Source organism: Cynocephalus volans, chromosome 8, assembly GCF_027409185.1.
Source record: "Cynocephalus volans isolate mCynVol1 chromosome 8, mCynVol1.pri, whole genome shotgun sequence".
Taxonomy (NCBI): Eukaryota; Metazoa; Chordata; class Mammalia; order Dermoptera; family Cynocephalidae; genus Cynocephalus; species Cynocephalus volans.
This window is the reverse complement of record NC_084467.1, coordinates 20,531,256-20,802,156: the sequence shown is the minus strand read 5'-3', so window position 1 is coordinate 20,802,156 and position 270,901 is coordinate 20,531,256. Positions and strand designations below refer to the sequence as shown.

Sequence of the window (270,901 nt, the reverse complement as noted above, 5' to 3'; positions counted from 1 at the left end):
AGGCCACCTAGCAATCACCAACTCAGTGAAGTTCTACAAAGTCCAGACAAATACAAAAACTAGAGGGGGGCAGCATTTGGAGGAGATAAGAACCCAGGATCAGACACACACCACCCAATGCGTTCTATTGCATTTGTCCCGTTTCAACAGTGAGGTAGGTTTGCAGTGATCTCACAGCATGTAAACGAAACCCCCTTTTCCTCCTCTAGCTACCACAACACTATTAATCACTACTGCAGCAGGGCAGGACACTGGCTCCAAGCACCACAAAGAGGCCCTTGCTTATGGGTCTCCCTGGAAGCCAAGGAGTTTGAAAGGTGAAGTTTAGTCCTTGCTTCATACATCCGTTCCTGGACAGCACAGGTTGGGTACAGGGGTAGTGGTCTTAAAACTTATCTTTACCTACTTACATTTTTTACAAGTACACACGTACACCATGTTGTGCATGGCAAACCTAGCCTAATCCAGTGAAGGATGGATCTGTTATGCAAAGCAAGTGGCTGCCCTAGGATTAACCCTCACCTAACCTTAGCTTCCCGTCTGGGCCTTTCACCTGGCCCAGCCTCTCCTAACCTTTCTACACCACCTTTTCCTGTTTTAGACTACTTTCCAATCTTCCAGTAGAAGGAGACCAAGTCATGGGGCAACCCAGTTAAAACCTGGTCTCCCATGAAACATTTTCAAGGTGGAGGGGGGTGGTTTCAGGACACTATGGCAGAAAAGCCAGCTCTAATTGGCAAAAATGAGGTAGTTCAATAGGCTATACACTCCAAATAGTTGCTCTCCACGGTGATAAAACAACAAAGAATTCCTGCTATGCAGACCTGGAGCTGCTGCTGCCTTATCCCTGAGATTGCTCATGTACCTGAGAACACAGTGCAGGAATGAGGGCCTTAGATTAAAATATACAAAAATACAAAACCAGAATATTTATATTAAGAAAAAAAAAAAAGTTAAAATGCACAAGATACGTCATTCGCACACAGCTAGTGCAGTTGGCATCCTGGAGAAAGTGGGACCCAAGGTGCAGTTATCCAAGGAGGCAAATAAAATCACATTGCCCAGAATGGGGTGGGAGTGAGCTTAGGAGCAGAAGGTCTGCAAGCTGTTCCCCCAACCACCCTTTTTGCCTGTCACCACAACCCACTGCTTGGGACAGTTTCCAGCACCCCATCCCAAGAGCGGGTTACGAGGAAAAAAGATGAAACAAGATGTGACAAAAAGCTGCCTTACTGCTGAGATTCCCTCCCACAGAATGTAGTGGCTTGTGGGTTGGGTCTTAATCATTTCACTCTAGCATGGGAAATATTACTACATATCCTTCTTTAAAAGGAAAACTTTCAAAAGGTGGGGATTCTGGGATGGAACCTCAGATAAAGCATGCAGGTTCTAGGGTGACTCCCCCAAGGCCCTTAACTTGTATTTGGATAGAGAACGGTTGGAGTTCCTTTGCCTCACCCCTTCCCCCCGAAGAGGGAAGAAGGGATGATGCAGTGAACCCTGGCCTGAGATACATGGCAGTGCCAGCTACCCTCAACCCACCCTTATCCCCACTTTCTCCATTCTGCCGATTGATGCCTGCTCCTTGAAATTTCCTGATAGTGAAAGAATAGCCCCCACCCCATGTGGCTCAATTCTGGGCCTCTGGGAGCAGGGTAGGGCTGTGGATCTCTTCTTCTTCCTCCCGAAAATAGGCTGGCTTTCCCTGTGAGCTGGGGGCCTGCTGGGCCTTCAGTGGACATGAGGCCACCATATGGCTGATGCTCTGGCAGAAGTGGCACTTCTTGGGCTGGGGTGGCAGCTTGCATTCCTTGGCATGATGGTCTAGACCCCCACAATTGTAGCACCTAGTACAAGGCAAGATGGTAAAGGTGAGCGAAAGGAGTCAGAAGAGGTTAGAGGCCTCCCCTGAGAGAGGACACCTGGGCTCTGGTCCAGGTTTATCACTACTCTCTCCTCCTTCCTGGTGACCGATCTCCCTTTATGAAAAGAGAATATGAGATGATCTCTAAATCCTTTCCAAATCTAATTGTCTAGATTATCTCTTCAGATTCATGTCAACTTGAAAAATATGAAGAATGCAAGTCACTGACCCCAACTGGTATTTGCAGTTTGGGGGATAGGTTGAGATTCTACTATACCCTTAATGTAGAAGAAATTAAAGAAGCCAGATAATAGTGTCTGCTCAGAGATAAAGGGCTTAAAACCAATAGCAAGATTAAGGAAACTGTCCATCTAGAGACCTGGTAAAGAATCAACAGATACAGATATAACATCTTGTCTCATCATGTACGTATCCATGGTCTCCTTTAGTTCTAATATCATCATGTGAGGTTAGCATCACCATCCTCACTAACCACTGAGGCTAGAGCTCACGAGAAAAATTACTTGTCCCCAGCAGAAGAGCTAGGTCATCCCCAGTGTCCTCCTCATGCACTGCCCTGGCCCACATCTGTTGCAGGCACCCCAACTATCCAGATGTTGCCCGGGACCACAGACTTCATTTTATCTTTGGCAACCTGGTCCAACAAAGTGGCAGAACTGAGAAAGCCCCCTTCCATACTCAGCATGCCCTTAGCAATCCACATAAGCTGCCCTCCAGTCCACACCTGTCTCCTTTGGATCTACGCTTCTGCATGTTCTTCCCCTTTGGCCGCCTCTCACTCCCAATACAGAACACCCCACCAGGTCCGGTGACACGAATAGATTCCAGGCCCTTGGCGGACTTCTTAAAGGTGAACTCCACTGCCTCACCCTCCTTCAGGCTCCGGAAGCCCTCCATGTGCAGCTTACTCTGGGGAAGGGAAACATGGTAGATTTTAACATTAATTTCCATTATTACACCAAAACCCAAAATGCACACACCCATTCCTGAAGAGTAGGAAGAGCAAGTGGGATAGCACTTCCATTTCACCAGTAAGGAAACTGTGTGACTTGAAGAAGTCACCATATTAAGAACAACAACAACAACAAAAAACTACATTACTTAAGAACGATCGTGATTATATAAACAGATGCTGTAACTTTTTTTTGCAGCTATTTGGGATTAAAGTTCTAAGTAAACAAAAGGAAAATTTCTACATGTAGGCATTAATAAGAAATCAAAAGATATAAAATTGCAAAATATAGAGGGCAATATGATAAAGTACTTAGACATTGTGTTTTCACATAATACCTCACTTAGTTTTTATACTGTCATCAAAAGACACTGGCTGGCCAGTTAGCTCAGTTGGTTAGAGCACAGCCTGGTAACACCAAGGTCAAAGGTTCAGATTCCCATACCAGCCAGCCACCACAAAACACAAAAACAACCCCCCCCCCCCGCCAACTACAATTAAGTAGAATACTGGAAAAAATATAAAATCAGGCAGTAATCTTATATCAAAGCATTACAGTATACCTTATTTAAAAAAACTGAGGATGTTCAACAATCTACAAAAATCTCAGAATAAGTTTAACAAGGTAAAATGTCTATGGAAAAAAGCTGAAGTTGTATTACAGGATATAAAACAGGAACTGAGGGGGAAAAAATGAAAAGAAAAAATCATAATCCCAGATTGGAAGACTTAGTGATTCTTAAGAGGTAACACATATGCCAAGAATACGAGATATTACAACTTACTTTACATCAGGTATAATCTGTAGTAGAGCAATTACAGAAGGAAAAAGAGCAAGTTTACAGAGAAAATTGGCAGATGGTACCCTATCCAAATTATTCAAGGTTAGCATTACCTAAAATGGGACGCACTAACATGGGACATATCTCCTGATGTTGCACTAGGGATATACGACTAAAAATGTACACCCTGAATCTAACCTTGAGGGAACATCAGACAAACCCAAACCAAGCGATACTCTGAAATACACGAAGGTGCTTAATGTCTGCAATTAGTGCTTACGAAGAAAAAATGATAAAGCTATCTGTAAAGATGAGAAAGCAAATGGAGCAAACTGTTAAGAATTGATGAATCTGGGTAAAGGTTATAGGGGAGGTTTTTGTACTATTCTTGCCATCTTTTTCTAATTTTGAAATTATATCAAAATAATATTACTGAAAGTTGAAGGGTAAAGATGGTGTAACCCAAGCAAATAGATAAGGGGATTAAAATGGAAAGTCACTGAGAAATCCAAGAATACATGGAAAAATTAATTATCTATTTGGAAGTGAAGCCAGATTCCTACACTTTATAAATAGGTAAGAAAAGGGCCGGCCCGTGGCTCACTCGGGAGAGCGTGGTGCTGACAACACCAAGGCCATAGGTTTGGATCCCTATATAGGGATGGCCGGTTAGCTCACTTGGGAGAGCGTGGTGCTGACAACCCCAAGTCAAGGGTTAAGATCCCCTTACCAGTCATCTTTTAAAAAAAAAGGTAAGAAAAAAGAATTATACAACAGAATATAGGTACGTAATTTGCAGGAAGACTTAACCTGACACATATCTTCGATGTCATTGTTGGTAAAAACAAAACAGACATAACTTAGCAGTTTATTAGGAGGGGAATGATTGAGTAAAATATCCGTAATAATGAATACCATGCAGCCATTAAAGAAGAAAGTAGTGTCTGTTTTGTTTACTGCCACATTTTGGTACCTAAAATAATGCCTAGCACATTTCAATATGTATGAAATAATCCCATTAAAACACTGCCAGTTTGTACCGAGATTTATAAAGAATGACACTTGTAAAGCAGTTAGCAAAGAGCCTGGCAGCTTTCAAAAAAAGGAGGAAATTATTCATACAGCTAGTTGCATGGCAAAACCAGGGTCAGAAGAACCCAGAGTGCCTGATTTAAAACTCACAGTTCATTGTACCCTGCCACTTAACGCATCAATAACAACATATTAGTGGTGGTTAATAGCATCTCCCATACCCTACCCAGAATAAACTTCATTACAACGTCATCTGTTATAGTAAAACATCCAAAGAGTGTGTCAAATATGTCAACAAGGAGCAGTAATCATAGAAAATGATGTTCAGAGAGGCAAAAGGGATTACTGTGAACCTACCTAGTCCTGGCTCCAGAGAACATGAATAAGTAACATGAGTATTTTATGCTGGCAGGGGGGAGGAAACATTTCAAACTGGGACTTAAATGAAACATATATATTCTTTAGCCAGATGGGATCCACAAATTCCTCAATCACTTAAACGTTTGTTTTAATTTAGATGGTATTGCAAAAGACAAAACTTCCATTGAGGTAACTGGTTAAGAGCACAGGCCCAGGAACCAGACATCCTGGTCATGAAATGCTGGTTTTGCCAATTACTGGCTGCATGACCTTGTCAGCCAGTCACCGCTGGGTTTCAGATCCTTCAGAGAATGGGAAAACAGTACTTATCAAGCTAATAGGCTCGAATGAAGATTACACAGGAATGGAAAGATCAATTGTTCAGTAAATAACTTCCTGTATTCTTATTTGTAGCTGTCCAATCATGGAAATATTCCAAAGGTATGGGATACTTTTACTTGTTTTTATGTCCACAAGAACATTCAGGGACGGGATGATCCACAGCTCTGTCACCTCCCTCCCCTCCCCTCCTCCACACCCCAAACCTGATGGGAGGGAGGGGGTAGAGCACTAAAGCAGGATATAAAAACACTGCCACTGCCAAGGTGAAAGGACTTTTCCCCCTCCCTGCTGCACAGTATAATACCCTGAATTTAAAGTTAAGATTTGACTGTCTCTTATTGAGCTGGGAAAAGTCAGTGAGTCAGGAGGGACTGGAGGAGCGAGACCTCGCTTTCTTGACCCAAGCAATTCCAGCTCCATCCGTCTCCCTTGTTGGCTCTTAGGCTGGGTCACTCCCAGTTCTATTTGTGATTCAGCAGATAAGTAGTTAAGAACAAGTTGTCCCAGCAGGCTGGGGGCCTGTTCCCTCCTTTCTTTGCTCACCTATAAAATGGAGTAAATACTAATTTTATGGTGGTGCTGTGAGGTTTTATGCATGAAAAGTAGTTAACACATTGCCGGCCACACATAAATCCTCAGTGAGAGGCAATTACCAACCTCTTTAGACTGGATGGATGGGGCGGGGTTAACAGTGAGAACCAAGTGTCAAGAGACTCAAAATTAACTCTGGTTTTAGCACTAACTGGCTGTGGAAACTCAAAAATGTCCCCTCTCAGCTCCAGTCTACTAAGAGTAACACCGTGCTCTATTAACACCTCATAGGTTTATGGGGAGAACAAGAGAGTAATATAAAAGGGGACGTGCACTATGAAATTGACTAGTCCCCTCAGGTCACTTACTCCATCACTGGAGAATCTGAGCTCTGTGGAAGACTTTCAAAGAGTAAAAAAACCCCTGCAGTCTCCAACACAAGTGGCTGGCGAAGATTTAAACTGGTGGTCTCCAGGGGTCGCTCCCTGTCCCCTCCCCTCCCCCTTCTAAAACATAGTTGGAATTCCTCTCTTATCAGATAGGTAATCAGCGTGCAGCCCCATCGAGCCCGCCTCCAGGGCCTGCATCTGAAAGAGCCTGAAATTCTTGTACCACCCCCACTCCGCCCCCAACCACACACAAAGCAGGGCCCTGCCCCTCTCCCCATCCCCTCCAAAAAAGAAAAGGCCTGGAGGGAGGGGCATGTCCTGAGCTGCCCCAATAGAGCCCAGCACTAGGAAACAAAGAGTTGACACTGGTTGGTTCTGGTGGTCAGATTCCTGGAGTTCCAAGGCTGCAGATCCCTCTTGCTCGCCCCTCCCCACCCCCACATTCAACACATTTCCTTCCTTCCTTCCCGCATTGGGGTCCCCAGTGAGAGAAATAGAGATAGAAACACCTTTCTCTCCCTCCAGTCAATCTTGCTGGGTTTGCCAAAGACCTTCTCTCTGGCCTGCGCATCCCACACCTCCCCTTGGGTACCTTCAGTTAAATCCTTCACACAAGAACCTGAACTATTTATTTAGATAAATTATTTTATTTTAGTTTATTTTTAAAAAGATGACCGGTAAGGGGATCCTAACTCTTGCCTTGGTGTTGTCAGCACCACGCTCTCCCAAGTGAGCTAATCAGCCATCCCTATCTATATAGGGATCTGAACCCATGGCCTTGGTGTTATCAGCACCGCACTCTCCCAAGTGAGCCACGGGCCGGCCCGATAAATAAATTATTTTAAAAGAGAGAGGGAGAAGAGGCAGGACTCTCATCTTCCTTTCTAATTTGTTCAAGTTAGGAGAGTGTACAGCTTACACGGGCCCAGTGGCAAGGGAAGACGGCACTTAGAAAAGAGTTGCAGAAAGCATTTCTCTTTTCCTTTTTTGGTGCCGGGGTCCAGATAAAGTACTTAGGCCTACTGTTCCCCTGATAATACATCTCAGTAACTGCTTACTCTACCCTTCCCCCCCATCAAGTACCTTATCCCGCATCAGCATATGCTTTTGTAAGTTTAGAGTTAGAAAGGGACCTTAGGGGGGTCACTTAGGAAATGTGGTGGAGTGAAAAAAATCACGCAGGAACCTGAGTTTCCTTCAACTTGCTCTAAGAAAGTTGGACAGGCTCTCGTTCTTTTAATCATTTGTAAAAGCGGGGGATCAGACTTCAGGATAATCAGACCCCTTCCAGCTCTAACACTGTTCATTTTAGTCATTTTGCTCCTTTCTACATAAGTGGGAACAGAGTCAGAATTTCAGGGTATTTTGATTACAGAGATAAAAGCTAGGGTTTTTGGCTCTTCTGCAACAACTTAGACCATTCCAGCTCAAGATTACCTAGTCTCTACCCTCAGTTCTAGGTTACTAGCAGTGCACAAACATTTGCTGAACACACTAAGTTCTCTGCTATCCAAAATAACTGTTAGTAATTGACACTATAGGCTAAGCAGTGTTCTAAGCCTGTTACATGTTCTAACTCATTTAACCCTCACATCAGACCTGTGTGGTAGGTGTTATTATGACCCCCATGTTACAGCTTAAGGACATGGAGACAGAAGGATTAATAATAAGCACCTTGGTCAAGTCACAGTGAGAGGGAAGAGCTGGGCTGATTGCAACTAGCCTGACTCTGTAGCCAGTGCAGTCCAGTATCATTCAGGTCACATATAAAATTTTAAACTTTCTAGTAGTCACATTTCAAAAGTAAAAAGCAGATGAAGGTAATTTAATGACTCAGTCCTGTGGTGTCACAGCTCTACCTGAGCTTCGTTCCTGGAGGTAGGATTTGGTAGGGGCTGGTTAACCAACTGGTTCCCCCAGAAACAATTTATTTAATGGTGTGTGTCAAGGAGGGTGGGGAAAAAAGAGGTCCAGAACCAAAGGCTGCAGGCAGCCAGCCCCCCAGATCCTGCCTGGAGTTCTCCACCAGATGGCGCTGCTCACTAGCATGTCGGCACAAAACCTGGTTCTGAACTGAGCAGTGTTCATGGAGATTCATTGCCCAAGTTACTTAGGGCAGTCATCTTGTCCTCCTCTAGCCTCAGGAAGACAGTTTCAAGGAAGGGGGCGTACTTCCCGCACCACCGCCACTCACCCGCCTGCTTGCTCAAGGATAAGAATAAAAGGTTCCTAGAATTTTAGGTAGAAACCCACTTGTTCTTGTTACTGTTTAGAAAAGCCATTTACTCTCTTTGGACCCTGGCTTCCTGTCTGAATTAAGTAACTCCAAGCTGAGATAATGTTTAATAAGTCTGTACCAATTATGTACTGTTCTTGAAAGATTTCTCCTCCTCCAATTCCTTTGACTTTCCAGACTGACAATGGGGCTGGTAATTGATTTTTATGACTGCAGGGAGAAGGGAGGGGTGGTTTTACCTAGGGCAGTTTTTCCAAAAAACATGAATTCCAGTAGGGTGGAGAGTGTGATTGATTGATTAGAAATGTTCAAGGAACTACACTGCCCTGGTGAAAGTCACTAAAAACCACTTGTAGGGTAGGCAGCAGTGTCACAAACTGCAAAGTAGAAGCTTCCCACATTTGAAGTTTTGTTCAGGATAGTGGCACAGCCTTTACTTGAGACATCGTCTAGAAAGCATGTCTTCTCAGCGAAGCACCCCAGAAGATTCCACAGTGCCCAAATTAACCCACGTATTTCTTTACAAACTTTCTGAAAAATCAAGGCGATTTTTTTACTCTGCCTTTTCCCATTGAGATGGAAAGGAAATACCTAACAAATGGCCACCAAATCTGTGGCTTCCAGTCCATCTACAAAAACAACAGGATCCTATCTGGAGCTCAGGGTGTGGTTCCACTGATATGCACTCCACAGATGTTCACGGTGGCATATTGTGCCAGGCCGTGTTCTAGCCAGTCCAGAAAGAGAGCAGCTAGCGGTTAATACCTCTCCCTATCTCCAGTCTTTTTCTCTGGAGGAAGACCTCTACGGACATGAATCTCAAACTGTTAACTGTGTTTCTGATTGATCACCAAGGTGCTCAAGATCCCCTTACTTTTTCATATTCATTAAATTAACCCACCAAGTGCACACTAGAAAATTAACCAGACAGCTAAGTTCCTCTCTTCAAAGAGCTTACAGGTTAATTAGAAGAGGGTATACAACAAGATCATCAATAACTAGACATGTTAGTAATGAGGTGCAATATACTAAACCAGGTGGGAAAGATTTCTTACAAAACCCTGGACCCAAACCCAACAGTGCTAACCTAGACCCCGACTGAGGTTGCTCTTTCCACCCTGCACTCATCGCTTTCCGAAAAAGCAAGCCCTGTGGCTTCAGAGCAATTTCAGCAGTTTCTGTCTCAGTATTGAAAATTTTTTATCCTAACACAACTTGATCCCTTGGTCAAATTCGTGCTTTTGTTTTGCCCAAGCCTTCTGATATAGCATTTAGCTAAAAAACTAATTTAAACATGTCTGGATTCTGAGGAGCTAGGGGAAAGCAGAAAATTTTTTTTATTTCCTAATTTCTACAAATCTTGAGAGTTCGGGAATTGAGTCACAGGAAATGAGTTAAGACAAGACTCTTAAATGGCCATAGGGAATTTAGAATTCTTGGTGATTTTCAGGAAAATAGGAGACAGTTTAGCTCTTTCTTGCTCTAGCTTTCCCTGTGTTTCTCAAGGGAAGGGGGTGATTTTGCCTCCCAGGGGACATTCGGCAAAGTCCGGAGGCATTTTTGGTTGTCACAACTAAAGGATGTAACTGGCCTCTATTCTTCTAGAGGGTAGAGGATAAGAATACTGCTGTACATCCTGTAATGCAGGACAACCCCTAGAGCAAGCAACTATCCTGCTCAAAATGTCAACAGTGTGGAGATTGAGAAACTATAAAGGTTCTGACATCTGCCTTTATGATTCTTAAATTCCCCTAACCCCAGAGACACATTTCTATATCTAAAGACCTGTGGCTGAGTAAAAGGGTTGTTACAGAAATCTCTTTGCTTTATGGGTTGGGATTTTTGTTTATTTTAGGCTGAAGATGGGCTTTTTCTCCCACTTACTCACTCCTGGGGGGCCAAATAAAGTATTTGGGAGAGTGTGTAAGAACAGTAGCTAACAGGGTGTTGGGAACCTAATAAGCCCAACCTTGTGAGGGAAAAGAAAATGTTCTAAATTACTTTTTCCCCCTCTCTCTCTTACCCTGGACAGGGGCTCCCTATCCTCCCTCCCCCACAGCAAAAGTTAATTTAGGACAATTATCCTTCTTACCACCCCACCCCAACTCCAGGGTGCTCACCAGCCACAGCCAAAGAATGAGAAGTTTCGTTAAGGACTTCTTACCCTCGCTCTGCTTCAGGAACACTTCCTTCTCCCCCAGTAAACAATTCTTAGGGATTATCAGAGAAATATTTCAAATTTCTTAAGTGCAGGGACTAACTTACTTAGCCCCAGCAGCATGCTGTCATAAATACAGAGCTACCAGGTAAAGCTCAGGGAATTTCCACCAGTTATTGTCCTCTTTGACTAGAGTTAGGAGAGCCGGGGATTAGGGAGAAAAATTGTGATTCTTGATCCCAGCTCATCTCCCTCATGATAACATATTCAACTGTGGGTACCTGGAAATTCCAAGACTCAGAGTATCTATAAGCTAGTCTATCTGAAACTGCATAGTGTAGGCTCCACTACCCAAGCCTGAAGGTCCCCTGCTTTCCTCTAAGCTATCCAGTATTTTTCCAGTTGCTCTGGATCCTAACTAAGGTTAAGTCTTTTGAGGCACAGATCCCCACTTGCTCAGGAAAACCTTCCTTGGGATTCGTATATCATCATGGAACCCCAGAAGATGAGGGGATATGCTCCACTCAGCCCCTATTTAGCAGCCTATGGAGGGAAGAAAATGTTGGATCTGACTCTTTTATTCCAGGTTTCCAAAGTTGGGGAAGCTGTCCAGTCCTTTGCCAGACCAGGAAAGATTTTAATCTCTTTGTGATCAGATAAATGGGAGAGTGGGGGAGGCTTGCCACCCCGCTGAGGAGGGCCATTCAAAGCTGGTTCCTGTAATAAAGTGATTTAATAGATCTAAAGAGGCCAATTCCCTTCTTTCTCTCACAATTACTTCCTGTGGGTTATCATTCACATATGTAAATGAGACAGAAAGGGGGGCAAAGCCACCAGCCTGAAACAGGCAGTCAGATGGGAGGGATAGGGGTGGAATGGGGTGTTGCAAGGAGGTAGCTGAGCATCCTGCTGCAGGTCCTCACGGCAGATGTTCAGGTAGCCCAGTGACCGCTTGTCCCCAACAATAACTGTGGGTCCCCCTCTCCCTTGTCCCCCGCAACTCAACCTCCTTGGAGGATTGTGCTCAGAGACTTCCATGAAGCCTCCAACTAGTCCACCCAGCATCTCCCTTCCCCACCCCTCCCCCTCCAAAATGCCATCCCTCAGGCTCCAACCCTTAATCCCCACATCCTCCTTTCCCATCCCCCATGGCTCCTAAAGCCAACTTCCCTGAAGTAACCCCTCCCTGCCCGGCCTGGGTGTCAACGTACAGGGCAGGGGATTAGCAAATTTCTTCTTTCCAGGTCCAGCTCCAAACCTCCAAAGGTGGAAGGAACGCAGGCAGCAACTTCTTTTACATGGTCATTGTGGGTAGCTGGTGGTCCAGGACCACCGGAATGACTCTAGGATATTCAGAAAGGGGAAGCCTGGGAGGAGGGAGACCTGAAGTCTGACTCCTTGTTTGAGGCCAGGAATGTTAGGACAGCAATCAATGGCTGTCTGGGGCCATAAATGCCAAGCTGAGAATAGGTCCAGAGGCCGGCCTCCTTCCCTCCACCCCCTGCCCTGCGACACTGAATTTCACCTCCCACTGTGCTGCCTTGCTTTAACTGAGAACTTGGGGTTGCGACCTACCCACTCCCTCCCAGCCTGGCCCAGGAATGGAAGGCCTAAGCTCCTTAGGTTTTCTCTCCTAGTAGGAATTGGATAGCAAAGTCCCCAGTCCTGAATTATAAGGAATCCTCTTAAAGGAGTTCACAAGCCCCCAAATGGATCCTTCAGGGATCTGCCAAACCTACGCAGGCCCCAAGATTTGGGTGACCACCTGGTCGAGGTCTAAAGAGCTGGCGATGCTGATTTCTCAGCTTTATGCCCCCTTGGGTCCGGTAGCCAGTTCTCTCTCCCGCCCCCCGCCCCGAGCTCCATTCAGGCGCTGGGAGCTCGGCGCCCGGGTATAACCCGGCATGTACTTCCCTGGCCGGCCTGCTCGCCCTCCCCCCACCGCCAAGCACAATACAACCTTAGTTTCTGCCACACGGGGTCACTTCCCTGCCCCCTGCCCCCTTCCCAGGGGAAAGAGGTAACAGACACGTGGTAAGCCGGAGGGGTTCCCGGAAGGGGGCGGGTAGTGCTGATAATCGGTGCTGCCCTCCCTCTCCTCCCGTTGTACTTAACAGGGACACAGAATCGGGGTGCCTCGGCAAAGAGGGGGACGCACAGTGAGGGCCCCTGATCTCCCTCAATCGAACAGCCGAGCCCCTTCGCCTCCCCATGGATGTGCACTCCTAGACCTCCTTCCAGAGGCAAAGTTACCACAATCAGTCTCACCTGGTGCACAAAGACGTCCACCGGCGGGTCGAGGGCGACCCCGGCGCGGGCGGTCATGGACAGGAAGCCGAACCCCATGCGCACGTTGAACCACTTACAGATGCCGGCACCGTGCAGCAGCTGCGGTTCTCCTGCCGACCGGGCCGCGTCCTCCGGCGCCTCCTCGGGTGCCTCCTCAGCCGCTTGGGCGCAGCCACCTGGAGATAGGGAGGGCCGGGAGCTCAGCTGGGTGGCCCTCGAACTGGAGGGCTCTTTCAGGGCCCGGGTTGGAAGACCCGAGTGTCCAGCCCACGGGTGGACACCCAGGAGGGGGCAGCTACCAAGCAGCGAGCGAAAAGAAACCTGTCCGGGCTGCCTCCCGCGGTCCCCACGCTTCCACCGAGGCCAGTGGTGCCCCGAAAGTTTTGCTCCTCTTCCCACAACACGTTGCCCGGGGACACACAGCGGGACAGGCCCCTCCTCTTCTCCCCCGCCAACCCCGTAGCCAAGGAGCGCACGCCACTGGGACACCAGGGTTTCTTGCTCCAGAGATGGCCCCATGAAGCAGAAGGCCGCACTGACTTGGGGTCCTTCGTGCAGCCCAAGGAACATTTCCCTACCTCCCTTCCACGTGGCTCCTGGGCGCCCCTGCACCCTAGGGTGTCCCCGCTAAGTCCCAAGCTCGAACCTGCAAACTGCTGGTTGGACACGGAGCCCATGGTCGTCGGCAGAGCCCGCGGCCCCGGGCCCCTGGTCAGGCGGCTGCTGGCCCCAGAGAAGTCCGGAGGCAAAGGGGTGGTTCGGAGAAGAGGCTGCTACATCTTCCCCCGCACAATAGCGGTGGGAGGGCCCACGGCTTTTCAAAGGCTCCCAAATTCTAAAAGACAATGACCCAACCCCCCGCGGGCAGCCCCCTCCCCTCCCCTCCCTCTTCTTTCCCCTCCCTTTCCCTCTGGCTCCAGCTCCGGCCCTCCCCCACCGCTGTGGTCTCTGACACCTCTGGGGTGTCCCTTCTCAGAACCTTCAGATTTGACACCCCCTCCCCACACACACATCTGGAGACGGCGGCTGTCAGCCCTAGAAGTCTTGGGTACCTCGGGGTTTGGGATCCTGTACTTTAAGGACTCAGTGGGGGTCCCCAAAGCAGACACAGGTAGGGGAGACCTGGGGAGGGTAGTTCTAAAACCACGTGACTGCTCCCACACACACTCCCACCCCACCCCCACCCCCCGCGCAGATAATTATACATTCCAGAGAGTTGGGGGAGGGAGGTGTGAGCCTGGCGGCGCTGACCAATCAGAAACACAAGCCACCTGTCAAGGGAGAAATGGATGAGCCCCCCCCCCCCCGTCCTTCAGCGCCCCTCCCCCTCGCTTCCCCCTCAGGCCTCTGAGCTGACCCGGCTGCTCGGCGCTGACCCGCTCTCACCCCCACCCCCGTGTGCTTAGATAGACGTGGAGTTCTGGACACTAGGAAGCCTGGGATGGGGGAGCAGGGGAGAGACTGGGGACCCCGCTGGGCTGATCTCCTGGCCTGACCAAGGCGTTGCCTCTCGAAGTCTGTCTCTCTGCCTCACCGAGTTTCCCACTCAGAGTTTTTCTGGATCTCTCCCAATTACAGGAGAGAAAGCGCTCCTAGTTGATTCCATAAAGAACTCTTCCTTCTGTCCTTCCGAACCTGTCTAAAGTTGGCCTCAGGCAGAGCTCCCGAGTAGTGCAGGAGGAACTCAAAGAGGCTTGAAGTTTGTCCCTCACTTGCCAGCTGCCTTCTCATCCTGCCCCAACCCCCACCCTGTCCCCATCCATTGCTGGGAGAGGGACCGAGAGAGGGACTCCAGTACTCCCGACGGTCTTAGATTCCCAAACCCTCCTGGCTTCCGAGTCACCATCCTAAAGTGCGCTCCCCCCCCGATAGCGGGATTGGAGGAGGAAATGGGCTACGGGGTCTCCTCATTTGAAGAGGTAACCTCCCCTTCTAGGACATAAAGGGGGTTGGCCAGGGGGGTGGCTACTGCCCTGGTCGGAGATGGACAATGGCCCGGGGCTCAGTGCACGGCCCTGGCCCTGCCCCTTCACTTCCGGTGCTCGGTTCAAACTGGACAATGCCAGCTCCGGTCAGTTCCCCTCCCCCACTGCTACAACCCATTTAAAGGGACAGAGCCTGATTTGGGGGGCATCCGCTTGCTCTGAATTTAATCATCACCAAGCGTGCAGAACCTCTCATGCTTTTCACGCTGCAGCCGTGTGTGCGTGCCTGTGCGCGGGCACGTGCGTATTTGAGAAAGAGAGAAAGGGGGTGAGTGGGGGTCAGGAAGGGGAAGATGGGGAGGAGAGCAAAGGACTGTGGAGAGATTATTTCCCTCTTTCCTACGGAGTGCTCTCCAAGAGACTAAAACTTGAATGTGAGGAATGGGGGATAGGACCTTGAGGGATAGAAAGGATAACGGGAGCCCTTTGCTACTCTGCCTAAAACAGACGTATAATTAACAAATATCATTAGCTGTGCCCTTCTTCCAGCTGAGGACTCTAATTTCGATCTTTCATGAGTTCTCGGAGTACGTTAGCCAAAGCTATTTTTATTTAAATAATCCTCCCCACCTAAATCTTATCTCCCATTAGCGCCCTTAAAATATATCTGCTGCCTGTACCTCTGTTCCTAAGATTCAGGAGCAGGTGGCTGAAGTCTGGCTGAAGAAAAGAGAGGGAGAAGGGGGTTGAGAACTGTGGCTTCGCTTGGTCCGCTCTCAGGTGATGTTCGCTTCCCCCCCGCGGGCTCGACCAAGGGCTTCTCTGTCCAGGGTCCTGAGGACTCCACCAGCTCTGTCCACGGTGCTGAATAAAGCCATGCTCTCTCGGCTCCCAGTTCCCAGCTTTGAGAATGACTTCTTGAGTTCCCATGTCCAAGTCCTCCCCAGAAAATCTGATTCTCCTCAACCCCCCGACTCCCAGAAACACTGACACACTTGAGACGAATTAAGAGACTTTCTTGAATACTAAAGAGAGGACATTTCCAGTAGTGCACTATTCTGCGAGAGCGGAGCAGCTGTCTCAAGCTCCTGTCCAGATAAATGGATAGAACGACTCAAGTGGCCATAGAGGGGAAGAAAGAGGAGATAATTTTTTCTGAGTCAAAGAAGACCAGAGTAAAAAAAAAAAAAAAAAAAAAAAAAAAAAAGAAGACCAGAGTAAAAGAGGGACTTTCTTTCAAATCAGTTTCTCTGTTTTCAAGTTATTTTCTTAATTATTAGCACTTTTAGGGCTGGCCGGTTGGTTCGGTTGATAAGAGCACAGCCTTGTAACACCAGCCAGCCGCCCCCCACTCCCCCAAAACTTATTAGCACATTTCATAGGAGCATAGGTATTTGAACCAGATTACCCATGTTTAAATATTAGCTCTACTATTTACAGCTCTGTGACCTGGGGCAACTTTCTTAACTGCTATGTACCTCAGTTTCCTCTTCTTTCCAGTGACAATAATGAGAATACTAAGCTCTCAGAGACATCGTGAGGATGAAGTTAGATTATGTAGGTAAACTTTTTCAAAAAGTGCCTGAGATATAGTTAGTTCTTCTTTTTTTTTTTTTTTTAAAGATGACCGGCAAGGGAATCTTAACCTTTGACTTGGTGTTGTCAGCACCACACTCTCCCAAGTGAGCCACGGGCCAGCCCGTTAGTTCTTAATAATATAAATTATTATTATTATTATTATAGCTATTGTGCACGTTTGCCTTTATGATATAGAATTTATGGGATCATTTACTCCCTGGGGACTGAGACCATTCATGTGTTTTTCACTTTTGCATCTTCTCCCACGTCTTTCCCAGTACCTAGCACAGTGCCTGGCCTACAGAAGACACCCAAGAAAAGTTTCCTTAATAGGCTTTAGTCAAAATAATAAACATTATTAAAATGTTCATAATACTTATTCCCCTAGGCTGTCTTTTTCAGGCAGAGGATGATTTAGAAAGAAACACAAGGCTCCCAACATAATTGATTCCTCATCCTCAATGTTTTTTTTCCATGTGGAAGGTGAGGACTGCTGACCAAACCTTTTTCCTCTCTTGGGTTCCTATCTCAGTGAAAATTTATTAGGTACCTATGATGATTCAGTTATTGTGCTAGGTTACAAGTTGGGTGTATGGATCAGGTAAGTAATATGCACCAAATAGTATAATGATGTGCAAGAAAAAAAAAGTGAAAAAGAAACATTCCCTGCCTTGAAAGAAGTTATAGTCCAGTTAGGAAGACAAGACCTCAGATGGCTAAATATTGAAAATTTCTTGTGTACTTTTTTTTCCCTGGCTGACCAGTATGGGGATCCAAACTCATGACCTTAGAGTTATAAGGCCATACTGTAATGAACTGAGCTAACCGGTCAGCCCTGTACTGGTTTTTGAGAGTAATAATGTCTAAGTAAAGGTGGGGAGGGGCTCTTTAGACAAGACAAGAGTATGACGAATGAAGACTTATGTCTATGTAGTATCAACACAAAGAACATCTCCTCCTACGGCACTTTGCTAAATTCCTTTTGTGTAGATTCATAACTTTGTAAAAGTAAGAGCTGGAAGAGGTCTTAGTAATAATAACAATTCATTCAACAATTAACATGTTTTTATTGAGCGTTTCCTCTGTGGCAGGCATTGTTCCAAGTGTTGGGAATACATCAGTGAACAATTTAACCAAAAATCTCTTTCTTTTTAGAGCTTACATTCTGGTAGATAATGATAATAACAGCTATTATTTATCAATAATACAGGCACTTTTCTTCTCTCATTCAAGCTTGTAAATGACCCTGAAGAATAGGTATTAAGTTCCCACTTTACACGAAAGGAAACTGAAGCTTTACGAATCATGATGGTTCGCCTAATGTTGCTCAGCTAATACATGGCATAGGCAGATTTAGGCCCACACCTGTTTGACTCCAAAGCACACATTATTTCCCCAGTCCTAGTATGTTATCATGACTGCTGCTGTCCCCATGTACTAGTGATGTGTGTGAGCAAAAAGGCTGTGAATGTAGACTGCATATTCAATATAATTAGTAAATATAAGACCCAAACTTGTGATTACTCTTTCTTGGGCATTGGCTTTAGCCTGTCCTTTCTATTGATCACCCTACCCATAACTCCTTGGCTTTCTAGATCAAAGAGATGAATAGAGCCAAAGCAGATGTTCTTCTGGGCAATCATCTGCACGCAGCTCCCAATTCTGAAGTATTTTGAAAACTCTGTCGTGGAGTTCTGGGTGATGTTCTGAGTCTAAAAACCTGACCATCTGCTGCTAACTAACATAAATGATGTGCATTTGAGAAAAGTATTTCCCAGAATGTGTCCCTTAGAATACTAGTTCCATGGGATAATTAATACATCTTTCCATTTAAAAAAAGTTTCTACAGTGATATCATCTGGAAAATGGTATGTTAACTATGTTTCTTATGCAGGGATTTCCAAAGTATGGTAAGATGCTCTGTGATTCATCAGGAAGGGAAGACAATTTGTGACGTGTTTCTATTCACTTACTCACCTAACAAATATTTATTGAGCATCTATAATGTGTCAGGTGGCACTGTGTGAAGCACTGGGTGAACATCAGCAAACAAAACAGATAAAATTCCTGCCCTCACAGAGCTTTCATTCGAAAGGAGAGAGACAGACAATAACCAAATAATTAAGTGAAATGTGTAGTGTATATGAATATAGTTCCAGCTTGTTTATTGGCTCTGTGATCTCAAGAAAGTCACCCAGTTTTATCCTTTAAGGGTAAAATGAGAGAGTTGGATTAGGTGTTAGACAAATGTTTCTTCCAGTTCTGACATTCTAAAGTGATATGATTTATGTGTGTGCGTTTGTGTGTGTGTGTGTGTGTGTGTGTGTGAGTGAGAGAGAGAGAGAGAGAGAGAGAGAGAGAGAGAGAGAGAGAGAGAGAGAGAAACCCTATTTCTAATTACGGCAAGAAACAATCTATTTTTGCCCCATGCTGTCAAGCAGCACTGCACCTCTCACCTTTCAGGCCAGTTGAATTGGAAGGAGGATGAGCCAAGAGAATCCCCTTCCTTCTATCACTCTGGTCCCCATGCCGGTCCTGCTTCACAGAGCAAGACGCCAGGCACTTGCTTTCACCAATAATGGCTTCATTAGATTGAAAGGAGACAAGAGTGACCTCAGTGAAATAGACTTCCTGACCCCAGCTGACCTCTGACCCTCACCCTGACAGCCTTTAAATCTTTTCCTTCTGACATATCCCCCACAAGGTATAGGAAGGAAGAGAAAATGATGAGCCTGCTATCACCCACCGTCCGGTGACTTTAACTTTCCAGGTGTCCCCTTGCAGTGGAACTCGTGATACCCAACTGTAATTTCCTTCATGGCTGCTGGTCCTTTCAGTGACTATAGTCTGATCTGTGGGTCACAACCCATAAAGCTGTCATTCACCTGGTGTCCGTTTTTTTGTGTCAGATGGTCGTCATGTATGGAAGCAGGAGGCTGGGTATCTAACTAAATGCTGTCATTTCCTGAATGCTAATTTAGTCCAGGCCCTTAAGCTACTCCCCCTGACTCTGCAGTTACTGTTTATTATGTGCTGATTATGTACCAGTCATGCACTAAGTGCTTTGTCTGTTTTGGTCCTCAACCATCTTAATATGAAAGGAAACTGATAGTTATGGGAGTTAAGTGACTTGCCTCAATTTACAGATCACAAGTGGTGGATCTCAGGTCTAACTCCAATCTTCTTCTTTACTTAAAAAAAATAGTTAAAATAATTAATGCATGTGGTTAAAAAAATCAATTAGTATGGAAAGAATTATAATAAAAAACAACAGTTCCTGGCAATCCCATTTCCTTCACTCCCTCGAGGCAACCACTCTTTTAGCCATTTCTTCTGGACGAAATTTTCATATCTCTAAATAATATGCATGTATGTCTATTCCCTGATTTATTGATTTTAGATATTATCTATTGATTTCCTGTTACAATGAATGAAGACTTACATCTCTTACAGCATCTATCTCCCCTTTCCTCTGCCTCCCAGTATGGTTAAATCACTATTTTCAACTAAATTGATGACCAATGTTTGCATTGTCATGATTACAGAAATGCTCACTGCATTGCCAAGGATGAAAGGATGAAATTTCTTTTCCGTATTAGTCTGTTTCTGTTGCTTATAACAAAATACCTGAAACTGAGTGATTTATAAAGAAAAACAAAATTTATTGCTTACAGTTTCTGAGGCTGGGAAGTCCAAAGTCCATCTGGTGGTGGCGACAGTGACCCAAGGTCTCAAATTGCAAGATGGTGGAAGCAGAGAGAGCAAGCAAGAAAGACAAACTCTCTTCTTCTTTTAAAGCCCTCAGAACCATGCCCCTGACCACCATTTTTAATTCACTCACTGCTCAGCGGTTCTACAATCCAATCACCTCTTCAAGGCTCCACCTTTCGATTACCATAATAGGATTTCCCACCCTCTTAACAGTCACAGTGGGGGCTAAGTTTCTAATACATAAAACTTGGGGGATACAATTCAAGCTTCAGTGAGTTTTGGGGAGACATAATTCAATCCACTACCCCATGTCAACCTCTTTCTTTGCTCACATCGAGGAGCATATCTTCAAGTAACTTCCCAAGAAAGGGTGAGTGGGAGTGAAATGTTCTGGATCTTACAAGTCTGAGCATGTTGTTATTTACCCTTACTTTTTGATGGTTTCAAAGCCATGCTCTTTGTGCATCAAGCAGCACTGTGCACCTCTCCCCTCTCAGTCCTGTTGAATTGGCAGGAGGACAAGGCGAGGGAGTCCCCTTCCTCCGCAGGCCCCTAGCAGAATGAAGAATGATACTTTGCTTTGAGGACATTGAAGTTGGAAATGTTTTTTCTAGATTCTGAGGTTGTGAACCCAGAGTTATCAGTGGAATAAAAATGACGATCGCTAACACATCTGAAGGCTCACCACGTGCCAGGCACTGTGCTGAATGCTTAACAGAAATTATCTCATTTACTTATCACAACAAACTTGTGAGATAGGCATCATTCTTATTCCCATTTTACAGATGAAAGTGAGGCATAGAGGGGTTAAGTAGCTCACTCAAAGTCACAGAGTAAGGGATAGTCAGGATTCAAACTTTAGTAGGTTGACTCTGGAATTGGTGTTTGGAGTCAATAATCTCCACTTCTTCCATTAGAAGAGGCTTAGGAGTTACTATCTTCAGACTGTCTTCCTTCCACTCCATTTTGTAAATGTGGAAACAAGATCTGAGATCCAAATAACTTGTTCAAGTTCCATAGCTAGTAAATAACAAGAACTAGAAACTCAGATTACTCGCTTTCTGGTATACTTCTTTCAATCAGGGAATGTGGGTTCAAATTCACATTTCTCCCCTGACTAGTTAGTAGGGAGAAAACTAGAAGAGAAGTCAGATCTGTAACTACACAAATATATCAGATTGTGGCTGGGGCATATAGTAGAGGCATAGATAATGTGCTATAGGGACAATGAACTAACACATGCTATATGTTACAGAAGGCTTCACAGGGGTGGTAGCATTGGCTTAGACTTTGTATAAGATTTTGAAAGCCAGAGAGGGCAGGACATTCCAGAGGAAAGGAACAGCAGAAACGAAAGCAAGGAGCCTTAAAAGATAACAGATTATTTGAGGGACAGTCACGAAGTTTGGTTCCCACATAGGCAGGTCCTCCGTGTCCCTAGGAAGACATAGAGAAACTTCCACTCCATTCATTCAATCTTCAGCGATACATTCATTCAACATTTTGTTAATAATAGAATCACATTCTACAAAAGTTCTTGGTTCTAAACCCGGCTTTGTCACTAACTCACTCTGTGACCTTGAGCAAACTTCTTCCTCTCTGGGCCTCAGTTTCCCATATAGCAAATGGGAGAGTGATTTATGAACCAGGAACTGAATTTGTCCAATATGGAGATGTCCTATTCTCAATCTGTAAACATCAGAAATGCATTAAGAATAGGACAAAAGGTGCCAAAGTACCTTTGGCTCCCCTCCTGTAGAGTAAAGAAGGAAAGAAACATCTCATAACTCCTGCTATGTGCCATAGCTCCTTTCAACCATCCTATGAGGGAGGTGTTATTCCTCTTTTAGCAGAAAAGAAAACTGAAGTTCAGAGTGTTTGCCTAACATGCTCAAATTCTCCCATCACGCAACAATAAAATAACAAGAGTAAACATGAGTGAGTGCTTACTATATGCCAGACACTGTACCAAGACCCTACATTAGCTCATGTAACCCCCAACAACCTCCTGCTGTGGGAATTATTGTCTCCTTTTTCAAAATGAGAAAACAGAGGCTCAGAGATTAGACAATTTGCCTAGGGTAACTCTGACAGGAAGTGGCCCACCCAGGTTGGCCCATGTTGCAGTCTGTGCTCCTAACCACTATGCTACACTGCATTTCAGTGATGACATCTGCAACACCACCAAACTCCAGATAAGCCATTCTGGAGTCAAGGTCTCCAAATGACAGGGAACTGTCCCTTCCCTTTCCCTACCACTGGGCCCCTGTTGTTTGGACATGGTGGAGAAAGGATGACAGAAAGATAGATGCATGAATCTGTCCATTCTCCCCTCCAGAGTCTCCTGAATGCAAGCAGCAACTTGAGGTTCTGAAAAGAGATGCCCCCTACTCCTGTGCTCTTAAAGGAGGGAGTACAGAGTGAAGAGAATGGGTGCTCCAAGATTCTTGATTCAAGACTTTCAGAGCCAAAAGGGAACTTGCAGATCAGCTGGCTTTTCCCATGCCCCAAGCTTGACATCAACCATTTTCCAGATCAGCTTGCAAACTTCCAGCAACAGGGAGCTTACTGCTTCTGAACACCTTGCCTGTCCACTGATAGTTGGGCTTGTTAGAAAGTTCTTTCTTCCAAGGAATTGAATCTGATTTCTGAAGTCTCTACCCACTGGAGTCCTTGGGACAAGTCCCCTTCCTCTTCTGCAAAGACTCTGGGGTCACGCTTTCTGTTCAAACCCCAGTCCCACCCTTCCCAAGTTGTGTGACCTCAGACAAAGTTTTTTAGAGCCTCAATGCCTCAATTTTGGTTAATTTCCCACTGTTTTGCTGGAAGTCAGCCTAAAACCAGATTCACCCAGCTTGATACTCAGTGATCCACAGACCTTTTCTATTGTCTGTGTACTACTTTGTACAATGCTTTTCCAACCACAAAGTATTTTCCTGTTCATTATCTCACCAGACCCTGGAAAACAGGGCTGCTGGGAAAGGAGGGAGGCAAGGTAGGCACATGGTTATCTTGGTTTTGCAGGTGAGGCAGGTCTTTGCCATCAATACCAGCCTTACTACAGCCTTATACTCCTTGCCTTCCTCCTCCTCATTTCTGTCACAATTAACTTTCCAGGGCCTCCAACACCACTTGGCTCCCTCTCTCCCTGGCATTTTCCCATGATCAACCCTCTGCCTGGGGTGCCATTTCCTTTACCTTCACTTTGCTGATCACTATTCATTCTTCAAGTTCCAATGAAAACAGCACTTGGTCCATCCAGTGATTTTGTCTCTCCCCACCTCCATCCTAACCACCTGCTCAATACCCCTTACCTGTGTTCTTTTGTTGTTGTTTTTGGCAGCTGGGTGGTACAGGGATTGAACCCTGAACCTTGGTGTTATCTGCACCAACCACACTCTAACCAACTGAGCTATGGCCAGCCCCCTTTCCTGTATTCTTATACTATCCTGCACTTCTGTGACAGAGCATTTGCCCCACTGTATTACATTTGCTTATTTGTCTTTCTCTCCCACTGGCTACTAGAATGTAAACTCCATAAGTCAGGGACTATGTCTTATTTATTGTGTGTCCAGCACTCAGCATAAAGCTTAACGTAAAATAATTGCATTACTTGCTCAAGGTTCCACAGTTAATAATAGCCAAAACTAGAATCCAGGTTTTTTTTTCAAGTCCAAGAATTCATTTTACCATCTCCTGAACTTAATCTAATTCTTATCCCTATCCCCTACTGTCAGCCCTGTCCCCACTTAATTACTTACAATCTTGGATAATTTATCTGAAAGGGATCTTGGAGCTCATCTGATTCAACCCCTTCATCTTACAGAGAAGAAAATTAAGATCCATAGAGCTTGAGTGGTTTGCCTAAGGCCACACAGCAAACTGTGGCCATCCTTCCTGACTACCACCAGACTGGTGCTTCTTCCACTGGGTTCACCAGTGAGTCCATGGACTCCCAGGGCTTTGTCTTGGCAGGAGGGGTAGTAAATAATTCCATTCAAGTCCCTATTTTTATGCTTTCTAGTTACCCAAAAGTCCAGACACGCAAGTCTATTCTGAGACATCTCACCAGGCAGAAATGTCAGACAGACAGGATGGAGGGATGTGTGCGCATGCGCGTGTGTGTGCATATGTGTGTGTGTGTGCGCGTGTATAGGATCATGGGGAGCCAAGGATATAGCATGAAAACCAGGCTACACACCGCCCCACTGTTGTAGGGTCCCTCAGGGCTCCCACCGTGGCAACATCACTCCCTCTGCCCCTGAAGCTGACCTTTGGGGCCAGAGATCAATAACCTGGACTTTGGCTCCAGCTCCCTTTAGCCCTCCAGTGACCACAGGCTGCCAGAAGAGCTAGCAGGACTCAGGATCATTGAGTAACTGTCACTCTTCCCCAGCCCCGCTTGGGGGCACAGCTGGGGGAGGGGCCAGGGATGGGAACCATATGGAGAATCACAGGTGTGGCCCTGTTCTCCCCATCCTCACCGGAGAAGAAGTGACCACTCTCTCCTTGACTGCCACCCACTACCCCTCCCCCTTTTTAAAAGATGACTGGTAAGGGGATCTTAACCCTTGACTTGGTGTTGTCAGCACCAGGCTCACCCAGTGAGCTAACCGGCCATCCCTATATGGGATCCGAACCCATGGCCGTGGTGTTATCAGCACCACACTCTCCCGAGTGAGCCACGAGCCAGCCCCCCCACTACCCCTTTTTACCCTTGGCAGGAGATTCCCTCAGGCCCTCTCTACCCTCTCCCAGGTCCTTAGCACTGAACCCCGACTCTCCTCACTGAACCCCCCATTCTCGACTAACCCCCCACATTTCTCTCAGCCCAATCTCCTTTTGTGAACCTCTCCTTTCCTACCATACTCACACTGAATAAACTTGAGGTATTTTACTTTTTTTAGCCAAGGCACTAGCCAGAAATTCCTCATTCACCTTTTTCTAAATATCTCATCCCAAGTACCTTCTCACTAACTATTCCTCCCAAAAGAAATCCATGGTTCTGCCACACCTTTAGCAGGACCCTGTTTGAGAAACACATTCACCCATCCCGCCCCTACCCAACCAACTTTACATGCTCCCTGCCCACCCCTCCTTCCCTGCAACTACCCCAGTGCCTCAGCCGATCACTTCTGATTGATTGATTAGGGAGGAGGGAGAGAGAGGATCGATGGAGGAATCTGGGTCTATTCTCATTCAAAACTAAACGTCCAGGAGGGAGGGATATTAATTGTGGGGAGGATCTGGCATGGTCACTATGGAGCTTGGGCTGGGGTGGTCTGCAGTGTGGGGTTGTGTTTCAGGCAAAGGGAAAAATTTGCAGTAACCCTGAGGTACAGGAGTCTGATTATTGGGGGTGTTGGAGCTGATAGAGATAAGAATAAAGCATAAGTCAGAAGTCTTGGCATTAGGTGGGGTCCCCAAGACTCCCCCACAGATAGGAAATTTACCACCCCATCGTTCTTCCCAACTCAGAACATGTCCTGGGTCCCTGGTGCTCTCAGTGTCCAGCAGGGGGCACTCTCTCTCCACATGACCCCTTTCTTCATCCACCATAACCAAGTTCCTTTGTTCATTCATTCATTTGAAAATACTGTTTGAGTGCCACTGTGTGCCAGGCACTCTGCATCAGACATAATGCCACAGACTGGAAGAATACAGACACGAACAAGACAGACACACAGACAAACAAGGTTTCAGACCTTGTGGCGCTAGCAGAGTAAGATTGCAGGTGAATGAACAATTACAGTGATTTAATTTAAGGGAAAGGGAATCAGACAAAGCCTTCCTGAGAAAATGACTTTAAAACTGAGACTCAGAAGGCTAAATCTTGACCAGGTGAAATGTGAAAAAGAGGTGAAGGGGGTGGTGGTGGGGATTGTGTTTCAGGCAAAGGGAACAATTTGCAATGACCCTGAGGCAGGAAAGATCAGGGCCCCTTTAGAGGGATGGAAAAAGTTTAACCCTTTCTATTGCAGAACCACATACCACAGAGCTGGAGCCTCAAGGCTCAACTTTCTTGAGAAATGCATTTTTTTTTGGTAGCTGGCTTGTACAGAGATCGAACCCTAGACCTTGGTGTTATCAGCACATGCTCTAACCAACTGAGCCAACCGACAACTCTTTTTTTTTTTTTTTTTAAGAAAGGGGAAGAGAGAGAGCCAGCAGATCTCTGGGGCCTTTCCAGAATAACCAAGCTCAACACTTGTTTTCCAGAAGTGAGTGAAACGGAGATAGATTTAGCTTAAGCTTCAGGGTTCCTCCCTGAGAGGAATTAAGTAATGCGTACAAATGAGATGTTTCAATCACAGCTGGAAATTTGAAACGGATATAGCCAGTGGGTAGTCTGTTAAAAAGTAGTATAGAGGTGTGCCAGGCAATTAATTAATACAAATAATGTTTTATGATATTTATGGTATTTTTCAGCTTTTAATATTTGTAATTTTTTTTTTTTTTTTTTGTCTTTTTCGTGACCGGCACTCAGCCAGTGAGTGCACTGGCCATTCCTATATAGGATCCGAACCCGCGGCGGGAGCGTCGCCGCGCTGCTAGCGCAGCACGCTACCGAGTGCGCCACGGGCTCGGCCCTTAATATTTGTAATTTGTCATGACTTCGTTTCTCATTCTAAATAAACTTTCATGGGGGGGATAGTGAGAGGATGACTAACAGATACACAATTACAGCTACGTAGGAGGAATATGATCTACTGTTCTGTAGCCCTGTAGGGTGACTATAATTAATAACAATTTACTATATACTTTCAATTAGCTACAAGAGAGGATTTTGAATGTTCCCAATGCAAAGAAATGATTAATGATAAAGGTGATGGATATGTTGATTAACCTGATTTGATCATTACACATTGTATACACGTATTGAAATGTCACACAGTACCCCATAAATATGTACAATTAATATGTGTCAGGGCTAGCTCAGTTGGTTAGAGCACAGTGTTATAATACCAAGGTCAAGGGTCAGGATCCCCATACTGGACAGCACCTTCCCCCCAAAATGTGTTAACTTAAAATTTAAAAAAAGTATAAAATAAAAACCTTAAAAAAAAGATGAATACACACAAATAAATAAACAAACATTCACTTCAGGTACACGTTTTATAGTTAATAATCTATTCTTTTTCTTAAAGAGGGTCCCCCAAATTGAAACAGCTCCAGACCCAATAAGATCCTGATTTGCATAAGTGGGACTCCAAAGACCTGTCCATCCACTCCAGATGCTGGACTCTTCTTCTCCCTCTGACCAATCTCTCCTACCCATGTGAGCCACACCCCCTGGGTGGATACCTCAGTGGTAATGAGGATGCCCCCCAGGGGGATAGAGCAGCCCTTTGGTTTCCATAGGGAAGCATATTAGGGACTACAGAGAATTAGCATTGCCCCTCCCCAGCTCCTCTTGAGTTGGGCCCCCAGAAGAAAAGCCACCTACAAGTATCCAAGTGATTTAGGCTGCACTGAGAGTCTGTGTGAGTGCTGCTGTCCATTCATTCATTAGTTCATTCCTTCATCATGTTGACCTGTCCAGCAGCTCTAAGGGGCCCTTGGTGGCTTTGATACCTACTTCATGAATTAGTGTTAGTCCTGAGTGAGTGGCACCTCCACGGACTCATCCCCAGGTAGTGCTAGAGACAGAAAGGGGCCTGGTCTACTTGAGTTGCTTGGATATTTTGAGATGGGGGATGTGGTGCAGGTGAGAATGATGTGACTTCACAGGATAGAGCTTGAGAGAGGGGGTGTATCCCTGTCAGGCACTGGGTGATATTAATCACTCTGATCCACATGGGAGAGCCATGGATCTGACGCTTGGAGAGTTGAGTTCAAATTCTGCTTCACCATTAATTTAACAGCTTGAGCAAGTACCTTCCTTTTTTTGGTGGCTGGCTGGTCTGGGGATCTGAATCTGTGACTTTGGTGTTATAAAGCTGCGCTCTCACCCGCCGAGCTAACTGGCCAGCCCAGCGAGTACCTTCAGTTTTCTAAACCCTTGTACCTGCATTTGTAAAATAAGGATAAGACTTTTTCTTTCAGCTTCTACATGAAGAGCCAATGAGATCATTGCTGATGAATTTTTAAAAAACTTTTAATCTTGAAGTAATTTCAGATTCATAGAAAATTTGCAAGAATAGTAAAAAAATTACTGTATATCCTTCACCCAGATTCACCAAATGTTAAAAGTTTACTTCGTTTGCTTTCTCTCTCCCTTTCTGAGAAAATATATGTATTTCTTCAACTATTTCATAGTAAGTTGCAAACAGGATACCCCCTTCTTCCAAATATCTCAGAGCGTGTTGCCTAAAAAATCAAGAACATTCTTGAACATAATCAGAGTACAATTGTCAAAATCAGGATGATACAATACAATCTACAGAACTTGCTCAAATTTTTCTCATTGTCTTACTGAGTTTCTAATAATGTTCTTTCTTGTCCAGACTCAATCTAGGATCACTTGTTCCATTAAATGTTCACTTTTCTTTCTCCTCACTCTGGAACAATTCCTTGGTTTTTGTCTTTCATGACTTGACATTTTAAAAACTAATAGGCCAGTATTTTATAGAATCCTTCGATTTGGGTTTGTCTGATGTTTCCTCATAATTAGATTCAAATTATGCATTTTTGGCAGGAATACCACCGAAATGACATCATATCAGGAGCTACATAATGTCAATTTGTTTCATTGTAGGTGACGTTGAACTTGAATCAAGTTCATTTGATTGAGGTGGTGTCTGTCAGCTTTTTCCACTGTAAAGTTACTATTTTCCCCTCTATGATTAACAGGTATCTTGTAGGGACATACAACAAAACTATGTAAATATCCTGTTTCTCATCAAATTTTCAACCAGTAGTTTTAGCATCAATTATTATTTTGATGGTTACCAAATCATGATTTTCTGATTACATTAACTCTCTACATTTATTAGAAGAATTTTCCCATCTCCCCCATTGATCAATATTAGAATGGACTCATGGATTCCTCTTTTTTCAGTTGGTTATAATCCATTGCTATCATTATTAATTTTGATACTTAAATTCTCCCAGATGTGACCAGTGGGAATCCCTTCCGAGTGGTTCCTGGGTCCTTGTGACATGTCCTCATCTTTCTTTGAGCACATCCTTGCTTTCTGGCACATCATGTTGTTCCAGACTCACCTATATTTCCCCAGCCCAGCACTGAAATCAGTCATTTCTTCAAGGAGCCAAGAGTTTTATAAACTGAAATAGTTTATAAAACTACATAGGAACCATGTTCCTATTAGTCTGGTGCTTTAAGTTTGTTGAATCTGGTGTCTCATGTTTCTTAAAAAGCCTTTGGCCTTAAAAAGAGCTGAGAAGCCTCCTTCCCGGGGTTGTTGGGAGGATGCGCACTCCAGGAAGGCTTGGGTCCTTGTCTGCTTTTGGCCACAGTGTCCTCAGCACCTGGCACAGGGCCTGGTGTGTAGTGGTGAACTCTTTAACAGGAATGACATGAAGTGACAGATGTAAAGCGTAGCATCTGCCTGATACACAGTCTGCCTGCAGTCAGGGCTGGGCGCTGTTATCATCTGCTGGACATGATCTGTATTGGGGACGGTTTGTGTATGATCAGAGCTGGAGCCAATTGTCAAGAGCGCACTGACGATGGGTGAGTGAGAGGCCTCTGCCCCTCACAGAGTCAGAAGGGTTCCGGTGGAACAAGCAGATCAAAACCCAGCCTAGATGTGCTGGGAAGAAGGCAGAAGACAAGCAGTCAAGTCCAGCGGGAGCTGCAGCTAAAAATCAGCCAGTGGCCCTGGAAAGAGTGTGGGGGGCTGGACTGCCAAAGGGAAGATGGTGAAGGGAGGGGAGGAGAAGAGGCAGGGGCCACCGATGGAAGCAGATGTCTGGGAGATGGGAAGAAGCTTTATGCTACTTGGGGAGACAGAGGAGGTGGCTGCATTCTGGAGGCCCACAGGAAAACTCCCAATCTAATAGAAGACACAGAGCCCACCCTGTGGGGCCTCCTCATCTCAAGGGGAGACCAGGACTCAGCCATCAGGGAACCCCTAGTCAGATGGGGGAGACACAGACCTTGCTTTTGGAGAATCAAATCCCCTGACCTCCTCAACACTAACCCTGCCCCCTCCTCGTCATTCTGCACCCTGATCTCCTCCTAACCTCGTAGGACCTTCAGACCCTGGGCTTGTCCCCCATCTGTGCAGGAGGCATTTTGACCTTGTACCAGGCTACATTTCTTAAAAGCCCGCCCTTCACTCAGCCTCTGGGGGTTTCCTGGAAACAGGGTGGTGGTGAGAGTCTGCTTCAAAGTGGCCACCAGTCCCTCTTCAGAGGTTATTTTGGAAGGTGACACCTTCCCCTTGCCTACCACAGCCCCCTCTCAAAGCTTCCCCACCTCTCAAGCGCCCACAGCTGCTATGACAGCTAACTTGAGGGAAACCACAAGACCAAGAGTTGAGCCAGTCTGCTCAGAGAAGCCAAGGGTAGAGGGCATGGGGGACAAGGCTTCGACGTGGCAAGCCCAAGTGGGCACAGGGTAGGAGGTACAGGACCAGCAGGCTTTGATGTCACAAAAGCAGCCACATTACCATAGAATCCTCTGCCCAGGAGTCTGTCCCTAAGGGGAAACTAAATGGCAGATTCCTTTCTCCCTTGCACCCATTATAAGATGTGAAAACTAAGGAAGTGATTTGAAGACACTCCTAGGGCGGTTAGTGACAGAAAGAGGCTAGAACCGAGATCTCCCAGCTCTGTTCTCTTTCTACAATCTCAATTATCCCTTAGCCAGGAATCCATGGAATCCAGGATTTTCCAAAATGTTTCCAGAGGGGGCCGGCCCGTGGCTCACTTGGGAGAGTGCGGTGCTGATAACACCAAGGCCACGGGTTCGGATCCTATATAGGGATGGTCGGTTTGCTCACTGGCTGAGCGTGGTGCTGACAACACCAAGTCAAGGGTTAAGATCCCTTTACCGGTGATCTTTTTTTTTTTTTTTTTTGTCGTTTTTTCGTGACCGGCACTCAGCCAGTGAGTGCACCGGTCATTCCTATATAGGATCCGAACCTGCGGCGGGAGCGTCGCCGCGCTCCCAGCGCAGCACTCTACCGAGTGCGCCACGGGCTCGGCCCTACCGGTCATCTTTAAAAAAAAAAAAAAAAAAAAAAAAAAGACAAAATGTTTCCAGAGACTTCATGATGTATTCTGAAAACACAATCAAGGCTGGTGATATATTTTTCTTTAAAATTGATTGGAAACTTACATGTATAATAAAACCCACTTCTATAGTTAATCTTGAATTACATAGTTATTGCCTTTAATAAATGGTACGCCATAGCCAGTGTTGTGCATGCTCCAACTGTAATGGCTGAAATCCATTGTCATGTTCTGTCCAAGGCCACGCTTCCTTTGAGGTGCTCGCAGGCAGTGACTGAGCAAGGCAACTTTGGATTGAGGACTCCCATAGGCTCTGCTGAAACTTTCTTAGAATTGCACCACGGTCTAAGACTTAGCCTACTTTCCCCCCGTCCTCCAGAGCGATCCCACTTGCACCATGCCCTGCCAGCTCTCCCAGCTTCCCCCAGCTCCATGCCATTTTCCCTCACAGGCATTTCGCCCACATCTAATTCCCTCTTGGCATTTACTTCTTGGAGAGTCTGGACTAATGCATCAGGTACTCCTGGGAGGTTTACGAACAATTCTCTGGTGAATGGTGCATAAATGCATTTCATTTCAACACACATTTCTCTACCTTCATTTTTTATTTTTTGGCGGTTGGTCAGTATGGTGATCTGAATCCATGACCTTGGTGTTCAAAGGCTGTGCTCTGTCCAACTGAGCTAACCAGCAAACCTCTCCACTTTCGTATTAATGCAGTTACCAACCAAACATTGACTGCATTTCAGATATTTGATAATTTTACTGTCTTGCAACCTGTCTTATAACATGTCTTCAGCATGTGACTGTGATACTCAATGCTTATTGCATATCCAAAATAATCAATTTGTGATCGTATCTTCTAGCAGTTAACTTGTGAGGCACTTGTGTTGTTTTGTGAGAGGATGGACTATCTTCTTTAAGCTGGATGTCAGACCTCCTGGAAGTGTTCTGCTTTGTAAGTGTTCTATTGGAAAGAGTTGCCCTGAGCCCATCTTGAAACTCTGTACCTTCTCAGCTCCTGATGCTGCCCAGGGCAATAGGCCTAAAACAGCCCCTTCTGGCTGGCCACAGAGCAGTCTGGTATTGCTGTAATCCACACGGAATAAGTCTTCCAGCATCCAGGCCTACCCATCCCACCCAGAGGAGAACACCTCAGTTTTATAAGCCTCCTCACGTTGACCTCTTTGGTCTCCTTTGACGTACTAAGAATGACCAAATCTAAGGTGATGATATCGTTGCTTGCCCTGGGGGTTATGATCGAAGAGAGGAGAGTATATTCAAGCAAACTCAAAAGAGTTTTACTATGAACAGTACCTCCAATTCTATTGTACCCTTTTTTTTAAAAGAAGATGACCTGTAAGGGGATCTTAACCCTTGACTTGGTGTTGTCAGCACCACGCTCACCCAGTGAGCTAACCGTCCATCCCCATTTTAGAAGTGGGATGAGCAGGGGCTGGATCAGACAAGACCTCATTTGCCAAACCAGGGGGTCTGGGAAGCCACCGATGCATCTGGAGCCACTGCGTGACGAGGTGAGATTGTATTCCCTGACATGATCCGGGCAGAAGTCCTCCTGCTCTGGGCTCCCTCACATGTTCTCTGCTTGTCTCTTAAAGCTCTTGATCATCGTCCTTTATCGGGATCTTTTCTACCCAGACTGGAAGATTTGGGGCATCTAGAAGGGGGTGTGGAGTCTGATGAGCTTCAGACATTATGGGCTGGCTTACGTCCTGGAAGCCCATGTGCGTGAGACCTGAGCAGCCTCAGGGACGATGGAGGCCAAGGTGCTGAGCAAGAGCCACTGGGTCAGGGGGTGGGTCAGTGGCCCACTTGTCAGGCTGAAGGACCTGCTTCCATGAGGGGCTCTGACCCAGGGGAGAGCAAGAGGCACCACTTCAGCCCTTTCCAGCTTCTCCTGACAAAGTGGGGCCCAGGCTATGAACAGGACATTCTTCCCACCATTTAGAAGAAGGAGGTGGCTTGGAATGGTTGGCATGTTTTGCTGGGAAGCCCCAGGAGGTGGCTTCCTTGGCTTCCCACAGAGGTAGCTGTGGCATCTCGCAGGTGGCATGTTTGGAAGCCCACAGGCCAACCCCAGAACCTCCCAGAAGCCCCTAACAGCCCCCATTTACCCAGCCCTTACGGTGTGCAGCCTGTTAGAACCTTCAGGACAGCTCTAAGGCCTCGGTATTGTTACTGTTCCTATCTCGTAGATGAGGAAATAGAAGCTAAGGCATGTTACATAACGTGCTCAAGGTGCAAGCTAGAGTGGCCGAGAGGGGATTCGAACCCAGTCTGGTTAACGTTGGGGCCTTCAGATGTTAACCAAAATGTTTAACTGCTCAGGAAACATAAAATAGGTTTTAAGACTGGCTTTGAGTGAAACTTAAGTCATTTCTATTGACACACCCTTGTTTATTACCAGGCTTGGGGAAGCCTGAAGCCTGGGTATTTGGGTCACATTTGTATCCTGCCTGTGCTAGACACCTGCCGGGCATCTGTAAGTGTCTGTTGTGTGGCAGAGGCATGGCAGCAGGAGAAGCTTGAGTCAGAACCTGGGACCTTTCTGGCACCCAAGACCCTTGACTCTCGGGCCAGAAGGAAGTTGTCTGGCCTTGGCAGTGCCTCTTGGCCAGGACTCAGGTCCTGCTGGCCCCCAGTGTGAACACAGCACCACCCCTGTGATCTCCGGCCTTTCAAGATGGTAAAAGCTCAACAGACTTGGCTTAAGATTCAGCTCTGCCACTTACTGCCTGTGTGACCTCAGACAAGTTCATTAGCCTCTCTGAGCTCAGTTTCTTGTCTGGAAAATGGGAGCAAGAATATCTGCCTCATTGGGCTGTGGCAAGGAATGAATGATGGGGTGGATGTGTAGCACTTAGCTCACAAACCTACCACAACAGAAAAGTTCCAGTTTTCCTCTTCCTCCTCCTCATTATTACTGCAATTCTGTATGCCTCCTCAATCTCTTGGCTTCTACAGCCTTCTGGGGAAGATTCTAGGCCCCCCACTGAGTCGAGTCACCCAGCTGAGCTGAGCACCCACGGCTTTCATTGCCTGTCCTGGGAGGGTGGTCCTGCAGCAGAGAGGCAGGTTTGAGCTGAGCTGCAGAGCAGGGAGGCTTGAGTTCTCTTAGCAAGGCCACCAGTCTGCAATGGGGCTACAGGGAAATCACTTTCCCTCTCTAAAGATGAGCAGGGAGATTGTGTCTGCCATGCTTACCTCACTGGGCTGTCATGAGAGTAAAAGGCCACAGGGGCGTGAGCCTTTGCTGTGGGTCAAGCACTATTAGGGATCACAAGTATTGTCCCTTGAAAGGGGACCACAGAGGAGCCAAGCTGTGTCCTGCCTCCAAGATACTGACTTGAACTCATCCTCTTCTTTGCGTCTTCCGTTCATTCATCCAACATACATTGACTGAGCACATACTACATGCAAGGTAGTCTTTGAGATGCTGGAATACAGTAGAGTTCAAGAGACAGAAATCTCTGCCCACAGGGAACTTCCATTCTAATGGAAGGGGAGACACATGTCCATGAGCCAGACCAGGCACCACTTTCTCCAGGAAGCCTTCTCTGACACCCTCGCCTACCCCCCATTAGACTCTCCTCCTTTGGGCTCCTATGGCCCAGTGATTGAGCTGACCTCTAATGCCTGCCTGACTTGTCTGTGTCATTGCAGCTGGTGCACCTGTAGGGGCAGGGCCCCTGTTTCCTTTACAACCCTGGCACCCAGCACAGGGCCTGACACCTGTTTGAGACTTAAGACACATTTGTTCCACACAATTTTTTCAAATGAATGAAATGAATGAAGTGAATGATCTAGGCCGCAGGCTTCCAGTTGTTGACTCATTCATTGAGCGTGTTTTGTCAGGCAGCATCCATGAATGTGAGATTGTGGGGGGTGGTGTGTGGAAGCAGTAAAGAAAGAATGAGGTTCTGCCTCTGCCCCGAAAGATGCTATAATCTGAAAGGAAATGGCAAGAGAGAGGACGGGAGGGAATGGCCATCTATTGAATGATAGTCAGGGTTACATGGATTACCTGTCTACCTCTCCAACAAGGTGGGCAGTAGTAACCCTGTTTTACAGGTGAGGAGCGAGGTCCATAGCGGCTCAGTAACTTGCTCGAGATCGCACAGGTAGGCTGTGGCTGATGGAGGCTAGAGGTCATCTAGGCCTCATACTCTTCCAACTGTGATCACAACACACGGCTGAATATATCGTGCACCTGAGGAGATGTCTGTCTGCACCGAGGGGTGGGGACCCTCACAAGTGGGAGACATTGCTGAACTGAGGTCTTTACTTGGAGGCTTTTAGGAGGGGGAATTTGCCCAGTGAAACTTAAAGGTGGGGTCATTGGTACGATGGGGTTTGGGTCTTCCCTGAGGGTACGGAAATCCTGGGGCCCTGAGGAGGGTCTCCTTGGAGAACTCCAAGGCTGGCCGATGGGCAGGAGAGGGTGGATTAATGCTCCCTGCTAGACCAAGTGCTCCTTTAAGAAGGCTCTGGATCCAATTTGCTGCAGCCCCCGTGGTATCAGGCATACCACTTGTTCTTGGTTAATGTCAGCTGAATGAATAGATCTTTCTCTCCTGACTCCTTGGGTGAGCAATCAGGGTTGGCAGATCTTGGCTCCATCTGACAAAGGACCTGCTGCTTTCCAAACCCTCTTTGTGCTACCCAAATTGCTGCAGTTTTCTGGGGTAGTGGCCCTGCCCACTGAGCAATCCAGGGGTTTGCTGATTGAGGTACTTTCTCATTGGTATGAGGATACCAACTCCTCGCCCCAAGCTGAATGGGGAAGGGATCGTGTGCTAAAAGTAACAAATCCATGAACGGAGCACTAGTAAAAGGGCTCACGCTGTGGCGTCAGACAAATGTGGCTTCAAATTCATTCTCTGCCATCTGACCTTGAGCAAGTCCTTCATCTTCTCTAAGCCTCGGTTTTCTCATCTGTATGGACAGCTCATGGTACCTAGATCATCCAAGTCCTAATCTAGTGGTCTTCCCCTCCCGAATATCTCACAGCTGACACAGAGTACAGGTAGACCCTGACTGCTTGGTTCTGAATTTTAAGGATTTAGAGAAAGGAAAGCTCAGGACAGGCTTCTGGGAGGAAGGGAATACGGACTGAATCTGTTTGGTGCCTCACAGTAGTATAAGCTGTGGATACTCCTGATAGAAATAATAATAAAAAATAACTTCAGTTCATAAAACTATTGTCAAGTAGTGTGCTAGGCACTTAAAATAATTCATATTTAATCCCCAGCGAGTTATTGTTATTTGTATTCTAAAGATGAAGAAACAGAGGTCTCAGAGTGATCGTCACTTGGGCCAGTGGATGTATTCATCAGCACACAGCTGCAGATAACAGAAATTCCATGGCCAAGAGGAAAGGAATGTAATACATGGCATTAAGTGCTTCCAAAATAACTGGGAGGAGGAACGGCCTGTGGCTCACTTGGGAGAGTGTGGTGCTGACAACAAGATAAGGGTTAAGATCCCTTTACTGGTCATCTTTTAAAAACAAACAAACAAACAAACAAACAAACAAACAAACAAAATAACTGGGAGGGAAGGGAGCTGGACTAGGCCTCCAGGAATAACTCCAGAACAACCTGCAGAAGCGAACCGTCAGGGGAGCTGCTCCTTGGCTACGCTCAGAAAGGTGGAGACTCAGGGAGTCCACACTGCGGCTGTTGGCTCCAGACCTGTACTAGATCCACGCCAGCAAACAAAAAAAACAACACAATACAACAAAAAAGATGAAAAGTTTTGGTCGTGTGAGATGAATAAGATCTAGAAATCTGCTATACAACACTTTTCCTGTAATTAACAATACTATGTTGTGAATTTAAAAAATTTGTCAGGAGGGTCAATCTCATGTTAAGTGTTTTTACCCCCAAACAACAACAGCAACAACACCAAAAACAAAGGAGCACGAGGAAACTTTTGGAGGTGATAGATAGGTTTATTACATTGATTGTAGTGATGGTTTTACAGGTGTATGCATATGTCCAAACTCATCTGATTATATACAATGATATGTGCAGTTTTGGGTATATCAATTATACACCAATATAATTGCTTAAAAAAAAAAGATGCTCCAAACCTTGACCCTAGGCCCTTGTCTGACATTGCTGCAGAAATGGCTTTGACCTGAAGCCTTTTTTTTTTTTTTTTTTTAAATTTTATTTTGTCGATATACATTGTGGCTGATTATTGCTCCCCATCACCAAAACCTCCCTCCCTTCTCCCTCCCCCCCTCCCCCACAACAATGTCCTTTCTGTTTGCTTGTTGTATCAACTTCAAGTAATTGTGGTTGTTATATCTTCTTCCCCCCACCCCAGTTTTGTGTGTGTGTGTGTGTGTGTGAATTTATATATTAATTTTTAGCTCCCACCAATAAGTGAGAACCTGTGGTATTTCTCTTTCTGTGCCTGACTTGTTTCACTTAATATAATTCTCTCATGGTCCATCCATGTTGTTGCAAATGGCAGTATTTCATTCGTTTTTATAGCTGAGTAGTATTCCATTGTGTAGATGTACCACATTTTCCGTATCCACTCATCTGATGATGGACATTTGGGCTGGTTCCAACTCTTGGCTATTGACCTGAAGCCTTTGACTTCTTCATTTCCACCCTCCTAATCTTACCCAAATGTATCTAGATTAGCACAATCACATTCACATGCAGAATCTTAGCTGCAAGGAAGTCTGAGAACATAGTTTTTCACTTTCCACCTGTGCAGTACAGGAAGGCACACCAGGAAGGAGCAAGGGAGGTTGAGCGCCAAGTTGCCATTTCTGCCAGTGCAGAGCCTGGGCTCTTCCATCGAATTACCCTGTCCAGGGCCCGCTCTTGCTCACATTTCAATGGTTTTGACAGAGCCTTCACTTGAGCTCTCATTTCTTGTGGCTCCCATTCCAGCAGGAGATATTCATGGGGAACCCCAGGAAGGCAATCCAGTGTCTGGAGAGCAGGAATATCCTTCTCTCTCTCTTTCACAGCTTTAGGATGGGTATCAGTCCACTTCTGTTGCTTATACCAAAATACCTGAAACTGGGTGATGTATAAAGAAAAAATGAAATTTATTGCTTACAGTTGCTGAGGCTGGAAAGTCCAAAGTCCATCTCGTGGTGGTGACAGTGACCCAAGAGTCTCACACTGCAAGACAGTGGAAGCAGAGAGAGCAGAGAGAGGCAGACTCTCCTCTTCTTTTAAAGCCCTCAGAACCACACCCCTCACCACCATTTTTAATCCATTCACTACTGCATGGTCCTACAATCCAATCACCTCTTCAAGGCTCCACCTTTCAATTACCATAAAAGAATTTCCCATCCTCTTAACAGTGACAGTGGGGACTAAGTTTCTAATACATAAAACTTGGGGGACGCAATTCACGCTTCAATGAGTTTTGGAGTGACATAATTCAATCCACTAGAAGATATAATATACACACTATGCAATTTATCCATTTAAAATATATAATTCAATAGTTTTTAGTATGTTCACAGAATTGTGCAACCATCACCACAATCTATTTTAAAACATCTTCATCATGCTAAAAGCAGAGACTCCATTTGCCCCCAGAACCTCCAACATACAGCAACCACTAACCTACCTTCTGTCTCTGCCTCTTGTGGACATTTCATATAAATGGAATCATACAATATGATGCCTCCTTGTCTGGCTTCTTTCACTTAATATAATGTTTTCAATGTTCATTTGTGTTGTAGCATGTATCAGTACTTCATTACTTTTAATGCATGAAGGATATCGCCTTGTATGAATATACCACATTTTGTTTATCCATTCATCAGTTGATGGACATGTGGGTTGTTTCCACTTTTTAGCTATTGTAACTAATGTTGCTATAGACATTCACATACAAGTTATTGCATGAACATACATTTTTGATTCTCCTGGGGATATGTACCTAAGAGTAGAATCACTGGGTTGTATGGTAACTCTCTGTTTAACTTTTTGAAGAAGTGCCAATCTGTTTTCCACAGTGACTGCACCATTCTGCATTTCCACCAACAACCTATAAGGCTTCCACTTTCTCTTTGTTCTCACCAACACTTGGTTTTTTGTTTTGTTTTTTAAATTATAGCCATGTTAGTGGGTGTGAAATGGTATCTCACTGTGGTTTTGATTTGCATTTCTCTGATGGCTAGTGATGTTGAACATCTCTTTATGTGCTCATTGGCCATCTGTATATCTTCTTTGGGGAAATGTCTGTTTGGATCCTTTGCCTACTTTGTTTTGTTTTGTTTTTTGGCAACCGGACAGTATGTGGATATGAACCCTTGACCTTGGTGTTATCAGCACCACTCTCTAACCAACTGAATTAACTGGCCAGCCCTATTTGTCCATTTTTAAATTGAGTTATTTATCTTTTATTATTGAGTTGTAAAAATTGCTTATATTTCCTAGGGTACAAGTTTGTTTTGTTTTATCAGATATCAGTTTGAAAATTTGTCTCTCATTTGGTGGGTTGTCTTTTTATCTTCTTTCTCTTTTTTTAAAAATAATTTTTTGAGGTGAATTTCACATAACTTAAAATTAACCACTTTTAAAGAATAAGGGAAAAAAAAGAAAAGAAAAGAAATTAACCACTTTATTTTATTTTTGATGACTGGCCAGTGTGGGGATCTGAGCCCTTGACCTTAGTGTTATCAGGACCACGGTCTACTGAGTGAGCTAATCAGCCAGCCCAAATTAACCATTTAAAGTGAGCAGTTCAGTGGCAGTTACTACGTTGACAATGTTGTGCAACCACCACGCTGTCTAGTTCCAAAACATCTCCATCACTTTAAAGTAGAACCCCTTACCCATTGAGCGATTTCTCTCCATCCTCCAGCTCCTGGCAATGACCAATCTGTTGTCTCTATGGATTTATCTCTCCTTGACATTTTTAATAAACAGAATCCCAGAGTATGTGAACTTTTGTGTCTAGTTTCTTTCACTGAGCATAATGTTTTGGAGGTTCATCCACATTGCAGCACGCATCGGTCCTTCATTCCCTTTATGGATGAATCATATCCCGTTGTATGTATATATTACAATTTGTTAATCCATCCATCTGTTGATGGCCATGTGGGCTGTTTCTACCTTTCAGCTATTGCAAATAATGCTGCTATGAATATGGGTGTACACGTACTTGTTTGAGTACCTGTTTTCAATTACTGTGGGTACATATTAGGAGTGGAATCTGGTAATTGTTTAACTTTTTGAGGGCCCACCAAACTGTTTTTTTTTTTTTTTTTTTTTTAAAGATGACCGGTAAGGGGATCTTAACCCTTGACTTGGTGTTGTCAGCACCACACTCAGCCAGTGAGCGAACCGGCCATCCGTATATGGGATCCGAACCCGGGGCCTTGGTGTTATCAGCACCACACTCTCCCGAGTGAGCCACGGGCCGGCCCCCACCAAACTGTTTTACCATGGTGTCTGAACCATTTTGTGTTCCCTCCAACAACGCATGAAGGTTCCAATTTCTCTACATCCTTGCCCACACTTGTTACTTTCCTTTTTAAAAAAATTATAGTCATCACAGTCATTTCCTTTGATGGAATCCTTTAAAGCACAAAAGTTTTTAATTTTGGTGAATTACAATTTTCCTATTTTATCTTTTGTGGCTTGTGCTTTTGATGTTGTATCTAAGAAGTCTTCACCTAACCCAGGGTCATGGAGATTTGCTCCTATATTTTCTTCTAAATCTTCTAAGAGTTTTATAGTCTTAGCTCTGACATTTAGGTCTATGATGTTTTTGAGTTAGTTTTGCATATGGTAAGAGAATGGGGTACAACTTTTTTTGTATATGGATATCCTGTTTTTTCAGCACCATTTGTTGATTTTGTATCCTGTGAACTTGCTGAACTCATTAGCTCCAGTAGATTTTTGCGGATTCCGTAGGATTTTCTATGTACAAGACCATGTTCTCTGTATACAGAAATAGGTTTACCTCTTAATTTCCAATCTGGACGCTTTTTATTTCTGTTTCTTGCCTGATTGCCCTGGCTAGAAGCTTCAGGACAATGTTGAATAGAAGTGGTGAGAGTGGATATTTTTGTCTTGTCCTTGATCTGTGGGAGAAAGTAACCCTCTTTCACCCATTAAGTATGATCTTAGCTGTGTGCTTTTGTAAAAGCCCTTTGTCACATTGAGGAAGTTTCCTATTTCTAGTTTGGTGAGTGTTTTTATCATGAAAGGGTAGCGGATTTTGTCAAATGCTTTTTCTGCGTCTATTGAGATGATCATGTGGTTTTTGTCCTTTATTCGATTTACATAGTATATTACATTAATTGATTTTGGGATGTAAATCATCTCTGGGATAAAACCCTCCTGGCCATGATGTATAATCTTTTTTTTATGTTGCTGGATTCTGTTTGCTCATATTTCATTGCGGATTTTTGTATCTATATTCACAAGAGATATTAGTCTGTAGTTTTCTTGTGATGTCTTTGTTTTTTGGTAATATTGGCATTATAAAATGAGTTAGGAAGTTTTCTCTCCTCTTCTACTTTTTGGAAGAGATTGTGAAGAATTGATGTCAATTCTTTAGGGCTGACCCCGTGGCTCACTCGGGAGAGTGCAGCGCTGGGAGCACAGCAGTGCTCCCACCGTGGGTTCGGATCCTATATAGGGATGGCTGGTTCGCTCACTGGCTGAGCTCGGTCACAAAAAAGGACAAAAAAAAAAATTCTTTAAATTTTTGGTCACAGCTTTTACAAACAGCTGGAAACATGGAAATGGCTCAGGCTCCGGGACATTGGGAGAGGCTGATGAATCTGGCACACAGACCTGTTCTGATTGGCATGCACATTATTTTAAAACATTTGAACCAGCTTTTTAAAAAATCTAGAGCTATCACATAACAATCCTGATTTTCAGATTCCCTAGAAAAGTCAGAACCTCCGGCAACATTGGCTCCTAATCATGCTGAGGAGTGGCTGCTCTTTGAGAATGGCCCATGCTCTCTGGTTTGCCTCAGTTCCCACCCACCCTGTTGTATCCTTGACAACAAGACTGAGAGTCAGGTACCATTTATATCCCACTGATTCTTGGGCTACTTTATGTTAACTACACAGCCACTGTAGGCATTTGAGTTGACTCGTTTACCCTTGCTCTGAATCATGTATAAAGTGGGGATATTAATAATTCTTACCGTGGAAGATTTTGAGGAAAATTAAATGAGATGATTGTAAAGAGATCTGGCATATAAAAAAAGTTCAATATATTTACCTCCTGCTTTTTTTATTATTATTATTAATTTTTTAAATTTTATTTTGTCGATATACAATGTGGTTGATTATTGTGGCCCATTACCGAAACCTCCCTCCCTCCTCCCTCTCCCCCCTCCCACCCAACAATGTCCTTTCTGTTTGCTTGTCATGTCAACTTCAAGGAATTGTAATTGTTATGTCTTCTTCTCCTCCCCTGTTTTTTTTTTTCTTTTGTGTGTGTGTGAATTTATTTATTTATTTTTAGCTCCCACCAATAAGTGAGAACATGTGGTATTTCTCTTTCTGTGCCTGACTTGTTTCACTTAATATAATTCTCTCATGGTCCATCCATGTTGTTGCAAATGGCAGTATTTCATTCTTTTTTATAGCTGAGTAGTATTCCATTGTGTAGATGTACCACATTTTCCGTATCCACTCATCTGATGATGGACATTTGGGCTGGTTCCAACTCTTGGCTATTGTAAAGAGTGCTGCGATGAACATTACCTCCTGCTTTTTCCTGGCTGCATCATATCTGTGCCTGGATGTACATAATATGTAGCATTCCTCCAGTGGGGGACATAGAGGAGGCCTATCAATTTTTCACTGTTCCACACCAGCCTGGAAAGGTCATCCATGTACATGGTAAGCAGTGTTCCACAGTGGTTAAGAGTATACAGGTTGAGTATTACTTATCTGAAATGCTTGGGACCAGTGTTTGGATTTTGGATTTCTGGATTAGGGATGCTCAACCTGCATTAGCTCTACTTGATTTGAATCCCAGTGGTGTGACTTCTTCTTGCCTCCTATTTTGGAATGGTTGAGATGAGAGAATAGGTGGGATGACCTCAGATGTTATTTGAAGACAAATCTGCAGTTTTGCCCACAGAAGGACTGGAAGGTCATGTTGGGTGCAGGCAAAGGTGCAAGAGTCTCCGAGCCCCTTCTGCAAATGTGAGAGCTGGCACGCCCTATCTTAAGATCTCTTTGTAGCCCTGGGGTGTGAAGCATCTGACAGACTGACAGCTGGGCTGTGTGGGAAGATAAGCAAGGGGGTGTCAGGCGGAGGGAGGGAGGTGTCAACCACAGAGCAGAGGAGGTAGGTGTGAGCACCCTCAGCCCCACCCTTAGCAATGTCCTCAGAGTCACATCCCACACAGATGCTTAACCCTCTGAACCAGTAATGGTTCCAGAATCCTCCTGACCTGGAATCCTCACCTGGTGCCCTTCATAAGTATCCATGGACTAGAGCTCCTGGACCCGTGTGCTGAGCAGGCTGGGGACTCAGCTGGTTGGCCTCAAGGCTGGAAGTGGCAGTGGTTCTGGGCTGAAGAAATTTTTGAGGTTTCTAGGGAGGAAGTGGGGCTTCTGGCCGTGGTTCCATTGCCTCTCTTTCTTACTGCATGAGCCAGCCCAGCCCCCTGGCTCTATTTTGCTCCCCAAGCCCCTATCCTGATAATAAGCCCTGATTTTGTATACCACTTTCTATTTCAGCAACATCCAGCAAGCTTTCTGATAGCTGGACCATAAATTCCAAGGTCTAGGTCATATTCCTATGGGCTATATTCCCAGAAACTAGTCCAATGCCTGATATGTAGTTGGCAATCAATAAACGTTTGCAGATGAACGAATGAGTGAATGAATGAATGATGGTTCTTGTAGGATGCCAGGTGCTAATTCCGCAGCTCATCTCCCCAATCATTAACTTGGGCCTCTGTCTGTGATAATTTTTCTGGGTGTCCTCTGGCCCCTTCTACAGTACCACATCTGTGGCCCGCTTCACCTCTTCACAGGCCTGACAATTCTTCCCTGAGCTCTCCTTCCCCTCTGGGACTTCACAACCCCAACTTGGGTCATGTGATTTTTAAAAAAATTGTATATAGGGGCTGGCCCGTGGCTCACTTGGGAGAGTGTGGTGCTGATAACACTAATGCCATGGGTTCGGATCCCTATATAGGGATGGCCGGCTGGCTCACTTGGGAGAGCGTGGTGCTGACAACACCAAGTCAAGGGTTAAGACCCCCTTACCAGTCATCTTTAAAAAACAAACAAACAAACAAACAAACAAAAATAAAGTAAAAATTGTATATATTTAAGATATACAACGTGATGTTTTGATATACATATACATAGCAAAATGATTACTACAGTCAAGCAATTTAACACATCCATCATCTCACACAGTTACCTTGTATGTGTGTGTGTGTGTGTGTGTGTGTGTGCATGTGTGCCCATGTGGTAAAAGTACCTAAAATCTACTCTCTTAACCAACTTCCAGTATAGAGTACAATATTATGAACTATGGTCCTCATGCTGTAGTTAGATCCCTAGACTTATTTATCCCACAAAACTGCAACGTTTGACCAATATCTTCCCACTTCCCTTTCACCCCCGCCCCTGACCCTGATAGCCACCTTTCTACTCTCTTTCTATGTTTTCAAGTTTGGGGTCATGTGATCTTGAGAGAGTCACTCTCCTTCTCTGAGTGTCAGTTTTCTCACCTGTAAAATGGGAATAATGGCATCCGTCTTGCAGGGTCATTGTGTTGAACGAGTGGAGCGAAGCATGCTGAAGTAGTCTGCGTGGCTCCTGGCCCATCGTGGGGGCTCCAATGCTTACAGCTAGTATTCTTGCGGTGTGTAGACTGGGGTGGGGGCAAGGCTGCAGTGGGTGAGAGTGGTGGTTCCCAACCAGGGAGGGGTTATGAATCAAGCAATAGAACTGAATGTAGTTAATCTCTCCAAGTGTGCTGCCCAAATTCCGATCTTCCAGAGAGGGCCAGGAATGACCATCACAATTTTAACACTTTTAGAAGCTGACTTGCAGATACATGCCTAACTAAGTAAAGAGTGACATACAGTATTAACAGTCACGGTCATTTATCAAGTGCTTGCTTTGGGCCCGGCACCATTCTAAGGGCTTTGCATGAATTATCTTGAGGAATCCTAGAAAGAAATCTATGAGGCAAGTGATATTATTATCCCCATCTGACACAGGAGGAAAGAAGAGAGGTTAAGTGACTTGCCACAAGGTCACCCAGGTGGGATTAAATCCAGCAGAGCTAATATATACATATATATTTTTTGGCAGCTGGCCTGTATGGGGATCTGAACCCTTTACCTCGGTGTTATAACTGCACTCTAACCAGCTGAGCTAACAGGCCAGCCCAGAGCTAATATTCTTAATCACTCTGCATATTGACTCTGTATTGATGCTCTTTTCAGCCTTGCGTGGGGAAAACTGGAGTCCACATATACGCCCACCAACAGGGGAATGCTGCACATTATGTACATCCCTGCAGTGGAACACTCTATAGTCAGGAAAAAGCAGGAGGCAGATATGGATGTTCATGGCATGACGTGATGGCCACAGTGGATTGTTGGATAGAAAACCAGGAGAACAAAATGTATTGTATGATACATGTTTGTATAAAAACAAAACATTAAAAATCCATTTATCTCAGGGCCAGCCCATGGCTCACTCGGGAGAGCGTGGTGCTGACAACACCAAGTCAAGGGTTAAGATCCCCTTACGGGTCATCTTTAAAAAAAAAAAAAAATCCATTTATCTGTTTGTTGGTTCATAGAAAAATCTCTAGAAGGATAAACACCAAACAATTCACACTGACCACTAGGAAATTGTGGAGGAGGAGGAGATTCCATTTTTTGTTTTTATATTCTCTGTTTGAAATGTTTACACTAGTATATCATTTTGCAATCAACCAAAAGAAGAAGAAAGTGTGCAGTGAGTATCAGGAACCTGAGGACCCCACACACCCTCCAGCTTGTGTCCCCTGCTCCAGAGCCCCTCATCTTCAGAGGCCTCCCTAACGCCCCCGTTCATCCTGCAGGCAGCCCAACCCTTCTTCCCCTGCATAAGTACTTCCCAAGCCCACTCTCGTCCCTGAGGACCCTTCTTGGCCTGGATCTCTGGTCTGGGTCAAAGCTTCTTCTCAGGTTCCCATTTAGAAGGCCGTGGTTCTACCACTGTGTTACGTGCCTGGGGTCCCAGGGGGATGTGGGACAAGGTGACATCACAGTTAGGCCTGTGACATCACAGAGCAGGGAGGCTGACAAGACAGAGGATCTGGCAGGGACCTGGGAGACGGGAGCAAGGAAGGGTGTGGCAGGTAGAGGCTGTTTCAGGAGGGAACTTGAGGGACTGGGTCCTCAGCCCAGAACATCTCCTAGCCAAGCCAGGGGATTTTCAGGATTGGAGTGCTGGAAATCTCCAAAGCCATTTCCATTTTTGTTTCTAACCAAGAGGTGGTACAGACTTTTCTGAGAGTTGGGAGCAGAATGTGATGCCAGGAGGGGATGGACTTGGCAGATGGAAGCTAAAGGTGTGTGTGGACCCTCCTTGGAGGTGTGGGTGGGGTCTTCCTTGGGTGCCCAGTGACCTTCACTCTCCTGTCATTCCCAGCAAGCCTTGTGGCCTGGGAGTCTGGGAGGGCTCTAGCTTTTGGGGAGAGGAGTTTTGGTGAACCAAGACTGCAAGGGGTGCTATGGGAGAAGCTCCTTCAGTCAGCTGAAGGATACTGAGAGGGACACTGGGGGAGGGGAGAATGCCAGGGAATGTCATCTGGGCACTGGGAAGAAAGTATGAGGGGTGTAAATGAGGGGGTGAGTGTGGCATTGGGGGGGGAACTGACATTGACAAGAGACAACAGCGTCTGAGGTTTGGCACTAAGAACTCTTGGCTACTTGCTGGGTGACTCTGGGAGAGTTGCTTTCTCTCTCTGAGCTTCTGTTGATCATGGGAATAATAAAACCAACTGTGTGGGCTTATCATGAAGATTAAACTGAGGTAAAGCTTATGAAGCCCCTAGCACAGTGCCAGGCACATAGTAAGTAAGCTGTAAAGGTAGCTATTTACTCTGAGCCTTGGAATATTCCAGCCTGAGCCCTGTTGCTTCATCTTCTATTCTGGGCATGTATAATGCAGGATTTTGGTTGTATGCTATAGAAACCATTTCAGTAGGACTTAAGCAAAAAAAGAATTTACTTAAAAGATGTTGGGGAAGCTTACTGAAGGTCTGGGAAAGCTGAGAGCCAGGTAGGATCAAGGGAGGCCAGGAGCAGCCAGGACCACAGCCAAAAATCACACCCCAGGACCAGCCCCCTGAGGACTCTGCAGCCTCCTCTGACCCTCTTTCTTTCCCCCTCTGCCCAGGAAGCTGGACATGGCACCATACCAATCACAGAGAGGAATCTCTGCTGACCTGCCACCTCTGGGCCATTGGTTTAGATCCACAATCTGGGTGGGGGCATCTGATTGGCCTAGCCCATGTGTGCCTGTGTCACGTGCTGGGGGAGGGAGGTTGGAATTAAACATCTAACCATTTTGCCTTTTTTCGTGGGTGGTGCCCTTTGCCTCCCTGAAGACTCATGTGGGTGGAAAGTTCCAGATGCTGGGCATCCTGAAAACCTGACAAATGTCTACATGAGACACAAAAATGAAGAGACAGTGGTCCCTTGTTCTTGAGATGCTCACAGACATGTAGGGATCAGTTATAAGGGCAAATAATCATGATAGGAAGGGATGGAAGCCATAGGGGAGGTGAGTCCCAGCCCTAGGGACTGAGCTGGCAGAGAAACTCCAGTGACATGCCCATGGTGGATAGTCTGAGATGTCCCTGGGTGGCCTGGCTGGGGTGGCATTTGATGACTGGTTGGGGCTATGTTACCCTGGGCCAGGCTGGAACACACTAGAACTTATGTGAGGTCCCAGAGGTGGTGCACCTTCTCATGCTCACAGGAGTAATCAAATTGCTCAGCCTAAAAAGCTGCTTCCTGGCCCACGAGGCCACTGTTTCTGTATCTAGTCATGCTTACCTCCATTTTATATGAATTATCTCTTGCCCTCTTGGGGCCTGAGCTTTCTATCTGAATCAGAGCATAGAATTTCCGAAGATCAGGAGGTCCTAGATTGGACAACGAGAAGGATGTTTTTGATGTATCCTGGGCCCCTGCTCTGTGAGATCAGTTTCCTGCTCCATTCTCTTCTCACCTGTATCTTTCTGTGTTACCTGTTCTTGTCTCTGCCTGTTCTTGTCCCTGCTGAAACCACCGTCTCTGCCTCTTATGTTACCATTTCTGCTTGCTCCTGCTCCCACCTGTCACCATCACTGTCTTCCCTATCATTGTGACTGCCTGTCTCTGTCTCAGCTTGGCCCCCTACCCAGAAGGACCCCAACTCCAGCCTCTAAGCCCTGCTCAGCCGTTTGTTTTCTCTGAGAACAAGATAAACCCCTCTCATTCCCCAACACATTCTGAAATTCCAGTAAATCCCATTCGCTGCAATCCAGAAACCAGCAAGTTGTCCTGCAGAGTTGCCATGGGTAGTTAAAGGCTGGGTGGATGGCTCCTCTTTGTCAGGTCTCTAAGCATCCCCAGGCCTTCCTGCCTGTCCCCCCTCTTCCTATTTCTGACAACATCAAATGTAGCACCTTCCTGTCATCTCTCACACCCACTGGGACCACAGCCACAGGCAGCTGCTGCCCGCCTGCCCACCTCCCCTCCTCCAGCTAGAGGTGACTACTGCTGAGCTAGTGAAGGGCTGCTCGCAGGTGTTTGTTTTGAGACCCAAGGCGAGGTTGGGAGGAGTCAGGAAAGAGGGAGAGGAGAAGGGGTTTTGGAGGGTTGAGACGCCGCAGTGAGGGTTTTAGGGCCCAAGGGGCTTTTGGGGTTAAGGAGGGAAGGGTGGTCACTGAGGGGAAGGGAAGGGGTTGTGGGGCATTTACCAGACTGAGGTGACTCCTGTGCTTTGTGGTTTCATGTGATATGGCAGAGAAGCAAGGTGCTAAATGAGCAGAAGCTGGGCACTCCGGGCATCTTCCTATCAGGCCAGGCAGGGGCACCCGCAGGCTCTTTTCTCACTCTCTCAGGCTTATCCCTGGTGAGGGCGCTGTGCCTGGGGCCGTGTGGGTGACAGGATGTGGAAGTGTCCTTAGCTGCCCAGAAAAGCTGTCTGGATGAGCTAGGATGCAGGGGCTCCCCTTGGTAGGGGAGCCTCTGGTTGGTAGCATTGTGGACCCATCAGCACAGAAGGGGGCAGCTTCTCAATTCTCTGTGGCCCTGAGAATCTGGAATGTTCCCTCAGCTCTCTGAACTCTCTTGGGAGCCACTTCCTTGAGGACCTTCCTGTCTTCTCTCAGGCCGCATCTGCTCGTCACCTCTGATTGGCGAGTCTCCATTCAACCCCCTTTCTGCACCTACCAGAAAGCGTCACTGGCTTCTATTGTTTTTTTTTTTTTTTAAGATGACCGGTAAGGGGATCTTAACCCTTGACTTGGTGTTGTCAGCACCACACTCACCCAAGTGAGCCACGGGACGGCCCGCAAACTGGCTTCTAAATGTTAGCACTATGAGATCCTTATGCATCGGCCAGTCCAACCCCTCCCATTCTGCAGATAGGAAAACTGAGGCTAGGAGGGGAAGTGACTGGCTCATAGTCACACAGCATGTCGGCAGAAGAGTCCGTCCTAGAACCCAGGCTCTTATTTGGAGGACCTTCACAGCTCACCTGTGACTCACCTGTCTTCTCAGCAGATAGTACGGGCATGAAGGGAGAACCAGCTACACAACTGGGCTGTTGCCACAAGACCAAGGCCCTGGGGAGCAGAGGGGGCTCCCTGTCCCCCTGCCTGGACTTTCAGCTCTGCCAAAATGACCAGGTAAGGTGGGGTCCTAGCTCTATCTTTGGGGGCAGTCTGCTTACGGCAGGAGGTGATGTTAGGAGGAGTGGGGAATATCTGATGGGGCCTAGATCCCCATCCTCCCTGGTCCTGAGCACCCCCTCCCCAGGCACATCATGAGGGGGTGCCCTTGAGGTGCCAGAGACCCTCTCCCCATGCCCCAGGGGCTCAGACTCTCCTGTGGAGAATAAGAAGGGAAAGGGCCATGCAGAAGGTCTGGCTGGTATGACCATGGCCTTGGCATTAGTGGGAGGGAGCTCAGGGCCATCTCATGGTTTTTAATATACAATGAGGATTTTCCCCAGGTTCACCTTGATTCCATTCAAAACACAGTGGATGGTCTGAGATATGCTGGGGACCAAGGTGGTCAGGGGAGGGGATTCAGGTGGGGAGGGAGAGCAGGGATAGATGGGGTTCTAGGGGGCAGGGGGAGGGGAGTCCTGTGGTGGGTGAGAAAGTCCTTGGGGAAAGAAATCTTTGGATGAGGAAAGGGGAAGCCATTTGAGTGACAGATATAGGGTGTGTATGGGGGGGTCTTAACTTCTTCTTTCCTTTGGAAACCAAACAAGGGGTGGGACCTACAAGTCCCAGCCACCAGCCCCCAAGCCCCTTGCCCCCTGCTCTACAGGTCTTCTCAGCCTGCAGGCCACTTCCAGACACAGTGGACACTCATGGCGCATCCTGTGCCAGCTGGCTGTGCCCTTTGCCATTGGCACCAGCCAGGTCAGCCCTGCTGGCCTGCCCGCAGGGCCTGGACCTGTACCTATACACCCTGCAGCCGGCACCCCTGGGCACAGCCCCACAGGGCCTCAGAGAGGACACCTTGAGCATGAGTAAGCCCAGGGCATGGGGCTGCACCTGCACCTTGGTGAAGGCTGGAGGTGGGGGCACTTGTTGGTTTGGGGATGGAAGGGGGAGGGGACTCAGTGTCATTGGTGAGGACAGAGCCTCAGGCACACTTCACTCCCACATTTTGGCCTGGAGCTCTGGCCTGAGGGTGTAGGGGGCTTTCACCATGGTGACACATGAGCCAGGGGAGGTTGGCAGGGGCTTTCTCAGGCATGAGCTGGTACAAAAGCTGGTATAGCTGAAGTCACAGGGGTAGGGGACAGCATTTTGTCTGCCTGGAATGTTTGAGCTAAAGGGGGTCTTTATTATAAGATGAGAGAACTGGTCTGGGAGTCGGGAAATTGGGGTGGAGTCCTGGTTCTGCCCTTTCTAGTTCTATGACCCTGGGCATATCACTGAGGCCTGATTAGAAGAGAGGGACCTCATCTATACTTATGTTCTAGGTTTGTTGTATTCTAATACACTATTTGGCCATATGAGTGCGACCTCTTGAAGGGCAGGGACTATTATGCTTTGTCCTTCATTTCTGGGACCCAGCACAGAGCACAGAAGAAACTGCCCAGTAAGGTGGATTGACTGAATAAATGAGTATCCAAGCAGATAATCTACTCTTTAATATATTTTTTTCTTTTTGGTATTTTACTTCCTGTCACTGCTAGCTTTAATCCTATCTCCCTGGCTGCTGTATCTCAGTTTCCTTTGCTAGCTCTTCTTCTACTTACCTGCTAAATGTTTTCATGCCTCGGAACTCGTCCAGAACCCTCCCCTCCCCTCTCCTCTTCTTTCTCTCTTCTCTCTGGTTCTTTTTATCTAGACTAGCACTGTTGGATAGAAATTCCTGCAATAATGGGAATGTTCTGTGTCTGTGCTGTCCAATACCATACCAATTGAGCACTTGAAATGTGGCTATTGTGACTGAGAGGCTGAATTTTTAAAATTATATTTATTTTGATTAATGTAAATGTAGTCGCAGGTGTCCAGAGGCTCCATTTTGAATCTAGTGTCACCCTTATGTGATCTCCTCTGGGCCCATGGCACCCAAATTCATGTCTTCGGCTCAAACCTCTCCTTTAAACTCCAAACCAGTTTATCCAACTGCCCACTTGACTTCTCCACCTAGATGTATAATAAGCTTCTTGACCTGTTTGCCCTCTGGCCTGAAATTGTTAAGCACTACAGAAATGCTAGCAGCTTCTAATAGCAAGTGCACTTGCAGACCCGGAAACTGAAGTTCAGAGAGGCGAAGTGCCTTGCCCAAGTCATCCAATGGGCTTGCAGGCTGGGGTTCTTTCCCAGCCACAGCTGGGCAGGTTTGATGGGGAACAGGACTTTACCCCGGGCTGCGGGGTCCTCACCTTCTTTTCTTTCTTGCTCAGAGCACCAGCCACCAGGGCTGCATGCCAGCTCCACCGATGAAGAGAAACTCACAGCCAAGTACTCACCTAGCAGGGACAAGATGGGAAACCCGCTGGAAAGAGCTGGCGAGGGGGCACCCGGCTCATCCTCCTCTCCTCACAACAGCTCTTCCCCAACCCCCTGGAAGAATAGAAAGAGCCCTAGCCCTTTGGCTTTCGGCCCCTGCCCACCTCCTGCCCTCATTTCCAAGGAGCTCCCATTCCATCTCCTCCCCTTCTATGCTGGGTATCCACTTCTCCTGCCTTCACCGTACCTATTCACCTATGGGGCCCTTCCTTCTGTCCAATGTTCCCACCTCTTCATGCTGCCCCCAAATACCTCCTACCCCACTGTGACTGTGCCCAGCTTGCTGCGGATGGTCAATGAGCCTGGGCACCACAGCACCTGCGGGGAGACCCTGCTTCCTTATCCAGGGTCCTTCCAAGCCTCTGGCCAAGCTCTACACTCCCAGGCCTGGAATCCAAGCCCTGGAGCTGCCCCAACCTACTCCTCAGGGTTGGAGCGTGCTGGCGTGGCAGCTCCAGCAAAGCGGGCCCCGCTGGGTTCCCGGGCAGGCACAGCAGCCCTGCCGTACCCGTTGAAGAGAGAGAACGGCAAAACCCTGTATGAGTGCAACGAGTGTGGCAAGAGCTTCGGGCAGCTCTCCAACCTCAAGGTATCTGTCTCCTGGGCACTGCTGCTCCCCTCAGCACCCTCAATGGCCCCTGTGTCCCCCATTCTGATTCTAGAACCAAGGACCTTCCAGCTAGAAGTCACTCCTGGGCAGCGTCTAGGGCTGAGTGACTTTGGGTGGTTCATTTGGAAGGCGATACAGGATGAGACGGCCACCAAAGTCCTCTCTACTCTAGATTATCTATAAGACCATCTCATTTAAGTTAAAAATAGGGAAACTGAGGCTCCTAACGGGCATGGTTTGCCCAAGGTTATTTTGATCTAATGATGGGGTTAGGCTTTGATTTCAGTCTGTCAACATCCAGTGCAAAGCCCTTTTCCTGGACAACCATCCTTTCTGGATTCCTGGTTAAGCCTCTTTATTTTTTAAAGGTCAGGTGGGGAATGGGTAGATTTTGGTAAGTCTAGACCACAGACGTGACAACCAACATTTTTCGGATGGGATCCCACAAATCAGCGCCGGCCGGTGCTAGTGGTGTCATCACTCACATCGTCCAGCAGGGGGTGTCCATGGGCACATCCCTGTGTGTTAGCAAAGATCGGAAGCTATGAGCAAGTGGGTACCCAATGATGTAGAGGAAAAGTTATGGTTTGGGGGGAATATCCCTACTGGATCCTTACGGTAGGAGTTCTTAAATGTTAATGAACCTCAGACCACCTGGGGATCTAGTAAACATGAAGATTACTGGGATTCAGCCTCAGAGGAATCTCCAGCAGGTCTGAGGTGGGACCTGAAAATCTGCATTTCTAATATGCTCCCAAGGTGATACCAATGCTGCTGGTCCGTGAACTACACTTTGAGTAACACTGATCCAGGATATACCTGGTGTATCCCTTACCTGGCCTCTGACCATTGCCATCTCCCCTGCAGGGCAACAAAGAGTGGGAGTATCCTGGGAGGGTTAATAAAGAGGCAAGGGGATTGAGAGTCCTGGATGACAATAAAGCATCCTGCAGGGAAGTGGGCAGAGATTCGGGAGGATTCCAGGTCCTCCTGCTGGGGGCTCTGGGCAGTTGGCAGCATCTCTCCCACATCTGGCTAGGCCCACCTGCGTGTGCACAGTGGGGAGCGTCCATTCCAGTGTGCCCTGTGCCAGAAGAGCTTCACCCAGCTTGCCCACCTGCAGAAGCACCACCTGGTGCACACTGGGGAGCGGCCCCACAAGTGCCCGGTGAGACTCTCCTCCCCCTCCCCTGTACACCTGTAGGCTGGTGAGTAGTTCTAGGCCCCTGGAGGGATGGCACCCACAGACTCCATTCCCCAGTTCTCCTGAGCAAGTGGAGACAGGAAAGGAGGGCAGAGGTGGGGTTGGGGAGAGTTGGAGGGGAGATGAAAACGACCCCTCTCAGCCTGGAATATTGGAGGTCAGTCCCAGGACTTGGAGGAGGGAATAAAAATGTATGTCTGAGGGGGGAGAGTAAAAACTTGGGGGTACTGGAGAGTGGATACCCATTACCTACCTCCCAGGGTGGGTTGTCGAAGGAGATAATGCCATAGCGTATGCAAAGCATCCGAGTAGGAAAACCACCAGATCAAGGTCAGCTCCTTTCCTCTTTCAGCCTGGCCATATCCTTTGGGAGATGAGAGGGCAGGATTCTTTCTCTATTTTACAGGGGTTGAAATGAAAGCAGTGTAACGGTTATAAGTTTGGGCTATGGAGTCAGGCTACCTGCTTTCAAATTCTAGCTCTGCCTCCAACTTGCTGTGTGACCTTTGGCTAATGGCTTCACTCATCTGAGTCTCTCTGCTTTCTCACTCTAATATGGGAGTTGTACTAGTACTTAGTCATGCTTCCCCAGGGTCTTGGGGAAGACTATATGAGACCAATTCCTGGCATGCGGCTGCCCCCAGTAAATGTTAATTACATCCATTGAAGCTACAGCCACACACATAAGGGTTATATGTGATTATCTCATTCAGTCCACCATACCTGTGAGGTTAGGTATTAATAGCCCTATGTAACCAATAAGGAGAGGAAGGCTCAGAGAGAAGTTACTTATACAAGGTCACACAGGGAGTAAAAGAAGGACACTAACCTAAGCCTTCCTGGCTCTAATGTGCCGGATACTGTGGGCCCCAGGGAGAAATCATCAGGAAAAGCTTTTGGGCCTGCATTGACAGAGAGGTGGGTAGGAGGATGTTTCCAAGATGGGGAGGGGGAGCAGTGATCCTGAGCCAGCCTGGAAGACAGAGCTGATGCCAGTGCCTATTCCCATCAGATGTGCCACAAGTGCTTCAGCAGCTCCAGCAACCTCAGGACCCACCTGCGCCTACACACAGGGGCCCAGCCTTTCCAGTGCAGTGTCTGCCAAAGTCGCTTCACCCAGCATGTTCACCTGAAGCTGCATCATCGGCTGCACGCCCCACAGCCCTGCAGCCTCGCTCACTCCCACTTGCCCTTGGCCTCTCTCTCCTGCCTTGCCCAATGGCACCAGGGAGCACTAGATCTTGTGGCAGTGACATCACAGAAGCAGATGGGCTTGCATGTGGACAAGGTCAAGATTTCCTCAGTATCCCAGGGAAAGCAAGGGCAGCTAGCCTGAGCCGTGGTGCTGGAATGCCCTGGGAAGGGGGCAGGGGCAATGCAATTAAAGGATTTTCTCTATGATACGTTGAGGGTTCCCTGAGCTTCAACAGTGGACAGGGAAGTGACCATGTATTTACCAGTCCTCACACCCCACCTGGGAGCTGGTTGGTGATGCAGCCAGGAAGAGCCTGTGCTGCCTGTGTGTGCGGGGTGGGTGTCTGTTGCCATCTACTTCAAGCTGGATTTGGGTTCCACTCCCTGTATGTTACCTATCTGGGACCAGGCCCTCCATTTCAATTCACCGATGACAGTCCAGCCCTCCAGGACTCTGCAAGGTGCAGACTGTGCTGCCCAGCATCAGCACATTGTCCTCTTTTCTGAACAGCTTTTACACCTGTCCAGATGTCTCTCTGCTCCTTCTCACTACCTTCTGGTCTTGCGCTTCCTGTGTGGCCCCAATGCCCCCTCAGCCGATACTCCTGCCTGGTCAGGTAGGGTGTGCTCCTCCTTGTGGGAGTGGCAGGAAGGAGATACAAGATATCAGTGTCCACTCATGCTCCGGAAGCATGATGTCCCCTGTGTGCCAGGACCAGTAACTACAGAGGGCAAAGGACTAACGAGGTGCTGAGCTCAGGGAAGGGGTGGAGCCGGACAAAGGCTACAAGCACGGAAGAACTGGCAAACAGACCCTGGGGAATTGGGACTCTCCTGATGGTCTTTCTCCCTGCAGTCCCAGAGGATCCCCTCAAATGTGCAAGGCTTTCCCCATCCCCACTCATGAGTCAGAGAGGCAGCGTCAGGTGGGAAAGGGTACTGCCTGGGAGGTAGGAGGCCCAGGTTATAACCACAATAAACGATAGCTATTACTAAATAAGACAGTAATTTTCAGAGCGGGGTTCTCTGGCCGACTTCCAGCAGGGGGCGCCGTTCGCGCCTCTGTGGGTTTCAGGGCAGCTTCCCCACCGCGGTGCGGAGCGAGATTCCCGCTCTGGGTCGTAGGTGTCTCCAGGCCGGAGAGCGAGAACCTTCAAAGGGAACCCACCGTGACGGGTCAGCTTCGGCCCCACCAGTATCCGAGGTCCGTGTTTCAAGCCCACCCGGATCTCACCTTCGGTCCTCCGCCAGAAGCCAATTACTTGGGATAGGCCCCGCCCACCCACAAAGACCACGCCCACCATTGCCCTGGCCCCGCCCCCGTGGTCTGGCCCCCGCCTGCTCCTGGGGGCAGCCCCTTCGCTCAGCCCCGCCTCCCCCGCCTCCCGACCCCTGCTTACCCCGGGCCCCTCTTTCCCGTCCCACCCAATGCGGGTCCAGCTCCCGGTTTGCGCGCCCCGGCCCTGCTCCTGGCTCCTCCAGAGGCCTGCATAGCGCGTACGGGGCGAAGAGCAGGGGCTCCGGGGTCGAGGGCGGGCTCATGCGGAGCGTTCCGGGGCTGTGGTCCGGGGTGGGGGCGGGCCCCTGTAGAGCGCATACCCTGCCCCAGGGCAACGGCGGCCTCTGGGTCGGCCCGTGCGGGCGGGGCCGCTGTTAGCTTAGCGGGGCGGGCCGGAGGAGGCGTTCCTCCGCCGATGCAGCGGATCCGGGTGGCCCCCGCCGCCGGGTGCCCCAAAGCCCCGTGGCTTGTCCTCACCATGGCCGAGCGGCGCGGGGGTCTGGGGGCCCGCTTGACCCGCCTCCTGGACAGACTAGGGGTCCGGAGGGAGCGCAGGGGGAAGGAGAGCCCGGAGGAGGCCAGATCCCGAGATAGGTGAGGGGAGATGGAGCAAGGCCGGTGGGGCGTCCCTGGGCCCTGGGGTGTGTGTGTGTGTGTGTGTGTGTGTAGTGAGTGTTCAAATAAGAGTGTAGGAGCGTCTCGGAGCATAAAAATATATGTGTCAATGTACCACGATTTGGGATATGTGAATGTGGAAAGGTTGCCGTGCTGTTTTAAAACTTTAAAACAACTTTTACAATTTCCTAAATCAGGCAGGTGGCCTGCAGACAATGATTTCTCTTCCAACAGTTTAAACGCAAATGCAGTAGTTCTTCCTGCCCCTGTGGACTTTGATGCTATCACAGGGCAACGTACCTCTGGTCTTCACGTCCTTTTGTCATGAGTATGACAAGTTGTCTTAGATTGCACTGCATTAGCCCTTAGATGCCACAGAGAGGCTTTCCCTGTCACCCCTGTACTTGAGATAGCTCTAGATTGTTATAACAATAAACCTTGATTCACCACTTGCTTTGTGCCTTACCTGGATTATCTCATGTAATCCTCATAGCAGCCCTATAAGGCAGGTATTCCGTGTGATTCAGATACGGAAATGGAAGTTCAGAGAGGTGAAGTCACCTGCCCAAAGTCACACAGCTGGGAAGTGGTGGAGCCGGGATACAAGCTTACGCAGTCTTGACTCCAGAGCTCACATCCTGAAACTGTTGCCTGCAGAGATTGCAAGCCAGGGAGCCTGGGCTCCTAACCTTACATGCCACTGGCCATGTGACCTTGAACAAATTGCTTCACCTCTCTGAGCCCATGCACTGGTAGCTGATGTCTGAGTGGGAGAGAAAATGCTCTGTGGATGGCTGGGAGAGGAAGCTCACTGGCTGTATATCCGCAAAGAGCGTGGGGTGTTTGTGTATCTATGCAGTTACCGGGCAATTTGTTCTGATTTTATCGTGGCACAGCTGTCTTCAGCCTGCCCCAGGAGGGGTGGGGGCATGGTGGGGGCAGAATGAAGGGAGTGGTTTGTATTCCTCTCTCAGCCTAAAGTGAGAGGGGAGGGGAGGTGCCGGCCACCCTATGCCTGGAAGCCTGGGTGCCCTGGGGTGCCCACACCCTGCCAGTGCCCACCAGCCCCCGCCTGGAAGACACACCCTCCCCCTTTATCCTGCCTGGCAGAAACCTGCCCTATAGGCCAAGGTGGCACTATCCCTCCCACTCCCAAGGGGTGGGAAGGGGAGGGGCTGCCCGGGCTCCCAGGCCAGCGTGATGACACATGCCATGTGTGCACTTGGACTTAGTTCTCACCAGCCGTGGGAATGGGACCCTGGCACAGAGGCCCAGGCCTCTGATCGCTGCTGATTGCCTCAGGATGGGGGCCTGAGTGCACACAGGAGGGGGCTAAGGCACTTCCCCACCTTGCCCCCATTAGTGCAGTGATGTCCAACCAGCCTTTGGAGTGGGACAGTCCTGGTGTCCTAATTCTAAGGCTTACAAGCTCTGTGACTCCAAGCAAGTCACTTCATCTCTCTGAGCCTCAGTTTCCTTATCTGAAAAATGGGGGGGGGAGCACTAATATCCACCTTCTAAGATTATTGTGAGGCATAGGGAAATCTTGTAGGCACTATACCTAGTGCTAAGCCTGGCTCACAAGAGGGCCTCAGCAAATGGCAAACTTTTGAATTACTGGAGCGCTGTCCTTTCCCTGTACTTAAAAAAGTTTGTAGAAAAATTGAATTAAAAAATAATATGAATCCTTCTATGAACTTTTTGAAGATCTCTGGTATTCTGGCCCCAATACAGGCCTTCTCCATTTTTGATCAAAGCCTATCCCTGTCTTTTTCTCTGCCTCTGGAGGTGGAGTTGACGGCTGGGGGTGGCCGGGTCCAGGGGTGGGTTGGGGGGAGGGGTTGTGCAGCAGAGAGGAGGCTGCCACATAGACCTTCCCCCAAAAGTTTTAAGAGCTTATCCTGCTGGGCTGAGGACCCTGAGAGAAGGTGGGGGAGAGGGCTGCTGGGTCCAGTCTGGGGATGATGGTGTTGGACAGGAGGAGACCACTTCATTCCCTTCCCCTTGTGCTTCCTTCCCAGGCCCTGGGGTGGCCAGAGCTGCCCTGACCTTGCCCAGGGTCAGGGCAGCAGTAGCGATGTCAGCCTCAAGGTAGGAGAGAATCCAAAGAGGAGGGAGGGGAAGTGGGGCAGAGGCTCTGGGAGGGCTGGGCAGGCCCTGAGAACCTTGACTTACAAGTCAGACAACTGGAGTTCCAGTCCTTCCTCTACCACTGATTCACTGTGTGACCTGGGCAGATCACTCTCCACCTCGGAGCTTCAGTATCCCCATCTGCAAAATGGGGACAATAATGCCTCTCTCTCAGGGCTGTTGTGAGAAATAAAGTAATGGATGTAAAACATCCAGCATGGGGCCTGGATGCTCAGGAAACACGAGCTTCCTGATGCCGGGGTCCTTGGGGAGGCATGTAGGGGCAGTGTCTGTCCCCAGAACCCACTTCTCCCATCCCCTTCTTTAGCTTGACCTCCTCCCATCTTTGGCCCTTTTCCCCCATTTCCTGGCATAGGCCCCTAGGGGTGATGGTGGGCTAGTGGCTTAACCTTCTGACCACAGTTTCTCCATGGGGAGACCTCATGTGAGGAGCTGAGCCATGAATTGGACAGTGACAGGGTGTTCTCCCCTGGGAGAAGCAGAGGGCAGCCTCCTCTGGAGGTATCTCTCTTGGGTCCTGAATACCATTAGTAATTACTAGTGTTTAATTGACTACTCGTTATGTGCCGGGTACTGCGCATGGGTTATCTCATACAATCTGCACAGCACTTCCAGGAGGCAGGTACTGTTATCACACCCATTTTACACATGGGGAAGCTGATATGCAAGCGGTATTATAGTTAGGAAGTAGCAGAGCTGGGATTCGAGCCCAGTCGCCTTGATCCAGGCCCCCACATTAATTACTCCACTCTCCTGTCTCTTGAGATACTCAGCCCCTGGGGAAAGAGAGGCTGCATCTATTTTACAGATGAGTAAATTAAGGCATTTGGGATCAAGAGCCCCTGCTAGCAGGAATTTTGACTCCAGATTTAGCTTCTCTATTGCCAACGACACAAACCCATCCCCGCAAACTGGTGGTTTGGGAGGCATGGCCAGGCCTTGGGTGCCTCATCACATGGGAGACAGTATGATACCTGAGAGTTGGGAGCCCTCACTGCCTTGCTGTGTGACCTTAGTCATGCCACGGCCCTTTCTGGGCCTCACTCTCCTCATGTGTAGAATGGGTGGGGGTGAGTTAAATGCTGAAGGGCCTTTCCACTGTTCTACCCCTTTGTCCAGCTCTGGTGGCCCTGCAGCCTCTCCCTAGGGCAGGTGTCAGAGCCTTGCTCAGCTTCCCTGTGCCAAGGAGGACAACCAGGGGGATCCTAGAGGGCAGGGGGAAGATGCTGTCACCATGCCTCTGCCCCTGTTGATGCCTGCCTCTGCTTTCCCCTAGGCCCAGGCCCAGAGCCGCTCAGAATGGGACCTTCAGGTAGGGAGCCATGGTGGTTTATGGATTTCGAAGCATCGTTATACCTCAGAGGAATCTGCTCAGCACCTGGGGCGCCTACAGAGGCCAGCTGTGGGCAGTGCATCCGACCTGGCCAACTATGCCTCCATGGGACCTGAGAGCCTGGCACTGGCAGTGGCCTCAGCAGAGCCTGCTGGTGCCAGGCACCCCTCATGCCTGGGGCCTGCTCCTGGACATTTGGAATGGAGATCTCCAGAATGTACTTACCAGCAACACCCACACACAATCCCAGAAGTGCCTCTGAGGCCTAAGCCACCCAGTAACCTGGAAGACGCACCCCTGCCACCACACCCAGGGACCTTTCCCATGGCAGAGGGGGCAAAGGGCGAGTCTGACACTCCAGGGCCAGCCTTACCAGAGCCAGCCCAGACCCTACACACACGTTCCTCTGCCAGGAGGACCCGCTACCACATCACGGTCACCCTTCAGGGGCAACGGCAGGCACCTGGGGAGAACGGTGAAGAACCGGCCCAACCAGATCCCCACCCTTGCAGCCCTGAGGAATCCATGGGCTGGCGAGAGCCTCTCCAGGGGCTCCGCCCCATCACGGGGTGTCCAACAGCCCCGCCCCGGGAGCCCGGGCCGAGAGCCCGACCGCATCAGGGGAGCATGGCCCAGCAGCAGGAGCTCCAGGCCGGCTGGACACCTGGGTCCCCACACAGGCGGTGAGTAGAGGTTGGTCTCTGTGTGGGATGATGGTGGGAGGGGAGACTGGCCGCGCTGCCCCCTCTTGGGGCTCTCTGCTTCGTCCGTGGGCTTCTCCAACTCGACGCCCATTCATTCGGCACCCGCAATGTGAGCTGACTCTGCCACCCTCTCCCCGTGCCAACACTGCCCTCGTCCCCCTCCCTTCACCCACCGGCTACCTCCTGGAACCCACTGTCGCTCTCCTCCCCTGACCACCCGAGGAGGGGAAAGCCTGTCACGGAGAGGATGGGCAGATGGGAGGAGGTCACCTTCTCCTTAGCAACACCCACCATTTCCCAGTTCTGTCAGGTGGCCGCAGACCTAGCTTGGGAATAGATACCCAGCAAAGGGGCTGGGTGTCCTGGGGCAAGTTGCTTAACCTCTCTGGGCTTCGAGTTGTGGAGTGGATTAGGTAGCTGGAGATGAGGAAGGAGGAGGTGGTTACAGGAACATGCTTTGAACTCCAGAGAGCTGGGCTGCCAAAATAGCAGAGATGCTTATTAATTACATCTCAGTGGCAGCAATAATTACCCCACCTGGTTCTGGGACGGCAGCCAAACCTTGGTTTCTATTTGTGTTGAAATAACTCTCCTAAATCTGTGTGGTGGGCTCTGACTTGGCAGGATGGGTCCCCCAAAACTCACCGAGGAGGAGTGAACATGAGACCTCACTAGGACTCCAGGAAGGGGCACTAGCCCTCAGGCAGGGCTTTGAAGAGCTCCTAATGATGGCAGTGGTGGCTGTCATCTACAGTTTGTTTTGTAAGCATAATTTTATTTAATCCTTACAATAGCCCCATGAAGCAGGGACTAATCCCACCCCCCACCACCTAATGACAGTAGGGAAACTAAGACTCAGGAAGACTGACACTTGCCCAAAGTCAAGTAGAAAGTGAAGGGGCCAGAATTAGAACCCAGATTTCTGTAACTCCTGTGCTCTAACCAGCTCTCTATCCTGTCTCACCAAGAGGCCTCTATGGTCCTGTGCAGAGAGCGGAGGACCGAGTGGGTTTGCTGTGCAGACTCCATGGTATTCTGTGCTCTTGTGGCAGTGGATTTGGCAGCACGGTACTAGCAGAGGCAGAATCACGGGTCCCCAGATCATCTAGGCAGGAGTTGGCATGCTTGGTCCTGTGCCAGGAAAGAGAGAGTAGTGGGACCCAGGCTGGCTCTGAGACCCGCTTAGATGCCCCAGCCAAAAGAGGAAGGCTGCAGGGAGAGGGAAGGAGGGTCGAGGAGGTGGGCCTTGGACAAGTTGGGGAGGACAGAGCGGTAGGGCTAGCTGGAGGGATGCAGGGTTCTACCTGCCACTTCCCGGCTATTTGGGGTCCAGGTGGATGATGACAGACTTGAGTGTGAGGTTAGGGTTCACTTAGAAAGGGAGGTGAGCTGGCTGGTTAGCTCAGTTGGTTAGAGCGTGGCCCTGTAACACCAAGGTCAAGGGTTCAGTTCTCTGTCCAGCCAGCTGCCAAAAAAAAAGAGAGGGAGGAAGGTGACCTCCAGGGACATCATCCTTCTATATCCCCTTTCTGAGGGAGGGTTCTCTTGGTCAGGATTGGCAAACATGGGGAGGGTGGGACACAGCTGGGGCTGCAAGTGGGGATGTGTGAGATATGTGTGTATCCAAGTGTGTGCGTCCATGTTGAAGTGTAGGTGAATTTCAAGGGAAGGAGAGCTTCTGGCTGTGAATTGACTGTGTGTATTATGCGTGTGTGCACATGTGTGTACCATCGTGTCTATGTGTTTCTGTGTGTGTGTATGTGACTTGTATGTCTGTTGTGTCTCTGCTGTGTATGTCTGTGTAAGTATCCATGTGAACCATTGTGAACCTGTGGGTCTGTGTTGGTGTCTGTCTCTGTGTTGGTATGTGTCTATGTGACGCAGCGTGTGTTTGCCTGCATGTGGGCCTGTGGACTGGTTTGGCCTAGTTTGGGGGTGACTCACAGGTAAGCGGGGAGAATCCAAGACTTGTTGGGTTACACAAAGCTCTTTCCCACACCCCCCCCACCCCCTCTTCAGCCTCTCCTTTCCCAGCTCCACACACCTTGTTTGGAGTTCACAGATCACCCTGCCAACAAATCCACTTCTGGTCTGGGGCCCTGGAGAAGAGAGGTCTCTGGAAATGGCCAATTCTTCTGGTTCAGGAGAGGTAGTCTGGGTCATTGGGGTGTGTCTTCAGAGCAAGAACAGAACGGGGGAGCTATAGGCAGGCAATTCCAGCATAGTCTGAAGAATATCCTAGCAGTCATGACTGTCCAGTGATGGTACAGGTGAATTGTCAAGCGGGGGCCTCCCTGTCCCTAGAGGTATGCAGGCAGAAGCTAATGACCACATGCTTGTGGAATGAGTGACTATAAGGGGTGTTGTCCAGGGGTGGGGTTGAGTTGAGAAAGGCACTGATTTCTGATTGACAATATCTGATCTAGTTACCACCAGCTTCCTTTGAAGCTGGTCTCCTGTTGCTTTGCTGAAGCCTATGGGCCTTCGAAGTGTTGTTCCTGTTTTTATGTCTAATTCTTTGATCCCTGGACTGCTAGTATACCATCTTCAATGAGAAAGTTGGCTTTGGATGAACCTAACCAAAGCCTAGCCCATTGCCTGATACATTTAACATTGAATGAATAAGTGAATGAATGAATGAATGAATGAGTTAGAACCCAGGCTCTCCCATTTACTTTAAGCACCTTCAGGGACAAAGATTCTCAGTGGATGGTAGGTAGTTCCTATTCTTATTCAGAGATAGATGAAGAGGAAACTTAATGAGGAGGACAGGGACTTAGAAGGGCCTCAGGGAGGGGGTCAAGCTCATGTGAGTGAGTCCTAGTGAGGAAGACAGGGATTCCATGAGAAGAAAAGGGGGTCCTTAATGAGGACAGGGAGGAGGTTAGGGCCTCCGGGAAGGACTAAAATCCAGGAGTTTGGGTGTCTGGTTGTGTCCTGTCCTCTGGAAGCTCTGGCTTGGGAAAAGGACTGGGGATCCATCTAAGCCTTCCCACCTTCTCCATGCACAAGGCTTTTCTAGGGCCCTTCAGACCTGACCCAGACACTGTCATAGTTACCAGTAGTCGTGGAGTCAGGTCAGGCATCCCTGGGCCTCAGCGCCTTTCATCTCTGCCCCTCATAAAAACTGAGTCACTGCTGGGGCCACAGGGCAGGGTCAAAGTTCTTGGTTCTACCAGCTTCTCAGGAGGAAGGGAGATGGAGATGGGGGTGGAGAGGTTGGGACGGTGGGTCCATTTCTGGCCCAGGGTGGGGTCTCTGGGGTCTGCCTCCTGGAGAGAAGGAGCAGACCTGAAGACAGGCCAGTCCTGAGACTGGGGATGAACAGGCTGACCTCTTGGGGTGCTTGGGGTCTGAGAATAGGATTGCCCTGGTCCGTGCAGCCTGGAAGTCAGAGGGTGGGGGTGGAAGGCCCCTACAGGACTGATGTGGCTCCCTTTAAAAGTAAACCCCCAGTGGGGCTGGCCGGTTAGCTTAGTTGGTTAAAGTGCAGCCTTATAACACCAAGTCATGGGTTCAGATCCCCAAACTGGCTAGCTGCCCTGCTCCAAAAGTAAACCCCCATGGGCTGGCCAGTTAGCTCAGTTGGTTAGAGCGTGGTGCTGATAACATCAAGACCCAGGGTTTGGTCCCTGTACTGGCCAGCTACCAAAAATAAAAAAAAGAAGTATATCCCCAAACCAAAGAGTCAGTTTCCCAGATAAATACAAGTACATTAGGGAGTTTGGTATGGTGGTTTAGAACTTAGGGTTGGGGTTTAAGTCTTTGCTCTGCTACTGTGTAACTCCAGGCAAATTTCTAGACCTCCCTGAGACTTTTAAAAATCTCATCTGCAAAATGGGAATGTTTGTTCATAATTTACTAATAATTTATTCTTTATGAGGTCTCAAACTCATGATATTCTTCTGACGATTCCATAGGACATTAAACACAAAGCACTTAGCAAGGTGTTTGGCACAGAGTATGCCCTCAAAAAATGGCTGTTGTTGTTATTATTAAAACAGAGAAATTCACTGGAGAGTTCCTAGGGAGCTTAGAGGTCTTCTGAGGCAGGTGTTATTATTATCCTCCATTTAGTAAATGAGGTTATGGAAACCCAGAGAGATCAAGGGAGGGTCAGGAAAAAAGACCCAGGCCCCACCCCTCCAGAAGTGAGGGTAAGATGAGCTCTGCTGAAGAGGATCACAGGAGTAGCTGGACGTGCCTGGAGCCTCGGCCTCAGGGGTAGGAGCAAGGATGCCCAGATGTGGGTTCAGAAGATGGAAACTCAAAGCTCAGCTTGGCAATTTCATAGCTGCATCATCCTGGGCCAGTCACTACTCCTCTGTGACCCTCGGTTTCTTCATCTGTACCGTGGGGGAGGCAGCAATCATAGAGGAGAGAACTGAGGGGGAAAGTGCGTTGTGAAGCCCAAAGTGCTGTGTCCTGAGGAGCCCCATTTAGACCCCCAGATGCACACAAATCTGCCCCTGGCTATTATCATCACAGAGCATGCTAGCACACACACGTGCACACCTGCGAACGTTTGGTCACAAATCTCCAAGATGACAGTGGGACATTTATGAGCCAGCATTTTAGTTTATAAAGCTAGCTTTCATTCTTTCTCTCTTACTGGATCCTGGCAAGACCCAATGAAGCACATACTCTTATTACTCCAGTCTTGTGGCTGGGGACCCTGACACTTTGAGAGGAGAAGTGGCTTGCCCAAGGTCATCCAGCTAGTGAGTGACAGGCCCAGGAGGGAACTCAGCTCTGCTTGAGGCCAAAGCCCATCTTTCTTTCACTCCCTTTTTAAGCAACTTGTCAGGAACAGTGTCAGAACAACGCTGCCCAGTTTTTAGCTTTCTGGTTTTCTAGTTTTTGGCCCCTGGAGTACCAGACCCAGGGCTCCTTGGGCAGAGTCCCAGCCCACCAGTGAGTCAGACACATCTTCTTTTCTGCTCTGTCCCTTCTCTGTCCTTCCAGGCTCAGGCCTCAGCTTCACCCTTTTAAAGGACCCTGACATAGGGGATCACCTGAAAGTGGGGAGAGGGGTGGATGAAGGGCTCTGATGAATCAAATCAGAGCTGAGGGTATCGTGCCCATTTTACAGAGGAGGAAAGAGACCGAAAAGGTCAGGTGACTTGCTCGAGGTTACCTAGCCTAACTGTGGCAGGGGTAGTTATTCTGCTCTTCGGAGAGCCACCTTCACCACCCTCTGACCTTCATTTCTCTTCTTCCTGGCATCATCTGCAGGGAGCTGGACCACAGTGAGAAAAGAACACCTCAGGACAGGTTGCTGGGGCCCAACATGGAGGAGGCAGGTGAGCCCCTGGCTCCAGTCGAGGCCCGAGTGGTAAGTGCCACACTGACATGGCGACAGCGGCCCCCTGCCCAGGACGAGATCAGACACCGTTTTCACAAGGTGTCCCTGGTGTCAGGGGCCCAGATGGAAGCCCCCCAGGAGGAGATGCTTGAGTATAGCCACCGTGGAGAGGAAGTCAATGGCTTTGCTACCCAGGAAGAAGAGACTGCCAATTACCAGGACCCTCGGGATGGGGTTGACTCCAGGAACTTCAAGAGCCATGGGCCCATCTTTTCCAAGAAGTACACACCACCCCCCAAGGAGAAAAGGCCAGTGGGGAAGCTGCAGGAGACTGTAGACCATGCTGATGGCAGCCTCCAAGCTCCCAGGACTGAGCCACCAGGCTTGGGAACCAGGGCCAGGACTGAGCTCTTAGTGCCGCTGCCTGGGCCCCGTGAGCCGAGCCCCCACCCAGGTGTGGGTCTCACCAGTGGGAGCTCCTGGAGCCGCGAGGAGCGGCGAGTGACACGTACTGTGCGGACCACCACGGTGGTAGGAGGGCATGTGGAGCAACGGGTGAGCAGCTCTTTGACCATAGGGCCAACACTCTTGAGTGAGGCCCTGCCAAGGGGCCGCAATGTTGCTCGCACAGTGCGAACAGTGGTGGTGGGCCCCCGGGCTGAGGGCTCGCCCAGCCGCAGCCAGGCCGTGGAGCTGCTGAGTAGCCTTGTACCCGTGGAGCGCAGCACCCCTGCCAGCCGCCTCCCCAGGCCCATGGCTGTCATGCCAAGGAGCCCAGGTGTGAGTGGCATAGGAGGAGCAGACCTGGGACAGCTGCCTGAGACTGGGACAGCAGAGCTAAAGGACAGCTCTGTCCGAGCTCCTCCAGGCACCCCAGCAGGTGCTCATCCACCTCAGAACCAGGATGACCCTGCAGCCCACCCAGACGAAGACCAGGGCAGAGCCCTGGATGCCAGGGCCTGTGAGCCCCCGAGGGTGCAGGGAGCCCCTAGCCCCACTCAGCTCCCTCTCCAGACTTCTTGGAACCAAGCACCAGTACCCTCCTCTCCCAGACTCCAGACCCATCATGCCCCCTCCCTGGGCCCAGTCCACCCCCCAGAGCAGCCTGTGATGCCCACTCACCCTGGGGCCCAGCCAACTCCCCATGTCCTGCCCCCAATAAAAAGGGAAGGGCTCACAGATCCCCCTGCTGCCACTACCCTGCCTGTGGTGAGGATCAAGGTTGTTACAGTCCCTGAACAACCTCTTGTCCTATCCTCTGCAAAAAGGACGGTTGACCCCAGCCCAGGAGGTCTTCCTGTTCCATCCTTCCCAGAGAATAACTTGGTTCAGGACTCTGAAAATGTCTCTATCTCCTCCCTTACTCAGAAAGAAGTAGCGCAGGGTCCTGGTGCCCCTACCAACCCATCCCCCATCCAGAAAGAGGTTGTGCAGGGCCCTGGTGCTCCTACTGACCCATCCCCCACCCACAGAGAGGTTGTGCAGGGTCCTGGTGCTCCTACTGACCCATCCCCCACCCAGAGAGAGGTTGTGCAGGGCCCTGGTGCTCCTACCGACCCATGCCCCACCCAGAAAGAGATTGTGCAGGGCCCTGGTGCTCATACTGACCCATCCTCCACCCAGAGAGAGATTGTGCAGGGCCCTGGTGCTCCTACTGACCCATCCCCCACCCAGAGAGAGATTGTGCAGGGCCCTGGTGCTCCTACTGACCCATCCCCCACCCAGAGAGAGGTTGTGCAGGGCCCTGGTGCTCCTACCGACCCATGCTCCACCCAGAAAGAGGTTATGCAGGGCCCTGGTGCTCCTACTGACCCATCCCCCGAACCAGCAAGGGTTGTGCAGGGCCCAGAAGGCAGCCCTAGCACCCAAAAAGAGGTTGTCCAGGGCACTGAAGGCAGCCTTGCTCCTTCTCCCTCCACAGAAGAGACTGTGCAAGGCTCAAGTGCCCCTGCACCCCCGTTTCCCAAACAGGGTAAGGTTGTCCAGGGTTCAGGTGCTTCTGCTGCCCCATTTTCTACCCAGAAGGTGGTTGTCCAGGGCCCTGCTGTTCTCCCTGCCCCAGCCTCCTCAGTGGGCAAGGTGTCCCCCAGTCCAGGAGGCACCCCTGCCCCAGGGCCAACTGGAGCAGAGGCCAGGATGGAGTCTCAGCTGGTCCCTGACTCCACTGAGGGCAAGATGCTCCCAGAGCCATCAAGGGAGGAGGATGAGGTGGCCCTGGCTGCTGACCTGGAGATTTTCCTGGATACCCTGCGGAGCATGGAGCCCCCTGAGATCCTCCGCACTCACCGGCTGCCCCGAGCTCCCCGCTCCTCCTACCTGGCCATGTATGCCACACTGCCTGCCATCGAGGAGGACCAGCCCGGGCCGTGGCTGCTGGGACCCAGCCCCCAGGAGGTGCCTGCCCTGGCAGAGGAGGAGGAGGAAGAGGAGGCTGAGGAGGAGGAGCCAGAGAACCCCTATCTGAGTGATGATGAGAAGCTCCAGCGCAGGCAGGAGAAAGCTGGGCCCAGCCCCTCCTGGGACTTCCGCCCTGCCAGGCCCAGCCAGGTCTCTTGCTCTCCTCTGCAGATGATGAAGAAGCACGTCGCAGGTGCCCAGGGCCCCCAACCAGAGCCGGGGCCGGAACTGCCTGTGGGCAGCAGACACACTTCCCGTCTTGGGGGCAGCCTTCTTTTTGGTGGTCTGGCACCCGCCACTAAGGAGGCCCCCGCCCTGGAACCACTGGGTGCAAAACTATCTGCTCTGCCACCTCATGGGGCACCAGGGCTCAGGAAGGTGCCAGGACAGTTGCCCCTGCTGTGCAGTGAAAGGCGGCTGCCAGAGAAGCCTGAACGTGCCCAGCCCCCAGCCCTGGAGGGGTGGGTGAGTGAGGCCTCGGGTGGGCAAGGGAGGTGCCTGGCCTCACCTGGGTCAGGGTTTGGGTGGTGTGAGGAGAGTGGTACTGGGAGTCAGAGACTCTGGAGGCAGGAGGCTTGGGTTGGAGGTCTAGTTCAGTTGACTTGTGCAAGCCATGTCTCTCGGGGCCTCAGTCTCCCTGTCTGTGCTGTGGGAGGTTTGCACTGTGGATTCCCAAGGGCTTGGTGGCTCCCATATCCTGGAAGCTAGGGAAGGGGAGTGGTAGCACCCAGCTCCTGGGACAGGCTGATGAGGCCTCTGAACTTGGGAACGAGTGTGGCATCCTCTGTGGGCCAGCTCCTTGGGGGTGGAGGCCAATAGAGAGGATGTGGGATCCTTGGAATGGCAGGTTGTGGGGAAGCAGTGAGCAAGTGACCCCGTAAGGCTTTCTGTCACTCCTCCATTCCAGAGCCCAGCGCTGAAGACCCAGGGCAAGCTGAACACCAGGCCTGGAAAGGTAGGGGTGTGGGGGCAAGTGGGTGGGGGCAGCAGGAGACAGGGACCTGGAGACAGGGCCTGAGGACCCCTTCTGTGCCTTCTCAGGTGGTCCTCTTCTCGGAGCCCGGCTGCCAAGGCAGCAGCAGGGAGGTCTGGGAAGACGTTGCTGATGCCTCAGGCTGGGCCCTTGTAGCCTCCATAAGGGTGGTGCGAGGCTGGTGAGTGGAGAGTGCCCAGCGGAGGGTCCTGGCTGTGACCCCAGGGGTGCAGAGGACAGGGAGCGTGCCCAGGCCAGCATGGCAGAAACCCCGTCAGCCACCCAGCAGCCTTGGGCCCCTCCTCCTTCCCACCTATGACCCTGGGGTCTCTGCCCACAGCTGGGTGCTATACGAAGAGCCGGAGTTCCAGGGCCAGAAGCTGGTCCTCCCTGAAGGAGATGTGGAGCTCGGAGCCACGGGGCCAGCGTGGAGTACCCAAGGCATTGGCTCCCTGAGGAGGGTTGTCCGGGTGAGTGGGCTGGAGGCGGGGGCCAGATGTTGCCCATCTGCTCTGGGCCCTGGGCCCTGAGGAGGGAGACAGCCTTGGGTGCCTAGAGTTGGAATCTTTGGGAGAGATTATGTGGGGCAGGGGGTCAAAAGGGGTTTATTATGGACTGACCTGCAGATTGTCGACCTTTTAGCTGACTGGGCAAGGAAGGGATTCTGGGGAGCAGGGGCCAGGCAGAGGCCAATCCCCAGCTTGGGGAAGTTTGAGCTGGTGCTGGAGCAGGACCAGGTTGGAGCAGCTGAGATGGGGTGGGAGTGGATGTGAGGTCACCTGCCACTCAGGGTCCAGGCTCTCAGGCCCAGAGTCAGACCCGAGGTGCCATGGATGTTTGTTCATTCATTTGCTCACGGATGCTCACTAATGTCCACTGTGTGCTAGGCACCATGCCAGACAGTGGTCAGGTGGGGGAGATCTGCTTTCTGCCTTGCAGGGTTTATAGTCAAGCTAGGGTATGAGGGTTGGGTTTGAAGCAGGAAAGCCATATAACCGGACTGGGGATTTAGAAACATCCCTCTGGGGCCGGCCTGTGGCTCACTTGGGAAAGTGTGGTGCTGACAACACCAAGTCAAGGGTTAAGATCCCCTTACTGGTCATCTTAAAAAAAAAAAAGAAACATCCCTCTGGTTGCCAAGTGGAGAAAAGACTGGGGATCCTGGAGGCAGGGAGACAAGGAAGGGCTGGGATTTCCAGCTGAGGGGCACCTCTGATTTTTGAGGGAGGGCTGTGTGGTTTGTAAAGTCAGTGTTAAAATTTCATATTTGTAAAACAAAAAACAACATTGTTCTCACAGCACAAATTTACAGACTACTGAAATTAAGCTGAACAAAACCATCTTGACCTCTAGGGAGACCCAGAAGAAAGTGCAATGACTCCAAAGCAGGACCTAGCAGACGTTTGGGGCTTTTTTTTTTTTTTTTTTTGTCGTTTTTTTTTTTTCTCGTGACCGGCACTCAGCCAGTGAGTGCACTGGTCATTCCTATATAGGATCTGAACCCGCGGCGGGAGCGTCGCCGCGCTCCCAGCGCAGCACTCTACCGTGTGCGCCACGGGCTCGGCCCTGTTTTTTGTTTTTAATGAAAGGATGAATAACTGAGTCCAGAGCTGTTGCAATATTCTTGGTAGGAGATGGCAAGAGTGGATGAGCCTTAACTAGGGCAGTGGCCCAGGAGGAGGGTATGAGAGTTTTCAAAGCCTCTCCAGAGACACACAAATGTTTGTGGACTATTTATTGTGAGATGCTCTATTTGTTGTGAGTGTCACATGATAAATTCATCTTCATGTGGGAGGTAATGAGGCTCAAGAGAAAAAAAAGCTTTGAAGTCAGATGGTCCTGGATTCATTCGATTCATTCAGCATGGATTGGGCACCAACCATGCACCAGGCATGGGGGAAGTGCTGGGTTGCAACGGTGAACAAAAACTACACTGCTCTGTTCTTGGCTTTGCTACTTACATGCTATGTGACCTTGGGCAGTTTGCTGAGCCTCACTTTCTTCATCTGTGAATGGAGTAATAACACCATTGGGAGGGCTAAATGGGATGGGGAGGATGTGACCTTTGCACAGTGCTTTGCCCTCAGTAGAGGCTTTATAAACATTTGGTGAATGACTGAGATGAAAATAATCCTAGTAAGAAAGAAAGCCCAAGAGTGCAGAGAGGATCTGCTGCTTCCAGGGCTGAGGTGCAGGCAAAGCCAGTCTGAACAGAGGCAGGAATCACACATAACGGAAGGGTCAAAGTGGGACATCAGGTGGTGGCCATCTTGCCCATCCCTCCACCAGCTGGAAGTCAGGCTACCCAGAGGCAAGGGGATGAGCAAGGTGCTTTGCATGTTCTCCTGGGAACTTTGGTCTTGGGCCCCAAAGGCCCAGCAAGGGACCAGCAAGGGCTTTGTTCTCAGGCCTGGCTAGCTGACCGTGCAGAGAAGACCCCAGTTACCCTCCTGGTTTATGGGGAAATGGACACAAATGTTTTCCCAGAAGCCCCCTGGACCCCTGGCTGGACAGACTTGGGAGTGGGGCAGAAGTGGGGCAGGGGTAGTCTCCAAGGCATGCTGTTCTACATTTCACTTCCCACCCCTCCTTCCGCAGGACTACAGCATCCCGGAGATCCTTCTGTTCTCTGAGAAGGGCTTCGAGGGGGACCAAGTGAAGCTAACTGGGGCCCTGAAGGACCCCCAGGGCCTGGAGAGGCCCCTGAAGGTGGCATCTGTCACTGTCTCTGCAGGATTGTGAGTTTGGACTATTTATTTTATTTTTTTAAAAAATTTTTTCCCTTAATTTTATTTTGTCGATATACAATGTGGTTGATTATTGTGGCCCATTACCGAAACCCCCCTCCCTCCTCCCTCTCCCCCCTCCCTCTAACAATGTCCTTTCTGTTTGCTTGTCGTATCAACTTCAAAGAATTGTAGTTGTTATGTCTTCTTCCCCTCCGCCCCCCGGTTTTCTTGGTGTGTGTGTGTGTGTGTGTGTGAATTTATTTATTTATTTTTATCTCCCACCAATAAGTGAGAACATGTGGTATTTCTCTTTCTGTGCCTGACTTGTTTCACTTAATATAATTCTCTCAAGGTCCATCCATGTTGTTGCAAATGGCAGTATTTGATTCGTTTTTATAGCTGAGTAGTATTCCATTGTGTAGATGTACCACATTTTCCGTATCCACTCATCCGATGATGGACATTTGGGTTGGTCCCAACTCTTGGCTATTGTAAAGAGTGCTGTGATGAACATTGGGGAACAGGTATACCTTCGACTTGATGATTTCCATTCCTCTGGGTATATTCCCAGCAGTGGGATAGCTGGGTCATATGGCAGATCTATCTGCAATTGTTTGAGGAACCTCCATACCATTTTCCATAGAGGCAGCACCATTTTGCCTTACCACCAACAATGTATGAGAGTCCCTTTTTCTCCGCAACCTCGCCAGCATTTATCGTTCAGAGTCTTTTGGATTTTAGCCATCCTAACTGGGGTTAGATGGTATCTCAGTTTAGTTTTGATTTGCATTTCCCGGATGCTGAGTGATGTTGAGCATTTTTTCATATGTCTGTTGGCCATTTGTATATCTTCCTTAGAGAAATGCCTACTTAGCTCTTTTGCCCATTTTTTAATTGGGTTGCTTGTTTTTTTCTTGTAAAGTTGTTTGAGTTCCTTGTATATTCTGGATATTAATCCTTTGTCGGATGTATATTTTGCAAATATTTTCTCCCACTCTGTTGGTTGTCTTTTAACTCTGTTAATTGTTTCTTTTGCTGTGCAGAAGCTCTTTAGTTTGATATAATCCCATTTGTTTATTTTTCCTTTGGTTGCCCATGCTTTTGGGGTCGTATTCATGAAGTCTGTGTCCAGTCCTATGTCCTGAAGTGTCTCTCCTATGTTTTCTTTAAGAAGTTTTATTGTTTCAGGGTGTATATTTAATTCTTTAATCCATTTTGAGTTGAGTTTAGTGTATGGTGAAAGGTATGGGTCTAGTTTCATTTTCCTGCATATTGATATCCAGTTCTCCCAGCATCATTTGCTAAAGAGGCAGTCTCTTCGAGTTTGGGCTATTTTGAAATTCCTTCATTTAATATTCACTGCGCTGGGTGCTGGGGACACACAAGTGACAGGACATAGTTCATACCTTCAAAAGTGCTCAGTCTGCAGGTGGGGACGGGCAAGTAAACAGACAATAGCAATCCAGAGTTCTGGGCTGGGGGAGCACAGGGCTGCGGGAGCTTGGAAAAGTACCAAACCAGCCAGGGCCAGATGAAGTGGGGGAGTCAGAGAAGTCTTCCTGGAGGAGGAGGCACCTCAGCTCGATGAGTTGGTCTAGAATCTAAGCTCCATGAGGGAAGGGATTTTGTATGTTTTGTTTACTACTGTATCCCTGATGCCCAAAGTGGGGTCTGTCCCAGAGTAGATGGCCCTAAATATTTGTTAATTGAATGAATGGGGAAAAGAGTATATCTGGCAGAGGGAACAGCACATGCAAAGGCCCGTAGGTAAGAGATCTAAGCTTCAAAATTTCAGCCTGAGGGCTGGCCCATGGCTCACTTGGGAGAGTGTGGTGCTAACAACACCAAGTCAAGGGTTAAGATCCTCTTACCGGTCATCTTTAAAAAAAAAAAAAAAAAATTCAGCCTGGCCAGTGTAAGCAGCAAGTAGAGAGATATGAGGCCCAGGAGGAAGGAAGGGGCCACATCGCAGGGCCTTTTTGTGTAGCTGGGCTTTATTGTGAGGCTAACAAAGAACTACTGGGGGGTTTTAAGCAGATATGTGTGCTGTTGAATTAGATAGGGCAAGGTCAGAGGAAGGGAGACTGTGGAGTGGCCACTGCAAAAGACTACAGAGGACTGAAAATGTCCTCTAGAGTCCCCCTGTTGGGAGCCTCCCCCCAAACCTCCTCCTCCTCTCTAAATCTTTCTTCCTATCCACCAATCTGTATCCCTGGGGTTTGGGGTACAGCAGCCTCTTTGCCTTCCCCCAGGTGGCTGTTGTACCCCAAACCGTTCTTTGAAGACACCCCCTTCATCCTGGAACCTGGAGAGTACCCCACCTTGGAGGCCTGGGGTACATCGGATCCCAGTGTGGGCTCCCTGAAGCCCATGAGATTGGTAAAGAGCAGGACACACCCACAGGCCAATAGGTCTGTGCTCTGCCTCTGGTCCCAAGTAGTCTTGTGTGGCCCTGCAGTCTGGGAAGGAAGGGTTGGGGGGGGGTGAAATGTAAAACAGCATCCTTTGGAGACTATCCCTTGGGAGATCTTACTGGGAATGAGGATTGGAGGAGAGGAAGGATTAGTCCAAGGGGTGGGAGAGGGAAAAGACATGGGGTTGGCCATCTTTAGGGGTCCCAGGGATAAGAAAATCCCAGGTCCCAGCTCCACCTGTCTTCCTCCACCTCTGGGCTGGTGTCTCAGCTGTATCTCCTCTGCAGGGCTGCCCAAGTGTGGAGAAGCCAGGGGAGCCCAAGGTAAGACTCTTGGCTACAGGGTCAAAGAGGGCCTTGGGTGGGGGTAGTGGTGGTGGCGTGGCCATTGTGGCCTGGACTGGAAGACCAGAGAAAGGAAGATGCTGGGGACCAGCAGCTGGGTCTGGGAGGAGAGAACCCGATGGGCTCACTGGGAAGTGGCTTTTGATATGGAAGGACCAAGCAGAGGTCAGAGTAGAGTTATGTAAGGAGATGGAGCTCAGTGAGTGGGTGGGAGGGCTGGGGGAAGAGAGCTCTGGGCCAGATGCTGGCTAGAGGTCTGGGTCCCCATGAGTCCCCACCAACCTGACATTCTCCCTCAGGCTGTGGTGTATGAGGCCCCACGCTTTCAGGGCCAGAGCTGGGAAGTGAGCAGAGACATCTACAACCTGCAGCAACCAGAGGACAGCCAGAGCCCCCACCTGGCCTCTGTGGGGTCCCTGCGAATTCTAGGGGGCTGGTGAGGACTCAGGACCCTTATTTCTGCCTCATCACTCCCACTGGCTTTTACCCTTAGGGGTGGGGAGCGACATGGGCTGCCTAGGGGTGGGGGCAGCCGCCTTATCCACCTGTGGGCTTCTTGTGACTGAGTGTATCTGCCCATCCTCCCCCTTCCCCCAGCTGGGTGGGCTACGAGAAGGAAGGCTTCCGGGGCCACCAGTATTTGCTGGAAGAGGGGGAATATGCCGACTGGTCACACTGGGGAGGCTATGACGAATTGCTGACCTCCTTGCGGGTCATCCGGACGGTAAGCAAGGGCAATTGGGCCACCCCTCTGCCTCTGGCCACAGCCAGACTTCCCCCAGTGCAGTATGTGGAGGGAAGAATTGGTACCCCCTGCCCTCTTTTCCCTGGAAGTGTTCTCTGAGGGCTCCTTCCTGCTGCTCTTCCCCAGGCCACACTGAGCGCCTCACCCCTAATTCCCCGGGTGGGCTACAACCCTGGGGTCTGGGCACTCTCAGGGGGCAACTCTCAGGGGTTTCCGTCCATGGGCTGGAGAGACCTGACTGTCCCTGGGGCCCAGGACTTCGGGGACCCGGCCGTGGTGCTGTTTGAAGCCATGGACTTCGAGGGGCACGGCGTGGAGGTGAGCAAGGCATTGCCGGACGTGGAGCTGGTGCGACACGGTCCCAGCACGCAGGCTATCCACGTGCTCAGCGGCGTGTGAGTGATCCCGGGTGGGGAGCGGGGCGGGCCGGGGGCCGATCCAAGAGAGGTGCCGTCTCCACGCCCGCTGACCCGCTCCCCGCCCTTCCTGCAGGTGGGTGGCCTATCAGGAGGTGGGCTTCTCTGGGGAGCAGTACGTGCTGGAGAAGGGCGTGTACCGTAACTGCGACGACTGGGGCGCGGGCAACAGCGCCCTCGCCTCGCTGCAGCCGGTCCTGCAGGTGCGTGTCGGCCGCCGTGGGCGGGGCCTCTGCGAGGGGCGGGGCTTGGAGTCAGGGCGGCGCCCACCGCAGCGGGGGGGGGGCTGGAAGGACCAGGCTCGGAGGACTGAGGGGGCGGGGCCCTGGGAAGGGGCGGGGCTAAAGCAAGCCGGGGACCAGGGAGAGCCACGGCGGGGTTGACAGTAACCAAACCAAGAGGAGCTGAGGAGAGGGGCCGACAGCTTCCTTAAGTCGCGAAACTTTGGTCCCTCCCTTCAGGTCGGGGAACATGATCTGCACTTTGTCTCAAAGGTAAGGAGCGGGAGGCAGGGGACTCCTCGGGGAGCTGGTGGGGGCGCACATGTCCCTTTCCCTCATCTCGAAGCTCTTCCCCCTCCACCATTCTCTCTGTCCCACTCCGTCGCCCTCTTTCACTCTCACCTCCTCTCCTCTGCCTCCAGATCCAGCTTTTCTCCGGCCCCAACTTCCTGGGCGAGCATATCACCTTCGAGGATGACCAGGCCTTTCTGGCCGCCGCCTTCCAGCCCCAGTCCTGCCGTGTCCAAGGCGGCAGGTGAGGACGGAGCGGGTGGCGGGCGGGGTGTGCTCGGGGCGCGCGGGGGGAGCGCCTGCCCTGAAGCGCTTCACTCGGTTTAGGAATCGGGGCTGCAGGAGGAGGGTCTGTCGGATGATTTCCTTCCTCCAGCCTCCTTGGCATTATCAGTTTTGTCCTGAGACATTCAATTTTAGACAAACAAAATAAAATTTTAGTGGAAAATGTAAAGCTGTAGATAGTAGACAGTATAGTATAAAGAACCGCAATCTTGTTTCCTGTATACCTCTGCTTTATTTCAAGTGGAGTATTTTAAATCCCCGACCCAACATAAAATTTCACTGGTGAACACTTCAATATGTTTCTCTAATATGAAAGAACTCTCCCCCCACATAGCTACAACTCACGATCACATCTAATAAAATTAGCAATGATTTGTTAATACTACCTAATATCCAGTCCACGTTCAAATTTCTCCCATTGTCTCAAAAAAGCCTTTGTGAAATTAGCTTTTTTAGAGGATCCAAAAAAGGTCCACACATTGCGTTTTGTCAATTTGGTCTCTATAATAGTCCCCCTCCTCTTCGTTTCATACCATTTACTTATTTAAGGAAACCCAATAATTTGTCCTGTAAGTTTCCCATATTCTATATTTGGCTGATTGCTTCCTGATGGTGTCTTTCAACTTGTTACTCTGTCCCCCATATTTCCTGTAAAATGATAGTTAGAGCTAGAGGCTTGATTAGATTCAGGGTTCTTTGTTTTGTTTGTCTTTTTGGCAAGAAGATTGTATAGGTGGTGCCATATGCATAACATTAGGAGGCACAAAATGTCTGGTTGTCCTACTTTTTTTTTTTTTTTTTCCCAAAGATGACCGGTAAAGGGATCTCAACCCTTGGCTTGGTGTTGTCAGCACCACCCTCAACCAGTGAGCCACCCAGCCATCCCTATATAGGATCCGAACCCGGGGCCTTGGTGTTCTCAGCACCACACTCTCCCGAGTGAGCCACGGGCTGGCCCTGGTTGTCCTACTTTTAATAATGTTGAGATCCCTACATTATAAAATTCCCCATTTATCTTTCACCTATGGTTTTAGCACCCATTGATGATAATTGCCAAGACCCATTATTTCTTCAGAGGTTACAGAACGATTTTTCTTATTTTTGTTATTCGTTCTATGGATCTTAGCTAGCGTACTTCAATAAAGAACTTTCCCTTTTCAACTATTTGTTTACTGGAAATAGTTTATACAGAAAAGGCAGTCTATCATTTCCTAAGGATCAATTTTTGACCTTTTCTTTTTATCAATTTTGAGAATAATTTCTGAATTGGTAGCTTAGCAGCCACCAAAGCTGACCAATGAAGTGTTTTATTTAAGTACTGTTATGAACTCATGGGTTTTTATGTATTTGATACGCTTCAATCCATTTCAGTTACTATTCTTTGTATGCTCAAATTGTTTTATCTTTGGCCAATGGGAGCCCCTTCAAATGGCCACTGGGTCCTTTTGATATGACCCCAACAGTTTTGATAATTTCATTGTTGTTCTAGTACAATAAAATGCCCCAGGACGATTTTGTACATTTTTTGCCCCAAACCTGGAATCAGCCATTCCCCGAGGAACCCTGGTTATTTTTAGTGAGTGATATTTAGAGAGCAAAGTCTGTATGTTAGATGTTTCAAAATTATAGTACCAATATTACTATTAACAGTAAAAACCACGGAATGCTGTTTGGAGTTTCTTGTGGTTCTTTTTGTCCTCAGGACATTCACCTACATCACATTAGGCATGTATAGTTCAAAGTACTGTGTTTTAAAGACATTTGCAGTAATACTTTTTTCTGTATGGTTATATCACCAACTTGATATACAATTAGGTTCCTTTATTTAATTTATTTTCAATTTTTAGGAATACTTTTCATTTTTATTCAATTCTGTTTTTTAATTACATAAAATATTTACATGGTTCCTGTCTTAGTTTGGGCTGCTATAACAAAATACCATGGACTGTGTGGCTTAAACAACAGAAGTTTATTTTCTTGACGTTCTAGAGGCTGGGAAGTCCAAGATCAAGGTGGTGGCCAGTTCGGTTCCCCAATTAAGGCTCTCTTCCTGGCTTGCAGAAGGCCTTCATCTGCCTGTGTTCTCACATAGAGGGGAGAGAGAGCTTGAGCTCCTGTCTCTTCCTCTTCTTATAAGGACACTAATCATGGGGTCCCACCCTTACGACCTCACCTAAGCCTGATTACCTCCCAAAGGCCCTACGTATAAGTACATTGGGCATTGGGGCTTCAACATATAATTCTGGGGGAACACAACTATTCAGTCTATCACAGTTTCAAAGCCAATAGCATCCATCTCTGTCTCTGCCACCCTTTCCTCTCCCTCCCCCATAGCGAATCATTTTTTCAGTGTTTGGTTTATCCATCCATTGTTTATTTTTGAAGCTGCAAGAAAATATACACTCATGCACAAATTTACATATAACTATTGAAACCAAATATATTTTGTTTCCCTCTCCACATCATCTTACACAAAAAGGAAGCATACTACAACCTGGTGAATATACTAAAACCCACTGAATTATACACTTTAAAAGAGTGAATTTTATGATATGTGAATTATATCTCAAAAGGAAGAATACTATAGATACTGTAATGCACCTTGTTTTTTTCACTTAACAATTTGAAGATCACTTTATATCCCTTTAAGAGCTGTTTCTCATTCCTTTTTAACTGCTACTTATACTCCATTTTTTTCTTAGTTTATTCAACCAGTCCCCTATTGATGGACATTTGGGCTGTTTCTTCTCTTTGCTATTGCAAACAGTGTTGTAATAAATAGGTTTGTGTTGGAGCTAGCCAGTTAGCTCGGTTGGTTAGAGCACAGCCTTATACCACCAAGGTCAAGGGTTCAGTTGTCTGTACCAGCCAGCCGCCAAAAAAGAAAAAAAAAAAAAAAGCCTTGTGCATATGTAATTTCATGTTTTTGAAGGGTGTCCTGAGGATAGATTCCTAGATATGAGATTGCTAAGTGATTGGCCACAGAGTTTTGCTTGATATTGCCAAGTTCCCCTCCACAGGGGCAGTATGATTTCATTCAGTTCTTTCTTAAATCGGACCTCAGTCCCTGCTGCTGCAGTGCCTGTTCATCCTTGACCTCACCTGGACTGGGGGAACACAATCAAGCCAGTGTCTACTCTTCCATATCCAAGGGGGAAGGCCTGGGATAAGGCAGGCTCAGGGACTTCCTCACATTCCCCAACTCTTCTCCTTCCCCAGCTGGATCCTCTTTGATGAGAAGAACTTTGAGGGTGACCAGCACATTCTGTCTGAGGGCGAGTTCCCCACTCTCACGGCCATGGGCTGCCTATCCTCCATGATCCTGGGCTCTCTCCGGAAGGTACCACTGGTGAGTGCCTCTGTCTAGTTCCAGGCAGCCTCGGAGGCAGAGGTTGCTGAGGGGGAGTCCTGGGCACAGAGCCTCTTCTCACTGCTTAGTGGGCTGGTGAGAGTTGAGTCCAGTCTTTTTCAGAATCGCCCCAGGTCCCCTTGACTCTGGGGCTTCAAAGTCAGTTCAATTTCCTAGATATTTATTGAGTATCCACTGAGATAGGTCCTGGGGACCTTGAAAGAAATCAGACACCCTTCAGACAGCCCTACATTCAAGGAGCCCATGGTCACATGGACATGAAGATTACAATGCAAAGTTGCAAAGTGGTGTATCCAGATACAGAAGTGCGGCAGGGACAGGAGGGACCAACACTCAGGGGTGGGCTAGGAGCAGGGGTTAGCTCTGCCAAGGTGATGTTCCATGCAGGGAAGGATGACAGGATCAACTAGAAAGATGGCTGGATCTTTCTGCCACAGAAAGAATGGGAGGGGACAGGGCAGTGGGGTTGCTGCTACAGTGACCTGGAATAAATGGTGATACCCTGGACCAGGCCCCTTATGACTACACATTGGGCTCTGAAGACAGACCTGGATCAGAAGTCCAGCTTTAGGGTCTGAGCAAGCGGTTTACGGTTTACCTTCTCCAGCCTCAGTTTCCCCTCTATTAAGTAGGGATGATAATAGCATCTACCTTATAGGGCTGTTCAATTATAATGAGATCAGATAAAGCACTTAGCACAGAATCTGGCATGTAGTAAGCCCCGAATCAATGAGAACTGCTCGGCTGGACGTGCCCAGGAGTTGGTGGCCCTGTGCGGCGAAGCTCAGGAGGGAAGAGGGCCTGAAGCACAGATCTCGGGTCGGTGTCTGGGACCGCGGAGCTGGGTCTAGCACTGGGGCTCTCGTGGCCTCACCGCTCCTCCATCCCCCTGGGCCCCAGCACTTTTCGCAGCCCTCCATTTTCCTGTACGGACTGGAGTGCTTTGAGGGGAAGGAGATCGAGCTCAGTGGGGAGGTGCGGAGCCTGCAAGCCGAGGGCTTCAACAACCACGTGCTGTCCGTGCGGATCAAGGGGGGCGTGTGAGTGTGTTGTTCCCAAGCCACCAGGTGTGGGGGCTGCTAGTGGGGATGAGTGAGTGGCGGGATGGAGATCCCAGGGGTCTCTGGCCTCTTCCCCTCCCCGCTTCTCTACTCCCTTCCAAGCCAGGGAGGAGGGAGAGTGCAAACAGAGAAGGGCCACTGGCTCGCAGGACCTGGGCCCCCACCCAGTGGGCCTCTCAGGGCCCTGTTTTGCCCTGCAAACCCCAAATCTACTGCCCAGCCTCCCTCTCCCCCCCCACCCCCCGCCCCACCCGGGACCCTGACCCCTGACCCCTGACCCCAGACTGAGGAGTCTCAGCAGGAGAGAAGAGGAGGTGGGGGATGTTCTGACGTGCGCACCTCCTCCTCCACTTGCTTGTCTGCCTGTCTGTCTGTTTTCTTCCCTGTGTCTCTGGCACCTGCTGGGCCCAGCTGGGTGCTGTGTGAGCACAGCGACTTCCGGGGCCGCCAGTGGCTGGTGGGCAGCTGTGAGATCACCAACTGGCTGACCTACAGCGGCACCCAGAGGGTGGGCTCCCTCTACCCCATCAAGCAGGTGGGTAGCGTGTCTGGGCTTGAGCGTGTCTGGGCTTGAGCGTGTCTGGGCTTGAGTGTGCCTGGGCGGGCCTATCTGGGTGTGTGTCTGTCTGTGTGTTTCCCAAACACAACGTTTGGAAGCTTTTGTCACAGTTTCTGCCACATCATCATTTCTCTTAAACCACTATTTACTTAATATTTTTCTCTAAATCAACTCTTTTTTAAAAAAAATTTTATCCGTGCCCTAAGGAATAACATCCATCAAATCATGAGTTTGACATGTATGATTTTATTTTTTCTTAGTAGACATTATAATAAATGCCATTAAATTTTCAAAAATAAGTTTATCCACATAGGACTGAAAATTATCTCAATGTACACCCCCGGTAGTAAGCAAACATCACTGTGGGGAACAGTGTGTCCGCACATGTGTTTCTGTATGTCTGTGCCTGCGTGTCTAGACATGGGTATCATTTATGCATACACATGTTTATGTGGTGGCATGGCTGTGGGCTCTGTGTGTATGTGTGTGTGCATGCGTGTGCATCTGAGGGTATTTTTGTGCCTGTGATGTCATTTGTGTCCGTGTGTCTGTGTGCCTGTAGGAGTTCTGTGTATGTGTGTGTGCACGTGCATCTGTAGAAGTGTATTTATGCCTGCGCATGCCTGTGTTTGTGACACTGTTGAGAGCGTGTGTGTGTCTTTGTATAAGGATATTTGTGTAGTTCCCATATTCACAGATTGTAATAACAACATTGCTGGAAGAAATCTTGGAGATTATCTTCAACCCTCACATTTTACAGATGGGGAAATAAAGGCCCAGAGAAGTGGACAAGGATTTGCTCTGCAATCTTGGGCAAGAACTGTACCTCCATGGATTTCTGTTACCTCATCGTTAAAATGGGGATAATACTTATCATGGGGTTGTTTTGCAGATTGACGATAATGTATGTAAAACCCTTAGAACAGTGCTTGTGTGGGTAAGCACTCAACAAACATTAGGTGTGATGGTGATTGTTACTGTAATTACTGTCATCACCACCCAAGACCTGCAGCTGATTTGTGGCAGACTCAGGTCTGATGTCTGACAGTGCAGTGTCCACCCCATCAGGGTCCCTCTTCAGCATGGGTGTGTTCATGCGTTTCTCTCTGTAAGTGTGTGTGCGCTTCCGTATTCCTACACACGTCCATCCTTGTAGCAAACAAGTGCCTGGCACAGAGTAGGCTGGGCAGACCTGTGCATCGGTTATGATGTGTGAGTCTGGACGTTTGCATGTATTTGTGTCTTCTATGAACTTCAGTACTACCATGCGGACCATGGGTGTGTCTGTCGGTGGGTCTCTCTGTACATGTCTGTGGGTACATCTATAGACATAGAAGTCTGTGTGCATGTGTGTGTGATGCATGTGCCCTTGGGGGCTGTGTGTATAAAGACGGAGTGACTTATAAGCAGGGTCAAGGAAAGTTTGGGGGCAGGAAGATGGCTTGGAGCTTGATACTGAAAGGTCCACAGTTGAGGGTATTGGGGGCCCAGGTCAGGGCATCCCTGCCTGGGGACTCCTGACTCTCAGCCTCTCTCTGCCACCAGCGCCGGGCTTATTTCCGCCTCTGGAATGTGGCACTAGGGGGATTCTTAGCAGTGCCAGACCATGTGGAGGACATGAAGGCGGGCCGTGTGGTGGTCTCCAGGCCCCAGTCAGGAGGCAGCTGCATATGGTACTACGAGGATGGGCTGCTGAAGAACCAGGTACTGATTTAGGGGCTGGGATAGGGACACCTAGGCATTCGCAGGCCCACCTTGGGGAGTCCCAGCCCAGTCAGGAACAGGACCCACCCTTAGGCCAGAGAGACAAAGAGATGCGCACAGATGCCAGGACCCTGGGGAGGTGGAGGATGCAGCCTGTGTACCCCTTGGCAAATCATAGTGTTCTCTGGGCCTCAGTCTGCAAAACAGGTGTTGATTTAGATACTTCTAAAGGACCTCCCAGCTCTACTATCCTGAGACAGAACTTGAATCCTATTAATAATGATAGATTGGCTCCATAGACATTTCCTGAGCATTTACTATGTGCCAGGCCCTATTCTAGATGCTGGGGATGCACCAGTAAGACAGAAATGATTCCTGCCCTCCTGAAGCTTACATCCTATTCCGAAGAGACAGAAACAAATTAGTCAAATATCTTAGTATATTCGATGATGAAAAGTGCAGTAGAGGAAAGACATCAAGAAAGGAGAATGGGGGGCCGGCCCGTGGCTCACTCGGGAGAGTGTGGTGCTGACAACACCAAGTCAAGGGTTACGATCCCCTCACCAGTCATCTTTAAAAAAAAAAAAAAGAAAGGAGAATGGGTAGTATCAGGTAGCCCTGACAAGGGGAGACCTTCCTGAGGAGGTGACCTTTGAGGGAGGCAGCCATGCAGATGTCTGAGGGGAGAGCATTCCAGGCAGAGGGGACAGCGGGTGTGCAGGCCTAGAGGTGGAACATGCCTGGCATTTTCAAGGACTAGCAAGGACCCCTGAGTGGCTGGAGTGAAGTGAGTAGGGGGAGGTTGCAAGAGATGAGGTCAGAAAGGTTATGGGGAGTGTAGGTCTTTGTAGGCCATTGAGATGTCTTGTCTCTTACTTTGAGCGAGAGGAAATACTGCCTTTGCCTGGCTCTGCATCAAGCCCTTCACACGAATGCTTCCTATAATTCTTAAAAAGCACTGTGGGGCAGGTCCTGTTGTACTACCATTTTACAGCTGAGGAAACCAGAGCACAGAGAGGTTAAGTAATTTGCTGAAAGTCACACAGCCAATAAATGTGTGGAGGTTTATCTAATAATGCTAAAGCCTGTTCTTTGGGAGTCCATCATGGGAGGATTCCTGGAGGAGCTAATGTTTTTCTAGTTTTTTTATGGTTTGTCATGTTGAACCCTCACAAAAACCAGCATTTGGGGATTTCTATCCCCAGGGAAACTGAAGTTCAGAAGGATTAAGAGACTTGCCTAGGGCCACAGTCCATAAGAGCCAGGATTCAAAGCTGGATGTGTTAAGGGCGTCTTAGGTGGAGTCCCTGTGGGGAGGAACAGTGCTTAATGACCTCCTGGGGCCTCAGGTGGCCCCCACCATGAGTCTGCAGGTGATCGGACCCCCCAGCCCCGGATCTAAGGTGGTGCTGTGGGCTGAGAGTCGCCTCCCGCGCCAGACGTGGAGCATCAATGAATCGGGCCACATCTGCAGCCAGATGTTTGAAGGCCAGATCCTGGACGTGAAGGGTAATGTGGGATGTGCGTGTGGGAGAGGGCACCTGAGGGACTGAGGACAGTGGAGCCCCCAGCTCTCTGACTATCTCCCCATCTCTTAATCCCCCCCACCCCCAGGTGGCCGGGGCTACGACCGAGACCACGTGGTGCTGTGGGAGCTGGCCGAGGACAGGGAATCCCAGATCTGGACCATACACGTGCTTTGAACTCCCTTCCCCATCTCCTTCCTACCCCCAGGTGGCTTTTGCTGGGATGAAATGTTTTTATAGGGTTTTTTGTTGTAACATAAGCTGTTTTCTAAGATGCTGCCTGATATCCTTGTCTCTGTGCACCTTGATGTTTGGGGGTGGGGTGGGGATTTGTCCACATGCCTTTTCCGTTTGCCCTCTTCTCTCCCCGCTCTTATTATTATTATTTTTTTGGTGGGTGTGGCTCAGATGTAAGGCCTCCGTCTGCCACCAGAGGGAGTCATGGGACCAGACTAACTGGTGAGTGTGGTCGTTTATGTAGTCACCCGAATGCCACGTTCTAAGAGTCTGCTCTGAGCAAGGCCTGGCACTGGGCTTTGGGGGCGCAAACACGAACCAAGCCCCCTGATCCCTGCCCTCAGGGAATTCGCAGTCCATTGGAAGACTCTGACAGGTAGGGTGATACATTCAATGACAGGGTAAGAACAGAAGTGGGGGGATGCTCAGAGAGGGACCTAAACCACCTAGGGGTGCAGGGCAGGCTGCCTGGAGGAGGGTACCCTCAACTGAGATGGAGAGGATGGGAAGGAGTCAGCCAAGCTAGCGGGTGGCAAAGGGAAAATGTTCTAGGGATGCAGGTGAGTCCAGAGGTGAAAACTTAGAAGTTCAGGGCAATGGGGGCAGAGGGGGCCTGTCAGGAGAGATGAACGGCAGCCGCACCCCACAGGGCCTTCCCCAGGGCGCCTCTCCACTTCCCCCAACTCTGGTCTCAAGGCCTAAAGGTTTGGCTTCCATCAAAGAAGCCAGGGCAGGGGTCTGGGTCCTAACCTAGCTCAGAGAGGGCAGGACATAGAAGAGGAGGACCTCCCTCTGTCCTCCAATCTAGATTTAGCAGATACTTCTTGGCCCCTTGGCTGAGGTCCTCAGGAAGAGGCAAGATAGGAGGGGCCTTGGGGGCTGCTCTGGGGCTCCCTTCCCTCTCTTCAGCTCCCAGCACCAACACCTGAGAGCCAGGAAAGGTAGCAGTGGTTAGAGCAGCTATTTTCCCTTCCTGTCTTCCCAGGCCATGGGGAGGGGGTGGGAAGTTGACAGTGGCCTCTTCATCCTTCTCCAGCCGCCAGTGGTTGGAGAAGAAAGGATAGGTGGGTGCTTGTGAGGCTGATTTTCTGGGGACCTCCAGAGACTGAGGGAGGTGGTCTTCCTGGACCTGGGGATTTCCCTGAATCTGTCATTCTGAGGACCCCCAGGTACTGGTGTCTGAGTACCCAGGGGGCTGTCTGAACCTGGGGATGTCCAGGTCTGGATGGCAGAGTCGTAAAATCTCTGGGACCATCATTCCAAAACACCCAGGGACAGGCGAAGCAAATGCACCTGAAGAGACGGTGGCAGTGGCAGGTTCTAGGCCCTGTCCCTGCAAGGTGATCTAAGGGGCGGTGCCCTCACCATTTGGACTTCCGGGTGGGGAAGCTGGTTGGGAGCTCCCTGGTGCCCCCTTTCTGCCAATGGGGGCAAAGGATGCTCCTTGGTGCTGCTGCAAACCTGGCTTCTGGCGCCGGTGACATCCAGTGAGCACATGCAGGACCCCGCTCCAGATACAAGAATAGCTTTATTGACTCCCAGCTGGGTGGTGCTTTCCCTGCCACATCAGGACCTCCCCAACTTGGCCATTGCCCCCACGGCACTATCAGTTTCTACAAGCTGGTGATCTCTGGCATCAACCTCTCCCAAGGATTAGGAAGGCGTTCTCTGGCTAGTGATGGTAGCAGCTGTTTCAGGGGACACAGGGCTAGTGCTGAGGCGGGTCACTTCAGCTGAGGCAGAAGAAGTAGATGAGGATGTTGGCCAAGAAGAAAAGGAAACTGCCACCGCCCGTGGCGCTGAGTGCTGGGGCCCCACTCATGTGGACGGTCTGGTTTCCTGAGCCCAAGACTCCAGTTTGTATCTGCAAGAGAAGTGGCAGAAGCTCAGGGGGCTTTTGAATCTCGTGTTTGTTATATTTAAAAACACTGGCCCACCCCTATAAAGCAGTCCTCCGTCCCACATGACCACTACTTCGGCCACAAGGTCCTGTGGGGGGTGGGGAGGGGTGCTGCTTCCTCCCTGGCCCACCCTGCACGGAACCTTCCTTTCATCTCTCCCAGGCCATCAGCCCCTCCAGCATAGAGGGAGACAGGCGAGCCCCAGCCCTCGACCTTGCTAGCCCGGCAAGGGGCTTAGCCTCCCTGAGCCCCCGTTTCCTCGCCTTCTGAGTGGGGAGAAGTTCTTCATGGTTGTGAAGGTCACATGAGATAGGGCTGACTGAGAAGTCACTTGGCAAAGTGTGGGGGGCATGGATGGGCTGGTGGGGAAATGGCCAGATGGGAATCAAGCTGTCCTTAACGCTTGATCAAACTACAGCTAAAAGTGCTCTTGATGGAGATGAAGCTGTTTTTAAGGGTGATGAAGCTATTCTTGATCAAGAACTTGATGGCTCCTGTCTCTTATACTGAACTAGTCCCTTCTGGGTACATGGGATGCTACCAAAGCTGCCTCCTGGAGTAGCAGTTGATGCGACTCCAGCTGTTTCTGAACTTGGGCAGTTCTGTCTTCTTTGCATACCCAACCAGCCAGGCTTCTCCCTGGCAAGGGGGCAGGGGGTGGCCCCTACCACCTCCAGAACCAGAGCAGGCTCCACTTGGACATTTCCTGGCCCCCTCCCAATAGGACCATGTCCCCAGGCTCCCTGTGGGTCGATGCCATCCTCACTCAGGACTATAACCAAGCCCAGAGTGCCTGACGTCCTGTAAGTGCTCCCCAGCCATGCACACAGGCTTCTGCTCAGGGGCAGTCTTCAAGCAGTCTGACCCCAGCCAGAAGGCCTAGAAGATTCCCCGGTTCCCCTGTGGGAGCCTGTCTTCCTCTGTTCCCACGGGAGAAGGCTGGGTCCCCCGTGGCCTGCATTCCCTCCCTCCCATGCCAAGCAAGTTTGAGGAGTCTTGCCAGGGGGGCCAGGGACTCTGAGGATCTGCTCTTACCTGCATCATAACCAGGAGGCTGACGGTGAGCAGGAGGAAGGAGAAGCCCTTCATCTTGGGAGGATCTTGGTGCTCTCCTGGTAGCGGCTTTGGAGATGCGCGGGGCTGTCTGCAGGCCTCTTCGGGCTCGGCTGCTTTTGAAGCCGGAGGCAGGTGAGGTGGGGTGAGGACGGGAGAGGAAGGAGGGACTGCGTGCAGGGGAGGGGCGCTGCTTCCTTTCTCCAGCCCTGCGGGTTGATGATACAAGGCCCTAGGTTCTAAAGCCCCGGCAGCGGTGACTTCTAGATAGCAAGCAGGCCAGATTCCAGCCACGGGAGGGAGGCAAACCAAGGAGGCAACTGCAGGCAGCGAATAGGGCTCTGGGCTTGGAGTCATGCGTCCTGGGGACTGAATGCTGGCTGAATCACTTACCAACTTTGAGACCCTGGGCCAGAAACTGTACCTCTCTGAGTCTAACAAAGTTTCTGCCAGAGGATTAAATGCAATAGTAACCCATTTTAAAGAGCCAACATAGAGTAAATATTATACTTAAAACAATTTTTTCCCCCTTGGCTGGTCAGTTAGCTTAGTTGGTTAGAGTCCAGCCTTATAACACCAAGGTCGTGGGTTTGGATCCCCCTACCGGTCAGCTACCAAAAAACAATTTTTTTTTTTTTTTCTTTTAAAGAAGATTGGGGTAGGAGATAGCAGCTGAAAAAGGCTGGGATAGATTTAGTTTTCAAGATAAGGTTGTGGATGGCACCACAGGTTCTGAATGAAGGCTTGGGAAATATTCAGATTTAGGAAGGAGTAGTAGGTTTCTTTGAAAATGATGGGGAACTGGATTAGGAATCAAGAAACCTAGCTCTTAGCTAGGCTGTTCTCTCTAGACCTCAGGTTCCACTTTCCAAGTGAGAAGACTGAAATGGATTTCTCTTAAGACCTAGCATTTTGTGATTTGGGTAAAGAAACTAGCAGATGGGTTGCTAGGATGGGTGGGAGGGGAGCTAGTGGAGGGACAAGCAGGTGGCTGAACTGCAGTGGAAGGGGAAGGGGATTTGGGGTGGCGGAGTGGTTGTAAAGTCCCAGCTGGGGTGGGCAATGAGACAGATGGCAGAGCTGCTTGGATGGGGCTCCATTCCGTATACATCCTGCCACTTTAGTCTCTCCGTGATGCTGTGTAGTAGGTTTTATAATTATCCCCATTTGACTGATGAAGAAACTGAGGTTTAGATATTTAAGTGACTTGCCCAAGAATGTAAATGGTGGAGCCAATATCATCTGAACTTGAATCCAGGTCTGTCTGAGGCCATGCCATGTATGTAACCTCTGGGGCTGCCCTAGAATTCACCGATTAAGTATCGATCCCCTGCCCTCTCTGCTCCCGTTGCACACTAGGACCCAGGGGTTGGCTCTGCAGCCCAGCTCTTGCCTCACCCACTCTCCCTTCCTTAGTCTATTTTGTGCCTCATTTACATGCGAGATAGAAAAGGGAAAATCCCCTCTCATTCACCTTCTACTGTTCTGGGCCTTGTGTTACAAGCCTAGGAAAAATTCGAATAGGCCCTTAAGGGCCTCTAGCCCCTGGTCGAGGCCAGCTCTCAAGAAAAAAGAACTGAAAGTCAAGACTGGTGAGAGAAAGCTAGAAAGTGGAGAGGGAGGGGGCAGGTGAGTAGGCAGGGAAGTGAGAGCAGCCGCTAACCACCCGGCACTCCCACCCCTCTGCTCCTTCACCCAGAGGTCTCTCCCCACCCTTGACTCAAGTTCTCAGCTGCCTAGGGGGTACCTGTGGGGATGGGTGATTTGGGGGGTTCCTGAGAGCCAGGAGGCAGCAGGTGCCAGAAGGGTATTGGCCCAGGAGACAGAAGGCCCATATTCAAGTCCAAGATTGCTACTGATCATTCTGCACTCAAAATGTGAAAACTGGCTCTGTCACATTGGGCAATCGTCTCCCCTCTTACGAGGAGGCACCCGGGTGAGTACGCCCTGGGGCTGGCTGTGCTGTACTTTCTCCTCACTGGGGAGATGTGAGGATACCTCACTGCCAGACTCATATTTGTAAACATTTTCTTACAAACCCCAGGACTTCATTTTCACATCCTGAGACTTTGCCGTGCTGTGAGGCTGAGCTGCTGCTACTGGTGCAGTCCTGAGGGTGCTGGAAGAATTTTTGAGGGTCATTAGGACTTAGGGCATGGAGGGACGTGCCCATCTGTCAGTACCTGAGAAAAGAAGTAGAGGCTTCAAACCTTTTCCTCTCCTCCCCTCTGAGTAGTTTCCTTCTGTCTTGACAACATCTGGATGGACAGAATCCTGGTCACAAAGCTAAAAGTGTCCTGAGAAATCCCCATTTACAGATGAGAAAACTGAGGGCCCAAAGAAGAGCAGGTTAGTGGCAGAGCTGGGGCTAGAACCCAGATCTCCTGAGTACTATGTCCCATTGTCTACCTTCCCCAAATCTGACTTCTGAACCTTGTAGTGAGTACTTATAATTTCATATTGCTTCAGCATCCATTTTAAAACATAAGTTTAACTTTTCATACCAAAAGCAGGGCCCAGTCACCCTTGGCACAGTCTCTACAGTTACCCCACCTGAATGGCTGCCACTGTGGCCAGAGATAAAGACTTAGAGGCATCTCTCCCACCTAACAGCTTGGACTCACTGCTTTCCCACAGCTTTCTTTAAACTGGCCATTTGGGGCTGGCCGGTTAGCTCATTTGCTCTGAGTGCAGCCTTGTAATACCAAGGTCATGGTTTAGGATTCCCTCCCCACCTCCAGTACTGGCCAGCTGCCAAAAAAACACCAAAAAACCTGGCCAGACATTTGCCTGAGAACTTAAAGTGACCTGGAACTTGTGCCTGCTGCTTGCTTTAAACCTGCCAATTAAAGTTCCCTGTGGGAAAACTGTCTAGATATTGGGTGGGCTGGACCCAATAAAGGTGCGGGTCCAAGGGTCCCCTCTCTCTGCCTGCACTCCCTGACCTCTGGGCATATGTGGCCTTCTCCAGGCATGCCTTGTACTTTAGTACTTTTTAGTAAGTACTAAAAACTCTTAAACTTTCACATTATGGTTGTGTCACTGAAGCCTGCCTACAATCTAACCCTTGAAGGCAGGAAAACCCCAAAGGGACCCATGCAGATAGTCCCCTCCTGGTGCTCTTTGTCCAGACCTCTCAGTTGCTGGGGACAGTAGTTACCAGCTAAGTTGATAAAATTTCATTCAAAACAAACCTTAACTAGCAAGATGGGAAATCTCAGTCCATACCCACTATAATTCTCCCCAGGAATCAAGAGCAAATTCCTTGGTGTGACATTCCAGGTCCCTGCCTTCCTCCCCAGCCTCATGTCCTGGGTTCCAGGCATCCCTTCCTCAGCCCATACATACCACATCTTAGCCATCAGCCACACCCAACTTGCATCTCCCCAGTTGTCACCGGCTTTTACACCCCATGTATTTCCTCTGCAAGGAAAGACCTTCCCCAATTATTTTACCTGCCAAACTCTTTTATTCTTCAAGATTTAGCTCAGAAGCCCCTTCCCTGGGGAAACTTTCCAATTCCCCTAAGAAACTCCCTCAAAGTGGGGGAGTTATTCCTCAATGTACAGAGCCCCTTCTGTTGACCTCTGCTGTAAAGATTGTCTGCCAAAAATATGGTCTGATCCCTTGAGAGTTGGGACTAGGTCTTGTCACTAAGCCAGCACAGCACAGAACGTGGAACAGAGTGTCAAGGACTGCCAAAAGAACAAGTGAATGTAAGGAATCTGTTCCCACCTCCAAGCCTTGCACGCCTGCATGCATTCTTTCAGTAAATGTTCATTATTGGGCAAACTCAGTCTTGAAAAGTTACCAATGCGAGGGCTGGCTGGTTAGCTCAGTAGGTTAGAGTGTGGTGTTATAACACCAAGGGCAAGGGTTTGGATCCCCATACTGGCCAGCTGCTAAAAAAACAAACAAAACAAAACAAAAATTACCAATGCAGAAAATAATTCAGGAGCTGAGAGTGGCAAGCCCTTCATTAGCAACTGCTTTTCTCCTAAAAGTAGTTGCCACTTCCAGAAGAGACAGCTGAGAAACTGACTGAGCAGAGCTTTCTACAAATTTATGGGGCTAGGTGGAGAAAAACTGTAGTTCAAGACACCCTATGAAAGCAGGCCCTGATAATCTCCCCCCTCTAGGCTTTGGGTTGGGACCATGAAGGGTTACACTTGAGGAGTAAGAGTGAACAAGAAGCAACAGCCCAGCCCCCAGAAACCGAAGGCAACATGACCAAAAAAGCATGACAAAAACAAAAGAGAAGAGAAGCAACAGATAATAGAAACAGTTACACAGAAGATCCAGATAATGGAATTATAAATCAAGACTTTCAAATAACTATGCTTAATATATTCAAAGACATATAATACAAGATTGAGAACTGGAAATTATAGAAAAGAACCAAATGGAAATTCTAGAACTGAAAAATACAATAGAAATTAAGAACTCAGTGAATAGGTTTAACATCAGATTGGATACAACTGAAGAGAGAATTAGTGAAGTGAAAGATCATAAAAAAATACATATTATAGCAAAATATATTTTAGAAATATATATAATATGTAAGTAATAATATAAATATGTACTATTTATTAAATGCCTGCTGTGTGTTGTGTGGGGGAAGACTAAAAAAACAATGGTAGTTTCACATTTCAGTACATGCTATGAGAAAGTTGAGAGGGTCATACGAGGGCTGGCCGGTTAGTTCACTTTGTTAGAACACGGTGCTGATAACACCAGATCCACTTACCCTCCAGCTGCCAGAATAAAAACAGCAGCAGCAAGAGAGTAATGTGAGAAGAGAGAAATGAGGGGAGGGCATATTCTAGGTAAGTGGTCAGGAAAGGCCACTCGGAGGCAATGGGTTGACAACTGTAGAACAAGAAGGCTTTCGATATGCAAAGCACCTCAGACCACTACCCCATCCCAGTTTCACAGTGTTCTCTGATGGCTGTCCCCAGGGCCTAGCACAGTACTGCATAGGGCAGGTGCTCAATATGTATTTATTCAGTGACAGAACAGAATAAATACAGCGGGGTGGAGGGAAGTGAGTTGCAGCACATATTACAGTGTGATCTGCCCTGAATCCTTCATCCTCACTGGGAAATAGCTGTGATCCAGTAGCACTGTAGAGCACTCCGAGGTAAATCTCCATCTGTCCATCCATCCATCTGTAGAGCTAAGGCTAGGGTCTGGAGCTCACAGTCCTCTCAAGCCCGTTCACAAAGCCTTCACACACAGGTCTATGAGCTAGGTAACTGGCAAAAAGGTCCTTGGAGCCTTGGTTGAAGTAGGAATAGTCTTTATTCAGCACACACATGTCTAAGAGCTAAGCAGTCCACAGAGAAACTCAGAAACTCAACTGCTACCAGCAAAGTCCAAAGAAAAACTGAAACTGAGCAGCTGCCAGCAGAGTAAACATGCTCTATTTTTGGACGCGAGCTCTGCTGGCCAGCCTGCTTCACAAACTGAAGAACACACAATAGCAATAACTAAAAAGATACATGGGTGCACACGCGCACTAACTCCACTCACACACAACTTGTTTACAAAAAATGTCGAGGGAGCCTGACTAAATTATCCTATTTTCCCCACACCAACTATCTATCCCTTTACTCATTCACTCAGTGAATTTATTGACAACTACTGCATGTCAGACAAGATGAATGAGTGAGGATCCCTTCCTGAGGATCTCATAGTCCAAGGGGGTGATCTGTACTGTAATCATTACAAAACTGAATAAGAAGTGCTGTAATGATCACAGGGCTTTTAAAGGGTAGAGTGTACAGTGTGATTTTGCTTGGGGAGTGTGAGTGAACCAGAGATGATTTCATGGAGGAGGGGACATTTGAGCTGGTGCTCAAAGGATTGAGTGGGATTTTACCAAGTGGAGAAGGCAAGGGAGGATGTTCCCATGGGAAGGAGAGGCCTAAATTTAGGAAAGAGCATGGTAATTTCTGGAACATAGGAAGGGCAGGACTCAGAATATGAAGGCTCCAAATGTCATTGCTAAGCTGGGGATGATGAGGGTTTCATCTAAGGTGGTGGTGATGTGGGTGGAGGAGAGGGGGAAGGTGGGACAGATAGCTAGAGTTTTATTCTGAGGGAATCCATGGGCTTGGAGGATCCCTCTCTCTTTTATCCTTTACCTTTCCCTCCTGAGCTGCTATGACCCAATAATCTCTTGAATCACCAAAGGGTCATAACTGATAAGGATCTTGCCAGAAATGATCTAAAAGCAAAGTAGACTTTGTCCACTCTCAGGAATAGAGAGACTTGTGGAGCCTTCTAACCCCAGAGCTGGGGTCTACTGCATTATCCCACAGATGGGAAACAGGCCCAGAAAGAGGGCCCTTGTTCAGCTCCTCCCTCCTACCAGGCAGGTCCTCTCCACTGCTGTCAGACAGCGAATATTCACCAGTGATGGGATCAAGAAGAGGCCAGGTGATCTTATCCTAGAAGTCCAGAGGGAATCCTGGGTGAGTTTGGAATTAGACAGATTGGCCTCCAGTGTCCTCCCAACACCAAGTCTTATGTGAGCCTGAAACTGCAGAAAGATTTCTAGATCCTCTAAAATGGAGGATAAAGAAATATAGGTCAGAAAAATAAGTATTAGGTGAGCTTAGACTCTTGTCTTATTTTCATAATTTTGTTTGTGAAAAACACCTTTTTAAAAACAGTGTGATAATTTATGGGAAGTTTATACAATAATCCTATGAGATATATTTTATTCCCATCCTTATTTTACAGCTATGGAAACTGAGACTTGAGGCTGGCTGGTTAGCTCAGTTGGTTAGAGTGCAGCCTTATAACACCAAGGTCCTGGGTTTGGATCCTGGCACCGGCCAGCTGCCAAAAAACAAACATGAAACTGAGACTTGGATCAGTGAAGTAGCTTGAGCAAGAACAGCCAGCTGGTATATGACAGCTCACTGAGGCTTTAAGTTATGCAAGCCCACAGTGCAAAAACACATCCTCAGTAAATGATGCTACTATTATTTTCCAAGTTTCTCCAGTGAAAATGTATGCCCTTATAAGAAGGCTCTGACTTCCCCCAAGTAAATGTTACTTTAAAAAAAACCAACAAACAACTGGCCTGCTAGGTTAGAGGGCTCCAAACTCTCTCCCAGAAACTAGATGTTTGTGAGTGGCTGCCTGCTGCAGAATGTCAGGTCAAGCCCTGGGTGGGAAGGAGGTGTGGGGTAAATCCTGCTGCCTGAATTAATGCAACTCATGCTGTCCAGTCTTGCTGAGTTGGGAGGCAGGGGACAGACCATAGCAGGGCTCATGAGGCCAGAGATCCTGCCTCCCACGCTGTTGGTCCTCGCTGTCCTGCATGAGCAAGGTGGCAGTTTGCTACTACCCCTGACCATTGCTCCAACCCAAGAAAACACTTGGCCCCAGCATGACCTCCAACTTTCACATCTTCATATACCTCAAGCCTCAGAAAGCTTTCTGGGAGCAGCTCAGCAATAAGGGAGTTCTCCCGCCTCCAACCTCCAGTCACACTTTCCGCCCAAACCCCTTCCTTGGCAGTGGGCCTGTACCACTTGCATGTTTGGCTTGTGTTTGCCTGCCTATTTTACTTGAGTGGGAGTTTTTAGAAAGAGCATGAACTTTGGGAGCAGACAGTTCTGGGTCTGGATCCACTTCTACTGCTTCCTACCTGTATAGTCTTGAGCAAGTCACTTCAACCTCGTGATGTTGGCATCTGTAGCTTGGAAGGCACTCAGTAATTGGTAGCACTCTTTAGTTTCCAATTAGTGTGTAAAGCATGCCCCAAGGAATCTGCCCTCCCCTGAATGTGGTAGGTTAGAAAGCCAAACGGAAAATAAAAAGTGCAGTCTGGGTCCTCCTGAGAAAGGGCTTTGGTCACTGAAACTGGGCATAGGAAGTGGGTACCTGAGGTCAGAAGTCATAAACTCCCAGACCATCACTGCTGGAAGGGTTGAGAGATAATGATGAGAAATCAACTAATTTACAACTATATAAAAGCAACGACAGCCAAGCTGGGGCCGCTAGAGCTCAGGGGAAGAGGAAGAGAGACCTATGGAGAGCATGAAGGTGGGAGAAGCAGTGACGAGAGAAAGAGAAAACCGCTCTGACCGTTTCAAGCCCCAGCCACATCCAGGCTGGAGCTGCTGAGCACACAGATCAGGAGCTGGTAAAACCCACAGCTGTGCCCCTTGGATGGAGTTGCTTGGAGGTGGCAGGGGAGAAGAGGGCCTTGGTGGCCCCCAGGACAGCATGACCACTAATAGGGTTCCCGTGGACCCACATAGGACTGAGGAGCCACAACAACTGAAAAAAAGGAACCACTCAGAGGCCAGTGAGTCATCAAAAGGGACCAGAGCATAGCATCACAAGGGACTGGAGCACAGCCCGTCCCATGGGAAGTATTTGGAGCATGGGCGGTGGGGGAGATGGGCCCACCAGGGGAACACTGGGGCACAGCAAGGACAGCTGATCTGCTCCCCAATCAGCATAGGACCACTCAGAGGAGACTGGTCAGAAATATAGAACTGCAGGGGGAAAAGTTTGATGAAAAGACTCAGGCCCAGACCAGTGTTTCTACACAACGCAGGTGCACCGGATTTCACTAGAACTGAAAGTTCCTGTGAAGTCAACCATTAAAACCTGAGCTGCACAAGAAGACTTCCCCAAGGAATCAGCAGCAAAGCAGCAATTTAGTTCAAACACAGAGCTCAAATACTGGTCCCCACAGGAAGTTCACCATTTTAGAAGTAAGCAAAGGACAACAAATTAGTTCAAGCGCAGAGTTTGAGTGGTGGGAACAGCAAATAATCCAACACAGAACTGAAAGAAAAAACAAAGTACCCACAACCAGAGACAAAGTTTCACATTAACTAGTAAAGGTCTTATTTCACCAAAGAACACCTGTAACAGCTAGAAGGACCTGAAGTCCCCTGGGCTACCAAGCCAGAAAGGGGGTTGGGACAGGGGCCTCAGCAATGCCCCCTGACACCCACAACCAGTCCTGAGGGTGGGGTCCTCGGGCCTCAGCCACATCCACCCAACGAACGCAACCAGCCCAATGAAGACCACCAAACCACTGTAGGAAGTGTCCTGGGCTCTCCTGAGCCCAGGATGTGGGAGGCCTCAGGCCTCCGTCATGACCCCCCCACCGACATGAATAACCAACCCAGTGATGACCACTGAGCCACCGCAGGAAGTGCCCTGGGTTCCTGAGCTGGGGTGGTGGGAGGTGAGGGCTTTTGCTACACTCCCCCTGACATCTGCACGCAGCCCGGCAATGACCAAGCTACCACTGGAAGCCTCCTGGTCTCCCCTGTGGGAATGAGGGGGGTGCCACAGGCCTCAATCCCACCCCTCCTCCTGCTGCCTTCTTCCATCACATTTCCTTCCCCTTTCCCCTCTCCCTCTCCCTCCCAACTGTTCTGCAACAACATCATAGAATGTAAAAAAAAATTTTAATAACATTTTTAAAAAAGATAATGAATTTGTTTGTTTGTTTGTTTCCTGGTTGTAGCAGCCTTTAATTGAAGGTTTGGGGGCACGGCAAAATACAGGGCAAAAAAGAGTACTTAAAATGAAATATCAGGCATTGTTTACCCATTCTTGCCACTAGAAAGTTCTCGCTGTTTTATTGCTATTTACTTAGCTCTTCTACCTGTTTTATTCTGTCCCTCATTGCTACCAACCCCAAGCATCTCTCCCCTCTTGACAAATTCTGTCCAAAGAAATTCAGCCACTTACGCTCTTTGTGTCCCTCCCCCCTCCAAAGACAGTCCATGCCCTGGAGAGCAAAATTTTTATATTCAAGAATCTATTAAGATATTTTGTTAAATAAAAACAATTTCTCTTCCTGCAGAATTTTGCTGTTAAATTTTAAAGTAACAATAATTTTATTCTCACATTTTAAAAAATGTTTACCTCAATTACTTCCAAAACAGAGATGAGAGGCTGCAAAATAAAAGAAGGGTATACAATAGAAACAGGAAGATGCAAATATAGATATATGGAGCTATATGTCTAACGAAATTTGGGTTAACATAATGAATTTGAATATTCAATTCAACTGTCGAAGCTAATGCCAAAAAATGAAGAGATAATGATGATCAATAGCGGGAAATGTTTTTGAAACTTTACTCTGTACAGGTGTTTTGATAGATACTTTGCATCATCTCATTTAATCCTCACAGCAACCCTGTGGAGTATTGTCTCCATTTTACAGATGAAGAAAGTAAGGTGTATAACGTGTCTAAGGACGCACAGTCAGGAGCCAGGACCCCTGACGCCAAAATTTGTGCTCCTATATAAACTGCCCTTACTTGCTCTGGTGATTCGAATCTAATCCAACACGTTAATTTTACAGATGAGGCTCAGGGAGGGAAAAATGTTACCCAAGAGAGGGGAAGTACCTTAACCAACTCTTACACAAGGGAACTAGAATTTGAACTTCCCTTCAAGGCGCCATCTGGTCCACAAGTTAGCAGAGAAACTCAGATTTAAATAACTTTATTAAGGGCCGGCCCATGGCTTACTTGGGAGAGTGTGGTGCTGACACCACACCAAGTCAAGGATTAAGATCCCCTTACTGGTCATCTTTTAAAAAAAGAAAAAAGAAACTTTATTAAGTACTTGCATCATTTCAATTCATCCTCGAAACAGCCCCCACAAAGTACTGTACTGATCAGATGGGGAAACAGAGGCTCAGAGGGATAAGCAATTCCCTCCCCACCCCCCCAAGATCAATTTAGCGAAATAGCTGCACTGTCAAGATCACACATTCAGGCTCCGAGGATTCCAGCAGTCTCACTAACCTAACGCAAGATTTCCCGCTTCCAGCGCCTCGGGACTGTTTTGAAAGAATCCATTATTTCTCCGGATGCGGTGGATTCTGGGATTTGCAATAATCCCGCGAAAAGTCTGGAGTCTGTGGGCCAATAGAATTCGCGCACGGACGACTGTGCCCGCCTCCACTGCCTGCTGGTTGCTGGGCTCTTCCTCGAATTGGCCAATGAGAAGCGCACGAGTCCTGGTCGCCTGGGAAACCGCATGACAACAAGATGGCGGCGCCGCGGGACGGCTGGCTGGCCTTGCGAGGTGAGTCTGACCCAGGGCCTTTCTGCCCCTGGGGTCCCCCTCGCAGGTTGGGGCCTTCGCCCGAGAGTCCCGAGGGTCCGAGAGTCCCGAGGGTCCGAGAGTCCCGAGGGTCCGAGAGTCCCGAGGGTCCGAGAGCCCCGCGGCCCGGTGCCTCCAGGAGGCCCCCCACGTCCCGGGAGCGCATTCGGGACCCCGCTTACCATGACTACGGGGGGAGGCAGAAGGAGGCGACGCGGCCCCCAGGGAGGGGTTAGGTCGTGATAGACGTCGCGCTGTGAGAGCGTCCAGGGGGATTAAGGACTGAAGTCTTGCAGCCGGCGGGGCTCTACCGGCTCAGTGCCGGAGCGTTGGCGCCTGGAGGTGACGGATAGGATGTTGTCAGTCAAGCACAGTACTGAGTTCGGTCGCAAAGATGTAGAAGCATAGGACACAGCTTTACCCTCAGAGCCCGGGTCTGAAGGGAGAGACAGCCGAACGTTTAGGAGCCTTTGGTCTGAGTGGAAAGACACAGTCCTGCCCCTGGAAGTGAAGGGAGTCTGAGAGAGGAGGAGACACAGCCCTGTCCTTAGAAGTCCCCTGACTGATGGGGAGACACAGTCTTTGCCCTCAGGTGACTCCTGTAATCCATGGGAAGATTAATCTGGAGACAGTGTATGGAGTGAGACTGGAAGCAGGGAAGTCAGTTGGGGGCCATTGTGACAGCCCCAAAGAAGGGCAGTGAGAATCCCACTAGGATGGCCAGCAGTGGGCATGGGAAGGAGGAGCTACATGTAAGAGACAGTGTAGAGTTCAGCCTGCACGGTTGGGTAACTGATGGGATTAAGAGGGAAGGAAGAAGAGAAAAATGTTGTGGTTGGATGATGAGATCCCATTAAGAAGGGGGAAGTGGGAGGAACTTGCACGGGAGAGAACTTTCAACTTTCTCGAAGGTTCAGTAATTAAGTCTATGAAATAAAAAGCCACTTAAATTATGTGCACACTCATGGTAGTCCCACAAAATGAGCCTCGAAGAAGGGTCAGATGATTAAGGTTTTTATAGCATCCTGAGCTACAGAAAGAAATAGGGGCTCAGGGATTGTGGGAGTGGGGTGGTGGTGACAAAGTTGTGGGAGGGTGAGGGCAGGAAATGCAGGGTGAACAAAGGTCGTCTGTTACACAGATAAAAAGTCTCTCAGGTCATAAAAATTTCAGAGCAGCCCGCCAAAGAATAGGAGATAGCCTGTGACAAAGTCTGTTGTGTAGACCTTTAGTCTCTTCTCTTGTGATACAGTTAATCTTCCCAGGGAGGAAGTTCATGGCAGTTGAATTCTTTTTTGGAGGATTTATCTTTAAGCAGATAAAGAGACTTCAGAGAAAACTCCTTCCTGCACATCTCATCACATCGTGGGAGTGGTTCTTTTTTAGTTCAAAGCACTCAGCATGCTTTGGGGTATGGTTTTCTGAGCCCCAACAAGCTGATTTTGAGGGAAGACGCTGGGTTTGTTTGCAGACTAGTTGCTTTTTCTTTTATGACAGCTTTATTGAGATACAATTCAGCTATATTTCACCCCTTTAAAGTGTAAATTTCAATCATTTTTAGTACACGTTCCATTTATGAAGTGAAAAGTCCAGAATGGGCAGATCTATAGAGACAGAAAGTAGATTAGTGGTTGCCTAGGGCTGGGGGGAAGGGGGTGAGGGATGAGGGGTAAATGGGGGGGCGGTAACTGCTAAAGTGTATAGGGTCTTTTTAGGTTGATGAAAATGTTCTAAAATTGATTGTGGTGCTGGTTGCTCAACTGTGAATATACTGAAAACTTAAATTTATACTTTAAAGGGTGAAGTATGTGAATTTTTAAAAAGTTATATGCTGTATAATTCCATTTACATAACTTTCTCGAAGTAAGAAAATTATAGAGATGGAAAACAGAATAGTGATTGCCAGGGGTTAGGGCTGGGGGAGGGGAGAAGGATGGGTGTGACTGTGAGCAGGTAGCACAAGGGAGATGGTGATTGTGATGGTGGTCACACCACATCTACCCATGTGATCAAATGGTGTAGAACTACACACAAACTGTACAAAAGGTTGTCAGTTTCCTGATTTTGATCCTGAATGGTAGTTGTATAAAATGTAGCTATGGAGGGAAACTGGGAGAAGGATACACAGGACCTTTCTATACTATTTTCCTAATTTCCTGTGAATCTATAATTTTTAAATAAAAAGCTAAAATGTAACTAAAAAACAAACTGAAGGGGAAAAAAAGGGAGGGGGGTTACCCCGGCCAAGGGAAGAGTGCAGGTAGGAGTGGGGAGACCATTCCAGGAGGGGACTCCAGGCAGGGAAGCCACAGGTTCACTGAGGCACAGCCAGCAGTTCAGGTGGCTCAAGTGTAGGAGGCCACAAGTTGGGAGATGAGGTCAGGAGACACAAGCAAAGACTGGATCACCTGTATTAAAGAATTTGGAATTTTTTTCTGTGGGTGAGAAGGAGCCATTGGGGAACTTGGTGTTTTAAGAAGATCCCCTGGCAGTGTATGGAGCCTGATAATGAAGGGAGTCACCAGGGGTTGTCATACTTGGCCACACAAACCATGAGGATGGCATACAGGGCCAGGGCTGGGGCGGGGCAGGGTGAGGAATCTCCAGGCCTGGCCCTTGGAGGAGGGCTCCTTCTGAGGAAGGGGCAGGTCATGAGTCTCAAACTCTGAAATGAAGGCATGGGAGGCTGTCTTCAGGCAGCACAGGGCCCCTTGCTGGGCAGCTTCAGGGGTAGGGTGGAGGCCAGCACCACACATTTCCCGAGTGGAACTTCCTTGGATTTGTCCTAAAAAGACTTGGCTCAGGCCCTCCCTAATGGAGGTCCATTGGTTCTAGGATTTGTAAATATTAGCCACTTATACTTTATTCACTGAATAGAGTAGTGGCCTTTAATTACGTCCCTGATGTGCATTCCTGTTTCCAGAAGGAAGAGGGAAGGAGGGGAAACCATTTATGAGTACCTTTCATGTGCCAGTAATGACAAAAACCACAACAGCCACAGCTCACAGTTTTAAGCAATTTCATTGAAAATGCATTGGATTAGATGCTTTATGTTATCTTTGAATCCCGTCAATAATCCTGCCTGCCCGGTATTATTACTATCTCCATTTTACCCCAAAGGAAACCAAGGTGCAGGTTACACTAGTGGGTGGCAGGACCTGTCCAGAGCCTGGGCTCTCAATCTCCTTATCATATGGATGGTGTCTTAATTGAATCCTGCCTTTGGGTTGCTCCTCTCTGGCTCTGAGATGTTAGGAGTGGTACCTGGGTTCTGGTAGGAGGGAGGGCTTTGTCACCCAGCTCGCTGATGGATGGACAAAGGCCCCAGGCTCTAAGTTTGAGGAAGTCCCAGCTCACCCATCTCTGCACCACCCACCTCCATGGCCCTTTCCCAAGCACTACCAGGCCAGAGGTCTCCAGGGTTAGAGCAGAAATCTGGATATCCAGAGGAGCAGGCAGATATCAGAAACCTCTGTGGGGCAGTGGGAGGAGGTCAGGGGTACTGCTCCCTGGCAGTGCTCCCTCTTAGGAAAAGTAGCCTGGGAAGAGGAAGCTTTGGGCCACGCCCCTGGGCCAGAAGCTCTGAGCTCCCTCTGTCCCCAAGGGCTGACTTCCTTCTTTCCTCGCAGGGAGTCCCTGACAGCTAGAATCTAGAAGTAGAACTATGAGCTCACCTTTGGCCTCCCTTAGCAAGACCAGGAAAGTGCCCCTGCAGCCAGAGCCTGTGAATCCTGGGTAAGGAGCTGGCCTCAGGGGGTCTTTTTGTCCCTGCCCTGTCTCCTCCTTGACCCTCTCTTGGCCAGAGGAGAATGACTCCTAGTGTCTTTGGGGAATACAAAGAGTAACATAGCTCTCCCCAACCACCTTCTTTCTCTGTATACCTTCCTGTGTGCCACTGTACTTTGTGTCTGAGCATAAACTGGATGGTGCCTCCTAGGAAGGTGTGGGCCTGTGGGAGTGGCTCAGCGTCCACTTGTTCATTCCGTGTTCATTTATCAGCTCTGCAAATACCAGTGGTCTACCAGTCCTGGGCCGGGCCCTGTGCTGGGCTCTCAGTAAAGGGTATCTTTTACATCTGTCAAGCACTTTCATCTTTTCCAATAATTTTCTATCTCTCTTTTCTTCTTGCTCTTCTGAACACCATTTTGAGTCATTCTGAGGCCAAGGAGATCCAGAGAGATTAAGCGACGGGCCTGGGGTCCATGGCCATTTTGGAGCAGAGCTAGAGCTGGACTCATGGGCTTTGGAAATCCTGTCATCTTCCTACCCAAGACTCTGCCCTTCAGCTCTTCCCACCCTTCTCCAGTGGGAGGACTCAGACACCCCGAAGCTTGTCCATTGGCTCACTGAGGGCTGGGGATGGGATCCAGGGTAGGAGTCCTCAGGAAGTAAAGGCCCAGCCTCCATCTCTTTTAGCCTCAGCTGGGACCTGGTGCCCAGAACCCTTTCCCTGGTGATGTTCCAGGGGATCCTAACTTGTGTTTCTTCCTTCTCTTTCTTGCCTGGGATCCCAGGAGGCGAGGGATAAGAATCTACAGAGATGGTAAGTGTGGGCTCCGTCCTCGTGTCCTTGCCTCCTGTCCGCCTGGGCCTCCTGCTGTTGGGCAGATGGAGAGAAAACATGATAGAGACCCCTCTCGGCCAGAGCAGCTGGTCTGGCTGGAGGGTCACCTGCAGCTCCCTACCCCTTCCCCTGACGACAGGGTTTACCTCCTGGCAGCTCCCAGATTAGGAGGTCCCACACCCTCAGCAGAGATGTCATCACTAACATTTGAACCCCTCGACCCACTGCGGGGTTGGCCAGTGGGTGCCTCGACACCATGCGAGGGCCAAGAGATTACCCAGCCCTCCCTCCCCTGCAGCCTTCTCCAGCCCTTTACAGCCCTTTCTCCCCGAAGCCCTGTCCTCACATCGCTGCCCTGATTCTTGTAGGCCTGGTCTTTGGATCCCAACCCCACCTCTGCCCAACTGTGGTGCTGGCATTGGCCACTCAGGTCCCCCCAGGAGCTGGGCTGGGAGAGCTCCATGCAGAGGCCTATTTTGGTTGGATCCTTGCTCCCTAGGTCTTGAGTTTTCTATCCTCATACTCTTGGGGGGACAGTGTATAGCTGCTTCACCTTGGCCAGGGCCTGAGTGTCCTCTGGGCCTCAGCCCCAGAGCAGTGACCTGGGTGTCCCTGTCTGCAGAAGATGAGGTGGATATGCTGAATGGAGGACATGGCTCGGAAGAAAAGATCTCTGTCCCCTCCTGCTATGGCCAAACCGGTGCCCCTGTGAGCAGGCAAGGTGAGAGCAGAGGCCCAAAGGGCTCTGGGTTCCAGCAGCAGGAGGGGGCCCCAGAGAAGAGGCGAGGCCCAGAGGCATGGCACCTACTCTTGCCTGCCTGCTCTGCGGCAGCAGCTCCCACTCCTGGCTGGCCGTGGCCATGTGCCTATAACCCCAAACCTTCCAGGACCAGGTGTGGCATAAAGTCACAGGCTCCACCCTTAGCTGGAGGCCTGGCCAAGCCCCAAGCCAGGCTGTGACTAGAGCCTCTGGAGTGGCCCTGGCTGGAGTCACCGTCAAGTGAGACGTCAGTGGGTTCAGGCTTCGGGGGTCAGGGAGGGATGAAGAGAGCTCCACCCTCTCTGCCTCCGTTTCCTCCACTGTGAAATGGGAATGGGGATGCCTAGGCCAGCGTGTTGAGTGAGGAGTTGACGAGAGGCACTGGGTGAAGGGCTCCTAGCTGTGCTTGTCACATGGGGGGTGCTTGGATTGGTGGCCCCTGTCAAGAGGTCAGCAATAGGAAAGGGCCTGGCGATCATCGGCCAAACCTCCCTGCCATTTTACAGGCAGGAGAATCGAGGTGGAAAAGAGACAGGGAGAGCCTGGCCCAAGGCCCGACAGCCATTTAGTTACACAACCAGAATCTCCTTCATCCCAGCTGGGAACACGTTCAGTAGTAACCACAGCGACCAGCTCTTCCTCTTAAAAGAGCCATGGACGTCCTCTCTCTACTCCTCCCCTGTCATTCGCTCCTCACCCTGCTCCCAGCCGGTGTCTGTCTGCACCAAGGTCACAAAGGAGGACTTTCCTGTCCTCTCTCACTTGCCTGCTCAGCAGCAGCCAATACTGTCCTCTGCTCCCACCCTCTCAGGGCCCCCTTGGCTCCTGGCTGTCTTGCTGCCATCCTTACAGTGTCCTGCAACTCCCAGGCTCTTTCCTCTTAGTTCCGTTGGCCACGGCCTTCTTGTCCTCCCAGCTTTTCAGTGGCGTGTTCCACCTGCCTGGATTCTCCTCTGTCTCTGCTCTGCCTCGGTGGGCTCATCCATGCACTATGTGCACACAGTTCCCAAGGGCTGATATGTCAGTTAAGACGCTTTTGACTGCAAGTCATAGAAAACCCTTACTCAACACGTCTGAACATTAAGGAAGGTTTATTATCCCACATGCCAAGAAGTCCTAAGGAGGCAGCTCCACGGTTGTTCATTCCAGACATCCTTAAGAGTTCAGGTTTCTCCATCTTTCCCCTGCACTGTCCTTGGATGTCAGCCCCACAGTCGCACGGTGATGGCTGTGGCTGTGCTTCACGTGTAGGAAGGTCAACGTCGAAGGGAAGAAAAGGGCTTGTGGCTTCCTGTTTCCCTTTGTCTTTTTCTTTTCCCAAACTTTTTATTTTGACAAATTTCCAGTGTATATAAAAGTTGAAATAATAGTATAGTGAACACCTGTACGTCATCCATCTAGAGCAACAGCAGCTGACGTTTTGCCACATCGGCATCTTCTCTCTCTCCGTAGAAACATATACATGAATATAGATGTATTTGTTGGGTGAATCATTTAGAAATAAACTGCAGGGCCCGGCCCGTGGCTCACTCAGGAGACTGCAGTGCTGATAACACCAAGGCCACGGGTTCGGATCCTATATAGGGATGGCCGGTTCACTCACTGGCTGAACGTGGTGCTGACAACACCAAGCCAAGGGTTAAGATCCCCTTACCGGTCATCTTTATATAGGATTTAAATATATATATATATATATATAAACTGCAGATATCATGACACTTCACCTCTGACTACTTTAATATACATACTATAGTCACAATGCAGTTATCACTAAGAATGTGAATGATTCAGTGATCCTCCTTCACGTCCGTCTCTTCTACCTTCAAGTTTTCCCAGTTTTCCAAAATATCTCCTGCACTGATTTTTAATCCTGATCTAGGATCTAGTTGAGAGTCATGCACCACATTTGTTATACTTCTGTAGAGCCATCTCTCTTCCTTTTTACAAAATGACACAGACTTCTCGAAGCATCCTGGCCACTGTCTTGCACAATGCCCCACACTCTGCACTTGTCTGGTGGTTTGCCCGCGCTGGGGTTTGCCCTGTTCCTCTATTCGCTGTATTGTCTGCAAAGTGGAGGTTAGATTTTGAGTCTTGATTAGATTGAAGGTGAACTTTTTAGCAATGCTTCAAGATGACATATGACATGGCCCATACGTTATAACACTTACTTGTACACCTTGGACTAATTACTTAATTTCTCTGTGCCTCAGTTTCCTAAAGTAGTTCATTCACCCCACTGGCATAGTTTGAGGATTACATGAGTTGATCCGTGTAAAGTGTTTAGAACAGTCCCTACTATGTCAGTGTTAGCTACTGTTCGCACTTTCATTTCTGCTCCTGGGGAATCCATCTCCCCCTCCCCTGGCTCCCCATACCTCAGCCTCAGCTCTAGACCTGGCTCTAAAGACCTTGTCTGGTTGGGCAGTCCCTGTATTCCATGACTCAGAGCTGATGGCCTCCATGGCAAGAAAGTTGGAGGACCTGGAGCGGCAGGTGAAGGCCCAGACTGACGAGATGCTGTCCAAGGTAGGATTCCAGACAGTAGAGGGCCAGGGTCAGGTCTGAGAGGTGGAGGGCCTGGGCTGGGGAAGCCTGGGAGGCCAGCAGTCAGACCAGGGGATGGGTTCTAGGACCAGCTACCCCATGGAGCTGCCCAGTTTGATGGCTAAGTGTGGCCTGGGACTGATTTAGGTCTCTGTAACCCTAGCAGAGAGGCTGGGGGTCTTCCCACAGCCAAGCAGGGCTCAGTAGACCTTGGACTGATGGAACAGTGGTCTGCTGAATGGAGCATGGCACCCCCAGAGGCTGGGGTACTTGGGTGTGGGCCCCACCTTTCCCCGCTCAGTGGAATCACAAGGGTTATCTGGGGTACAGGAGCAGTGGCTCTGTGAAAGAGGGGCGGGAGTAGGGGTTTCATGCTCCCCAGTGCCCCCATATTGGCAAAACTTCTGGGTCTTCCTAACCCCTGGGGCGATGGGATCCACCAGGCCTCATGCTCACCCTACATCTTGCTGCTGCAGGATCAGAAGATATTGGCCCTGGAGGACTTGGTGCAGACCCTCCAGCAACACCAGGGTAAGAGATCCTGTTACCCCCGATCTGCACCCCCCAGCCCCCCATCAGGCACACCTCTAGGCCCATGGCTCCTGGGAGCTTGGATGGTGACTTCTTGTATCAGGGCTCCAAGAGCCTCCAGCTGACTACTTGGTGGGGTCTGGACAGCTGAGGCCAGAGAGGGGCAGTGACACATCCAGGACTGTACTGGAGTCATTTAGTGCCCTCCTACATGGGACGGAGTCCCGTGAGCACAAGTGTGCTACCTCAAGCATGGAGGAAACGCAGTTCTGAGGGGAGTGGCGGCCTCCACTGGATTGTGGGGAGGCCAGAGAGAGAGAGGCCAAGAGGCAGTTCCCTGGGGGTCCCTAGAGCAGCTTGTGCAGATGACCCTCAGGCTGGGCAGCCTTTGTGCTGGGGCAGCTGAAGCCTGTCTGCATCTTCTCCTGAAGGCGAGGAGACCCAGCAGCGGCAGGAGGAGCTGGAGGCCACGTGTGAGCAGCTGCAGCGGCAGGTCGGAGAGATGGAGGTGAGGGGCAGGCCCGGGCAGCAGGCAGTCGGCCAGCGGCCCCCAACTCTGGGCTGTCTGACCGTCAGGAACTGGGTCCCAACCCACCTCCTGGGGCCCCTCTTTGCCCACATACCACCCAGGGGCCCCGCCCTGTGTTCCCCTACCTGGGACTGACCCAGAATTTAAAGAGCCAGGAAGGCGACTGGTGCCAGCCGCACCCCTCCTTACAGGCCTGAATCAAAGTCTGAACCTGCCCCTCCCTGCTTAATAGACCTCATGGCTCCCCATGGGGCTAAATTCAGAGTGCTCACTGTGGCCCTGTGTGCCAGCCCCTGCTGCCTCTTCAGTCTCCTCCTGAGCCACTCGCTTCTTTGACTACTTCGAGCTCTTTCCCACATCAGGACCTTGGCTCATGCTGTTCCCTCTGCCTGCATGTTCTCCTCACCTCCTGCTAGCAAGTTTCCACCCATCCTCAGCCATTTCTTAAGGGGGCCCTTCCCAGTCTCTGACAGCTTCTGAGTGCCTCGTGTCTTTCCCCTGTGGGACTGTGAGCTCCGCAAAGGAGGGGTCATTTCTCTCCTGTTGGTCATTGTGCACCCAGGACCTAGCACGGACTTGGTCGAGGTTGTCCCCTGCCTCTGGGCATAGCTTCACACTTGCCCAGTGTCTTGGTAGTCCCAGTTACCTTTCTTCCTCTCACACACCCTCAAACAGCAAGGCTTGAACTGGAGGGTCACTAGGGGCAAGGAAAGGTCCCAGGCACATGTGTGTCCTCAGTACTCTTGACCCCTCCACTGGCCCTGCCAGAGGTTCTTCCTGGGACCCATCCTCTTCTTCTCTCCACACACAGTTGGCTTCCAAGACCCCAACCTAATTAATTTAAGAGCACAGAAGCAAAGCCCTAAGTCTCAGCTGCAGCTGAGAGCCTGCCCACTCCGGGCCTGTCCATGCAGGCTTCTCCTGGGGATAACGCAGCTGGCCCTGAGCTGCCTGCCGGGAATGTCTGGCAGCCCCTGGGGCTCCTCTGAACGGCTGCCACCGGGGTGAGGGCTGTGCCCAGAGCCTCAGGGTGGAGACCATTGCTGGCTCACACCTGCACGTCCCTCATGCATTTATTGCTTCATTAATTTAACAGACTCATACAAAGCACCTACCATGTGTCAGTCACCTGCTGGGCACCGGGGTGGAGTGTGAAAAACACAGACAGGGTCCCACCCTGGAGAGACATAAGCAAGTGCACAGAAAGAGACACAAGTACAGAAAGTGCCATGGAGCAACTAAATGGGTGACACAGTAGAGACGAGTTGGGGGATGGGCCACTGGGAGGATGACATTGCACGTGAGATCTGGAGGGTGAGCAGGGGACCGGGGTAGAATATCTACTTCCTACTACGTGAACTTGGTTGTGGTTGATGATTGTGGGGAGCAAGAGGGAGAAGAAAAGTCAGAAGGGGCCAGAGGGGCCACATCATGTGGGACTCAACCAGGGTGCGGGGTGGATTCTGTTCCAAGAACGGGAAGCCATCAGAAGGTTTCAGTGAGGGGAATGACATGACAAAAAGGCCACCCTCTTGTGTGGGGAGTAGGAGGTCAGCACGAAGAGTGGATCGGGGAGTCAGGGAGAGTGGCCTTTTGATTGTCCGGGAGGGAGACGACAGTGGCTTGAGCCAGGTGGTAGCAGGCGATGGAGCCTGTGGACAGGCTCAAGGGGCTTTGGAGGTGGCATCCACAGCCCTTGCGGGGTTGTCAGGGGCAGTGTGGCAGAGAGGAATGGGTCATGGGTGACTACCAGGTGGAGGGGTGCCGTTTACTGAGACAGCAAAACCTGGATGGGGAGAGGTTTGGGAGGTGGAGGCAGGAGTCTTGACTGTGGGACGAGTTAATTCTGAGCTGCCCGGTAGACAGCTAAGAGGAGACGGGAATGGGACGTGAGCTCGGGGCTGAAGGCAGCGTTCAGTGTAACTTGGGTCTGTCTGTATGTATTTGGGTGCGGACAGGAACCATAAGGGACGGAGTGCACATGGACCAGGCCTGGGACCCTCCACATGTCGATGGTGGGTAGAAGTGGGGAACCAGCGAAGGAAATAGAAAAAGAACAGCCCAGGAGGAAAACCAGCAGCTGTTGAAAGAAGTGAAGACAGAAATGTGCCCACTGGGTTTGGCAACACGCAGGGAACCGTGGAGGCTGGAGGCGAGGCCGGGTTAGGGCGGTTGAGGGAAGAAGGGGAGATGAGGAAGCGGCAGCAGGAAGTGTAGACAATTCAGAAGTTTTCCTGTGGCACCCGGGCTCCGAGGCCAAGCCCTGGGGAGGCTGGCGTGTGCGTGGTCACATCCGTGGGGTGTCCCTGCCTCATGCTCAGGCCAGACCCACACGGCTCCCCACAGCCATAGTGGCTGCCTTTACTGAGTTCGTACTTGTGCCAGGGACTGTGCTTAGTTGACGTGAATTATCTTACCAGGACACCCTCACAGTTATGGGGGCAGATGCTGTTGTCCATTCTACAGACGGGGAGCCTGAGGCTCTAGGAGGTGAAGTGGCTCTCCAAGGTCATAGCCAGGAAGTGGCCAAGGTCCTGCAGCCCGTCCCCGCTGTCCAGTTGGCTTTGGGGGCTGAGGACTGACCTGAGGATTGGACTGATGCCACCTTGTCCCTGGGAAGTGCTGAGCTGACGGTGTCCCCGGGGTCTCCCCTTCTTTCCCTCAGCGGTTCCTCAGGGACTATGGCCTGCAGTGGGTGGGCGAGCCCATGGACCAGGAGGACTCAGAGGACAAGATGGTCTCAGAGGATGGCGTGAGGGACTGGATGACGGCCAAGAAATTCTGGAAGCCAGGTAGAGTGGGGAGCTGTCCCGGGCCTCTCTTCAAAGGGAATTCTCCAGCAGCTCCCTGTTGGCCAGCAGCTCTCCAGAGACCCATCTCATTTACGCCTAGTTTCCCAACGTGAGGGGCCCCTGAGGTAGCCCTCGCCTGCCCCTGACGCAGCGCAGGAAAGGCCATGGCCTCCGTCCCTGACCACTTAACCTATGGCCAGTTTCTGCCCTGGTCTCACCTCAAGCTCTCTGCTTCCCATCCATCAAAGGCTCTAGAGACCCAGAGATACAAGATGTGACAAGACCTTATCTGCCTCAGACTCCTTAGTCTACAAAATGTCACCCATCCAAAGGCTGTTGCCTTTATTTTATTATTATTATTATTATTTTAAAGATGACTGGTAAGGGCATCTTAACCCTTGACTTGGTGTTGTCAGCACCACGCTCTCCCAAGTGAGCTAACCGGCCATCCCTGTATAGGATCCGAACCCGCGGCCTTGGTGTTATCAGCACTACATTCTCCAGGCTATTGCCTTTAAAAAGCAGCCCCTCTGTTCTGGAAGCCGCTCCCCAGTTCCCAGGGCTTGGCCCCTCCTTGAACTCCCTTTCCAGGTTTATTTATGAGCCAGACTGTTGAAATCTGTCTGCTTCTGTGGGACTCCACCACTTCTTATTTTAACTTGCCTGCAAATATCTAGAGAGATGCACCTCACAACCACTAGAACTGGGCCCGCAGAACTGGCCATTTCTTAAAACCAGCTCCATTCTCTTCAAAGAAATGGAGGTTGGTTGCCCAGAAGATACTTCTCCAGGCTCTGGAGTCAGTCCCACCTGGATCCTCATCTCGACTCCACCCTAGTCCAAGTGTGACTTGGGCAGGCTTCTTCCGTTCTCTGAGCTTCAGTTTCCTCATCAATAACACGGGGGTATTCTCTTCCCCTTGGGTTACAAGCAGTACATGAGGCAAACACAGGGCACCCAGCCTCGGCCTTGCCAGTCATCAGCCAACAAGTAGGAGCTCATATTGCTTTCCAGACCTTGAAGGCAGAGGCAGTCTAATGGGGACATAAGCATAGATCAGAGGGGACTGTTTGGAAGATGACAACACTCTCTTGATGTCATAAGTTTCCTGCTGTGTAAAAACTCAAACTCCACATGTGAGAATCCTACCTCTTATTTAGGCCTGGTCTTTGGCCAAATCCTCTAAATCTCAGGGCACAACCCCCTCACTGCTTGTTCTAAAAACATCACTCCACATTTGTTCAACATTTGCAGCTTGCAAAGCATTTTCATAAATAGCCTTGACGTGGGCCAAGATTATTCCATTTTACAGATGGGCAAATTGAGGCATTTAAGGAATCTGAAGACTTTGTTGAATGGAGAGAGTAAAAGTTAAGGCTGAGAGCCCATTTGGAAGGTGGTCACAGTCCTCCTGGCAGAAGATGAAATGCTGCCCATTGTAAGGGTAATGCCACTGGGGATGGCAGGAAGGGACAGAGCAGTGAGGTTTTAGAGGTGGATCCCTGGCCTTGGTGATTGCAGGGACAACCCTGAGGAGTGTAGCTGTGGGGAAACTGCTGAGTCCATCTGGGACACAGCAAAGCCAAGAGCTGAGCGGCACGCAGGCAAGGCCCGGGTGGGAGTTGGGGGTCATGGCCCTGCCACCCAGAACACCGTGGGCATGGGCCTGCAACAGCCCAGACGCACTAACTGAACCCAGGGCAGGGTGCTGGGGGAAGAGTTCTTCTGGGACTCTGGCCCTGGTGAGAGGTGCCAGAGGTGTGGACTTGCAGGCAACCGCAGATGCCATAGAATGTCTGTCCTGGGTTTAGGGCCAGTGGCCTACTGGCACCACACCCTGGGCCTCTGCTGGGGCAGGCTGGGCTCAGGCTTCATGTGGCTCCACTGTCTTGATGGAGGGCAGCCTTCCTCCTGGCCAGTGGGGACTTCTCTGCTCCTTTGGGGAAGGGTCAGATTGGATGGTTGATTTCTGGACCTGGCTGTGTGGATTCTTCCTCTCTCCCCCCCCTTTCCCTTCCCTCCCCCCAAAAGAGAGCACAGCTGCCATTCTGTTTTGTCATTTGTTACTCTGTCCTGGAGGTCCCCGGCCACACAGCCCCTCCGTGCATCCTCTTTCTTCTTTTGCTTTTTGCTTTTTCAACATGGAAGGGGCCTTTATTTAGCTCTTTCTGCCAGATTAAGGACATATTTTTCATTTCTAGCAGCTTTCCCTCCTGCGACCTCCCGCCCTCTTGCTTCCCCACTTCCTCTCTCTCAGGTGCCAGCCTGCCCCGCCCCGAGGGCCACAGTGCTGGCCTCTTGCCAGCCCGCCTGCTGGACTACCACTCCCCGGCTCTGGGGCAGAGGCCAGCGCATCTGGACTGAGCCGAGGGAGATGAGTCAGATGTTCTGGAGAGGCCCTGAAGGGGGGCCCAGCAGAGGCAAAGCCTTGCAAGGTCCTGGCCTCAGGCTGGACCATTCATCCCTCCCACCCTGTCTAGCAATTCCTGAGCATCACACAGAATGCTGGGCCAGGTGCTTCAGGGTGTACGGAGGCGTAAAGGGACAGTCCTGCTCATGTCACACCACCGCGGGGCCATTAAGCCTTGAGGCTGAGAGCTCCAGTCGGCTCTGAGTCTCTCCCTGCCCCTCATCCCTGGCCCCTTCTCTGAGCTCCTCATTCCCCACTCCCTGACTTAAGCCCCTCACCCCTGACTTCCATGGAGTCTCCCCCCTCCCTATCTCCCACCCCTCCCTGCCAGCCCCCACCTCCACTCCCCTCCCTCCCTCCCAAGTCCCCAGCTTCTGAGTCTGGGTTGGAGCCACTTTGAAACCCTGGGCTCAGGAAACCACATGACTCCATGGGGGAACAGCCAGCATGGCTTGTTCTGAGCCTGCCATTCAGCCCCTCCAACTGACTTGGCCGAGGCCAAGGCCCGGGCAGGCTTGGCTCTTCCCACCCTCACCTCTACCCCATCTCGAGCCTGTGCTCATGCTGTGTCCCCCTGGAAGAGCCTTGTCCCCTTCTCTCCCCTCTGTTGAAGCTCAGCTCAAATACAACTTCCTCCAACAAGCCTGTGCCAAGCGCCTGCTTGGTGCCACGCCCGAGCTGCTGCTTGTGGCTGCCGCTTGTGGCTGTGCCAGGGCCTCATAGGAAGGGGCTGGAGGCTGAGAAGGGGCGGTCCAGGTCGGATGGAACCCTGCATGGGCAGGTTGCTTAACGTCTCTGAGTCCACTTCCACCTCTGTGAAATGAGGGCGATAGTACTGACACTGGATCACCTGTGTGGGGCACTGCTCCTGGCTGTCTGGTGGGCATGAACAGGGACTGTTAGCTACTGTTACTTAGGCATGTCGGCCAGGGCATGGGCACCTACACACAATTGGCTGTAGTGCCCAGTGTGCCTAAACCTGGACCATCAGAGCACATTGGGACCATCCTCTGCACAGGACGAGGTGGGGAGAGGGCCAGAGAGAGAGCTGCAGGCCTGATTCAAACCCTGCCTTGCCCCAGGGTGGTCGTGTGTTCCGGCAGTGACCAGACCCTCAGAGCCTCGTTTCTCTGCACCAGCTCCTCTGAGGAGCAGAGTGGATGTAGGTAAAGGCTCCAGAGCAGACCTGGCTTGCAGTTGTGCACTAATAGTGGTTCTGTTTCCTGTTGCAACAGTCTTTGCACAAGGTGGGGGCGGGAGTGAGGGCATCAAAGCAGCACAGCTGGGAGGGGCGGGGCGCCACAGGCATGACTGCGTGCATGGTCCTCCCAGCCAGCCTGCCAGGGACCGCCACTCACCTGCTGAGAATGGCAGGGTCTGGCCGCCCTCTGGGCTCTGCAGTCCTCACAGTGGCACTTTTCACATGCCATTGTCACTATTTGTCACCCTGTCTCCTTCACTTGAGTATGAGCCTTAGGAGGGCAGGACTTGGCTTGGGCATCGCCATGACTTGCAGGGCCTGGCAGAGCATGGGTGCTCCAGACATGTTGCTGGATGGAGGGATGATGACGGATGGAAAGATGGATGGACAGAGGGAGGGATGCATGGAGGGGGGATGGAGGGGTGGATGGAGGGATAGAGGGATGCACAGAGGGAGGGATGGAGGGAGGGATGGATGAAGGCATAGAGGGAGGCATGGATGGAGAGAGGGAGGGGTGGAGAGAAGGAGGGAGGAGTGGATGGAGGGAGGGATGGGTGGATGAATGGATGTTTGGAGGGGGGGTGGAGGGATGAATGGATGGAGAGACAGATGGAGGGAGGGGTAGGTGGAGGGATGGAGGGATGGCGGGAGGGGAGGATGGCTGGAGGGAGGGATCTGGCCATGCTTCTTCAGCACCCACCCAGTCCGGGCCAGGCCCAGGGCCCGACACTCCAGCCCTGCATTCAAGGAGTGCCCAGTGTGCTTGAAAGGCAAACGAGCAAGCAGAAAATAACAGCAGCCTGTGACAAGGGCCAAGGGAGTAGGCCCAAGGGCTCCAGGAGCCAAGGCTTCCCAGAGGAGAAGTGGGTGAGTGGGATCAGCCTGAGTCCAGTGCTGAGTAGGCGGTGTTAGTGACAGCAGCCACCAGCTGCCAGGGCACTTCGTCAAAGCAGCACTGTGAAGTGGGGTCTGTTCTTGTCCTCACTTCAGAGGAAGGAGAGGCCCAGAGAGGCCCACTTGCCCAAGGTGACAGAGCTCGGAAGTGGTAGCCCTGGCAGTTGTGGCTCCAGAGTGCGAGGGGAGGAACCTGTTGAGAGGAGCTGGGTGACCGGGCTCTGAGGGTCTTGGGAGTTGGGCCGAGAAATTTGGACTTGATCTCCATGCACCCCGTTTCCCTTTATAATGCAATGATGGGCTCTCAAAGTTGGATGAAGCCTCAGAGATGATCTCCTGGCTCTGTGACCCTCTCCGGAAAGGGGACCCCACTCAGCATCCCAAGAACCAACACTGAGAGGCAGCCTGCATGGTCACTGAGAACTGAGGCTGAGTCATCTGGGCCCTGAAAGCTACGTGACGCAGTGCACGACACCCTGCAAGGCCCAATTTCCCCATCTGTAAAATGGGAATGGGAATACCTGCCTCTAGGTGCTTAGCATAGACTCGTCATTTACAAACAGGTTCGCAGGTCGGATCTTGTGGCAGGACAGAGTTCTTATGTACCCATTTCACAGAAAGGGTGGCTGTGGCTCCGAGAGGAAATGCCTGGCCCCACTGCTAGTTCAGGGCAGAGCTGGGACTTGCCCTCTGACTTTCTTCACCCACGTGACCCCCCAGTCACCTCTGTTGAGAACTCATGGGGCAGGGGGCTCCCTGGCCTCATCGGGCCCTCCTGTCATACTCTCAGCGCTGGTTCACCCAGACCTGTGCTTCCTCCTTGCTGGACCCTTGTCTCACCTCCACGCTGTTCCAGCCCATCTCGCCCAGCCCACTCTGCTTTTCCCTTCTCCAGGCCCAGCTTTCTTGACAAACTTCCTTTTCCCTTTCATTGCTTCTCAGCATCCTCCCCTGGCTTCTGCCTGTCCCCTTCCCCGGTCAACCACCCCATGTCCACCACCTCCCTGAAAAAGCCCTGGCCCCAGGAGGCAGCTTTAAGGCAGGGCAGGAGCACTGGATGAGGAGTCAGCGTATCTCAGTGCCCCTCCTGGCTGTGCTCTGTATGATCTGATTGGGCCACGCCATGTGACTTTTTGAGGCCTTACTTTCCCCATCTGGAAGAAGAGGGTGGAGGCAGGAGGTACATGAGATCTTTGCTGCTGCTATTTTTAGGTTTACCAATTTGTTCTTAGAGTAGCATGTTGTTAAAGGAGAATAATGTCTTGATAGCGTTCTGAATCATACCAGGGATGCTCAGGATGTTCTGTGAATTTTTCCTGGGAGTCAGGGGCTCGGGGGGACCCCAGGAGGAGGTGGGGGGCAGGTGTAGCCCCTTCGACAGTAGGAAATGTAGGGGCCTACCGTTCCAGCAGCTGCAAAGGCAACAGGAAACAACGGCTGCCCCACATCTGTACCTCCCTGGTACAGTCACTGAGCCACTGTGGGGAAAGGAATTGGGTCCCCAGAGCCCAGACCCACATCCTGCTGTGGCCTGGGTGTCCTTGTGAAAAACAGCTTCCAAGAAGGCCACAAAATTTTTGGTGTGTTGTTGGGTTACGCCCTAGTAGATGACTTACTTGGGGACCAGGTTCCTTCAAAGACTGCAGAACAGGTCTCTGGGTTGTCCCCAGCTAGCATTCCACCTGCCTCTACCCTTTCTGCTCTGGCATCTGTCACGGCTGTCCCACCACTCCATCTGCACCCCTGAAGCATATGCACAGCTGGTGGGACAGCCGTGCCAGGCACATCTTTCAGAAGTGGAGGTCAAAGCTTTGTCAGCTTCTCAAATGGGTCTGTGACCCAGAAATAGCAGCACGGCTCAGGTCTGCCCTATATCTGTTCTGTCCAGCAGCTATCCCAACATTCTCCCTAATAGCCATCTGTCCCCACCCCTGACCCCCCTCTCCCGATGGTGCAGAGGGGTGGGGAAAACAGAGAGTCAGCCTCAACTCAAATCCTTCCTCTAACTTGCTAAGTGGCCTGGGGTGGGTCATTTTTCATCTCTGTGGGCCTGTTTCCTCATGAGTCAAATAGAGATGGATGACCCCTGCCTCTTGGCCTCGGGGTTGGCTTGGGAACCTTTCTGTGCAAGGTAGGGTTTGTAACAGTAGCTAATATGGACAGAGTGCTTGTTCCAAGTGGCTCTTACCAGTCGTCATCTTCTTGGAGCCTTACAGCCACACCAGGAAGCAGATACTATTATCACCCCATTCTAGAGGAGAATGCTGCAGCACAAAACATAGAGTGACTCGTTTAAGGTCACACAGGGACAAGTGGAGGAGTTGGGATTTGAACCCAGAGATCGACAGCTGGAAGCTCTGCTCTGTGCTTTTTAGCTGCCAACCCAGTGCCTGACCAGACAACTCTGAGGTCAAATCCTGCTTCTGCTGTGCACTGCTGTGCGTCCCTAGGCAAGCCATTGAACTTTCTCTAACCCTTAGTTTCCTCATCTGAAAAATGGAGGTTATTATAGCCCCTGCAGTGTAAGATTGGTAAGAGGAGGGAATGTGATCGTGGATATTAAATGCTTAGCACGAAGTAAGCATGCAATAAACAATAGCTGTTATTACCTAGTGTTAGTTGCCCTTTCTTTTGTCCAGGTGTCACTTAAGGAGATGCTAAGGCCATTGTCCAACTTGGGAGAGGGCTGCAGAATCCAGGGCTGCTAGGACACATGGCAGCCACGAAGAGGCTCATGGGTGTCCATCCTCTTTGCCAGGGGACTCATTGGTGACCCCTGAGGTGGACTTCGACAGGCTCCTGGACAGCCTGCAGGATCTCAGTGAGCTGGTGGCAGAGGGTGACACCCAGGTGACACCAGTGCCTGGCGGGGCACGGCTCCGTGTTCTGGAGCCCATTCCGCTGAAGCTCTACCGGAATGGCATCATGATGTTTGATGGGCCCTTTCGGCCCTTTCATGACCCCTCCACACAGGTAGGACCTGGGCATGGGAGACTCTGGTGCCCCTGCCTGCCCACCGTTAGTTGGAGATGGTGGAGCCAGCTCACCCCAGGCCCCACCTGCTCTCGATGGGGTGCCCAAGCCCATTGCATGACTTGTGGGGCCCCCCCCAGTCCTGGGGCTCTGAACATTTCCAGAGTGTGATGCACTCACTGGGTAAACCCAGGGCCCAGGGCCTACGATCCAGGCAGGTAGCAGGGTGGGGGTCAACCCACAGGCCCAGCCGGGCCTCACCTTTCCTCTTCTCGCTGCAGCGCTGCCTCCGAGACATACTGGATGGCTTTTTCCCTTCAGAGCTCCAGCGACTGTACCCCGATGGGGTTCCCTTTAAGGTGATGGGCTGCTCCTCAAACCACCCCTTCCGTGTGTGGGGCTTTTGAAGGGAATGAGGATAAACAGCCTCCTCAGACGTCAACCATTCTGAGGGGACCCCAGTCTAATACCTTCCAAGAGGAGAGTGAGCCTGAAGCTGGGGTGGGAAGGGAGGGGGGACTCTGCCTTGGCCGCAGTTGCCATCGCAGAGGTGGCGAGGTCCCAAGGCTGAGCCGCAGGCAGTGCCCTCTGCTGGCACCCCGAAGGCATAGCCTTTGCCGCGGGATCACTGACCACCCAGTCCTTGTTCTCCCCGGCATTCAGGACACCTTGGCAACCTGGGGACATGTGGAGTCCACGCAAAGGCGGCCTGGCTTTCCCCAGAGGCTCTGAGGCCATCTGATTGGGGCGGAAGGCAGTGCCGTGAGCCACAGATGCGGAATGGGGTGGGGGGTGTGTGTGCAAGTGTTGGGACCCGAGGACTTGAGAGGGAACCGGTCCATGGCTGGGGGTGTTTGAGACCCAGGGTGCCCGCTCTGGGGGCACGTGAGGCCACATGTTCCAGAGGGTGGTGGGTAGTTCCACAGCAAGGGCATGTGAGGTAGCCTGTGCCACCCAGTTCAGAAAATAGCGTGAGTCATGTCTGGGGGTGTCCATGCCAAGATGGGGGCCTTGGAACTGTGCCTTGATGGGGCCAGTGAGCTGACATGTGCAGTGATGGGGTCTGTGCTGCAGACTAGACAACAGCAAGGCTTTGCCCTCTCCTGACGCCCTCATACCCTCCCTCACGGTCTGCTCCTGAGGGGGGTCTCAGAGAGTGGCAGTACTGTGTCTTCAGCTGGCATGGATGAGGGTGGTGGCAGGAGAAGCGGGACCTGGGGAGTGAGAGCAGCATGAACGGTGGCTTTCCTGCTCTCTCCCAGGGCCTCAACATGGTCCTGTGTAGAATGGAGACTGCACCAGACCATCCTTGGGGTCTTTGGGCAATCAGGGGTGGGGGTGGGATCCAGGGATGAAGAGCTGGGCCTGCCACCGTCTCCCTTCCTTCTTGCCAGGTGAGTGACCTGCGCAATCAGGTTTACCTGGAGGATGGGCTGGACCCGTTCCTAGGCGAGGGCCGCGTGGTGGGCTGGCACAGGTTACGCAAGGCCTCGGACGGGGTGAAGGAACACCCAGGTGAGCTTGGTCCCTAAGCTGGGCCAGGTGGCTAGGGGGCTGTGCAGGATAAGCTCCAGGTGGTCTCCACCATCACTCACAGTCCCTCCCTGAGCCAAGGTTCCTAATGCCCTCACTGCAGGCTCCGGAATGACCGCCGAGAAATTTCTGAATAGGCTCCCCAAGGTTGTGATCCGGCACGGTGAGGTGATTGACATCCGGGGCCCCATCCGGGACACTTTGCAGGTGAGGCCAGCCCTAACTCCCCCAGTCCTCCTGGGGGGATTTTACTACCACCTCTGGCCCGGCCTGCTACAGCCTCTGGTGTCTTGTCTGGAGGCTCTGGCTTGGGGTTCCCTGAGGAGGGCCTGGATGGAGAGATGAGTGCCTCTGACCTATTCCACTGTCTCCTAGACACTGTGGAGCTGGTGAGGGCCCTGGGCTGGGCTCCAGAGAGTAGCTAGGTTGGCTGTAAGAGGGGTGAAGTCAGAGTCCAGGTCAGGTGAGCCCAAGGCCCAGGCCATCCCCTTGAAGTCCAGACCAAAATATCCAGTTCTGTCCTGGGTAGCCCTTCCCAGCTGTTCTGCGAGCCCCTCAGAGTCTCCCTGGCCCTCACAGGCGCATCACCCTCTTCTCACTCCCACCCTGCTACTCCTAGGTCTCCACCTGAGAGGTAGCAAACCTTGGTTTCTCAGGACTCTGCCTCTACCCCCACATTGCTAAGTCCTGTCTGGTCTGTCCATCCCACTGCCACCACCCTAGTCTAGACCCCAGTGTCTCTGACAGACAACTGCAATGGCCTCTCATTGGCCTCCTACCTCCACTCCTGCCCCTGCCCGCCATCATCTCCAGCAGCCTGCCCTGTGGAATCCTCCATCAGTTCTTGGATAAAGCCCAGTTCCTTATCCTGGCACTCAAGGCCTCTCCTACAGTGCTGCCCCCCGACCCCCACCAACCTCTGTAATCTTTCCTTCTTTCCAGTCCAACCCGATTCCCAGCTTCATCCCTGTGAACTGCTGGCAGTCCCAAACGTATCACACCCCCTCTAGGAAGCTTCCTCTGACCTCAGGACCTTTGTTCATTCTGTCTGGAATATCCCTGCTCCCATTCCATTTCTAAGGACTCCTTATCCTTCAGTCACAGCTCAGGTGTCTTTTCCCTAGGGAAGCCTTCCCTGACCCCAAGCTGGGTTAGGCATCCGTCCTGGTCATCATCTCTGTGGGGTTCTGTCCTCCCCCATTAGACTAGGGAGAGGCTACTTGGGGAGACTGATGGGGCTGCCTCCCAGAGCCTCCTTCTCCTTCCAGTTCCTCTCCTCGGGCCTCAGTTTGCATAGAACACCCCCTCTCCCTTTGGCTCATTGGTCTATCCATCCCTGGTCAAGGATGAGTCCCCTCTCAGGGTTGGGGGGATGACTCAGGTGGAGCCCAGGGCTCTGTCCACTCTCCATTGATGCCTTCCAGAGCTGCTGCCCATTGCCTGTCCGGATCCAGGAGATCGTGGTGGAGACGCCTGCCTTGGCTGCTGAGCGGGAGAGGTGAGGGCAGAGCAGAGAGGCGCAGGCCTGGGGGTTGGGCCACAAGGGAGCACTAATGGCCTCTGGGCCCACAGGAGCATAGCATCACCTAACTCCCCGGCACCCCCGCACTCCATGCTGCGTATCAAGTCTGAGAACGGAGAGCAGGCCTTCCTACTGATGATGCGGCCTGAAGACACTGTGGGCGACGTCCGTGCCCTGCTAGCGCAGGCCAGGTGGGCACAGGTGGGGGGCTGGGGCCACAGGGGTCCTCTGGGCCTCTGGCCCCTAGTTTGATCTGCTCCACCCGGTTCCTAGGGCCGTGGATGCTGCTGCCTTTGAGATCTTCAGCACATTCCCATCCACAGTCTACCATGATGATGCACTCACGCTGCAGGCTGCAGGCCTGGTGCCCAATGCGGCGCTGTTGCTGCGGGCACGACGGGCCCTGCAGTCCAGCCCCAGCTTTGGATCTGGTCCCCGTCCCGGCCCCAGCCCCAAATAAAGTGCCCGTCCCTGACATCAGCTGCTCTGTGAGGCTCTCGGCGTCCCTCTAGCTGGGCGCAGAGGAAGGGAGGAGGCGGTGTGGACCCGCCCCTCGTAACTCGAGCCCCAGCCAGCGTGGGCCTGGATGCTGGGTCTTTGTCCTCTAGGTTCCTCTTTCTCCCAAGAAGAGCTAAGTGGATCCTATGAGGGGAGGGATCCAGTGGAGGGAGGGAGTGGCCCCAGCTGGGTTAACATTCTTGGCCTCAGTTGGGGCAGCAGAGCCTCCCTGTGCAAGTGTGCAGCTAATAGACACCTGTGCACGGATATGCAGACCAACGAGCTCGTAGGGACACTTTCTCAATGCTGTGCACTGCCACTGTCTCAACAGTATGCAATGCCACTGCCACAACTACACCCATGCCCCCAAACTGACAGAACTGCAGCTGTGCACCCACTCCCATGACACACCCACACTTAGCCAATCTGCTCCACCACAGTCAGGCAGCCACAGTCACTGACGGGCATGCAAATGTGCAGTATACACCAATGACGGGTGATACAGATACCATCACATGCATGTGAACTAGAGGGCGGCCCACTCGATTGCCTCCAGAAATCACTGGTCCACACAGGTATGTGTGTGCCAGACACATATCCAGACACATGCACTAACACACAGAGGTGACAGACACATGAGGCCAGCTCAACCGACCTGCTCATGATGCACAGCCTCAGCACAATCACATCCACCAGCCTTACCCAGGGCAAGGACCCAGGATGTCCAGGCCACAACCAAATAGACAATGCCAATGGAATGGGGCATTTAATTGTCTCAAGGGTGCTCCTGGGAGAAGGGTTGCGGGGCCTTTGGCAAAGCTCTGGCTAATAGAACCAAAAGAGGTGCCCATCAGCCAGTGCCAGGCAGGTTGGCAGCCCCAAGGCTTGGCTGGGGAAGCCAGCACTGGGGCTGATGCGTAAGACAATTTCTGAGACTTGTGGGTGAGGAATGTGGCCTTTGAACGGAGGAGAGGGGGCTACAGCTACAGAGGGGAGGAGAAGGGGCCTGGATGGAGGGGAGGGACTCCAAGATGAGAAGGTTAGGAATGACAGGGAGTTGGTCACAAGGTCCTTCATGGCTGAGTGAGGACTGTGGGGAGAATGTGGTGACGGAGTCCAGTGGGAAAACCGTGGACCGGCTAGACTCAGGCCAGCTTCAGGAACTCCTGCAGCGTGTTTTGTTCCACGGCCTCAACGAAGAGCTCATAGTCCTGGAGGAGGGGAAGCAAGGGGTGGTCACCTGAGTGCAGATGTAAGAGGCCCCAGAACTTTGTCACAGGTCTGACCCTGGCTGGAGTCCCCTCCTACAACACTCCCCCCACCCCCATTCCCAAGGCCCATACCCCACAGTACTGGTCCCCGTTGACAATCTGGGGTGGGGTGGCCTTGGGGTTGCCTGCCAAGGCTCGCATCTCATCCCTCAGGGCGTTGTCCTGGGAGATGTCCACCAGCTGGTATTGGATGCGCTTTCCGTCCAGGATGCGGGTCACCTCACTCTGCTGGGACTTGATCTGGGGGCAGAGGGTGGGCAGGGGTTAGTGGGCAGCATGGAGCATTTATGGGGGGAATCCTGGGCAGGGTGAAAGAGGCTGTGACTGAGCTTTTGTCCCTCTGAATCCTTCCACACCCGAGGGGAGGGTCTGGCCACTAGGAGTTGGGAGGGGGGGGTCAGGCTTGAGGTGGTGCAGGATGAAGAGAGGGACTACCAACCATGGGACAGGTCAGAGTGAAGGGAAGTGGGACAGAGCTGAGGGTGGGGACAGCCAGGAGCTCAGTGAGAAGGCAGGGTAGGCCTGGGGGAACGTGGTAAAGGGCTACCCGTGCCCCGCACACACAGTGGAGAAAAGGAGGGGCAGGATAAGGTCGTGGTCAGGGTCAGCCCGGTGGTGGGGGTACAGAGAATGGGTGTCCGAATGATGGGGGATGGGCGTGGGCCTCCATGCTGGGGCTGCTGAGGACCCAGGATGCCCGGTGAAGGGGCTCAGGATGGGGCAGCGAACCCCAGCCCGGAGAGGCCGTGCCCAGCACCTCACCGCCCCCGCCCCGCCCCCAGGACTGATCCCAGGTCCGGAGTGCCGGGTCACGGCCCGCGCTCTCCCCTAGCCCCGGCCGGGGGCGCGCACTTACTTCGCGGGAGCCGGTGACCGACGTGCTGTAGACGCGCAGGCCACTCATGCTGCAGGTAGACGGACGTGCAGACAGACGGAGGGGCGGTGGTAGCGGCAGCTGCACGGCAGGGAGACGACGCTGCCGCGCTCGGGAGCGGTTTCCTTCCTGCTCCGCCCGCGAGTCACCGCTCTCGGGACCAATGGGCGGCGCGGGCGGGCAGGGCGGGGACTGCGCGACACCGCTGCGCGCGCCGGAGGCCCCCCTCCCCCCTCTGGCCAGGCGCGCCTAGGACCCCGGTCCCATGCAGGGCCGCCCCTTCTGCAGCTACACTGCCCACCCGCTTCGGCCCTTCCCTGATCTGGGGCTCATAGTGTGAGGCTGGGGAGGGCCAAGCCGGCAGGAAAGGCCCGGGAGGGCAGGGGCGAGCATTTGGCAAAGGCCTCCTTCCCAGCCTCACCCAGGCTTGGTGCATCCAACTACCCCAATGCCACACTTAGTCTCTAGGAGGAGGTGCCATGATAGTACAGCCCAGATTGGGGCTTTAGAAGCCTTGGGCTGTTTTCAAACCCAAAGTTCCCAAACTGGGGAATCTTGCTCCAAGGAACCACCCCCCACTCTCAAGGAGCCAGACGGAGACCAAGGTAAGAGGCTGTTAGGTCTGGAAAATGTGGAGGCAAAGGCTGGTATCAGGACTCGAGAGACTGGGCTCAAGCTGGCCCTTGTTAAAGAGCCACAGCTGGTCTTGGGGTGGCGCAGATCAACCCCAACTCCATGCTGCAGGTGGCACTCCAAAACTGCTGCTACCCCCAGCAAGAACGGACTCCAGCAACCAGCCCCACTTTGGAGACTTAGCTATCTAGAGCTGGACAATGCCCCTCAGAAGTTCCCCCAGGTCCAGGGCTCAAACAGGTAATAGCCCAGAAAGACAACCCTTTCTCTCAGAGGCAAGCAGTGCCCTGATTTGCTCTTGGAAAGCCACTTCACAGAAATTCATAGGCAGCCAACTTTCTTCCTGAGAGGACTGCTGAATTTCCAGTGACAAACTTGCTCTATAACTCTGGGCAGCTTTGCCCAGCAGAAACTGGTGTGGGAAGAGATCGTATTTGCCCCCATAGAAGGACAGAGGGGTGGAAGTGGCAGAGAGATGGACATGAGGCTGGACCTGCCAAAGGTCCCCTTGCTGCTACCTGGGGAACCTGGCTAAACACCCAGTCTTTGGCTCCAACAAATCAAAGCAAGGAATGGGGAAGGGCGGTGGTGATGGAAGACTGTGGGAAACTGAGGAGTCTGTTAAATATTTTATTTTGTAATCAAAATAGGCAATACAAACCAGTTGACATAACAAAGATTCATATAAATAACTGCTTATAAACTTTAGGAGGAAAAATACCCATGAGCATAGTGGCTGGGCTCCCAACACAGGGTGGAGACCAACCAGGCAGCTCTGCTTTTAGGAGGCAGGAGCCCAGAGGCTGAGCGCATGGATGGGTGGGGCAGCTTTGAATGGAAGAGATAAGTCACTCCATAAATAAAACACAAACTTCTAAAAACACTTAAGAAAGAGCCTCATTCAGGCTCAGGAGTGAGGTCCAGGATGCTGCCAACAGCCCAAAGCTTAGCAAGAACCTTGTAGTGGCTGACTCCGGGCTCCTGAACTGCTTGGTGCTCCCCCACACTCACACACGGCCCCTGCCTGGCCTTGCTCCAGATCTAGAGGAGACCTGGGGCTGGCGCAACAACCATAGACAAACAACTGTGAGATGCTCCTTAAACCAGGAGGCAAGAAAAACCAGAAAGCTGAGGGTCCAAAGGCCCCAGGAAAACAAACAAAACCCAGAAAACACCAAAAGCTGTATCTTAAAGCTGACCTGTACTAGGTACTATGAAATTTCAAGGAGGCCACAGCAGGAAAGAGAAAGGACCTCCCACCCCCAACACAGGAGAGGCACAAATCAGAGGGCTGGGCATAGGCTCCCTCCCTGGAGAAACAGGTGAGCAGCTTGATAGTTGCCCTGTGGCCTTCTAGGAAAAAATTTTGCCCAAGCCCAGAAACACAGAGAAGAGTTTGCACTCCAGGCCCTAGAAGAGGGATACCTGGAAGGCCTGAGAACAAAGGAGAAGGGAGCTGTGCTAACCACATGGCCAGGGCTCCAGGGCAGCGAAAGAAAATGGCATGGTTGGCAGATTAAGGAGCCCTGGCTGTAATACCTAGGTCCCCAATCCTAGTGGGTACTCTGCTAATGAACAGATCACCCTGAGGCTTCTGCGAGTACAACAGCCCTGAGGAAAAAGCAATGGGACCGGGCCTGAGAAAACCCAGAAAGCCAGTTCAGTTCACAAGTAGGCTGGCACATGGGGCTTGAGAATTCTCAAATGGCCACAGTTACCAGTACTCAGGCTTTCCAGGCCCCTCCAAAAAGCTCCGGGCATCAGCAGGATCAAAGTATGGAGTGGGAATGAACGAGGGTCTATACCAGAGGATGGAAAAGGGAGGTATGCAGCCTGTTTGCCTCTGATGTCAGCCTAGGGCTGGGAACAGTTTGTGAGGGACTTATCAGTTGTACCTGCAAAAGTTAATTAGTAACTCACCATCAAAGGGTAAATTAGGAAAACAGGACAAATGAAATTTAACAAGGCAAAGCCAGTGTGGGGCAGGGCAGGCACAGTCCCTTAATCAGCCCTTGGCCCCCAGATGCAGGATCTCATCTTCTCTCAGCCTCCTCTCTGGGAATAGCAGTAGACAGGAGGCAAGAGATTGGCAGGGCAGGAACCTGCTGGACTAGGCTCTCAGCAGCCCAGAGCCTCCCTGGGGGAATACAGCCTGTCCCACCCCTAGCATTCCTCACTGTGTGACACAGTTTTCTCCCATGTCCTGGGCGTATCTGTCTGACATGGTGGTCCTTAAGTCCTCGATGTCACGACGTAGCTGTTGAACCTCTTCTAGTTTCCTCCTGATCACATCTGGCTTCTGCAAATCTAGCTGAGTGTCTGGGTGCTGTGCCGCTGGGGAGAAGAGCATTTCAAGAGAATGTTAAGTCAGCTGAGAGAGACATTTTCATGTGGAGGGGGCAGTATGGATAGGCAATACCTTGAGGCCCATGGTCTTAGGACACGGCACTTTTAAAAAAGCAGCTGGGGATAGTGGGCTGATAGCTTGCTGCCTATGGCCCCGTTTTGTTTGTTCTGCATGCAAGTACCCTATAAAGATGTCTGTTTCCAAAACAGATTCACTGAATACCTACTTTGTAAAACACATAAACTTCCAGAGGGCAGTGACCAGGCCTATGCAGCATGTCCACACATTACCATAAGGATAGGAAAGTTGAATGGGGTTGAGAAGAGAATAAAGGCCCCTCTTTCCTGGGTCCCAGACTGGCCTGAGGACTCACAGTGAATGCCCAGGAGCAGGGAGAGGTTGGGGTCATGGCCCTGGGCCCTCTGGGTCACAATGCTGCAGACAGCCTGCAGATCTTGAAGGCAAGTGGCTAACTCCTGATGCAGTTCAAGTGCCAGCAGAGCTGTGTCCGGTGAAGATGGAGGCCCTGGTTGGGCCTGGCGCAGGTGTTCCTGGAGTGTCAGATTCTTCTCAATTAGGTCCTGGTTTTGCACTGAAAGCTGAGCAGATAGAAGGATAAGCACATTAATCCAGGCCCAGGGAGAGGCATAGTATCTGTACATGAGTATGCATGGGTGTGGATATATGTGTGCAGATGGGAGAAGATGAGTCACAGGTGACGTCCCCCTTCCCCACCACTACCCCTGCCAATAGGCTTACCACACTCCCCCCTACTAATATGAGTATCAGGCCTGGTTCCTCCTGTGGGTAGCTTAGGCCCACAGGGCTCCAGCATTAGAGAGGAAGGCACTCAGCAGGCTCTGAGTCATCAGCCTCCAGGTTTCTGTTCAGGAACCAGAGAAGATGTTCCCACCCCTAGGAACTCTATCTGAAGCCAGTCCCTCAGCCAACTCTGTTAGCCAGGCTATTAGAGAAGGCTTAACGTGAACTGTGAAATCTGAGGAGACACTGGTTTCAATCTCTCCCTACCACCCTTACAAAAGTGGCCACCAGCCAGCCTGATCACAGTATGTCAGAGAAATAAAGGGGGAAAGGAAGACAATGTAACAGCTAGTTGCCACCAGATGAGGGGGCTGAAGAAGCTGGGGACCTGGAGGATATAGCGCTGATCCTGCCTTTTCAAGCCCCCACTTTAGTGGAATTAGGCTTCACTACATAGACCAACTGTTAATGTATGTGTCTCTTTCCCTCCCTCTCCCTGACAGCTAATCCACTTTTCTTCCCTCCCCACCTCTATTCTGTTTTAAAGACTCTGAATAGAGTTCCTCCTGCAGTCCCAGCCCTCTACCTGCACTGGGCCATGTGACAATCCCAGCTCTGGAGGACTCCTTCCTAGGCACTTGGCCAGTGAACTTGGTTGCCCCCTGCTGACAAATGTGTTTACTGCAAGAGAACCACTAAACCCTCAGTCTTCTTGAACCCTCCTTCCACAACCCCATAAACCTGTGGCTGCAGGCAGGCAAAGGGAAAGAGAATGACTTTCCACATCCGAAAAGCATTCCCGGGTAATTATGGCTACTCTAGGCTTAGGGTCTTTTAATGTAAAAGATGATGCAATGTATCTTCCCAGTCCTCTGCCCAAAAAGCTCAGCAGGAGCTTCGACAACACTGAGGCTCTTATTGAGATAGGGATGGGGAGGGCTGACAGAGAAATCAGGTTTGTGGATTTAGTGCCAAGAGCCTGGCTGATGCTGCTCACCTCCTTCACGGCTGTGCGCAGCTGCTGCAGGGCTGTCTCCCTTCGCTGGGCCTCCTCTTTCAGGGCCTGGCTTGTTCCTTCTTCTTGAGCCACTTCCTGCTCTAGACTCTGAATCCCATGGGAAGGCATTGTGGGAGAACACACCAGGTGTATCAAGTCTGGTTCACACCGTATCACCTCCAGCCTGGACTCTATACTGAAGTCCCACCCCATCCACACACTGCTGATAGGAGATTATTTTAGAACAGCCTTGACCTGTGACTTCCCATTTAAACCCTCCTATAGCCCCTGACCACTATCAAATAGAAGCCAGCTTCTCAGCAGCACATTCAGGCAATCTGGCTCCTAGCTACTCTTCTAACCATCTCTCTCTTCAGCCTCCACTCCAGCCACACTGAATGACTGGCCCTCATCCCCGAAGGCTCCAGCCTCAATGCCTTTGCTCGCTCCCCTTCTCCTTTGCTCTAACTGCCTGTCTGCTCTGCCTGTCACTCCAGGAAACCCACAGGGCCCACCTGAACCTTCATCAACTTGCAAATCAGATCCAGTGAATTCTAACCCTACCATACCACTCATAGCTCCATAATGGCTCATGAGTACATCTGCTTCATGTTCTACCTGGCTGTGCATGATTCCTCCCTCCACTTGAACATAACTTTCTTGAGGACAGGGAATATGCCATTCATCTGAGTTCAATATTTATTGAGCACTTACTGTGACAGGCACTGAGGATACTGAAAAGAACACCAAACAGTCCCTGTATTTGAGGAGTTAACAGTCAAATGTCCTTGACAATACTGTGTATTAAATGCTTTTGACAGAGATGGAAATGGGTAGAAGAGCATATTCACAGGCACCTAACCTAGTGACTAGTACATATATGTATGTGTGGAGGGGTAGTCAGGGTCAGGAGGGGGGAGGTATTTAAGTTTATCTCGTGTCTCTCATTCTATTCATTCCAATTTCCCCCCAATTTTGAAGCTGACTAAACAAAGTGTAAAAAAAATTTTAAGGGGCCAGCGCGTGGCTCACTTGGGAGAAGTGTGGTGCTGATAACACCAAGGCCATGGGTTTGGATCCCTATATAGGGATGGCCGGTTTGCTCACTTGGGAGAGCATGGTGTTGACAACACCAAGTCAAAGGTTAAGGTCCCCTTACTGGTCATCTTTAAAAAAAAAAAAAAATTTTTTTTTAAATTTCCCATTTTGTATTAAAAAATATAACTGGGGCTGGCCAGTTAGTTCAGTTGGTTAGTGTAGTGCTAATACCAAGGTCCAAGGCTCGACCTCTGTACTGGCCAGCTGCAAACAAAACAAAACAAAACAAATAAACAACAGAAAAAAAACTGCCAAAGAGAATCACCTCATAACCACGAAATACCCCAGGTGACCGTGATGAATCTACCTAATTCCAGCAAATTCACCTGACATTTTAATTTGCCTGAGTCTCATCAAGGGTAAATATATCATTTAAAATGTTGGGCTTTTTCAGTCTTTGTGGAACCTCAGAGTTCTGGAAAACTAACTTTGAGATCCATTAAAAACTCTACCAAAACCCTGGGATTTTACATGTGTATATAAAACACTTAACAGGCATGACTATATCTCCTTACAGGCAGTGAAATAGGTGAACTAGATAGACACAGACCAACCCACATAAGGACAAAGGCAGGACTGCAGCCTTCAGGTGTTCCTCGGAATGCGTACATTTCGTGTGCTTTGGTGTGAACGGCTTTCGGAGTCTGAAGAGAAACTTGGGTGCGCCCGTGCTACCCATTGCCCAGGACTTCTTGGAGAACTCAGTTAAGGGCACTCCCCATTCTTGCCCACAGTGGAAACCAGGAGTCGTCTTTGGTTCTTTCCTGCCACAAAGAGGTTTTTTCTTTTTTTTCCCCTCTTTTTTCTGCTGATTAATTTTTTCCCGGCAGCTGGATAGGTTTACGCAGGAATGTATTGGGAACCCATAACCCCCTACATCCTGTCAGTCACTGATTCCTCTCAATTTAACCTCCTAAGAGTCACTTACATCTGTCCCCTCATATCTCCTCCCTGCTATACTTTCTCATGCCAGGTTCCCTCATGATCTCTCACTATAATTTGTGCAACAGTCCCCGGGCCTTGCCTTTCTCCAGGCTGCCAATCTTCTTCCACACTCAAGCCTGGGTTGCAAACCTGACTACATCACACCCCAATTAAATAGATTCTCATCACCTACCTAAAGAATAAAAGCTAACTTAGTTGGATAGACAAGGCCCTCGCATAGCCTGGAACACCTAGCTCCCCACTCACCACCTTAAACCAAATACTTCAACAGTATCAAACTGCTTGTAGCTCCACGTTCAAACCATGCTGTTTCAGGCCTCCAGGTTCCAACTCATGCTGTTCTTCCTACCTGGAATTCCAATACCATCTTATCCAGCTCTTCTTGTTTGCCTGGCTAACTCCTCCTTATCCTTCAAGGCTTAGGATCTCCAGAAACCTTTCCTTGACCTCCCATCCTCCACTGACTCTTCTGTGCTCCCACAGGGTAACACAGACATTGCCACCACAGTACTGTGCTGAAACTCCTATCGTGTTTGTCTGCCCAACAAGACTGTAGGCTCAAAAGCACCAACTGGGTCTCATTTTTCTTGTATTCCTAACACCAAGCAAACTGCACGGCAGAGAACAATACAGTTAACTCTCTGTATCCATGGAGGATTGGTTCCAGGATACACCCCTCCTCCCACCATGGATATCAAAATCTGTACATGCTCAAGTCCCCCAGTAAGCCCTTTGCATCTGCAGGTTCTGTATCCATGGATATGGAGAGCTGACTGTAAAATGTTGGCTGAATCCTAGAAATCCCATTAAGGCCCGACCACCATGTCCCAAGTATCCTGCTCACCTGTACTTGCGAGCGCAAATGATCCACCTTCTGCTGTTGCTTCTCTACAATCTGAAAGGCAAAGTTATCAAGTGTAAGGCTGATGGTGAGCTCAGAGGGCAAGGGGCTGCACAAGAATCTGTAGTCTTGCTATTTAACCCACTGACTACAGCCCACTAATAGTGAGACCAGGGTGAAGACTAGTTAGTTCTACCTACAGAAATACAGCCCAGTCTCCCAGTTCTGGCTAAGTAGCTTCATACTACTGTGCTCCAGTCACAAAGAGATTTATATAAGAATGTAGTGTGGACCCATGACCATTACTTGGGGCAAAGGGGACCCCCACCCTAATGACTACAGGCTAGTGGAATCAACTTTAAATACAGCCAATGCACATTCAGGTTCTTTGGTTCATGGCTAAAATTTCAGTTTAATGAAGCCTGCTGTATCCAGGGCTGTGATGGCTGATGTTACTTATAGCTTTGGTCGCACTGATAATCCAAGAAAAGACTGAACAGGCCTGGCTTCCTGTCATTTAAGACCACAGGCATTCTCTGAATCACTTCAGGGTCTTCTGTTTTGCTGACCTGCAGTCAGTCTCACCAGCAGGACCTTGGCTCCATCTTCTCTGAATTGAGAAACAAGGCCACTTATTGGTTAGAACTTTGCCCAATGCAAGAGAATCTGTATGGGTCTGAGCCATGAATGAAGTGCACCAAGCTTCAGTGCACCATTTTCAGTCACCTAGTCTGGATGTTCAGAGGCATATCCCACCCATTAACTTCTGCCTGTATTCTAGATGAATAAAGTTTGCCTGTCATAAGGATGAATATCTTAAATACGAAAGTTACTATGCAGGGGCAACTTCTCAGAAAAGAGAAAAGCTCTCGGTAGGGAATCCTAGGTAGCCCATGACCAAGAATGGTTCCTTTCCAAACACACAATCTTCTCTTTCCTCCCAGCCTAACCCCGTTACAGAATGGACACCCTCAGTCACCTTTCGGAGGGAGTCACACTCCTTCTGCCAGGACTCCATTTCTGCTTTTGAACCACTGGCCTCCTCCACAGACTGCTTATCTTGCAGGCTGAAAGACAGTGGCGTCCTCAAGAACTTTGAAGTCGGAGAGTTGTAGCTTCAACTCCTGGTTCTGCTACTTATTGTATGTTTTGGGACAAGACATTTAGGCTCCTCCAACCTGTAGCTGGGTATAATGACTTAGATTTGTTGTAATAAAAGGTGTGCCGCACAGAAGCTGCTCAGTGTATGTTAGTTTTCTTCCCTAGGGCCAGAACCTGTATATACAATGTGACACCAATGCCGTAGCTGCCCAAGGCTCTTGTATTCCTTGTTCTGATATTAAAAAAATAAACCTTCATTACATGTACTTAGATTATAAAAGGCAAACATGTACACTGTAGAAATTTTGGAAAATACAAGAGCTCCTTTTTTGACACACACAGTCTGGGACACAGCCAACTTTGTCCCCTAACCCTGCTTCTGAATCCAACCAATGATCTCTTCCAATGAGTCCCCATAATCACTTTATAGCATGACCCATCTGCTAAGATAAATGACAGGGACATTGTGGTTGAATATGGGATGAGAAATCCAATCCATCCCATTAGAAACTGGATTTGGTCCAAGAGGCTGTTGGATACAAAGATTTTTTTTCAGGAGGCTTAGCTCCCAAGACACCCTGAGAGTACATTCTGACATCTTGTTTTGTTCTCAGAACCTGTGGTTGCAATGGAGAGCAATCCCTAGGACTGAGAAGCAGATGCCCCTGGTAGGCATAACTCCCAGTAGTCAGCACCAGGACCCACTTTTGAAAAAATCCAGATACTTCACTTCCCAGTTTATAAAGTGTTTTCATTTATTCCATACGTATGTACCCAAGGATTGCTATATGCTAGGCACCGGGGTGGATATTTCCAAGGGACACAGTGATAAGCCCCCACTCCACCTCCACTCCATCCCAGAACCTAGCTCTCCACACCTTCGCTCAGTCCCACAGGGGTATTTACCTATGTCTAGTAGAGACGGATTCTGCTTCTCTCTGTCTCAGACTTTCCAGTTGAACCTCCTTCTCTCTGCAAGTTGCCTGGGTCTCCTCCAACAATCTCTCCAGCTCAGTCACTCTCTCCTGCAGCTCTGTGCTCTTCATCTCAGAATCCTTAAGCTGAGAGATAGGATCCCAGGCTTAGGTCAATAAGCCAAGGAAGACTTTGTCTGGGTACCTCAAAAAACTGGCAGTCCAGTTGAAAATTTAACAGGTGTGAATCTGGACATGAATCCTTTGGGATTTTCCTTTCAGGAAGCCAGAGTAACTGCACACAGCAGATGCTGAGAAAGTTCCCCCGCTTGGCCACTCCCTGCTTGCCCAGGCTATGACCAGACATTGCTGCTACCTGCTGGCTCTGCTTCTGATGGTCTTCCAGTGTAGGAAGGTCAGCCAGGTAGCGCTCCAAGGTCTCAATACGCTGCTGCTTCTCTCGGTTCTGTTCTGATTCCTTCTGACATTTCTTTTTCAAATTATTGATATGTTTATCACGACCCTTGACCTAGGGGGGGAAAAAGTCAAGAATCTGTCTCCATTCACTCCTCTAGGACCCTGAACATGAAATTTTTCAAAGTGACCGTTGTCTCTGCCCTTGAGGCTGTGAACGTTCTATTGCAGTAAAGGCAGAAAGCTGACCAAATTTTGCCATTTGGGATTAGGGCATAAACTGCAGAGTTAACAAACCTGAACTTTTCAATCAAGGGCAGAAAAGAAGGGCTCCTTGGGAAGTTTTAAAATGGGCAGCACTTCTACTGTATAATGAACAATTTGTGTGGTCTTTGTCCCAGGTTCTATGAGGTGACCTCTAAAATTCATCAAAAAACACAAAAGCATACTATTCAGAAATATATAGGTATTTATCAGGGGTAAGGGAAGAGTTGAGGATAGATACCACTGTGGAGTTGGGCTGGGGCACAGAACTACAAAATTTTTATTATAAACCTACTGGTATTTGATTATTTAACTTAGGTACACATGTTATTTTGATTAAAAATTTCCTTTTTAACAAGGCTTCTAAATCCTTGCTCTACCAATGGCACCAACATCACTTAGGAGCTTGTTGGTAATGTAGGATCTCGGGCCTGAGAATATGGATCTGCATTTTTAATACGATCCTCAAGCAATTCTTAAACACATTAAAGTCTGAAAAGCACTGCTATAGTTTTTTTGGATACAAATGGTTCAGAACTAAACAGTACTAAACTGAATTCCCAAAAACATGTGCTTTAGATACCAACTGAACCAAAAAATTTTAAACCAGCTTCTCTGATGATGACCAATCTCACCCTAAGGAAATTCTAAGAGCACTGGCAAAAATAAACTCCCAAACCAGCTGCACACATGGAATTTTTCTCTATTCTTTAGGTAGGGTGAGGAGAAACCAGACTGAATAATATAAATTTACCACAGGTATTCAAACATCTTGCAACAACAGTGCCATCTAGTATGACTGCCCGGGCTGGTTTTCCACCCCAGCCAGCTGGCGGCACATCACATCCTAAAACAGTGAGGAATTATACAGCTTTCCCCAACTGTGGTAGTTTTGTGGAGATAAAGCAGAAAGGAAGGGTTCCATTTCTAGCAGATGGGTTCTGCATGAGAAGCCAGTATAGGGTCTCACCCAATGGGCTTCTCCTGGTTCCAGGAACAGGGGCCAGAAATAGCCTAAGCTTTTTTGGCAGAGAGGGCTGACTGCCAACTCCTTTGTGATTTAGAGAGCTATCGACTCTTCAGCTCACCCTTTCTTCCTGTTTTTTCCCCTCCTCTGAATGCTTCTGCAATGCCACTTTGAGTGACTCCCTGATGAGCTGGACTTCAACTTCTGAAGCAGAGAGCTTCTTTTGAAGCTCAATCTTCTCTTTGCTCAAGGCTTCTGTCTTCTGTGCAAACTGTGCACGTAAGAAAGTGTTCTCTCGCTGCAATTCCTGCCAGAAAGATTCTCAATATGTAACTTGTTCATTACGCTTACAATCCCATGTACTTTACTTATTCCCAGACAATTTCATGGACAAATATCTTTCTCAAAGAATTTCTTCAAGCAGTGCTTCTCAAAGTATGGTCCTAGGACTAACAGCATCAGTATCACCTGATGCTTGAATTTCTCAGAAAAGCAATTTCTTGAGCCTGACTCCTAGGCCCACTGAATCAGAAACACTGGGGATGGGTCTCAATAATCTGTGTTTTAACAAGCCCTCCAGATGATTCTAACGCACACTCACATTTGAGAACCACTGCCTTAAAGCAGTACCTGACGAGTTGTAGTATAATGGAAGGAACACAGGACAAGACATAAGAAGCCCTCGGGTCAAGGCCTGGCTCCCCTCCACTCATTTCCTATATGATTTTAGGCAAGTTCTTCCTCCTTCCTGGAGTTCAGTTTTTTTCATCAGTAAATTAGAGAGAGGACTGAACTAGATTTTAATCCAAGGACCCTTCCCACTCTAATGTTCTAATACCATTGAATGGAATACTGCCTTAACAGGCCAACCAGGTAACAAAGCCAGCACTATAATCTATCCAATACCCATCACTCAAGAGCCCAAATTGTAGATGCTTGGTCAAAAAAAGCAGGCTTCTTTTCAAGCTCTCAACCCCCACAGCCATTGACCTCAGTAAGAATATGGTTTTCTTCAGGTGCTCCTAGACAGAATAAAAATAAGAATGGCTCTAAACCCACCATTACCTCTGCCTCTTCCTCCGTTTGGCCAGGGCTGGCAGATTAAGACTTCTCAGAACATCACCCAACTCTGGGACCTTACTATCTACCTTGTTCTGCCTTCCTTTTCTCCCAAGGATGTCCTGACACTGAGGCATCTGGAATCTTACCCGGTTCTACGCTCATGCCTTTTTTGCCCCTACAAGGGCACAGCAAAATGTGCTTTATAATCAGAATGTTTACTCTTTGAGGAAAGGGACACCTACATCACTTGATTCCCTTTGTATCTCCTGGATATTTAATGGTGCTAAGCAAAGAGAAGACAGAGTTGTGACAAGAAGAATGCCATCTTAAGTGCAAATGCTTACCTGCAGCCTCATCAAGCAGACATCCCCAAAGGGGGTAGGGCGGCCTAGAAGGGCACTGTGGATTTGTAGTTCACTCTCTCGCACTTTCTGCTCCAGCTGATTGATGTGTTTCCTCTGCCTGCAAAAACCAGTAGAATCAGGTTTGGGGTCCTGGTACTAACCCCCTCACAATATGAGCCTCTACTCTCCTTAGTCAGATGGGTACAATCCCTACCATGTAAGCAAAGACTTTGGATTCTGGGCATCACTGTTTTGCTGAAGGAGGAAGAGCAAATGAGAAAGACGACTTGGGGGAAATGAGGAAAGATCAGCTGCAATGAACCAGCTACCTCCTTAAGGCACTCCATAGAGCCCCTGCAGAGATACACAACTGGCCTATCACATTAGTCAGATACAAGACTAGGCTGTTTATCAACCTAGCTCTACCATGAGGAAAGGCATCAGCCTAAACAGAGGGAGATGCACTGCTCTTCATAAGACTTTATTAGGTGGCCTCAGTGGACCCGGGTAGAGCAGAGGCTGGCCCTATGGCACCCCTTACCCTCTTACTTGTCAATGAGGAGCTCCTTTTCCTTTAGAAGGTGTTCATTACTGTTTAAGATGCTGATCCACTGTGCTGGCTCTAAGATGGGCAGTGAAGGAGCAAAAGCAGCAGGATGGTGGCAGACGGCTCCATTCTGAAGCTGAAAGACAAGCAGGCCTTCTCAGAGGAGCTTGATCTTGACCCAGAGGCACCTGAGAACACCTGAATAGTACCCAACTGGGTCTGTAGTCAAGACCCAGTTTGGCTCAGCCTGATAAAACTCAATATTTATGAAATAATTTTAGCTCTGATGCATGACTGGAAAGAACCTGCCAGGGAGATTTCTGCCAACTTAACACTCCCTGTTCAGAAAGGCTTTAGTTTCTAAGAAAAGGTCAGTTATCTTTTATTATCTGACAACACAGGCAAACCAGGAGTCAATATGTCCTCACCAACAAGGGAAGAAGAGCATGTCCTGCTCCTTTCCTTCTCACTCTTCAGCAGCACAAGGACTTTTTAAAAAAAAATTACGAAAAGTGGTACAGTGGAAAGAAAACAAGGGTTCAAAGATGATTTTTATACCCTAGCTCTGCCGCTTACCAGCTTTGTGACCCTGGGAAGACTACTCATTTTTAGACTGTTAAGTTTCTACATTTACCTTACCATGGTGCTATGAGGATTAAATAAGATTCTGTATGTGAAAGTACCTCACCTAGTATATAGCCAGTACACAATCAACGCTAGTGTTCTACCTTTTGGGGTTCTCCCTTGTAACCTTTTCCTTTGGAGAACCTATCTGGTGTTTATTAGACCACCGACAGATTAATGGCCAACAGCTCACAAGCTTTCATCTCCTGTCTAAAAACATCTTCCAGGGCTGGCTGGTTAGCTCAGTTGGTTAGAGTGCAGCCTTATAACACCAAGGTCTTGGTTTGGAGCCTCATATTGGCCAGCTGCCAAAAAAAAAAAAAAAAAGAATTTAAAAACATCTTCCTTCTTTCTTACAAATGTTTCTTCTTTTCCTTTTTTTTTGGCGGGGGAGGGGGGGAGTGGGGGGCAGCTGGCCAGTATGGGACAAATGTTTTTTGTTTTTTCTATTCTTTTTTTTTTTTTTTTTAAGATGACTGGTAAGGGGATCTTAACACTTGACCTGGTGTTGTCAGCACCACACTCTGAAGTGAGCTAACCGGCCATCCCTATATAGGGATCCAAACCTGTGGCCTTGGTGTTATCAGTACCGCACTCTCCCAAGTGAGCCACGGGCAAGCCCTACAAATGTTTTTTCTTTAAAGTCAAAACTTATCTTACTTGATTAGAGTACAGTGTTATAACACCAATGTCAAGGGCTCAGATCCCCACACTGGCCAGTCACCAAAAAAATCCCCCCAAAACCCCAAAAAACAAACCCATACATACATACACACATATACATACATGTGTGTGTATATAAAACTTACAGGACAAAAGCCATACAGTTCTAAGAACCTCACAGAACCTGCAAAATCCGAGGAAAGAAGGGTCTCTACCTGCATTTGCTCCATCTGTAAACGGATTAATTCCAGCTGCTGCCGACAAGTGCTGAGTTCACAAGATTGCTCATGGGGATGCCAAGGGTCAGGACTCGGCTGCCACACCTGAGAGGGTAGAGGCTTGGAAAGACCAGGAGCAGGCTGGAGTCCCAAAGAGAAACTGCTAGGGTGTGGTCCATTCCGCTCAAACACTGCCCCACTGCCTGGTGCCTTCTTGGCCTCAGGCAACACTTTGTACAACTCCTTGTTTGTGTCGGTTCTTGGGTTGTGGAAGTGGACTCGATAGTGGGGATCTGAATAAAGTGTCTCCATCATTGCCGAATGATTCAGGGTACATTCCATATTAGGAATATCAAACTTCCTCATTTCTTCCTCTCTTTCATGGCCTACTGCTGGAAACCAGGACTGCTCAATTCCATTTTCTCCAGTAGCACCACAGGGATACATAAGATCTCTAGACAGGCCCGGAGAACGTTTCATTGCACTGAGGTCTCCATTTCTTGTCATCCCCACACTTTCAGCCAACACTGACAAAGGGAGTTTGGATGAAGAAGGTCCAGCAGGTATAGAATTTGGCTTGGCAGGAGAGGTCCCTAAAGTAGAAGGCATCACATGGGCTGTTGGAATGGTTACGTGGCTTTTGATGGGCTGGAAAGAAGGGCTGCCACTTGAGCTGCAAAAATCTGCGGAGAGAATATTCTTCCATAAGTCAAAATAGAAGGAGCAAGCTTTCTTGAGTTTGACTGCTACGCCAGATGTTCTCTGCCTGTCCTGAGACCGGAGAGAGCACTATCATCAAAAGTATCAGGCAGAAAGACATGGCAACCTAACCGGGAGATGTGTGTTCCAGGATCTCAAAAGCCATTCACAAGGTAAACCAACAAAAGGCAACAATGGCTTCAACTTTTAACTTACATTCTGTCCTTTGTACTTGAATAAAAACTCTTTGGGGAGGTCTGGTTAACTCAGTTGGTTAGAGCACGGTGTTATAACACCAAGGTCGAGGGTTTGAATCCCCGTACCAGACAGCCGCGCCAAAAAAAAAATCTTGCCAGTCAACAAAGCTAAAAACTAAACTTTAAAAAAAAAAAAAATATCACTTACTTAAGGGATATGGATTAGGTCCTTACTCTTCTGGAAGCTGAGCAACTCTAAGCTATAATCCAATCTAATAAAAATATCATTTCAGCAGGTTGCCAGAATCTTCTGTGTCCTCCAGAAGCTCCCCCGTGACGTTGAGCAATGAATCTAAACTATCTGAAGAATAAAGTGAACTATACAGTCCTGCTCAGTATCCAGGGCGGGGAGTATAGCATTTGAGTCAGGATTCTGTTCTCTCTCCCACACCCCAGACCTGACTGCCTGGATATGTGAAGTTATTCTTAGTAACTCTCAGGTTTCACACTAGGACAGTGAGCACTCTCGAGTGGGTACACACTGAAATCCTGTATTTTATATTTTGCCTTTCATTTGCCCCCTTGTGTGTACCCAACTATGATTTTATTTTGGCAGCTAGCTGGTACGGTGATCTGAACCCTTGACCTTGATGTTACAACCCTGTGCTCTAACCAACTGAGCTAACTGACCAGCCCCCCAAATGTGATTTTTAACTTTTCCTTCAGACTGGATTCATATTTCCTTTGGCTCCTTCCTTGTCTTGGGAGACAACCATCTGATTAGCCCTGCTGAAAAAGGTTCACATTTCTACCTCTTTCCAACTTTCAAGTGGTACTCTGTGGAGGACTACAGGTCACAGAGGTAATATGCCAGTGCAGTGGGCTGCAAGCAAACAATAAGACAGAAATGTGAGGTAATATACCTGGTTACCTTCAGCAGGCAGAAAACCAAATAAGGAGACAAGGAATACCAATTTCTTCCCTTTTCAACTCTTACGTTCAGTATTCTTTTCCAAACCAAGCACATCTACCATAAAGAAGAAGGACTACTAATTTGTTTCTCTTTTTTCCTCCACCAACCAACACAGAGAACATTCAGTTAATGAGGACAGATACTATAAACTTTCCCAGAATTATATGAGTATAGATCAGCTATCATCTTCTCATGAAGCACCTCTTTAAAACATGGGCAAGCCACCTCACACCTGTCAGAATGGCTATTATCAAAAAGATGGAAGATAAAGGTTGGCAAGGATGTGGAGAAAAGAAAACCCTAGTATACTGTGGTGAGAATGTAAATTAATACTGCTATTATGGAAAACAGTATGGAGGTTCCTCAAAAAACTAAAAATAGGGCTGGCCAGTTAGCTCAGTCAGTTAAAGCATAGTATTATAACAAACACCTTGCAAGGTCAAGGGTTCAGATTCCTGTACTGGCCAGCTGCCAAAAAAAAAAAGAGAGAGTTCCCATATGATCTAGCAATCCCACGCTGGTTATATATCCCAAAGAGTTGAAATCAGTGTGTAGAAGAGATATCTATGCTCCCATGTTATTTGTAGCATTATTCATAATAGCCAAGTTATGTCATCAACCTAAGTGTCCATCAACCTATGGATAAAGAAAATGTGTCATATACACATAATGGAATACTATTCAACCTCAAAAAAGAAGGAAATTATGTCACTTGCAACAACATGGATGAACCTGAAGGACAATTATGTTGAGTAAAACAAGCCAGGCACAGAGAGAACAATATCACACGTTCTTATTTATATACGGAAGCTTAAAAAATCAAACACATAGAAGCAGAGACCAGGATGGCGGTTACCAGAAGCTGGGGAGTGGGGGAGGGGATGCAGAGATGTTTGTCAAAGGGTACAATGTTTCAGTTACACAGGAGGAAAAAATAAATATTTGAAAGGAAAAAAATGGATAAGCCAAATTATCTCTTACAATATATGCAGAGTATCTAATTTCCTACACTTAGATGACTTGGAAATACATAAAAGGCCATACCAAAAAAACAAAAACCTGAATAATTTCTGATAACATGCATCAGCTTCTCTGGACCAAGAAAGAAGAAAAATTCTTAGTTAAAGGACAGAGTTGTTTTGATGTTCCACGTCTTACATATAAGGCAAGTCATTAAGGTTAAGGCAGACTGGTGATGATGGAAACTTCCAATACTAGTAAGAAATCTACTTGAAATCCTCCATAATAACACCACAATATCAGCTCTCACCAAGGTCCCTACTCCCATAGTTAATTATGGAACAGAAGACAGTGAGGTTGTGGCATATGAAGGGCTACCATGCTGAACTTTGTAATAGCTTCTTCCATTCTCCATCTACAGCCCCACACTCTTTCAAGATTCACTAAATTCAGTTCTGAGCCCATAACCCCCCAAATAATGCCAAACCAAAGCCAAGAAGAAAAGCACCAACTGACCCAGGAGAATGTGGTTTTTCTAATTTTCTAGTGTTCATGGTCCATCTGTGAGTGACAGATGACCATGAAACTAGAAAATTAAAGTGAGTCTTTGTATTTCTCATTCGTCTATTGGGTTTATCTGTTTATATCAAGGAAATGGCATGATTCTGAAGGAAAAAATCTCAAGTTACACCTTAAGTCTGGTTTGTATTTTAGAATACTTTGAAGCAAAACTGCAACACTCATTTTCAAAAGGGCCACTATAGTCTACAATTTTCAAAGGCATTCAAAATTTAGTGTACGGGATATGTGATTTTTATTTAGAGAGGTCTACAGTTCCCCAAATCACTGGATTTTTGCCATTTTAAGGATATAGTTCTAAATCTTTCCTCTCCCGAACTACACTCTCTTGCCCCTTCCAAAAAACAACTCATTTCTTTCTAGCAACCCTCCTTTAATTATAAGGGTAGATTTAGCTATTGCTATGCTAAATCTCAACCACATCTGTCTACATCCTGTACCGGTTTATTAAGTATGGTACAGTAGTTTGAACTAAGCCAGCAACTATTTCAGTCTTTAGCAAAGAGCTGAAAGCATTCCGAGCTCTTCAGTACCCACCTCTACCCTCTCCCTTGAGAATCTTCCAAGGTAAAATGCCCAGTGAAGGGTGGAATCAAAAGCGAGCCTTATTCAATTTAAAGATGCAACAATGAACTACATTTTATATCAGTCACAAGGGTTCTTGTCAACTAGGCTCCAACTTAGATTCATGAACAAAATGGGCGAGACTTAAGATTAGGATAAAGACTATGGTATGCAACAAACATGGCAGAAAAGACACTTTGGTTCCTTTAAAAAAACTTCTAGACCAATGGCTTTAGCCACTCTATTTCAAGGCTATCACAACTTAAAAAGAATGCACTGAATAGAAGTATATACATTATTTCCCCAAAGGAATAAAAAAACACAGTCACACACTCAATCTGTGTAACAAACAATTTGACTGAATTAAATACAGCCAGTCAATTCAATAGGCGGAAAATACAGACCATTGTTTGATTTAAAAAATACCTATTATTTAGTCAAAATGAAAAGGTCCCATGACTGTACACGTAGGCAAAATCTTAACAAGTCAAAATTAAATTGACAGTAACATTTTTGATTACACAAGTGATGGAAAGCATACTACACAGTTAGGAAACCAGAATTTGGTAACCAGCTGTGTGACGTCATATAAGTTACTTAATTAATCCCTTGGGGAATTTTTGTTATTCACCAGCAAAAAGAAGCTTGATTAAGTGACTTTTAAAGTCCAGTCTACCTCAAAATCTATGATTCAATTCTACTCAACACAAGGGTACTTCAAACAGTTCATGGAAAGTGGGCCTGTCCATGGCTCACTTGGGAGAGCGTGGTGCTGACAATACCAAGTCAAGGGTTAAGATCCTCTTACCAGTCATCTTTAAAAAAAAAAAAAAAAAAAACAGTTCATGGAAAGATTTTATTATCTTTTAATTCTATTTTACCATGAACTTTTTACCCTCATATTTACTGACCATAGTTTCCATATACACACAGCAGTCAAACTATTAAAATTAATGCTAGGTATCTAGGAGTCAGTGATAGCAGATGTGAGTTTTTTGGGTTTTTTTCCCCTTTTCATTCCTCTTATTTTTTCTAAACATTTCTATTCCTTAAAAAAAATTATTTTTTTGGTTGCTGGCCTGTATGGGGATCCGAACCCTTGACCTAGGTGTTATATCACTGTGTTCTAACTAAGAATAGAGGCCAGCCTCTATTCTTCTTTTAAAAACAACTTTATAGAGATAAAATTCACATACTATACAATTCACCCACCTGAAGTGTATAATTCAATGGTTTTCAGTATATTTAGAGTTGTGTAACCACCACTACAATCAATTTTAGAATAGTTTTATCATTCCAAAAAGAAATTTCTTATCCTGTGGCAGTCACACTCCATTCCTCTCAAATTCCCCAGCCCTAGGAAATGACTAATTTATGTTCTGTCTCTGTAGATTTGCTTATTCTGGACATTTCATGTAAATGGAATCATGCAATATGTGGCCTTTTGTGTGTGGCTTTTTTTACTTAGCGTAATGTTTCTAAGCTTCATCCATTTGGTAGCATGTACCAGTACTTCTATTTTTTTCTTCTTTCTGAATAATATTCAACTGTATGGGGCTGACCCGTAGCTCACTCAGGAAAGTGTGGTGCTGGTAACACCAAGGCCACGGGTTCTGATCCCATATAGGGATGGCCGGTTGGCTTACTGGGTGAGCATAGTGCTGACAACACCAAGTCAAGGGTTGGGATCCCCCTACTGGTCATCTTTAAAAAAAAAAAAAAAAAATGCATGTATATACTACATTTTACTAATCTGCTCATCAGTTGTGGACATTTGGGTTGTTTCCACTTTTGGGCTATTATGAAAAATGCAGCTATGGACATTTGTGTGTAAGTTTCTTTGTGGATGTATGTTTTCATTTCTCTTGCGTATATGCCTAAGAGAATTACTGGGTCATAAGGTAACTCTGTTTAACCTTTTGAGGAACTGCCAAACTGTTTTCCAAAGCAGCTGCAATATTTTTACATTCCCACCAGCAATGTATGAAGGTTCCAATTTCTCTACATTCTCCCCAACACTTGTTGTTATTGTTGTGATTACAGCCATCCTAGTGGCTATGGAGTAGATATGTTTTTAAATGACAGTATCTGATAAAGTACCAAAGTGACTACTCCTGTGACTTTAATCAACTCATCCAATCACTTTGAAATTCAGCTTTCTCATCTGTAAAATGGAAATAATAAAATATTTCATAGGGTCCTTAAGGACACTAAAGAAATAATATAGAAAAAATTAGCATTGTATCTATCACAAACCATATAGTAAATTTTAATTATTTTCATTAGGTCTTCTACCCTCCAGGAACTCACTTTCTAAAGGGAAAAACAAAATACCCTTGTAAAGTACTTTCTGGCAGTTGTTAATTTAAGTGCAAAAACAAGTGGCAGAGATAATAAATATACAAGATTGCAAAGAGGAAAGAGATCAGTAATGGGTGAAAGGGATGGGAAAAGCCTTGTGGGACACTGCTAGATCTTGAATAGTAAGTAAGATCAGCATAGCTAGGAAGGGTGAAAGGAGGTGGGAATAAAACAAATGGGCCCAGATTAAAGAAGAAAAAAAAAGCACCCAGGCATCAAAAAACAGCAAAACAGTCCTGTACTTTCATAGCATAGTAAAACAACAGACCTGATGACAGCAAGAAATATGATTGAGGCTAGCTGGTTAGCTTTAGAGCATGGTGCTAATAACACTAAGATCCAGGGTTCAATCCCTATACCTGCCAGCTGGAAAAAAAAAAAAAAGCTTGAATGGTTGAATGGGTGGGGTAAGACCAGATCACAAAAGAGCTGAGGCCTCTGAACTTTATCTTCCAAGTAATGGGAAAGATTGAGGATTTGCAGAAAAGGGAAACTATGAAATCAGGCCTTTAGCAAGATTAATCTGGCAGCAGAAGGAAAGATGGGAGGCCAAGAAACCTAGTAGGTTGTTTCAGATAGGATAAACAGTAGAAATTGAGATGAAGGGACCAGATGGGAGAAGCACAGGGTAAGAAGAATTAAACGGACTCTCTGACGGAACAGACTGACCTTATAAATATATTGTAAATGACAATACACCTAGAATACAATCTGAAAATGAGAATAAATATTGGTAATCAAATCATTAATCCAAACTTACCCTCTGCAATGTCTGAGCACGATGTCCCAATGGCTGTGTCCCCACTGTCAGCTACACTTGAACAGCGGCTGAAGCGGCTTCGATAGGCCTCTGAGATAACTGGCGTCTGCCATTCAGTCCCCAGAGAACTGCCCTTCTGAATCACACTGGAACCTGAAACAAGTAGCATTTCCCACCTTTACTGTGAACCAGCTGATGTAAACCCATGAGACTATTTTTAAAAAATCACTTAAGCCTATGAAAGAATAGCAGCACTCCACCCTTTTCTCTCTCCTGTGCCTATTTCTGCTACTCTGAACTAGTTGATTTTAAGTGGAAATATCATGAAAGGTAAGAACATTCAAGACAGAAATAAAACCTACCAAGAATCCAGGTGTACAGGGACAGAAAGCAATCATATTAAACAGCAGCTACCATCTATTGAAACCTTCAGTCCACAGCACTTTACAAACATAATCTTGCCTACGTACTTAGCAAAAATTATCATCCCTATTTTACAGAGGGGAGGGCTGAGATTTGAATCCAGGTCTTTCTGATTCCAACACCCACATTCTTTCTTCTTACAGAGTTTTTCAATGGTGCTTTTGGTATTCTGGGCATGACATTCTTCAACGTGTAGTCTATATATCACAGAATGGTTTAGCATCCCTGGTCCCAACCCACTAAATGCCAGTAGCAACCCTCATCCAATCCTACCATCATTGTGAAGCCAGAAAATACCCCATAGAGTATTTTTAACTGCTCCCTAATGCAACAGGCAGCCCAGTCCTTTGTTGAAAACCACTGCTTTGCTGAACCAAAGTACCCTCAACAGGTGAATATAGATCCAGGGGAGTTTTGAAAGTCAATCGGAAAAGCTTAAGACTTTATCTTGAGGGCAATGCAAAGAAACCACTAAATTTTCTAGGCAGGTAAGACAAAAACAAAAAAAGACTGATGAAATTTATCTGACTTTTTAAAGCTTGCTATTTGGGGGATGGTAGGTAGGAAGTGTTTTATAAATATTTGATTTACTAACATACTAGCAAAGATTTAAATTTAAATTATTTTTTAAAAACCACTATAATTTGTCTAAGTGGTGTCTGATAATCCATGTAAATGAGAAGAAAAAAAGTAATGGCAGCTACTTATCCCCATTTAACTTAAGAGTGTTAGAGTTGACATCATTAAGTATGGTTCTACAGACTCTTTGATCCAATGGGAGGTAAATAATATTTAAACACAAATTACCTTATTCCTTTCTTCCAAATTTAGTGCTTCTCCCATCTTTTTAACCTATTTTCTTCTACTTTTGCTCCTTTTTTGCTACCCTTTCTTCTGCTTGCTATTGAAGGCAACCCTAACTTTCCCCAATGACTCCTCCTAGTCTGAGTCACAGTGGACTGCCTAATGTGAAAGAATTTCCCCAATCCATATACACTCAGTAATCTGTAATAATTTTTAATAGAAGACATAGACAACAACCAGAGCTTCTGAGCAGCATGAAATTAGCCAACATTACTATACTAAGTTGGTGTAACTGTAGCCAGAAGCAAGGAAATTTGACCTCTTGGTGAGTCTATATGGCTTTATCTCTCTAGTCAGTGTACCATTTGCCAAGCCTTTTGAAAGAGTTAAGATTGAGGGCCTCTATTACCACGTTCCTGGCCTCCTACTGAAGACCACTCCCTGTTACTACTATTAATCTGCATACTTCATCACCAGTATTTTTCCATCTACTGGCTCCATATCCTGAATCTAAAAAGATATTTGTTACAGTAAAAATATGTTTTGGTATGGGCTGCCCATGGCTCACTTGGGAGAGTATGGTGCTGATAACACCAAGGCCACAGGTTCGGATCCCTATATAAGGATGGCCGGTTAGCTCACTTGGGAGAGCGTGGTGCTGACAACACCAAGTCAAGGGTTAAGATCCCCTTACCGGTCATCTTTGAAAAAAAAAAAAAAAAGAAAATGTTTTGGTATATTTGTAGAATCTTATTCTTATTTTAAAATCCAAGTTTGAAAGCTGAATTTTTTTGTGTGATATTACATGTCCTATCAGCAGTATCTTTATCAAATATTAAGACCATCATTAATCTGAATGAGATACTATTAAAAAGAGAAAAAGCCGGGGCCAGCCCGTGGCTCACTTGGGAGAGTGCAGTGCTGATAACACCAAGGCCATGGGTTCAGATCCTATATAGTGATGGCTGGTTAGCTCACTGGCTGAATGTTGTGATGACAACACCAAGCCAAGGGTTAAGGTCCCCTTACCAGTCATCTTTAAAAAAAAATAAAGACAAAAAGCCATCAAAAAAGCAGTGAGCTTTGTTAGGAATTACTACATCCCCAAAATTTGCATTACATACATAATTATAAGAAACTGTACAATCCTAAGACAGTGAATGGCACACAGCAGATGTTCAACAAATATTTGCTGAATGAATCAAACTGATTCAACTAATGCTTATAATAATGCCTACTGTATGCAAGGCAGCATGTCTAGAAGAATACACCAAATATCTACCAAATGTCTACCATGAGTAAGGCACCATGGGATTTTAAAGTTAAATAAAACAAAACATACCCTTAGTTTAATAAAATGTGCCCTTTTCTTTATAAATACCCCAGAATTCAAAAAGTCATTTTTCTAAAATGCTACTTCCTATTTGAAATATACCATATCTAATTAATATACCCGGGCCGAGCCCGTGGCGTACTTGGTAGAGTGCTGCGCTGGGAGCACAGCGACGCTCCCGCCGCGGGTTCGGATCCTATATAGGACTGACCGGTGCACTCACTGGCTGAGTGCCGGTCACGAAAAAACGACAAAAAAAAAAAAAAAAAAAAAAAAAATTAATATACCCACTCAGTGTATATACAAGTATATATTTACATATGCTTAATATATATACTTAATATAGCTACTTAGTATATCTACTGAGCTTTCAAAATCTTGCTAATCCATTCTAAAGATAAATTCCTGAGTCTCTAGTGACAACCCAACAGAGACTGTTGGCAGTGAAGAATAATTCTGATCTTTTTGGGGTAGCAGATGACTGACCCACACAGAGGACTGCAAAGACAACACAGAACACAGTAATCTATGTTGTGTTTTTCTCATTTCAAATGGAACTATGTTCCAAGTCATTCTGTTCCAATCCTTTATGTGTCCTCCCTCAAAATCATGTGCCTTGTTGAAAGCCTTGTGGGACCAGAGATAAATAATCGTTCCCTCAGAGACACCTGTTTTTATTCAATGTAGCGCCATGTTATTTTTGTTTTTTTCAGTACCAGAATTTCAGTGAATGCTTGTTTGCTCAGTATTTCCCTTAAAGAATGTAAAAATAACAGATCAAAGATCAGAATTTAACCTAGAAAACTTTGACTACTCACCTGGTGAAGTGTTGTGAGAGATCCTCTCACTTGGGTATTTCTCCTGCATGGCCACCAGTTATTTCAGCCAACTGTAGAATGAAGAAATAACCAGTCAGATCTCTCCAGAATCTTTTAATTCTCTGTAACTCAATTCCCATTACTGAAACTGTCAAAACCATATAGAATACTCAAATATTCCACAAATTTTACTCCTAAGTTTATTTTTAAAGGCAAAGCAACTTCAATACTATACCCTACTTTTCTTCCCAAAGCAAGCAGAGAAAACCTAGAACCAAACAGAGATTCCCAATACAGATCCCACATGGTCCTAGCCCCTCTAATTGTTACAAAATTAAAAAATATTATTTTAACAAACTTTGCCATGTATCTTAGCCACAAGGACATAATGGGAAGGTGGGGTGGAGAAAGAACTAAAGAACCAAACCAACAGTGAAGTATTATAGCCTCAATTATGATCAACTTAAAACAAATCCCCCAATTCCTCCATTAATGAAAGTTAGTCACATATGATGCATGGAGATGGACAGAACTCTTGGCCATAAGTAGAACCCCAATCCTTAGATAGGTTTGGGGTTTTCTTTCCATTTCCCAGCCCCTTAAAACATTTATATTTACTCTAGGGGTAGGAGCTAAGAAGTCTAATTGCTATCTGTATAAACAAAAGCTTTAGTTACAACTAACAGCAATAGTGATAATACCATCTTACATTTGCATAGTACTCGAGAGGCAGTACAGGGAAGAGGTTCAGAGCATGGACTCTTGATCGGACTTCTTGGATTTGAAGCCTGAACAAATACACTTGAACACACTAAACTTCCAGTTAGGGGCTGGCCCGTGGCTCACTCGGGAGAGTGCGGTGCTAATAACACCAAGGCCATGGGTTCGGATCCCATACAGGGATGGCCGGTTAGCTCATTGGGTGAGTGTGATGCTGACAACACCAAGTCAAGGGTTAAGATCCCCTTACCGGTCATCTTTAGAAAAAACAAACAAAAAGCAAACAAAAAAACCCTTCCAGTTAGCAATTAATTAGCTGTGTAACCTTGGGCAAATTTCTTAATATCTCTCCACCTCAGTTTCTTCACATAAAAAAGAATATAAAGACATGACCTAATGCATGCTAATTCATTTTAAATTAACTTTACAACAGTGCCTGACACATATTTAGTGCTTAATTGTTTTTATCATTATTACTCAGCAGCTTATGTCAATAAAAATGGCACAGTACAGTCCTTGGAAGATAAAGAAGTATGAATTTAGAAATTCTGAATTTATAAGAGCCCCAAAAGAGTTTGGGACAATTCACAGAACACAATTCTCAGAGGTGAAAATCAACCTTGGAGGAAAAAAAGGCTATATGTACTCTAACGTACTTTACTGACCTCTGTAGTTTTCTCCTAGTAACAACGACCAAAACCCTCTAAATCACTGCATCTACAACAGAAATGGTACCATTCTCCAAAATTCAGTTCTTCATATACTGGGTGAGAGAAGTGTTGTTCAGTCATAAAAGCTTCAATTTATAGCTAGTGTCATTCAGTGAGTTAATTACGACACAGAAGGATTAGATTACCTATCTCCTAGTGATTCCTTTCCTGTCAATATCAAAATTCTTTTCTTTACCCCTTTTTTTAAAGGATAACAAAGTGGTAGGCCAACTGGATTCTGAGACCTCTCAGAATTCAGATGAGTTGAAACTAGCATGACAAAAGGAGAACTCCCAGTTAAACAGAGTTACCCTCTCTATGACTCAGCAATCCCACTCTTAGGTATATATCCAAGAGAAATGAAAACATTTTTTCACACAAAAACCTGTGCACAAATGTTCATAGCAGCATTATTTATGATAGCCAAAAAGTGGAAACAACCCAAATGTCCATCACTTGAATAAATAAATAAAACATGGTAGACCCATACAATGGAATATTATTCGGCAACAAAAATGAAGTACTGATACATGCTACAACATGGATGAACACTGAAAACATTTTATGTTAAATGAAAGACAAACACATAAGGCCACATATTGCATGATCACATTTACATGAACTGTCAGAATAGACAAATCCATAGAAACAGATTAGTGGTTGCCAGGGGCTGAGAGGAAGGGGGGGAGGAATAAAGTGACTGCTAATGGATATGGGTTTCTTTCCAGGGTTATCAAAATGTTCTGAGATTAGATAGTGGTAATGTCTGCACAACGTTGTGAATACATAAAAACCACTGGATTGTACACACATAAAATTGGATTTTATGGTATGTGAATTATATCTCAATTTAAAAAAACTTCCACAAGGAGTAAAGCAATACAGAATAAATCATTCTTGGCTTTTTCCTAATAAATTCAGAATTAGATGGGCTACTAGTGAAAAATTTTAGGACCATTTGAAGGAGAGAGAGATTTCCTGGGATAAAAGTGAGAGAAATGAATGCACAAGAAGCAATACAAACAACCAATTACGCAGCCAAGAAAAGGAGGAGTAAATGAAGGCAGATTGGGGGAAAAAAAGCACCCAAAATGATTGGTTTCTATCTTTAAAGCCCTTAAAACTACAAAAATATTTATTCAGTCAACAAATTTACATGTATTCAGCATTTACTACCTATCAAGCACTGTGCTAAACACTTCATAGGTATAATGTCTCATGTTTAATGCTAACATCAACCCTATGGAGGCAGTTACTATCTTCATTTTATCAATGAGAAAATAAAGGCTTATGGTGGTGAAGGTTATACAGCTAGGATGAGGCTTCAAAGCCAGAATTGTGCTCTAATGCTATAGAAGTCTAATCAGTATTCTTTCTATGTATGACAAAAAACAGAGAAATAAAAGAAGTTACTAAGCACCACGAATTGGAGTTTGTGCCTCAGAGAGCCAGAGCTGCAAGTTCAAAAGAGGAGCAGGGACAGCTTATACAATTTCTTCACTTTGCCCTTGGTCATCACCCAGGCTCTGTTTCCCAAGTTACTACCCCCAGATTAGATTTTGACTGTGGTAAGTATTTCTCTCCTTGAAGAATTACAATCTTAGTGTAGAAAGTCACACTTGGCAGTGCTTGAGAGAACTACATCAAGACAGGAGAGGAGGGGCTGGCCCGTGGCTCACTCGGGAGAGTACGGTGCTGATAACACCAAGGCCCCGGGTTCGGATCCCATATACGGATGGCCGGTTCGCTCACTGGCTGAGCGTGGTGCTGACAACACCAAGTCAAGGGTTAAGATCCCCTTACCGGTCATCTTTCAAAAAAAAAAAAAAAAAAAAAGACAGGAGAGGAGAAGATTTGAAAGGATACACAGACAGCTGACACAGACACATTAATAATCTCACACCATCACACTATTTTCATGGCCTTGATTGTTCATTAAACCATACTTTGTGAAACAGAAGCCAAATTCTTGACAAGAAGTTGCCTTTACAAAGAACAAGTCCTGAAACATACAAAACCACCAGACTATGTAAAGCAGACAAGGCCTAACAACAAGTAATGAGGCCTGGTTATCTTTTCCCAGGGTTGGGGGGATAGGCTGGGAGGGCGGCTGGGGGGTATGGGGATCTGAACCCTTGACCTCGGTGTTATAACACCGTGCTCTAACCAGTTGAGCTAACCGGCCAGCCCCCCAGTTATCTTAATCATCTTGTACCACCACTCTTCCCTACCTAGCACACAGTATTCAATTCATCAGCCAAAACTTACTGAGCATCTACTATATGCCTGGCTCTGTGCCATGTGCTGCAAATATTTTGGAGTAAAAGACAAACATCGTTCTGATCCTCCAGGTTTACTAGGGTGAAGTGCTGAGTGCGCTCTGCTGAACAAATACACTTGCTCACGCTTAACTATCAGTTCATGCAAAGCACGAGCTCCTCCTTGCTAGAGGACAGTTCCTCAAGCAAGGCACTACCGACATTTTGGGTGGGATAATTATTTGTTGTAGGTAGGTGTCCTGTACACCGCAGGATGCTTATTAACATCATCCCTGGCTTCTTCGCACTACATGTCAGTAGCAATCCTCGAGCTGTGACCATCAAACACGTCTCTGGACACCGTCAAATGTCCCCTGCAAAGGAAAACCGCCCGGGCTGAGTAGCACTGGTCTCGGGCCTTCCCAAGTGCTCTGTCCCCCAACCTCGATTCTCTATACATCCTTCAAATCTCAGCTCAAACTGCACTTCCTCGGGGAGAGCTCCCTGATCCTTCCGACTAGATCCGCGCCTTCTGTTTTGTGCTCTTTGCAAGATTTCTGCACCCTACACTTCCCGAGGGCTGAGTACCGGCTTAACTGTGTGGTCCATGACGGCAGGGAACGTGCTGCCCGCTGTTTTCCTGGCCACTGGCACAGGGCCTGGCACACAGGTAAAGCAACTGCTCTGGAGTGAATGACAGAGGAGAAAGCAAAGCGATGAGAGAGGGAGACGCCTGGGACAAGAGGCGGCGTGGAGGGTTTTCCTTTAGGAAGCAGCGGCGGTGAAAGACGCGGGGGGGCGGGAAACGAGTCAGTTGTTCTGCGCACGCGCTTCGCTCTCCCCGGCCCCCAACGGAGGTAGGTCTCGAGCGTCTGAGGTTTCTACCCGGCAGGGTCCGTCACTCCGCCGGGGACCCCCGAGGGAGAACTTACGAGGGCCTGAAAGTGGGCGGCGAAATCCCTCACTCAGGGACACGGACTTCGGCCACCACGTCTACCGCGGGCGACGATTCGGTCCCTCAGCTCGCCCAACGGCCGTTACACGCCCGCCAGGCCGCGCACCTCAGAGCGCGCCGCCTCGGCCCCGCCCCTTTCTGCCCAACTCTGCCCAATCGAGAGTCGGGCCTCTCCGGTCTCCCGCCCCTTTCTGCTCTCCTCTAACCAATCGGGATGGGAGTCCTGCCAGTGTCCTGTCGCTTACTGCCCACCTCTGGCCAATCCGGAGTCAGGCCGCGTTGGTCTCCCGCCCCGGCCAGCTGTTCGCAGGGATCTCTCTGCGTCAGATCCCCTGGCCCTCGGGCTTTTCTCTTCTGCCCCTTGTCCAGTCTCGCCTCTAGGGGGAGCCATGCTTTCCGCGGCTTGGAGGGGCCAGTTGGGCCTGTGCAGATGGGGAAGCTGGTGGCTAGGGGCACATGGGAATCCCACCCAACCTGTGTCACCCTCCTACCATTGCACCACCCACCTATCAGTCCTCCCGCCGGAAGAAGGGCGTCGGGTTGTGATCAAGAGTTAGCGTGTGGCCCGGGTCACTAACTAGTCAGGGTTAGGACTTGGTCTGGATTAGAGACAGTGGTCAGTCTGTACTCAGGACTCAGGTAAGGGATCAGTCTTGCCTCCCTATCCAAACTTGGTCCCCAGGAACAGGAACTAAGTCCATTTGCATTAATAGTCGTGCATACTTGTGCTTGAAGAATCAGACTGGAAAATTGTTTCAAAGGAGGAATAAAACCATCAGCCAAAGGAATGAATCTTTGGTTTTTTTTTTTTTTTTTAATTTTTATTTATTTATTTATTTATTTATTTTTTGCCTTTTTCGTGACCGGCACTCAGCCAGTGAGTGCACCTATATAGGATCCAAACCCGCGGCGGGAGCGCCGCCGCGCTCCCAGCGCTGCACTCTCCCGAGTGCGCCACGGGCTCGGCCCCAAAGGAATGAATCTTTGATAGTGAAATTTCAGGTCTCTAGAAACCTTACTTGGGAGGGAGAAGTATTAAAAAGTTGTGTGATTTCTTAACTTTGAAGAACCAGACATAAAGAGAGTTCATTATTGGATCAAATTCACTCTAGAGGTAGAACCCTCGGGATGTGTCCCGAAGTTCTAGCTCCTGCCTCTCTTTTAACATTTTAAGGTAAGAATATAGCAGGTATAAAATAGCAAATTTAATGGATAATGAACCTGGATATGATATGATAGATTAATTTAGGGGGTATTCTCCGAATTTAGGATCACAAACCATTGTTAATATAAATGTTAAGGATGGGTGTCTAAATGAATAAATTTATGGACTTGTGGATAGGAAGTTCAAGGTGTTCCCATCAGATGGTTTGTATTTCTTTTGTGAAAGACATCTGTGAGGAAGAGAGAACAGGGGCGTGTAGAGGACTGCGAAGAAGGACGATTTGAAGAGCTGATGTAGAGAATGGAAGAGAAACCTGACTGGAAACATGGTGCAAGTGTTGAGATTTAAACTTATAAATGGCAAACAGTGCATTTGTACAGTTTTCTTCAATGGATATCTATAGTTTCAAAGTAACTCCATTATTTACTACCAATTTTCAAATGTGAATGACAGATATTTAATTAAATTAAATTAATTAATTAATTAATTAATTTTTTAAAAGATGACCGGTAAGGGGATCTTAACCCTTGTCTTGGTGTTGTCAGCACCGCGCTCAGCCAGTGAGCGAACCGGCCATCCCTATATGGGATCCGAACCCGTGGCCTTGGTGTTACCAGCACCGCACTCTCCCGAGTGAGCCACGGGCCGGCCCCGAATGACAGATATTTTAAAAGAGACTTTTGGTCCTAATTACAGGGAATATTCATAAACAATTTTTAGAAATGAAATAGTCTTAACTCTTCAGTTACTTTATTGTTTTTAAAACACTTGCTGCATATTTTAATAAAATGTATTCAATAGAACTATCACCTGATATGACTGCAAAAGGACTGGATTTGGCCAGATATATCCTACCCCAATTTAATCAAAGAAAATGAGAAAATTAACTGAAAGTTATTTATGTATTTGAATTTACCATTCTTTCTTTCTTTCTTTCTCTTTCTTTCTTTCTTTCTTTCTTTCTTTCTTTCTTTCTTTCTTTCTTTCTTTCTTTCTTTCTTTCTTTCTTTCTTTCTTTCTTTCTTTCTCTCTCTCTCTCTCTCTCTCTCTCTCTCTCTCTCTCTCTCTCTATATATATATATATATATATATGTATGTATTGGTGACTGGCCAGTATAGGGATCCGAACCCATGACCTTGGTGTTATAAGACTGTGCTCTAACCAATGCAATTTAGTTATAAGCACATAATTAGAATTACCACTTTCATATGCATTAAGTTTTGTTTGGTGGAATATTTTATAAGCATCTGTTGATACAGAGCACTGGGGCTTCTTTAACATGGTTAACTAAGTTAGTTTAAATTCAATAGCTTCCTTGTTTACTTAATTTTGTTTTATTCTATTTTCTTTTCGAGATATTTCAGCATAGTACAGTCAATATTTTGCCCTTGTCCTTCAGGATATATTTTAAATAAGGGCAAGGCTTAACACCTTTCTAGCAGGGCTGTTTAAACAGCCTATTCCAGAGCTTACTGGTTAGCTCAGTTGGTTAGAGCATGATGCTCTAACACCAAGGTCTAAGGGTTCAACTCCTGTACCAGCCAGTCGCCAAAAATACAAAAACAAAACAACAAAAAAAGGCACAGAGCCTTCCTGTCATTTTGTGAAATTCATCTCACAGGTAGGTACCTCTGCCAGCTTATAATGTCTGTCCTGTTCCTGGCTCACACTGCCTACTCCCTTGCACTCATCTGTCCCCTCTGTAAAGTCAAAGACTGTGTCTTGTGTACTGTTGAATCCCCAGGGCCTAAAACAGGAACAGGTACATTGTAGATTTCAACCTATTTTTTGGTTTTTTTTGGCAGCTGGCCGGTATGGGGATCCTAACCCTTAACCTTAGTGTTTGTTATAAGGTGGCTGCTCTAACCAACTGAGCTAACCGGCTAGCCCCCAACCTGTTTTTGAATAAATAAATGATAGTAGCACAAACACTGTGGTATGTATCTACTTTCTACTAGGAAGGGGGAGCTAATGAGGTCAGAAATAATTAAGGGGCAGGAGAAGAAGGCTTGGATAATATTATATGGATACACTTAGCCCTCAGTTTGAAAAGGAATAGTTCTCGCACATTTTGCAGAAAAAGAAAGAACTTAGGGCCAGCTGGCCAAGGCTCAGGAACTTTCCCTGGAATGAGAGTTATAGGGTCCCCATGTTGAAGCAGAGATCATCTGATCATACTCTTTCATTTTATATATGGGGAAACTGAGACACACAGATAATAAAGTGATTTCCCCCCCATCCACCCAGCCCTGCCCTGCAATCCTTCAGTCCCTTGGACAGGGAACACAGGCTTTATGGTCAGATTACACAGAAAGGAGTCAAAGTAGAATTCCTTGTGTTTATTGGCCATAACCTCTGCACCTCCACCTACTATATTGAGCAACCCAATCCCCCTCTGAAAGAGTCCCAGAGAAGGTGGGATGAGGAAGCACAGCCCAATGCTCAGCAGCCACACTGCTTACCAGACAGTAGTTGGGCCACACATCAGTCCTATCTTCACCCCCAACCTCTCTGGTCCCTAACAAGAGGATAGACTACTTGCCTTTCACTAAATCTTCCTCCACTCTACCCTTGTCTCAGCAAGCAAACTAGAGGCCAAGGGCTAGGGTTTGGGGAGGTTTCTGGGCAGGGGTTTATCCCAGCATCCAGCCTATTACCATCAGGAAAAAGATGGCTATCCAGGATCCTGCAGGAAAGAAAGAAATGATTATGAAACAGATTTGGTGGCTTTGAGAGCCTGGGAAACTTTTTAGGTTTAGATACTCCACTTTGAGGGCTGGCCCGTGGCTCAATTGGGAAAGTGCGGTGCTGATAACACCAAGGCCATGAGTTCGGATCCCTATATAGGGATCGCCGGTTAGCTCACTTGGGAGAGAGTGGTGCTGACAACACCAAGTCAAGGGTTAAGATCCCCTTATCGGTCATCTTAAAAAAAAAAAAGAAGAAGAAGATACTCCACTTTGGAGGATTATTTAGTAATCCATTCATTTATTCTTTCTACAAAGCTTTCTTGGGGCTGACTGTGTTTCAGTTAGATTAGGGGTGGGAAAGATGGGGATAACAGAGATGAAAGACACTCTATCGTTCACTAACCCCCCCCCCCTTATCCTTGTTATCTCCCTGACCCTGTATCTTGAATTTTCAGTCATTTCTGGATAGTCTCAGGTTCTGGTGAGGGATAAACCAAAAGCCCCACAATGATAATGCTGCCATATACTGCTGAAGAAGCTGAGACTCAGAGAAGTTAACTGACTTCTCCCGTGTTACATTGAGTTGGGCAGAAACAGGATCCAAGACCTGCACCTGCCAGGATCCCAACCCTGGTGTGTCCCCAACCCTGGTGCAACTATCAGAACTTCATCACATCAATCCCTTTGTACCAACCTTCCGAGCTCCTGCTGCTGGAGGCATTGGACTCTGAAACCACATAGAAAGAAAGATTGATCTTAAGGCACCATCTTGACAGGACAAGGCCAGTACTCTCCCATCATTTCATCAAGATTGGGCAAAGGGGCTGGCCCCTTTTTGAAGCTGGGACTCAGAATGGGGTGAAGATGGACCTTCTGCCTCTAATAAGAATGGACTTACTAAGAAGATAGGCTTTCCCGAGAGGATGAGAGCTTTGGAGGACTGTTATGGAATAGAAAGAGGGGAGCGACTGTTCAATTATCAGCAAGAAAGATTTACCAAAAAAGGCTGGCGCGAGGGACAGTCTGGGAGAAGAGTGATCTGGTGTGACAGGAAAAGTAGGAATGGGAGGAGAGAGGCTGAGGCAGGCGGCTCACACTCGAAGTTTAATGAGTGAGAACAGAACCCGTAAGGGGAGGAGACCTCTCTAGGACAGAGGGAGGGCCGAGGCGGATATGGGCTCGGAGAGGAGACTTGAATTTAGGGAGGAGTTTGAGGGCATGAAGGTAGAGGAGGCTCAGCGAAGAAGGGTCGGCGTTTGAGAGCAGGTCACTGGGAGGCCCTGGAAGAGGATTCAGGGAGGGCCCACAAATGATGCAGTTACCGCTTATTCGGATGGGCCCGAACACCATCCAGCCACCGCCGCGCTCCTGGCCCTCCCGCGCTCGGGTCTCCCAGGCCCTATTCCTCCCAGGTGGGTTCTTCTGACTACAGGTCTGTGGGCGACACAAGCAGAAAGGTACCAAGGCCAGCCACGTTGAGACTTTTTCCTGGACCCTAGATAGCCCCGCCTCCTACCACGCCCCCAGGTGAGTTCACCAATCCACAAGGGTCTTCAAACATCCCCCCCCTTAAGTATTTCTGCAAGCCCCGCCCCTGGCAGGATAGGCCAATCCCCAGCACCGCAGTCTTCCAGGCCCTGCCTTAGTCCCGCCCTCAAGATGATGGCATTGCTAGAAGTCCCAGCCGCTACCCCGGCGCTGCCTGGCGGGCGAGGCTGCCGCGGCTGCTCAAGACCCCCGAGGGTTGCCCGCTCACTGGTTGGCACGGGCGTCCCGCTCGCTTGTCACACAGGGTCACTCGGCCGTGCAGGTAGAGAGTATCGCTGGTCAAGAAGCGGAACAGGGTGAAGGCCAGTGTCACCTCCAGAGAGACCCTGTTGGCCCGCAGGCCCTGGAGCAGCCGGTTGCTGACTGGGCAGCTGCGGAGAGAAGCAGTGTCACGGACTGGTTAGGAGCACCGGCTTGGGGGCCGGCGCTGCGGAGGGACACGCTGATTTCCGTCATTTTGCTCGTCCTTTATAGGTGTAGATGCTGCGTCTTGTACCGGGAACTTTACATGGATTACTTCATTCCATCCTCACACCAATCCTATAAGGAAGACAATACTTTTGCCCTCCTTTCTTAAAGACGAGGAAACTCAAGCTCAGAGAAGTCATGGAGGTTGCCGAAGATTCTGCAGGTAGCAGCCTGGCTCCAGCGCCCGCCCATATATTAATCACTAGGTTCTATTTCCTTCCGACAAAGGAGGAATTACATGGTAGGACAGATTTGGCAGTGCTATGACTCAGAACCTGATCTCTGGAGCATGAATAGACCAATGGCATGTCGTTGGTCAAGTCACCTAAACTCTCTGGGCCCACTCTAGTTCTCTCATCTGTGAAATCAGGGAAATAATACTTCTAGGATTGTTTTGAAGAATAAATAAGAGAATGAATGATTCACTGTGTTCTGTGAAGACTTGTTAATATTAATAAAATATGATCTAGGAGTCAAGAGAACCAACTGCTTCCCTAGACTGTTGCGAGTAAGGACTTGGCCTTACTATCTCAGTGTCCCCAACACTTAGCAATGTCTGGCACTTACCAATTGTTTGAACTGAGCCTCAGTTTCTCCCTCTATGAAATGGGAACGAAAATATAACTATCTTAGGGCCAGCCTGTGGCTCACTTGGGAGAGTGTGGTGCTGATAACACCAAGGCCACGGGTTCAGATCCCTGTATATGGATGGCCAGTTAGCTTACTTAGGACAGCGTGGTGCTGACAACACCAAGTCAAGGATTAAGATCCCCTTACCAGTCATCTTTAAAAAAAAAAAAGAAAGAAAGAAAATATAACTATCTTATAGAGTGTGTTGTGATGCTTAAATGAGTTAATATATGTGAAGTGATTTAATCTGTGCCTTGCATGAAGTAAGTGCTATGTCGGTATTAGCTATTAAATGTAACGTAATATATAACATAGTATACATCACTCTGAAATGTTAGGGGTTTTTTTTGTTTGTTTTTAGTTTTAATTACTGCCTCAGTAATTGTTTGAGGAAAGAATAAATGAATGTCATTAATTGGCTGTGAGATCTTGGGCAGGCTTTAATCTCCCTGAGCCGTAATTTACTCATCTGCAAAATGGGAATGATAATGCATTCACTCAATAACATTCAACCAGCACTTCCTTTCTCCCAGTGTTTGCGTGCCAGGGATACAAAGAAGAGAGATCTGTGGTCATGGGTACAAAAGCACCCAGCACATGCCACAATCCAAGAGCCAGTCTGGCACTGGCAGGAAGTTACCAGGCCCCAACAGACCCTTACCTATTGTTCACAAAGTGGTGGGTGGCCTTAACAGAACCTGTCTTGGAGATGTTGGTGCTGGCAAAGACCTCAGTGGCCACCAGAGCAAATCGGTCTGGATCGCTGCTTGTGGCCCTGAGAACCACATAGAGGGGAATGCCAAGGGGAGCTGTTCTGTCCTCAAGTGGAGTTGAGAGCTGAGGGTCCGTGAAGATGCCCAGAATGACGATAATGTCCCCAGCGCCCGGAATATGTATGGTTCTATGTCTGGAGAGGAACAGGAGTGAGACCTGCATCACAAAACCACAGAGGGAAGGCTACTCACTCACATTCTGCCTCACACCCAAGGTCACTGAGCACTGGTAGCCATAGAGAATAAAGGGAGGGGAGGAGCAAACCTGCTAACCTTCCTCCTGGACCAACTAAAAAGTGAGGCCCCACCTCATGGATCCCCATATCTAGGACCCTTGAAGCTATTCTACCCCATGGTAATTTACATAAGCAACCCATAATGCATTGCTTCATAGAAGCATCTTTTTTTCTTCCACTAATACTTTGAGTCTCCATCTAGGAGGTGTTTGGTGGTGGGTACAGGGGACCTACATCCTGAAGGTGTTGACTCTTTTGTCTGAATTAGAGGTAGCAATGAGAACTGAAGAGCTGGGCTCCCAGGGCCCAGCTAGAGAGGCAGCTGATAGGGCAGAACTCACGGGAAGGAGACCACCGGGTAGGGCTGGGTGTGGCTGACGTTCACCACCAGAGGGTACGTGCAGCTGAAGCTGAGCATTGTGGAGTCAATATTGGTGAAGTTGGGGGAAACCTGCAAAAGCTGCACCTCCAGAGAGTACAGGGCGTGGGTGTTGTTGGTCTAAAAAAGACAGGGAGGCAGCTATTACGTTCAGATATCCAGGGGAAACACCTTCTCCTGTCCTTATTGGCTTCAAGTTGTTTATTTAAATAAAAGTCATGACTAGGCCGGCCTGTGGCTCACTCGGCAGAGTGCGGTGCTGATAACACCAAGGCCACGGGGTCGGATCCTATATAGGGATGGCCGGTTTGCTCACTGGCTGAGCGTGGTCCTGACAACACCAAGCCAAGGGTTGAGATCCCCTTACCGGTCATATTTAAAAAAAAAAAAAAAAAAGTGATGACTAAAGTTTACTGGGCCTGGCTGTGTGCACTGTGTCTTGATCACAACTCTCTGAGTATTCTGTAATTAGTCCCATTTTACAGAAGAGCAAACTGAGGCTTAGAAAGGTTAAAGTCTAGGGCCAGCCCGTGGCTCACTCACGACAGTGTGGTGTTGATAACACCAAGGCCGTGGGTTCGGATCCTGTATAGGGATGGCCGGTTAGCTCACTGGCTGAGCGTGGTGCTGACAACACCAAGTCAAGGGTTAAGATCCCCTTACTGGTCATCTTTTTAATAAAAAAAAAAAAAAAAAAAAAAAAAAAAAGAAAGGCTAAAGTCTTTTCCAAAGCAAGTACCAGAGCCAAAATTCAACATCTCTTTGATTCCAAGGCCCCTGTTCTTAACCTCTGCCAGTGGCTCTCAAATATCAATGTGCATTTTAGAATCCCTTGAAATAAATAAAAGAATTACTGGGGTGCTTGTTAAAAATGCCAAGTCCTGGTCCCTATCCCAAGATTTGGATATCTTTTTGGTATTTTATTGTTTACGTAGGCTTTTAAAAACGTTTGTTTGTTTGTTTACGGTTTCTTTTGCAGCTGCCCGGTATGGGGATCCAAACCCTTGACCTTGGTGTTATCAACACCACACACTAATCACCTGAGCTAACTACATAGGTTTTTTTTTTAAAAGAATCAAAATGATCTGTTTTGTTGCTATAAATAAAGCAGTTCATTAAAAAGAACACCGAGAGTGAGTTCTAGGGGGATAGCCATGGGCTTAGCTGTTCCATGTTGAAACTGTTCCATAACCTAAGCAAGAGACCCCATGAATCCCTGGGTGGCAGAACTAGAGACAATGGCAGACAACTGGGAGCAACTAAACCATCTCTTCAGGACAAACTCTGGTTTTCAAACTGAGCCCAGGGAGCCCCAGACCTCCTTGAAGGGGTGTGAAAGCCTGCCAATATGTTGGGGGGAAGCTGACCCAACAGGACTCTTCCTCCTTCCCCCATTCAGTCAGAGCTGCTCTGCTTTAATTTTTAAATTTTTTTTTTGTGGCTGGCCAATATGGGGATCCATGCTTTTAGATATTTCTTTTTATATTCAACTTTTATGTAAGATCTCTTCCAAAGAAAGGAGGTGGCAGCATTGGTGAGCAATTAGGAGCACAAACCAGCTCTGTTAATAACTAGCTGTATGACTTGGGAAAATCCCTCACCCTCTCTGAGCCTTAGATTACTCATCTGTAAAATGGGATCTCTCAATTATTGTGAAGATTTAATGAGACGATGCATGTAAAAAAGGATTTGACCAGCGGCAGATGACACATAGTAAGAAATTAATAAGTACTGGTTGTGGTTGTGGTTGTTATTATTTTAAAGGATTCTGTAGCTGACAACAGTTTTGGAAACCAACATCCCAATTCATCAAACATGGCATCAGATATAAGGGCATTCCCAGTCTGAAGGGGGACAACAATGTCTTATCCCTCAAAAAGATCAGTCTGATGGCTAAGACTTGACTTTATTCCAGGGAATTCCTCAGTCAGAGGGAAATAAAATCATGACTTGTGTCCAATCACTCCTTTCCCAGTTCCCACCGCTCAACATCTTCCCCCACTTCCTATCAGGCGACCCCTTCAAGGGAGCTTACAGAGAGGTGGAGTCCACAAGTACCCTCCTTCTTCTCCATCATGAAGACGTGGACACGGCGACCCTGTTCTATTTTGCTGATGCTGGAGCATCCTGAGAATGTACCTTCCATCAGGACCCAGTGGCGAGTCTCCAGGAAGTAGCTGTTCAGGACCACCTCAATGTTCTGTGGCCAGCAGTGCAGGGTCACCAATACCCTGGACAGCTCTGCGATGGACAAGAGTCAGTGCAAGGGCCTCCTGAGGCTCCTGGGATGATGCCCTGGGAGGGGGTACTAGCTCTAATCTGGGTGGAGGGACACTGTAGGGACATTAGCCCAATCCACAAAGACCCCCTTAAACAAGGACACTCCCTCACAGGAGGTGAGTCCCCACAGCCATGTTTTCCCTGTGGGACCTGATCCCTGGCCTTAGCTGACCCACTCAGAATCTCTTTCCCAGCAATTAGGAGCTGGGCCTCAAAGGAGGCAATATAAACTTGAGAGGTGAGGTGACCATCTTCTGCCATGTTGGCTGAGAGGCAGAAAAAGTGGGCACGTGGAGCAAGGGACAGAGCAGGTGGTGGTGTCGGAGGGGATACAGCAGAAGCAGTTCTAAGAGGGAAGTTTATAGCAATACATGCCTATGTAAAAAAAGAACAAAGACTTCAAATAAACAACTTAACATTACACCTCAAGGAGCTGGAAAAACAAGAACAAACCAAACCCAAATCATTAGAAAGAGAGAAATAACACAGATTGGAGCAGAAATGAATGAATTAGAGATTTAAAAAAACACAAAAGATCAAGGAAACAAAGAGTTGGTTTTTCAAAAGGATAAAATTGATAAACCTTTAGCTAGGCTAATGAAAAAAAGACAGAAGACTCAAATAAATAAAATCAGAAATGAAAAAGGAGACATTACAAATGATACCACAGAAGTACAAAGGATCATAAGAGACTATTACAAACAACTATATGTGAACAAACTGGAAAACCTAGAAGAAATGGATAAATTCCTGGACACATACAACCTACTGAGGTTGAATCACGAAGAACTAGAAAACCTAAACCAACGAATAACAAGTAATGAGATTGAAGCAGTAATAAAAAGTCTCTCAACAAAGAAAATCCCAGGACCAGGTGGCTTCACTGTCAAATTCTACCACCCATTTCAAGAACGAATACCAATGCTTCTCTAACTCCTCCAAAAAATTGAAGAGGAGGGAATACTTCCTAACTCATTCTATGAGGCCAACATTAACCTCACACTAAAACCAGAAAAAGACACACCAAAAAAAGAAAACTTCAGACCAATATCCCTAATGAAAACAGATGAGAAGATCCTTGATAAAATACTAGTAAACAGAATCCAACAACATATTAAAAAGATTATTCACCATGATCAAGTGGGATTCATCCCAGGGATGCAAGGATCATTCAACATATGCAAATCATGGGGCCGAGCCCGTGGCTCACTCGGGAGAGTGTGGCGCTGGGAGTGCCGAGGCCACGGGTTCGGATCCCATATAGGGATGGCCGGTTTGCTCACTGGGTGAGCGTGGTGCTGACAACACCAAGTCAAGGGTTAAGATCCCCTTACCGGTCATCTTTTAAAAAAAAAAAAAAAAAAAACATATGCAAATCAATAAATGTGATACCTCACATCAACAAAATGAAAGAAAAAAACCTATATGATCATTTCAATAGATGCAGAAAAAGCATTTGATAAAATCTAACACTCCTTCATGATAAAAACACTCAACAAATTAGGTATAGAAGGAATGGACCTCACTCAACACAATAAAGGCCTGTATGACAAATCCACAACTAACATCATAATGTATGGTCAAAAATTTGAGGCTTTTCTTTCTTTTTTTAAAAAAAGATGACCAGTAAGGGGATCTTAACCCTTGGCTTGGTGTTGTCAGTACCACGCTCAGCCAGTGAGCGAACTGGCCATCCCTATATAGGATCTGAACCCATGGCCTTGGTGTTATCAGGACCACACTCTCCTGAGTGAGCCATGGGTCAGCCCCCAAAATTGGAGGCTTTTCTTCTAAGATCTGGGACAAGACAAGGATACCCACTTTCCCCACTCTTATTCAACATAGTACTGGAAGTTCTAGCCAGTGCAATAGGACAAAAAAAGCAATAAAGAAGGAAGTCACCCTATACCTATTTGCAGTTGATATGATCATATACATAGAAAACACTAAAGACTCCACCAAAAATTGCTAGAACTAATAAATGAATTCAGTATAGTGGTAGGATATGAAATCAACACACAAAGATCAATAGCCTTCTGATATGCCAATAATGAAATAGCTGAAGAAGAAATAAAGTAATCCCATTCACAATAGCTACCAAAGAAATGAAATACCTAGGAGGAAATTTGACAAAGGAGGTGAAAGACCTCTACAATGAAAACTATAAAACATTGGCGAGAAAAATTGAAGAGGATACAAATAAATGGAAAAATAATAATTCTTCCAACCCAAGAACCCATGTTCTTGGGTTGGAAGAGTTAACATCATCAAAATGTCTATATTACCCAAAGCAATCTGCACATTCAGTGCAATCCCTATCAAAATACCAATGACATTCTTTATAGAAATAGAAAGAAATGATTAAAATTTGTGTGGAACCACAAAAGATCCATGTAGGTAAAGCAATCTTGAACAAAAAGAACAAAGTTGGAGGCATCACACTTCCTGACTTCAAAATATACTATAAAGCTATAGTAACCAAAACAGCATGGTACTGACATAAAAATGAACAAATAGACCAGTGGAACAGAACAGAGAGCCCATAAATAAGTCCATGAACTTACAACCAACTGATTTTTGACAAAGCTGCCAAGAACATACAGTGGGGAAAGACAGCCTCTTCAATAAATGGTGCTGAGAAAACTGGATATCCACATGCAGAAGATTGAAACTAGACCCCTGTCCCTTACCATACACAAAAATCAACTCAAAATGGACTAAAGACCTAATCTAAATTTAAGACCCCAAACTATGAAACTACTAGAAGAAAATATAGAGGGAACACTACACAAAAAGGGAGTGGGCAGTGCTTTTTTGAGCAAGACTAAAGGCACAGGCAACTAAAGCAAAAATACATGAAAGGGACTACATCAAACTGAAAAGCTTCTGCACAGCAAAGGACACTATCAACAAAATGAAGAGACCACCTACAGCATGGGAGAAAGTGTTTGCCAACCACACATCAGACAAGGGGATAATATCCAGAATATATAAGGAACTCAAACAACTCAACAGCAAAAACCCAAATAATCCAACTAAAAAATGGACAAAGGACCTGAACAGACATTTCTCAAAAGAAGACATACAAATGGTCAACAAGCACATGAAAAAATGCTCAACATCACTAATCATGAGGGAAACACAAATTAAAACCACAGTGAGATATCATCCTACCCCAGTCAAAATGGTTATTACCTACAAGACAGAAAATAACAAATGCTGGCCAAGATGTGGAGAAGAGGGAACTCTCCTACATTGCAGGTGGAAATGAAAATTGGTACAGCCATTGTGGAAAACAGTATTTAAGTTCCTCAGAGAACTAAAAATAGAGCTACCTTATGACCATCTGTCCCATTCTTGGGTATATACCCAAAGGAAACGAAATTGATATATCAAAAGGATATATCACCTGCACACCCATGTTCATCGAAGCACTATTCACAGTAGCCAAGAGATGGAAACAATCTAAATGCCCATTAGTGGAGGAATGGATTTAAAAAACCTATGGTATATATACACAATGGAATACTTTTCAGTTGCAAAAAGAAGTGATATCCTATGACTTGCAGCAACATGGATGAAACTGGAAACTATCATGTTAAGTGAAGTAAGTCAAGCACAGAAAGACAGATACTGCATGATCTCACTCATATGTGGAATCTAAGGGGGAAAAAAAGTGGTTCTCACAGAAGTAGAGAGCAGAATAATGGTTACCAGAGGCCAGGAGGAGAGGGGTGTGGGGAGGAGAAGTGGTGGACTAACGGGTGCGAAACTGTGCCATGTATGCTAAGTGAATCATTGTGCAGTATATGCACGTATTGAAACAACTCACTGTACCCCACACACAGGTACAAGTAAATGTTAAAATAAAAATCAAAAAATAGAAAAAGTGAAAGTAAAAAGCAAAATACAATGGAGATACTAGTGTAAAACATTTCTGGATTTATTTTATTACTTTGAATTTAAAGATTTTTTTTGTTTAATCTCACTGTTTCTTTTTTTAATCACCTTTCTGATGGTATCACTGTTTCTATTTTGGTCAGAGGAATGGTCTGCAATTTAAGAGCAGGTGCTTTGTACCAATCAATATGTGTTGGGGTAGGGCGGGGGAGCTTCAGTCACATAATTTTCTGCTGTTACAGTTGATTGTATGGTAGTCCCTCTGTATCCATGAGGAATTGATTTCAGGATCTCATGCAGATACCAAAATCCACAGATACTTAAGTCCCTGATATAAAATGGTTCATTATTTCGATATAACCTATGCACATCCTCCCATATACTTTGAATCATCTCTAGATGACTGATAGTATCTAATACAATGTAAATGCTATGTAAATAGTTGTTTTACTGTATAGTTTAGGGTATATAATAATGACAAGAAGAAAAAGTTTGTTATGTGTTCAGTACAGATGCAATTTTTTTTCCAAATATTTTCAATGTGGGGTTGGTTGAATCCATGGATGTGGAACCCACAGATACAGACGGCTGGCTGTGTACAGATGCTCCCTGACTTATGGTGGGGGTTACATCCTGATATACCCATCCTAAGTAGAAAATATTGTAAGTCAAAAATGCATTTAATACCCCAACAAACTCATCATAAAGTAAAGATCATAAATCGAACCATCCTGAGTCAGGGACCACTTGTATTGTGATGCAGAGTGCCAAATGAGAACATTAATAATAGCTAGCACTCACACTAATGCTATGGTGTAAATGCACTTTATTATCCCTATCAGGAGAAAATGAGTCATAGTTCAAACCCAGTCAGTCTATTGTGTAGAGTCCGTGTTCTTGCCCACAGGGAAAAAAAAATTAACACTGAAACAAAAGCTGTCTCATTCTCAATGCATGAAAACACAATGATCTATTTATATTCTCTGTGGAGGGACACATGCAGTGCTGTACACTTTGGTACCTAACCCTGATCTTACCAAGAGAGTCTGTTGAGATGGTGACAACCCTCTAAAGAGCCAGCACGCACTTGGGGTTTGACTAAAAACCACCTGGGTTAGAAGTGAACCACCTGGTCACTTCTACCTTGCCCAGCCCAGCTTAACCCCCCTCCTATGCAACAGAGTATTCCAAGGTGCTGCCGGAACATTCCTCAGAATGAGGGCTCTGGGGACAAACACCCTTGGGAAATGCATTCTCTAATCTGCTATAAGGAAGTCCCAGTGAACAAGAGAGTATTGAAGGTTCTGAAACGTCCTGCAGTCAAGAAACAGGTTTGTTTAATCCATTGTTCCCCAAATACATTTGACAATAGGACCTCTTCTTAGTGCACTGTCTGTTGAAATCCTGTAGCACTGGTGTCCTGCAAAATACATTTTGGAAAATACTGACCCATAAGTTAAGCACTGCTAGTTTTACATTCAATAAAAGCCTCTTCCCAAGGCAAGATTACCCAATAGACCAAAGCAAGAATGCCAAAGAAATATTTTTTGAAGGAATTTAATATTTTTTTAAAAAGCAGAGTCATTTTAGGAAAAACGATAATTCTGTTAAATTTGTTTGTTTATTTGTTTTGTTTTTGTTTTTGGCAGCTGGCTGGTATGGAGATCCCAACCCTGGACCTTGGTGTTATAACACTGCACTCTAATCATCTCAGCTAACCGACTAGCCCCAATTTTGTTAAATTTAAATGTTTTGTGGGGTTAGAATTATTTTGCCTGCAAAGAACATATGTTTGGGGGACATTACCCAAACATCTTTTTGGTACTTTGGACCCAGCTTCAGCCCTATCAGAGGGTGGGCCCGGGAGTTTGTTGCACTGCCTGGGGGAGGCCCTGTGAACCCACACTTTCTGTAATATCTGTCACAATGACTTGTCCCAACAACCAGACTTTTGCTTCAGTTTCCCTGCCTAGCTCTCCAGGCCGCTACTGGGACTACAGCCCTGGTCTTTGGTAGATCATCAACTTCTCCCAGGAAGATTTAATCTCTGGCCTACCTGGAGTCTTGGGGACTAGTCCTAGGGGTTCATAAATGGTCCGTTCTACCTCATATGGCCAGCCACCTGCCCATCCACTGAAATCACCTCTACCCAGAAAGACTCATTAGATGCCAATGTCTTACCAAACCTCACCGGTCCTCCCTTTGAACACAGTGTTGCTCTGGGCCTTCTCAGAGTTATAATGTCCACTCTGACTCCCGCCTCCTCTTCAGTTTATTCACATGAGGTTGTCAGACTTACCTGAATGGGTGTAGTAGCTCTCATTGCACATACAAACTCCCTGAATGACTGGATACTCATCCAAAGCACAGGCTCCAGCTCCGGGATCACTGCTCTGGGTGTGTTTAGGGGAAGCTTGACTGTCCCCAGTCATAGCAGAGGATTTTGTTGTTCCTGGGAAGCTGGGGTTAAAGGCTTTGGAATGAGCAGCTGTTGTTTCAGGTGACTGGCACGTAGCAGTGCCAACACTGGAAGCTGATTCTGCTGGATGGGAAGGTGCCTGTGGGGCTGTGTTATGATGTGTTGTAGACAGCTTGCTCATTGTGGGGGCTGTTGTTGGGGTTGGGGATGCAGCTGTGATTTCTCCTTCCTGACTCCCAGGCATGGTTGTTCCAAGAACAGTTGTCCCTAGAGAGGTCGTAGTTAGCGAAGTGATGTGAGTAACTGCACCGGTTGTCATAGGTAAAGATTCTTTCACATCAGTCATTTTGTTTGATGTCGTCAGGGATGTAATTATAGCTGACTTCTCAGAGACAATGGCTGTCATGGACCCAAGTGATATAAGGTCATCACCTGGTGCATTTAATGCTGTTGGAGCTGTGATTGTGGCTGATTTCTCAGAGTCAGTGGACACTGATGACTCCATTCCATTGACTATGGTGTTTGATGCTGATGGGTCTGTAATTAAAGTTATCTGATTCTGTTTTGGGGTCTCAGCTGAAGTGGCCACGCTGGATAAGTCTATGGTTCTGGATGTCCCTCCCTGGTCCTTCCACGTAGAAGCCATGATAGTATTTGACAGTGTTGTACCCTTGAAGGTTGTGATGATAGTTGTATTTAAGTTCTCTTCCTGAGTCCTATGTTTTGGGGTTGTCTGCTCAGTGGACCCAGTAGAAGTGCTGGTTAGTGGTAAAGTTGGAGGAGTAGCTGATGTTGTATGCTCCTGGGATTCAGACGTTGATTTCCTTCTGGTTGTTGGTAAGCTAAGTGCAGCTTCAGGGGCGTTGTCTCTCCCATTGTTTGACAGAGCTGAAGTTGTAGATGAACACAATATAGTTTCCTTAGTCACAGAGTCTTTTGTGGAGGATGTTGTATCTGATGCAGCCCCCCCAGATTATAACACTGCCTATAAAAAAACCAACAAAAAAATCCCTAATCTACCTCTTCCTTCTACAAAACAGAGTTCTTCTCAAATATTCTGGTTTGCCAAGTATCCTTATTGGGAGATTCAATAAAAATAATATCAACATCAACTACATTATTACCAGCTCCCATCCATTTATGTGTCAGCTCCGTGCTAATAGATTTCAACTGATGCATGCCAGGGGGAGAGAATATAACTTGTGCCGGTGACTATGTCTCATTCCACTCAATGACTACTCTAGACACACAGAGAATTAGCAAAAGATGGAAACCTGTTAAATCATTTGGTGTTTGGTTTCTTAATGCCTTGTTTCATGTTAGCATTCAACTGCATTAAATGTGATTCTAGTGTTTAAAGATATAAGTTTTGGGGCCAGCCCGTGGCTCACTTGGGAGAGTGTGGTGCTGATAACACCAAGGCCCCGGGTTTGAATCCCATATACGGATGGCCAGTTCGCTCACTGGCTGAGTGTGGTGCTGACAACACCAAGTCAAGGGTTAAGATCCCCTTACTGGTCATCTTTAAAAAAAAAAAAAAAAAAAAGATATAAGTTTTGTGTGTGTGTGCAATGTGACCCCTAATCACAAGCCAGGTGTTTCATTTAGTGTGATAGCAGTAAAGGATTATTATGGCATCATTTAATTTTCACCTTGTCCAGGTAAGGTGCTGCTCTACTGCACAAGCATTGGTGCATTGAATCCTCAAAACCAACCTGAGGGGCCAAGCCCGTGGCGCACTCGGGAGAGTGCGGCGCTGGGAGCGCAGTGACGCTCCCGCCGCGGGTTCGGATCCTATATAGGAATGGCCGGTGCACTCACTGGCTGAGTGCTGGTCACGAAAAAGACAAAAAAAAAAAAAAAAAAAAAACCAACCTGAGGTAAGGACTATTATTTCCATTTATCAGAGGAAGAAACTGAGACTCAGACAGGTGAAGACATCTGTTGAGGTCACACAGCCAGATAGTGGTGGCACTGTATTCAAAGCCGAGTGCATCAGATCCCAGAGCCCAATGTCTTCCCTACCACACTGTACTGTCTCACAAAAACATAGCTTCATTCTCATGGCTGAGCCAGCCACACTCTCTAGAAAGAAAGGCCCAAGTCAGCTATGCTGAGCTAGATGCCTTGGAAACCTTCCTCTTTCCCCTGGGCAATGGGCAGAGATAGGTTCATCACCTGAGTCCCAGTCACTGTACCCTTAACAATTGTCAAAGGGCTAATATACAAAACTGGAGGTGACCCAGCCCAGGTGACAGGCTCATCCTTCCCACCACCTAATTCCGAAGAGGCAGTGACCATTGTTCCCAACCCGCCCTCACCTGGCACCTGCCCCATCCATATCCCACTTTCTTCTAGTGCTGTGCAGACCTAAGGGGTCACAATAGTGCAGGGGAGCTAGCCAGGATGCTTGGAAAGAGTGGGGACCTAGGCTTTCGACCTGGCTCTATAACTAACTTGCTGTGTGACCTTGGGGAAGGCCTCACCTCTTCCTGGGTCTCCATATTCCCCTGAGCACAGTGAGAGACTCCATATCTGAGGAGCCCTCTAATCTCTGGTGATCTGTGGGTCCAATTGCAACAAAAGTCCAGGCTGACATGAATAGATGTCTTGCTACAGGGGCCTCAGGTTTTTATTTGCAGGGAGAAATGTTTCCACTGGGTCTGACTCTCCATTTTTTACATGTGGTTAACCAGTTGTCCCTGCCCTGTTATGGAAAAGTCCATCCTTTCCCCACTGATTTGTTATGCCACCTGTCATTATTTTCCCCAACTGATTTTCATGCTCTCTCTGTCATTCCATCAGATCACTTGTCTGTCTCTGTACCAACACTACATTCTCTGTTACTTTATAGTAAATCTCAATATTTGGTAGGTGAATTCTCCCATCTTGCTCTTCAAAATTATCTTGGATATTGTTGGCCTTTCATTCTTCCTGACATATATTAGAATCAGCTTATCAAGTTCTACAAATAACCTGTTGGGATTGTGAGTGGAAGTTTACCGGAATTACAGATTTCATGAGAATTGATATCTTTGTGATACTGAGGTTTTCTGCCTCCCCATCAGTTCTTTTTTTTTTTTTTTTTTTTTTAAAAAAAAGATGACCGGTAAGGGGATCTCAACCCTTGGCTTGGTGTTGTCAGCATCACGCTCAGCCAGTGAGCAAACCGGCCATCCCTATATAGGATCCGAACCTGTGGCCTTGGTGTTATCAGCACCGCACTCTACCGAGTGAGCCACGGGCCGGCCCCCCATCAGTTCTTTTGAGAAGCAATAGAGTGTGATCTGGACTCAGAAGTCAGACCTGGGATAGAATTGTAGCTCTGTGATTCTGTGATACAGGACATATCCTGCATGGGGACATAGGGGATGTGGAAAACACCACATGTCTCTGAGCCTCAGTTTCCTCACTATAAAATAGGAATGATAATAGCACTTACTTCTCTGATGGTCATGAGGATTTTGTGTGTGTGTGGTGGTGGTTGGCAGGTATGGGGATCTGAACCCTTGACCTTGGTGTTATAACACTATGCTCTAACCAACTGAGCTGACCGGCCAGCCCAGTCATGAGGATTAAATGAGATAATGCATGTGAAGCACTTAGCACAGTGCTTACCACATTGTAGGTGCTCAATGAGTAGAACCTGCTACTGGTAATGATTATACCCTTCTGCTCCTCTCACCAAATTGACATCTGTTGGGCCAACCCGTGGCTCACTCGGGAGAGTGTGGTGCTGATAACACCAAGGCCATGGGTTCGGATCCTATATAGGGATGGCCAATTAGCTCACTGGCTGAGTGTGGGGCTGACAACACCAAGCCAAGGGTTAAGATCCCATTACTGGTCATCTTTAAAAAAAAAAAAAAAAAGGCATCTGTTTCCTGGATGCTTTGTCAAGGATGCTCCTGTCCCTGGCAAAAGTTATGGAAAGCAGTAGGGGTCAGACCTACTGGGACCTCAGTTCTGGGCCAGCTTTGTAGGGAACTAACGTGCTCAAACTCCAAGCTATTGGCCTGGCCCAAATGAGAAAGGCAGATAAAAAGGGGGAGACAGATGAGATGACAAAATGAAAGGAGTGGACAGACAGACAAAGAGCATCCTGGACTAGATGGATGGGCAAGGCCAGAAGCCCCACAGAGGCTCCTGCCTCCAAAGTCACTGATACCCCAAGCTTTGCAGACAATTTGGGGGGTAGTGGATAGCTGTGCTCACATTATTAGATCTTTCTGGAGACAATACCTGGTCTTCTGCCAGCTTCTTCCCCCCTCTGGCCAGCCAGAAGAGGGGCTGTGAGAGCCCCCAGAAAAGGATGGATGGAAAGGATGTAAGTGGATACTCACCAGGCAGGTTGAGGGCTCCGTCCCCAATAAGCAGCAGCAACAGCAGCAAAAGCCACTGGCTGCCCATGGCTGTGCTGGTGGATGGTCTGGAGGGTGCTGAAAGGAGTCCTGGCCCAAATAGGGAAACAGACAGTGGCTCCAAGACTGTGAAGCACACTGGCTGGCGCTGATACCACCTCTCATCTTCCTGCCCCACCCATTCCCAGCTGTCCAGACTCCCTCCCAGCAAGCCCAGGGGTTTTTTCAGGGCTGGATTCAACACTGATGGGAGGGGGATGGGGGATGGAGTTTCCCATCAGCTGCAATCAGTGGGCCTCTGGGGACTCCCATTCCAATTGGTGAATATACCCAAGGGCCCTAATTGTTAACCTCTGCTGAACAGCAGGGCAGAACTCTGGGCCTTCCAGCCTTCCTCCGACCCAGCACCAAGGAATCTGAGTCTCAGGGACATGGTTGATGCCATTGGTTTCTCACCTCCTGGGCTAAGAGCTGACCATTGCACACATGGGAAAATGAGGCCCAGTGATTCACCTGAGGATTAGAATCCAGGTCTCCTGTCCTCCAGGGCAACTCTTCCTATTGCCACGAATGCAGAGTTTTCTCAGACTCTTTCCGCTGCCTACCTCAGGAAGCTACTGACATTCTCAATGGCCTTTGAGGAAGGTCCCAAATAGGTTTCACAGGTCCCAAGTTCCCACCAGACTTCATTCACCTGACCTACACAGTCCTCCTGCTTTCTTCCAGCAAGCTTCGGTGCTCTTCTCCGGGAAGCCTGCCAGAACCCACACTTCAACCAGTCAAACTCCACTGCCCTCAGCTGAACTGCTTTTGAACAAGGTGACCCCGCAAGGCTAGCACTCCTCAGAGTGAGGGCCAGTCTCGACCTTCAGACAGGGAGAGAAAGGGTAGGGCTGCTCCTTTATAAGACAGGGGCTCCCAGCCATGAGGACCGGACTCTCCTCCCCCAAACTTAAGATTATATCTCTATTATTAAGTCAGAAGTTTTTAGGGATGCAGATTCTCTCTCCCATTAGACTGGAAGCTCTTGAAGGCAGTCTGTGACTCTCTCATCAGACAAACAGGCTTTTGAGGGGCAAGATTTGTCTTCCCCATGAGACCTGGGGCAAGCACCCTAAGAGGCTGGAGATCCACCAGTCAGACACACTGATTCCAACACAAAACTTTATTATCAATACACAGATGCCGGCCCCAGTGGCCTCACCTTTCTCTTCTTGGTGCTTGGGCCCACTCAGGCCCCACTCAGCTCTGGGCTAGAGCAGGGGGCCAGGGATAGCCACCCTTTGACCAAACCCTGGCTACGTTGGCCAGCACCCCTCTTCTGTGCTTGTCCTTGCTGCTAGGGCTCCCACTCTCATCCAGCATCCTTCTCCAGCCTGGCTCCTCTGGACCTGGGGCTCACAGGCACAAGCCCTGCAGCTGCTGCTACTCTCACAGCCCCTGGCCTCTGCCCGGGTGTAAGGGAGAGGATGAGCTTGGGCCAGGATGTGCCAAGCCATGCCAGGAATGCAGGAAGATGCAGCACTGGGTGTTTGTGCTCCCACGGCTCCCTTCCTGCCTCTCAGCGGCTGCTCTTGTGTTTGTTAAGGAGTATATTTGTGTTAGAATCATGAACCTGCAAACCAAGAGGCCTTCTTGTCAATCCCCCTGCCCTGACATGGCAGGCTCTCCCTTACATCCCTCCTCCAGCCTCAACAGCTGCCGCATCTGGGCCTCCCAGAGAAGTCCTTCACAGGTCTAACTGGAGCCTGCCTGGTACCCCCTCTGAGCTTGGGATCCCAGGCTGTGTACATTCACAAGGTCCTTCTATCCTGGTCAGGTGGTGTGGGAGGCAGAGAAAAACTAAATAACAGGGGTGTGTGCCTATTTCTCCCCCGCAGCTCCTGAGGGAAGCCTCAGGAGGAGGCTGCTTTTATGCACCCTAGAGAGCATCCAGGGGTCTTTGCCCACAGTGGGCCCCATTATCTTCCACTAAACAGGAACAGAGCTGGCTCAAGCCACACTAAGTGGAGGTAGGTTTGAAGGCTCCAGAGACGAAACTGGCTTGAAGGGCGGAGCCTGACGGCAGGGGGCGTGGCCTGTCCGAGAAGGAAAGCGGGGAACCTCACCGGATCTGGCCGCGACGTTCTTGGAATAGACGGAAACCTTGACAAGTGGGTCAGTGGCTGGGCTGGGAGTGGCACGGTGAGGACTGATCGGGTAGGAGAGGGAAGACGCACCTTTTCCATGTTAACGAGCGCAGTGAACAAGTCTTGCTGGTTAGTCATCTCGCGGATGTCCAGGGAGGACCCGTTCTCTAATGACAGGCTCACCGACACGCGCTTTTGCATCAGCTCCTTCTCCTGCTCCTGGTTGAAGCGGATGGAGCGCACCTCTTCCACGACGCTGGGGGCAGAGTGGTGAGTGCCTTCCACGGGCCGTGGGGGAGGGGCAGCCCTCCCACCTCTTCCCTGGCGCCCACCACCCCCACTTCGCCCTTCCCTGCAGCCCTGACAGAGGCCCAGGCCGAGTTGTGCCCTCGTGTGAGATGGGAGGAACCCGGAGGTCTGGAGTCCAGCTCCTCCACAGGAGGAGGACCCTGAGCAAGTCATTTAACCCTTCTGGGCCCCAGGGTCTGCATTACAAAATGGTGAGGACGTGAGGCCAGAAGAAGCTGAGGCACCGCCCAGCCCTGACTCACGGGACGTGGGGGTACCCCCAGTACCCCCCCTACGTGTTGAGCTCATCTCGGATCTCCTTGTACTGCATCAAGTTCTCCTGTATTGCCTCGAGCACCAAGCAAAAGTTGTCGCACGTGTTTTCCGAGAGGTTCGACAGTGGACCCCCCACAAGCGGTTCCTGGGGGTGACCAGATTTCTCCAAGCGGACGACTGCACAGTGCACCAGTGACAGCTCGTTACTGTCGTCTTTCTCCTCTACGCCTGTCTGGGGAGCAGGGAATGAACGGGGAGGGGACAGACAGCTCAGGCATCCCCTTTCCCAGTCCCTTTCTGTTTGGCTTCAGGTAGGATGAGGCTTAGGACACCAGGGTTCTAATGCCCCTCATTATAGCTCCAACCAGTCTTAGCCTCCCTACCTTGCTTTGGCAGCTCAACCTCAAACGCATAGGCCCTTCCCCATCTCTTTGGAAATTCTCACCCCTTTTTAAAACTTAGCCCCAGCCCAGATTTCACCCTTGATAAATCCTACCCAGCAAAGTTCTAAAGCCCTACCCTACCTACCCTGTAGTCACAGCCCCAGCCCTCAGCCCTTTCAGAAGTACCCCCTCCCTTCTCCAACCTTATGGAAGCTCTACCCTTGAATGCATAATACTGTAGCAAACATTAATGGAGTGCTTACTACGTACCAAGCCCTGTTCATTTACCCATATAATCCTCATAATAGCCTTATGGTGTAAGAACTATTATTATTCCCATTTTATGGAAGAAGAAATTGAGGCTTAGATTGGTTCAATGTCTTAAGGTCACCCAGCTGTTCAGTGGTGAGTTGCCATAGAAATATAACATCTAGAAGATCCACACCCCTCAGAAGCCCCAATTGGTGAGTGGGCACTCCAGGTGGGGCTGCTGCCTCCAGGCCCTCGAGTGTGCACACACACAGGCACGTACGCGTGTGCTGTTGGCACTCACACACATGCCCCTCTCCTCCCTCTGCCTTCCGTGCCCACACACCTCACTGAAGGTTATTTGATGCTGCTGCCCCTGCTCTTCTGCCTTCATCATTTGCTCCAGGTTGGTGGTCACCACCACAACGAACAGGTTAATGCCAATGAAGGCACCGATGGTGATGAAGATGGTGAAGTAGATGGCACCTCCGATCTCCATCGCATACTCCCTCTTCTCCATCCTGGAGATGGCAGGCGGAGGCCCTGTCACCTCCCTGGCCCTTTGAGCCTCAGTTTCCTCACCTATGAAATGGGGAAATCATCCCAAGGCCTCCGGGGACTTCTGCCTGCTTTACTGCTGTTGTGCAGCTCTAATTCCCTATCCCTAGTTGTCACCACAGCTGCTCCTTACTGAGCACCTGCTGTGCTCCAGACGGCGGGCCAGTTCTCAAGCCAACTGTGCAAGGTGGGGATTTGTACATCAGCATTATCAAATTTAATCTATTAGCTGTACTCTTTATGTTTTTCTTACTATAAAAATAATTCAAGCTCATTATAGAAAGATCAGAAGAAAAATATACAGGCAAAATATCCCATCTGCTCTGAGTTACCCACTGTTAATACCTTGTTACAAGTCTCTCATAAAATATTTTCCCCCAAAATAGTTCTCTCTCCCTCTGTGTATAGATAGATAGATAGATAGATAAAACAAAAGTAGATGCACTCTGTGCCAGGCTCTATGCTAAGAGATTTATATTGATTTTCACAGCAATTCATAACATAGTTAATATTGTGATGGAGAAACTGAGGCTCAGAAGAGCGATGAAGTAACTTGCCCATGGTCACACGACTAGTGTGCAGGAGCAAAGACAAAAGCCCAGTGTAACTATATTGTGCAGTCTGTGATTTTTTTCTCACTACTTATATCATAATGGATAAAGGCTACGGAGGCCCTGCTGGACTTCTACTTTTACACAAAGGGGGAAAAAAAAAAAAAAGAAGCCAATCAGGAGGGTAGGAGGGTCCACTGCCTCAAGTGGACTGGAAAGAAATAGGGCTTAGGTTTAATGGAAAAAAGGTAAAGAACAGAACACAAAAATGACCTTGGGCAGTGGGTCTAAGAATGAATGAAGTGAGAACCAGAGTTCCCAGGGGTTGGGGGACTTTGGAGGGCTCCAGTGTGGGCTGGGAGGCTGCTCTGTAACCTTAGGCACAACCACAGACCTGTTCCCCTGCCCAAGGCCTAGCTACCCAGCTATTTAGCATGGTAGGAGAAGTCTCCATGAACAGGGCTAGTGTAGGACTTTGAATGTGTGGAGTTTCAAGGGGAACAAGGCTTCAAGTACCATAAACCCCAACGTCTCCACCAGGGATTTTTTTCTTCCCCAGTTTAAAGCCTTGGGCACCCTCCATCCTACTGGGCCACCCTCATCCTAACCCCTGGAGCCTCCACTCGCATTGAGAGCCCTTTTCCCCCCAGTTTCCCTGCCTCACAGGAGCCCTAGCCCCTTCCTTGCCAGGCTGGGATAAAGGCCTGGAAGCTCCACCAGCACTCACTGGAAGTCACTGTAGATGTCCACCCAGCCATCCTGGGTGATGCAGATGAAGAGGGTGTACAGGGCAACCTGTATGTTCTGGAAATGCGTGGGCACGAATGCACCGAAGAGTGTGACTCCAAACACAGAGAACACCTGCCAGAGAAACCAAAGCCCATCCTGACTTTACCCGAGGGTCTTGGAGACAGGACATGCAAATACCCTGCAGATGTCATGCAAATGAATGCTGCCAAGGGAATCACAGGGATTCAGGCCCATGGGCCTCTCCTCTCTTCCAGACACCCCTCTATCCCCAATGACCCAGAGGCCCTGTTCAGGGAAGGGGAACGGCTGGGGGTGGGGGAGGGCACTGACCAGCATGAAGAAGAGGATGAGGGCCATGATATTGGCCATGTCGGGCACCGACTGCAGGATGACGCGGATGATCCGGGCCAGGGGCTCCACTGCCATGCACACGTGTACCAGACGAAGCACCCTGTAGCAAAGCCTCTCAGGGGTGCCCCTCGGCCCTTCCCAGACTTTTCCCTTCTCACTGTCCCCCACCAACTGTCCAGAGAGGCATAGCTGATCCCCAGCTGGTAATGACCCCCCCATCTCATTCCCAGGTTCCAGACAGTCCCCCTCTTTTCTCCAGAGCTCCAGGCTTACCTGAGGGTGTAGGTGATACTGTTGACACTGAGTTCGTTAATGAAGAACCCCATGAGCAAGATGAAGACGATAAGAAAGTTGAGGGTGTTCCAGCCATCCTGGGGGTGGGCCAGCCCCAGTGGGGTCTGTCAGGCCCAGCCCATGGAAGTATCTGGAATATGCCCTCCCCACACCCCAAGGATGAGGGGGGTCAATGTTCCTCTCAGAGCAGGGTCAGTCAGCTGCCATTCACTTCTGTCCCCCAAACACGCCACAAAACACACATGCACTCACTGTCCCAAATGTGTCAACAGCCAAGTGCAGTCTCAGAGACAACAGTGAAGACCCTCACATATACACAGAAAGTCCTAAGATGAGTGCCCACCTCGGCTAGTGAACTGCTGACCATGGCCTTGCTCTACAGTCAGATGACCTGAAAACATTTGGGTCTTCCTGCCTTTGTGTGACACATACTACAATTAATAATAAAATGAAAATAAATACCACTGAAAACATCAAGGAACGCTGCTTTTACAGCCAGTTCAGAGGTGAAATAGCTCTCAGTGCAAGAGCGGGAGACAGGCAAATTCTGCAGTCCCTGTGTCCAATAAGGCACTTACTCATACAGGAACCGGGGAGGAGAGGAGGAAGCCCATATATATGAAAAATTAACCAGTGATTCCACTTCTAGAAATCTGACCCAAAGATACTCTGGTACAGGTACAAAATGACATTTGTATAAGGTTGAAAACAACCAAAGCATCCAGCGATTGGAGACTGGCTGAATAAACTACAGCGTGTTCATTCAGTGGAATACTGTGTAGCCATACAAAGAAAAAAGAGAAAGATCTCCATGTACTGATATAGAAAGATTGTCAAGATCCATTAAGCGATGAAAGCAAAGTGCAGAACTGTGTTATAGCATGCTACTCTTAGCAAAGGGAGGACTAAAAATATATACATATTTGCTTATGATTGTAAAAATAAATACTGGGAAGATAAACGAGACTACAAATATAAAAAGATTACCTAGAGAGGGTGGGGGGGTGGGTAAGGGGACAAGAGGACAGGAGGGGAAACCAGAATTCTGTGTATACCTTTCAATATAGTTTTGACCAACATGTATCTGCATTAAATATTCAAAAATAAAGGTACTTTTTAATGGAAAAAATGTCCTGAAATTTATTGGGCAGCCCAATAAACACAAGTCCTCCTGGCTGCTTACACTCAGAGTGTCTGTGCCTAGACACATACAAGGAGACACAATTCTGCCTGTCTATACATCGATCTCTGTATCCATTCAGTATTAAGCGCCTGCTATATGCCATACCCTGAGCCTGTCCCTGAGGATACAGGATTTCTGCCCTGCTGGGCTCACAGACTATTTTGAGGAAGGTGGGTAAACAGTGAATTTAACTCTATGTGAGAGAAGTAAGTGCATAGTATCATGGAGACACAGCAGTACTTAACCTGCCTAGGAGAGATAGGAACACTTGCTGGAAGAGAAGACATCTGAATGAGTTTGTAAGTAGGAGTAAAGCAAGTGAATAGGGAACATCAGAAGAATAATATTTTGTGATGTGTGAAAATTGTATGAAATTTAAATTTGTGTCCATGAATAAAGTTTCAGTGGAACACAGCCATGCTTATTTGCTTACATGCTGTCTATGGCTGCTTTTGAGCTATCACAGCACAGGTGAGTTGTTGCAACAGAGACTGTATAGCCTGTTAAACTTAAAATTTTTATTATCCGGCCCATTACAGAAACAGTTTGCTGACCCCTGCTCTAAACCTTACAAACTAAGGTAAATACTCTCAATACCATTTCTCAGTGAGGAAATCAAGGTTTGCCCAAGACTACAGAGCTGGGGAAGGCTGGAGCAGAGATTGGGATTGGAACCCAGGAAGGCTGCATTTGTATCACAAATTACTTTCTGCCATAACACATACATCTCAGAAGCTTCTCTTACTCTCCACACACATACACCCAGATGTACAGGAGCAGGGACTGGGTGGGGTACAGTCCCCAGGGAGGAGCAGGGGTGATGGCAGGGAAGGCCCAGGATCTTACCTTCCAGAAAATCCAGAAGCCATTGAGCCAGCCGAGGAGAACCTCACAGATAAGGATGGTCAGCACAATGTCATCTATGGTAGAGAACAACTCATAGTGTTTCTACACGGAAGACAGAGAAAAAGAGAGAGATGGAGAGGTCAGTGGAGCAGGGCCCGGGCAAGGCCAGGCCTGTGGGGGAAGGAAGGCCCATATTATTGCTGCTCATTTTTTTTTTTTTAAATTTTAATTTATCAATATACAATGTAGTTCATTTTCGTGTCCCTTTACCAATTCCTCCTTTTCCTCCCTCCCTGTCCCCCTCCCCTCTTACTGCTGCTCTTCATCCTCGGCAACGTGTGGCTCCCTTCAGAGCACACTGCCCATGTACTTGCCAGGCACCATGTTAAGACCATTCACGCATCGCTTCGGGTCACCATCACCACTGCCCTGCAAAGTAGGTTTCACTCCCATCTTACAGATGAGGAATCAGAGAGGTGCCCATGCGCACACAAGCTAGTGGATTAAGATTGTTGTTTGACTACAAACCTTTGCCCCTAACCTCTAGAGTAGGGATATTTAGAAAGGTGGGTAGAGGAGATGCCAAACAGACTCCAGGATTGGGAAGAAAAGGCCTGGCCCCTTGGCATGGAGGACTCCAAGCCTCATCCATCCTTCTCTGTCCCAACCACTCTTGCTGCTCCAGCTTCCCAAGTCCCCCAGGTTAGGCTTGACCACACTCCTGGGTATCCTCCCACGCGTGGGTCTGGGACATGTACACTGGATGGTTGAACTGGTGGCTGGACGACTAGGGTCTGTCCAAAACCCAACTTACCTTTGCCCAACCTCGATCCTACTCCTCAGCTTCTTATAGCTGTGAACCACTAATAGCCCTCAGCCCCTGGCTCCACCCTGGTGGTCACTAAAGTCACCTTATCCCCTCCTTTCTTTACCCCAGTGGCTGACACACTCAGTGCCTCCAGGATCACTGTCACACATGGGGGCCTCCTGCTGCCCACCCCACCCCCGCCAACACCACCATCCATTGGCGGGTGCCGGGCTGGGCAGAGCTTCTTAAACCCAGATGGGAGGTTAAGGTTTATGCAGTCCCTGCCGGCTCCAAATTCCACAAGGGCTGTCATGGACCATGGATGTGAGTCTACAATGAGGAAGAGCTTCATTGCCCTCAACTGTCCCCTCAGCTCCACCCTCCTGGCCACTGGAGGCGATATGCCCTCCTTACTATTGATCAAAAGGGCTTTCTATAGTCCTCCTGCCTTCTCCAAATCATGAGCATCTATAGCTAAATCAGAGTTGCCTTCCCTACCCACAAGCCTTCCACAGCTCCTGGTGGCCTGCAGGATAAAGTTCAAAACCAGTCTGGCATTCACAGGCCTCTAAATCTGACCTTTACAGACATTTATCCTATACCAGGGTTTCAGCATTTTTGCTGAACCCACAGTAAGAAATATATTTTACATCATAACCTTGTTTCTCTCTTTATCTCTCCTTTTCTCTTCCTCTCTCGCACATAGACCAATGTATTTCATTCTTTTCAATTCCATATCAGCATGCTGGCATCCGCACTCAGTTCGTCTACACATGAACCGAGTTCATGATCCATTAATGGGTTGCGATCTGCCCTCCACGCTACTTACTCTGCAAACGTTTGCAACTGGGCTCCTGCCTGCACCGCATGTGAGACAGCTCTTGTCTGGGTCATGAGAGCTAACCCTGAAGGATGCTTCCTAGTCCTTATCTTGCCGCATCTCTCCACCACATCTGGACCTGTTTTCTGCTCCCTTGATCACCACTCTCCTGGGTTCCTCCCACGCCACTGGCCACTCCTCCTCAGTCTCTCTTTCCACCCTCTCTTCCATCTCTGCCCTTTATTTGCAGGCTCTCCCCAGGGCTCTGGCTTGGTCCTCTTTCCTCCTGACCCAGTGCTGTCCCCAGAAATCTCACCCACTCCTCCACCTACACACCAGCAACTCTCACAGCTCCATCTCCACCCATGCCTTCCACAGTGTTTCAGACCTGACCTCCAACTCCTCTTGAGACATCTAAGTGTGGATATTGCATGGGCACCTCCAACGTCACATACCCCAAACCTGTCTTAGCATCCTCCCCAAACCTGCTGTTCCTCCCATGTCCCCACGACCCAACACACAGCACCATCCCCCACACGGCTCCCAAGCCGGGAACTCAATTCCTCACTCTCCCCTTCTGCTGTAGGTTGACTGAATTGTGTTCCCCAAAGTCCATATATTCGAAGCTTAATTCCCACTGTAACTGTTGAGGGTGGGAAATCCTATAATGGTAATCGAAAGGTGGGGCCTTGAAGAGGTGATTAGACTGCAGGACCATGCCATAGTGAATGCATTAATATAGGTGGTCAGGGGTGTGGATCTGAGGGCTTTAAAAGAAGAGCTCTCTCTCTCTGCTTCCACCATCTTGCAATGTGAGACCCCTGGGTCACTGTCACCACCACCAGACGTGTTCCTTGGTCTTTGGACTTCCCAGCCTCAGAAACGGTAAGCAATAAATTTTGTTTTCTTTATAAATCACTTAGTTTCAGGTATTTATACTATAACGCCTTCTCTACACGCATGAGGTGGTGACATGTTAAACACGGTAGCTCATAGCCAAAGCTTATTAAATGTTAGCTATAAAGAAAATTTGCCAGGAAGGCCCATGGATTCAACTCCTAGGGAGTTTCCAAATGCATCTGACCTTCACCCACTGCCATTGTCCTGGTCCAAGTCCATCATCTTTCACCTGAGCATCTGCAACAGGGTCCTGCCTGGCCCATCTTCCCCCATTCTTGGGCCCCCTCCCTTCCATGGTCCACGCTGTGGCAGCCAGTGTAAGTTTTCTAAAATATATGTCTGGTCATTTCCTGGTTTTCTGCTGACACAGGATGAAGGCATCCTACTTAACATAACTTAAAGACCCTGTGTGATCTGGCCTCTGACCACCTCTCTGAACTCATCTGCCACCACCACGCTGGACATTTAAAAATAGTGATTTTAGGGCTGGCCAGTTAGCTCACTTGGTTAGAGAGCAGCCTTATAACACCAAGGTCATGAGTTTGGATCCATGTACTGGCCAGCTGCCAAAAAAATTAAATAATAAATAAATAAATAGTATTTTTTTTTTTTTAAAGATGACCGGTAAGGGGATCTTAACCCTTGACTTGGTGTTGTCAGCACCACGCTCTTCCAAGTGAGCTAACCGGCCATCCCTATATAGGGATCCGAACCCTTGGTCTTGGTGTTATCAGCACCACACTCTCCCAAGTGAGCCACAGGCCGGCCCTAATAATATTGACTTTAAAAAGCGTAACACATGCACATATACTCCCTGTAAGAAATTAAAACATCAAGGATAAGACCATAGTCATGCTGGACTTCAAGCTGAACACACAGAACTGTCTCACATGCTGTTTCTTCTGCCCCAAACACTCTTCCCCACCTCTCTTTGCCTGGCCAACTCCTACTCATTCTTTTCTCTCAGCTTAAGAGCCACTTTCTCCAGGAAGCCTTCCCTGATCTCCCAGATTAGGTTCGATTGCCTTCTCTGACCTCCTACGTATTCTGTGTGCCTCTCAGGCCTCTGTAATGACACATTTATGTCTGAGGCAGGAACTGGGTCTGCCATGCTTATGCCTGGAACCCTGGCATTGACTGTGCTCAGAGGGATCCTCCCTTTAGTGATTATTGGTTAGAATTGGACTCCCTCCCCCATAAGGTGACCATTTGCCTGTCTCTACTCACACCTGTCTTCTCCTGCCTTTCTACAGATCCAATGCATTCCTCAAAGCCAGGCCCCAGAGCCTGCCTTGAACTCCGGATCCCTGGAGGGTCAGAGCTGACAGACCCTTGGAGAGCATCCAATCCAACCATCAAAGACAGACAAAGAGCCTACAGGCCCAAGAGGGAAGCACCTTGCCCCAGGCCCCCCGGCTGGCGTCCCACCTGGTCAAGGACGGAATTGGTGCGGAGGGCGATGGTGATGGCATTGACCACCAGCAGCACGGCCAGCAACATCTGGAAGGCCGGGTGTCGTAACAGCTGCTTGATATACATGCGAGTGATGAACTCCTGCATGTCCCAGGCATCCTGCAAGAAGGCAGGGACCTTCCTTCAGGCAGGTGTCACCACAGGAGGCCTCTGCCTGGATGTTTGCTTTCAGTGAACGGGGATCCCTGGAGGTCCACTCTAGGGGGCGAAATTGCCCGAGAGGGGATCAAAGAAATAGGGGCCTCAATGCAGAGGCCACTACCTACGTGGCCACTATGAAAGTGGGTCACTGTTGGGGAATCTTTGTGGGGGTCATTGCAAGAGCATATTTTTGGGGGTCTTTGCTGGTGGTGACTGTCATTACAGAGGGATTTCTGTGGGGTGCACTGCCAGGCAATTCCTAACATATCATGGGGGGTCACTGCAGGGATCACTGCTGGGGAGGGTCCTCTGGGGGGACGTTCAGAGGGCAGAGGGAGGTAGAGTCACCCTGAAGGCCCGATGCCCACAGAGCAAGGGACACTGTAGGCCCTGTAGCCCCAGCCTCTTGCTTACCTTTTTGCTAGTGATGTCCCGGCGGTTGATGAGCACGTGTTCCTCTGGCCTGTAGGGCTCATGCGTGTTCTTCTGCAGGGAAGAGGAGTGGCCTCAGTGCAGCTACTGCCCCTCCTGCGCCCCGCCCCACCCAGGATGCCAGCTTGGGTGGTGGAGCCAGGCAGGGGCCACACACCAGCAGCTTCAGATGTTTGACATTGGCTGTGTCTGTCCATTGCTGCCACCAGGCCTTTTGGTTATCGGTCATAGTTGCTCAGTCTCCTCTTCAAAGCAAATGTATTGCAAGCAGTCTCGCTCCCCCTCGTGGCGATATAACAGAAGCCTCTGTGACCTCCAGCCTTCCGCATTCCACCAAAAGAATTCCAACTCTGAGAGAAGCTCCTCCCACTACCCCTGCCCCCACCCCCCATATCCCACAGAGGAAGCCAGGGATGCTGTGGGATGCTGGGCCAGGATCAGAGGTCAGAGGCCAAGGGGAACAGGTCAGGTCTCCTATGCAGCCTGGATGGAATAACAGGGACATACCCCTGCTCTGGGTCCAAGAGTGGGAGGTGCTGGGCTGAGGAGAGCCGAGGACAGAAGTGTCTTGCCCCAGAACAGACCTCAACCTGCACCCCTCCGCACCAGCCACCCCATCCCACCACCCCAATCTCCAGGGATGGCCATCCTGCCCTTCCGTGCAAAGTATGTTTCTCTACCTACAAAGTAAAAGTTTCTCACTTTGTCCCCCTGGGGATGGGGTAGGAGAGCAACTCTGGCCTCTGGGGGCTGGGGAGACAGGGACATTAATGGGAACCCTCACTAGCCATGGGTCAGCAGTCTACCAATCTGGCAGGCACGGTACCCCAGTGAAGAGCCCAGGACATCAGGCCATGTAGGGGGCTAGTCACCCACACTATGGCCGAGAGCACTCACCCCAGTCTAAAGCTTTCCATCCCAGGACCCTCTGGGGGACAGACTCCTGACTCTCTATGGAAATAAAGGCACACTTAGATTCATTTTAGAGAAATGGATTTTATTTGGTTGAGAAGTGTTTCTCATGTAAAATGAAGGACACGTGTACAGACCTGGTTTGCGGAAGGGAAAACTGTAGAGGGACTGAGGTGGGCAGGGCTGTGCCACTGCAGATTTGAGGGTGAGGTGGGAGAATTTCTTCTTCAGGGAGGAGAGGGTGGCTCTAGGCTCATATCACTTTATCCCACTCCAGAGGGGACAGGAGCAGAAATGGTGGAAGCCCAGGCAGAGGGCTCAGCTTGGGGTGAAACCATGAGCTAGCACTACTTTCAACCCAGACAGAAGCCAGGCATGTGCTGTCTTAGACATGTCAGAGGCTGGGGTTGAGGTGGTCCTAGGGCCAGAGCCAGGAGCTAGGGTACTGGCCAGGGTCAGAGGTTAGGAGGTCAGAGGTTGCTCTCTGGGGTGAGGGGGCAGAGATGGGAGTGCTCTGCAGGGTCAGAGGGCTGGAGGTGGGAGGACTGTTCTCTGGAGTCTGAGGTCAGGACTTGGGAGCTGCCCTCAGCCTGCACCACGCCCCAGGCCCCCAGGCCCTCTGAGTACAGCTCCTGGTTCCGCTCCTTCCACCTGCGGAACTTCTCTCCATTCAGCTCAGAGTCGCCTAGCACCTCCTCCAGGGCCTGAAGCTCCTGCAGCTTTGCCTGTGAGTGAGTAGCAGCAAAGGGGCCCTGATCACCCAGGGAGGGGGCAGACCCCAAGCCCAGAGCTCACTCTGGAGTCCAGTGCCTAGAAGCTAGCACCTGGCCAGCCTGGCACAAGAAGACTGGGTGAGACTTCAAATCCCAACTCAGAACCTAGAACTTGGCCCAGTCCACAGCTCAGCCCCAGACTGGAGCATGGAGCTCAGAGTTGAGCCCCCAAGTCAGAAAGCCAGAACCCAGAGCTGCACCCGGAGGCCAGAGCTGAACCTGAAGCCTGGAGCCCAGGACGGAGCTGAGAGCCACAAACCGAAGCCTAAAGCCCAGAGCCCACCCCGTGCCATGCCCAGTGCCCCCCAGCTGACCTTGAGTGTGCTCTGTAGTGCCCGCACACGGTGCACTCGCTCATTGAGCTGGGGGTCTCGGTTGCGCCGCATGAAGGAGTTCCGCCACTGTTCGTGGGTCAGGGGTTGTGGCTGGCCCAGGAGGGACACGCCACCCTGCCTCAGCCCTTGGACCATTCCTTCCAGTGCCCCTTCGCCGCTATCTGTGGAAGGGGGGAGCTGGATGAAGATGTGCCCACTCTAGCCCTCAGCCACCAGCCCAGCTCCCAGCTCCAGCACAGCACCCGTGAGAGAGCCGAAGGAGGTCCGTGGGCTGCGCTGCGTGGGGGTGGCTGCAGGTGACGTGTCTCCATGGAGCGGACTCCAAGCTTGAACCGGGCTGGGCTGCAGGCAGGGCGGAAGGAGAGGAGGATATCAGTGTGAGCTCCACACCCTGCTGTTTAACTCCCACCTCTACCCCCCAGTGGCCTCCTACTCACCGAGGCAGAGCGGGACCCAGCCTCATCATCAGGGTCTTCTGCTTCCGTCTCGCTGTAGCAGTCTGGGGTAGGGAGCAGCGGTTGGGAAACCCACAGGGTTTTGGGTGGCCAGGGAGTGTGCTAGGGCGTGTGAGTTCCCAGACCCCCATCCAAGGAAAGGCAGAGGCTTTTCCAGGTTCCTCCCACCTACCCTGTGAGACACCCACCTTCCTCTCGGGGTGGGGGGGCCCGGCCTGGGGACTGGTACTTGGAAATGCAGGTAATGAGATGGCGCACCCACCTATGGAGGAGCAAATGGGTCTCAGGGTATTTCCATTCATGAAGCCCTACTGTATGCTGGGGGCTTTTCACCCACATCATCTTCTAATGTAATTCTCAGAGCAACTCTGAGAGGTAGGACCTTTTCTTCGCCCATTTTACGGATGGTGAAACTGAGACTTAGAGAAGCGAGTGTTTTGACCAACGGCTATCAGAGGCTGGGATTTGCATCCAGGTCCCGAGAACTCAGAGGTTGGGAGTCATGGGGGAGTAGGGGCGGGGGAGGGTGGCACTCACATGCTCAGATCTGTCAGGGTATCTGCGGCGAAGATGAAGGGCTTGTACACCTCATGGGTGAGCTGGAACACACTGCGGGGGTGGAGGGGCCTCACTCAGCCTGGACATGCCCATCCAGAACCCAGGGAGGCTGGACTGGGAATCCCAGGCACCTGCCATGCCTCCCACCCCTACTCCATCAGCCTCCTCTCCCTTTCTCTCCCCATCCCCACTCCACAATCCCCCAGGACTTAACTATTTTTTCTTCTGATCATGTCCACTTTCCAGACTATAGTTGGAGACATTGATGAGGCCCTCGGCCTTCTCATCCTGTGGGAAACACAGCGTGAGGGTCAGCTTGGAACCCTGATACCCTGGAGGCCCAGTCAGCTCCTAGTTACCCTTCAGGTTCCTGATGGCAGTGGAGGGCAGAGGGTGTCTCCTAGGCTCTCCAACCACAAGTCTCTCTGTTTCTGGGGCTCAGGGCAGGAATCTGTGGTGGGGCAGGAAGTGTGGCCAAGAGGTGCCTCTGAGCAAAGAAAGGGTGGCCGCAGATATCCAGAGGAAGAGTCAGAAAAGGGGGCTGTGCCTGTGCACTGCTTCCTCCAGTAGACACAAATGAAGCCACTTCATACCACTGAGCTTTGCAAAGGCTGTTTTCCCTTCCTGGCTTTCTTTCCCCTTTCCATCTGACTAACCCCCAAGTATTGCTTTCTCAAGAAGCTTCCAGACTCCTCAGGCTGAACCAGACACCTCTGCTGAGCTCCCACATGTGCCCTGGGCTCTTCCTTCATCTTAGCACATGTTCCCCACATTGTCGCTGAGTATGTGTTCAATGTTCTCCCCTACCAGCCTCTAAGTTCTCGAGAAACAGAAACTATTCAATTCTTCCCTGGGTCCCCAGTGCCCAGCCCAGAGCTGGGTACACAGAAGGCACCTGAATGTTTGTTGAGTGAATAAACGACTGAATGAATAGCCCACCAGTTGGATGGACAGAATATCAGAAGAGGAAAGAGAGGCGGGCAGCATAGAAGTGATTTTTCTCTACACCTCCTGCATATTTTCTCCAAACTGCTTTTACACACATATTAACTCATTTCTCTCTGAAGAGTGTCCCCATTTACAGATGGGAACACTGGGGCCCAGGAAGGTCTGGGGCCTGCCTGTGACCACAGATGGGAGTGGATGGTGGAATAGAGACAAAAATCATGGCACTGAGGTGACTCGCTTGCTTGCCTGTGTGTGTGTACGGGGTCTCACCTGGGGCTGGCAGTACCAGTACAGCGTGTGTCCTTTGAGCACGAACCAGCAGCGGCGCCAGCGTGGGCCCATGAAGCCACCAGGGGACTTGCGCAGCAGGAGCCAGCCACTGCAGTCCGGCCGGCCCAGCTCCCGGCACGACACCTGCCGGCGGCTCAGCCGTGTCGCCACGCCTGCAGCCGCACAGCACAGCTTGGTCACCAAGGGGCTGGCCAGGCGTCCCGGCCCCCACACCTGCTCCCTTACCCCCGACGAGCATCCCCAACTGAGATGTCTGAACCCACACGCTGTGCTTGGAATGTTACATGTGTCATGTCTGAGGTGGGAACTGAAGACCAGAGGATAAGCCGTTTGCTCAAAGTCGCAGAGCTGGTGAGTGGCCCGGGCTGTGAGCACAAGTGTGTCTGACCCCAGAAACAGTGGTTTCCGGGGCAGGCTGTGTGGGAAGTGGAGGGGGTGGTCTTGCCCAGCCCTGGAAAGATTTCTAAGGGCTCCTCACATAGGGGGGCCCCACCTAATCAGATGCACCTCTTACCTTTTGATTTCTTCTGACCAAAGACAGGACTCTGAAAGGACAATAAAGGGATTAGAGAAGGGTCAGGTCCAGAGCCTACACCCCAACTTGCTGAGTCCCTAAGCTTACCTTGTCAGGGCGTCCTGGGGACCCCAGATCCTCTGCTACCCCTGCTGGGAGTGTGGCTGGGAGTGCAGGGGGGACGGGCAGGGGCTCAGGGTCACGGGAGATAGAGTCTGTCAGGGAGGAGGAGAGAGGGAAGGCCCATGAGCCTAGTCCCAGCCCGCCTGGGAGGTAAGGGGGTGGCGTTGGGGTGTCAGCATCGAGGGGTCAGAACCAGGCTGCCAGATGCCTTGCCAGGGGCATCTGCCACCTGGTGGCTTTGAACCTACCTGTCCAGGTAAGGCTGGGCCCAGGACTTGGGTTTGAAGTCAGGCTGAAGGCAAAGATGTCTTTGGATGAAGCTCTGGGGAGAGAAGGGGAGGTGAGAGGTGCCCACGGTCCCCCCCCACCAAGACACACCCAGGGCACAGCCTGTTACCTGGGAGACAGTGGGGCCAGAGACAGCGACTGGCTCCTCAGGTGTGGGGAGGCCAGGGCCCGAGGGGGTGTCTGGGGAATAACGGGAAACAGGGTGACAGGGCTGACAACAGGGCCTGAAAGCAGGTGAGGCTGGGGGTGCGGGGCAGGTACCTGTGGGGGGGTGTCCGGCACTGGGACCTTCTTCAGCACTAAGCTGACACCAGCTGAACCCCTCAGCAGCTCCCTCACCACGTTCTTATGGGGCCAGCCCACCTGGGGGATGGGGTGGGTGCAGGACAGAGACACTGGCTGGCACTGAGCCGGGCAGGAGGCTCTGAAGCCAGCCCACAACCCCTCACCCTCACCCTCAGAACTCTCTCGAGCCTCCTGCTTCTCCCTCACCACATGCCACCTCCAGGGAGCCCCCCAAGCCCCTTCACCCAGGATTTGATGGGTGGAGGCTGCTCTGGCCCACCTCAGCTGGCCCATCTCAAGAAGGCAGCTCCTACAACCCTGCTCTCCCCAAGGGGAGGAGGCTGCCTTCCCCCACGCAGCAGCCCTGGGTTCCACTCAGCACCCACCTCACCCTCCACCCTGTCTGTTTCCTCCCCACTCACCACCACCTGCTCGTTGATCTGGACAACCTCGTCTCCAGGCAGGATCCACAGTCGGGAGTTGGTGGGGACCTGGTATGGGGAAGGCGGCCTGAAGCTGGCTCGGCTGGCAGGGGAGAGGGCCTCAAAGGTGGGCAGCTGAGGAGGGTATGGGGCTCTCACCTGGGTGCCCACTCGGGACACGAAGTGCAAGCAGTTGCTGGTGGTGTGGATTTCCAGGCCCTGCAGAGGCAGAGGCTGCAGTCACCAAGGGCTTGGGGGCAGCAGGGCCAGTAGGCAGGACTTACACTGGGTGCCAGGACTCTAAGGTGAGCAGAGCTGGGAAAAGAGCTGGCCCCAAGTTGGCACTGCCCCAACTCACTGTGTGATTTTGGGCTTGCTGCCCTCTCTGGACCTCTGCCTCCTCCTCTGATAAGGGCCAGAGGGAAGCTGGGGCCACTGATTCAGAGGTACCAGATTCTCAGTAACTTTCCTAAAGAGATATGCAGGGACGGGGGCAGGACAGGGACAGGGCTGGGGCTCTGGTTTTCCTAACAAAGTTTAAAGCAGAAAAATTCATGTCCTCTCCCTATCTCCTAACCTGCTCCTGGGCCCCTGCCATGTCTGTGTCCCAGGGCTGGAATGTGCCACCTGAGACCCAGTGTAGCCCTTAGGATCGGGATAAATGCTGGATGATGGTGAGACCCCAGCTAAGTCCTCTGGGCTTCCACTTTAACATCTGCATGTAAAAGGCTTTTATCCATAGCAGTATAGGATTCTGTGGGATCCTAGACCATATTTCAGGGCCAGGACAAGGCTGCCAAGGAGTGAGAGGTGAGAGGTGAGAGGTCAGGGCTCACCAAAGGGTCGTCCAGCTGCACCTGCTCTAGCACGGCCCTCTGCTCCAGCAGCTCCTCCGGGCTGTAGCTCAGGATGTTGTGGCAGATCCCAGCCACATGACTGCCCTGGGGGAGGGGAGCAGTTGTCTGGCCTGAGCCCCATCCCTGCCCTCCCCATCCCCACCCCCCTCTCACCCCCACAGACTCACGATCCTTAGGACTTTGCTCTCCTTCTCGGCCACTGGACAGTCCTGCAAACAGTGAGAGAGCAGGACCTATCCTGAATCGGGGAAGTAAGGGGGCTGGCTTCTCCTGAGGGCAGGCCAAGATTCCCTGCAGTGCACCCCCTGCTTCCCGTACACTGACCCCCTGCCCTGAACCACAGTGCTCAGAGTTTCAACTCTAAGGTCTGATCCCCCTGACACCAGGCCCTCAGAAGTCACCACACATGCCTTTCCCTCCCACCTCCTCCTGAATGTCAAACTTCCTGAGCTTCCCCTGCCAGCTAGGAGACCCCACTGCCCCATCCATACCCAGTGGCCGGGCCTCCTCTCTTCCTGTCCTTGCTTATCCCAGCCCTCACACCTGATCCTGGGCTGATTCACAGGTTATAAAAAGATCCAGTCTGTTTTGGTCTCTAGGGCAAGGGCCAAGCCTGGCTCTTGGTTCTCCTACCTCCTGCAAGGCCTGGCCCAGCTCCCTGCACAACTCCCCGATCTCCTGGCAGGCTGAGAAGTCGTGTAAGTGGGAGAAGAGGTACCTGGCAGGGGAAGGATGGTGCAGTGGTTAAGGGGCTGTGCTGAACCACTTGGAGCTGATTATTCACCAAGACTTGGGGATAATACCTGCTCTGTTGAGTTTTGGTTTGGAGTAAAGGAGATGACTGAAACATCTGCATGGGACTTACTTGTCATGCACCTGCTAGTGCCAGGCCCTGTTCTAGGCACTGGGGAGACAGACATTAAACACTTTATTACATCAATGATTTAACTTCAACTGTAATGAGTGTTGCAAAATGTAGGAGCTCTGAGAGTGTGTAACAGGAAGGGTTCCCTGAGGAGGTGTCACTTGAGGTGGGTCCTGTGGGACAAGCAGCAGCCAGTGAAGGGGTGGGGGAGCTCTCCATCCAACGGTTGTTAAGACTGTTATGATTACACGCTGGGGCAGGGTGGGAGCCCAGGCATCCCAGTGCCCCTGCACAGACTGACTAACCTCTTTGCCCTGCTCCACCATATCTGAACAAGAGCCAAGCTCTGTTTTTCTCACCCAGGCACTGGAGGAGGTCAAAGATGAGAAGAGTCACCTCACCAGTCACCCCAACCTGGGTACCTGTTGAGCCAGCAGAGGAGGGCGTGGGCCTCATGCACCATTTCCACAGCTGCACTGAGGATATCGACGGGGGTCTCGACACAGTCCCCCAGACGGCCTTGGACTAAGCTCTGGAAGGTATAGGTCCTCTCCAGCAGCACCTCTGTCAGGCTCTGCAGGTTCTCTGTCTGCAGTCCAGAGCTCTGTGCCAGAAAGGGGGTGGGTCACCTCCTCAGCGGCAGCCAGCATCCCATTGCAACCCTCGGCTGGTGGACACTGCAGCCAATGTGGCAGCATACACTCACCAGAGCCCGGAGCTGTTCCACCCCGTCCAGAATGAGCTCCTGGTGGCCCAGGGGCCACACGGTCAGAGCCTCAAGGCTGCGGGGGCAGAGCTGGAGCAGGTACTTGCCAGGAAGCTCCCAATCCTCAAAGGGATAGTCCTGCAGGGAGTCATCAAGGCCTAGAGGGAGAGCATGAGGGGGAAAAAGAGGTGTCATGAACTTTCAGGCCAGTTTTCCACTCATGCAGGCCCCTTCCCCCCCAATCTGTCTCTAATGACAATCCTGAGCCCCAGGCTGTGTTCTGCCCATTTCACAGATGAGGCCACTGAGTTGAGAAATAGGGCAGGACAGGGCAGTGGCTCTCAAAGGGTGAGAAGCAGCCACAGCCACAGCCGCACTGGGGAACCTGTTAGAAACACAAATTCTCAGGCCTCGTCCCATACCTGCTCAATCAGAAACTCAGGGGTGGGGCCAACAGTTTGTATTTTAACAAATCCTGCAGGTGATTTTGTTGCTCCCTTGTCTGAGAACGAGGGATATAGGGGATAAGAGCAAGGAGTTTTGGAGTTAGGAGACCTGAGTGCTAGCACTTGGCAAGTAATATCATTGCCCTTTGCCTCAGTTTCCTCACCTGTAAAATGGGAATAATAAAAGCAACTACCTTCTAGTCATGTGTGTATTTAATGATACAATATATGTCAGGAAGTTGGCCCATTCTCTGGTTCATGGTAGACAGTCAATACAGCCATCATATTATTATGGCCAGATCTTCACCAGAATATACAAGGCCCGGTGCGAGCAGGCCAGCCTCACGTCCTGGCACAGCACGTCAAGCTCCACACTTCAGATCCAGAGCACTAACTCCTCGCAGCTCCTGGACACTCTTCTGCCTCAGCGTCCTTCAAGTGCTATTTCTTCTGCCTAAACTGCTCTTCCATGCCCTTTTCATCCCACTTCTCCAGGAAGCCTTCCATAACTCCCCAGGTTAGATTCGGGGTTGAGGGTGGGCTCTCCTCTTGCTCCCACTGTCCCCTGAGCCTCTACAAACCCCTGCACTTGAGCATCAATCTCTCCCACTTTATCACAGGCTCTCAAAGACCAGGCTTTAAACAACCATTTATCTCTAATCCCCAGCCTGTGCCTGGCACAAGGTAGAGACTCAAAAATAAGAGAAATATCTATCGAGGGCTGGCCGGTTAGCTCAGTTGGTTAGATTGTGGTGCTGTTAACACCAAGGTCAAGGGTTCAAATCTCCTTACTGGCCAGCTGCCAGGAAAAAAAAAAGAGAGAAATATCTATTGAGCACTTACTATGCGCTAGGCAAAGCTTTAATGGTTTTACACATATTAACACATTTGACCCTCACTGCATGTCTAGGAAGTAGGGACTACTGTTATCCCCAAATTACAGATGGGAAAACTGACACACGGAGGTTAAGCAGTGTTCACTCTGAAGGAATTCCTCCCGTCCTGAGCCAGGCTTCTTCACTGGGGAATGTGTGCTCAGTAGCTCTCCCTCACTGCCTGTGTGACATTAACAGCACTAAACTGGGAGCTCATGAACCTGTTACTCCCTGGCTACTGGCCCTTGAGTGACTTCCTTTCCCAAGGTGTTGGGCTGCCTCCCTCCCAGCAGACCCTGACATTGAGCTATGAACACTAGCCTGGCTATGCTTGTCTCCTTACGTCCACTTCATAAGGTCAGGGTTGCCTTGCCCATCCCACGGACACAGAAACGGAGACCTGTGGTCACGGAGCTGGTGAGTGGTGAAGCCAGGCCTGGAACCCAGTCTGGGAGTCTGACTCCAGCCCTGAGTCCCTGCCCTTAACAGGGCTGGCCACCCTGAGCCTGCCCCCAGTGCACTCCAGGTCCCCACTCTGGGAGGGTCGTCCTGACTCACCTCCCTGCCCCAGGGGCACAGTCACAAGGCCTCACTTCTCTGAGTCTGTCTGCAGTTTGGGTCGTTTCTCATCTGCCTGGACTCACTGGGCGGGAGAGCATCTCCCCCGTGGATGGGAGCCGCAGGGTGGGGCTGCGTCAGCCCCTCGCCCGGGGAGCCTCAGGGTGAGAGGAGGGGGAAATGACCCCGGGGCCAGCCCCAGCCCAAGACTGAGCAAATCCCTTCCTGGCTGTGTGTGTCGGTTTCTGCTTCTGGAGATGGGTTTAGTAACAGCCCACGGGGCCCTGAGGCGCAGAGGAGACCGGGAGACAACGTGGGCCGGGGCGGCGGGGCTCCCCAGGCCGCCCCGGCGGCCTCTTGGGATGCTGCGGCCGTGGGGGACCCTCTGTGGGTCCTCGGCCTTCCGGAGTCACCCTGTTCATCCCTCTGCCCAGCACAGTGCCTGCCACATGACGGACGCTCTATAAATACTTGTCGACTGACTAAGCCACTGATGGACTGGCAGGTCCCTCTTCCTTTTCCTCCCCCGTCCCTCGGCCGGCGGGACACCCACCACACCTAGCCCCCCTCCAGCCCGACTCTGACCCGGCCCCACCCACCTCTCAGCCAAGCTGCCACCTTCCCAGGGGTCCAGGTCTCCACCGGCTCCATGGCCCAGCTCCGGTCGCCCGCACAGGAATTTCCGCTCCCAGCGCCCAGGCCCGGGGAGGGGCCGGGCTGGGCCCCGGGCGGAGCCGCCGCATACCTGTGCCCACGTGGCCGGCCAGGTGAGGCGCCGCGACAGCCCTTGACCCAGCGCCTGTCCGCCTCCTGCCCCGCCCTCCAGGCGTCCTGGGGCTTTGGCAGCTGGGCACCCAGCCAGGGGGTGGGTACCACTGGTGTGTGACTCCCGTGACCTCAGAGCCAGCCTGAGAACCCTCCCCAAACGGGCCTCGTCGCAGGGTGGGACCTTGATCCTCCCGCTCCGCAAAAAGGAGCCACCAGGTGAGCGGTAAGCGCAGTAGCAAAGCACCCCTGGGTGCATCTGCCAGCTCGTTAGCTCTGTGACCGGGGGCTGACCCCGACCTCTATGCTTCGGTATCCTGGTCTGTAAAACGGCTAAAATAGTCACTTCTTCAGAGGGCGGCTGTGCAGAGTATCTGAGTGAACAGCTCTAAAATTTTTAGAACTGGGATTTTTAGCCCCCCCTCTTTTATTTTGTACCGTGGACCCTTTGACAGTCTGGTGAGGCCTTGGACCCTTTCTCAGAAAAATGCTTTTAAAAGCATAAAATAAGGACTGGCCCGTGGCTCACTTGTGAGAGTGTGGTGCTGACAACACCAAGTCAAGGGTTAAGATCCCCTTACCAGTCATCTTTAAAATAAATAAATAAATAAAATAAAATAAAATAAAGGCATAAAATAAAATGCTGAGGATCACAAAGAGAACAATTATCAAAATATATTTAAAAACATAAACGTATGACATAGGAATATGTGTTTATTAACATTAAATAACAAGACTGGCAAATTAAAGTTACATTTTCCTTTTTTAATGGTATCAGTGTATTGTCGTTCAGCCTGAATGAGAACATTAGACTGAGATGGTCTTTGACTCACTTCCTCTCACATATGATCAGCAAACAACTAAAGACGGAGAGTGCAGAAGAGTGACGGAGAAGCCCAGGTCACTGGAGTGCCGCAGGCAGACACCATCTGGCCACTGGGCCACTATAGGCATGGAGGTGCCCAAGCAATGGCATCTTCATCACACGAGTGTGTGAAACAGGAAGAGTGTCATCAGGCCGATTTAGCGGTGGGTTAATAACTCCCACAATGCTGAGTTATGAGCACAAATGTTTTGACATACTTGAAATAACTACAATTCGATATCAAAATATCTGTGATTTCTATTGGTAATAAAGCCAAAGATACTGCTACTACTTCAATCCACGTAGAAGGAAATGATAGATTTTGGCTAGAAATTAGTGGAAAAAAGACATAATTTTTTTCCTATCCAAGTTTATGGATCCCTTGGATTCTGAACCCCAGCTTAAGTGCCTTTCCTAGAAAACTGACACTGAGTGTTCATCCTCATCACCTCAGGCCAGGGAACTCCTAGGGCCCTGGAATCAGACAGAATCAATTCCACACACAATTGTTGTGTGACTGAGCGCAACCTCTACACCTCTCTGAACCTGTTTCTTCCTCTCTAAAAGGGGGATACCTAGACCTTAGAGCTGTGGGGACATCCTTTAAGTACTTTGAAATCTTTAATATGGAGTAGATCTGAGTTATTATTGCTTTAATTCTGTGGGGAGGGGCCTGGGGGGCCATCCCAGAATCTGCCCCTCCAACTGTGTCACCTACTTTGGAATCTCTACCAGTGTCCCAATACCTGGCCTTCAAAGCCTATCATGATCTTACCTGTACCCAGAGACCCAAAGTCTGAATTTGGCTGATAACACCAAGGTCAAGGGTTCAGATGCCCTTACTAGTTAGCCACCAAAAACAAAACAAAAGTCTGAATGTGGCCCATGGATGGCCATGTAGTGTGTGCGTATTAATCATAATTTAATAATTTTACATACAAATTGAGATCTCCAGCTTCTCTGGGACTTGGCCAGCTCTGGCGAACCCATCCTACCTTCACATTTGGCATTAAATAGCAACAGTAGATCAGCAGTTGCTTCCTTCAAGGGGGACAGACTCCAGCCGTCCAGGTCCCTGCAGGCCTTGCCTCCTTCATTTGTGAACTAGTAGGCTCCAAATTTGCAACACTCCTTCACCTCTCTGTTTTTGTCCTTTGCCTTGTGTCCTCAACCCTGTACTGTGTCCCTCGAGCAACTTGTGCTGCATCCTCCTTTAACATTTTTGTCTCTTTGTATGACAGCCTCCCCATGGCACTCTGGGGAAGTCCAATAAATGTTAATAGAGACTTTATCACAGTGTTTGGTAGACACAGGTCTGTCCCCGCCATCCTGATTTTATCAAGTACCTACCCTGAGCTGGCACCAGATACAGAGATGAGAACCCAGCCAGCCCCTGCCCTCCCTGAACTCAGCACCACTCATTTTTACCCCTCACTGCCCTAGGAGTGGGGCCAGCATGTCACTCTCCTGCTCCCCTGTGGGGTCACTTCTAAGTTTTCTGGTATTCTTCCTTTCTCTCTATATGCAGATATTCTACATACTATTCTGCAAATTGCACCTTTTTTTATTTTTTTCCCATTTTATGAGATAATCAATAGCAAATTAAATAATACATGTTGGGGCTGGCTGGTTAGCTCAGTTAGTCAGAGCACAGTGTTATAACACCAAGGTCAAGGGTTTGGATCCTCATACTGGCCAGCTGCTAAAACCACAAACAAACAAAAATAATACTTGTAAAATGCTTAGAACAGTAGCACAATCAGCTACTATATTTTAACATATCATGTACAGCTTTCATAACTGGTATGTGCAAATCTTTTATTATTGTCCCCAAGATGAGGGTAGGGAAGTCCCCGTAGGAACTCCGTCTTGGGAAAAGGGGTGAAATGTGCCTTCCCTCAAGGTAGGGGTGGTTGATCTTATGGAAACCAAATGGAAAAGGTGTACTACTGTTGGGAGGGAGGCTAATAAAGCACTCTTCCCTCCTTTGCTGATTCCTGATTGGTGCCATCCAGTCATCTGATGTAGGGACAGGGCCCGGACCAGAGCCGAGGGAGGCCCCCCCCAGTACCTGGTGCAGACCTGGGACTCCTAACTGCTGCCAGCCAAGGCCTCTCCTGCCTACTCGGCCTGGCCTCTCCAACGGGTGGGGGAGGTGCTGCTCAGGCCTGATGCTGATCTCTCCTGACAGCTGCTTCTAAGGCTGGCAGGATATAGGCCGAGGGGGAAGGGACCAGATTTAATGATCCAGCTTCCCCGCCCCCTGCCAGACCTGGGCAGGCAGGCACGGGTGAGCATCCGCTGAGGGCATGGGTCTCATCCGTATAGGAGGTCAGGAACTTCTATACCCTGATTTCCACTTCTTGGTACCATGAACACCACTGGTCTTCATCTCTGCTCCCACCCCACAGGCTGCCAGGGAGACCAGTGCCCCACACCATGCGATTTCGACGCCTGACGCCTGGCTATTTTCGGGTGTTACAGGTAAGGACCCCTAACTTCTGGTTTCTGGCACCGCTGACCCCTTCCTCCCCTTACCATAGCTGGGTGGACACCACCACCAACTAGGCTGTCACGTTCCCTGCCGCCTGAGCAGCTGGGGCCCAGATGGGCAGTGAAGCGAGAGGGATCGGGGTGGAATCTCCCTGGGGCACAATGGAGTCCATGTCTCCTTCATTCAGTACACCTTCTCAGCCCCGTCCCACCCCCCACCTTCTCAGAAGTCTCAGTTGATGCTTCAGGTGCACCCTTTGTGCATCCTCAGATGCAGGTAGCCGGGGAGCTGAAGGCAGAGCCCCGGAGTCCGCTGGGTGGGGTTGTGGCTACACTGCTGGCTGTCCTCGGTCTGGGCGGCTCCTGCTACGCTGTCTGGAAGATGGTGGGGCAGCGGCAGCCACCACAGGCCTCATGACGAAGTGGGAAGCCTCTCACCTGGGCCCTGGGGTAGGTGACTCAGGGGAGAGGGCTGTAATCTCAGGAGCCCATTTCTTTTCTGGGGATCGGTCCCTGCCCTCATTGGAAGCAGGGCAGAAGAAACCTGATCCTACTCCCTCACTCCACATTGCACTTGGGCTCCATCTGGGGGCTCCAATATCAGATGCTAGGACCCCAGAAGAAAGGAAGGGATGCAGGTTCCAAAGCTGGACGACTTGGGGAGTAGACACCCTGGGCCCTGCACACAGAAAATAGTAGAGAAACCTTTCCAGGGTGGTAGTTTGAGGCAGTAGCCTGGAAGTTAGAGAGTCAGAGACAAGCCCTCTGTCCAGTTCCTTTATTGGGGGGAAGGTACCAAGAAGAGGCCATCCGCCCCCCAAGCCCAGGGCAAAAAGAGTTTGGCACACTCTCTAGCCCTTGCATCTCTGTTCATGGGCAGCTACTCTGCCTGGTATCCTCAGACCATGTCAGGTAGATGTGTCCATCTCAGGGACCTCAGTGGACACTTCTGTGGGCACTGCCAGCCGCTTGGGGGGCACATAGGAGCCCATACCCGCTGCCCTCTCCGCCTCTTCCTGACTGTAGGGCTCGACGCTCAGCTGCTTCAGCCTGGGAGAAAGAAGAATAGGAGTTGGGAGCTGACCAGGTACAAGCGCTGCCTGCCCGGCACCCATCCATCAATCCTCCTTACTCCTTCATACCTTTTCTTGTGGTCTTTGGATCGGAAGTGGGTTTTCAGGTTGGCGGAATCGATGAAGTACCTCCTGTAAGGATGGGGGGTGAGGAGGAGAGTGTGGAGGTGATGCCTCTCAGGTATGCCTATCTCCCTGACGCCAGGCTCCAGGCCTGGAAGGATGGGAGGCGGGTAGACCCCACGGGTCCCAAGAGAGGAGACCCCGTGTGTCCCGGAGTCCCCACCTCCTATCTCCCGGCCTGTCTAGCAGACCCTCCTCCGCCCCAGGCCAGTCTCGGCCGGGACTCACGCGCAGGCCAGACAACGATGCAGGCCGCCCCCTGGCAAGTCAGGGTCGGGCTCGGCGTCGGGGTCGGGCTGGAGCCGTGCGGAACCCTGCGGCCGCAGCTCGCGGTGAATCTCATCCAGGTCCGGCCGTCGCCGCTTGGCCTTCATCTGGCGGGCTAGGGAGTGCGCTCGGCGCGCGCCTGTCCGGCGGGAGCGACCCATCACCCCTGACAGCCGGAGAAAGGGGCCGGGAGCACAGTAGGAAGCACACGTGTCGGCGGTTCCGGACGGCTCGATGACGTCATACGGCGCCCGGGGACGGAGCAGGCGCGGCCAGACCGCCTCTGATGACGTCACTCACACGGCCAGCGCCTTGAGCGCCCCCAGCGGCCGTCGACGTCAGTGCCGGAGCTCGGGGCGGGGCCCAACAAAGTGGCCGCCCCAGGGCTGGCCAGCGCCGCGTGTGCCTGGGAGGCTTCGGGCGGGTCCTTCTGCCCTGCCCGTCCCGGCCTGGCCCAGCCTACCTCAGCCCCGTCCCCTGCCCCATCACCTTTCTTGCTCCCCAGACCTTGGACTCCGCGGTGGGGATGGGGTGCTTTAAGCATCTCTGGAAGGCACTGATGACGTGAATAAATTAATAAATGAATGAGAGTGAATAATTTTGGGATCCTGGCTCAACAGGACTTCCCGAGATATCTTCAGTCTCTGACAAAGCTCTCACCATTTCTCACGGCTCCCCAGTTATTCCCTTGGGTTTCCATCCTCCATCCACCCACAGCCAAATCCTTGAGGGAGGGGTGTTCCTGCCCAGAGATCACAGTACTCAGGCCTCCCGTCAGACTGAAGGGGGGTCAGCTCCTCTCACGAGAAGAGGTGGGCTGGCAGCAAAGGCTAGGTGTTGTGTGCTCAGAGTGGGGAGAGGGCCAGAGGGCTTTTTCCTGTTCACCAGAGCCTGGTGCCTTCCATGCTGGCCAGAGCCAATTCCGCTGGATGAGGCCAGAGGAGCTCAGCAATAATTCAGGGGTTCTGGCGCTTTGGAATCTGTTGCCAGGAAACTAGGAGACAGGCACGTGCATCCCTGGGGAGAGGAATCAGTTTCCAGCCCAGACAAAGCAAGTGAAATGTAAGCCCATGGTGCCCATGGGGGCCTGGGGACCTTCCCACTCCAGTTCATGGAGGCTGAGGTGGGATACAGGGTGGAGCCCTTCTGAGGGCATAGCTGGTATGAGACAGTCACAGGGGGCACCTTTGTGGGTCCTAGACCCAAGGTCTTTCTGAGTGGAAGATTTTTCTGGAGCTATTCCGAGATTGACAATCTCAAGTACTCATAGACCCTGGAAAGAGGCCTCTGTGGAGAAAGATGTCTTCATTATTCTTGGCCAATATGGGTCAAGACAAGGGGCTGAGGCAGCAGAAGCCTGCCCTATCCTGCCCCCACCCCAGACTCCTTTGGGTCAGGTTCACTTGCTGGGCACTGTGCCAGCTGGGGAGATTGGTGCATCTTTAATAAAGTCACCTGATCCCTGGGACAGGCTCTTGGGCTCACTGAGTTTCTGGAGCCAGACCCACTGGTGCCCACTGAGCCACTGCCTTCCTGTGTCTGGGTGCCAGGCCCCTTTCCCCTGCTGCCATGAACCAGGCCTTCTGGAAAACCTACAAATCCAAAGTGCTACAGACCCTGAGTGGGGAATCTGAGGAGGACCTGGCAGAGAAGGTGGGTATGCTTGCTGGGTGGGGCTGGGCAGAGGGCAGCAGGAGTGAGAGGTACAAAGTGGGCAAGTGATGCGCTCAGAGAGAGAAGCACATTGTACAGAAGCCATTGGCACATTCAGGGATGGCAAACAGCATGGTGCTGTGTCAGAGAGCCAGGACATTCAAGATAACCGAGGAAGAAAAGACATGGGGGCCATGGGAGGAGCAGCCACATGGGAGAGATTCTTCTAGGAGCAGTGAGCAGTAGCCACACGGGGTACACTCAGCTTGACACAATTTTCTAATGGGCAGAGCTGAGCAGAAGTGCGATGAAGCCCTGTGCCTTCAGAGGCAGTGGGCCCTGTGTTACTGGAGGTAGAGGGAGTGGCACTTGGATTTTAAGGTCACTGTAGCAGCATCAAATCAAAGCCATGCTTTGTTCTACCATAAAAAAATCAGAAAAGGCTCTGAAACTGGGAATAGTCTTATGTCTAGAGGCTGTGATGAGTGGCAGTCAGAAAAATAGATGTGGGGGCCAAGCCCGTGGCGCACTCGGGAGAGTGCGGCGCTGGGAGCGCGGCGACGCTCCCGCCACGGGTTCGGATCCTATATAGGACTGGCCGGTGCACTCACTGGCTGTGTGCCGGTCACGAAAAAGACAAAAAAAAAAAAAAAAGAAAAAAAAGAAAAATAGATGTGGCAGGGGCAGGAACTAGTCCTGTGTGGGGTTGTGTATGTGACAAAGTGTATGTCTAGACAGGTTGGTGTCCAAGACTAGGCTTGTGTATATATGTGTGTGTGGTGTGTGGGGGTGGGTGCTGGTGTTGGCGTGTGTGTGGAATCCCCAGTGAAGGTGTATGTGCGGGTATGAACTGGGTCTAGGTATTTTCAGGTGCGTACGTTTTGGGCAGGAGTCTATGCCTGCATGCCACTGGGCAGGCATTTGCAGGCGTTATGTTTGTATGGTGTGTGTGTACGGGTGTCTGTGGACAGGTGGGGAAGTTTTGTGTGCTGTGGGTGGGTCTCTGTGCAGGTGTCTGCAGTTGTGTAAATGCACAGATATGAATGGCATAACTGGGTGACCTTGTATAGGTCCTCACAGCATAGACACTCATGTACATGTGTGTCTACATCAGCGTGTGTGCCCTTGTCCACACATTTTTGGGTGTGTATGTATGTGTCTGTGGGCGGGCAGGTATGTGTGCTCAAGGGTGTCTGCAGGGATTGACTATATAAGTATGTGTATGTGAGTGGAAGCTTTGTGTAGAGGTCTACCTGTGTGCATTCCCATGTGCCCTTGTGGAGGTGTGAAGTGTATAAGTGTGTGTTTAGTTCTGTGGGGTTGGCGTACCTGGTCTGTGTGTACCAGGCTAGCAGTGGGGGAGGGAGGTCCTACTTCCTGGGGGCCTCTCTCATGCCAGGTGGGGGTCTTGTGTCACAGAAGGAGAACCCAACCTTAGTGGAGTCTGAGAGGGCAGAACCCACGGAAGACACCTTCAATCCCGTGTCACAGCTGGCCCGCCGGGTGAGCTCTCCCTTCCTCGACCTCAACCCTGGGGAGCCTGGCAGAGGCTGCTGTGGAGTCCTGGGAGGTGGTGCTGGGGCCCTTCCCTGACTCCCCGCCCCTCTCTCCCCAGGTTCAGGGGGTTGGGGTGAAAGGCTGGCTGACAATGTCATCTCTATTTAACAAAGAAGACGAGGGCAAGCTGCTACCACCAGAGCCCTGTGCTGACCAGTATGTGTGTGGGTGTGTGTTTGGGGGGGTGGTTCTAGAGGGGTCTTGGGGTCCCTTCTGTCATGTTCTTTCCTTCTGGTCTGTTTGTCTTTCTGACTGTGGAGAGCACAGGGGGTTGGCCCCTGGTTGTCTCTGTTTCTCTCAGCAGGAAAGAGGCCAAATTGGCATATCTGGGCCATTAGGTTAGATCCCAGGAGGAATTTACCAGCTGCTGGGATTGAGGTGCTGGAAGGCATTTATGGGCTTCTCTCTCCATCCACTTCGGAGGGGCCACCTCTCCAGGATCACGGAACAAAGCAGAGTATTTAGGTGTTTACAACAGAGGGCAGTCCAGACGAATGGTTCCCAGATACAAATATTGTCTAAACACTCATCCTCCAAAGGGAGTTTGTGACAAACACAAATTCCCGGGGGCCCTCCTTCAGAGCTTCTGATTCAGCCGGTGTGGGCAGAGGCCTGGGGATCCCCACCTCCAGCACGCTCCCGGAGGCCGCTGTCTAGACGCGGGGGTCTGGCCCGGGGCCTCAGTCGTCCTCCTGGCTCTATCTCTGGAGCACACTCCTCTGCCCTTTCCTCCAGTGCGGTCACCCCCACCCACCTTTGACCCTAATCCTTTCCCCCCTAGGGTGCCCGACCCTCCATCTCTGCTGCCCCGGGTTTCCTTTCTTCCTCCCAGTTCTCTGAGGACTCTTCCCAGACCCCAGGCTCTCACTTCAAGCCTCATCACCCCCCACTTGACTGCCCTTTCCCCCACATGTCCCGTCTACCTCCCCGAGTCCCCCTGTCCCCTAAGCCTCTGATTTAGGCCTTTCTCCTTCCCTCGGGATCACCCGACTTTCTCCCGTGTCTCTAGTCCCCTTTCCCTCGGTCTTGGAACCCGATCTCTGTCCCCGCCCCGCTTCTTTTCCCCTGGGTCCCCTTCGGTGGGATCTAAACAACCCGTCCCCACCCCCGCCCTCTCACGCGTCCTTGGGCTCCGTCCCCCTCTTGGGGCTCCTCCCCCAGCTTCACAGACCCCACGCCGCTGGCTGCCCTCTTGTGGCCTCCCCCTCCCGCCCGGGTCCCTCCCCTAAGCCCCCGACTCCACTCTCTCCCCAGGGATCCTGATCCCCGTCCCCTCTCCCAAGACCCCTCCCCTAGTCCCCTCACCCTGTCCCACCCCGTCCCCTTTCCCAGTGCCCCTGAGCCCTCCCCTTGGCTCCGCGGTCCCCTGAGCCCGGCCCTCTCCCGCAGCCCCCTGGCGGCGGCGGCGGCGCCGCGCGGCTCGGGATTGTGGGACGCGTTGGCCAGCAGGTGGCAGCAGCAGCAGGCCGCGGCGGCGTCCAAGCTGCGCGGCGTGGACCCCACCCCCGAGCCGGACCCCGAACGCGGGGACGAGGCCGCCGAGCGTCCGGAGCCGCAGGAGTCCGACCTCGCGGCCGGCTTCAAGTGGGGCGTCCTCACCCACAAACTGGCCGAGATGAGGGTGAAGGCCGCGCCCAAGGGCGACTAGCTGGCCGGCCACACTGGGCGCCCGCTCCTCCCAACCTCCATAAAAACCCTGGCCCGACACCCCGTGTGACTGCGTGCTCTTGTCCGGATATCAGGAAAGGCTGCTTTGGGGTGGGCGTCCTCAAGCGGGGTCCAGATGGAGGGGTCCTCACCTCCTCCCCCCACAAACATGCAGGGGGGAAATGACCAGAGATAGCCCGGGTATCGGGATGGATTGTGCTCGATGGCGCCTTCGTACGCCTTTCCGGGAAGCTGGACGCCCCAGCGGACAGACTCCGTCGCCCTAATCAGTCCCATTTAATTCAACAAACGTTGCCTGTGGCCATGCTATGTGCGCGGTCACTTGTACTAGGGAAAAGTCAGCGATTGAGAGGGAATTCAGACTGCCAGGGGGTCCCACACAAGATGACAAATTGAGGCACAAACATGGGGCTGCACTTGGGCACTCAGAGGGCGGAGGCAGGCTGGGGAATCCAGGGATGCTTCTTGAAGGAGAGCGCTTGTGGTCTTAGAAGGATGAGTGGGAGAAAGGGAAAGGTAGCCCAGGCAACGGAGGAGGGGCGTGAACAAAGTCTTAGAGGTACGAACGTGTGAGGAACACGGGTGCCCTTGTGTGTCCTTGAAGGTGAAGGAGGCAGTAGCACGATGTGAGGCCGCGGGCTGGCAAAATACCTGGTTTGAAGGGTCCCTTCGTTTAGTGCCAATGTCGGATCCTCCACATCTCAGTGCTTCATACCCAGTGACCACAAGGGGGCAGCAAAGCTCCGCGAATGGGGCCTTTCGGGGGCCGCGGACCCCAGATTTCTGAAGCAGACCTCGCCCCAGGATTTCCCAAGCGTGTCATTTATTCCCAGCTTCCAGCTCTAGTTTGGATCGACCTGGGGGTCGGTGGAGGAGATGTTCGTAGTGGTGTTAGTACTAATCCGGTAGCAGTCAAAGCAGCTATCGTTTCTGGAGCACTTCCTATATGCCAGGCACTTTGCCACGCGCGGTACGACTGTCTCAAATACTTTTACCTCCGACCCCTTGCCCTTCTAACAACAGAGGCGTGCGGCCGAGGTCCAGGCCGTCTAAGCGCTTGCCCAGGGCCCCACGGTCGGCCTGGAGCCCCCGCTCCGGAACCCACGCGCTTCACCGCGCAGACCCGCTCTCCCCCTTTCTCGACATCCGCTCCCTAATCCAAACCCACGACGCATTTAAATAACGTTTTAACTTTATTCAGCAGGTGTGCTCATCTCCCACCTCAGTCCTCACTCCCCAGACAGGGCCTCCACAGGGGCCACCAGGCCGCTCCCTTCCCCTCCGCCGCCTGCGCTGGGAAGAGCCTTCGGGGTCATCGTGTCCCATCTCGCCAAGGTTCCGAGGGAGAAGCCGAGGGCGCCGTGCGCGTCAGAGGCGGGGCGTCCCTGCCGGTCCCCCCGAGCGCAGCCCCGCGTCCCGGACCGTCCGGGATCCGGCCCCCGAGCGGCCGCGGTCACACGTCGGACTCGCGCGGCGGGCCGCGGGCGCGCTGGCAGCCGTACAGCCACTGGATGACGCGCGCGTTGCGCTCCACCACCGACACCTGGGGGCGCCCGTCCCGCGCCGAGCCCGCCGCCGCCGAGCCGCCCCCGCCGCCGCCGCCGCCCGCGCGGTCCGCGTCCGGGTCGCTGGACGTCCAGTCGCTGGCGTCCCCGGAGCCGGGCGGCGGCGACGCTGCAGTCTGGGGGCTGGCGTCGGCGCCCCAGCTCTGCGGAGAGAAGCGCTCGGCGCCCAGCACCTCCACCAGCGCGCGCTCCAGGCCGCAGTAGTTGAAGAAGCGCTCCTTCTCCGACAGGGGCAGCGAGCACGTGGGGCACAGCGCCCGCTTTCCCGCCGCTTCCGGGGCATCTTGGGGAGAGGCCCAACCCCCGGGAGCCGCCGCGGGTCGCTCTGTGGGGCCTGGGCTGCTGGGGGCGGCGTCCCGGGGGGCGCCCAGGAAGAGGCGCCGCACCAGCCCCTGGCCCTTGGCGTTTTCTTTGTTCACGGAAGCCTTGCAGTCCCGCTTCTGGCGGTAGAAGATGAGGGAGTCAGGCCTCGGCAGTCGCCTGCCACTGCCCCGGCGGGCGGGCCCGGGCGTCCTGGGCGATGCAGGCGGCCCCAGCTCATTGCAGGGATGTGGGGTGAGCGGACCAGGACCCCCTCTCAGGGCTGGCTCCTGTCTCCGCGCTATCACCTGGTGCGTCTTGACGTACTTGGCTTTGTCGGCCTCCAGCCTCTCCACGGCGCTGGGGGTCCGTCCCCTGGACGGGGCGGAGGGAGAGGCCAGGAGCATCTTAGCAGAGGTGGGCAGGACAGTGTCCCATAAGCCGCTGGCGGTACGCAGCTAGCTGAGGAGTCAAGAGCAATTGGCTGGGGCTCCCTGGTGTCTGCATGGAGAGAAATGGTCAGGGAGAGGGTAGATGTCCCTGCCCTTCCCCTGCAGGCATTCCTGGGAATAGGATCAGCCAACCACCCCGCCCCCATCCAAGTCAGCCTGTGCCATGTCCAGGCGAGCAAAGGTGCAAGCATCCCCTCCCTCCGCCCTTCAGAGACATTGGGTGGGGGCTCTCTGGCCACCCACAAACATGCCCCTTTGAGGGTGCCCCAATCTGGCCACAGGGCTGTGCACGCAGGCATCAGCAAGCAGGACACTTAGAAAAGGAAATGGACCTTGTCCTGGCCCAGTTCCCTTAAGTGGCCTTAACCGGAAAAAATACCTCTTCTCAACTCAGCAGCTTTGAACCCAAGACAAGGAGGCTCTCCAGCCACAGGCTGGCTCCAGCAGGGCCCACCCTTCCCGCCCCCGAGCACCGAGGTCGCGGATATAACCACAGGGTAGGAGCCTCCAGTAATTGCAGTCAACTGCCCTGCCCAGGCCCAGCAGGGCCATCCAGGAAGGAGGAGGAGGTGGTCCCCGGGTCATGTCAGCCAGCTACTGCCAGTCACTCTGTGCCCCTGCCAAGGGGATTCCAGAACACCCAAACTGTAAACACCACCTTTTCTAACCTCTGCATTTCTGTTTTATAGAAGAGGAAACTGGCCTAGGGAGGGGGGGGCTTGCTCAGGTCCTGCTGAGAGTCAGGGGCCAGGACTGGAGGCCGGGTCCCTTGCCTTGCAGTCCGGAAGTAGTTCCGAATGGACCTCTCACTTGCCTATCACAACTCCCCTCCGATATTTTGCTTCCATCCCTGCTTGCATAAAACCAAGTAATTGCCATTAGAAATGGGCCCCTTCTCTCACTAAAAAGTTCCTTCCACTAATTTTTCCCAATAACCTGCGTTCCCAGAAATCTGCCCTGAGGGTCCCTGCTCCTTTCTCCTCTTGAGACCCTGTGACCCTTCTCCTCCACCTCCCTTCTGCTGGGGACAGGGGCGAGGAGGGATTGTAAATCAAGAGCTGACAATTCCCTTGGTGGCAGTAACAGAATGGGCCACCCACATGGCTCAACACATTTCACTCTGCCCCTGTCTTTCCCCTACTCCCCCAAGTTCTGGGGGCTCATAGACCTTGGGTCTAGAGGCTACAAAGGAACAGAATTAGCTTAGCCAGGAATAAGGGAGCACCCTCTCCAACCCCGTGAGAGGCCTTGGGGCAGAGACCCTGCTAGCAACCCCCCAGCCCAATCTGTTCAGCTTTCCTCAACACCCTCCCCCACCCACCGCCCCCATCTAGTGTGTAGCAAGGCTGCCTGCCCATAGCTAGTTGGAGACTGGGAACCCAGGCAGCAAGGAAGCCTGGCAGTGCCCTGTTTCCCAGTGGGTCAGATTCCAAGGTCCCAGGAAGGTTCTGTGCTTGTCTGACCTCATGGGTGCCCTCTGTCCCCTCCTCTTCTTCCCAGCCCTGAGCAGAGAGGTTATAAAAAGTCCCTAAACACAAGGACCAAAATAGTTTACTGTTCACTGCCTCTTCTCTGCCTTCTGGGCTGGCCCGGATGCCCAACCTCAGATGTCCCACCCTAGAAGCCTGGCAGCCATCCTAGTGGTCTTCATCCCTTTGCCCACCTTCTCCCAGTCCTGGAGTTGGTGGTCCCAACTCTGCCCAAGGCTGTGGCTCTAGACATGGGCCATCTTCCAGGGTCACTGGCTTGGCCTGGGTCCCTCCCACCCTGGCCCTGGGCTCAGGATGCACTCACCTCTGCGTGGGAAGGCTGAATTGCAGGGTCCTTGGGCAGGTCCAGACTGAGGGCAGCAGGGACAGCAGGGACTAGAAGTAACTTTGGTGGCAGCCAAACCTCACTCTCCACAGGAAAAGCGGAGAGAGCCTCCACCCCCCCCCAGATTAACCCTCGCCTTCCTGACCCAGAGCCTGGCCTCCGTTAACTCCTTCCTGATCACACTGTCTCAGTGCAGGGAGGCCTGTGAACCAGGTCCAGCTCCTTCATTTTACAGATAATCAAACAGGCCCTGCCAGGTTAAGTGATTTGCCATGGAGGCACTGGGACCTTGGGGTAGAGCCAGGACCTTAAACAAGGCCTCCTGATTCCAAGGCTTCCTCCAAAGGCCTGGGGTGGGGGTGTTACTCATGTGGGGTCAGTCGATTCCTCTGGGCCTTGGCAGATGCTCTGACAATTTGAATGGGAAAGCAGAGAAGGGTTCTAGTCGCCTTGCTTTTTTCCCTCTGTGGCAGGCTTAGACCTGTCCTGGTCTGGGTGTTGGATGGTGTCAAGCCTGCTCTCCCTAGGGGTGAGGCCAGGAATCTGCAGCCTAAGGGTGGGGGCAGTGTGCTGCAGATGTGTGGGTGAGCCTGTCCCAGCAAGTCTTGGCAAGAAGGTCACCCAGGAGCCCATTGGAGTGTCTCTGCCCAAGGTGCTCTGATGGCAAATGGGATTGGCTGGGAAGAGGGTGATGAGGGGATGATTCTGGGGCCAAGCCTGGGTCCTTTTGGCCCCTTCCTTCTCTGCCTGCATTTGAGGACTCCTAGAGCTTGCAATTTCTTCTCTGATACCTCATGTCTCAAGGTGAAGCCCTGCCCTGCTGGAGAGCTCCTACCTCTCACCCCAGCAGGTAAACTCCAGCACCCAGAGTTCAAAAACCAGTGCCCCTACCAAAGGGTCCCTGCCCCCATCTAGCTGGCCATTTTCCACAACTTCCTCCCCTCCCTCCTAGCACTTTTTAATGTTTGCAAAGCACATAGACATCTGTGCTCTCTGATGTCCTTTGATCCCCACTAAGAGCCCTAGATGGCACCCAGCAGGCATGACCAGCCCCTCTTAATGGCTAAGGAAACCAGAGCAGTGAGGGAGAGAGACATGCCCAAAGCCCAATTCCAAATCCACTCTTTCTACTGCCTGCCAAGTAAGGTAATGAGTTTGAAACCCAAGGCCCATCTCCTGGTAAGAGATTTTTACTACCTAGTTAAAGAGAGGGCTTATTTTGTTTTTTGGTTTTTTGTCCATGATAGTTCCATGTTGTGTTGTTACAGCACTTTACAAATTGTCACAATTGTCACAATTAATCCCCAGGACGATCTTTGGGGAGTAGGTTTTATTATTTTCCCCATTTACAGCTGAAGAGACTGAAGCTCAGGGAAGTGAAATGATTTATCCAAGCTCACACAATTAGGAATAATAGCAAAATTTTATTGAGAGGTTAATACATGCTAAGGGGTATTCTAAGTACTTTACGCAATGATTAGCATATTTAAGCCTCAAAGCAATTCAATGAGATGGTACTTTCGTTCTCCTAATTTTATAGATGAAGGTTGGGGTGCAGCCCGGAGCCCTGAGATCTGGCCATGAAGGGGTTAAGCACAGGGCGGCTGGGCGGGGACCTCAGGGATGCTGTCAATGGCAGGAAACCTGGCCTCGCAGGGGGGGAGGATGGGGCTGCTGTGTCTGACTCCTGATGCAACCCCCATCCCTTTGGTCTTAAAGGAGCATCCGGGTTGGGTGGAAGGGCTGGCAGGGGCCCCCTTCACAGCTCTTTCCTAGGGATCGAGGACAGATGCTGGACTAGGAAGAGAGGGATTCAGAGTGCAGTGCAGGTGCTGGCCTGGGGGCCCTCCAGTCACAAGTGACCCCGCCTCCCCTCAGGAGAGCTCATTCAGAGAGGGGAGACAGCCCCAGACCTGGGAGTCCCCAGTCAGAGGGTGTGACACAACTCTGCCCTCAGGAGTCTCCAGAGGGGTGTGAGGGGCTGACTAGGGAGCCCTGCTCTCAGGAGCTCCCAGTCTTAGGGGTGACAGTACCCTGTCCCGGATGCCAATGGACAGAGTCCTGGGAGACCAGCAGAGACCCTCTGCCATAGAGACAGAGCAGGGTCATTGAGGAAGGTCAAAGTGGATGGGCTTTCTGTAAGGGAGCCTCGACAGAGTCAGCAGTCATGGGGTAGGAAGGGAGGGGGGCTATATCTTTCGGCCACACTTGCTTTGAGCCTGGTCATTTCTCTTTCTGATCATGGGTCTCTAGGGATATCCTTAAAGTGGTTCCTTCCAACCTAGAGCTGGAACCTCTAGTGAGGGGGGAGGCTCAGTCTGAGGGATGTTTCCTTCCTAGTTCCGACCTCATTCCCAGATCAACTTGAGGATCTATCGGGAATGGGTCTGAGTCAGAACTGTCTCTTTCCAGGACAGATGGTGGGAGGAAGGGGGAGCAGCTCTGGTCAGTATCGGGAATAATGAGACGGGTCAAGGAGGCCCTTCTGATCCAGCCCCAGACCCCACATCCACATTGTCAAAGAGGTGGTGTGTGTCCCCTCCCTCACCAGCCAGCTACAGCCCCCACGCACGGCCATCCACGCCTCAGCATATCACTGGCTGTGTGGCCTCAGGCAAGAACTTAACCTCTCTGAGTTTCCTTCTGTGTAAAATGGGAATGAGGAGAGCTAGTCCTTGTGTGGAACAAGGATGCAGAGAAGTGGGGCTGACAGCACATGGCACCTCAACGTGCTTCAGAAATGTTAGATCAATCCTACTCCAGCTTTCCACCCTCACCAACACCTTTCTGACATGCCTGCCCTAAGTCTTTTGTCCTAATCCCACAGTCTTAACTCCCAGCTGCTGGCGACAAATCATTTTGGAGCACCTGCACTGCTGGGCCGTGGGTGGGGTCAGCAGCTGGGTCAGACACGGTTTTGCTCTCAGGAGCTCAGCCTGCTGGGGGTGGCAGAGGCCTGAAGGACCATGACAACTGAGATCAGTGCTGCTCTAGCAGAGAGGGGAAGAAAGCAGGGGCGGGGGGATGAAGGGGGGACTTGTTTTGTCCGGGGAGGGGCGGGAAGCTTCAAAGGGAGGGGTATCTGAGCTAGGCCTGGAAGGAATTTTTGTTTGGGTTGAGGGTGGGGGAGACGGCGAGAGCTGGGGTCTCAGTGAGGGCAAGAGGCTAGGGAAGGGGTTACTGAGGGGGTGGAGAGGTTGGGGAGGGCTTAGAAGGTGGGATGCAGAGAAGGGGGGGGTTCGGCGAGGGCTCAAGGGGCCCCAGCTCCACCCCAGCTGGCCTCGTGTGAGCCCCACGGAGATCAGAGCGGCAGCGACCCTCTAATTCAGAGCTTTCCGTTTCGGAAAGAGTCTCAGCCACAACAATAGCCTGGTTCCAGCGCCTGCTCCCCCCGAGAGGCGTGGCCTGTGGGCAGAGCCAGGCACGCGGCACCCACTGCCCAGTACCTGCTGGGGGAAGGGGCTGGTGCAGAGGAAGATGCCATTAGACATGTTTTCTGTGAGCACCTAGTTGCAGTGAACAACGTGAGTAAGAGACAGGATTGCTGCTCTCAGGGAGCTTACAGCCTGGTGCTAGAATAACCACCAGCTCCATTTACTGAGCGCTGCCTCTGAGCCTGCCCTGTGCTCAGTGCTTCGCGCTCAGTTCCTCACTTACTTCCTACAGAGTCCTGTGTGAAGTGGGCCTCGTTAGTACCCCAATGTTACGCGTGAGGAAACAGAGGCACAGGGAAGTGAAGTCACTCTCCCGTGGTCACACAGCTTGCAGGTGGTAGAGCTGGGACCCAGAGCCGGGGCCGGTAACCACTAGGGTGCACCGCCTGCCTCTATTCTGCTGGGACAGGGCTGGCCTTCCTGCCTTTCTTGCTTTGTCGACTCGGTGGACTTCAGGTCTTCTAGACTGAAGCAAGGCTGGGGAGAGGGAAGCCCCACTGCCATCCTCGTTCCAATCTTGTCATCCGCACCTCGGGCACCATGTCCTCCTCAACATCTCCACCTTCCACCACTGTCTTCACCAAGATGCCCTGAGATTGCCTACGAGGAACACAGAACATCCAATCTAGACTAAGTAAAATAGGGGAACACATGGAAAAGAAACAGGGTTTCTCATGGAGTGAGTTGACAAGAAATCTATCCTCCTACCTTGACAAATACGCCTTCGTATGACAACAATAAAATATACGTTTTGATTATTTTAAACGAACAAAGTTTGCAAAATATGAAAGATGACAGTGTTTTGTTAAAGGACCAGCAATGCTGGATGATTAAGAAAATAAAGAGGTGCATAATTCATAAATTATTATATCTTTATTCCATAAAATCTATTTTTCTTGCCTTGATTTCAACAAAATTACTAATTGTGTTGGTATAATCAAACGTGTTTATAATTTGTATTCTATTGACTAATTAGACAACCTCTCCACATCTGTTTTTCTTATAGTTCTTAAAAAATTTTCTATCTGGAGAAACTTTGCTCTGCAACTAGAATTGAAATAAAATTCATGTTTTTTCTTTTCTTTCTTTTTTTCTTTTTCTTTCTTTCTTTTTTTTTTTTAGTGGCTGGCCTGAAAATAAAATTCTTAAAGTAATACATAAACTTAGAGATGAATTCATGAATTTTACATAACATGTTCAAACATTAAATGGAGTATATATAATAAATGATTATTAACACAGAACACATTGCAAGATATTTTAATGTCATCATATACATCCCTGCCTCTTATATCAACATTTTCACTGTCTCATAAAGCAAACCTAAATTCATAACAGTAAGGAGTTGGCACCATGCTTACTGCATAACATGTCTAGCCTTCATTTACATATTTATGAGTAAAATACATTATTTAATATTGCAGAATGTTCCTCAGCCATTCTGTGCTACTATTAAAAATACCATGCTACAAATTGGAGCACGAGGTGAAGCAAGAAAATGGACACTTAGCACTGCTGGGAGACAAGACTTGCTGATGCACGAATCTACAGCATTAATGCTCTGAGAGGAAGGATGTGATGAGTTGATTAATGTGTCTTTTCTCTTCCCAAACTGCTTTCACCACTCAGTCTTCCTCACATTCCAAACAGTGTCTGTCTCCGATGATGTCAGCAGCAGCACACCCTGCAAACCTTCATGGCATTTGGATGCAGTAGTCTTTTGTTTTGAGGACATATAGGGCAAGAGATGTGGGAAGTGTTTGTTTCCCTGGGGTTGAATGGTGTAAGGTTTGAGAGCAGATGTTGAGGGTTACAGCTTACGTTGTGCATGGGATCCAGGGTGACACAGGCCCATGGGGTCTTTAATAAATTACTTATTGGGTGCTTTTGATATATGAGGCCTTTTAGAGGGCAGGGGCCCCTCTAGACAGTTCTAAGGGTGGCACTGCGCTATGGCCAGGGAGGTGCGTCCCACTGAAGACACCCACCATGGGGACATAAGCTTTTACACCTGAGGAGGTAGAGACACCCCATGGGCAGACACCCCAAAATGTGAGTATTATAACTACCATCCCTAATATCACCACAGCGTATAACTAATACCCCACAAATCTGTCCTGCCTTTGCCTTCCTCTTCTCACTTGATCCTTCCCCAACTCAGCATCCCTCCAGTTGCTCAGGCCAAAGCCTTGGGATAATCTTTGACATGTCTCTTTTTCTCACACTCCACATCAAATCCATCGGCAACAATACATCCATGCAGATATAGATCACTCTATCTAGCCCCATTCCTACCAACCCAGTCCAAGCCACCATCACTTGCCTGGATTATTGCAATAGTCTCTGATACATCTCCCTTCTCCTAACCTCATCCCTCTATAGTCTATTCTCAACACAACAGCTAGATCGATCCTTTAAAAATCTAAGTCGATCATGTTACTTCTCTGCTCAGAACCCTGAAAATCTTCCCATTTCAGTCGAGTAAAAGCCAAAGTACGTAATGGCTGCAGGCTCTCCGGGGCCTCATTGCCCAGTGTCCTCCTGTCTGATCCTTGAACACACCAGCCATGCTCCGCTGCAGGGCCCTCAACCCCTCTGCCTGCAGTGCTTTTCCTTTAGTTTTCCACTGTGCTGACTCCTTCACCTCCTTTAAGACTTTGTTCCAGTCTTACCTCCTCGCGATCTACCCTAACTACTTTATGAATGATTCAGCTAGACTCTTTTCCGTGGCATTCCCAGTCCTTTTACCCTGCTCTTCTTTTTCTTTGCTGCTTCTTTATTTCTTTTTCAACTTACCACATTCTAACATACTAAATAGTTTACTTATTTACACTTATAGATGTCTCCTGCCACCAGGATGTCAGTTCAGTGAGGGCAAGGAGCTTTGTCTTGTTCACTGATGTATCCATGCCCCTAGAACAGTGCCTGCTGTGTGGTGGGTGCTCAGTACATTTGCTTAATGAATGAATTTTGAAGAGACCCTGGAGATACTGTAGAGGGGGCTAGAGAGGATCTCTAGAGTTTGGGTCTTGGGGACCAGAGGATGCACTTTTCGGGCCCCAGAAGGCCTTCCAAAACTGTACAATGTTCTTTTCTGGCCAGTGATACACACGGGAATGTCTGCTGTAGGGCCCTAGGGAAGGTTCCCTTGCTCTCAAGGAGATACAGGAAGAGATGGCGCCTTTCCCGCTCTAGACGCTCTGTCTGGACGTGATTCTTAGAACTATTCTGGTCATCTTGGGACCATGAGGAGAGTGAGTTTAAGGAAAAAGGCAGGGTGGGAGCAGGGATAATCTGGGTCCTTCACTCATAATACACCTGCAAGGAAGGGCTTGTTGCCCATTTGTGGTGAGTGCAGTCAGCCGATGGCCTATGGCTATCACCTCTTGCAGGGTCCCCATATCCAAGGTCACGCCCTTCCCAGGGCAGCCTGTATCTGGTGATTGAAGGAGCAGGTGTACAAAGGTCAGGCTGTTCCAGCTGGATGCATGACTCTCACAAACAATGGTCCCTCCAGAGCTTGGAGCCAGGTTGGTTGAGTGAGGTCTTGCCAGGCCTGCTTCGTAGTTCAGCTTCCGTCTCAGTATTGCTTTCAGAGAACCCAGCCCCCGACACCAGAGACAGATTACTTTCAGGACATACCCAGCCCCTAGGAGCAATTCAGCATCTCTCCAGCATCACATCTGAGATCCCAAGGCCATGCTAATGGGGCTTCTGAGCAGTTCCTCCAACACATCTCTTTCTACTCTATTAGAAATTTAGACTCCCTTTCCCACCTCCTCTCTTCAATATTCATTCTACAAACAAATATTAAGCACCCACTAGTGCCACAGACTTGATAATTTTTATTTTTACTTAAAAAAAATTTTTTTGCTAATTTTTAAATGCCTTCAGGAAAGAGCTAAGAATAAGTCTTTGTGCCATAAAGAATCTCCTCTCTGAGTTGTCTGCTCCCCTTTCAGCTTCAAACCGTAGCCAGAGGCCACCCTCACCATCCCTAGTAATCTAAAACAGAACTGGTCATCAGCGGATGGGAGCCAAGTCCAAGTCTTGGTTAGTGAAGCACTGTGAGACCTATGGTAAATGGCTTACCCTTTAGAGACCGCCCCTAACAAGAAAGACTCTGAAGTTAGGTGAGCTCGACACCATGAGACACAGGCCACAATGATAATTTTGTTTCCAAAATTATTTTATCCTACCCTAGAAGATCTACAGGAAGCAGGTCCATGGTGATTTACCCGAGGACACCCAGATAGTGCAAGTCTGATTATGTTTGAGCAATGAGTTCAGGATCATCCACGAGAGGGCAGGCTTCACTCTTCTAGAGGCCGTCCTGATACCACCGCATCCAGGACTCTTCCGAGCTCCTCAGCAGAAGCCGCACCTTTGTCTGGCATCACGGTGCACTCCCCGCACAGCCTTAGCGCCACTGTTCTACCTGGTGACCGCTGGGATGGTTCTTTAGCCTCACACTTGGCACTTTGTAATACCAGTTAACCGGTAAGAGCAGTAATTGCTGCATTTATGTTGTTTTTTGTAGTTTATGAACTATTCACATATTTATGAATTATCTTCATGTACATTATTCTCATTTGGTTTGTAAAGCAACTTGGAAAAGTAATTTAATATTATGGCTACTTTAGAGAAGAGGTAACTGTGGCTGTCGGAGGTTGAGTGGCTCAACCACAGTCACATAGTAGGTGACTGCTGCTGCTAGCATGGACCTTTATTAAGCACTTGCTATGTGCCAAGGATGATGAGTTAAGTTATTTAATCATATGGTAATTGAGACAGTGAAGTATTCATATGGGGGTAGACAAAAAGATGACTGGAACATGATAGAGTTTACTTATTATATGGTTCAAGTCTTCTCTGTCCTTACTGAATTTTTGTTTGTTTACTTTGTCTATCAATTAGTAAGAGAGATATGTTAGAATATCCCACTATGGTGGATTTGTCCATTTCTCTCTGTAGCATTTTGAGGCTATGTTATTAGATGTATACCAATTTAGAAATAATATCTCTCTGGTGAACTGAACTTTTATCATTAGGTAGAGACTATATCACTAGTGATGCTTTTTGCCTTAATATAGCTATTTCATCCTTTCTGTGTACATGTGCCTAATATTTCTTTTTCCATCAATCTACGTTTCTATGTTTTAGATCTGTCTTGTGTAAACAGAACATAGCTGGATTTCATTGTTTTACTTGGTCTGACATCCTTTATCTTTGGAGAATTTAGCCTACCTTATACAGATAGATTTATTTCTCTCATCTTGTAATGTACATTATATTTGTTGTACTTTTTCCTTCTCCCTTCTTTAAGAACATTTTTTAGATTGATTCCTCCCCACCCCTGTTAGTTCTTTTTTTTTTAGGCAGCTGGCTGGTATGGGGATCTGAACCCTTGACGATGGTGTTATAACACCGCGCTCTAACCATCTAACTGGCCAGCCCACTCTGTTAGTTTGGAAGTTATTGTTTCTGTCTGTTTTCTTAATGATTACCTCTGTAATTCTAACCTCATGGTTAGTCTGCTTACTGAATTTTCAATTTCAATTAGCACAACTTTTTCATTTTCAGAAATTATATTTGGTTCTTTTTGAACTTTACTTGCTCTCACATAGTATCAAGCTTCTCTTTGATTTCTTTAAACATATTAAACAAGATTATTTTATATTCCATATCTCATAATTCCAATATCTTTAAAGGTCTGTTTCTGCTGTCTCTCAATTCCGCTTGTTCTTTCTTATGGTGCCTTATTACCTTGTGAGTTTGGTTATTTTTTACCCTGAGCTGCTCATATTGCCTGGAAGTTTGTGGGAACTGTTCGAGGTCTGTGTTGAAGTTGAGTTCCTTCAGAGGCAACCTGCATTTAACTCTGTTAATGTGCTGGTACTACCAACTCACACCACTCTACATTCTCTGAGGATTGTAGGATTACACAGCAATGTGATTTGACTTTGGATTTCATGAGAGAGCTGGCTTGTAAATTATGAATTCTTAAAGGAGATTTAATTTTCCCCTTCTTCCAGGGCCAAAGATGATTTGGGAAAGTTTCATGGCTACTCCCTTCTGAGTTTCAGGGTTTATTTTACATTAGCTCTTACACTGTGGTTATAACCCTTTGGAGTTCCCTGTTAGAAGTCTTTCCTATCTTGGGGAGGCCCTGGGATTTATCTCCTTTCTCCCATACATGAAAGGAGGATGTTCAGGTCTCCAGGGTTTGGCAGGCATCCTGAGGGTTAAAGACAATTTTGGCATTTACTTTCCTCTCTCCATAGTTCCTGCTTTCACTTCATTTTGGGGTTGGCATATTCCTTGCTTTCATGCAGCTCAGCAACATAGTAAAAAGTAATTTTTAAAAAACTTCATACAACATTTTTGTTTTCTTCATCAGGAGGGTCACTCAGGTATCTAATTAACCATATAGCTGGAAAAAATTTTAAAATGTGGATTTCATCATCATAACCCATATTTATCTGTTTTATGATATTTTATAATCTTTTGCACATTTTAATATTACGAGTTTTATATAGTATTACTTGTATATGTTATGATTTGTAATAACATATTTAATTTTTACTACTAACTCAGAGAGGTAGATATTATTATCCCCATTTTGCAGATGAAGAAACATAGGCTCCGAGGTTTTTATTTTGTTTCAAAAAGATGACCGTTAAAGGGATCTTAACCCTTGACTTGGTGTTATCAGCACCACCTCTCCCAAGTGAGCCACGGGCCGGCCCTTAGGCTCTGAATTTTAATTTAAGAGTATAGCCAGACGGCTAACTAGAGACTTCAGCCACTGATGTTCACACTCCAAGGTTCGTAATCTTTGGAGGACACCGACTCCATTGAGAATCTGACCAAGCTCTAGACTGTCTCTCCAGGAACATGGATACAAACACACTAAAATTTCAGGGGGATTACCATGGATCCCACGACAAGAACCCCTGCATATTACAGTAGTGAGAGGTCAAACAAAAAGACATTTGTTTTTCAGCTTTGAACACAACTTCAGATTCCTCTGCTGTCTTGAAGATCCTTTATTCATCCAACCTTTTTCCTTGACACACATTCTAGGACAATCTCTCCTCAATTCTGTACTTGCTTCTGTAAGGATTAAGATCATGAGCTCTAAGACCAAGACTGCCTGGGTTTAGATGCTGGCTCTAACCCTTTCTAACTGTGGACTTTCGCAGGTTATCTAACCTCTCTGTGCCTGTGTTTCCTTCCCTGTAAATTGGTGAAGAATCCTTCTAGTGGGAGATTTTTTTTTTTTTTTTTTGTCTTTCTGTGAACGGGAAGGGGATCGCAACCCTTGGCTTGGTGTCGTCCGCACTGCGCTCAGCCAGTGAGCGCACCAGCCATTCCTATATAGGATCCGAACCCGCGGCGGGAGCGCCGGTGCACTCCCAAGCGCCGCACCCTCCCGAGTGCGCCACGGGGCCGACCCCGGCCCCTAGTGGGGGATTATACGAGTCAATGCACGTAAAGCACTTAAAGCAGGGCCTGGCACAGAGTAACTGCTTGCTACATTTTTGCTGTTATTACTATCCTCTCCTATGTAGTGTGTCATTACTAGTTTCCTGGGTTTCATCTGTAAACTGGGAGAGGATTCTTGTAAATAAATAGTTTTTTAAAGTATCTAACAAAGATCCTGGCCCATAGTAGGGCTTATATTCTAGAGGCAATTTTCCCTTTGCCATTTCAAGGGGGCAACTGAACTTTATTTACTGGAGGTCTAGGGCTTCACTCGTCCCAGTGGGGAGACAAATGTTTTGCTTTTCAAGTCTCAAGGGCAAATGAAATAGTTCAAAGAGTTGAAAGACAGGGGAGTGGTCGACCCTACCTACCTCAACAAAGGTGGTATCTCCTGAGACTGGAGGAAACCGACAAATGGCTGATTCCATGAGAACTAAAATCAAGCAGTGACCCCTGAGGCAAGACTTCTGATGGGACAAATGTGATGAAGGCCCTGGTGTTTGCATAGGGCACGAAGAGGACTCTGTGAACAGGAAATGCTGGACCATGTGGACTCAGTCAATAAGCATCTCAGTGGACAAAATGAAGACCAGAGGCCTTTCTCCAAGTTTTGTGGATAATTCTGGAGAAAACTAAGACCCCCCTAAAACATGACTGAAGTTCCCTCTAATCTTGGCTATTTGAGAAGGATAAAGAAATGTGATGTTTCTTATACTTTGGTGTCTTAGAGCAAATTTATAATAATACATATGTCAGCCTTTAATTTTCTTTCTAATTGTTACTCGTGCGTTTTGTTTTCTCGGCTGAGGGCCGGGGCTGTGTGACATTTCTTTGTGACTCTCATAACCCTTTCGTTAGTAATTTTCCATGAACAGGTAGAACCACTGAATTTTAGAGCTGGAAGCACTCTTAGAAATTAAACCTAGTTAGTGCTGACAGTGATTAATTATTATGAAGCCAAAGACACCAATGGTTGAACCCTTTTGGTCCCATGTCCTTAAAGGAAGTTCTGAGGTCAGGAAGTTTCTCCTCTAAGGACTGGGCCTACGCTGAAAGGTAGGCCCAGATAAACATGAAATTTAACCCCAAAGGATGCAGTCTTCTCCACAGTCTATTGCAGACCACAGACACTGATATTCCTTTGGGGAAGACTAGAAGAATCAAATATTCTCCTTCATCCACTGGTGTTGATATGATTAGAGCAGAGGGGTTGAAGGCCCACCAGATCTCTCACTAGCTTCAGGAAATCCCATGCACTAAACTGGGAAAGAAAGGGCCAAAGTGAAGACTCTGGAGAAAAGGAGCCCTGGCAGACGTACACACTTGTGTTCTGACACGTAGACCTAGACAAGAACGGTTCCCTCCCAGGAGACAACCAATCACTCCAGCCTGCCTTGCGCTAATCTGTGACTTAGTTTTCCTATCCCTTTGGTGTCTATTCTTTCCCTTTCAATATCCACCCCATTTACCGGGCACCCAGAGTCCTCGTGCAATGGTTTCTTATGCTCCTAGAATTGTGGTTCTTGGTCTGTTGGATCTCTTTAAAAAATCTGCTAAAAGTTATGAGCCTTCTCCCATGGAAAAATGCTTAAACTTCTGTTTATAATTTTAGCAGGTCCGCAGACAGTCCTGGAGTCCCTCCTTGGATTCCAGTTTAAGAAGTCCTGCCCTAAGGGGAGGAGAAAGGGAAAAGGGGGAGCAGGAGGGGGAAGAGAAGAGATTGGATAAGGGGCATAAAGAATGATTTGTAACAATGAATATGCTAAAAAAAAAAAAAAAAGTCCTGGCTTGAGTAAAATACCCGAGAGCGATTTAATGTTCTTTCTGTTTCTCAGACACACAGCTGAGCTCTAACATGAGATAGAAGCAGTCTGAGGGTGGAGATAGGGCTCTGAGTTGGGGTGGGGTGCTGAAATGGGGCCTTTGCTGCTGCTTGGTAGAAGGTGAGCAAATTCCAAAGATACTACACGTTGGCCTTTTCTGACTATCCCACAGTCTGACTAATGCTGTTTCAATTGCAATGTTTTACCCAGTTTTCACAGTAGAATCACTAGTATTTTAAAAAGATTAATGCAAGGGCTGTATCTACTGAAATTCTCATTTAATTAACATGAGATATAACCTGGGCATCAGTTTTACAAAAAATTTAAATAGCTTTATTGAGGTATAATTGATATAAAATGCACATATTTGAGGTACATATTTGGTGAATTCTGACATATATATGAAACCAATTAACATATCCTCATCCCCCAAAGGTCTCCTCCATGCCACTTTGTAATCCATCCTACATCACTCCATGCCTAGGCAACTGCTGATCTGCTTTCTGTCATATTGGTTCTAGAATTTCATACTAATGTAATCATACAGTATATACTTTTTGGGGGGTGGGAGGCTAACTTATTTTATAATATCATTAAATATTCATCCATGAAGGTGTATTTATCAATAGTTTGTTCCTTTTTATTGCTGAATACTTACATGTACACCTGTAAAGTGTATTTATAATAACTTTTAACAAATACATGTACACATGTAAAGTGTATTTATAATAACTTTTAACATCCTTGTATACTATGATATCATCTGTGTTATTTCTGGGGTCTGTTTCGCTTTGTTTTTCTCTTCATCATGGCTTGTATTGTCCTGTTTCTTTGCATGCCTAATGCTTTTTTAAAAAAATTAATAAACTATTTTTTAGATCACTTTTAGGTTCATAGCAAACTGAGTGGAAATTATAGAGTTCCCATATAACCCCAGTAACTACAAACACACAGCCTCCCCTATCCTCAACATCCCACGCTGGTGTGGTACATTTATTACAATCAACAAACCAACATTAATACAACATTATCACCCAAAGTTCATAGTTTACATTAGGATTCACTCTTGTCCAAACCCTTAGCATGTTGTACATACTATGGGTTTGGACAGAAGTATAATGACATAAATCTGCCATTGCAGTATCATGTAGAATAGTTTCACTGCCTTAAAAATCCTCTGTGAGGGCCGGCCCGTGGCTCACTTGGGAGAGTGTGGTGCCGATAACACCAAGGCCACGGGTTCGGATCCCTATATCGGGATGGCCGGTTGGCTCACTTGGGAGAGCGTGGTGCTGACCACACCAAGTCAAAGGTTAAGATCCCCTTACCGGTCATCTTTTTTTTTTTTTTTTTTTTAAAGATGACCGGTAAGGGGATCTTAACCCTTGACTTGGTGTGGTCAGCACCACGCTCAGCCAGTGAGCGAACCGGCCATCCGTATATGGGATCCGAACCCGGGGCCTTGGTGTTATCAGCACCGCACTCTCCCGAGTGAGCCACGGGCCAGCCCCTACCGGTCATCTTTTATGAGAAAAAAAAATCCTCTGTGCTCTGCCTATTGATCCGTCTCTCCCCCCAACCACTGGTCTCCACTAATCTTTTTACTGTCTCCATGGTTTTGCCTTTTCCAGAATGCCATATAGTTGGAATCAAACCGTATGTAGCCTTTTCAGATTGGCTTCTGTAGTGGATTGAATTATGTCCCCCCATAACTCCCTGAAGCTTGAATTGTGTCCTTCAAGTTTTAAGTATTAGAAATTTAGCCCCCACTGTGACTGTTAAGAGGGTGGGAAATCCTATTATGGTAATTGAAAGGTGGAGTCATGAAGACGTGATTGGATTGTAGGACTGTGCAGTAGTGAATGGATTAAAAATGGTGGTCAGGGGCGTGGTTCTGAGGGCTTTAAAAGAAGAGGAGAGTCTGTCTTTTGCTCTCTCTGCTCTCTTTGCTTCCACCGTCTTGCAATGTGAGACCCCTGGGTCACCGTCGCCACCAATAGATGGACTTTGGACTTCTCAGCCTCAGAAACAGTAAGCAATAAATTTCATTTTCTTTATAAATCAACTAGTTCAGTGTACTTTGTTATAAGCAAAAAAAAAAAAAAAAAGGACTAATACAGCTTCTTTCACTTAGTAGGATGCATTTAAGTTTCTACCATGTCTTTTCACTGCTTGATAGCTCATTTATTTTTAGCGCTGAATAATATTCCATTGTCTGATGTACCACAGTTTATTTACCCATTCATCTACTGAAGGACAGCTTGGGGGCTTTCAAGTCTTGGGTATTATGAATAAAGCTGCCATAAACATGTTTGCAGGTTTTTGTGTGGACATACATTTTCAACTCCTTTGAGTAAATACCAAGGAATGTGATTGTAGGATAGGATTAAGAGTATGTTTAGTTTTGTAAGAAACTGCCAAATTGTCTTCCAAAGTGGCTGTACCATTTTACATGCAATGAATGAGAGATCCTGTTGCTCCACATCTTTGCTAGAATTCGGTGTTGTCAGTGTTCTGGATTTGGGCTATTCTAATAGGTATATAGTGGTGTTTCATTGCTATTTTAATTTGCAATTCTCTGATGACATATAATGTTGAACATCTTTTTATATGCTTACTTGCCATGTGTATATCTTTTTTGTTTTGTTTTGTTTTATTTGGCTGCTGGCTGGTATGGGGATCTGAACGCTTGACCTTGGTGTTACAACACCCCAATCTAACCAACTGAGCAAACAGGCGAGCCTGTCATCTGTATATCTTCTTTGGTGAGATGTCTGTTAAGGTATTTGGCCCATCTTGTATTGCGTTGTTTGTTTTCTTATTATTGACTTTTAAGAGTTCTTTGTATATTGAATAACAGCCCTTTATCAAATGTATCTTTTGCAAATATTTTCTCCCAGTCTGTGGCTTTTCATTCTCTTGTCATTGTCTTTTGCAGAGCAGAAGTTTTTAATTTTAATTTTAATAAAGTCTAGCTTATCAATTCTTTCATGGGTTGTGCCTTTGGTATTACATGTAAAAAGTCATCACCATACAAAATCACCAAGATTTTCTCGTATGTCATCTTTCAGGAATTTTATAGTTTTGCACTTTACATTTAGGCCTATGATTCCATTTTGAGTTAATTTTTGGAAAGTATTAAGGTCTCTGTCTAGGATTTTTTTTTTTGCATGTGGATATACAGTTGTCCCAGCACTATTTGTTGAAAAGACTATCTTTGCTCCCTTGTATTGCCTTTGTTACCATTGTCAAAGGTCAGTTGACTATATCTATATGGGTCTGTTTCTGGGCTATTTTGTTTCATTGATCCGTTTGTCTATTCTTCACCAGTACTACACTGTCTTGATTACTATAGGCTTATAGTCCTGAGGTTGGATGGGGTCAGTCCTTTGACATTGTTCAATTTCGAGTTGGCTATTCTGGGTCTTTTCCCTTTCCATATAAATTTACAATCAGTTTGTCAATATCCAAAATATAACTTGCTGGGATTTTTATTGGGATTGCATTGAATCTATAGAACAGTTGGGAAGGACTGATATCTTGACATTATTGGGTCTTCCTAGCCATGAACATGGAGTATTTCTCCACTTATTTACTTTGATATTTTTCATTAAAAGTCTCATAAGTCTTATACATATTTTATCAGATTTATACTCAAGTCCTTTATTTTTTTGGATGTTAACGTAAATTGTAATGTGTTTTTAATTTCAAATTTCACTTGTTCATTGTCGATAAGTAGGAAAGCGATAGACTTTTGTATATTAACCTTGTATCCTACAATATTGCTATAATTGCAAATTAGTTCTAGGAGTTTTTATGTTAATTCTTTCAGATTTTCTACTTAGACAATCATGTCATTTGCAAGAAAAGACAGTTGTATTTCTTCCTTCCAATCTGTATACCTTTTACTTCCCGTTCTTGTTTTATTGCATTACTAGGATTTCCAGTCTGATGTTAAAAAGCATTGGTGAGAGGGGATATCCTTTCCTTGTTTCTAATTTTGATGGGAAAGCTTCAAGTTTCTTACCATTAAGTATACTGTTGGCTGGGCCGGCCCGTGGCTCACTTGGGAGAATGCGGTGCTGATAACACCAAGGCCACAGGTTCGGATCCCACATAGGGATGGCCAGTTAGCTCACTGGTTGAGCGTGGTGCTGACAACACCAAGTCAAAGGTTAAGATCCCCTTACCGGTCATCTTTTTTAAAAAAAGTATACTGTTGGCTGTAGGTTTTTATGTAGATATTCTTTATCAAGTTAAGGAAGTTTTCCTCTATTCCTACTTTTCTGAAAAAAAATTTTTTTAAATCATGAATGGGTATTGAACTTGTTTTTGTTTGTTTGGTGTTTTTTTTTTTTTAAAAGATGACCGGTAAGGGGATCTTAACCCTTAACTTGGTGTTGTCAGCACCACGCTCAGCCAGTGAGCGAACCGGCCATCCATATATGGGATCTGAACCCGGGGCCTTGGTGTTCTCAGCACCGCACTCTCTCGAGTGAGCCACGGGCCGGCCCTGGTGTTTTTTTTTTGTTTTGTTTTGTTTTGGTTTTTTTGGTGTAATAGGAAGTCAGCTTTTATTCAGGAATACCGGTGACCCGAGGAGAGATGTTAGGCAAACCCATCTCTCCAGTAAACCTGAAGGAGATTGGCCAGACTAAAGCCATCTCAAAGAGTCAGATTTACTGAGGCGGGTAAGGGAATGGAATGTGGAAAGTGAACAGCAGGAGGGAAGGGAAGTGAAAAGCAGGAGCTGGGGGGGAGGTGAGCTGTGGGGGTTCCATGCAAGGAGCCAGGTGCAAGGTCTCACCAAGGCTCTGTCTGGTTTCTGTTCCCATTCTCAGTGTTATCTTAGGGTCCTGCTGGATTTTGACGTGCTTCAGGATGGAATCAGCATTATGTCTTCTTCAGTTTCTCTGGTTCTGGATAGTATGTGTCTTGCAGAAAGTTTGCAACTCCAGGCTAACTGGAAAAAAACATTAATTCCTTCATACAATTGCCTCTCTAGACTTGAGTTACTTTAGTTCATACTCTCTGTTTGCTGCAGTAAATAATTTTTCAGGAAAGGTTCTTGGTTGACATACTTTCTTAACCCCTGCATGTCTAAGAATGTCTTCTAGTTGCCTTTGTACAGAAATGATAATTTGGCAAGGTATATAATTCTTGGTTCAAAATTATTTTCCCTTAAATCTCTGTAGATATTGTTCCACTGTCTTCTGGCATTTGGAGTTGCAAGAGAAAAATCTGAGGTCAGCCTGACTTTTGCTCCTTTATATGTAACTGGTTTTCTCTGACTGGATACTTGTAGAATTTTTCCTTTATTCTTGAAATTTAAAAATGTCACCAGAATATGCCATGGTGTTGCTTTCTTTTTGTCAAATTTTAAAGGCACCCTGTGCACTTTTTCCATTTGTAGATTTAGTTTGCTCTTCAATGCTGGACAATTTTCTTCAGTTAGTTCCTTAATTACTGTTTCAGCTCCATTTGCTTTGTCCTCTGTTTCAGGTATTCCTATTATGCATAGATTGTATCTCCTGGCCTGGCCCTCTAGGTTTCTCTTCTCCTCTTTTTTAAAATCTTGATTTATTTTCTCTTTTTCTCTGCATTCTGTGAGAGTTTCTCTCATTTTGCATTTACTTCAGTAATTCAGTTTTGTGGACAATCTGGCTTGTACCTTTCTATTAACTCTCTCAACTCCCTGATAGTTTTTGAGCTCTCTGCTCATCCTTTCTCTATCACTGTGGGTAGGTTGTTAAAACCCTTTATTAAATGATTCTTAAACCTTTATATAGCTTCCATAGCTTCCATTTCCAGTGCTATATTCATTTCAAGAGGAGGGATTTTCTTGATTACTTTTTCTCTGTTCCTTTCTTCTGAGTTGCAGTATTACAACCTTTTCATTAGCTCTTCTTAGCAATGAGGACCAAGAATAAGAAGATTAAGGGAGGTCTTCTGCAGCATAGAAAATAACACCAGGTGTATTAGTCCGTTTATGTTGCTATAACAGAAATATCTGAGACTGGGTAATTTATAAAGAACAGAGGTTTATTTGGCTTATGATTCTGGGACAGCTGCATCTGGCTGGGGCCTCAGGCTGCTTCTACTCATGGCAGAAAGTGGCAGACAGCTGGTGGGTACAAGCAGACCCCATGGCAAGAGGAAGCAAGAGAGAGGAAGCAAGAGGTGCCAGGGTCTATTATACAAACAGCTCTAACGGGAACTAATAAGAGTGAGAACTCACTGAGGCCCCCCTCCCCCAGGGAGAGCATTAACCCATTCATGAGGGACCCACCCCATGACTCAAACAGCTTTCAGCACTGCCACATTGAGGATCAGATTTCCACATGAGTTTTGGTGGGGACAACACATCCAAATTCCATCACCAGGTGCTGGATTTTGTCAAGTGCTTTTTCTGCATCTATTGATATGATCATGTGATTTTTCTTTAATAGCCTATTCATGTGATGGATTACATTGATTTTTTTCCCCTCCCCCTTCTGATTTTCAAATATTGAACCAGCCTTGCATACCTGGAAAAATTTTCTCTTGGTTATGGTGTATAATTCCTTTTATACATTGTTGGATTCAATTTGCCCATATTTTGTTGAGGATTTTTGCATCTGTGTTCATGAGAGATTGGTCTTAGGGTAATGCTGTCTTCATAGAATGAGTGAGGAAGTAGTTCCTCTGCTTTTACCTTCTGGAAGAGGTTGTAGAGAATTAGTGTAATTTCTTCCTTAAATATTTATTAGAATTCACTGGTGAAACCATCTGGGCCTGGTGTGTTCTGTTGTAAAAGGTTACTAATTATTGATTCAATTTCTTTAACAGATAGAGGCCTATTCAAAATTTCTATTTCTTCTTGTGTGAGTTTTGGCAGATTATGTCTTTCAAGGAATTTGTCCATTTCATTTAGATTGTCAAATTTGTGGGCATAGAGTTCTTCATAATATTCCTTTATTGTACTTTTGACATCCATGGGGTCTGTAGTGATGTCCTCTTTCATTTCCAATATTAACAATTTGGGACTAACTTCTCTTTTTCTTAGTTAGCCTGGCTAGAGGCTTATTAACTTTATTGATCTTTTCACAGAACCAGCTTTTGGTTTCATTGATTTTCTCTATTGATTTCCTATTTCCAATTTCATTGATTTCAGCTCTAATTTTTATTATTTCTTTTCTTCACCTTACTGTGGATTTAATTTGCTCTTCTTTTTCTAGTTTACCAAGGTGGAAGCATTGATTTTAGATCTTTCTTCTTTTTTTTTTTTTTTTTTTTTTTTTAAAGATGATCGGTAAGGGGATCTTAACCCTTAACTTGGTGTTGTCAGCACCACGCTCAGCCAGTGAGCGAACCGGCCATCCGTATATGGGATCCGAACCCGGGGCCTTGGTGTTATCAGCACCGCACTCTCCCGAGTGAGCCACGGGCCGGCCCCAAGATCTTTCTTCTTTCTAACATATGCATTTAATACTAAAAACTTCCCTCTAAGCACTGCTTTCACTGTATCCCCCAAATTTTGTTAAGTTGTACTTTTAGTTCAAAATATTAAAATTTCTCTTGAAGTTTCTTCTTTGCCCCATGTATTATTTAGAAGTGTTATTAAATCTCCAAGTATTTTGGGATTTTCCAGCTACCTGTTACTGATTTCCAGTTTAATTCCATTGTGGTCTGAGTTAGCATACATTGTCTAATTTTTATTCTTTTAAATTTGTTGAAGTATGTTTTAGGACCCAGAATGTGGTGAATCTTGGTGAATGTTTCATGTTAGCTGAGAAGAATGTGTAATCTGCTATTGTTGGATAAAGTAGTCTATAGACGTCAATCACATACAGTTGATTGAAGTGCTGTTGAGTTCAACTATGTCCTTACTGATTTTCTACCTGCTGGATCTGACCATGTCTGATAGGGGGAGTGTTAAAGTCTCCAATTAAAATAGGGGACTCATCTGCTTCTCCTTGCAGTTCTATGAGTTGTTTGTTTGGTTGGCAGCTGGCCAGTATAGGGATTGAACCCTGAACCTTGGTGTTATCAGCACCGCACTCTAACCAACTGAGCTAAGTAGCCAGCCGATTTCTATGAGTTTTTGCTTCACTTATTTGGTCTGTTGTTAGATGCATACGCAGTAAGTATTGTCTTCTTGGAGTATTGACTCCTATATCATTATGTAATGCCCGTGATAACCTTCCATGCTCCAAAGTCTGCTCTGCTTGAAATTAATATAACTACTGCTTCTTCTGATTAGTATTGGTGTGGTATATCTTTCTCCACCCCTTTATTTTTAATCTATATGTTTCTTTGTATTTAAAGTGGATTTCTTGTAGACAACATATAGTTGGGTCTTGGTTTTATTTTTTTCAGTGGCTGTCTGGTACAGGGATTGAACCTGGACCTTGGTGTTATCAGCACCATGCTGTAACCAACTGAGCTATCCAGCCAGCCTGGGGCCTTGTGTTTTGATACACTCTGACAATCTCTGTCTTTTTATTGGTGTATTTAGACCACTGATGTTTAAAGTGATTATTGACATAGTTTGACTAATATCTACGATATTTGTTACTGTTTTCTATTTGTTGCCCATGTTCTTTGTTCCTATTTTTGTCTCCCACACTTTTTCTGCATTCTGTGATATTTTATAAAAATTTTGTTAATATTATTTTTTACGTTCTATGACGTTGTTGTAGAGCAGTTGGGAGGGAGAGTAAGAGAGTTTGGATGTGTTGTCCCCACCAAAATTCATGTGGAAATCTGATCCTCGGTGTGGTAGTGCTGGAAGCTGTTTGAATCTTGGGGGCGGATCCCTCATGAATGGATTAATGCTCTCTCTGGGGGGTGGGGGTCCTGAGTGAGATCTCCTCTATTAGTTCCCGTTAGGGCTGTTTGTATAAAAGACCCTGGCACCTCCTCTCTCTCTCTCTTGCTTCCTCTTGTCTTGGGATCTGCTTGTACCCACCAGCTGCCTGCCACTTTCTGCCATGAGTAGAAGCAGCCTGAGGCCCATGACAGATGCAGCTGTCCCAGAATCGTAAGCCAAATAAACCACTGTTCTTTATAAATTACCCAGTCTCAGGTATTTCTGTTATAGCAACACAAAATGGACTAGTACAGAGGGAGAGGGGAAAGGGGAAGGAAATGGGATGTAAGAAGGAGGAAGGATGAGGGGTGAGATTGAGGCCTGTGGCATCCCTCACATTCCCACAGGGGAGACCAGTGGGCTTCCAGGGGTGGCTTGGTTATTGCCAGTCTGGGTGTGCAGCTGTCAAAGGGGTGTGGCAATAGCCCTCGCTCTCCACCACCCCAGCTCAGGAACCCGGGCCCTTCTTGCTGAGGCTTGCTGGTTGTCACTGGGCTGGTTGGGGGTCCGGGGGAGCGTGGCCGAGACCCTCAGCCCCCCACTGTCCCAGCTCAGGAGAGCCCAGGGTGCCTCCTGTGGGGGCTCAGTGGTCATTGATGGATTGGTCGTTTGTGTGGTGGGGGGGGCATGACTGAGGCCCTTGGCCGCCTGCCACCCCAGCTTGGGAGAGCCTGGGGCATTTCCTGTGGGAGCTTGGTGGTTGTCGCTTGGGTGATTGCATTTGTCGGGGGGGGGGGTATGGCTGAGGCTCTGGGTCCCCATCCTTGGGACTGGTTGCAGGTGTCAGGGGGCATGGCTGAGGCCTCTGGCCCACCCCATTTCTGACTTGGTAGCCCAGGGAACTTCTGGTCCTTCTAGGTGTTATAGGTGTTCTTTGGTGAAATCAGACCTTTCCTAGTTAATGTGAAACTTCGTCTCTGGTTGTGGGTACTTTGTTTTTTCTTTCAGTTCTGTGTTGGATTATTTGCTGTTCCCATCACTTAAACTCTGCACTGGAACTAATTTGTTGTCCTTTGCTTACTTCTAAAATGGGGGAACTTCCTGTGGGGACCAGTACTGAGCTCTGTGCTTGAGCTAAATTGTTGCTTTGCTGATGATTCCCTTGGGAAGGCTTTTTGTGCAGCTCAGGTTTTAATGGTTGACTTTATAGGTACTTCCAGATCTGGTGAAATCTGGTGCACCTGGGTTGTATAGAAACACTGGTCTGGGCCTGAGTCTTTTCATCAAACTGCACCCCTTGCAATTCTATATTCCTGACTAGTCTCTGAGTGGTCCTGCACTGACTGGGGGGAAAATCAGCTGTCCTTGCTATGTCCCAGTGTTCCCCCAGTGGGCCCATCTCCCCCTCTGCCCATGCTGCAAACACTTCCCATGGGACGGATGGTGGTCTGGTCCCTTGCAATGACTCACTGGCCTCTGAGTGGCTCCTTTTTTTCAGTTGTTGAAGCTCCTCAGGCCTATGTGGGTCCACAGGAACTCTGCTGGTGGTACTGCTTGCCTGAGGGCCACCAGGGCAACTTCCAAGCAACTTCATCCAAAGGGCACAGCTACAGCTTTTGCCAGCTCCTGCTCCATGCGCTCAGCAGCTCCAGCCTTAAAGCAGCTGCGGCATGAAATGGTTGAAGTGGTTTTTTCTTTCTCATCGTGGCTTCTCCCACCTTCATGCACTCTGTAGGTCTCTCCTCCTCTTCCCCTAAGCTCTAGAGGCCCCAGCTTGGCTGTTGTTGCTTTTTAATAGTTATAAATTAGTTGATTTATGGGAGAGAGTGGTGCTGGGGACCATCTATTGTGCCATCTTGACTGGAAGCTGCATTGAACTTCTCCAGGAGTCAGTTTTCTCATATTCCAATGGCCAGCTCACTCGCTTCTGAGCACTCGCCCCCCCATTTTGTGATTTTAATTGAGCATTTTATGATTCCATTTTCTTTCCTTTCTTAGCATATACTTTTTTTTTAATTCTTTTTTTTTTTCGTGACCAGCACTCAGCCAGTGAGTGCACCAGTCATTCCTATATAGGATCCGAACCCGCGGCGGGAGCGTCGCGGCGCTCCTAGCGCAGCACGCTACCGAGTGCGCCACGGCTCGGCCCTTAGCATATACTTTTTTAAATATACTTTTTTTGTGGCTGCCCTAGCGTTTGCAATATACATTTACAACTAACCCAAGTCCACTTTTAAATAATAAGTCCACTATACTGATTCACGGATAGTGCAAGTACCTTATTATAACAAAATATTCGTGATTCCTCCCTCCTGTCCATTGTATCATTGCTGTCATTCATTTCACTTATACATAAGCATACACAATTCAAAACATTGTTGCTATTATCATTTTGAACAACCTGTTATCTGTTAGATCAATTATAAGAAAAATGAAAGTTTTTATTTTACCTTTACTTATTTCTTCTCTTATGCTTTTCCTTTCTTTATGTAGATGTGAGTTTCTGATCTGTCATATTGCTTCTCTCTGAAGAACTCCTTTTAATATTTCTTGCAAGGGAGGTCTACTGGCAACAAATTTCCTCAGTTTTTGTTTGAGAAGTCTATTTGTCCTTCACTTTTGAAGGATAATTTCACAGGGTACAGAATTCTAGGTTGGTGGGTTATTATCTCTCAACACTTTATTTTACTCCACTCTCTTCTTGCTTACATGGTTTCTTAGGAGAAGTTGGATGTAATTCTTATCTTTACTTCTCCTTAGGTAAGGTGTATTTTTCCTCTGGCTTCTTTTAAGTTTTTTTTCTTTGTCTTTGATTTTCTGAAGTTTGACTATATATGTCTAGGTGTAGTTTGGATTTTTGTTGTTGTTGTTTGGGCATTTATGCTGCTTGGTGTTATCTGAGCTTCCTAGATCTGACATTAATTTGGGTGAGTTCTCAGTCATTATTACTTCAAATATTGCTTCCGTTCCTTTCTCTGTTTATTGTTCTTCTTATGTTCCCATTACACATATTTATACCTTTTGTAGTTATCCCACAATTCTTGGATATTCTGGGGGGTTTTTTGTTTTGTTTTGTTTTTATTTTATTTTATTATTTATTTATTTATTATTTTAAAAATTTATTTATATATTTTTTAAATGTTTGTTTTGTTTTTTAAGATTTTTTTTCCTCTTTGCTTTTCAGTTTTGGAGTTTCTATTGTCATATCTTCAAACTCAGAGATTCTTTCCTCAGCAATCTCCAGTCTACTAATGAGCCCATCAAAAGCATTCTTCATTCCGTTAGTGTTTTTGATCTCTAGAATTTTGATTCTTTCTTAGAATTTCCATCTCTGTGCTTACATTATCTGTTTGTGCATATTGTCTACTTTTTCCATTAAATCCTTCAGCCTATTAATTATAGTTTTTTTAAATTCCTGGTCTGATAATTCCAACACTCTTGCCATGTCTGACTCTGTTTCTAATGCTTGCTCAGTTTCTTCAGACTTTTTTGCCTTTTAATATGCCTTGTACATTTTTGTTGAAAGGTGGACATGATGTACTGGGTAAAAGGAAATGCCATAAATAAGCCTTTAGCAATGTAGTGGTAAGGAGTGGGAGGAGGGGAAGCATTCTGCAGTCCCACGATTAGGTCTCAGGCTTTTGACGAGCCTGTATCTCTGGACTGTGAAGCAGTGCTTCTCATTTGTTTTTCCTCCTTTAAGTGGGTCAGGATAGCTAGAGGTGGCTGCAGTTGGATATTTTCCTTCCCTCATGTAGGTTAGTTAGGGTCTGCTGATAAAACCCCAGCAGATTAGGCTTTGGTTAAACAGTTTCTCTTGAGGCAGGCCTTGTTAAGAACAGAATGCTCAGGTATATTTTTAAATGGTTCCTCTTCCCCTCCCCCTACCAGAAGAATGAATGGATTTTTCTCTGTGAAGAGCTGGTAGAGCTCCTGGAGGTAAAACTCACAAAAGTGTATGTGTGTCGTGGAATTGGGGCCGGGGTGGGGGGACCCCTATGCCTGGGTTCCCCTGGAGTTTTAAACTCTTAGAGCTGTCTACACTTAGCAATTGGTCAACTACAGTTTAGGTTTTCCTATCCTAGTGCTGGTTCCCACAGAGGTTTCTGCTCTGGTAAATTGTGATTCTTTATATCTACTTGACTGTCTCTTCAATTTTGGGGCAGTGGTTTGCCCTGTGACCTTGCTTCTCTGACCGATCTAAGAAGAGCTATTGATTTTTTAATTTTTTCAGCTTTTTACTTGTTGTGAGGATGGAGTGGTGACTTTTAAGCTCCTTACATGCCAGATTGGAAACCGGAAGTCCTCATACTTCTTAATTGGATGGCAGAGACTGTGAATTTTATATTATACAGAACTAGAAATTTTTGTATTCCTTTAAATATTTTTGAACTTTGTTCTGGCACATTAAGTTACTTAGAAAAAAAAAATTTAGCCTTTCAAGACTTACTTTTAAACTTTGTGAGGCAGGTCCAGAATAGCCTTTATAGTCTTGGCCTCACTTCTGAGACAATATCCTCCTGTGATACTACAAGTATTAGAAGGTCTTTCCATCTCACTGGTGGAACTATCAATTATTCTTGGCCCTGTGTGAACTGTGAGGATTGTTTTGCCTAATCCTTTCAGGTGATCATTCCTACTGTGAGGTCAGGTAGTTTCCTCATAAGCATGTACTGATCAGTACTCAGCCAATATCTTGAAGAAAACTTTATGCAAATGTCTGGAGCTCTTTCTTTATTCCCGTCTCCCTCTTTCACTGATATCCTGCCCCATGAGTTCTAGCTGGCTTGGACTCCCTGAACTCTGAACTTTGTCTCCAGACTTCTGGACTGCTTGGTACTCCTTCCCTGTCTAGCAGCCTAAAGACTCTCTTCAGGAAGTAAGATGGGGGACTCACAGGTCTCACCTCATTTGATTTCCATCTCCCAGGGATCATTGTCCTGCACTGCTAGTTGTCCAATGTCCGGCACTTTAGTTTTTTAAGGCAGGAAGAGAAATCTAGGCCCTGTTACTCCATAATGGCCAGAAGCAGAAGTTGTCAGTTTTTTTTTTTAAACCCTCCCCAGATTAAAATTCTATTGTGCAGCCAGAGTTGAGAAACACTGCGGTCAAATTCTAGTTATAGGAATTTTACCATATTTGTCCCCCTTGTCCTTGCAGCTGTGCTTTTACTGTCATCTCTCAAATCACATGGGTAAACTCTCCCTGCCCTCTACGTGAAGCTAAAAGAAATGGCATGTCATTCTAGAATTTGGTACTTGTTAGTACTTTCCTAATTTCCAGGCATGTTAGTCTTTGACAGAGACAGCAGACATCCAGGATTAACTACCTGTCGTATTATCAGCAAATAGAAAGAGGAAAGAAAACTAGGCTAAGGAGATTGTTATCTAAGGACCATACTTGTGGAAAGCTGTAGGGTAGAGACAGGCAGGACAGTACAGTCTTGGAATAAAAGATATTTTTCTAATTGTGGTAAAAATGTAAGCTAAATTAAATAAAAAGCAAACAAACCTGCTATCTATCAGCAGTGCAAATTGGCAGTAGAGGCAGCTCAGAGTCATCTGCCATGAGTCGTCGTCAGGGAATGGGAAGCAGTAACATTTGTTGAGCATGCCATGCATTGCTACATGCATCAGCTCCTTTTACCTTCACAGTGCTCTCAGTAAGGTTTACCTCTTTTTAAACATGTGGGAAACTATGGATTTCGGGGGTTAGAGAGCTCATGAAAGTCATGCGGCTAGTAACAGAAAGGTAAAGGGTTTGATTTCAAAGTCTGTATCCTTTACTTCTACCTCTGACAACAGCTGTCATGATGCATATTTTTTTTAAATAAAATTTTTATTAAAGCATAACATACCTAGAAAAAAGTGTAAAAATTCTAAGTGCAGCTTGATAAATTTTCACAAAGGAAACACCTGTCTAACCGGCACCCCGCTCAAGAACTCTCCTCATTTTTGGCCCACTTTTGACTTAGGAGCTCTAGTGCAGAGGTACTCGGTAGAGCCTATAGCTCAGGATCCCTTAACTTGGGGTCCTTGTGGGCTTCTGAGACCCATAAACCCCCTGAAATTATAGGCAAACATTTTCCTAAGGAGAGGATGTAGTTCTTTCATCTGATTCTCCCAAAGGGGAGGAGAATCAAAGCTATAACTGAAGACACGCTCATGGCGAATCCATTCATACATTCATCATATCATCAAAATCAGAATACAACAATGACTACATTTGAGAACTTAGTGTGCCAGGCACTATGCTCAGCACTTTATGTGTATTATCTCTGACCCTTATAAAAACTCTGAAATGTAAATATCTCCATTTTACAGATATGGAAACTGAGGCTCAGAATGAAGTGACTTGTCCAATGCCACACATTAATTGTGTAGGTATTTGCAAAAGCTAGTATTCAACATCAGATCTGCTACACCAAAGCCTGTGCTTTTTCTGCTAGACCACAGTAATAGCATGTTGCCTAACTTGTGTTCACAACAAGCTAAACTTGAAATACCAGGCTGAACAGGAAATGAAAGAGTGAAGTCAAAGGCCCAGGCATTTTTTTTTTTTTTTAATTTTTACAATTCCCTTCTAACCAATGAAAAATCATTGCAAAGGGGAAAGTGTGTCTTTAAAAGACGCACTTTGCCTTCAAGAGGTGTGGCCGCCTTGTAGGTTTCCTAAAGTAGGAGTTATTATCTAACCACAAACCAACTGTCTGTCATTACACTGCACTTTAGAGGATGTTTATGATTGGTCAACCAAGAGAGCAATATTTGAATTTAAAGAAAAGACCAAAACAACCAAGGATCATTACTTCAGTGAGAAAGATAAAGTTTTGTTGTTAGAGAAAACTCCAACTGGAGTCAGAGATTAGGCACTGAAAACCCTGTCATAGCGTAAAACCATTGTCATTACCTTGGTACTGGCGTTACTCCTATTTTTTTCCTCAAGAAATCAGCCCCTATTTTAAGTAAAACTCATTGAAAAGATATGTGAAAACCATACGTGCTTTGTAAACTGCAAAGGATTACAAAAATGCTAGTAAAAACAATAAATTACAGTTTAATATTTAAAAAATTAATCTCAAATTGAAAGCAAAATTTGCCTGTCTGTAAAGGCTATACCAGAAGTTAGCAGAGTCAGAAGCCATAATTCCTTGTGCCTACTTTTCTAGTCACTAGGTCACAGATAGAGTTAAGGTTTTCAGTCTCCCATATTTTCCTCTGCTGTTCTGTTAGACTTAATTAGGACTGTATCCTCAGGCACACATAATAAAGCCTATAAAAAAAGAAAAGAAAATTGGGCCAGATGACTTTTTTATAGAAAAGAAACCATGGTCTCATATTACAGATTGAAAAAATTGCACCCTCTTTGTACATTTAATATACATCATTCTGAATCTGAGATGCATACTCAGCTTAACGAAATAGAAAGATAAATGAAAAAAAGTTATCTCAGGCAATACATGTTCTTCTCGTGTACAAAGCAAATACAGTAAGATAGTGAGCATTTTAGAGAACTTGAAATGTTGAAACTACTATAAATCAATTATCTTTTCCTCAGCAATAGCTTCTATTTCAGAAAGTATCATTTAATAGATAAGTCTGAAAAATACATTGTTTCAAACTTTATATCCTCTATTTTAAGCTCATGAAGCACTACAGAACTACTCACAGAGCTACCAAAGCAGCAATGTAGAACTGTCAGAATATTTTTTGTTGTTGAAACTCACTTTATTAAAAAACAAAACAAAACTGTCATGAACAATAAATTACAATCATTTCCCCCCTTTTATAAATTCTTCATAAAATATATTTGACAATTTTAAAAGAAAATTTCAAAAGTTTCTTTCATTTTTGAAGTGCTGATGACTTATTTTTTGACCATTTTGTCATGCTGGTGAATTATTTTGTAGCTGCTACAATAGTTTGATTGATAACATTTTACAATGAAAAACAACAACAACAAAGAGAAAAACAGACCAGCAGAAAGAACTATTCTGTGTGCTATTTATCTGACACTTAACACTTCATCATAATGACAAAGTATCCCTTAGCACCAAAATTCTACAGGAACCCCATATCTTTCTAAGTGACAACTAGTGCAAAATAACATCCTAGGAACTAACTGTACAACCCCATATTTTAACTGGCCACAGCTGCCTATAAATTTGTTTGAAATATTTGGTCTTTTTTTCAATTAAGACAAATTTCATAAAACACTATAAACCATGGCAAGAGACTCTATGAGGAATAATTTTTTATTGAGTACCTATTATGGGCAAGGCACTGTGCACAAATTCTTGGTAATCATCTTTTATTTCTTACTCCTGGCTGGAAAAGGCCTGTGGCTAAATGCCATTTTTTAATTGTCATTTTATCAACTAACATTTAGTGCTGTGCACACAGTAGGTACTTAATAAATACCTCTGACTGAAAGAACAAAAAAAAGACGAAGAATTTATTATCGTTTTTCTTGGTATCATAGGCTATTTTAGAATACATGGACTTATGAAAATTCCAGAAGAAACTTCCTGATCACCTCACATCCTTAATCCCAATGAAAGAAAGAATTCCACTTCACAGGTAAAATCTTTCGAAATAAATGATAATTAGTAGCTATTTTAAGTGAAGCAGGACCAAAAACTATGTACTTAGGAAACTGTGGCTCGAAGCACATAGATATTTGAAGAGTAAATGAAGCACTGGCATACCATCATCGCCTATGAATCTCTGCTGAAGTGCCACACTATTGAGGAGACATTATAATGATGCTTTTTCTTACTTCCAGTAACTTAATCCCCTTGGACAGATCTGTGTTAAACTAATTTGGTGATCCAGAGGGTCAATTACCATGAAGTTCCAGTGTATTTCCACATCTATTTCCAAAACAACTCTTATATTAGCTTGAAAGTGATGTTAAAAGTATGTGGTTTTTTTTCACTGTCAGAGGCTTTATTTCAATAAAACCTTTCAGTCCAAATTTTAAACCTCCAGATCAAGTAATATAGTCCAGAAATTTTACTTACTCCATTTTTGATAATGTTTTACTTTCTATTGTCCTTTGAACACATTTTAAGTGGGGAAAAATTATGACAGTAATATTCTGAAAGTTGTAAAAGTTCAAAAAAGCTGAGACTATGCAAACTACCAATAATTTCAATACCCTAATACTATTTTGTTTGACTTTTGACCAAAGATTCTAGTGCTTTATAAAGATTAACCTAGATGTCATATAGTCTATTTAACCTTAAAGGCTAAAGTTCCATTTTAGAAAAGCATTCTTTCCTTAGATTTTTAACTATTTGCATTTACAAGAAAACAAACTGGTGACACCCATACAGTTAAAAATCAAACTAATTTCAAGAGGAAAAATGGCCTGTTGGGTTTTGATGTAGACCATACCAAGTGATTGTATAAACTGATAACTTTTCTACTTCAAAAGTAGGTGATGCTTCAGTATTTTATCCATTTTGCCAAACTGTATAGGTATCATCTCCCATTTAAAAAAAAGGTGATCAACATTTAACAGAATCATATCAATACCATTACTGCCTCAAAATAGACAAGAGAAAACAGCATCAGTGCCAAAATGAGAGGAACTCCAGTGATTCAACAAGAGACCATATCAGGGCAGGCAATGTGAGGGCAGAGCTCATTTGGTTTCTTCAACTTTATGCTGAGGCTTAGACAAAGCCTTGAAACCAAAAATTAATATATCAAGTATTATAGTTCATATATAGCAAAGTTTTCAGAAACAGAAGGATCCTGTGTTCAGATTTATATCAGACTGTAGAAACTCAAGTGCAGACATGTCCCAATGCAGTGGTTTAACTGGTTAAATGAATACTCAGTTACCTAAAGAAGGTATGACTGAATCATCAGTGTCCTTGTCAACCTTCTACCATATGATTGCATGACTAATTTAACTCCTGCAGCACAGGGCACGGGAGAGCTCAAACCTACTTCAGCAGCTTTGGATCATTTAATTTCACCTATGTTTAATCGGATAATTTTAGACCCTCCAAAATGATGCCTTACAAAAAGCTGTATAATATTTCAAAAATAATAAAAACTTAGTATGATTTCATTAGAGGGAGGGACAGGGTAGGAACATGAGGGAAGGTTTATTTTTCATCACGGATTTCACCAGCAAATCTCAAAAACCCAAACCTACATCAAATAATTTAAACAGAAGTGGCATTTTCTTCATATGGAATGCAAAATGCACACATTCACATACTTACATATACATAAATATATACATATATGTTTCCTTTACAAAGCTTCAAAGGTTGCATTACCAGCATGCAAACCTCCTCTTCCATGGAAATTCCTAATACTGACAAGGAATGTCTAAAATACTTAGAGACATGTTTCCAGAAAACTGGGCTTTCTTCTCTTCTTGGCTCTTAAGAGAATTTTCCTGCCAAACTTCTACCAATGACCACTTAAAAAAATTTTACACCCACATTGGTAATACACATTTAAAACATACTAATAAAATGGCCAGCTTGGATTTATGAAAAATGAGGAAAAAAAACACCCCACAATAAAATCTAAACCCTTATAAGGTGTTTAGCTTTTTATGTTCTTTTTCAGCCACATGTTGCATCACTGTTAAAACAGAAGCAGCATATCATCCAAGATATTTGCAAATAATATGTGTCACGTTTCCCAGCTGCTATCTTTAAATGCAATTTGTACTAATCTGAGTTCTAGTTCAAAAGCATCTGGACGATCCTGAGGGTTTGCAGCCAGCATTTCCTTAATTAATTGTTTCATTCGCCCATTCATAGACTTTTTTTTCACAGGAATGAGAAGTTCCATTTTAGGATTTTCCAGAAGTGCCTCCCCAACAGGTACAATCTCAGTTCCTTGTTTTACATAACTCCCCAAGAGTTCCTTCTTTGTCTCTGTGTCTATGAATGTGATCCTTTCCAGCATTGCCCAGATTATAATCCCCAGAGCAAAGATGTCAGCTTTTGCTGTGTAATGTCCTTCCCACACTTCAGGAGCCATGTAGAAATCTGTCCCACATGCTGTGGAAAGGAAACACTTGTTTACACTGACAGGTTCTTCTGGGTTTTGCCCAGAGGCTGAACAAACTTTACTTAGACCAAAATCAGCCACTTTCAGTGTGGGTTCCAAGTCACTGGTATCCAACCTGCTTTGAGAAATCAGGATGTTATCAGGCTTAAGATCTCGGTGGATGATCTGGTTTTTATGCAAGAAAGCCAGGGCACTGCTCAGCTGAAGCATGAAGCTGGTGTTAGTTTTACGATTGGGTTTTCTGGACAACAGATATTCATTCATATCTCCTCCGTCACAAAAATCCATCACAAACCACAAATAATAGGCGCTTCTGGGATCAAAGGCAATTTCTCCTTTTAAAGAAGTCTCTACAAGCTACAAACAGGAAAAAAAATAGATTACAATCATCTGCACAGGTTATAGAAAAAGAATAACTGATTCAAAGTTTAAGTCAGTTTCCAGTTTTAAGTGGAAACTCCATGAATATTTTATTTGGTCAGTGATTTCATATATGCATTTTATTTTAAACCTCACTTCCTCAAACTGTCTCTCTGTCCCTAATGAATACATGCCAACTCTCCAAGCCAAGAGGTAAAAATTTATTTAAAAATACGTTTATTTTGAAAAGTGTCCAATTGGCCATATATTTTCTGCATGTGTCAATGGAGCTGAATTCTACCCACCTAGCTCATAGCTTCATGAAAAGACCAAAGTTTCAGCAGATAGACCTAGGAGACTGCCGGTTGAGGTATAAACCTCAATTAGGAAATTCTATTCAATGAAACTGCCTGAAATATACTTCTTGCTCATTGCACATAATCAACAAAACCTATGAAATCAAGAGAAAAATGATCAAGGAGCAACTAACTGTTGTAGAAATAAAGTGTTCCTATAGTCACTGATAAACACTGACATCCTAACTTCATGAACTTATACAGGCAGAATGCAAATATGTTGGCTATCTCTATCACTGCATGGCTTTTTTAAAACCAACTTATAAAAATCAAATTTGCCTTTTGATAGAAAAATTCAAGTCTGAGTTTGTATATTTCTTCTTTGATACAAACTGAAAACAGAATAAATCACTGTTTTGTTATTATCTAATTATAACTCTTCTAGTTCCTGAAATTTAAGAATATTGCTTCACTGGACACAAACTACCACTCTAAAAATACAGGTGTATAGTGCTTTAAAAGCATTTGTTGTATATGGTATCCTTTTCAGACCCATGGGTTGAATAGAAAAAGCTGAAGAGTGAATAAACTGCTAATTTTACATTTAAATCTACTTCCTCTGGTAATTTTGGTGGGCAGAAGCAAAGAACATCCCTTTATGCCATCTCTCCCCACTGCCAACAGCAGTAATTGCAATGGTCTGCAGATGTCTCTTTTGCATGTATTTTCCTTGTTGAATGTGTTTGCCAGTGAGACACAGAAAAATAAAAGAATAGAAAGGTACAGATTACACAATTATTTACCAGGTGCACTGTTACTAAACAGGTTTCTCTTCTGTCTTTACTGTCAGAAGCAAACTTCCTAAATAGCTTTGAAAAATGTAGGATCCCAGCATTTGAAGAATGGCTTAGAGTAAGGCCAGACAGTAAATATTTTAGGCTTAACAAGCCACATAAGGTCTCTGTCCCACATTCTTCTTTTCTTTTCTTTTTTTTTAACAGGTTTTAAAAAGTGTAAAAACTATTTTTGGCATCCACACCATATGAAACCAGGTCTTAGGTCTCTGGTTAAGAGCTTGGAAATACAGTAGTATCCAAATCTGCTTATTTTCACCTGTAGAGGATGTTAGCTATTGGTTCTCTTGCCTATAGTCCTTCAATGGTTTCCCTTATGAAATGGTTCTTTTAGGATGAAGTCCAGGCTCTTTAACATGGGCTATGGGACCTTGTGTGCTCTGACTCCTGCTAACCCTTCTAGTCTCATCTAAAACAACTCTCCCTGTACACCCCAGTTTTACTATCTTTTTTCTATTCTTAAAACACTTCATGCTTTTCACTTCAAGACCTTTATATGTACAGTTCTTTCTGCCTGGGAAGTTTTTCTCATTCACTTATCTAGCTTCTTCGCCCTACAAGTTTTAGTTTAAACAGTTCATAATTCTTGAAACTCAGGATTATGTTGGGTTCCCTGTTATATGCTCCTGTACCATCCTGTACGTCTCATTTATGACATTTATCACAAGTATACAGATTGGCCACTAAATTCCTATGCCTGAGACTGTGTATTCTGTTATTTGTTTTACATTTTCTTCTAGGTGAGGTTTTTAGCTATCAGAAACTGATTTAATGATTCCAACTGAGGACAAGGAAGAAGATATCTGTAAAAACATGGAGAAAAATTAAAATTTGTATAGAGAATGGAGACAACCACACATAGGGATGCTGTGGTCACGCTATAGATTTATTTTTCTTTACTAGATGTAGATATTGGTTATCTTTACTAGATGTAAATTTAGAAGAGGCACTTCCTAATTGTGCTGATGAATGTCTGGTCAACTAAATAAGTCCACAGAAAAGACAATTTTAAGAGAAGTACCTATTACTGAGTACTTCTATGTACCAAGTTTGTTTCTGCATCAACTCTAATTCTGACAACTCTTGCAGAAAGTAGAAATTATTACTATTATTTTACACATAAAGAAACAGATGCTGGGAAGAGTTGGATTAGTTATCCAATGTCATTCAGCTAGCAAAAAGTGCCACAAATCAAACACAGGTTTATCAGGCTTTAAAAGATGAAAGAGATTTACTAAACAAAAAGGTGCTTTAGATAGAAAAATCACAAAATCAAGTCTGGTAGTACTTTACATCTTAAAATCTTGAAAGACCAGCTTATGCCTAGTTACTATAATGGTTGCTGGATCTGGACTCACCATTAAGTCATATGTTCAAATGTCTTTTTGTAGTCTAAAACAGATTATGCATCTTTGTGTCTAAAACTTAATGCAAAGTTCAGCAAGGCTCTATCCACTTTTAAGAGAGAATATGGTAAAAATATTTCCAATATTTTCTATCAATGCAACTTACATAATAAGCACTTTTTTAAAAAGTAAACAATAAAATGAATACAGCCTAGAGTTATGTTTTATATTCACTGTCTTAAGTGCATATGTTCAACATCACTAACCATCAGGGAAATGCAAATCAAACCACACTGAGATAATCATCTCACCCCAGCTAGACTGGCTATTATCAAAAAGACTGAGAATAACAAATGCTGGCGAGGATGTGGAGAAAAGGAACTCTTCTACACTGTTGGTGGGGCTGTAAATTAGTACAGCCATTATGGAAAACAGTATGGAGGTTTCTCAGACAACGACAGATAGAACTGCCATATGATCCAGCAATACCACTTGAGTATATACCGAAAGGAATAGAAATCATCATGTTGAAGGGACACCTGTACTCCCATGTTCATCACAGCTCTATTTACATTAGCCAAGACATGGCACCCATCTAAATGTCCATCAATGGACGACTGGATAAGGAAAATGTGGTATATATACATGTGGAATATTATTCAGCCATCAAAAAGAATGAAATTCTGCTGTTCACAGCAACATGGATGAGCTTGGAGAAAATCATGTTAAGTGAAATAAGCCAGGCATAGAAAAAGAAATACTGCACATCCTCACTCATAAGAGGAAGAAAGGAAGGAAGGGAGGAGGGAGGGAAGGAGGGCCACAACAAAACATTGAACTTTCAGGAGAAAACAGACCTATAGTTAGTAGAGGTATGATAGGGGGAGGAGGAGGGAGGTTAGGAAGTAATTGGGTAAGGGACACGAATAATTGCAACGTGTAATGATGAACCTGCTAATAATGTTGATTTGATCATCATATACTGTACACAAATACTGATAGTCAACTCTGTATCCCATAAATATGTATAATCAATTAAGTTCTCAGGGCATAGAGTGCTAAACTGCAATATAAATTAAATTCTCAGGGCAGAGAGTGCTAAACTCCAATATAAGTTCTCAAGATTGATATTTGTTCACCATACAATGAAATCTGCAAGTTTTTAATTACACAGATTACCATGTTTGTTTTCTTTGTTGTTCCCAGTCCAAAAGCTTTTGTTGTGTTAAAAACAGACTTTAAAATGGTAAAAAAGTCTGATAGTAAATTCTGAATTTAGACACACTCAAGGAAAGTTTCATTTTCTAAGAATAACTGGCCTTAAGATATTTTGCTCTGGCCTTTAACAAGCTATGTCTTAAGTATCTTTTCTAGTCAGTGAGTATAGAGCTACTAGAGATTTTGATTTTTGACAGAAGCCAACTTTAAAAAAAACTTTTCCATTTTCCTATGTTAGTGCTTTCTCCAGGTCTACAAAAGAGTCATTTGGGAGTTAAAAGAGCACAAGCTTTAGCTGTCAGAAACTTAGGTCTAGCTCCCAATTCCACCATTTGCTAGCTAGGTGACTTTGGATAAATTCATTATCTATTGCAGGCCTCAGTTTCTTCCTTTGTAATGAAGATAATAATAGCACTTTCCTCATAGGATTGCTCTGAGCAACTGCCTTTAAAGCACTTAACACAGAGCATGGAACCAGGTAGGAACCTGAATGTTATCTATTAGCAATTTTAATAACAGTTAGGTGATAAACCACATATTTCATGAAGATTAACTAGAATTGTATGGTTAAGAAACCATATAATCCTCTAAAACAGCAAAGACTTATGTTCAAACCAGTGATTTATAAAAGAGATGCCCAATTACCTATGGGTGCTGCTACTGGTTGTGGAGTTTTCCCTTTTCTTCTGTCTTCAGTTCCAAAAAAAATTGATTTCAAAGAAGTGAACTTATTAGAGACTCTGGTCTCAAGTACTTCTCTTGCTCCTATCTTGCCCCATTCCTATGTAGACTGGCAAGTACCATGGCATAACAGGTGGCTTATGTTATTTTTAGGTATGTGCATCACAGGTTTAAATAAAACCTTGTTTTAAAGCAAACATCTACCAAATTCTTGGCAGACCACTATCTACTCCTAACTATAAAACACCTGCATTTAAAGGGAGAAGTACATCTGACCCTTTCAATTCCTCTTCTTGCTGTCCAATGCTATGTTCAAATCATTTCTATTTCCCATTCAATGACACATACCTGTAAATAAAGGGAAGAATTAGAGCCGTGGGACATCTTTTGCACCATCCCATCTTTTTGTAGGATGCATTCCTCCAAGTGAATCACATTTGGATGTTGGCTCTTGATACTGCTTAGTGCCCAGAACTCACGAAGTGCTAGTTCAACATTTTCAGGTGCGTGGCATCGAATTTTCTTCACTGCCACTCGTGCAGAAGTCTTTCTGATGACTGCTTCATACACAACACCATAACTACCTCGGCCTACCTCCCGTATTAGATCGTACTTTGGCTGGCTACTCACCATCTTCAAGGTCGAGGTTTCTGGAAAAATAAAGTGCTCTGTTGAAATTAGGTATACCTGCTGGCTTATGTTTCTTCTTATATATGATCTAGTTATCATCTGTCTTAAGGTCTGCAGTGCTTGAAGGACAGTTGATATAGCTTGGGCAAACCTAATTTTAATAATAATACTAAAAATGATAAAGCTAATACTTACATAGTACTTACCATGTATCAGGAATTGTTTCAAGCACCTTATAATATTAATTTTATCCTCACAATAATCTTATGAGGTAGGTACTATTATGGTCATTTTATAGGAAACTAAAGCATGGAGAGGTTAAGTGAAATGCCGAAGGTTAAACATCTAGTAACCGATGGACCTAGAATTTGAAAACAGGCCATCTGGTCCAGGCATCCACGATTTTAACCATTACACTATACTGCTTATATGAACTACTTGAAAACGTCGTTGTTAAAAATAAACCAAAAAATTCAGCCTTTTTATTTATTGATCATGAAAAAACAAACAAGGAAGCAAAACCCTAGCTTCGCCTTAAGGCTGACACACCCAAAACTCATAAAAACAGCAAAAACAAAAAAACCCTCACAGAATTACAAACAGCTGGCTTATGCTTAAGGAACGAAAGTGAACCAGATCACTTCTAGAACTGAAAACGTTTAGCTGTTGTTTTTATTACTTAAAAGTAAACCGCTTTATATGTTCATATTTTAATTTTGTTTTTATTTCCTTATTTCTTGTAAAATAATGAAAATAAAGTTTGTGGAAAAGAAATGTTCTTTTAAAAATAAAGTAAGCTACTTAGAATATAGCTACCTTTTTGTTGTTTATTTAGAATCAAATAGAAAGCCATGCTGTTGTTTTAACAATAGCTATTTTTTTCCCCCCAAAAGATGACCAGTAAGGGGATCTTAACCCCTGACTTGGTGGTGTCAGCGCCACACTCTCCCAAGTGAGCTAACCGGCCATCCCATATAGGGATCCGAACCCGTGGCCCTGGTGCCACCAGCACCATACTCTCCCAAGTGAGCCACGGGCTGGCCCTAACAATAGCTATTTAGTTCTGGATTATTTTTGCCAACAAAAACCATCCTACGTACATATCAAGGGGCTCTCTGACAGAGTTCTTTGGTATTCGACTTGATAAATCATTTAAAGGCAGGAGCAAAGGCCCTACACAGAAATCCTCATGTATTGAATGGAGGAAGTCTAAAGTGTACCTCCCTCACCAAAGAATTTCAAGATTCTAACGAGCTTCAGAAGCAAATTCTCATTTGTAGATTGTCCCCATGGGCAAGAAAAGTAACCTGAGATTGCATAATATTTATACAAAATATTATATTTTGTATAAATATACAATACAATTTTAAATTGGGAAACAAAAATCTACTGACCCTAGGACCTGAGAAACTGGGAACAGCTACTTTAAGTCCATAGGACAGATTTCATAAAGAAAATGACTGCTTCTGAGATTGCTTTTCGTCCCACTTACTCTAATTGGACACTCACCCTTCAAATTCCTACTGTATTTCCTAGTGTCTGATTCCCTGCCACAGAATCCTCTGCCCCAGCTACACAGCAGACATCCTTTCCTGCTCTACGTGGACCGCCAACTACTACCCATCTCAAAGTGGCTCGTGCCTTTGAAGTGGTCCCATAACCCCTCCAGTTTGGTGTAATCCCCATAGGAAAGAGCACCTTTCTGAATAAGGAGGGAGGGTGTTTATGAAATCCTTGGGACCCTGGATCAAAAGACAACACGGTGATGCAGCCTGTGCGACCTAAGTGACTTACGATGACATTTCCCGGGCGCTCCCGCCTGCCGTGCTAACCCAGCGCTCGGACGCGGGCCGGCCAGGCCGTACACCTGCTGGTGCCCGGGAGGGCCAGTCCAGGCCAGAGGTGTTGCCCGACGCGGCGGCTCAGGCCGCGCTCATTGGCCAAGTATCAGGTCCTTCCTCTCCTCGGCCGCGACCAGATGAAACCCTGAGGGGATCCTCCCGAGGCCCTTCACCCCGAAGAGCCAGTCCTGCAGCTGCCCTAACTCCTCAGGGCTGGGGGCTGGGAGCCGGGGCCTAAGGAGGTGGCCCTGGCATGAGAGGAGGCCGCAGCTGGGGCCGGTGGCCTGAGCGGCGCGGGGCCGCAGGCCTGAGGAGCGTGGGGCCTTCCCCAGGATGATTCCTCTGACAGGTCTGTGACAGGCCTCCCGGGGAGGGAGGCACATGCAGGGTTGTCGGCTCTGTAGCAGGGCCTCTCTGCCGCGGCGAAGGGCCAGATTTACCTCAGGATAGCCGCTGCCGCTTCTCCCTCTCACGGGCGCTGCAGGCCGCCATTATCGGGCAGCTCGCGCCTCCGCCGCCGCAGCCTCCACTCAGAGGCCGGCGCGCGCCCCCGTGGTGCGCGCGGACACACCCCCTTACGCCCAGCGGCCCCGCCCCCTCCGGCTTTCCGTAGCGCAAGCCGGGACGCCGAGCGCCGTTCCTGTTGGGCGCGCGCCCGGTGCTCCGCTCGCCTCCTTCCCTCGCCTGTGGCTTTGCGGAGCCCGGAGTCACGGGAGGTGTGCGCGCTCCGGAGCGCACCACTCGTGCCCCTCCCCGCAGGGGTGGCCGGACCAGGAAACGGCGAGGCCACTCCACGCCCGGGCTCGTTCGCTCAGCAGCCGCAGCGGGCGCGCACGGCCCGCGGCCCCGGGGATTGCCTGCAGCAGCGGGTCCGGGCCTGGGGGTTCGCGCGCCCGGCCGCGGCCTCCCCTCCCCCGCTCCGCCCCCCTTCGGACCTACCGAGCTGCTTGCTGGTGTGCTGGGGTCGTCGGGACGGAACGCCTGGTGCATCTTCTCCCTCGCGGGCCTGGCGTGCCTGCGGGACGCAGAGCTCTTCGGCGGGCCCGTGGGGAGGCACGGCCGGAGCTGAGAGGCCTGGCGTCCACCCCGCTGGGAGGGAGGCTGCACCTTTTGTTCGAGTCACTGAGCCATGTTTGCGGGCGGTGCAGTTGCCGAGGCGGCGGCGGCGCGGGGCTGTGTGCGATCATCTGGGAAGACGCTGTCCCCTGCCCCGCCGGCGCGGTGGTATCTCCCTTAAAGAAGCCGGCGCCTCATTGTTCCCCGGCTGCGGCCGCGGGGAGTCGGGGCGCCCTGCCCGGCGCGGGAGGGAGGGGACGGTGGCGTCCGCAGCCAGCTGCAGTGCCCACGACGCCCCGCCCGGCAGGCTCCTGGTGCTGGGTCGGTATCACCCCGGTTTCGGGAAGAGGCCACGGTCCGAGCCGGGCCGGGATCTACAGCGAAGACGGCCGTTCTTTCGGGCCGGACGGTCAGTGGGAGCCTCGGCCGCCCGAGTAGTTCGGCTGCCCCACAGTTGTCGATCAGATCCCGGCACGCAATCGGCCTGACAGCCGGCCCGCGGCTGACCGTCACTCAGAGACCAGGACCAATCGGTCGTCCAGTTAGTTACACAGATCAGTAAGCATCCGCCAGCAACGTCCATTCCTTCTTCCCCAATTTATACTGCACCATTTATTTGTCAGGTGGTGGTTCCTTCTCCCAATGCTGTGTCAGGCACGATGTACAAAGAATCCCTGTCGCTGCGCTCAGGGATCAGCCCATCTTATTTTCTATCCTCCATTTATGGACCCTCTCCAGAGAGTCTGGGATTGGATTAGGTCTTTATATAAGTGATCTCGCTTAGTCTTAACCAAACCCCATAAGGGGAGGCTTTATTACTAACCTTGTCTGTACAGGTGAGAAAACATCTCTCATTCATTTGACCGAAAGATGTCTGTTTTGGGGTGTGCCTGCCTTTAACACTCCCCTGGCTAACTGCCTCTCATCCCCCCCCCCGCGCCCCCAAATCCTCCAAACTGCTCTGTAATCTGTTCAGACTTTGTCCTGAATGCATCCATGTACAAGTCTTCAGCTGTTTGCTGGGAATACTGACGTCAGCCAAGACTTGTTTCCCACCCTCGAGAGTAGTGGGAAAATATGGAAAGCTCTGGGAATACAGCTAGCTACCTGTGATGGAATCAGGGGAGGGATGTCTCTTGGTCAGAGTAGCCTTTTGCTTTGGTTCATCGGTCATTAAATATCATAGGAACCCTTCTTCTCAAGCTGGTTGAAGAACTGAGATTTGAAATCCACCCCCACACTCCCCACATAGGCCAACTGTAATGTTTGTGAGGTGGATTTAGGTCTTGTAGAGCTTAAAGCTTAAATAATTTGGGGTGTCCTCTTTAGGAAATGGATTACAAAATGGCCCGGTCAACACATTACTAGGGTACTGGAAAAGGTCCCCGTAAGTGAGGGATTCTGAAGCTTAAGCTTCATTAGCTTAAGGATAAATCTGTCCCTGCTTATTACATTACATCACTATTTGTTTGCCCATAGGCCTTCTCCTTCAAGACCAAGAGTTCTGGGCCAGAGAGGGTCTGTGATTCATCTCTGCAGTATCCTCAATCTGATAGGGTATCAAAATACACCTGAGGCTAGCATTCTCAGACATTGTTAGTGGGAAGGCAAAATGATGTAACTGTTATCAAGGAAATTTGGCAGTATATACATCCGCATTACATACGTATTTACCCTTTGCCCCAGTAACCCTAGGTCATATCCTAGATTTCTAGGAATCTATCCTAGTGATATATTGGCAAAAATACAAGAATCTGTATGCACAAGGCTATTCATTATGTCATTAATGCATAGCAAAAGACTGGAAACTGCTCACATGTCTAATAATAAAGAACTGGTTGAATAAGTTATAGTACATACACAGGTTGAAGTACTATGAAGCCATAAAAAAGATATGTGGAAAATTTCTTATATATACAAAGAAACATATACTTATTTGGAGTGATCTCCATGTATATTGTTAAGTGAAATAAGCAAGATGCATACTAGTGTTTATAGTATACTATCTTCTGTGTGTGTCATGGAGAGATATAAATATACGTGAATTGCTTGTATTTAAAAGATAAACGATGGAAGAATAAACTCCAAACTTATAAAATGGTTGCCTATGTGGGTGGTTTAGAGGGAATAGGGATGGAAATGAGACTTCTGTGAATATACCTTATTATATAGTTCTTATTTCAGAACTTTGTAAATGTTTTGCATATTTGTAAGACAAAGTTCAATAAAAAAGAATAAAGCACTCCATAAAAATTAAAAACATACACACAAGAAAGAAACAAAATGCACAGACATACACTCTGGCAGTTTTAAAAATATATTAATACATAAAACCACAAAAATTATTAGAGCAATTACATTAATCTTTTTTTTATGAGAATATTTTGTCAAACATCCGGTAAATAGTAGAGCCTGGCTTTAACCCCGGTTAATCTGACCTAGAATATATCTTTACATAACGTACATGCCCATATACAAGATGACCCTAAAAGAATGAACTGTGAATAACGAGTCTAGGCAACGATCACGAAATGATGCTTAAACAATTGGGCGAAAAGTTGTTGGGGAACTTTGTAATGGAAAGCTTAGGCTAACACTGCCTGAACCTACTGGCCACTCTTAAAATCACTAAGAGGGGGATTCAGTGGTCTCCATGAAATATTCTGGAAAGAAAGAAAGAGAATCTAAGCCTAATCAAGCCAAGATCTAATTACCAGTTTACCAGAAATACAGGAGACAAAAACCACAATCAGCCAAAGACAAAATGTGGACAATACAGGACAAGCGTTGGTTTCTCCAGCAATCATGGCATGAAAATAAAAAGGGAAGGTAGAATGTTAAAGCATAAATCTCAAGAGTCTTACCAAATGCAGTAACGTCATATCATGATTCAAGTGAGTGAACTGTCAAAAGATATCTTTGGTATGATCCGGGAAATTTGAATATGAACTGATAGATTAAGTTAAGAAATTATTACTCTTTTTTGTTAGGCATGGTAATGACATAGTACTTGTGAAAATAAAAGTCTTTTAAAATTGGAACAGCACACTGATGTTTTATGGAGGAAAAGAAATGAGGTCTGAGATGTATGGTTTAAAATACTCCACAAGCAGAACAGCAAACAAAAAGAGAGTGGAAGAATGATAAAATGTTGATTGTTGTTGAAACCTAGTGCTGGGTACGTGGGTTCATTATACCATTCTAATTTTGTGTGTGTTTGAATTGTTCCATAATAAAAAGTTACAATAAGAAGACAAATGAAAACACAATCATATTCCGAAAAGGAAATATTTTTTGTACAGATAGGAGCTTGGATGTAGCAAGCCTGCCACCTGGTGGCAGGTTCAATTAGTGCAGTTGCTGCCTTAGTCTTAACTACGGGTCTGAATTCCCAGACCTGTGAAGGGTCACTTCTTTTATTTCAAGAGAACCCTAATGATAATAGTATTCTATAGTTTACCATTTTACAGCTGAAGAAACTGAGACTCAGTAATTTAAGTTCCTACTAAATCACCGGTGGAACCAAGACTCCTGGAGTCTTTAAACTGCAGGTCCCAAGCCCCATAAGTCACTGAGATTCTGGACCTTACTTTTGCTATCTGAACAGAGCTCACATGGGAAAGGACAAATGGGGATGCCCCTAATTAGAATAGGTCCACAGGAAGCAGGTTATCAGGGAACAATTTCACCTCTAAACTATAAATAAATATAAATAGGTAATATAAATATAAATGAATAACAGTTAATATTCATATTACCTAATGTGCCAGGCACTGGGCATAGTGCCATTTACACATGATCTCATTTAATCTGCACATTTACCCTGTGAAACATGTACTATTATTACTCCCCTTTTACAACGGAGGAAACAGAGTTTCTAAGAGGTAAGAGGGCTTGTCCAAAGTCACACAGCTAGGAAGTGTCAGAACTGGGACTTGAACTCAGGTCTGACTACAACGCCTATGGGCTTTTTTTTTTTTTTTAAGACTTTATTTTTACAGCAGTTCTAGGTTCACAGCAAAACTGAATAGAGCTTACTAAGTTCCCACATATCCCCTGTCCCTAAGGCATGTCTCTTAGTCCCCCTTCCCACTAAATTGCTGACTCTAAATTCCTCCTCTGTAGAAATTCTGGAGGCATCATTGATGTTTTGTTAAAGATCTAGTACCTTCCAAGCCAGCCACAAGGTGTTATCAAAATGCTGCAATGAGATTATTAAGGACAACTGGCCAGGGCTACCTGTGAGTGTTTGGGGAAGCAGCTCCTAAATGCCATAGCAGGGACAATCCCCATCAGTGTCATCTCTGTTCTCCTTCCCAAGGAGCCCCAGCCCCACCTCTGCAGCAAGGGCGGTTGAAGAAACTTCTTTAAGGAGAGCACCAACTCTGTTCTAACATGCCATGTGATCTTTAGCAAGCTTCCTCCCTGCTCAAGTCCTCCATGTCCCATCTGCATAATTAGGTGGTCTCATCAGCCATCTTTAAGGATCCTTCCAGCTCTGACACTCTGATTCTTCAAATCGACACCTCCGCTACACTCATACGAAGAAGATTGAAATGTTTATATCTGATCCAGCTTTGCAGGCAAGTGATGTAGGGTCCCGAGAAGGTCATGTGCCAGATATAACTTTAGCTGTTTGTCTTTGGTTGGGTTCTAGTTGTCTCCTTGGTAAGAACTGAGAACAGCTGGAGCAGCTGGTAGTTAAGACCCAGCTCCACATCTCCTGCCCCTGGTTCCAAGAGCTGCTGGGGATGTCCCCATCTGAAAACCATGGTGGATGGGGGAAGGGGAAGCAAGAACACAGACCAAGGGCATCCCAAACTGAGGATTCACTCATCTCCTAAGCAGGCTCTGAGATGTTGAAGCTTGGGCTTCTTCTGACCCTTCTGTCCTCTTCTGGAGGCTTCATGTTGCCAGGGCAGAAACTAACTCTAACTGACTTAAAAGGAATGATTGGTACATGTGCCAGAGAGGAACGGAGATGGGAGGGCTAATTTCAGGAAAGGTTTGATTCAGCAACTCACATGTCACCAGAGACTCAGTTTCCTCTGTTCTGCCTTCCATGATGTTGACTTCATCTTAAGGCTGGCTCACCTTTGTGGGCCCACGTGGTCACCTGCACTCCTGGGGATTCAGCCTCATGAGTTTGCATCCCGCAGGAACAAGAAAGTCAGCTTCTCCATTCCTCAAACAGCAGTCCTGGAATTGAGTCTTGTTGGATGTGACTGGCTTGTCTAGGTTCGTGGGCCCTACCTTGAAGTCCTGGAGGATGAGGCTTTCTAACTGGCTTACATCCAGAGGCTGAGGACAGCTAACAAATGTCACTACATACACCCCACCTGAGGAGTCAACCAGTGCCTGCCACATGGTGGGCACTTCATTCTTTAAGTCAACAGCTATTTAGTGAATATCCGCTCTGTGCAGGAAATTATGCTCGATGGTAAGGAGAAAGCAGCGAACAAGAAGATGAGGTTCCTGTCCACATGGATCTACTCTAGCAGAGGAGACAGACACATAAATAGACAAAGACAGTCCAACGCGATTAGGAGGCTACATGAGCCCAGACGCAGGGAATCTAAGCTGTTCTATGAAGAGGGGTGGAGGAGACAGGGAAGGCTCTTGAGAGGAGCTAGCATTTAAATTGGGACTTGAATTTAGCCATTCCACATTGTATACATATTTCAAAGCATCATGTTGCATACCAGAAATATATATACCATTTTATTGGTCAATTAAAAAAATAGAGAAGAAGAAAAAATTGAGACTTGAGGGTCAAAGTGAGACATTTGGACACTTCTTCAAACTGACATTCTTTGAATATTTGTTCCACAGTTATTTATTTATTTAATTTATTTTTTAAAAGATGAACGGTAAAGGGATCTTAACCCTTGACTTGGTGTTGTCAGCACCACGCTCTCCCAAGTGAGCCACAGGCCGGCCCTGTTCCACGGTTATTTAGAGCAGGAGCTGAGAGCTGGTTGGGGAAACGGCAGAAAAGGAGGCCATAGGTAGCCACACTTAGCCTCTCGATGGTCCCGAGCCCTTGGGCCCTGGACAAACCTGTAGATCCCATACAGCAAAACAAAAAAGGCCTGCTACTCAGTGTAGTTCCAAGAGTTACTTAGGCTGGTCCCTGACCTCCCACCCCCAAAGCCTTGTCCATGTTTGTTTTCCAGCTGTATACAGAACTCTCCTGGAGGGGAGTGCTAGTAAATATAACATTCTCTAACATGTATGGGAGCCTAAGGTTAGGCACTGTGCCAGGCACTGGGGATGTGGCCATGAATAAAACACACAACACACACAGTGCATGTCACGGAGCTTACCTTCTTATTCACATGCACAAATGGTCATGGAAAGGGACATACAAATACAGTTGTGGACAGTGCTATGAAGAAGCAGCTCTAGGGGCCAAGAGACTTGGTAGCAGGCAGGGGAGGAGGTAGGATGGGTCATATAGGTCATGGAAGGCCTCTCTGAGCATGTGACATTTCTGCTAAGAAATGACCGATGAGTAGAAATTAGCCAAGAGAGCAGTAGAGGGAAGAGCATCCTCAGCAGAGGGAACAGCAGGAGCAAGTTGCTGGACATAGGGCTGATTTGGAAGTTAAATCAGCAGCTGGGGGAGGCGAGAGGGAGAGGAAGGTATCAGGGGGCTCCATTGTGGCTGTAGATACAAGCCTTGACTGCAGCCTGCCTTTATCAGTCCTAAAGCTCGTATTTTTATCCCTCCATCTGTCTGATTTCCATTCTATTTCCTGATAGGTCCAGATCCCAACAGGAGGGAGAAGAAGGTGTGAGGTTCAGCCTTAAAACCTCAACCTAAGACAGGTGCCGGCTCCTGTAGGGTCTTGTAGATGATGTTATGAATTTGGGGATAAAAGTAATGGGTCAGGAGCCAATGCTCTCTGGTTGGTACTGGGGACCTTTGGTGCCGCCACCACTGTCACCACAGTTTGGGTCCAGCCTGTGCCACAGCCTCTCGGGAGATGTGGGTCCCCGGAGCCTCTTTAGTGCCAGAATTTGGGCTGTAGGCAGCTCCACAGCAGCAGGAAACAGAACCTCTGGATGGACTCTTCCCGGAAAGCATTGCTAATTAGCAGCAGCTGGACGATGTTCCTCTTTGTCATCTGTCTGTCAGCATAGTCAACACATCATTTCACTGGGGTGGCCAGGACTCAGCTCAGAATTCTATATTGAAAAAGCACCTGGATCCCAGTCTTTCTTTCAATGGCTTCAAGACAACCAAAAGTACCTGCTCTTGAGCTTAGTGAGCCTCTAGGCAAGATGTCTCTATCTATTGGGACGTACACCGATGATACCCTTGAGGACCCTACGCCCATGCCTCCTCCTCCATCAGATATGGCAGCATCCCCTGGAAGCCAGTGATTCTGCAGTGCAAATATCAGCACCTCACCCAGGTAGAGGAAGGAAAGGCCAGTGTATCCTTTTCTGACATGACCCTGTCATCGGCCATTGATTGTATGGACAAGGTCCCGTGGTGAAGGCTAGAGCCACCCATGTCATTGTGCATTCTCTGGTCACAAAACAGACCCAGGAAAACATTCCACATTTTGAGCAACAAGCAGGGCAGAGAGACCCTGGTTACAGACCCCACAAGGGCCTTACCACCCAGGAGACCGGGGACCTTCGAGTGGCAGAAGCGCTCCACAGACTAAAGCTCCAGAGTGGAGAGATAACAAGAGAAGGGAAGCAGCCTCTGTCAGTCCAGTCCACCCCCAGCAGCACCCCCTAAACATTCTTCCCCTAAGCAGGAGCCAGAGGCTGGCTCACTTCTGGTTTTTCCACAGCCTTACCTGGCCCAAGTCTTAGCAACATGGATCCTGGAAGTGGGGATAAGGACAGAAACTCATCAGATAAATGGAGCTTCTTTGGATCAAGATCCTTCCAGAAGAATGATTCAGGAGATTTTGCCACCCAGGCCTACAGAGGAGCTTAGAAGCCCTCTCCAATGGAACTGATCAGTGCCCAGGCCACCCAAATGGCTGAAGATCCAGCAGCCTTCAAGCTGCCCAAGATGGACATCCCAGTGATGGAAATGAAGTAACAACCGCCACGGACCCATAGGCTCAAGCCCCGTGACTTGAGTGTGCTCACACCCCCTGGCTTCTAGAGCTCTATCTGTTCCAGGGACTATGGATAGAGGGCTTCTTGTGCCCCACTCCCCTTTCTCTCTGATTCTGACAGAGGAAAGGCATATTTTTTTAAAAAACCTCTTAAACTGAGGCTAGAGCTGGAGACATAATTGGTTTTTGAGAAACAGGAATGCAAAGCTTGTCCTTGTGTGGAACAAGCCATTGTATACTGCCCTAAGGTTACACTAGGTAATCTCCGCGGTGCCTTAGGGGGGACCTCATGATCTACTTTTTTTTTTTTTTTTTTTTTTTTCAAAAAACAGAGTATGCTTTAATAAAAAAGAAAAGGAGAATCCAGATATTGTTTGTACAATATTTGTACAACGTTCACTTGGGATATGGTTTTTCATCTTTAGTTATTGTTCTAATACGGTAATATTATGCTTTCTTATATCTATCTTCCTCACTAGACTCTAAGCTTCATGGAACTAGAGACTATTTCTAGTTTTGTTCACCTTTTTTTTTTTTTCTTAATTTTATTTTATCGATATACAATGTGGTTGATTATTGTGGCCCATTACCGATACCTCCCTCCCTCCTCCCTCTCCCCCCTCCCTCCTGACAATGTCCTTTCTGTTTGCTTGTCGTATCAACTTCAAGGAATTGTAGTTGTTATGTCTTCTTCCCCGCCCTGGTTGTTTTTTTTTTTTTTTTTTTTTTGTGTGTGTGTGTGTGTGTGTGTGTGTGTGTGTGTGTGTGTGTGTGTGTGAATTTATTTATTTATTTTTATCTCCCACCAATAAGTGAGAACATGTGGTATTTCTTTTTCTGTGCCTGACTTGTTTCACTTAATATAATTCTCTCAAGGTCCATCCATGTTGTTGCAAATGGCAGTATTTCATTCATTTTTATAGCTGAGTAGTATTCCATTGTGTAGATATACCACATTTTCCGTATCCACTCATCCGATGATGGACATTTGGGCTGGTTCCAACTCTTGGCTATTGTAAAGAGTGCTGCAATGAACATTGGGGAACAGGTATACCTTCGACTTGATGATTTCCATTCCTCTGGGTATATTCCCAACAGTGGGATAGCTGGGTCATATGGTAGATCTATCTGCAATTGTTTGAGTAACCTCCATACCCTTTTTCCATAGAGGCTGCACCATTTTGCAGTCCCACCAACAATGTATGAGAGTTCCTTTTTCTCCACAACCTCGCCAGCATTTATCGTTCAGAGTCTTTTGGGTTTTAGCCATCCTAACTGGGGTGAGATGGTATCTCAGGGTAGTTTTGATTTGCATTTCCCGGATGCTGAGTGATGTGGAGCATTTTTTCATATGTCTGTTGGCCACTTGTATATCTTCCTTAGAGAAATGCCTATTTAGCTCTTTTGCCCATTTTTTAATTGGGTTGCTTGTTTTTTTTCTTGTAAAGTTGTTTGAGTTCCTTGTATATTCTGGATATTAATCCTTTGTCAGATGTATATTTTGCAAATATTTTCTCCCACTCTGTTGGTTGTCTTTTAACTCTTTTAATTGTTTCTTTTGCTGTGCAGAAGCTCTTTAGTTTGATATAATCCCATTTGTTTATTTTTCCTTTGGTTGCCCGTGCTTTTGGGGTCGTATTCATGAAGTCTGTGTCCAGTCCTATTTCCTGAAGTGTCTCTCCTATGTTTTCTTTAAGAAGTTTTATTTTTTCAGGGTGTATATTTAATTCTTTAATCCATTTTGAGTTGACTTTAGTGTATGGTGAAAGGTGTGGGTCTAGTTTCATTCTCCTGCATATGAATATCCAGTTATCCCAGCACCATTTGCTAAAGAGGCAGTCTCTTCCCCAGTGTATAGGCTTGGTGCCTTTGTCAAAGATCAGATGGCTGTAGGTGTGTGGGTTGATTTCTGGGTTCTCTATTCTATTCCATTGATCAGAGTGTCTGTTTTTATGCCAGTACCATACTGTTTTGGTTATTATAGCTTTGTAGTATAGCTTAAAGTCAGGTAGTGTTATGCCTCCAGCTTTATTTTTTTTGCTCAGCATTGCTTTGGCTATGCGTGGTCTTTTGTTATTCCATATAAATATCTGGATAGTTCTTTCCATTTCTGAGAAAAATGACATTGGAATTTTGATGGGGATTGCATTGATCTTGTATATCACTTTGGGTAGTATGGACATTTTCACTATGTTGATTCTTCCAATCCAAGAGCATGGGATATCTTTCCATCTTCTTGTATCCTCTCTGATTTCTCTCAGCAGTGGTTTGTAGTTCTCATTATAGAGATTTTTCACATCCTTGGTTAACTCAATTCCTAAGTATTTTATTTTTTTGGAGGCTATTGTAAATGGGCAGGCTTTCTTGATTTCTCTTTCTGCATGTTCACTATTGGAGAAGAGATATGCTACTGATTTTTGTGTGTTGATTTTGTATCCTGCTACTGTGCTGAAGTCATTTATCAATTCCAAGAGTTTTTTTGTAGAGGCTTTAGGCTGTTCGATATATAGGATCATGTCATCTGCAAACAGGGACAGTTTGACTTCATCTTTTCCAATCTGGATGCCCTTTATTTCCTTCTCTTCTCTGATTGCTCTAGCTAGTACTTCCAACACTATGTTGAATAGGAGTGGTGAGAGTGGGCATCCTTGTCTAGTTCCTGTTCTTAAAGGAAAAGCTTTCAGCTTTTCCCCATTCAGCATGATACTGGCAGTGGGTTTATCATATATGGCTTTAATTATGTTGAGATACTTTCCCTCTATACCTAACTTATAGAGGGTCTTTGTCATGAATGAGTGCTGAATTTTATCAAATGCTTTTTCAGCATCTATAGAGATGATCATATGGTCCTTGTGTTTGACTTTATTAATATGGTGTATCACATTTATTGATTTGCGTATGTTGAACCAACCTTGCATCCCTGGGATGAATCCCACTTGATCGTTGTGAATAATTTTAAGTATGTGTTGCTGTATTCTGTTTGCTAGCATTTTAGTGAGGATTTTTGCATCTATATTCATCAAGGATATTGGCCTGTAGTTTTCTTTTTTGGTTATATCTTTACCTGGTTTTGGTATCAGGATGATGTTTGCTTCATAGAAAGAGTTCGGGAGATTTGCGTGTGTTTCAATCTTTTGGAATAGTTTGTAAAGAATCGGTGTCAATTCCTCTTTAAATGTTTGGTAAAATTCTGCTGTGAATCCATCTGGTCCTGGGCTTTTCTTTGTTGGGAGCCTTCTGATAACAGCTTCAATCTCCTTTAGTGTTATTGGTCTGTTCAGATTTTCTACGTCTTCATGGTTCAGTTTTGGGAGTTGTGTGTCCAGAAATTTATCCATTTCCTCCAGATTTTCAAACTTGTTGGCATATAGTTGTTTACAGTAGTCTCGAATGATTCCTTGTATTTCAGATGAATCAGTTGTAATATCACCTTTTTCATTTCTAATTTTTGTTATTTGAATCTTCTCTCTTCTTTTTTTGTTAGCCATGCTAATGGTTTGTCAATTTTATTTATCTTTTCAAAAAACCAACTTTTTGATTCATTGATCTTTTGTATTATTTTTTGGGTTTCAATTTCATTCAGTTCTGCTCTGATCTTAATGATTTCTTTCCATCTGCTAACTTTAGGTTTGGATTGTTCTTTTTTTTCTAGTTCTTTAAGGTGAAGTGTTAGGTTGTTCACTTGCCATCTTTCTATTCTTCTGAGGTGAACATTTAATGCAATAAATTTCCCCCTTAATACTGCTTTTGCAGTATCCCACAGGTTTTGGTATGACGTATCATTATTTTCATTAGTTTCAATAAATTTTTTGATTTCCTGCTTGATTTCTTCTTGGACCCATATGTCATTAAGTAGAATGCTGTTTAATTTCCATGTGTTTGTGTAGTTTCCAGAATTTCGTTTGTTATTGATTTCTAGTTTTAATCCATTATGGTCTGAGAAAATACATGGGATAATTCCAATTTTTTTGAATTTGTTGAGACTTGATTTGTGACCTAATATGTGATCTATCCTGGAGAATGATCTATGTGCTGATGAGAAGAATGAATATTCTGAGGTTGTTGGATGGAATGTTCTGTAGATATCTGCCAAGTCCAATTGGTCTAGAGTATTGTTTAGATCTTGTGTTTCTCTGCTGATTCTTTGCCTAGATGATCTGTCCAATATTGACAGTGGGGTGTTCAGGTCCCCTGCTATTATGGTATTAGTGTCTATTTCCTTCTTTAGGTCTAATAGAGTTTGTTTTATAAATCTGGCTGCTCCAACATTGGGTGCGTACATATTTATGATTGTTATGTCTTCTTGATGGATCAGTCCTTTTATCATTACGTAGTGTCCCTCATTGTCTCTTTTTATGGTTTTTAGTTTAAAGTCTACTTTGTCAGATATAAGAATAGCTACTCCAGCTCGTTTTTCTTTTCTGTTTGCATGGTAAATCTTTTTCCATCCTTTCACTCTTAGTCTATGTGAGTCTTTATGGGTGAGGTGGGTCTCTTGAAGGCAGCATATAGTTGGGTCCTCCTTTTTAATCCAGTCAGCCAGTCTGTGTCTTTTGATTGGGGAATTTAAGCCTTTTACATTAAGAGTTTTTATTGAATAGTGATGATTTATTCCTAGCATTTTTTGATTGTTGTTTGGTTGTCTTAGGTGTCTTTTGTTCCTTGCTTTCTGATTTACTGTTTGTTTTCTGTGTTTGTTGTTTCCTTAGGTTGCAGATAGACTTTTTGTTTGTTTGTTTTCTCTTCATGAATGACATTTTTATTATACTAGTGGGTTTAGATTTTTCTTGGGTTTTTATGGCAGTGGTAGTTATTTTTCAGGAACCAAACCCAGTACTCCCTTGAGAATTTCTTGTAAGGGTGGTTGTGTGGTGGTGAACTCCCGCAGTTTTTGTTTGTCTGAGAAATATACTATTTGCCCTTCATTTCGGAAGGATAGCCTTTCAGGGTAGAGTATTCTTGGCTGACAATCTCTGTCTTTTAGTATTTTGAATATATCATCCCATTCCTTTCTGGCTTTTAGGGTTTGTGATGAAAAGTCTGATGTTAGCCTGATTGGGGCTGCTTATAGGTGATTTGACGCTTCTCTCTTGCAGCTTTTAAGATTCTCTCTTTGTCTTTGAGTTTTGCCAATTTGACTATAACATGTCTTGGAGAAGACATTTTTGGGTTGAATATGTTTGGAGATCGTTGAGCTTCCTGGATCTGAAGATCTGTGATTTTTCCTATACCTGGGAAGTTTTCTGCCACTATTTTGTTGAATATGTTTTCAATGCAATCTCCTTTTTCCTCCCCTTCTGGAATACCCATGACTCGGATATTTGAGCACTTAAGGTTGTCTGATATCTCTCTCAGATTTTCTTCAATGCCTTTGATTGTTCTTTTTTTTTTTTTTTTTTGTCTGCTTGTGTTATTTCAAACAGCCCATCTTCAAGTTCAGAGGTTCTCTCTTCAAATTCCACAAGCCTGTTGGTTAAACTCTCCGTTGTGTTTTTTACTTCACTGAATAACTTCTTCAGTTCGGCAAGTTCTGCTACATTTTTTTTCAGGGCATTGATTTCCTTGTACATTTCCTCTTTCAGGTCCTGTATTCTTTTCCTCATTTCATCATGATGTCTAGCTGAGTTTTCTTGTATCTCCTTCAGTTTCCTTAGAATTATCACTTGAAATTTCTTGTCAGTCATTTCAAGGGCTTCTTGTTCTATAGGATCTAGAGCTTGAGAGTTATTATTTTGGTGGTGTACTTTCTTGATTTTTTTGTATTTCTGGTGTCTTTTCTTTGATGTTTATTCATTGTGGCAGGGGGTTTCACAGTCCACAGGTTTGACACTATTGACTGACTAAGATGTTGCTGTGGTTGCCAATTTGGTATGGCTACCTCAGTGACTCCCTGTTCCCTGTGCTCTGGTCCGGGCTGCTGGGATGCGCAGAGGCACCACAGAGCGTGTGGTCTCTGCAGAGCTTCCCCTTCCCCTGCAGGATGTCTCCCTGCTCTGTGCGCACTAGGCCGGGCTTGGGATGGAGCCGGGTGGCAGCGGTGAAGCCTACCTGCTGCTGGATTGCAGGGCAGCAGCGTGGACCCTGTGGAGCTCCCACCTCCCCTGCCAGACGACTCCCTGCTCTGTGTGCACTGGGCTGGGCTGGGAATGAAGCCGGGTGGCGGCGGTGAAGCCTACCTGTTGGATCAGGCAGTGGTGGCCCGCAGGGCGTGTGGTCTCTGTGGAGCTTCTGCCTCTCCCGCTGGACGTCTCCCTGTCTCTGCTGCCAGTTGATTCGCTTCCAGCTCCAGGGACCGTGGGTGGGGCAGGGGGTCAGAAGCTGACGGTCACCGTTGCAGCCTGGGGTGACACACCCGGCTCAGGCCTCCATGTTTCCACGTCTGCAGCTGCGGCTGGGACGCGGGCCCGTGGCGCACCGGCGGGTCACGCGCGCGGGTTGGGGGAAGATTCCCGGTTCTCGGCAGGGTAAAGACACCCTTTCTTTTTTTTTTTTTTTTTTTTTTTTTTTGTCTTTTTCGTGACCGGCACTCAGCCAGTGAGTGCACCGGCCATTCCTATATAGGATCCGAACCCGCGGCGGCGGCGGGAGCGTCGCCGCGCTACCAGCGCTGCACTCTCCCGAGTGCGCCACGGGCTCGGCCCTAAAGACACCCTTTGGAAGCTGTTCCTTTGCGCCGATTCTGCTACAGCTGCGTCTGGCACAGGCCTCAGGTTGCTTCTACTCGTGGCAGAAAAGCGGCAGGCAGCTCTCCTCTTCCGCCATCTTGACCTCCTCATGATCTACTTTTGTATCATTTACCCTAGTCAAGGACTTTGATCATTGCTTATTAGACAAATAATGTTTGCACGCTTCCCAAACCCAAGCTTCTTGATTCTTTTACCACTGTCAACATGAGCATCGACAAGTGATAGCGTAGAGGTGCTCACTGACAAGTTTGACAACTCTGGCCCTCTTGACTGCTGGAGCTGTGCTCCAGCCTTGTCAGTAGGGGCACCTAAGATCTGTTTGAGACCTGGGTACAGTTAAAAGCCAGACTTGGCAAGGACCCCCTTGCTAGGCTGAAACTGGAGTCTCCTTGCTCTGGGGTAGACCTACTGGATCACTTCGTTCTCCAGCCCATTCCTCATGCAGTACCTCTTGCGCCAGTGGCGTGGGAGGGATGCTTCTCTTCTATATGTCCCAGAACAAACACTAGTCTGCATATCCTTCTTTGTACTTGAAAGTGAGATTAATTTAACTTCAGGTTGGTTGAAAACTTCCTAAGGAAGAAAATTCAGTCTACTGATTTGGTAAGGTACATAGGATGGTAACTACTGTTACGTGATTGTCTTGAGGTTCATGTGAAACAAGTATCACCTCATTTTGATTTCCTTGTTCAGCTGAGGGCTTGAAACTTTTTCAGGGGGAGGAAGAAGAATTCAAAATATTTCTATATGAAAGCATTTTTCATCAAAACGAGTCTCACACCTTTATGCAACACACACCTTACTGGGGAAGGGAAGAAGGCAAATTGCCTTTTTATCTCTCTTCACTGTGTACATGGTCATTGTCTCAAACACTCTCTCAAATACCTGCTGGTTTTTGATCTGGATAGTATCTTGTTTGTATAAGGAGCTGACCTTTCCATAGAGAGGCCCTGGAGTCTAAAATTATCAGAACAATTAATTTATTTGTGTCTTCTGTTATGATCTCTTGTTTTAACAATAAAAATCCTTACTACTTTCTCAAAAAAAAAAAAAGGAATGGGTCAGCAAAGTTATTTTTTTCAAATCATGGTAAAACGTAGATAGCAAAATTTACCTGTTTAATCGTGTTTAATGTACAGTTCAGTGGCATTAAGTACATTCACATTGTTCTGCAACCATCAGCACCATCCAGAACTTTTTATCATCTCAAACTGAAGCCCTGTAGCTATTAATTGATAATTCCCCATTCCCTCTCCTCCTAGTCCCTGGTAACCACATTCTACTTTCTGCCTCTATGAATTTGACTACTGTAGGTAACTCATATGAGTGGAATCATACAGTGTTTGTCTTTTCGTGTCTGGCTTCTTTCACTTAGCGTAATGTCTTCAAGGTTCATCCATGTTGTAGCATGTATTAGAATTTCCTCCCTTTTAAAGGCTGAATAGTATTCCATGACATATACATATATGTATCACATTTTGTTTATCCACTCATCCATTGATCACCAATGAGTTTTAAGCAGCGATTTTAAACATGATTTATTCCGAGTTTAAAAGATCACTCTAGCTGACTGGTGGAGGTTGGATCAAGGGTGGGTAAGAGGGCTGTGGGGAGATCAGTTGCAAAGGTTTAGGTGAGAGATGATGGTGGTCTATACTAGGCTGTGATCAAAGAGATGGGGAGAAGTCGAAGACTTACGGGCAGGTGAGAGATTGCACAGGATCTGGCGTTTGGATGTTTGGGGCGGGGGGAAGGAGCAATAGTCAAGGAACGGCTGGACCTGAGGAACACTCAGTGTTCCTCACGGACTCAGAGCTGTAGGTGTCTGTCAGGCTGAAGGTAAGGGTGCGCTGTCTATGCACCTCGATGCTTCCTTCTCACAATCCCTGCTTTCTGGGGAACTCAGACTGAGACACCGAGAAACTTTCTGATTATCCTTTGGCTTTGCCTGTGGCCTTCTAACAGGGAGAGGACACACCAGTCTTCTGGTACATGCATTCTTGTTGACTCAACTGTTAAATTTTTCTTTGCAGATTCTTAGACTGGTATCTGCTTTATGATTAAATCAGACTCTGTTGCTTATTTTCAGTCCAGTGATGAAAGGTGAGCCCCCTCCTAGTGTG

The 270,901-nt window shown here is 47.9% G+C and overlaps 13 protein-coding genes, 1 non-coding gene and 1 pseudogene across 22 annotated transcripts; 7 read left to right on the top strand and 8 right to left on the bottom strand.

Annotated features, from left to right (window-relative positions):
• Window positions 1-1,630: 1,630 nt before the first annotated feature.
• LIN28A (lin-28 homolog A) lies at window positions 1,631-13,633 on the bottom strand. Its single transcript, XM_063107087.1, has 4 exons — window positions 13,603-13,633; window positions 12,936-13,132; window positions 2,610-2,794; window positions 1,631-1,847 (listed from the first exon to the last, which is right to left on the bottom strand). Exons 1-4 carry the CDS (start codon window positions 13,631-13,633, stop codon window positions 1,631-1,633), a joined length of 630 nt encoding a protein of 209 aa, XP_062963157.1.
• Window positions 13,634-50,109: 36,476 nt separating this feature from the next.
• On the top strand, window positions 50,110-55,725 carry ZNF683 (zinc finger protein 683). Its single transcript, XM_063105726.1, has 5 exons — window positions 50,110-50,223; window positions 50,873-51,077; window positions 52,470-53,164; window positions 54,225-54,353; window positions 55,402-55,725. Exons 1-5 carry the CDS (start codon window positions 50,110-50,112, stop codon window positions 55,723-55,725), a joined length of 1,467 nt encoding a protein of 488 aa, XP_062961796.1.
• A 5,862-nt stretch (window positions 55,726-61,587) lies between these two features.
• CRYBG2 (crystallin beta-gamma domain containing 2) lies at window positions 61,588-86,239 on the top strand. Its single transcript, XM_063106777.1, has 20 exons — window positions 61,588-61,644; window positions 66,901-69,832; window positions 70,275-70,322; window positions 70,409-70,521; window positions 70,681-70,810; window positions 72,939-73,078; window positions 75,322-75,448; window positions 75,771-75,806; window positions 76,127-76,263; window positions 76,425-76,551; window positions 76,828-76,967; window positions 77,065-77,191; window positions 77,450-77,482; window positions 77,632-77,744; window positions 81,005-81,134; window positions 82,056-82,195; window positions 82,628-82,751; window positions 84,321-84,479; window positions 85,829-85,988; window positions 86,094-86,239. Exons 1-20 carry the CDS (start codon window positions 61,589-61,591, stop codon window positions 86,180-86,182), a joined length of 5,061 nt encoding a protein of 1,686 aa, XP_062962847.1. The 5' UTR covers window position 61,588; the 3' UTR covers window positions 86,183-86,239.
• Window positions 86,240-100,225: 13,986 nt separating this feature from the next.
• On the top strand, window positions 100,226-123,015 carry UBXN11 (UBX domain protein 11). Its single transcript, XM_063105725.1, has 15 exons — window positions 100,226-100,281; window positions 103,929-104,034; window positions 104,814-104,842; window positions 105,486-105,584; window positions 108,052-108,152; window positions 108,647-108,701; window positions 109,133-109,209; window positions 111,896-112,022; window positions 119,286-119,500; window positions 119,782-119,859; window positions 120,895-121,015; window positions 121,137-121,240; window positions 122,458-122,531; window positions 122,606-122,746; window positions 122,829-123,015. The coding sequence occupies exons 2-15, from the start codon at window positions 103,964-103,966 to the stop codon at window positions 123,013-123,015; spliced, it is 1,479 nt and encodes a 492-aa protein (XP_062961795.1). The 5' UTR covers window positions 100,226-100,281; window positions 103,929-103,963.
• A 787-nt stretch (window positions 123,016-123,802) lies between these two features.
• On the bottom strand, window positions 123,803-125,320 carry SH3BGRL3 (SH3 domain binding glutamate rich protein like 3). Its single transcript, XM_063106838.1, has 3 exons — window positions 125,181-125,320; window positions 124,397-124,564; window positions 123,803-124,264 (listed from the first exon to the last, which is right to left on the bottom strand). Exons 1-3 carry the CDS (start codon window positions 125,226-125,228, stop codon window positions 124,199-124,201), a joined length of 282 nt encoding a protein of 93 aa, XP_062962908.1. The 5' UTR covers window positions 125,229-125,320; the 3' UTR covers window positions 123,803-124,198.
• Window positions 125,321-126,447: 1,127 nt separating this feature from the next.
• Window positions 126,448-175,969, bottom strand: CEP85 (centrosomal protein 85). 4 transcript variants are annotated; one of them, XM_063106557.1, is made up of 14 exons: window positions 171,423-171,511; window positions 150,411-150,481; window positions 147,033-147,185; window positions 139,937-140,622; window positions 138,437-138,570; window positions 137,888-138,005; window positions 136,603-136,788; window positions 135,213-135,365; window positions 134,829-134,983; window positions 133,801-133,888; window positions 132,825-132,875; window positions 129,938-130,045; window positions 128,552-128,777; window positions 126,448-128,165 (listed from the first exon to the last, which is right to left on the bottom strand). In XM_063106557.1, the coding sequence occupies exons 2-14, from the start codon at window positions 150,457-150,459 to the stop codon at window positions 128,005-128,007; spliced, it is 2,268 nt and encodes a 755-aa protein (XP_062962627.1). In that variant the 5' UTR covers window positions 150,460-150,481; window positions 171,423-171,511; the 3' UTR covers window positions 126,448-128,004. The 4 variants fall into 4 exon arrangements, with proteins under 4 accessions (XP_062962627.1, XP_062962626.1, XP_062962628.1 ...); XM_063106556.1 differs by lacking the exon at window positions 171,423-171,511 and adding an exon at window positions 155,031-155,146; XM_063106558.1 differs by lacking the exons at window positions 147,033-147,185; window positions 150,411-150,481; window positions 171,423-171,511 and adding an exon at window positions 141,044-141,276.
• Window positions 175,970-177,117: 1,148 nt separating this feature from the next.
• On the bottom strand, window positions 177,118-188,579 carry CATSPER4 (cation channel sperm associated 4). Of its 2 annotated transcripts, XM_063106369.1 has the most exons (11): window positions 188,493-188,579; window positions 188,318-188,389; window positions 187,718-187,861; window positions 183,762-183,863; window positions 181,712-181,809; window positions 181,418-181,538; window positions 181,065-181,198; window positions 179,575-179,749; window positions 178,617-178,828; window positions 178,123-178,288; window positions 177,118-177,518 (listed from the first exon to the last, which is right to left on the bottom strand). In XM_063106369.1, the coding sequence occupies exons 1-11, from the start codon at window positions 188,562-188,564 to the stop codon at window positions 177,465-177,467; spliced, it is 1,350 nt and encodes a 449-aa protein (XP_062962439.1). In that variant the 5' UTR covers window positions 188,565-188,579; the 3' UTR covers window positions 177,118-177,464. The 2 variants fall into 2 exon arrangements, 1 of the variants encoding a protein (XP_062962439.1); XR_010024262.1 differs by having other exon boundaries at window positions 178,123-178,828; window positions 188,318-188,386; window positions 188,493-188,572.
• Window positions 188,580-189,311: 732 nt separating this feature from the next.
• CNKSR1 (connector enhancer of kinase suppressor of Ras 1) lies at window positions 189,312-199,266 on the bottom strand. Its single transcript, XM_063106065.1, has 21 exons — window positions 199,146-199,266; window positions 196,668-196,825; window positions 196,384-196,565; window positions 195,730-195,814; window positions 195,264-195,305; window positions 195,076-195,180; window positions 194,399-194,458; window positions 194,240-194,308; window positions 193,794-193,895; window positions 193,642-193,712; window positions 193,493-193,566; window positions 193,230-193,336; window positions 193,122-193,152; window positions 192,587-192,759; window positions 191,583-191,656; window positions 191,348-191,419; window positions 190,999-191,072; window positions 190,793-190,854; window positions 190,598-190,697; window positions 190,335-190,516; window positions 189,312-189,972 (listed from the first exon to the last, which is right to left on the bottom strand). The coding sequence occupies exons 1-21, from the start codon at window positions 199,195-199,197 to the stop codon at window positions 189,718-189,720; spliced, it is 2,130 nt and encodes a 709-aa protein (XP_062962135.1). The 5' UTR covers window positions 199,198-199,266; the 3' UTR covers window positions 189,312-189,717.
• Window positions 197,837-197,911, top strand: TRNAN-GUU (transfer RNA asparagine (anticodon GUU)). Its single transcript has one exon. It is a non-coding gene; the product is annotated as a tRNA-Asn (tRNA).
• Window positions 199,123-203,108, top strand: ZNF593OS (ZNF593 opposite strand). Of its 3 annotated transcripts, none has more exons than XM_063106068.1 (3): window positions 199,123-199,313; window positions 202,588-202,660; window positions 202,941-203,108. In XM_063106068.1, the coding sequence occupies exons 2-3, from the start codon at window positions 202,616-202,618 to the stop codon at window positions 203,085-203,087; spliced, it is 192 nt and encodes a 63-aa protein (XP_062962138.1). In that variant the 5' UTR covers window positions 199,123-199,313; window positions 202,588-202,615; the 3' UTR covers window positions 203,088-203,108. The 3 variants fall into 3 exon arrangements, with proteins under 3 accessions (XP_062962138.1, XP_062962137.1, XP_062962139.1); XM_063106067.1 differs by lacking the exon at window positions 199,123-199,313 and adding an exon at window positions 202,400-202,466; XM_063106069.1 differs by lacking the exon at window positions 199,123-199,313 and adding an exon at window positions 202,455-202,507.
• Window positions 203,109-203,432: 324 nt separating this feature from the next.
• On the bottom strand, window positions 203,433-204,414 carry ZNF593 (zinc finger protein 593). Its single transcript, XM_063106355.1, has 3 exons — window positions 204,094-204,414; window positions 203,812-203,874; window positions 203,433-203,719 (listed from the first exon to the last, which is right to left on the bottom strand). Exons 1-3 carry the CDS (start codon window positions 204,291-204,293, stop codon window positions 203,578-203,580), a joined length of 405 nt encoding a protein of 134 aa, XP_062962425.1. The 5' UTR covers window positions 204,294-204,414; the 3' UTR covers window positions 203,433-203,577.
• A 1,287-nt stretch (window positions 204,415-205,701) lies between these two features.
• C8H1orf232 (chromosome 8 C1orf232 homolog) lies at window positions 205,702-208,990 on the top strand. The gene is made up of 4 exons (XM_063103698.1): window positions 205,702-205,785; window positions 207,205-207,288; window positions 207,401-207,498; window positions 208,714-208,990. Exons 1-4 carry the CDS (start codon window positions 205,702-205,704, stop codon window positions 208,988-208,990), a joined length of 543 nt encoding a protein of 180 aa, XP_062959768.1.
• Window positions 208,991-210,240: 1,250 nt separating this feature from the next.
• FAM110D (family with sequence similarity 110 member D) lies at window positions 210,241-213,159 on the bottom strand. The gene is made up of 2 exons (XM_063107007.1): window positions 213,122-213,159; window positions 210,241-211,376 (listed from the first exon to the last, which is right to left on the bottom strand). The coding sequence occupies exon 2, from the start codon at window positions 211,280-211,282 to the stop codon at window positions 210,464-210,466; it is 819 nt and encodes a 272-aa protein (XP_062963077.1). The 5' UTR covers window positions 211,283-211,376; window positions 213,122-213,159; the 3' UTR covers window positions 210,241-210,463.
• Window positions 213,160-242,543: 29,384 nt separating this feature from the next.
• Window positions 242,544-253,953, bottom strand: PDIK1L (PDLIM1 interacting kinase 1 like). 3 transcript variants are annotated; one of them, XM_063105018.1, is made up of 3 exons: window positions 253,889-253,953; window positions 250,827-251,128; window positions 242,544-246,080 (listed from the first exon to the last, which is right to left on the bottom strand). In XM_063105018.1, the coding sequence occupies exons 2-3, from the start codon at window positions 251,109-251,111 to the stop codon at window positions 245,340-245,342; spliced, it is 1,026 nt and encodes a 341-aa protein (XP_062961088.1). In that variant the 5' UTR covers window positions 251,112-251,128; window positions 253,889-253,953; the 3' UTR covers window positions 242,544-245,339. The 3 variants fall into 3 exon arrangements, with proteins under 3 accessions (XP_062961088.1, XP_062961087.1, XP_062961089.1); XM_063105017.1 differs by lacking the exon at window positions 253,889-253,953 and adding an exon at window positions 253,390-253,482; XM_063105019.1 differs by lacking the exon at window positions 253,889-253,953 and adding an exon at window positions 252,903-252,932.
• Window positions 253,954-261,235: 7,282 nt separating this feature from the next.
• Window positions 261,236-262,139, top strand: LOC134385257 (putative monooxygenase p33MONOX; annotated as a pseudogene).
• Window positions 262,140-270,901: the final 8,762 nt, after the last annotated feature.

Excerpts from the sequence above, each read along its gene's own strand:
- ZNF593OS (XM_063106068.1), top strand. The coding sequence starts at position 202,616 with ATGCGATTTCGACGCCTGACGCCTGGCTATTTTCGGGTGTTACAG. Across the intron at positions 202,661-202,940 it reads GCTATTTTCGGGTGTTACAG|ATGCAGGTAGCCGGGGAGCT; the intron begins GTAAGGACCCCT and ends GTGCATCCTCAG.
- CRYBG2 (XM_063106777.1), top strand. The coding sequence starts at position 61,589 with ATGGCCCAGCAGCAGGAGCTCCAGGCCGGCTGGACACCTGGGTCCCCA. Across the intron at positions 70,522-70,680 it reads ATAAGGGTGGTGCGAGGCTG|CTGGGTGCTATACGAAGAGC; the intron begins GTGAGTGGAGAG and ends CTCTGCCCACAG. Across the intron at positions 76,264-76,424 it reads CTGCGAATTCTAGGGGGCTG|CTGGGTGGGCTACGAGAAGG; the intron begins GTGAGGACTCAG and ends CCCTTCCCCCAG.
- PDIK1L (XM_063105018.1), bottom strand. The coding sequence starts at position 251,111 with ATGGTGAGTAGCCAGCCAAAGTACGATCTAATACGGGAGGTAGGCCGA. Across the intron at positions 246,081-250,826 it reads ATTCTTCCCTTTATTTACAG|CTTGTAGAGACTTCTTTAAA; the intron begins GTATGTGTCATT and ends TCCTGTTTGTAG.
- ZNF593 (XM_063106355.1), bottom strand. The coding sequence starts at position 204,293 with ATGGGTCGCTCCCGCCGGACAGGCGCGCGCCGAGCGCACTCCCTAGCC. Across the intron at positions 203,875-204,093 it reads CATCGTTGTCTGGCCTGCGC|GAGGTACTTCATCGATTCCG; the intron begins GTGAGTCCCGGC and ends CCATCCTTACAG. Across the intron at positions 203,720-203,811 it reads TCCAAAGACCACAAGAAAAG|GCTGAAGCAGCTGAGCGTCG; the intron begins GTATGAAGGAGT and ends TCTTTCTCCCAG.
- LIN28A (XM_063107087.1), bottom strand. The coding sequence starts at position 13,633 with ATGGGCTCCGTGTCCAACCAGCAGTTTGCAG. Across the intron at positions 2,795-12,935 it reads TGGACGTCTTTGTGCACCAG|AGTAAGCTGCACATGGAGGG; the intron begins GTGAGACTGATT and ends TCCCTTCCCCAG. Across the intron at positions 1,848-2,609 it reads CGTAGATCCAAAGGAGACAG|GTGCTACAATTGTGGGGGTC; the intron begins GTGTGGACTGGA and ends GCCTTGTACTAG.
- FAM110D (XM_063107007.1), bottom strand. The coding sequence starts at position 211,282 with ATGCTCCTGGCCTCTCCCTCCGCCCCGTCCAGGGGACGGACCCCCAGC.
- C8H1orf232 (XM_063103698.1), top strand. The coding sequence starts at position 205,702 with ATGAACCAGGCCTTCTGGAAAACCTACAAATCCAAAGTGCTACAGACC. Across the intron at positions 205,786-207,204 it reads AGGAGGACCTGGCAGAGAAG|AAGGAGAACCCAACCTTAGT; the intron begins GTGGGTATGCTT and ends CTTGTGTCACAG. Across the intron at positions 207,499-208,713 it reads CCAGAGCCCTGTGCTGACCA|CCCGGCCCTCTCCCGCAGCC; the intron begins GTATGTGTGTGG and ends CGGTCCCCTGAG.
- ZNF683 (XM_063105726.1), top strand. The coding sequence starts at position 50,110 with ATGAAGGGAGAACCAGCTACACAACTGGGCTGTTGCCACAAGACCAAG. Across the intron at positions 50,224-50,872 it reads AGCTCTGCCAAAATGACCAG|GTCTTCTCAGCCTGCAGGCC; the intron begins GTAAGGTGGGGT and ends CCTGCTCTACAG. Across the intron at positions 54,354-55,401 it reads AGCGGCCCCACAAGTGCCCG|ATGTGCCACAAGTGCTTCAG; the intron begins GTGAGACTCTCC and ends TATTCCCATCAG.
- UBXN11 (XM_063105725.1), top strand. The coding sequence starts at position 103,964 with ATGAGCTCACCTTTGGCCTCCCTTAGCAAGACCAGGAAAGTGCCCCTG. Across the intron at positions 112,023-119,285 it reads CAAGAAATTCTGGAAGCCAG|GGGACTCATTGGTGACCCCT; the intron begins GTAGAGTGGGGA and ends CCTCTTTGCCAG. Across the intron at positions 121,016-121,136 it reads CGGGGTGAAGGAACACCCAG|GCTCCGGAATGACCGCCGAG; the intron begins GTGAGCTTGGTC and ends CCCTCACTGCAG.
- CNKSR1 (XM_063106065.1), bottom strand. The coding sequence starts at position 199,197 with ATGGAGCCGGTGGAGACCTGGACCCCTGGGAAGGTGGCAGCTTGGCTG. Across the intron at positions 195,306-195,729 it reads TGGGCCAGGCCTTGCAGGAG|GACTGTCCAGTGGCCGAGAA; the intron begins GTAGGAGAACCA and ends CACTGTTTGCAG. Across the intron at positions 194,309-194,398 it reads TGTCCCGAGTGGGCACCCAG|GTCCCCACCAACTCCCGACT; the intron begins GTGAGAGCCCCA and ends TCCCCATACCAG.
- CEP85 (XM_063106557.1), bottom strand. The coding sequence starts at position 150,459 with ATGCAGGAGAAATACCCAAGTGAGAGGATCTCTCACAACACTTCACCA. Across the intron at positions 135,366-136,602 it reads GGAAAAAACAGGAAGAAAGG|GTCAAGGGTCGTGATAAACA; the intron begins GTGAGCTGAAGA and ends TTCCCCCCCTAG. Across the intron at positions 134,984-135,212 it reads ATCAGAAGCAGAGCCAGCAG|CTTAAGGATTCTGAGATGAA; the intron begins GTAGCAGCAATG and ends CCTATCTCTCAG.
- SH3BGRL3 (XM_063106838.1), bottom strand. The coding sequence starts at position 125,228 with ATGAGTGGCCTGCGCGTCTACAGCACGTCGGTCACCGGCTCCCGCGAA. Across the intron at positions 124,565-125,180 it reads CGGTCACCGGCTCCCGCGAA|ATCAAGTCCCAGCAGAGTGA; the intron begins GTAAGTGCGCGC and ends CTCTGCCCCCAG. Across the intron at positions 124,265-124,396 it reads ACGGGGACCAGTACTGTGGG|GACTATGAGCTCTTCGTTGA; the intron begins GTATGGGCCTTG and ends CCCCTCCTCCAG.
- CATSPER4 (XM_063106369.1), bottom strand. The coding sequence starts at position 188,564 with ATGACCGATAACCAAAAGGCCTGGTGGCAGCAATGGACAGACACAGCC. Across the intron at positions 187,862-188,317 it reads GGGACATCACTAGCAAAAAG|GATGCCTGGGACATGCAGGA; the intron begins GTAAGCAAGAGG and ends GCCTTCTTGCAG. Across the intron at positions 183,864-187,717 it reads CCAATTCCGTCCTTGACCAG|AAACACTATGAGTTGTTCTC; the intron begins GTGGGACGCCAG and ends TCTTCCGTGTAG.